Source organism: Oncorhynchus gorbuscha, linkage group LG22, assembly GCF_021184085.1.
Source record: "Oncorhynchus gorbuscha isolate QuinsamMale2020 ecotype Even-year linkage group LG22, OgorEven_v1.0, whole genome shotgun sequence".
Lineage (NCBI taxonomy): Eukaryota > Metazoa > Chordata > Actinopteri > Salmoniformes > Salmonidae > Oncorhynchus > Oncorhynchus gorbuscha.
This window is the reverse complement of record NC_060194.1, coordinates 1,205,802-1,494,159: the sequence shown is the minus strand read 5'-3', so window position 1 is coordinate 1,494,159 and position 288,358 is coordinate 1,205,802. Positions and strand designations below refer to the sequence as shown.

The 288,358-nt window shown below is 41.5% G+C and overlaps 4 protein-coding genes across 14 annotated transcripts in view; 2 read left to right on the top strand and 2 right to left on the bottom strand.

The window, feature by feature from the left end:
* Positions 1-3,560, top strand: part of si:ch1073-184j22.2 (dual specificity protein phosphatase 18) — a 3,680-nt gene extending 120 nt beyond the window's left edge. Inside the window, exon 2 of the mRNA XM_046322422.1 lies at positions 1,578-3,560. Coding sequence (XP_046178378.1) covers positions 1,584-2,180 — 597 coding nt within the window. The 5' untranslated portion in view covers positions 1,578-1,583 and the 3' untranslated portion in view covers positions 2,181-3,560. The remainder of the gene's footprint in view (positions 1-1,577) is intronic.
* Positions 3,561-19,779: 16,219 nt separating this feature from the next.
* On the bottom strand, positions 19,780-45,164 carry si:ch1073-184j22.1 (erythroferrone). The gene is made up of 8 exons (XM_046322186.1): positions 43,911-45,164; positions 43,510-43,626; positions 40,448-40,562; positions 23,810-23,937; positions 23,365-23,476; positions 20,572-20,653; positions 20,378-20,453; positions 19,780-20,069 (listed from the first exon to the last, which is right to left on the bottom strand). Exons 1-8 carry the CDS (start codon positions 44,070-44,072, stop codon positions 19,971-19,973), a joined length of 891 nt encoding a protein of 296 aa, XP_046178142.1. The 5' UTR covers positions 44,073-45,164; the 3' UTR covers positions 19,780-19,970.
* A 19,662-nt stretch (positions 45,165-64,826) lies between these two features.
* On the top strand, positions 64,827-87,518 carry mfn1a (mitofusin 1a). Of its 9 annotated transcripts, none has more exons than XM_046320631.1 (18): positions 64,827-65,138; positions 65,273-65,396; positions 65,684-65,819; positions 66,250-66,412; positions 66,821-66,945; positions 74,741-74,816; positions 75,460-75,567; positions 75,986-76,139; positions 76,527-76,594; positions 76,703-76,824; positions 77,426-77,552; positions 78,040-78,138; positions 80,402-80,504; positions 81,057-81,283; positions 81,667-81,798; positions 83,237-83,433; positions 86,811-86,945; positions 87,107-87,518. In XM_046320631.1, exons 2-18 carry the CDS (start codon positions 65,282-65,284, stop codon positions 87,174-87,176), a joined length of 2,157 nt encoding a protein of 718 aa, XP_046176587.1. In that variant the 5' UTR covers positions 64,827-65,138; positions 65,273-65,281; the 3' UTR covers positions 87,177-87,518. The 9 variants fall into 9 exon arrangements, with proteins under 9 accessions (XP_046176587.1, XP_046176586.1, XP_046176584.1 ...); XM_046320630.1 differs by having other exon boundaries at positions 75,977-76,139; XM_046320628.1 differs by having other exon boundaries at positions 74,741-74,849.
* A 16,283-nt stretch (positions 87,519-103,801) lies between these two features.
* On the bottom strand, positions 103,802-259,820 carry pex5lb (peroxisomal biogenesis factor 5-like b). 3 transcript variants are annotated; one of them, XM_046321795.1, is made up of 14 exons: positions 259,404-259,820; positions 202,676-202,771; positions 191,810-191,924; positions 150,732-150,962; positions 146,018-146,147; positions 145,568-145,655; positions 145,195-145,293; positions 130,019-130,135; positions 122,045-122,188; positions 119,212-119,282; positions 117,072-117,287; positions 110,022-110,187; positions 109,734-109,891; positions 103,802-106,169 (listed from the first exon to the last, which is right to left on the bottom strand). In XM_046321795.1, the coding sequence occupies exons 1-14, from the start codon at positions 259,416-259,418 to the stop codon at positions 105,974-105,976; spliced, it is 1,842 nt and encodes a 613-aa protein (XP_046177751.1). In that variant the 5' UTR covers positions 259,419-259,820; the 3' UTR covers positions 103,802-105,973. The 3 variants fall into 3 exon arrangements, with proteins under 3 accessions (XP_046177751.1, XP_046177752.1, XP_046177753.1); XM_046321796.1 differs by having other exon boundaries at positions 110,022-110,184; XM_046321797.1 differs by lacking the exon at positions 202,676-202,771.
* Between the last annotated feature and the right edge of the window lie 28,538 nt (positions 259,821-288,358).

The following is a 288,358-nucleotide window of genomic DNA, read 5'->3' as shown; positions in this document are numbered from 1 at the left end:
TCACTATACACACAAACACACAGGCGGCAGCTGAGACAAACATAGTCTCACAACACATTACACAACACATAGGCTCACTCCTACGTGACTGAGCAACAAGCTTTACATACTGTGGCAAGCATAAATAACTCTACAACATTTAAACACACAGAGCTTTTACTTTATGAATGTGACACCATTGCGTCTACATTATAAGCCTACCTTTTAAAATGTTCATGGTATTGAACCACAACGTCCTTCTAGTCACCTACATGACATGTCATTTTACTGAGGGTAAAGTGTGCATGCTTCTATGGTGACCAGTGAGCTGAGATAAGGTGGGGCTTTACCTAGCAGAGACCTGTAGATAACCTGAAGCCAGTGAGTTTGTCGATGAGTATGGAGCGAGGGCCAACCAACGAGAGCTTACAGGTCGCAATGGTGGGTAATGTATGGGGCTTTGGTGACAAAACGGAGGGCACTGTGATAGACTGCATCCAGTTTGTTGAGTAGAGTGTTGGAGGCTATTTTATAGTTGACATCACCAAAGTCGAGGATCGGTAGGATGGTCAGTTTTACGAGGGTGTGTTTGGCAACATGAGTGAAGGATGCTTTGCTTCGATATAGGAAGACAATTTGAGATTTAATTTTGGATTGGAGATGCTTAATGTGAGTCTGGAAGGAGAGTTTACAGTCTAACCACACAGGCGGCAGCTGAGACAAACATAGTCTCACAACACATTACACAACACATAGGCTCACTCCTACGAAACGTGACTGAGCATTGCACAAGCTTTGCATACTGTGTCAAGCATAAATAACTCTACAACGTTTAAACACACAGAGCCTTTACTTTATGAATGTGACACCATTGCGTCTACATTATCAGCCTACCTTTAAAAATGTTCATGGTATTGAACCACAACGTCCTCCTAGTCACCCACATGAGATGTCATTTTACTGAGGGTATTGTGAAAGTGAATGGGTAGTCATAGAATAATAGAAGACTGATTGGTTCCTACTAACTTAACGTCCACTTTGTTCAAAAAGCTTTTACTATGATAAAGTGGTACGAGTATTTTGAGTGTGTATCATGCTACAATTTGTTTCTATCCAGGTCCTCGTAAAAAAAACATTTGTGTTGAACTCAACAATTTAGTAATGATGATCTCTTACTAGGTTGTATTGATGTAAATGAAGTGGTTGTCAAGTCTGGTCCTAGAGAACAGGTTATGCTTTGGAAACAGCCAAAACACCTGAGTAAACTAAAGGTCTTGATTATGCATTTCGATATATGACTTTGGATGCATTAGGTGTGCTAGTGCTGAACTGGAACAAAAGCCTGCACTCCAAGACCAGGGTTAGTAGCTACAGCATATTATGGATCCCCCACTCAGGTTCTAAGTGGTAGAGAGTAAAGGTTTTATTCCTCTCGTCACACACCTGTTTCAAATAATCAATAACCATTATGTAAAATCATGGTCTGATCATCATTTTTTTTGTCTGGACCCAGATAAGCTGATGCATGTGTTACTAGTGCTGAGATGGAACTAAAGCTTGTATTAGTAATGAGGTATTTGTTTGTGTTTCCCTGGCAGGCAGCCATGTCGGTTTCTCAGATCACCCCCACCCTGTTCCTGAGTGGAGCAGACGCCCCCCTCAACCAGGCCCTGGTCTCCCGCAAGGGCATTACCCTCATCGTCAATGCCACCCTCAACCACGTCTGCCCAGTCTACCCAGGCGTGGAGTGCCTGCGTGTGCCCGTCTCCGACCTGCCCAGCGCCCGTCTGGGCGACCACTTTGACCGTGTGGCAGAGCGCATCCACAGCAACCGGACTGGTGGTACGCTGGTGCATTGTGCGGCTGGCATGAGCCGCTCGCCGGCCCTGGTCATAGCATACCTAATGCGCTACCGGGGTGTGACTCTGTGCCGGGCCCACGCATGGGTGCAGGAGAGTCGGCCCTACGTACGACTCAACGCGGGTTTCTGGGCGCAGCTACTAGAGTTTGAGAAGAGGCTCTATGGGAAGAATACGGTTAAGGTGGCTGCGCCCATGCCGCCTGTGAAGCCGCCCCTGTCGCCATGGACACTGCGGTCATCATGGACACAGCGGTCACCACCGCTGTTGCCCAGGTCACCATTGTTGTCGTCTTTATCGCAGGCCAAGAAGTTGAAGAAGGGTAGGCTTGTAAGGAAATAGTAGAGGAGGGAAGTTTGCTTTTCTGTCTGAAGATGTGAGGGAAGAACTTACAGCCCTACTGCCTGAGGATGTAAACCAGGGAAGCAGGCATGTCCCCTGCCATGATTTGATAAGGGGAATATAGTACAATAATAATCTTTGTATATATGTACACTGAACCAAAATATAAACACAACATGCAACAATTTCTAAGATTTTACTGAGTTTCAGTTCATATTAGGACATCATTCAATTTAAATAAATTAATTAGGTCCTAATCTATGGTTTTCACATGACTGAGAATACCAATATGCATCTGTTGGTCACAGACACCATAAAGAAAGGTAGGGGCTCAGAAAACCAGTCAGTAAATGGTGTGACCATGTTTTGCCTCATGTATCGCGACAGATGAGTTGATCAGGCTGTTGATGTCTGGTGAGTATTGTGTACAGATTCTTGCGACATGGAGCCAGCCGTGCCTTATCATGAGGTGATGGCGGCAGATGAATGCCACGACAATGGGCCTCAGTATCTCGTCACGTTATCTCTGTGGGTGGTTTCAAATTGCAATGGATAAAATGCGATTGTGTTTGTTGTCCATCGCTTATGCCCGTACCATAACCTCACCGCCACCATGGGGAACTCTGTTCACAACGTAGATATCAGCAAACCGCTCGCCCACACGACTCAATACTTCCTGGTACAGTTGAAACCAGGAGTCGTCCGTCACACTTCTCCAGTGTGACAGTGTGAGCATGTGCCCACTGCAGTCAGGTAAAGATCCTGGTGAGGGCGACGAGCGCGCAGATGACCCTGACACAGTTTCTTACAGTTTGTACAGTTTGTAATGTAATTCTTCAGTTGTGCAAACCCCCAGTTTCATCAGCTGTTTGGGTGGCTGGTCTCAGACGATGCTGTAGGTGAAGAAGATGGTTGTGGAGGTGCTGGACTGGCTTGGTTACTAGTTGTCTGCGGTTGGGAGGCTGGTTGGACTTACTGCCAAATTCTCAAAAACGGTGGTGTATGTTAGAGAAATTGTCTGGAAACAGACATTCCTGCAGTCAGCACACCAATTGCACGTTCCCTCAAAACTTCAGATATCTGTGGCATTGTGTTGTGTGACAAAAGTGCACATTTTAAAGTGGCCCTTTATCGTCCCCAGCACAAGGTATAATGATGATCATGTTGTTTAATCAGTTTATTGATATGCCACTCCTGTCCAGGTGTTTGAATTATCCTGGCAAAGGAGAAATGCTCATTAAGTCACTATAAAGTTGTGCAAAAAAATTGCTATATTTTAGCTCATGAAACATTGGACCAACACTACATGTTGCGTTTATATTTTTGTTCAGTGTATATATATATATACAGTGCCAGTCAAAAGTTTGGACACATCTGCTCAGTCATAGGTTTTTCTTTATTTTTACTATTTTCTACATGGTAGAATAATGGTGAAGGCACCAAAAAAAATGAACAAATGAACTTTTAACAAGGCACACCTGTTAATTTAAATGCATTCCAGGTGACTACCTCATGAAGCTGTTTGAGAGAATGCCAAGAGTGTGCCAAGCTGTCATCAAAGCAAAGGGTAGCTAATTTGAAATACATGTATTTAAAAAAAGATTGGTTACTACATGATTCCATATGTGTTTTCTCATAGTTGTGATGTCTTCATATATTATTCTACAATGTAGAAAATAGTCAAATAAAGAAAACCCCTTGAATGAGTAGCTGTGTCCAAACATTTGACTGGCACTGTTTTGTGTATGTGTGTGTATATATATATTATCTTTTAAGTATATTGTAATTCCACTCCCCTTCCATATTGTTATGTTTAAATACAGATAGGAATGAGAGGGGGAGAAAGTTGAGGTGAAACACAGCGCAGAACATTTAAGAGGCCGTTTGTGGTCCAGAGTTGGCAGCGCCACCTCTGCACAAGAATGTGTATTCCACTACCTGAGGAAGAATGCGGACAACAAATCTTCTGCCTAAAGTAATGAGGGAATTGTTATGGCCATCTTTCTCGCTGTAAGTGGACTTCAAGTTAATTTAAGTCATCAACATTCAACAATTGATCTTTGAATTGTGGGATGAAAAAAATGGACTAATAGAAAAACACAAACAAACAACAATGCAACACAAATTGAGGAAACTATTGTTGTGACTGTTGCTTGTGTTCACTGCTGTGGAATCCAGGAATGTTCTTCCTGAAGTTTTTACACGACAGTGGAGTAAGATCTTGATCACATTCACATTATGTCAAGGATGTCCAGTATCGACTAAGAACTACAGTTTTTATTAGTATGTTTTTGTTGTTGTTGCATTTATGTACTTTGCCTTGTTTTATTGCTAAATATGAACATCAACCCTTTTAAAGTTAAAGCGTGTAAAATGTGTAGACGTACCCATGACATTATGTTTGACATCATTATATTTCAGGAGGCGTTTTATGTAGAGGCCTTTGTTCTTAACGTTTAGCTAGGCCCTTTCTGCAGTGGGGTGGTTTTGCAACTCAGGACCCATTATCAAAAGAAAATCTGGATGATTCCACGCCAGTGGAAGCAGAAAATGTTTTTGGTATTGCAGATTGTTCTGGCAATTCTCACATAGAAACGGAATTAGGAGGAAGGATGTTTGAAATGTTTTTAAAAAATTGTGTCACAAACCATTTTTGGGAAAATCATTATGAAAGTGACAATTTCATGCCCTACACATGCCTCCTGTAAGACCCTAAATACATGATACAGACATATTGGTGTCATTATGCTCCTTATACTGTAGTGTGCTCTAACATATGGAGTATGTCTCGATTCTGAAATACAAATGCTCACATTCATTTGCTCACATTCACATTCAAAATACAGAAAAAGGCTATTCAGGGAATTTAAAAAAAACTACGCTCACAATACATTTCAGCGAGGGATGCACTCAGGAAGTCAGGAAGCTCGGTAGGTGAAAAGGACAAGTGTCAATATTTTGGTATGATTGACACTATCATTGGCTCACGACCAACAAGCAATCCAGTCTAAACTGTGAATACATCGTCAGAGACGGTCCTGTGCCTGCTGCTGCAAGTTAAAGTCCAAACACTGAACAGTTTGTCATCTGAAACTGATGATTTCTTCCCCAGTGGTAAGTTGACAGTAGGCTATGCATAGCAATGGTACACTGTAAGCTAACGTGAGCTAGCAGGGGAGGGGCCCTTGTCCTACCTCACCAAACTTGTCCCCCAACAACATAAAGCAGGCCCAAGAAACACAGCATGGTATCCCCCCACACCACCATTTGGAGCTTCAATGTATGCAGCCTCAGATCTGAATCACACCATTGAGAATGAGCTGTCAACATCCACCATGACCACATATTATCGTCTGTAGCTATCCATTGCAGAACTTTTGTCTTGTTTGACTTGATCAGATACATATAATTCTAATTTGTTCAGTTTTGGTTTTTAGATCGTAAATAATATATTATTTATTTGATCAGATTTAACGAATATCAATTGATGCAAATATTTATTATATAGCAATAATAACTTTGTTACATAATAATAGCATGTTAATAATGTAATAGCAAACGACTGTCATCTTGAATAGATAAGGTCTACTTCATGAACATGGATTACTTACACTGAAAAAATATATAAAAATATATAAAGGCAACATGCAACAATTTTAAAGATTTTACAGACGTACAGTTCATATAAGGAAATCAGTCAATTGAAATAAATTCATTAGGCCTTAATCTATGGATTTCACATTACTGGGAATACATTTTCACTCCATATTGACTGTGTCTGTTTGTGTGTGAGCACAGAAAATCACAGAAATTATGTTGAGCGCTGCAAGTGGATCTATAACTTTTTGGGATAAAAACCCACATTTGTTTAACCATCATCAAACGGACGTTGTGCGATTTCTCGTAAATTACAAATGAATGGCTGTTTCTGTTTTTCCTCACACCATAGGTTTATATACTTTGATGTGAAGTGGTCAAATTAGCACTGTATCACCATTTTCAACAACTTTTAATCCTAGAAAATGTGCATCATCATATTTGCGCCTCTTCAATGGTCCAACGTCACTGTCTGTTGTTCGGCGCTCTCTCAAACATAGTGAACATAAAAGTTCAACCAGGAGAAACGACAGGGATTATCACAGTATATTTTAATGACCTAAGACATTTCTACCTTTAGATTTTGTGGCATAGAGAAAGTTGAGATATCAAACAGGGGATGTGATATTAATAATACTCTGAGTTAAAGAGAATGTTTTGGGATTTTCACCCTCCAGACATCATTTCCTAAGGGACTTAATGATGAAATGCCTATGCATGTTATGTTGTGAATTTGAACATGAAATATGTGCCTATTGAAGATTACTCTGACGTTTTTCGTACGATGTACCCAATGACTAATGAAAACTTGCTATGTCCTCATTGTGGTTTTACAGACGTGTTAATATTTGCGCCTCTTCGATGGTACAAGGGGGCCAGTAGCTCTTCAGCTGCATCAGATTCCCAACTGTCAATGTCCATGCTAGCTGGGCTAACAACAAATGTAGAATTACTAGCATTAGATGAGCTCGTGGAAGCAGAACGACTTGTGTCGTCGACAGATGCAGGTGTAGTACTGCTGAAAGTAGCAGTACTACCAGTAGAGCTGGTATGTGTTTCTATGGACGCGGGCCTTACTTTTTTTGAAGCCATTTATCAATTTTCGAGCAAACGGAATGAGCAGCAGCTACGTTTGGCTACATATGGACCGTTAGTGGAATTCCCGCAAGAGTATAACAGTTAATGTGATTGGATGTTAATTATTTGACTAGGCTACCTGTTGTTGACATTATGTTGTTATTTTGCTGAATGCTAGATGGTTGAATTTTATTTTTTGGCAGTGAAACAAGGCTACTCAGGCGAGAGAAAAAAAAAACATCAACCAAATGTATAGCCCCGTTGGAAAATATAAATGGACTGTTTGAAAATCTGAATATTTGTATTTATTTATTTGATTCACATTTTTATTTGGCGTACCCCCGACTGTATTGCACGTACACCTGCCCCAGAGTTTTTGGGATCTTTTTTTTGTAAACCTGTGATTTTGTAGAAATATTGGAACTGTAAATCTGAATATTCTCTATTTTTTTAGGTGGTTTAAGCCTAATCTACGATTGCATATTAATATCTGTATTTATTTTTATTATTGGAAATGTGAGGATTTTTTTTTCGGATATTAATGTTTGGTTGTTATGTCAATGTCTACGGGCCAGAGTGCTCTGGAGCAGGTTTTCATCAAGGATCTCTCTGTACTTGCTCTGTTAATCTTTACCTTGATCCTGACTAGTCTCCCAGTCCCTGCCACTGAAAAACATCCCCACAGCATGATGCTCAGTTTGGCTGGGTGGCCAGCTATAGGAAGAGTGTTGGTAGTTTCGAGTCTCATAGCAAAGGGTCGGAATACTTATTTAAATACGGTATTTCCGTTTTTTGTTTTTAATACATTTGCAAACATTATAAATACCTGTTTTCACCTTGTCATTACGGGGTATTATGTGTAGATTGATGAGAGGAAAAAATAATTGAATCAACTTTAGAATAAGGCTGTAACGTAACAAATGTGGGAAAAGTCCAAATTGACTGTATAAAATAAAACGAATCAAACAGAAAGTACCAGTGAAGAGGTCCAATAAGCAGATGCTGAGCTACAGGACTGTTTAGCACAGACTAGAATAAGCAGATGCTGAGCTACAGGACTGTTTAGCACAGACTAGAATAAGCAGATTCTGAGCTACAGGACTGTTTAGCACAGACTAGAATAAGGAGATGCTGAGCTACAGGACTGTTTAGCACAGACTAGAATAAGCAGATGCTGAGCTACAGGACTGTTTAGCACAGACTAGAATAAGCAGATGCTGAGCTACAGGACTGTTTAGCACAGACTAGAATAAGGAGATGCTGAGCTACAGGACTGTTTAGCACAGACTAGAATAAGCAGATGCTGAGCTACAGGACTGTTTAGCACAGACTAGAATAAGCAGATGCTGAGCTACAGGACTGTTTAGCACAGACTAGAATAAGCAGATGCTGAGCTACAGGAATGTTTAGCACAGACTAGAATAAGCAGATGCTGAGCTACAGGACTGTTTAGCACAGACTAGAATAAGCAGATGCTGAGCTACAGGACTGTTTAGCACAGACTAGAATAAGCAGATGCTGAGCTACAGGACTGTTTAGCACAGACTAGAATAATCAGATGCTGAGCTACAGGACTGTTTAGCACAGACTAGAATAAGCAGATGCTGAGCTACAGGACTGTTTAGCACAGCCTAGAATAAGCAGATGCTGAGCTACAGGACTGTTTAGCACAGACTAGAATAAGCAGATGCTGAGCTACAGGACTGTTTAGCACAGACTAGAATAAGCAGATGCTGAGCTACAGGACTGTTTAGCACAGACTAGAAGAAGCAGATGCTGAGCTACAGGACTGTTTAGCACAGACTAGAATAAGCAGATGCTGAGCTACAGGACTGTTTAGCACAGACTAGAATAAGCAGATGCTGAGCTACAGGAATGTTTAGCACAGACTAGAATAAGCAGATGCTGAGCTACAGGACTGTTTAGCACAGACTAGAATAAGCAGATGCTGAGCTACAGGACTGTTTAGCACAGACTAGAATAAGCAGATGCTGAGCTACAGGACTGTTTAGCACAGACTAGAATAAGCAGATGTTGAGCTACAGGACTGTTTAGCACAGACTAGAATAAGCAGATGCTGAGCTACAGGACTGTTTAGCACAGCCTAGAACAAGCAGATGCTGAGCTACAGGACTGTTTAGCACAGACTAGAATAAGCAGATGCTGAGCTACAGGACTGTTTAGCACATACTAGAATAAGCAGATGCTGAGCTACAGGACTGTTTAGCACAGACTAGAATAAGCAGATGCTGAGCTACAGGACTGTTTAGCACAGACTAGAATAAGCAGATGCTGAGCTACAGGACTGTTTAGCACAGACTAGAAGAAGCAGATGCTGAGCTACAGGACTGTTTAGCACAGACTAGAATAAGCAGATGCTGAGCTACAGGACTGTTTAGCACAGACTAGAAGAAGCAGATGCTGAGCTACAGGACTGTTTAGCACAGACTAGAATAAGCAGATGCTGAGCTACAGGACTGTTTAGCACAGACTAGAATAAGCAGATGCTGAGCTACAGGACTGTTTAGCACAGACTAGAATAAGCAGATGCTGAGCTACAGGACTGTTTAGCACAGACTAGAAGAAGCAGATGCTGAGCTACAGGACTGTTTAGCACAGACTAGAATAAGCAGATGCTGAGCTACAGGACTGTTTAGCACAGACTAGAATAAGCAGATGCTGAGCTACAGGACTGTTTAGCACAGACTAGAATAAGCAGATGCTGAGCTACAGGACTGTTTAGCACAGACTAGAATAAGCAGATGCTGAGCTACAGGACTGTTTAGCACAGACTAGAATAAGCAGATGCTGAGCTACAGGACTGTTTAGCACAGCTAGAATAAGAATAAGTTTAACACAGACTGGATGCTGAGCTACAGGACTGTTTAGCACAGACTAGAATAAGCAGATGCTGAGCTACAGGACTGTTTAGCACAGACTAGAATAAGCAGATGCTGAGCTACAGGACTGTTTAGCACAGACTAGAATAAGAAGATGCTGAGCTACAGGACTGTTTAGCACAGCCTAGAATAAGGCTAGAGTTTCCACTTTCAAGGAGCGGGACACTGGTGCTTTGAAATGCTTTGTCTCACATCAACACCATCATCCCATCATCATCATAGACAAATATAGCATGAAATGCTTTCAAAGGCTGGTCATGAATCACATCAGCACCATCATCCCAGAAACCCTGGACACAATCCAATTCACATACGGCCCCAACAGATCCACAGATGATGCAATCTCTATTGCACTCCACACTGTCCTCTCCCACCTGGACAAGAGGAACACCTATGTGAGAATGCTGTTCATTGACTATAGCTCAGTGTTCAACACCATTGAGCCCTACAAGCTCATCACTAAGCTCAGGACCCTAGGACTGAACACCTCCCTCTGTAACTGGATCCTCGATTCCTGACAGGCCCCCAAACACAGGTGGTAAGGGTAGCCAACAACACTTCCACCACTTTGACCCTCAACACGGTGGCCTCTCAGTGGTGCGTGCTTAGTCCCCTTCTGTAATCCAAAACTGGGTGGCAGCGCACAACTCCAACACCATTGTTGAGTTTGCTGACGACAACACGGTAGTAGGCCTGATCACCGATGACGATGAGACAGCCTATAGGGAGGTGGTCAGTGACCTGGCAGTGTGGTGCTAGGACAACAACCTCTCCCTTAACTTCAGCAAGACAAAGGAGCTGATCGTGGACTACAGGAAACGGAGGGCCAAGCACGCCCTCATTCACATTGACGGAGCTGTAGTGGAGAAGGTCGAGAGCTTCAAGTTCCTCGGTGTCCACATTAATAAAGAATGATCATTGTCCACATACACCAACACAGTTGTGAAGAAGGCCACGACAATGCATCTTCCCCCTCAGGAGGATGAAACGATTTGGCATGGACCTTGAAAAAGTTCTACAGCTGCACAATTGAGAGAATCTTGACTGGCTGCATCATCGCTTGTTATAGCAAATGCTTGGCATCTAACCGCAAGGTGCTACAGAGGGCAGTGCGTATGGCCCAGTACATCGCTTGGGCCGAGCTCCCTGCCATCCAGGACCTCTTTACCAGGCGGTGTCTCTCTGCTACCGCATAATAAGAGGTACCGGGGCACCGAGTCTGGAACCAACAGGACCTTGAACATCTTCTATCCCCAAGCCATAAAACTGCTAAATAGTTAACCAAATAGCTACCCGGACGATCTACACTGACCCCTTTTGCACTAACTCTTTTGACTCATCACATACACTGCTGCTACTGTTTATTATCTATCCTGTTATCTAGTGACTTTATTCCTAGTTATATGTACATATCTCCCTCATTTACCTTGTACCCCTGCACATCGACTTGGCACTAGTACCCTGTGCATATAGCCATATACTCATTGTGTATTTATTCCTCATTTTTCAATTATTTCTCTTTTTTACTCTCTGTATTGTTGGGAAGTTCCCATACGTAAGTATTTCACTGTTAGTCTACACATTTTGTTTACAAAGCATGCGACAAATACAATTTGATTTGAATTTACAGTCAAAATAATTTATTTCAAACATTTATACAATTTTGACATAGGTGTGAGATGACGTGTGAGGGGCTGCAGGGGTTTCCGCTACGCCAGTGGGTGCTGCCCAGCCTGTTTTTTCTTCTTCTGGTGGTGGATATAACGTTGAAGATCTGACCTTGTTTTAAAGGTAAAAAATTGAACATATTTTACACAAGGTTTGTCTATGTTGAATTTTGGTTACCATGATGACATAATCATGTGGTTGAAACTTCACCCTTAAAACAATTTTATTCAAACCCAATGTTCCATTTTCCACATAGATTCCACTTCAAAATACGGATTACATTGAAACGACACTAAAATAAAAGCCCAGAAGAAAGCATGAGTATCTATGCATCTCTGCAATTAGCCAATAATTACACTTGGAATTGAAATTGGGAAATCAAACATTTGCAGATTATTCCAAATTTACACAACAAACACCAGTGAGAATATCCTAACATGGATGGCAATAAATGTTTTATTACAAGCAATAATATCCACAACTTTTCATATATCGTATTCATTTCACATCCAAAAGGAAAATAAATATTCTGAATAGCGTGGTAAAGCGAATCATCGACAATGAAAGTAGAAAAATACCTCTAAGTATATATAGACAGAATGGTTATTTAACATGTTGTTAACAAAATGTCCTGGGTCGTGTTCAGTAGAAGAAGAAAACGGACCGAAACGGGGAGGGACTACCTGAAGTTGTCTAATAAGAAAGTAATTACATTGCAAATTGTTTCGCTACAGTGTGCACTAATGAATACGACCCTGTTGTCTTAGCAATGCTGTTATGGATAATTGCAGAGGCTGGTCTGAATATTGATATTTGCTAATGACACACTCATCCATTTACATTTTACATTTAAGTCATTTAGCAGACGCTCTTATCCATCCCACTCGTAGTTATCAGTGTGAGTCATTCTCTGCTCTCTGCCCGGAGTGGCATATAGCTGTGTGCCACTCCAGACAGAGAGTCTACAATTTTGAGAAATACTTTCTGTTTGTACATACAGAGATTGGAATTTCAATTACTTTTGAGTATTATGTCATTTGTATTTGAAAATACTGAAAGTGAATTAGATTTTTATTGCCAGACTATCACTACACTCACAAGTGACTTTCTTTCAAACACCTTTGTGCATCCACCTACACCCTCTGATGGCTCGTAGTAATATATGGTATCTCATTTTTGACACCCATGCAGCGAATTGTTGAATAATATGCGGCCACAAAGCTCTGAAGATTAACATTCAGAACTGTGCCAATTGTCTAAGCAATAGATACGGTTCATAGAGTGTTAGCCAAGGTTCAAAGGCTGTTTTATAACTAATTTAAAGGGGCTGCCTGTAAAATGTATTTTCTGTATTTTGAAAATACAAAATACATGTATTTTCATCAAATACATTTGTTGGCACCAGTATTTTGTGGTTCATTACAATGCATTGGTCTTTAGGGTATTTTATGTTTTGTAACAGATACGTTTTAATGTTTCTTTGCCCACCTCTGTGTACATACATTACCAGGCAAAATTTTGGACACACCTACTCATTCAAGGGTTTTTCTTTATTTTTACTATTTTCTACATTGTAGAATAATAGTGAAGACATCAGAACTATGAAATAACATATATGGAATCATGTAGTAACCAAAAAAGTGTTAAACATATAAAAATATATTTTCTATTGGAGATTCTTCAAAGCAGCCACCCTTATCCTTGATGTCAACTTTGCACACTCTTGGCATTCTCTCAACCAGCTCCATGAGGAATGCTTTTTCAACAGTCTTGAAGGAGTTCCCACATATGCTAAGCACTTGTTGGCTGCGTTTCCTTCAGTCTGCAGTCCAACTCATCCCAAACCATCTAAATTGGGTTGAGGTCAGGTGATTGTAGAGGCCAGGTCATCTGATGCAGCACTCCAGCACAGCCTGGAGGCGTGTTGGGTCATTGTCCTGTTGAAAAACAAATGATAGTCCCACTAAGCCCAAACCAGATGGGATGGCGTATAGCTGCAGAATGCTGTGGTAGCCATGCTGGTTAAGTGTGCCTTAAATTCTAAATAAATCACAGACAGTGTCACAAGAAAAGCACCCCTCACCATCACACCTCCTCCTCCATGCTTCACGATAGAAACCACACATGCGGAGATCATTCATTCACCTACTCTGCATCTCACAAAGACACAGCAGTTGGAACCAAAAAATCTAAAATTTGGACTCAATAGACCAAAGGACAGGTTTTCACCGGTCTAATGTCCATTGCTCGGGTTTATTGGCCCAAGCAAAACTCTTCTTATTGTTGTTGTCCTTTAGTAGTGGTTTCTTTGCAGCAATTCGACCATGAATGCCTGATTCACTCAGTCTCCTCTGAACAGCTGATGTTTAAATGTGTCTGTTACTTGAAATCTGTGGAGCATTTATTTGGTCTAAAATGTCTGAGACTGGTAACTCTAATGAACTTATCCACTCCAGCAGAGGTAACTTTGGGTCTCCTTTCCTGTGGTGGTCCTCATGAGAGCCAGTTTCGTCATAACGGTTGATGGTTTTTGCGACTGCAGTTGAAGAAACGTTCAAAGTTCTTAAAATGTTCTGTATTTACTGACCTTCATGTCTTAAAGTAATGGACTGTCATTTCTCTTTGCTTATTTGAGCTGTTCTTGCCATAATATGGACTTGGTCTTTCACCAAATAGTGCTATCTTCTGTATACCACCCCTGCCTTGTCACAACACATTTGTATTTGCATTTATGATGGATCCTCATTATCTGCTGTCAAAGCAGCAGCTACTCTTCCTGGGGTCCAGCAAAATTAAGGCAGTTTATACCATTTAAAAAACATACAATACATTCACAGATTTCATAACACACTGTGTCCCCTCAGGCCCCTACTCCACCACTACCACATATCTACAGTACTAAATCCATGTGTATGTAAAATGCGTATGTTATCGTGTGTGTGTGTGCCAATGCTTGTGTTGCTTCACAGTCCCCACTGTTCCATAAGGTTTTTTTATCTGTTTTTTTAAATGTGTCATTTACTTGATGTGGAATAGAGTTCCATGTAGTTATGGCTCTATGTAGTACTGTGCGCCTCCCATAGTCTGTTTTGGACTTGGGCACTGTGAAGAGACCTCCTGTGGCATGTCTTGTGGGGTATGCATGGGTGTCCGAGCTGTGTGCCGGTAGTTTAGACAGACAGCTCGGTGTATTCAAAATGTCAATACCTCTCATAAATAAAAGTAGTGATGAAGTCAATCTCTCCTCCACTTTCAGCCAGGAGAGATTTACATGTATATTGTTAATATTAGCTCTTTGTGTACATCCAAGGGCCAGCCCTGCTGCCCTGTTCTGAGTCAATTGCATTTTTCCTAAGTCCTTTTTGTGGCACCTGACCACACGACTGAACAGCAGTCAAGGTGCGACAAAACTAGGGCCTGTAAGACCTGCCTTGTTGATAGTGTTCGCTTTATTATAGACAGACTTTATTATAGTGTATCACTTTATTATAGACAGACTGCTCCACATCTTAGCTACTACTGCATCAATATGTTTTGACAATGACAGTTAAAATCTACAGTTACTCCAAGCAGTTCAGTCATCTCAACTTGCTCCATTTCCACATTATTACAACATTTAGTTGTTTAGCATTTAGTGAGTGTTTTGTTCCAAATACAATGCTTTTAGATTTAGAAATATTTAGGGCTAATGTATTCCTTGCCACCCACTCTGAAACTAACTGCAGTCTTTGTTGAGTGTTGCAGTCATTTCAGTTGCTGTAGTAGCTGACATGTATAGTGTTGAGTCGTACACATGCATAGGCACTCTGTCTTTACTCAAAGTCAGCGGCATGTTGTTAGTAAAAATCAAAAAGATCAAGGGGCCTAAACAGCTACCCTGGGGAATTCCTGATTCTGACTGGATTATATTTGATAGGCTTACATTAAATGACACCCTCTGTGTTCTGTTAGACAAGTAACTCTTTATCCACATTATAGCAGGGGGTGTAAAGCCATTTTTCCAGCAGCTGCATGTCTAACAGGACAGCCCCCACAATCATTTTATCATCAATTTCTCTCAGCCAATCATCAGTCCTGTGTGTAAGTGCTGCTTGTTGAGTGTCCTTCCCTATAAGATTGCTGAAATTCTCTTGTCAATTTGTTTACTGTGAAATGGCATTGTATCTGGTCAAACACCATTTTTTCCACTAGTTTACTAAGGGTTGGTAACAGGCTGATTGGTCAGCTATTTGTGTCATGTTTGTCATTTATTATCATGTCTTGTCCCTGTGCTCCCCATGCTATTCGTTTCCCTCTGCTGGTCTTATTTGGTTCTTTCCCTCCTTCTATCCCTCTCTCTCCCCCTCCCCTCTCTCACTCTCGCTCTCTCTTCTCTCTATCGTTCCGTTCCTGCTCCCAGCTGTTCCTATTCCCCCTAATCATCATTTAGTCTTCCCACACCTGTTCCCGATCCTTTCCCCTGATTAGAGTCCCTATTTATTCCTTTGTGATCCGTTCCTGTCCCGTCGGTTCCTTGTATTGTATTCACCATGCTGTGATTGCGTTTCGCCCTGTCCTGCTATCTGCGTGATTGTGTGACAGAAGGAGATCCGACCAAGTGGAAGCAGGACGGTGTTTGTCCGAGCCAACTCCCTTCCTCCTCAGTCCGGTTCTACCTTTAACTCTCACACATCTTAACCACAGTGAGACTATTTCAGTATTGATCTCCTTCATCAGGGGTGTGAGCCACGGCCTGCGCCTACCCTCCTCTCCAGTTGTTTCCCCTCTACAAGTCTAGAGGGTATTCCGTTTTGGACTTAAATACTCTGTTTCTGTTAAGTCGTCCTCTTTCACCTGCATCCCAAGGAATGGACCCAGCGTAGAGGTTACACTCGTCGAGATCCAAGGAGCCATTCGGCAGACACGAGCAGGAATTTTTCTGTGTCTCTTGACCTCTCTGGACCAGTTCCAGAGTGCCTTCTTCTTCTCCGGCCGGGCCCACTGAGGGTTCTTTTTGTTAAATAGAAGGACGGTCACTCTGCGCCCCTGCGTGCTCTAACAAATTCCAGAACTTTAAAGAGGAGATGATCGAGGCTGAATGACATAACGGTTAAGATTAATCGTTATCCTGCCTCTTCCCCTTATGTCATCAGCCTTGAGATTCTGCATTGGGAGCCAGGTGCTTTACTAAGTTGGACCTCCTCTGGCTTTGAGACTGAGCTTACCATCTCGTGCGCATCAGAGAGGGGACGAGTGGAGGGCTACTGGTGGCGTTTAACACTCCCGTTAGGGCATTTTGAGTACCGGGTTCTGCCGTTCGGTCTCGCCAATGCGCCAGCTGTTTTTCAGGCATTAGTTAATGATGTTCTGAGAGACATGCTGAACATTTTTGTTTTTGTCTATCTTGACGATATCCTTTTTCTCCGTCACTCGAGATTCATGTTCAGCACGTTCGACGTGTTCTACAGCGCCTTTTAGAGAATTGTCTCTACGTAAAGGCTGAGAAGTGCTCTTTTCATGTCTCCTCCGTTACTTTTCTCGGTTCCGTTATTTCCGCTGAAGGCATTCAGATGGATTCCGCTAAGGTCAAGCTGTCAGTGATTGGCCCGTTCCAAGGTCACGTGTCGAGTTGCAGCGCTTTTTAGGTTTCGCTAATTTCTATCGGCGTTTCATTCGTAATTTCGGTCAAGTTGCTGCCCCTCTCACAGCTCTTACTTCTGTCAAGACGTGTTTTAAGTGGTCGGTTCCGCCAATGCGCCAGGGAGCTTTTGATCTTCTAAAAGAACGTTTTACGTCCGCTCCTATCCTCGTTACTCTGACGTCACTAGACAATTCATTGTCGAGGTTGGCCGCTTCAGAGGTAGGCGTGGGAGCCATCTATCCCAGCGCTTCCAGTCTGACGATAAGGTTCATCCTTGCGATAAGGTTCATCCTTGCGCTTATTTTTCTCATCGCCTGTCGCCATCTGAGCGCAACTATGATGTGGGTAACCGTGAACTGCTCGCCATCCGCTTAGCCCTAGGCGAATGGCGACAGTGGTTGGAGGGCGACCGTTCCTTTTGTCGTTTGGACAGACCATAAGAACCTTGAGTACATCCGTTCTGCCAAACGACTTAATGCCCGTCAAGCTCGTTGGGCGTTGTTTTTCGCTCGTTTCGAGTTTGTGATTTCTTACCGTCCGGGTAGCAAGAACACCAAGCCTGATGCCTTATCCCGTCTGTTTAGTTCTTCTGTGGCTTCTACTGATCCCGAGGGGATTCTTCCTTATGGGCGTGTTGTCGGGTTAACAGTCTGGGAATTGAAAGACAGGTTAAGCAAGCACTCACGCACACTGCGTCGCCGCGCTTGTCCTAGTAACCTCCTTTTCGTTCCTGTTTCCACTCGTCTGGCTGTTCTTCAGTGGGCTCACTCTGCCAAGTTAGCTGGTCATCCTGTTCGAGGCACTCTTGCGTCTATTCGCCAGCGCTTTTGGTGGCCGACTCAGGAGCGTGACACGCGCCGTTTCGTGGCTGCTTGTTCGGACTGCGCGCAGACTAAGTCGGGTAACTCTCCTCCTGCCGGTCGTCTCAGACCGCTCCCCATTCCTTCTCGACCATGGTCTCACATTGCCTTAGACTTCATTACCGGTCTGCCTTTGTCTGCGGGGAAGACTGTGATTCTGACGGTTGTCGATAGGTTCTCTAAGGCGGCACATTTCATTCCCCTCGCTAAACTTCCTTCCGCTAAGGAGACGGCACAAATCATTATTGAGAATGTATTCAGAATTCATGGCCTCCCGTTAGACGCCGTTTCAGACAGAGGCCCGCAATTCACGTCACAGTTTTGGAGGGAGTTCTGTCGTTTGATTGGTGCGTCCGTCAGTCTCTCTTCCGGGTTTCATCCCCAGTCTAACGGTCAGCAGCAGAGGGCCAATCAGACGATTGGTCGCATACTAAGCCTTTCTTTCAGAAACCCTGCGTCTTGGGCAGAACAGCTCCCCTGGGCAGAATACGCTCTGGTCGCTTCCTTCGTCTGCTACCGGGTTATCTCCGTTTCAGAGTAGTCTGGGTTACCAGCCTCCTCTGTTCTCATCCCAGCTTGCCGAGTCCAGCGTTCCCTCCGCTCAAGCGTTTGTCCAACGTTGTGGCGCACCTGGAGGAGGGTGAGGTCTGCACTTTGCCGTTACAGGGCACAGACGGTGAGAGCCGCCAATAAACGCAGGATTAAGAGTCCAAGGTATTGTTGCGGCCAGAGAGTGTGGCTTTCCACTCGCAACCTTCCTCTTACGACAGCTTCTCGTAAGTTGACTCCGGTTCATTGGTCCGTTCCGTGTCTCCCAGGTCGTCAATCCTGTCGCTGTGCGACTGCTTCTTCCGCGACATCTTCGTCGCGTCCATCCTGTCTTCCATGTCTCCTGTGTTAAGCCCTTTCTTCGCACCCCGTTCGTCTTCCCTCCCCCTCCCGTCCTTGTCGAGAGCGCACCTATTTACAAGGTACATAAGATCATGGACATGCGTTCTCGGGGACGGGGTCACCAATACCTAGTGGATTGGGAGGGTTACGGTCCTGAGGAGAGGAGTTGGGTTCCGTCTCGGGACGTGCTGGACCGTTCACTCATCGATGATTTCCTCCGTTGCCGCCAGGATTCCTCCTCGAGTGCGCCAGGAGGCGCTCGGTGTGAGTGGGGGGTACTGTCATGTTTGTCATTTATTATCATGTCTTGTCCCTGTGCTCCCCATGCTATTCGTTTCCCTCTGCTGGTCTTATTTGGTTCTTTCCCTCTTTCTATCCCTCTCTCTCCCCCTCCCTCTCTCACTCTCTCGCTCTCTCTTCTCTCTATCGTTCCGTTCCTGCTCCCAGCTGTTCCTATTCCCTAATCATCATTTAGTCTTCCCACACCTGTTCCCGATCCTTTCCCCTGATTAGAGTCCCTGTGATCCGTTCCTGTCCCGTCGGTTCCTTGTATTGTATTCACCATGCTGTGATTGCGTTTCGCCCTGTCCTGTCGTGTTTTTGCCGTGATTGTGTATCGCCCTGTCCTGTCGTGTTTTTGCCTTCATCAGATGCTGCGTGTGAGCAGGTGTCTCTGTCGACTACGGCCTGCGCCTACCCGAAGCGACCTGCAGTCTGTGGCCGCTTCTCCAGTTGTTTCCCTCTACAAGTCTAGAGGATTTCTGTTATTCCGTTTTGGACTTAAATAAACTCTGTTTCTGTTAAGTCGCTTTTGGGTCCTCTTTCACCTGCTTAATTGAAATGCATTCCTGGTGACTTCCTCATGAAGCTGGTTTAGAGAATGCCAAGGGTGTGCAAAGCTGTCATCAAGGCAAAGTGTGGCTACTTTGAACAATCTCAAATATAAAATACATTTTAATTTGTTTTAACACTTTTTTGGTTACTACATGATTCCATGCGTGCTATTTCATAGTTTTGATGTCTTCACTATTATTCTACAATGTAGAAAATATTTAGAAATAAGGAAAAACCCTTGAATGATTAGGTGTGTCCAAACTTCTGACCGGTACTGTACGTGGTTTAATATGTTTGTTCATTTCAGTCTATGGGTGTGTGTGTATCATTTGTTTTACTGTGTTCACACTCCCAGGAGTATCCCGGAAAATAAAGTATCCCGGAGGACTGTGAGTGCTGAGCCTGTTCCGTTGTCGACGAAAATGGACACATACTCCCCCGCCTGCAAGCCAGAACAGAAAGGGTTAAAGACCATCAGTCACTCCGCACTCTACTCTCAATCCTTTCACCAAGAGCAGTGTTTATGCTCATCTATCACTCTGACTGCCAGTATCATTCCTGGCAAACAAGGTAATTGCACATAATTGTCAAAGTATATGTCTTTATCTGGAGATGAGAGTGTTGATAGGAGTGTGTGCAGATATCAGATTGTTGTGAATGGGTGGCCATATACATGTTTAACTCAATACTGTGTTTGTGTGTGCGTGAACGTGTAATAATACCCTGTGTGTGCGAGAGAGAGTATATTACCTGTATGTAAAGGGTTCCTGTCAGTAAGACGCTGAAGACTCCTGAACTACCCACCCCTGTCACCGAATCCAGAGACCTGGAACATTCAGAGGCATAGCTCAGGAAAAACAGGCAGGAACAACTGGCAATGATTGAATACATCTCTGTGTGTGTGTGTGTGTTGCGTGTGTGTGTGTGTGTGTACTAGTACTCACACATTGCTCTGGCATAGGGACTCAATGCAGATGGAAGCCTTCACACTATCCTTCATCCTGGCTTGTGACCTCTCATTGGGCTCTGAGAACACACACACACACACACACACACACACACACACACACACACACACACACACACACACACACACACACACACACACACACACACACACACACACACACACACACACACACACACACACACACACACACACACACACACACACACAGGTCAGTGGCAACCCATCATTCAGGGCAGGTGGGGCCTGTTTTGCTTATTATTTTGGCAATAATACATGTCACATATTAGTTTGCAAACAATGTTTAAAAAAAATGTAATTGAGTTAATAAAGTTGCATACACACATGGTCTCCTGTTTTGCTTTTTTGGGTAAGACAAGTGTGTCAGGGTAAATGCAAGTGTCTCAGCCTAGCCGAGTGCTTTCTGTGGTGGTGGGGCGAGCCAGCAGAAAATACAGTGTTGCGTCTGATTGGCTCAGTTTTCTGTCATGATTGGCTCAGTTTTTGGTCACTCATGGGACAGTACGTCATCCCCAATTCTAAGGTCAGAGCTCAAATATTTTATCCCCTTGGGTTCTGCCATAGAGTTATATTAGATGTGCCCATCCAAGAAGGCTCAAGGTCATTGGCCACAGATAGAATGATATCAAATCACGTTATATTTACAGTAGCTTGGATTGGACTGATCATGTCAACATCTTACTTTCAAAGTCTTAGCAAAGCAGTCATCAAATCAAAGTTTATTTGTCACTTGCATCGAATACAACAGGTGTAGTAGACCTTACAGTGAAATTCTTACTTACAGGCTCTAACCAATCGTGCGAAAAAAAGGTGCGTGTGTGTGTATGTGTGTGTGTAGGTAAGTAATGAAATAAAAAGACAGTAAAAAGCCATTTGAAAATGTACATGTAGGTATGGTTAAAGTGACTATGCATATATGATGAACAGAGAGTAGCAGTAGCGTTAAAAGAGGGGTTGGCGGGTGGTGGGACACAATGCAGATAGCCCGGTTAACCCGGTTAGCCCGGTCATCAGTTGTCATGAAGTCGACAATTGACTGGCAAATCCTTGTCATATGAAGAGAAATTATAGATAAAACGTATCGGTCCTCATCGGCCATTGTACATAAAGATTACACAACAAGTTTGAAAATCGCAAATTCAACAATGAGTCGTTTGGAAGGAATCAGTGGCTAACTGCAAGCGTTGCAAAGAAACCACTAAGGTTAGCCTGCTATTCAATGCCAGACATTGAGGACACGTTTGATGACAAAATATGCCAACTTAGGACCGCTGCGCCACCTTCACAAGTTGAGTCCAAAAATGTATTGTATGCTGTTGCATAAATGATGTAATACGCAAGGGAGAAATGTATACTGTAGCTAAGAAAGTAATACTTAGTGTATGTTGTGTAGGAAGCTGTTAGTAGCTCATGTGCCTCACCCTAATCATTTGGTGTATTTTCACCAACGCGGTATTGTAAACACATCGTGGCCCAGTGTTTGCTTGTTTGGCCACTTTTTTTTGTACAGCTTTGACAGTGCTACTGATAGTAGTTGTGGGGCTTGTGGTGCTTGGCGTCAAATAGTGTTATATGATGTGCATTTCTTTTTGACACGCAAAGACCCAAATGGCATTCAATGTGCCTCACCCTAATAATTATGTTCTATTTTCACCTCTTAATTTTGCCTACTGTTCTAAATTGGTGGTGCACAAATAGCCTATAACCTGTTTTAGAGAAATGTAATCATTGAATATTGTAAGAGCTTCCATTGTCTGTTTATATGCCCCATTTATTTATCCTACAGTTCTGACTTGGTGTACAGGGAGTAAGAACAGCCCATGTTCTGAATTCTGTCGCTGTACATTTCAAAGTGCTGAACAACTAGTTATATTGACTACGTCCGTCCTAGCTCATTAATGTCTTCATCGAAGTTACGGATTATGCCATAGTTTGTACATCTCAATTGTCACTAGATACCACATTTGTTTAAGCAAGTCTGCCATATCAGCTATGTTTTTATGTGTAGTTGTTTTGCTGCCATGCATCCCACTTCTTTTTCTTTTTTCCCTTCACCAAGATTTGCTAAAATGGCCACTGACAAAGGCATACACATTGCAGTGGTGGTATGGGGTGGTTTCCCTTTGGGTGGACTTTCTGAAGAAAGACCCCACCCCTGTTCCTCAGAACTGGCCAGGCCTTATCTTCTCAACATCTGACACTGATTGGCCAGGGCAGTGCCTAGGCCACTTCTGATTGGTGTAAGCCAATGACACACCCAAAACATTCAAACCGTTTTTTGCCTTGCTGCCATCTTCACTTCTTTACTTGGCCTCTTGCAGGCAAAAAAATAAGGTCAGATATATTTCTAGGTTACAAGGGAAAAGCTACTTAGAGAAAAATATATACTGTACATTGCTATGGAGTTATTGTAATGTTGATTTGTATTTGATCTGTTGTGGAGATTTCTTTTGTATGGTTTCCCATCGTTTTTCTTCTTTCCTGATAGTCTCCTCTCTCCATCTATCCATCCCCCTCTCTCACTCCCTAGCCACTCCCCAGCTCCTATCTTCCTAATTTTCTTGTCTAACCACTTTTCTACCCCTCGTTATATCTCTGTTTTCTATCTATTTGTCCTCCTCCCTCTTGAACCTCTTCCTCTTGCTCCCTCTTTTTTTGTGTTATGGGAATCAATTCAGCCCCAATGTACTGCAAACCCCCCCACCACCATAATTTATCACTTTGGTATGGGCCGGTGTGGAAGTCTCACCTATGAGAAGGCTGGCGGTGAGTTGGTAGAACCCGGAGACGGGAGCCGTGTAGCGGCCACTGCTAGAGTTGAAGCCCGGGCCCCTCTGGAGGCTCTGCTCAGTGTCCGAGATCTGGAGGAGTGAAACAGGGAGACAAAGGTCAATGGTCAAGTGATACTGCCTTGAATAAATATAAACCATTTAACCTTGGTCGTATTTGGCCATTTTTCCCCATGCTTTTGAGGGATAGAAGGTGTTCTAATATCTGATGATGTAATATTACTGTGCATGTGTGTGCACGTGCATGAGTTTATTGTAGCGTGTGTCTACTCATGCAGTTGAAGGCCTGGGGCTCCAGTGAGTTGTGTCTGTAACCATATGCATGTGTGCTTGTGAGTGTGTGCCTGCGTTGGCATATTTATGCATGTTTGAGTGTGTGTGTGTGTGTGTGAGCGATTCACTCACACTGCTGAATGGCTGCAGCTCTAGCAGACTGCGGCGTGGCACGGTGAGGGGGTGGTGTAGGCGGCAGTGGAAGGCGGTGGCCACACGGGGAGGCCGCTCACAGAGCAGACAGGGTCCACCAGCCATCTCTGAGGTAGAGGGAGAGAGTTCCTGTGATCAGTTTACCTATTTCTTTCTTTTCAAGAGAGACAGAGACAGATTCCCCCTCAGTTCATTAGTGCACTGTATAGGGAATAGGGTGCTATTTGAGACGCACACAGAGACTATTCATGGCTTTCACCTACCCAGCCAAAGCAGATCAATGACTGGATAGGTGAACACCTTCAAGGAAGGAAAGAAGGAAAGGATGCATTGTCAAAGTATTTGAAAAATACATTTAGATTAGGTTGGTACTGTGTGAGTTTTCTGTAATGGCAAGAGGAGGGGAGATGAGTGAGATTCATGTGGATTGAGGGAGTGAGGGAGTGAGTGTCAGAATAATCAAAAAGGTTGTGAAGTGAAAGACAGAATTGTTTTTGTGTTGTTTATATTCTTAAAGAATATATGTTTGAGTTTTGGTGTGTGAGAGGTGCCGTCTTACATTGCTTTTTGAATTAAGAATCTGAGAGTGCCGTGGGCATGCCTAATATAAATATATTTGAGATTGATCTGTGTGGATGTTTGCAAATCAGTGGCATACTGCAGTTTCATGAGCCCCACCCCCTTTAGCCTAGACTATGGGCCAAAAGAGAAGAATGTGCAGTTTCATGCTATTCTACACATTTTGCCATCAGGCTGAGAGAAAATGGTGCTTTTGTAAAGCTAATCTTCCGATAGCTAATCTTCCGATTATATATATAGTGTGTATATATATATATATATTTACATTAAATACATTATGCATTGTGAGTTGAATGCTGTAACACAGAATAAAACAATTAATACAAGTCCCATGATGGTAGTGAATGCCCATGACTGCTTATCACTTATTAACCATAAGTTATTCATATTACTTTACTTTAATAAAACATTTATTTTGTATATTAGATTTGTTTTATTTGATGACTTTATTATTTGATTCCAAGTCATCATCTCATCTCTAAAGAGATGTTGCCTATGCTGTCTGAATCTATCACTATTTTAGTAGTTCTTTAAAGTAAATAAGGCATACTTTTAATGACTGCTCAATACCAACTATCAATCACTTAGATGATGTATTTTCAGGTAGAGAAAACCTCAAAGAAACTGCTTTCTACGCATCCCCATCTTGATTACGCATTCTTCTGTCCCTTACGTAGCAGGCATAAAAGAAACAGACCGGACAAGTAGCTGCGCAATGGATTATGGCTGTTGTAATTAATTATCACATGTTGTGCACTAAACTATGTAGAACATCGGTCTGTTGGATACTACAACTCCCAACTGTTCAGGCATAATCTGGTTTAACTCTAGAGAAACTGCAGTGAAATGTGTGCATTGAGCTCACAGACAAAAACTGAATGAAATGGAATTAAAATAATTGAACTATCAATGTCTGTCAATTAGTTGTTTAAAAACTGAAAAATAACTGACATTTCGGTTAATCTGGTTTATCTCTAGAGAAACTGCAGTGAAATGTGTGCATTGAGCTCACAGACAAAAACTGAATGAAATGGAATTAAAATAATTGAACTATCAATGTCTGTCAATTAGTTGTTTAAAAACTGAAAAATAACTGACATTTCGGTTAATCGCTCAGCATAATCTCTTGCTATTCTATACATTTTGTCATGAGGCTGTGAGAATGTTTTTTTAAAGCTAATTTCCTGATATTCTACACATTTTGCAATGAGGCTGAGAGAAAATGTTGCCGTTTTAAAGCACATTTCCTGTAATTGTAAATATTTAAGGCCTGTTCATATGCTACCTGGAGGGAGGGGGGGACCTCTGAAAGGTCTGTGGGGGTGTGTGGTACACCAGTGGTGTGAATATATATTTGTTTGAATATCAGCAGTTTGTGTGTGAGTTTAAGTGTTAAAGAGTATGTTTTAGTTTGAGTGTCTGTAGCGTGTCTGCGAGAGTGTATGTACGGCGCCACCCTGCTCGGCTGTGTGAATAGAACTCTTTATGTTTTAGAGGGCTGTGAGAACAGCCTGCAGTTCCCGGAGAGCACAAACAGACCCGTGTCTACTCACATGGCAGCCTGCCAACTCTCATTCCACACACGGACAGTTATTACAAACACAGAAATGCCAACTGGAAACATATGCACATACCTCATACACACGTACTCAGGCACGAGCACACACACAAAGTAACAAAGACACACTAGCGAGTCTGGAGGAATCTGAGGAATTTTACGGCCCAGCCAAGTCACATCCACGTTCCGGAAAATTACCTCTATTAAGGGATCAGACCAGCCCACAATCAGACAAACAGCCTCCCAAGCATTTTATAGCCTACATTCACCCACATTGTTTAGAAAGACCAACTGTAACCAATACATAAAATGCAGTGGCTGTGCATTGTTATGCAGCAGGTACTGAGTTATGCTGTGTTTGTAGTGTGAATATACTGCAAACCGCAAAGTATGTATTCCATATATTGTTTTCAGCAATTGTAGTATCTTAGGGTTAGGACCCATATTAGATGACAGTTTTCAAGCTCTGGCTGCATTCGATAACCAAGAGTCATAATTCAATAATCCTGTTGCAAAAAAATAAACAATTGTGATCTCTGATTCAAACAACTAGCACTGTGGGTTCTGCTTTAGAGTCGGGTGTGGTTTTTTCTTCAATATCAAATGGATAGCTTCTTATGGATTTCATGGTCGAGTCCATTGTTATGAACGTTCTCAGTGGCCACTCCCAACTTTGGTGTCCACTAGTTTTAAACGGCTAGTGATGATTTCGTAGTTGCTTAAAAATAAGGATGTCATTGCTAAAAAAGACAAATAATTAATAGGTACCTCCTTGTCATCATTATGATGTCCTCAGATCAGTGGAAGATGGTGCCATTTATGATTAGGGAGGACTATCTTTTTATGTATTAGCATGGCCTTATTTCTATAAAAAAAATATTGGATGACTGTCATTCATATTCCATTCACACAGTTCAAATGTTTTAATTTGTCCTATACCCATCATGATGTTGCTACAACCTAGTCTATAAAAAAACGTGTGAACTAGGCCTTTGTTACTCCTCTATTAGCGGAGAAAAATACGCCTTAGTTGCAAAATGTCCTCCGGCTACACCATGTTGCTTCTCTAGATGATGCTGTTTGTATTTGTATTTATCCTGGATCCCCATTAACAGCAAAATTAAGGCAGTTATGCACATTTTAAAAACATTACAATACATTCACAACACACTGTGCTCCCAGGCCACTACTCCACCACTACCACATATCTACAATACCAAATCCATGTGCATGTGTGTGTACAGTGCTTATGTTATTGTGTGTGTGTGTGTGTATGCATGTGTCTATACCGATGGTTTAGTAGCACGTTTTCATCTTTCATTAAAGAAGTGTACAAATAACCACGCTGCATTTTGGTCCTCCTCTCCTTCCCAGGAAGAAAACCGTTACAGAATCACCCACCACAACAGGACCAAGCGGCGTGGTGACAGGCAGCGGCAGCAGGAGCAGCACAAGGAGGAATGGACATGGGATGATGTGTTGGACGGCAAGGGTTGCTACACATGGGAGGAGATCCTGGCGGGAAAGGATCGAGAGAGAGGAGCCAGCGATATGAGGGAACACGGTTGGCAAGGAATCCCGAGAGTCAGCCCCAAAAATTTCTTGGGGGGAGGCACGGCGAAGCCAGGTAGGAGTCCTGCGGAAACTTCCTGTGCTTACCTGGGGGCGAGAGAGACCGGGCAGGCACCGTGTTATGCTGTGGAGCGCATGGTGTCCCCAGTGAGGGTGCATAGCCCAGTGCGGTACATACCAGCAGCTCATATCGGCCGGGCTAGAGTGGACATCGATTCTGGTGTCATGAAGCCGGCTCTACGCATCTGGTCTCAGTGAGTCTCCGTGAGGCCGGCGTACATGGCACCAGCCTTACGCATGGTGTCCCCGGTTCGCCAGCACAGCCCAGTGCGGGCTATTCTACCTCCTTGCACAGGCAGGGCGACCGGGAGCATTCAACCGGGTAAGGTTGGGCAGGCTCGGTGCTCAAGAGCTCCAGTGCGCATGCACGGTCCGGTCTATCCAGTACCACCTCCATGCACCAGCCCTCCGGTGGCATTTCCCCGCACCAGGCTTCCTGTGCATGTCCTTGGCCCAGTACCACCAGTGCCGACACCACGTACCAGGCCTGCAGTGCGCCTCGCCTGTCCAGCGCTGTCAGAGCCTTCCTCTCAAGCGTCGCCTGAGCTGCCCGCCTGTCATGAGCCGCCAGAGTCTCCCGTCTGTCATGAACCGCCAGAGTCTCCAGTCTGCAAGGAGCCGCCAGAGCCGGCCAGGCAGCCAAGGTCTGCCAGAGCCGCCAGTCAGCCAGTAACAGCCAGAGCCGCGAGTCAGCCAGGATCCGCCAGAGCCGCCAGTCTGCCAGGATTCGCCAGAGCCGCCATTCAGCCAGGATTCGCCAGAGCCGCCATTCAGCCAGGATCCACAAGAGCCGCCATTCAGCCAGGATCCGCCAGAACCGCCATTTAGCCAGGATCCGCCAGAGCCGCCATTCAGCCAGGATCTGCCAGAGCCGTCAACCTGCCTGAGCTATCTCGTAGTCTTGGGCTACCTCTCAGTCCTGAGCTACCTATCAGTCCTGAGCAACCCCTCAGTCTTGAGCTACCCCTCAGTCCCGAGCTACCTCAGTCCCGAGCTACTTCAGTTCCGAGCGGCCCCTCAGTCCAGTGGGACCCTTTGTTAAGGTTACTAGGCCAAGGTCAGCGGCGAGAGTCGCCACTCAAGGGACGCTAAATAAGCGGATTAAGACTGTGTTGGAGTGGGGTCCACATCCCGCGCCAGAGCCGCCACCGTGGACAGACGCCCACCTAGACCCCCTCTATGGGTTTAGGTGTGCGGCCGGGAGTCCGCACCTTTGTGGGGGGGGGGGGGGGTACTGTCACGCCCTGGGGGGGGGGGGGGGGGGTACTGTCACGCCCTGGCCTTAGTATTCTGTTTTCTTTATTATGTTGGTTAGGCAAGGGTGTGACATGGGTGATTTATGTGTCTTGTTTTGTCTAGGGGTTTTGTAGTCTATGGGGTTGTGTTCAGTTGAGTGTTCTAGGTAAGTCTATGGTTGCCTGGAGTGATTCTCAATCAGAGGCAGGTGTTTATCGATGTCTCTGATTGGGAACCATATTTAGGCAGCCATATTCTTTAGGTATCTTGTGGGTGATTGTTCCGGTCTCTGTGTTTTGCACCAGTTAGGACTGTTTCAGTTTTTCCACGTTTTCTTATTTTGTATAGTGTTCACGTTTTCATCTTTCATTAAAGATGTGTATAAATAACCACTCTGCATTTTGGTCCTCCTCTCCTTCCCAGGAAGAAAACCGTTACATGGTTGTGTTGCTTCACAGTCCCCACTGTCCCATAAGGTGTATTTTTATTCGTTTTTTAAATCTAATTTTACTGCTTGCATCAGTTACTTGATGTGGAATAGAGTTCCATGTAGTCATGGCTCTATGTAGTACTGTGGAATAGAGTTCCATGTAGCCATGGCTCTATGTAGTACTGTGGAATAGAGTTCCATGTAGTCATGGCTCTATGTAGTACTGTGGAATAGAGTTCCATGTAGTCATGGCTCTATGTAGTGCTATATGCACCTCCCATAGTCTGTTCTGGACTTGGGGACTGTGAAGAGACCTCTGGTGGCATGTCTTGTGGGGTATGCATGGGTGTCTGAGCTGTGTGCCAGTAGTTTAGACAGACAGCTCGGTGCATTCAACATGTCAATGACTCTCATAAATGTGACCGATCGGCTCAAATCGGTCTTATGTAGAAACATTTGAAATTGTGTATTTTACATTTTACATTTTACAAAATGTAGAGACTCAGAGCTACAAAATTGCATATCATACACTACAGTTGAGGAACAATGGGAAAGCAATTTTGCTTTGAAAGTTGATAAACTTGTAAACTCACTTTTGAGAAAATGGCCTTTGAATTTTTTCGTACTACTACTGGAGAGCTCTTCTTTGTCTACACCCATTCAGCATTGTTCACACACTCTTCAGTTTTAGCCCCACCCATCTCTTTAAGGGTTGATCTGAGCGCTCTCTACTAACAACAGAAGTCAAGCTAACTTGCTAGCTACTTCCGGACAAATGACAGAACAGCTCACTGAACATTACTCACCCTAGCAGAGCTGGTTAAGCTGTTATGTTTTCCAGAGTGTGGGTGACTGCAACTGTGCTGTCAGATTGTCCATTCGGAAATTAAAAACGTGTCGTTCTCGGAGCGTTAACCTCTTGCTCCTACCTGGCACGCAGGCGTCCCATCTAGAGCTCTGGAAATGCAAATGCACTACGCTAAATGCTAATAGTATTAGTTAAAACTCAAACGTTCATTAAAATACACATGCAGGGTATTGAATTAAAGCTACACTCGTTGTGAATCCAGGCAACAAGTCAGATTTTTAAAATGCTTTTCGGCAAAAGCATGAGAAGCTATTATCTGATAGCATATAATACCCCAAAAGACCCGCAGGGGACGTAAACAAAATAATTAGCATAGTCGTCGCTACACAAACCGCACAAATAAAATATAAAACATTCATTACCTTTGACCATCTTCTTTGTTGGCACTCCTAGATGTCCCATAATCACTATTGGGTCTTTTTCGATTAAATCGGTCCATATATAGCCTAGATATCGATCTATGAAGACTGTGTGATAAACGGAAAAAAATAGCGTTTCATAACGTAACGTCATTTTTTAAAATTCAAAAAGTTGACGATAAACTTTCACAAAACACTTCGAAATACTTTTGTAATGTAACTTTAGGTATTAGTACATGTTAATAAGCGATACAATTCATCAGGAGGCGATGTAAATTCTATAGCTGTCCGTCTCAAAAAGATGTCTGGAGAGAGCTCGACCAAAACATCCGGTCGGAGACCGGAGGGAATCGGTTCCCTTGATTCGGTTTGACCAAGAATCAAAGCCGAATCAAATGACAAGACTCTAGACATTGTGTGGAAGCTGTAGGCACTGCAACCTCGGCCTCATGTAATTCGGTTCACTTTGAACAATTCCTGGAAGTAGCGCAAGGATATTTATTTCCATTTTCAGTGATCAGATTTTCTTGCACTTTTCAATGAAACGCACGTTCTGTTATAGTCACAGTCGTGATTTAACCAGTTTTATAAACGTCTGAGTGTTTTCTATCCACACATACTAATCATATGCATATACTATATTCCTGGCCTGAGTAGCAGGGCGCTGAAATGTTGCGCGATTTTTAACAGAATGTTCGAAAAAGTAGAGGGTCGACTGAAGAGGTTAATACATGATACATAAAAAAGCTGTGTTAGACAGAATTACCTACTGACCAGCTTAAATAGACAGAATTGTGGCAGACCAATCCAAACTCATCTCTCGGCATGTCCAGCCCATTCATTACTCAGCTAACCATGGCTAGTGGGAAGGTTGGTGTCTTTTTATGTGGCTAAACCAACTAGACTCGTGATTTAACAATTGTATTTGTATTTACAGATGGCATAACATTTTGTTATTAAGGCACATGAATGTTCACATGTTCGAGAAGGCATTTCTACCAAAAAATGCATTGTGATTCAAAATTTTTTACATTCAAACGGCTCTCCTGTGAAGTAGTGACCCGCCTTTAGGACCTGCCTTGTTGATAATCCTGTTAAGAAGGCAAAACAGCGCTTTATTATGGACAGACTTCTCTCCATTTTAGCTACTACTGCATCAAATGTTTTGACCATGACAGTTTAAAATCCAGGATTTCTCCAAGCAGTTTTGTCACCTCTAATTTCCCCATTATGTATTACAAGTTGAGGTTTAGTGATTTGTCCCAAATACAATGCTTTTAGTTTTAGAAATATTTAGGACTAATTCATTCCTTTCCACTGACTCTGAACTAACTGCAACTCTTTGTTAAGTGTAGAAGTCATATCAGTCGCTGTAGTAGCTGACGTGTACAGTGTTGAATCATCCGCATACATAGACACACTAACTACACATGTCGTTAGTAAAGATTGAAAAAGGTTAGAGGCCTAGACCGCTGCCCTGGGGAATTCCTGATTCTACCTAGATTATGTTGGAGAGGGTTCCATTTAAGAACACCCTCTGTAAGACAGGTAATTCTTAATCCACAATATAGCAGGGAGTGTAAAGCCATAAACACAAGTTTTTCCGGCAATAGACTATTATCGATCATGTCAAAAGCCACACTAAAGTCAAACAAAACATTCCCCACAATCATCCATTTCTCTCAGCCAGTCATTTGTGTAAGTTCTGTGCTTTTGAATGTCCTTCCCTAAAAACGTGCAATTTGTTTACTGTAAAATAACATTTTATCTAGGCAAACACAATTTTTTCCAAAAGTTCACCAAGGGTTGATAACAGGCTGATTGGTCGGCTATTTGAGCCAGTAAAGGGGGCTTTGCTATTCTTAGGTAGAGGAATGACTTTTGTTTCCCTACAGGCCTGGTTGCCACACACTTTCTTGTAGGCTTAAATTGAAGATGTGGCAACTAGGAGTGGCAATATCGTCCACTATTATCCTCAGTCATTTTTCATCCAAGTTGTCAGACCCCGGTGGCTTGTCATTGTTGATAGACAACAATGATTTTTCCTTATTCGGTCAGATATACTTGGATGTGTAGTGTCAGTGTTTGTTGCTGGCATGTCATGCCTAAATGTGCTAATCTTGCTAACGACTAAAGTAGTTGGTATATCAGTCGTTGAATTAGCCATCTGATTCAATGAATGATGGAGATGAGTTAGCCTTTTTTCCCAACATTTTATTTAAGGTGCTCCAAAATTTGAACTATTATTCTTTGTAATTTATCTTTCTTTCATAGTGTAGTTTCTTCTTTTTATACAGTTTAGTCACATGATTTCTCAGTTTGAAATATGTTTGCTAATCGGTTGTGCAGCCAGGCTTATTTGTCATTCCTTTTGCCTCATCCATCTCAAACATACAATTTTTCAATTCCTCATCAATCCACGGGGATTTAACAGCTTTTACAATCCTTTTCTTAATGGGTTTGTAATCATGTGCCTATGAACCAGATTTATACTGTTAGCACTCTGGTGGTTTGTCCTAGTAGGAAGTTCACTATGTGCAGCTCACCCTGCACTAACATACATACGTAGAAGTAGTAGAAGTAGATATGCTCATGTTATGTATGTTAGTGATGCAGTTTGTCCCGAAACAAAGCGTAGTAGATAGTAGATGCTCCTAGAGCACTGGGACTGTACATGTATTACTGTGGATAAAGATAAAGATAAAGATAAAGCTCCATTGGAAAACTCATGGGACTAACTTTGTTCGCTTGATGACAGTTTAGCAGTTTAGTTCAAATCTGTCAAGCAGGCTTCAACCTGTCTGTTAAGCAGGATTCCGGGACATAAAATAGCGGTCCTAGCTGTTAAAAGCTAATCCATGCTAATCCATGCAAAAACAAGTTCAGTATTTATAGTTAATGAATATTGGTTGTGTTTTAGTCAAAAATGACATGTTTTCAGCATACAGTTTTCAGCTGCGATGTTGAGGCTACTGTAGACCTTCATTGCAAAACAGTGTGTTTTAATCAGTTATTTGGTGACATGAATATATTTTGTATTTAGTAGAGCTTTATCTAAAAAACGATAACTTTTTGAATTTCACCCCCCAATTTTTTTTACACTGAATAGGCTGGTCCTCCCCTTCCTCTTCTGAGGAGCCTCCACTGCATCAGCCATATGCCTAAAGTATATCTATGCCGCCATTATCTAGCGACTATCGTCGTAGAAACCTAGCAATGCTAACACGCTCTTCACTTAATTTTAACTATGTAATATAATAATAATAATAATAATATATGCCATTTAGCAGACGCTTTTATCCAAAGCGACTTACAGTCATGTGTGCATACATTCTACGTATGGGTGGTCCCGGGAATCGAACCCACTAACCTGGCGTTACAAGCTATGTAACATTATACTTCTTCCAAAGTAAAACTGATGACATCATAATGCTGATTAAGGGTTTGCCTACTTTAGAAATGTCATCTTATTTCCAAGCAACACTTTACTATTAGGTATGCATTGCGTGGAGCCATATGCCAGTTTGGAGTCCGAGAACTTGTGCAACAGAGTTAAGAATGTAGCATAAGTCCACGCGACAGCTAGCTTGACATGTCACCGATGGAGCCATCCTTTTGAGTTGCTCAACCCCATGCAACGGAACAGCGTCTGGACATAAACACGACACGAAAAAAACACTACAGGGAACATCACATAGGAGCAACTATATATGCAGGGGCAGTCAACAAAGAGAGGTAGTCCAGGTGAGTCCAATGAGCACAGCTGCATGTAATGATGATAACAGGTGTGTATGATGACGGGTAGCCTGGCAACTTCGAGTGCAGGGAGGGGGAGCGGGGGCAGTGTTTAAACATATCGAGTGTTTACCGTGAATGTAGTCTCTGCTAAAGTGGAACATTGCCTTTAAATTTAAATCACAAGATAATGCTGAACTTCCGTGATGTGGATTGAACTAGGACTATGTTTTAGGGTAGGCTTAAAACAAATAATAAAAAATGACCCGCCTATGTGTCTTCAGAATCCATAGTATTCTTAATGCTTGTTAGACTATTGTCAAACAAGGGTATTCTAGTGGTTACAGCTGTGGACTAGTAACTGAAAGGTTGCAAGTTTGAATCCCAGAGCTGACAAGGTACAAAGCTATCGTTCTGCCTCTGAACAGGCAGTTAACCCACTGTTGTAAAGTGACTGTTCCACTGTTCCCAGGCCGTCATTGAAAATAAGAATGTGTTCTTAACTGACTTGCCTAGTTAAATAAAAGGTATAAAAAACATTTTTTTTTTTTTAAATTGTGAGCTGCCGGAAGCAGCGAGCTCTGTCTCAGGGCCTCATGTGTTTGCACCCAGTACTGGGCGATATCATGACCAGGCTGAGCCCACAAGTTAATTGCATTTATTTAAATCTTTTCCAGGAGTAAAACGAATAGTCTGATAATTTACACATCAAAGAAAAGTGTCTCAGCGCAACAGAATCATCTTTGGATAGGCTCAAATTAATAAATATTTTGACAGCATTGTGAAATGAAATATTAAATCCACACAATACAGGCTTTAAATCCACACCAAAGAACATAACTATAATGATAGGCTATGTATAATTTAACTATAAAATGTGGATGAGCATTTACACTGGATGAAAATTTACCATTCTATAGTAGGCCTTCATCTGTCATTCAATTGATGGCCCAAATCAGCTCATCAACTCAGGGAAACATAGTAGCCTATTATCGGTTATAACACCTTTTATTATTGTCACAGGTCAGGTTCTCCCTTGAGTGTACTACCTGAGGTTGCCACTGGAGAGCACCCTTGGGTTACTTCTGGTATCCAGGTGACCCTGATTGGGCTTATTGGGATCACCTGCTGGATGACTATTTAGGTTCCTCTGTGGACTGGGCCAGTTGCTCAGGTGTCATGTTTTGTTCAGTGTTTTCGTGTGCCCTTGCTTTGTTGTTTTGCTATGAAGACCTTAAGTAAATATTCTGGATGTACCCTTTACCTCTGTCTGCTGTGTTTCTCTGCACCTGGGTCTGAGTTTGTACGAGCACCATTGTCTGCAATCAGACATTTGTTTCAAATGGCAAAGCTTCACCCAGGAGATGAGGGTTTTTGATCATCCCATCAGTGGCTGGAACGCTGCTCAGACTCATTATGCTTCGGCAGGGCAGCCAGAGCATAGCTGATCACACCATTGACTTTCGGACGCTCGCAGCTGAAAGAGGTTGGAATGTAGAGGCACTTTACTCAGTCTTTCTGAACGGACTCAGCGAGGTTCTCAAGGACGAACTGGCTTCCCGGGACAACCCTGACACAACGGAGGAGCTTATCGTTCTGGCCATCTGGATTGACAACCAGCTTCGGGAAAGTCGTCATGAGAGGACGGAGGGGTACTGAGTTGGTTCCAGTGTTTCGGGCCCCACTAAGGGAGTCGACTCTTCATTTGTTCCACTGCCGTGTGCTGGGCCTGCTTATCCTATCATTAGGGTTCTCAATTCGGCAATGGTTCTCCTTCATATCCTTCAGAGGAGCTGATGCAATTGTGGAGGCAGCAGACTTTCCACTCTGGAGAGTCAGATAGTCTCCTGCGGCCGATACGGTACACACCTTGCTTCCGGCCAACCTGCGGTAGAACAATGAACAGTTGGACATTCCCGCTTTCATAGACTGTGGGGCTACCGGCTGTTTTCTGGATCGCACATTAGCTTGCCCACAGAGGCTGCCACTCACTAAGCTGGACACTCCATTGTCAGTCACTGTGCTGGATGGTCAACCCCTAGGGTCTGGGAAGGTGAAGCAACTCACCATGCCTATTCAGCTACGAGTTCTGCATGACCATATGGATCTTATCCAGTTACATCTGGTGGACTCTCCTGAGCTTCCCCTGGTTCTTGGACATCCATGGCTTTCCACCCATAATCCTACAATTGACTGGCCTTCAGGAAGAGTTCTGGGATGGAATCCTTCATGCCAGTTTACCTGCCATCAACTCTGACCACACCTTTCCAGCTCTGCTCGTCTGGAGACCTCCGCTCCTGTTCCTCTGGCTGGGAATGACAAGCCTGACCGTACCTCGGGACTCCTGGGATTTGGGGCAGGTCTCCAGAAAACAAAAGGCCAGCAAACTACCTCCTCACAGACCCTATGATTGTGCCATCAACCTCCTGTCCGGTACCACTCCTCCGAGAGGAGGGCTGTATTGTCTCTCAGGTCCAGAGACTGCAGCCACAAATTATTATATTGAGGAGGTGCTGGCGGCTGATTTTATTCGATTTTATTCATTTCACCTGCATGTGCGGGTTTTTCTTTGTTGGGAAGAAGGATGTGGGATTACGCCCCTGTATTGATTACCGGATTTAAATAACATTACCATCAAGAACCTTTACCCCTTCCCCTTATGTCATCAGATTTTGAGAGACACCAGGAAGCTACGGTTTTCTCTAAATTGTATTTACGGAATGCGTACAAGCTGGTGTGCATCAGACAGGGAGATGAGTGGAAGACAGTGTACAACACTCCTAATTGACATTATGGACTTACTAATGCTCCAGACATTTTCCAGGCCCTGGTAAATGATGTGCTGCGCGACATCCTTCCCCAGTTTGTGTTTGTGTACCTGGATGATGTCCTCATCTTCTCCAAGTCCATGGTTGAACATGTCCAACATGTCCGCCAGGTTCTCCAAAGACTCCTCGCTCATCACTTGTTTGTGAAGCCCGAAAAGTGTGAGTTTCACGTTCCTCAGATCTCCTTCCTGGGGTATATCATCAGGGCTGTATACTGATGGACTCCCAAAAGGTAGGAACGATGGTCAACTGGTCGCAAACCAGTCAAGCAAGTTCAGCGTTTTTGGGGTTTTGCTCATTTCTACCGGACATTTGTGAGAAACTTTAGTGCTGTGACAGCGCCATTGACAATGCTCACCAAGGGCTCGGCTGGGCATGTATGCTGGACCCTTGCTGCAGAGAAAGCGTTCTAGGACCTGAAACGTCGGTTTTCTTCTGCAACCATTCTTGTTCATGCGGATCCTTTTCTTACCTTGGTGATAGAGGTGTATGCCTCTGACGTTGGCGTGGGGGCGGTTCTGTCTCAGCGCTCGGTGAAAGACCTTAAGCTTTATCCCTGTGCCTTCTTCTCCAGGCGTCTCACTCCAGAGGAGAGTAACCATGATGTCGGCAATCGAGAGCTTCTTGCAGTCAAACTGGCTTTGGAGGAGAGGCGGCACTGGCTGGAGGGCTCAGAACATCCCTTTACGGTTTGGACTGACCACAAGAACCTGGCCTACATCCAGGAGGCTAAATGCTTTAACCCCTGAAAGGCTCGTTGGGCTCTCTTCTTCACTCGGTTTAGATTCACATTATCTTACCTTCCGGGGTCTAAGAAAGTGAAGCCGGATGCCCTTTCTTGCCAGTTCCCCAGCTCCAGTGAGGATCGGCCGTTTGAACCCAGGTAGCTCATCCCCGTGCCGGGGGGTCCTGGGGTATAGAGACTGTAGTGAGGGAGGCAAAAGGTAGGGAGGCAATTCCAGACAGCTGTCCACCTAACATACTTTTTGTTCCTCTTGGGGCACGGTCCAAGGTTCTTCAGTGGGCTCACTCGTCGCATCTCACCTCTCATCCAGGAGGGCAGCGAACACTGGAGTTTTTGAGAAGGAGGTTTTGGTGGCCCTCCGTGAAGGCGGACACTCGGACCTTTGTGGCTGCCTGTCCGACATGAGCCCGGAACAAGACTCCTCGTCAGGAGCCTCTGGGGTTTCTTCATCCGCTGCCAACACATTCTCAACCATGGTTCCATCTCTCTATGGATTTCAACACGGGCCTTCCATCCTCAGAGGGACACACGGTCATTCTGGTCGTTGTGGACTGCTTTTCCAAGGCGGCACATTTCATTCCGCTGACTAAACTCCCATCTGCCCGTGAAACTGCTCAGCTAGTTTTCCGCCTTCACAGTCTTCCTCTGGACATAGTCTCCGACCGGGGCCCCCTGTTTGCCTCCAGATTTTGGAGGGAATTTTCTACTCTTCTGGGGTCATCAGCCAGTCCTCAGGTTATCACCCTCAGTCCCATGGTCAAACTGAGCGGGTGAACTAGGATCTGGAGACCATCTTACGGTGCTGTGTGTCCCCCAACCCTGCCACTTGGGAGTCAGCACCTTCCCTGGGTGGAGTATGCACACAACACTTTCCAGTGTTCTGGCCTGTCATCATTCCAGGTGTTGTACGGTTGCCAGCCCCCCCTATTTCCAGATCAGGAGATTGAAGTGATGGTTCCGTCAGCTCAACGCCTCACCTCTCGTTCTGGACCTGGAAGAGGGCTTGGTCAGTGCTCCTGAGGTCCTCAGCTCGGGTTCAACAACAGTCCAACCGTCATCGCCGTCCGTGGTGTTCAGTCCTCTGGTTCTGGCCACTCGGCCTCCACCTCCGCCTCGCATGATAGCAGGACAGCCAGCCTACACGGTGTGATGCATCCTCTCCAGTCATTAGTTCCGGCGAGGGACTCAGTGTCTTTTGGACTGGGAGGGTTACGAGCCTGAGGAACGTTCCTTGGTCCCGGCCCGGGACATTTTGTACCCCGGATTAATTCAGGACTTCCGTAGACGCTCAGCTACCCCTGATGGAACGTCAGGAGCCATTCCCTGAGAGGGTAGGGGGGTCCTGTTACAGGTCAGGTTCTCCCTTGAGTGTACTACCTGAGGTTGCCACTGGAGAGCACCCTTGGGTTACTTCTGGTATCCAGGTGACCCTGATTGAGCTTATTGGGATCAGCTGCTGGATGACTATTTAGGTTCCTCTGTGGACTAGGCCATTTGCTCAGGTCTCATGTTTTGTTCAGTGTTTTCGTGTGCCCTTGCTTTGTTGTTTTGCTATGAAGACCTTAAGTAAATATTCTGGATGTACCCTTTACCTCTGTCTGCTGTGTTTCTCTGCACCTGTGTCCAAGTTCGTACTACCACCATTGTCACAATTACGTGACGATTAATAGGCTAACGTGTAGCCTACAGAATGTAGCCAATTGGAATATAATCAAATATGGGGCCTATCGCAACCACCGATTGCTCTAGATTATCGCCACCTGATGTCTCAATAAACCATCAATACGCTCTAATTTCCCCCGCACAGCTGATCTCAACTGTCACCGTTATTGGTCACCTCATTACCGCATCCTAAAATATTATATCGGTATTACCGTAGTCCTGCTTGCAACCAAAGTATTTTAAGATATGTTCATCCTCTGGTTTGGTATTGTAATTGGAACAACTGAGACCTTTTTGAACAGACTAATGGCGATGTATCTATTTGACAAGCATTCCATACATTAGAAACAAAGTATTTAATTGTTTACCACAGCAAACCTACTGTATGTACCCAACGTTTTGTATGAATGGAAACTCATGTTGGTGTTATCATTGTTCCCTATTTATTACATTTTACATTTTACATTTAAGTCATTTAGCAGAAAATTGGTGCATTCACCTTATGACATCCAGTGGAATAGCCACTTTACAATAGTGCATCTAAATCTTTTAAGGGGGGGGGTGAGAAGGATTACTTTATCCTATCCTAGGTATTCCTTAAAGAGGTGGGGTTTCAGGTGTCTCCGGAAGGTGGTGATTGAGTCCGCTGTCCTGGCGTCGTGAGGGAGTTTGTTCCACCATTTATGTTATCCCAAAGTGTCTGGCATGCTAATTTATTATCAAGATCGGGTTAAAATATCCCTGGACTGTCCATATTTGAAATGTGTAAATATATCAAGCCAATCTTTCAGTTCTTTGTGCCAGAAGGGCCAGAATCGACACGATAGGCCTGTAACCGCTAGACCACCCCAGGCCATGATTGAAGAAAATGTGAACCTTAGGATACACTTAACACTATGTCGTAGCCTAGTGGAGACCAATAACTGGTTGACATCCAGGTCTGTCCCTTAATTTCAGAGACTGCCATTGGTCTGTTCTTACGTACCTCTCAGCCGTAGCTGGAACTCCTGCATCAGCTCTTCCTGCTGAGGTAACAGGGGGGCCGGGGGGCCGGGGGGCCCTTGAGGGCCTGGAGGACCGGGGGGGCCCGGTAGACCATGCTACAGACAGAGACAAAAAAACAATTATGAAACCAGTCCTCGATGGTCAGTCCTCAAAGAGGGAATATCTTAGGGCTACATCTAAAACTGATTGGTTACAGTTATTCTCGATGGGAGGCAGCTACAGAGTTTATTGGTGATACGAGAAATCTAAGGGCTTCTACATCTAAAACTGATTGGTTACAGTTATTCTCGATGGGAGGCAGCTACAGAGCTTATTGGTGAGGATGGATCAGCAACATTGTAATTAATCCACAATACTAACCTACATGACAGAGTGAAAAGAAGGAAGCCTGTACAGAATAAAAATATTCCAGAACATGCATCTTGTTTGCAATAGGAAACAGCAGAGGGAACACCCCCCTATCCACATCGATGGAACAGTAGTGGAGAGGGTAGCAAGTTTTAAGTTCCTCGGCATACACATCACAGACAAACAGAATTGGTCCACTCACACTGACAGCGTCGTGAAGAAGGCGCAGCAGCGCCTCTTCAACCTCAGGAGGCTGAAGAAATTTGGCTTGTCACCAAAAGCACTCACAAACTTCTACAGATGCACAATCGAGAGCATCCTGGCGGGCTGTATCACCGCCTGGTACGGCAACTGCTCCGCCCACAACCGTAAGGCTCTCCAGAGGGTAATGAGGTCTGCACAACACATCACCGGGGGCAAACTACCTGCCCTCCAGGACACCTACACCACCCGATGTTACAGGAAGGCCATAAAGATCATCAAGGACATCAACCACCCAAACCACTGCCTGTTCACCCCGCTATCATCCAGAAGGCGAGGTCAGTACAGGTGCATCAAAGCTGGGACCGAGAGACTGAAAAACAGCTTCTATCTCAAGGCCATCAGACTGTTAAACAGCCACCACTAACATTGAGTGGCTGCTGCCAACACACTGTCATTGACACTGACCCAACTCCAGCCACTTTAATAATGGGAATTGATGGGAAATTATGTAAATATATCACTAGCCACTTTAAACAATGCTACCTTATATAATGTTACTTACCCTACATTATTCATCTCATATGCATACGTATATACTGTACTCTACATCATCGACTGCATCCTTATGTAATACATGTAAAACTAGCCACTTTAACTATGCCACTTTGTTTACTTTGTCTACACACTCATCTCATATGTATATACTGTACTCGATACCATCTACTGTATGCTGCTCTGTACCATCACTCATTCATATATCCTTATGTACATATTCTTTATCCCCTTACACTGTGTATAAGACAGTAGTTTTGGAATTGGTAGTTAGATTACTTGTTGGTTATCACTGCATTGTCGGAACTAGAAGCACAAGCATTTCGCTACACTCGCATTAACATCTGCTAACGATGTGTATGTGACAAATAAAATTTGATTTGATTTGATTTAGTCAATAAGGCATGAAAGTAAAACTGTAGAAGATGTAGCAAAGAAATTAACTTTATGTCCTGAATACAAAGCTTTATTTTTGGGGCAAATCCAACACAACACATCACTGAGTAGAACTCTTCATATTTTAAAGCATGGTCATCAGCAAGGACTAGGGAGTTTTTTTTAGGATTAAAAGAATAAAGCTAAGCACAGGCTAAATCCTAAAGGAAAACCTGGTTCAGTCTGCTTTACAACAGACACTGGGAGAAAAATTCACCTTTCAGCAGGACAGCAACCTAAAACACAAGGCCAAATATACACTAAAGTTGCTTACCAAGATGACTATAAATGTTCCTGAGTGGCATTAGTTACAGTTTTGACTTAAATCGTCTTGAAAATCTATGGCTGAAAATGGCTGTCTAGCAATGATCAACAACCAACTTGGCAGAGCTTGAAGTCTTGTAAAAAATAATAATGGGCAAATATTGTACAATCCAGTTGTGCAAAGCTCTTAGTGACTGTCAGCTGTAATCACTGCCAAAGGGGATCCAAACATGTATTGACTCAGGGGTGTGAATACTTATGTACATTTTATATTTCTGTATTTCATTTTTCATGGATTTGTTAACATTTCTAAAAACATGTTTTCACTTTGTCATTATGGGGTAACTCAACAAAATGTGGAATAAGTCAAGGGGTATGAATACTTTCTGAAGGCATTGTAATATACTGAACAAAAATATAAACGCAACATGTAAAGTGTTGGACCCATGTTTCAGGAACTGAAATAAAATAAATGTTCCATACCCACAAAAAACGTTTACATTCCCGTTTGTGAGCATTTCTTCTTTGGCACGATAATCCATCCACAGGTGTGGCATATCAAGAAGCTGATTAAACAGCATGATCATTCCACAGGTGCACCTTGTGCTGGGGACGATAATTAAAATGTGCACTTTTATCACACAACACGATGCAACAGACTTCTCAAGTTGAGGTAGTGTGCAATTGGCGTGCTGACTGCAGGAATGTCCACCAGAGCTGTTGCCAGAGAATTTAATGTTTATTTCTCTACCATAAGCCTCCTCCAATTTCATTTTAGAGAATTTGGCAGTATGTCCTCACAACCGCAGAACACATGTAATCTCGCCAGCCCAGGACCTCCACATCTGGCTTCTTCACCTGCGGGATCGTTTGAGACCAGCCACCCGTACAGCTGATGAAACTAAGGAGTTTTTCTGTCTTTAATAAAGTATTTTGTGGGGAAAAACTCATTCTGATTGGCTGGGCCTGGCCCTCCCAGGCCCACCCATAGCTGCGCCGCTGCCCAGTCATGTGAAGTCCATAGATTAGGGCCTAATTCATTTATTTCAATTGACCGATTTCCTTATATGAACTGTAACTCAGTAAAATCTTTGCATGTTGTGTTTCTGTTTTTGTTCAGTACTTATATAAGCCAGAATGTGAATGTACCTGTGTTAGCTAGCTTGTACCTGTGTTAGCTAGGCTTGTATTAGCCTACTGTGTAGATCTGTGTGGGTTTCCATTTGTACATCTACTCACCTTAGATGCCCTCTTTGGGGGCTTGGTCTTCTTGTTCTCTCCTTTGTTGGAGTTGTGTCTGAAGACGAGCCAGGAGTTACGAGGACTGACGATGGCCACATCTGAGGAGACAGTCTCCTGCAATTACAATGAGTTACTACTACCATGAATGTTGAAAAATATCCCCTTAAACCTTACGGACTGTAACCACTTGGTCCTCACACTGAACATCAATATCATAATATTTACCATCGCAATTATATATGACTCACAACCTTATACCCATCATAACAGTCATTCATCAAGTCAGACACATACTGCCATTTGGAGAGAGAAAAAACATGTTTAACTGTTAATGTGCGATTATGTGTGTACATGTGAGAGACGTATTGCTAACGGTGTGTGTGAAAATAGAGACGTACCGGGCTCTCCGTACTGCCAGTGTTATTCTCTCCCTGGTTCTCCTGACTCTTTTCGCTCTGTGCAGCACAAAAAGTCACCAGCAGCACCATTAGGAGGGGCAGCAGCAGGAGCCCTCGTACCCTGCTTAAGGTTCCCCTGCCCTGGGCCATATGGAGCAGCATGGTGGGGAAGGGCTGATGGTGCTCCTTCCAGGGACACAGCTCTTCAGCTCGCCTGTCTTAGGCACCCATACTACGGAGATGATAGATCCTCAATACAGTTGCTCTGGTTTGCTTCTGGTTAATGGTAATAGGATTGTAGTCAAAGAAGAAGAATCACCGGCCTTCAGTTCTGTGGTAATTATTTTGGGGGGTTAAGTTGGCAGTATAGTTCCTCAGGTTAGTTTTCGAAGAGTTCCTGCTCCTGTGGAGGCCCCGTGATGCCACTATGTTGCGTTTTGTCTGTCTATGTCACTCTGTGCGTAGTAATACCAACCCATATGACGCTTTAATGTCTCTCCATGGCTCTTTATCTTCTTTGTTTCTCTCCGTTTCTGTTGATATAAACGTTTTGATTTCAGCGTGTCGAATACTTACTGCATATGTTGCATGCAAACTTGTTTGAGAAATTCGGTGTGTGTGGTATAGCCAATGTGTGAGACATAAATACTGTGTGTGTGGCACAGGCAGGTTTTCTGTCTTTGAATGTGTGTATGTGCGTAACAATTTTACTCTGTGTGTGGTATTGGCACAGTGGGTGGTATTAATTCTCTTCTTTTGCCCTCCTCTGTCTAGCCACTCTTTTTCCCTTACTCGTTCACTGCCCTGTACTCTCCCTTCCTTTGCTCCCTCTCACTGTCTGTCTTTCTCTCCCTCTCTTCGCAATAGCAGTTGTTCCTTTGGTTGTCGGTTTAATTAGGGTGTCCTGTTCCCAGATAGATTTCCAACTTGTCTTGACTTCAATCCATATTCCTTGGGCTCAACACGCTGCTCCAGTGTAATGGCTGTGTTTGGACGGATTCTGTTTGTAGATCTTTCTCTCTCCAAAGCGATTTTTTTAAAATCTTCGTCTTGTTGAAGACTCCTCCTCCTCCCTCCCTCCTTAGTGGGCTCCTCCTTCACTCTCACTCTATCAGCCTCTTGATCTTGAGCTGTCACTCTTTCCAGCTGCAGCCCTGTTCCCCTTGTCTGCCCAGAGTCATTCTGTCTCTCTTTATCTCGCTCCCTCCTCCCCGTGTTCTTTCCCTGTCTCCGTTCTTTGTTTGTGGTCTCTTTCATTCCCTCCCTCTCTGAATCATTTTCCCTTCTCTGCTGCAAGTTCTCCAGCACTGACTTACATGGCTTCCCACATGTCATTATTTTTTGCTGGGTCCTAGTGCCAACAAGGTAGTCTTTACTCCTTGACCCTGACCCAAGGACGTGGAATTGAATTTATTACATCCTTAAGAGTCAGACAAATGAAATACATTTTTATTATGGTGAACCTGGAGTTGTCAAAGTGAGAGAGTTCGGCCGAATCCACTTTATTGGTCTTATTCACAAATTTGTCTCTGGTTAAAAATAAATCAACATTTACAGACCATATTGACATAAATGACAACACACGGTTACACAGACCAATCGAGCCATTGACAACACAAGCTATAACATCTGGCGATATGGAGGATCAATGCAAAAAGGAAGGGGGAAAGTGAGGGAGACAGAAGAAGAGGGAGAGACACACAGCAGAGATATGAGAGGGGAGTGGTCTAACATTTGGTCAATGTTGCCAAGATGATGACATTTGTCAGGAAAGTTGGTGCATGAGAGCGAGCACTCCAGATGATGAAATGTTATTTTGAAGTTGAGTGTACCGTTTCAGTGGAAATGTATCTCTCTCGCAGCGGGGGGTTAAATTGCGGGGAGATTACCGTTTTGTTGCTACTGCAGTAATGACAGCTGCTGTACAGTACAGGCACAGATAGAACACAGAGCTAATTATACAAATCTTTGCTACGGTGTATCAAAATAAATTCTCTGGGAAAAAATATACGTCAGCATTTAAACTAAGCCAGAAGTGTTTATACATATGTTTTTTATACTGCCTACACTTCATGCTAGCTGGGTGTTTATACAGATGTTTTTTTATACTGCCTACACTTCATGCTAGCTAGGTGTTTATACAGATGTTTTTTATACTGCCTACACTTCATGCTAGCTAGGTGTTTATACAGATGTTTTTTATACTGCCTACACTTCATGCTAGCTAGGTGTTTATACAGATGTTTTTTATACTGCCTACACTTCATGCTAGCTAGGTGTTTATACAGATGTGTTTTATACTGCCTACACTTCATGCTAGCTAGGTGTTTATACAGATGTGTTTTATACTGCCTACACTTCATGCTACACTTTATTTAACCAGGTAGGCTAGTTGAGAACAAGTTCTCATTTACAACTGCGACCTGGCCAAGGTAAAGCAAAGCAGTGCGACACAAACAACAACACAGAGTTACTCATGGAATAAACAAACATACAGTCAATACAGTCAACACAGTAGAAAAAAAGTCTATATACAGTGTGTGCAAATGAGGTAACATAATAATTACAATTTAGCAATTAAACACTGGAGTGATAGATGTGCAGAGGATGAATTTGTAAGTAGAGATACTGGGGTGCAAAGGAGAAAAAAAATAACAGTATGGGGATGAGGTAGTTAGATGGGCAATTTACAGATGGGAAATGTGGAGGCGCAGTGACCTGTGAGCTGCTCTGACAGCTGGTGCTTAAAGTTAGTGAGGGAGATATGAGTCTCCAGCTTCAGTGATTTTTGCAATTCGTTCCAGTCATTGGCAGCAGAGAACTGGAAGGAAAGGCAGCCAAAATAGAAATTGGCTTTGGGGGTGACCAGTGAAATATACCTGCTGGAGCGAATGCTACAGGTGGGTGCTGCTCTGGTGACCAGTGAGCTGAGATAAGGTGGGACTTTACCTAGAAAAGATTTATAGATGACCTGGAGCCAGTGGGTTTGGCAACGAATTTGAAGCGAGGGCCAGCCAACGAGAGCATACAGGTCGCAGTGGTGGGTAGTATATGGGGCTTTGGTAACAAAACGGATGGCACTGTGATAGACTGCATCCAAATTGCTGAGTAGAGTGTTGGGAGGCTATTTTGTAAATGACATCGCCGAAGTCAAGGATCAGTAGGATAGTCAGTTTTACAAGGGTATGTTTGGCAGCATGAGTGAAGGAAGTTTTGTTGCGAAATAGGAAGACGATTCTAGATTTCATTTTGGATTGGAGATGCTTAATGTGAGTCTGGAAGGAGAGTTTACAGTCTAACCAGACACCTAGGTATTTGCAGATGTCCACATATTCTACGTCAGAACCGTCCAGAGTAGTGATGCTGGACGGGCGGGCAGGTGCTGGTAGCGATCGGTTGAAGAGCATGCATTTAGTTTTACTTGCTTTTAAGAGCAGTCAGAGGCCACGGAAGGAGAGTTGTATGGCATTGAAGCTCGTTTGGAGGGCTGTTAACACAGTGTCCAAAGAAGGGACAGAAGTATACAGAATGGTATCGTCTGCGTAGAGGTGGATCAGAGAATCACCAGCAGCAAGAGTGATATCATTGATGTATACAGAAAAAAGAGTCGGCCCGAGAATTGAACCCTGTGGCACCCACACAGAGACTGCCAGAGGTCTGGACAACAGGCCCTCCGATTTGACATACTGAACTCTGTCTGACAAGTATTTGGTGAACCAGGTGAGGCAGTAATTTGAGAAACCAAGGCTGTTGAGTCTGCCGATAAGAATGTGGTGATTGACAGAGTCAAAAGCCTTGGCCAGGTCTATGAATACAGCTGCACAGTAATGTCTCTTATCGATGGAGGTTATGATATTGTTTGGAACTTGAGCGTGGCTGAGGTGCACCCATGACCAGCTCGGAAACCAGATTGCATTGTCGAGAAGGTACGGTGGGATTCGAAATGGTCGGTGATCTGTTTGTTGACTTGGCTTTGTTAGTACACAATTATTGTCTGGACTGTAAACTGCAGGTATGTAGGCTAATTTGAATAACCACTCAAACATCCTTTTGAATGCATGTTTCAAGCCAAAACTAAGCTCTGATTATACAACCATTTGGATCAGTTATGGTAGTGACAGGTGTGCTCCATAACGAGCAGCCTGGAGACCAAGAGGCCAGAGAGGGAGCACACATGACAAATTACATGGTTAAAAATGGAAACACTTTTACTACCCCACACACTTGACTGCTGAATCAAGTGCACTTACCGCCAACAGCGCCCCCCCCCCATAAAAAGGAATTCAATGCTTTATTGTTGGGTTTGTTACAGAAATGTTTGGTGATAGACTTGCGATCAACTGATTGGTGACCACTGTTCTAAAGAATCCAAAAACACACGATCCAGCAGCGGTGGCATCTGCTGCTCGAGCCAGCCTCTGCGCCTCAATTTCCAATGGTCGTTGTGAGAATCAGTCAGTTGGTTAACAGTCGTGGTCAGCCAAAGAAGTTACCAAAAAGTTCAAAACAGGTCATTATAGCTATTGTGTTTGTAGTTGTTTATGTTGTCACAGCCGCTAATTATGACATTGTAGCTAGCTTAATTTCTGGATTGTTCATGGCTGTTTCACTGTCAACTGTCAGCTAATGTTAATGTTAGCTAGCTGGCTATCGTAGCTAATTGTTAGATTAGGTAGGTGAATATATTTATGATCTAGCCGTTAGTTATCTAATTGAATAACTAACTAATACTGACTGTAGACCCTGCCACATACCTAGTGTTTATGTTTGTTAAACATCGGTAATATAGCTAAGACTAGGCAAGACAGTAGCCGGTTACCATACTGTAGCTAGCTAACATTATTTAGCTACCAGTCGCAGTTAGCAAATGTTAAGCTAGCTCTGTCAGTGAGTCACAAAAGACTTGGTAATATAGCTAAGACTAGGCAAGACAGTAGCCGGTTAACATACTGTAGCTAGCTAACATGATTTAGCTACCAGTCGCAGTTAGCAAACATTAAGCTAGCTCTGTCCAGTGAGTCACAAAAGACTTGGTAATAATGCTAAGACTAGGCAAGACAGTAGCCGGTTAACATACTGTAGCTAGCTAACATTATTTAGCTACCAGTCGCAGTTAGCAAACGTTAAGTTAGCTCTGTCCAGTGAGTCACAAAAGACTTGGTAATATAGCTAAGACTAGGCAAGACAGTAGCCGGTTAACATACTGTAGCTAGCTAACATTATTTAGCTACCAGTCGCAGTTAGCAAACGTTAAGTTAGCTCTGTCCAGTGAGTCACAAAAGACTTGGTAATATAGCTAAGACTAGGCAAGACAGTAGCCGGTTAACATACTGTAGCTAGCTAACATTATTTAGCTACCAGTCGCAGTTAGCAAACGTTAACGCTCTGTCCAGTGAGTCACAAATTACTTAGTAATATAGCTAAGACTAGGCAAGACAGTAGCCGGTTAACATACTGTAGCTAGCTAACATGATTTAGCTACCAGTCGCAGTTAGCAAACATTAAGCTAGCTCTGTCCAGTGAGTCACAAAAGACTTGGTAATAATGCTAAGACTAGGCAAGACAGTAGCCGGTTAACATACTGTAGCTAGCTAACATGATTTAGCTACCAGTCGCAGTTAGCAAACATTAAGCTAGCTCTGTCCAGTGAGTCACAAAAGACTTGGTAATAATGCTAAGACTAGGCAAGACAGTAGCCGGTTAACATACTGTAGCTAGCTAACATGATTTAGCTACCAGTCGCAGTTAGCAAACGTTAAGCTAGCTCTGTCCAGTGAGTCACAAAAGACTTGGTAATATAGCTAAGACTAGGCAAGACAGTAGCCGGTTAACATACTGTAGCTAGCTAACATTATTTAGCTACCAGTCGCAGTTAGCAAACGTTAACGCTCTGTCCAGTGAGTCACAAATTACTTAGTAATATAGCTAAGACTAGGCAAGACAGTAGCCGGTTAACATACTGTAGCTAGCTAACATGATTTAGCTACCAGTCGCAGTTAGCAAACATTAAGCTAGCTCTGTCCAGTGAGTCACAAAAGACTTGGTAATAATGCTAAGACTAGGCAAGACAGTAGCCGGTTAACATACTGTAGCTAGCTAACATTATTTAGCTACCAGTCGCAGTTAGCAAACGTTAACGCTCTGTCCAGTGAGTCACAAATTACTTAGTAATATAGCTAAGACTAGGCAAGACAGTAGCCGGTTAACATACTGTAGCTAGCTAACATGATTTAGCTACCAGTCACAGTTAGCAAACGTTAAGCTAGCTCTGTCCAGTGAGTCACAAAAGACTTGGTAATATAGCTAAGACTAGGCAAGACAGTAGCCGGTTAACATACTGTAGCTAGCTAACATGATTTAGCTACCAGTCACAGTTAGCAAACGTTAAGCTAGCTCTGTCCAGTGAGTCACAAAAGACTTGGTAATATAGCTAAGACTAGGCAAGACAGTAGCCGGTTAACATACTGTAGCTAGCTAACATTATTTAGCTACCAGTCGCAGTTAGCAAACGTTAAGCTAGCTCTGTCCAGTGAGTCACAAAAGACTTGAGTCGTGATGAGTCGTTCACAAACAAACAGTTATTTCTTCGAACAGATCTTTTGGTGAACGTCGGGAACCGAATCGCATTGGTGAAAGAGCAGTTCATTTGGCTCCCTGATTTGCAAAATGCTATTCCCACTTTTTGGCCTCAAAACAACGTTTTTCTGCAGTCATTCACATGAAGAAAATAAGGAAATACTGGCGACGCACATCAGGGTGAGAATTCATCTGCGAGTGGGTAACCCGCCTCTACCACCGTTCCATTGGCCAATGTGTGATCACTGGAAAATAAACGTGATGACCTCCGTTCGAGACTATCCTACCAAAGCGACATCTAAAACTGTAATAGCTTGTGTTTCACCGAGTCGTGGCTGAACGACGACATAGATAATATAGAGCTGGGTGGGTTCTGTGCATCGGCAGGACAGAACAGCTACGTCCGGTAAGACGAGTGGTGGTGAGTTTATTTGTCAATAACAGCTGGTGTGCGCTGTCTAATATTAAAGACTGTAGACTGACTGTAGATCCTGCCACATACCTCTTGTGGCAGAGCCGTTGAATTGTGACTCTACTTTGTCTCTATACTGATGCTTAGCTTGTTTGATTGTCAATGTTGTTGTTTGACGCAATGCGGAACATATCCCAATCCACGTGATCGAAGCAATCTTGAAGCGTGGAATCAGATTGGTCGGACCAGCATTGAACAGACCTGAGCGCGGGAGCGTCCTGTTTTAGTTTCTGTCTATAGGCTGGAAGGAACAAAATGGAGTCGTGGTCAGCTTTTCCGAAAGGAGGGCGTGGGATGGCTTTATATGCGTCGCGGAAGTTAGAATGACAATGATCCAGGGTTTTACCAGCCCTGGTTGGGCAATCGATATGCTGATAGAATTTAGGGAGTCTTGTTTTCAGATTAGCCTTGTTAAAATCCCCAGCTACAATGAATGCAGCCTCAGGATATATGGATTCCAGTTTACAAAGAGTCAAATAAAGTTTGTTCAGGGCCATCGATGTGTCTGTTTGGGGGGGAATATATGTGGCTGTGATTATAATCACAGAGAGAAGATAATTATCTTGGTAGATAATGCGGTCAACATTTGATTGTGAGGAATTCTAAATCAGGTGAACAGAAGGACTTGAGTTCCTGTATGTTGTTATGATCACACCACGTCTCGTTAATCATAAGGCATGCCCCCCCGCCCCTCTTCTTTGCGTGAAGAAACCAGCTGGCTGTACCGACTCCGATAGCGTGTCTCGAGTGAGCCATGTTTCCGTGAAGCAAAGAACGTTACAGTCTCTGATGTCTCTCTGGAATGCTACCCTTGCTCAGATTTCATCAACCTTGTTGTCAAGAGACTGGACATTGGGGAGTAGTATGCTAGGGAGGGGTGCACGATGTGCCCGTCTCCGGAGCCTGACCAGAAGACTGCTTCTACAGAGGATCCACTTCGGGAAAGTAGTATTCCTGTTCTTAATGATGGTGAGTTGACATTGCTCTTATATCCAGTAGTTCCTCCCGACTGTATGTAATGAAACCTAAGATGACCTGGGGTACCAATGTAATAAATAACACGTAAAAAAAACTAAATACTGCATAGTTTCCTAGGAACGTGAAGCGAGGCGGCCATCTCTGTCGGCGTCGGAAGTTCTGACCACTACTCCGATGCAGATGAGATACGGAGGTTTATGTGAAATGTTACATACACAGCTGGACAAGATGGAAACGGACACAGTGACAGTGTGCACCGAGGAAGAGGACAGGGACAGACATGGCTGGACAAGATGGAAACGGACACAGTGACAGTCAGTGTGCACCGAGGAAGAGGACAGGGACAGACATGGCTGGACAAGATGGAAACGGACACAGTGACAGTGTGCACCGAGGACAGACAGGACAGGGACAGACATGGCGAGGAAGAGGACAGGGACAGACATGGCTGGACAAATAAGATGGAAACGGACACAGTGACAGTGTGCACCGAGGAAGAGGACAGGGACAGACATGGCTGGACAAGATGGAAACGGACACAGTGACAGTGTGCACCGAGGAAGAGGACAGGGACAGACATGGCTGGACAAGATGGAAACGGACACAGTGACAGTGTGCACCGAGGAAGAGGACAGGGACAGACATGGCTGGACAAGATGCACCGAGGAAGAGGACAGGGACAGACAACGGACACAGTGACAGTGTGCACCGAGGAAGAGGACAGGGACAGACATGGCTGGACAAGATGGAAACGGACACAGTGACAGTGTGCACCGAGGAAGAGGACAGGGACAGACATGGCTGGACAAGATGGAAACGGACACAGTGACAGTGTGCACCGAGGAAGAGGACAGGGACAGACATGGCTGGACAAGATGGAAACGGACACAGTGACAGTGTGCACCGAGGAAGAGGACAGGGACAGACATGGCTGGACAAGATGGAAACGGACACAGTGACAGTGTGCACCGAGGAAGAGGACAGGGACAGACATGGCTGGACAAGATGGAAACGGACACAGTGACAGTGTGCACCGAGGAAGAGGACAGGGACAGACATGGCTGGACAAGATGGAAACGGACACAGTGACAGTGTGCACCGAGGAAGAGGACAGGGACAGACATGGCTGTGACAAGATGGAAACGACAGACACAGTGACAGTGTGCACCGAGGAAGAGGACAGGGACAGACATGGCTGGACAAGATGGAAACGGACACAGTGACAGTGTGCACCGAGGAAGAGGACAGGGACAGACATGGCTGGACAAGATGGAAACGGACACAGTGACAGTGTGCACCGAGGAAGAGGACAGGGACAGACATGGCTGGACAAGATGGAAACGGACACAGTGACAGTGTGCACCGAGGAAGAGGACAGGGACAGACATGGCTGGACAAGATGGAAACGGACACAGTGACAGTGTGCACCGAGGAAGAGGACAGGGACAGACATGGCTGGACAAGATGGAAACGGACACAGTGACAGTGTGCACCGAGGAAGAGGACAGGGACAGACATGGCTGGACAAGATGGAAACGGACACAGTGACAGTGTGCACCGAGGAAGAGGACAGGGACAGACATGGCTGGCTGGACAAGATGGAAACAGACATGGCTGGACACAGACACAGTGACAGTGTGCACCGAGGAAGAGGACAGGGACAGACATGGCTGGACAAGATGGAAACGGACACAGTGACAGTGTGCACCGAGGAAGAGGACAGGGACAGACATGGCTGGACAAGATGGAAACGGACACAGTGAGGACAGTGTGCACGGACACAGTGAGGAAGAGGACAGGGACAGACATGGCTGGACAAGATGGAAACGGACACAGTGACAGTGTGCACCGAGGAAGAGGAGGGAAGACATGGCTGGACAGGGACAGACATGGCTGGACAAGATGGAAACGGACACAGTGACAGTGTGCACCGAGGAAGAGGACAGGGACAGACATGGCTGGACAAGATGGAAACGGACACAGTGACAGTGTGCACCGAGGAAGAGGACAGGGACAGACATGGCTGGACAAGATGGAAACGGACACAGTGACAGTGTGCACCGAGGAAGAGGACAGGGACAGACATGGCTGGACAAGATGGAAACGGACACAGTGACAGTGTGCACCGAGGAAGAGGACAGGGACAGACATGGCTGGACAAGATGGAAACGGACACAGTGACAGTGTGCACCGAGGAAGAGGACAGGGACAGACATGGCTGGACAAGATGGAAACGGACACAGTGACAGTGTGCACCGAGGAAGAGGACAGGGACAGACATGGCTGGACAAGATGGAAACGGACACAGTGACAGTGTGCACCGAGGAAGAGGACAGGGACAGACATGGCTGGACAAGATGGAAACGAGGAAGAGGACAGGGACAGACATGGCTGGACACAGTGACAGTGTGCACCGAGGAAGAGGACAGGGACAGACATGGCTGGACAAGATGGAAACGGACACAGTGACAGTGTGCACCGAGGAAGAGGACAGGGACAGACATGGCTGGACAAGATGGAAACGGACACAGTGACAGTGTGCACCGAGGAAGAGGACAGGGACAGACATGGCTGGACAAGATGGAAACGGACACAGTGACAGTGTGCACCGAGGAAGAGGACAGGGACAGACATGGCTGGACAAGATGGAAACGGACACAGTGACAGTGTGCACCGAGGAAGAGGACAGGGACAGACATGGCTGGACAAGATGGAAACGGACACAGTGACAGTGTGCACCGAGGAAGAGGACAGGGACAGACATGGCTGGACAAGATGGAAACGGACACAGTGACAGTGTGCACCGAGGAAGAGGACAGGGACAGACATGGCTGGACAAGATGGAAACGGACACAGTGACAGTGTGCACCGAGGAAGAGGACAGGGACAGACATGGCTGGACAAGATGGAAACGGACACAGTGACAGTGTGCACCGAGGAAGAGGACAGGGACAGACATGGCTGGACAAGATGGAAACGGACACAGTGACAGTGTGCACACGAGGAAGAGGACAGGGACAGACATGGCTGGACAAGATGGAAACGGACACAGTGACAGTGTGCACCGAGGAAGAGGACAGGGACAGACATGGCTGGACAAGATGGAAACGGACACAGTGACAGTGTGCACCGAGGAAGAGGACAGGGACAGACATGGCTGGACAAGATGGAAACGGACACAGTGACAGTGTGCACCGAGGAAGAGGACAGGGACAGACATGGCTGGACAAGATGGAAACGGACACAGTGACAGTGTGCACCGAGGAAGAGGACAGGGACAGACATGGCTGGACAAGATGGAAACGGACACAGTGACAGTGTGCACCGAGGAAGAGGACAGGGACAGACATGGCTGGACAAGATGGAAACGGACACAGTGACAGTGTGCACCGAGGAAGAGGACAGGGACAGACATGGCTGGACAAGATGGAAACGGACACAGTGACAGTGTGCACCGAGGAAGAGGACAGGGACAGACATGGCTGGACAAGATGGAAACGGACACAGTGACAGTGTGCACCGAGGAAGAGGACAGGGACAGACATGGCTGGACAAGATGGAAACGGACACAGTGACAGTGTGCACCGAGGAAGAGGACAGGGACAGACATGGCTGGACAAGATGGAAACGGACACAGTGACAGTGTGCACCGAGGAAGAGGACAGGGACAGACATGGCTGGACAAGATGGAAACGGACACAGTGACAGTGTGCACCGAGGAAGAGGACAGGGACAGACATGGCTGGACAAGATGGAAGGGACGGACACAGTGACAGTGTGCACCGAGGAAGAGGACAGGGACAGACATGGCTGGACAAGATGGAAACGGACACAGTGACAGTGTGCACCGAGGAAGAGGACAGGGACAGACATGGCTGGACAAGATGGAAACGGACACAGTGACAGTGTGCACCGAGGAAGAGGACAGGGACAGACATGGCTGGACAAGATGGAAACGGACACAGTGACAGTGTGCACCGAGGAAGAGGACAGGGACAGACATGGCTGGACAAGATGGAAACGGACACAGTGACAGTGTGCACCGAGGAAGAGGACAGGGACAGACATGGCTGGACAAGATGGAAACGGACACAGTGACAGTGTGCACCGAGGAAGAGGACAGGGACAGACATGGCTGGACAAGATGGAAACGGACACAGTGACAGTGTGCACCGAGGAAGAGGACAGGGACAGACATGGCTGGACAAGATGGAAACGGACACAGTGACAGTGTGCACCGAGGAAGAGGACAGGGACAGACATGGCTGGACAAGATGGAAACGGACACAGTGACAGTGTGCACCGAGGAAGAGGACAGGGACAGACATGGCTGGACAAGATGGAAACGGACACAGTGACAGTGTGCACCGAGGAAGAGGACAGGGACAGACATGGCTGGACAAGATGGAAACGGACACAGTGACAGTGTGCACCGAGGAAGAGGACAGGGACAGACATGGCTGGACAAGATGGAAACGGACACAGTGACAGTGTGCACCGAGGAAGAGGACAGGGACAGACATGGCTGGACAAGATGGAAACGGACACAGTGACAGTGTGCACCGAGGAAGAGGACAGGGACAGACATGGCTGGACAAGATGGAAACGGACACAGTGACAGTGTGCACCGAGGAAGAGGACAGGGACAGACATGGCTGGACAAGATGGAAACGGACACAGTGACAGTGACAAGATGGAAACGGACACAGTGACAGACCTGCACCGAGGAAGAGGACAGGGACAGACATGGCTGGACAAGATGGAAACGGACACAGTGACAGTGTGCACCGAGGAAGAGGACAGGGACAGACATGGCTGGACAAGATGGAAACGGACACAGTGACAGTGTGCACCGAGGAAGAGGACAGGGACAGACATGGCTGGACAAGATGGAAACGGACACAGTGACAGTGTGCACCGAGGAAGAGGACAGGGACAGACATGGCTGGACAAGATGGAAACGGACACAGTGACAGTGTGCACCGAGGAAGAGGACAGGGACAGACATGGCTGGACAAGATGGAAACGGACACAGTGACAGTGTGCACCGAGGAAGAGGACAGGGACAGACATGGCTGGACAAGATGGAAACGGACACAGTGACAGTGTGCACCGAGGAAGAGGACAGGGACAGACATGGCTGGACAAGATGGAAACGGACACAGTGACAGTGTGCACCGAGGAAGAGGACAGGGACAGACATGGCTGGACAAGATGGAAACGGACACAGTGACAGTGTGCACCGAGGAAGAGGACAGGGACAGACATGGCTGGACAAGATGGAAACGGACACAGTGACAGTGTGCACCGAGGAAGAGGACAGGGACAGACATGGCTGGACAAGATGGAAACGGACACAGTGACAGTGTGCACCGAGGAAGAGGACAGGGACAGACATGGCTGGACAAGATGGAAACGGACACAGTGACAGTGTGCACCGAGGAAGAGGACAGGGACAGACATGGCTGGACAAGATGGAAACGGACACAGTGACAGTGTGCACCGAGGAAGAGGACAGGGACAGACATGGCTGGACAAGATGGAAACGGACACAGTGACAGTGTGCACCGAGGAAGAGGACAGGGACAGACATGGCTGGACAAGATGGAAACGGACACAGTGACAGTGTGCACCGAGGAAGAGGACAGGGACAGACATGGCTGGACAAGATGGAAACGGACACAGTGACAGTGTGCACCGAGGAAGAGGACAGGGACAGACATGGCTGGACAAGATGGAAACGGACACAGTGACAGTGTGCACCGAGGAAGAGGACAGGGACAGACATGGCTGGACAAGATGGAAACGGACACAGTGACAGTGTGCACCGAGGAAGAGGACAGGGACAGACATGGCTGGACAAGATGGAAACGGACACAGTGACAGTGTGCACCGAGGAAGAGGACAGGGACAGACATGGCTGGACAAGATGGAAACGGACACAGTGACAGTGTGCACCGAGGAAGAGGACAGGGACAGACATGGCTGGACAAGATGGAAACGGACACAGTGACAGTGTGCACCGAGGAAGAGGACAGGGACAGACATGGCTGGACAAGATGGAAACGGACACAGTGACAGTGTGCACCGAGGAAGAGGACAGGGACAGACATGGCTGGACAAGATGGAAACGGACACAGTGACAGTGTGCACCGAGGAAGAGGACAGGGACAGACATGGCTGGACAAGATGGAAACGGACACAGTGACAGTGTGCACCGAGGAAGAGGACAGGGACAGACATGGCTGGACAAGATGGAAACGGACACAGTGACAGTGTGCACCGAGGAAGAGGACAGGGACAGACATGGCTGGACAAGATGGAAACGGACACAGTGACAGTGTGCACCGAGGAAGAGGACAGGGACAGACATGGCTGGACAAGATGGAAACGGACACAGTGACAGTGTGCACCGAGGAAGAGGACAGGGACAGACATGGCTGGACAAGATGGAAACGGACACAGTGACAGTGTGCACCGAGGAAGAGGACAGGGACAGACATGGCTGGACAAGATGGAAACGGACACAGTGACAGTGTGCACCGAGGAAGAGGACAGGGACAGACATGGCTGGACAAGATGGAAACGGACACAGTGACAGTGTGCACCGAGGAAGAGGACAGGGACAGACATGGCTGGACAAGATGGAAACGGACACAGTGACAGTGTGCACCGAGGAAGAGGACAGGGACAGACATGGCTGGACAAGATGGAAACGGACACAGTGACAGTGTGCACCGAGGAAGAGGACAGGGACAGACATGGCTGGACAAGATGGAAACGGACACAGTGACAGTGTGCACCGAGGAAGAGGACAGGGACAGACATGGCTGGACAAGATGGAAACGGACACAGTGACAGTGTGCACCGAGGAAGAGGACAGGGACAGACATGGCTGGACAAGATGGAAACGGACACAGTGACAGTGTGCACCGAGGAAGAGGACAGGGACAGACATGGCTGGACAAGATGGAAACGGACACAGTGACAGTGTGCACCGAGGAAGAGGACAGGGACAGACATGGCTGGACAAGATGGAAACGGACACAGTGACAGTGTGCACCGAGGAAGAGGACAGGGACAGACATGGCTGGACAAGATGGAAACGGACACAGTGACAGTGTGCACCGAGGAAGAGGACAGGGACAGACATGGCTGGACAAGATGGAAACGGACACAGTGACAGTGTGCACCGAGGAAGAGGACAGGGACAGACATGGCTGGACAAGATGGAAACGGACACAGTGACAGTGTGTACCGAGGAAGAGGACAGGGACAGACATGGCTGGACAAGATGGAAAGGGACACAGTGACAGTGTGCACCGAGGAAGAGGACAGGGACAGACATGGCTGGACAAGATGGAAACGGACACAGTGACAGTGTGCACCGAGGAAGAGGACAGGGACAGACATGGCTGGACAAGATGGAAACGGACACAGTGACAGTGTGCACCGAGGAAGAGGACAGGGACAGACATGGCTGGACAAGATGGAAACGGACACAGTGACAGTGTGCACCGAGGAAGAGAGGCCACGGACAGTTGAATCTTCACTGCTTGACATGTATGATGAAATCCTGGTTGAGAATGAAACGACTGAACAAATTATCAACGAAACAGCACAGCAAGTAACTGAAAGAAATAGGTTTTGATTATGTTTTACTGGTAATGGGGACATACGTAAATTCCCCAAAAATAACTTTTGGGTCGGTGTCTGGTGTGGTGTGTGTGTGTGTAACCTTTATTTAACCAGGCAAGTCAGTTAAGAGCAAATTCTTATTTACAATGACGGCCTACCCCGGCCCAACTCGGAACGACGTTTGGCTAATTGAGCGGACCCTATTGGAGTCCCAATCACGTCCGGATGTGATACAGCCTGGGTTCCAACCAGGGACTGTAGTGACGTCTCTTGCACTGAGATGCAGTGCCTTAGACCGCTGTGTCCGTGTGTATGTTAACTATTTAACTGTACTAGAATACTTAAAAGGCCACTAAAATGTAAAATATTGGTTATCGGTATCGGTATCCAGACAAATTTAAATCCGTTTTATCATTTTTTTTTACCAGCATGTCACAGGTGCAACCAGAGGACAAACAATTCCATGCCACCTTTACTCCACACACAGAGATGCGTACAAAGCTCTCCCTTGCCCTCCATTTTGCAAGTCTGACCATAACTCTATCCTTCTGACTCCTACCAGTGACTCGCTCAATACGGAAGTTGTTAGATGATGAGGATGCTACGCTACAGGACTGTTTTGATAGCACAGACTGGTATATATTCCAGGATTCATCCAATGGCAATGAGGAGTATACTAATTCAGTCACCGGCTTCATCAATAAGTGCATCGACGACGTCTTCCCCACAGTGACCGCACATACATATCCCAACCAGAAGCCATGGATTACAGGCAACATCTGCACCAACCTAGAGCTGGACATTAATCCAGATTCTTATAAGAAATCTCACTATGCCATCAGACGAACAATTAACAGGCAAAGTGTCAATACAGGACTAAGACTGAATCCTACTACACCGGCTTTGACGGTGTGTGGCAGGGCTTGCAAACTTTTACGGACTACAAAGGAAAACCCAGCCACGAGCTGCCCAGTGACGCGAGCCTACCAGACGGGCTAAATGCCTTTTATGCTCGCTTTGAGGGAAGCAACACTGAAGCATGCATGAGAGCACCAGCTGTTCCGGACGACTGTGTGATCACGCTCTCCATAGTCATCCCAGAAACCCTAGACCCACTCCAATTCGCGTACCGCCCCGACAGATCCACAGATGACGCAATCTCAATTGCATTCCACACTGCGCTTTCCCATCTGGACAAAAGGAACACGTATGTGAGAATGTTGTTCATTATTGACTACAGCTCAGCGTTCAACACCATAGTGCCCTCAAAGCTCATCAATAAGCTAAGGACCCTGGGACTAAACACCTCCCTCTGCAACTGGATCCTGTACTTCCTGATGGGCCGCCGCCAGGTGGTAAGGGTAGGCAACAACACATCTGCCACGCTGATCCTCAACATGGGGGCCCCTCAGGAGTGCATGCTTAGTCACCTCCGGTACTCCCTGTTCACCCATGACTGTGTGGCCAAGTACGACTCCAACACGGTGGTAGGCCTGATCACTGACAACAATGAGACAGGCTATAGGGAGGAGGTAAAAAAACTGGCAGTGTGGTGCTAGGAGAACAACCGCTCCCTCAACCTGAGCAAGACAAAGATGATTGTGGACTACAGGAAAAGGAGGGCCGTTGATGTGAATGCCCTCATTCACATCAACGGGGCTGTAGTGGAGCAGGCTGAGCATTTCAAGTTCCTTTGTGTCCACATCACCAACAAACTATCATGGTCCAAACACACCAAGAAAGTTGTGAAGAGGGCATAACAAAGCCTTTTCCCCCTCAGGAGACTGAAAAAGATTTGGTATGAGTCCCCAGATCCAATCGAGAGCATCCTGACCGGATGCATCACCGCCTGGTATGGCAACTGCTTGGCATCCGACCGTAAGACGCTACAGAGGGTAGTGCTTATGGCCCAGTACATCACTGGGGCCAAGCTTCCTGCCATCTAGGACCTGTATACTAGGCGGTGTCAGAGAAAGGCCCCAAAAATGGTCATAGACTCCAGTCACCCAAGTCATAGACTGTTCTCCCTGCTGCCGCAAGTATAGGTCCAAAAGGTTTCTTAACAGCTTCTACCCCGAAGCCATAAGACTGTTGAACAATTAATCAATTTGCCATTTTAGCATTGACTCCCCCCCCTCCTTTGTTTATACACTGCTGCTACTCACTGTATATTATCTATGCATAGTCACTTTACCCCTACCTACATGTACAAATTACCTCAACTAACCTGTACCTCCTTACACCTCCTTGACACGGTACCGGTGGCCACAGTATATAGCCTATTCATTTTTACTTTGGTTTATTTAGTAAATATTTTCTTAAAACTGCATTATTGGTTAAAACTTCTTATGGCTGCAATCCCGTTAATGGGAGAGATATGACAACAGCCAGTGAAAGTGCAGGGCGCCAATTTCAAAACATCAAAAATCTCATAATTAAAATTCCTCAAACATACATGTATCTCATACCATTATAAAGCTAATCTTGTTGTTAATCCCGCCACAGTGACCGATTTCAAATATGCTTTAAAGTAAAAGCACCACAAACAATTATGTTAGGTCACCACATAGCCACAGAAAAACACAGCCATTTTTCCAGCCAGAGTCACAAAAACCACAAATAGAGATACAATTAATCATTAACCTTTGATCATCTTCTTCTGATGACACTCATAGGACTTCATGTTACACAATACATGCATGTTTTGTTTGATAAAGTTCATATTTATCAAATATGAGTTTACATTGGCGCGTTACATTCACTAGTTCCAAAAACATCTAGTGATTTTGCATAGCCACATCATTCAACATAAATACTCAACATAAATGTAGATGATAATACAAGTTATACCCATGGAATTATAGATATACCTCTCCTTAATGCAACCGCTGTGTCAGATTTAAAAAAAAACTTTACGGAAAAAGAAAACTATGCAATAATCTGAGACGGCGCTCAAAAGTAAAAGTCACAATTAGCCGCAATGATGTCGTCAACATAAACAAGAAATTACATGATAACTATTCCCTTACCTTTGATGATCTACATCAGAAAGCACCCAGGAAGAACCCCAGAGCCAGGCTCTGAAGGATTATCATTCTTCTTCTAGCTGTGCTGGTGGAGATTATAAAAAAGGTACAGCCGTTTAGGCCAGATCGTTTCTTCAGACAGAAACAGCAGAGACTGGATCAACAGCATGACCAGTTGGACTGGGGACAGGGACAGCCAGGAGTCATCAGGACAGATATTCCTGAGGCATGTTCCTAGAGCTCAAGTCGTGCATCCTTTATTAGTCCATGTCCTTAGTAGAGTTCAAATGTAATATTTGACACTTGTTCTCTGTGTACGTAAACCATTATTGTGTGGCAAAACAGCTGTCACCTAAGTGTAACATACAGTGGGGCATAAAAATATTTAGTCAGCCACCAATTGTGCAAGTTCTCCCACTTAAAAAGATGAGAGAGGCCTGTAATTTTCATCATAGGTACAGAAAATCACATTGTAGGATTTTTTATGAATTTATTTGCAAATTATGGTGGGAAATAAGTATTTGGTCACCTACGAACAAGCAAGATTTCTGGCTCTCACAGACCTGTAACTTCTTCTTTAAGAGGCTCTTCTGTCCTCCACTCGTTACCTGTATTAATGGCACCTGTTTGAATTTGTTATCAGTATAAAAGACACCTGTCCACAACCTCAAACAGTCACACTCCAAACTCCACTATGGCCAAGACCAAAGAGCTGTCAAAGGACACCAGAAACAAAATTGTAGACCTGCACCAGTAATATGTCTTCATGCAGTTAATACTTGAATTTACTTTTATCAAGCGTTTGCTTATGTTTGCGCAACTTGCGAGTTAATATGAATCTGATGTAAATGCTAAAGAGGACAACTGACAACGGTTGCAGGTTCCAGGCTGAAAGGCCAGGTAGTTCTAGTGTTGAGGCATAAGCCATGAATCTGATGTAAATGCTAAAGAGGACAACTGACAACGGTTGCAGGTTCCAGGCTGAAAGGCCAGGTAGTTCTAGTGTTGAGGCATAAGCCATAATCAAGGCATATATATAATTAGAAAATGAAAAGATATGTGGCCTGATCTAGTCACTTAAAAAAAACCAGGACCTGAATCTGTGCAATAGAAACTCTAGTTTCTGTTGCAAACCCCCCCCCTGATAATAAATACATCCCAACCCGTGTAGCCAAGACGGAAAATGGAAGCCTAGTAATTCCACTCGATTGTGAGAAAGGACAGTTTCTCGCAAAACCCACAGATTTGGACAATTTGAACACGTGCACTGTCTCAGTTGAAATTGTCCAAAATAACCATTGAATGGTCGTGTATCACACAGTGCAACGTGTGATACAAAGGTACCATTCAAAGGCGTGTGGGGTACCACATATCACCATTATGAATGGTGTAATTGGTAATAAGATTTCCACCTTTTAACCTCAGTCTAAGCCCTGTGTTCGCGATATCTACTAAGCTAAAATATGGAATTGTTTTAAGATGGTCAAACCATGGATCATTTAGCTATTTGATGTAGAATTTTAGAACCCCTGTAGCTACAGTACCAGTCAAAGGTTTAGACACACCTACTCAGTCAAGGGTTTCTTTATTTTTACTATTTTCTACATTGTAGAATAATAGTGAAGACATCAAAACTATGAAATAACACATATGGAATCATATAGTAAATAGTAAACACCCACGTACACACACACACACACACACACACACACACACACACACACACACACACACACACACACACACACACACACACACACACACACACACACACACACACACACACACACACACACACACACACACACACACACACACACACACACACACACACACACACACACAGACTAGTTTACTTTATTTAGAATAATTGGTTAGATAGATTAAATCAAAATGTCATTTGCCACATGCGCCGAATACAACAGTGAAATGCTAACTTACAAGACAATGCAAATAGTCCATTTGATTAGCAGATATCAAAGTGAATGGCAAACAGCAGTTAGAAAAATACCAATATGCCTAAAACATTGTAAACATCACAGTAGGCCCAGTTGAACTCAGTGAACACTGCTAAAGGATAGTATTAACCCATAGTATTATTCATAGTATACGCTGCAGGTAAAGAAACAAGACACCGAACCACCTGATGCATTAAGTCCTAGCTAAGAGGATTGGAGATTTACAGGCTCCACAAAACACCAGCTGGAAAGGCTGTGCTTCAGAGATCTGATCTTCAGACAGAAAGCAGGTAGACCCATGTTGTATGATGGAGAGTAAGAGGAAGAGGGTAGAGGTGAAATAGATTGCGTATGAAGAATAGAAAGAAGTGGAAATGAGAGTGTATAAACAGATGATATAATGGAGCCAAAAAAATGTAATTGGGTAAACCAGGAGTATTTGATCATTTAGGGAGAGGAAGTGTTGTCAATTCTTGTCCTGCAACTATGCTTTTCAACACGTTCGAATAGCATTGATTGGGAAGCAAATGAATCCAGAACCTCTGAAGATTTCTCTCACTGCACCTTTCCCCTAGCCAAGGTACTGACAGACTTTGTGTGCATGTGTGTACTGTGTTTGCATAATGCGTGCCTGTGTGTCACCTGTCTGTCCGTCTGTCTGCCTGTCAGTCAGTTTGTCTGTGCCTATTAAGTTAATCTCAACACTATGCTCAGGAAGTTGAAATGGACCCGGGGGGCCCATCGCCCCTCATGCATTTTGTGGTGGCGAAGAAGACGATCAACGGTATATTTGATCAGTTGCTGGAGTACGTCAAAGAGTGCACAGAGTTTGTGGACGGTGAGCCTACATAGTGTTACTTAACAAAAAAGTGTGTTTTGTAGATTATTAGCATCAATAGTGTCTTACAGTTTGAATAAAGATGTATACACAATATCATAGGTATAGATGGTTTTATGCTATAATCTGCATCTAAAAGGGCACCCTTCAGACAATTCCCTTTTTTGCGTGGTTACCTATTACCTATTAACGCGTACAAATGGTGGGCTACCTTACACTAGTGTGGGGGTTTTAGTTGTCATTTACCACAATATCCATTCTTGTCTATCTGCTTCTATGATGCCCAGAGACATGGCGAAGTGCGGATCTGGAGCAGGTCGCAGTTGAGGAGCAGTGCCTTGAAATCCAGACCTGTGCTAGGAAACTGGCCACCATTCGGGAGGTGCTGGCGCGTAGGCACATGAAGGTAGCCTTTTTTGGGAGGTGAGAGTCAATGGTTTTTTGGAAATAAAATTGAACCCAATATTCAACACAGATGCATTACTGAGGGTCCATGTGTAAAGGACATTTATATTATACAGTTTGCTGCTGGATAGGTATAATTAAGGAGTCTCACTGTTATTCCAGATGTTTTTCATACTACCTAGATAGTATGGTGTAACTATTGATACAGCATAAGTAAATATTAGTCCCATAATTTTGGATGTGCAGAATGATTTTCCCAAAAGTTAGTGTAACGGAGGTGGAAGATTTGTGCTAGCTCACTGAGCTACCTAGGCTTTATCGTAGCATAATTACTGTGGTGGCAGGAGACCCAGGTTAGAACAAAGCCGTTCACATTAGCCTTGTGACCATAATTGTAAACATTTTGTCAAAGGAGTAAAGAGACATTTCCTTTCTCTCTCCCTGGCAGGACGAGTAACGGTAAAAGCACGGTGATCAATGCCATGCTGAGGGACCGGGTGCTGCCCAGCGGCATTGGCCACACCACCAACTGCTTTTTGAGGGTGGAAGGCACAGACGGGGACGATGCCTACCTCACCACCGAGGGCTCTGAAGACAGAAAAAGCGTCAAGGTCTGGGGTCAAACCAGGGGGTCGCAGACTGATCTACTGTATATATATATATATATATATATATATATATATATATATATATATATACAGTGGGGCAAAAAAGTATTTAGTCAGCCACCAATTGTGCAAGTTCTCCCACTTAAGAAGATGAGAGAGGCCTGTAATTTTCATCATAAGTACACTTCAACTATGACAGACAAAATGAGAAAAAAAATCCAGAAAATCAAATTGTAGGATTTTTAATGAATTTATTTGCAAATTATAATGTAGACGGAGGCTGAGGTATGGCAATACCGCTAGACCAGCCTTTTTCGACGTGCAGTATAACACACAATTGTTAGCAATGATATTTCCCTCTGTTCTACTACTTTATGTATGTCTCTGCATCTTTTTCTTCCCCCCTTCCAGTCAGTCAATCAGCTGGCCCATGCCCTGCATATGGAGCGCAGTCTAGACTCAGGCTGCCTAGTGAAGGTGTTCTGGCCCAAGTCCAGGTGTGCCCTGCTGAGGGATGACCTTGTTATTATGGACAGGTACGCGCTAGGGTTTAATGCCAGTGACCGGTATCTCAGGACTTCCCAACCAAGCTCCTTCCAATTTCCGGAGAAAAATAATGACGGGACCCGTGCACCAAATATTTAGAATTTCACCACCACAAAAAAATGGCAAATGGCTTCATTCATACATTCGACCATCACAACATTAGTAGCCTGCCATATTTACTCGCCATTAAGTCCCCTATAGAACATAATACTTACTTTCATGGCTTGCATTGCTAACTATCATGAATAGGCTACACACAACCTGTCGACGCAGTTACGGTAAACAATCCCCAAACTAGCTGTGTGGCACTGGAACAGGCTCAAAATGTGCTATTCACTGTTAACAAAATGTCTGATACACTGGGTCCGAAATAGCCTAGACATTCGCAACATTGTACAATGATGTTACACTACAAAAGTGAGAGCAAGGCGGGCTTAATCAAATTTGCAGGTAATTGATTAATCTCAGCGTTATCCATGGTGCATGTTCTATGGAGTGATTTCAGTGCCAACAGAAATTGTGTTTGAATTCCATAATTTTGAATTTGTATGAGGATATTTAATTTTTCTTTAATATTTATTTATTTGTGAAGCACAAATGTAATTATTGAATTCATAAATTTAACTTGTATTTCATGATTTGAAATTGAATTGAATGAACATTGGATTTCAATTTAGTATAATGTTCAATTTCAATATTTATATATTCCGTTTAAATATAGCAGATATTGAATTAATTGTTTGTCTATCAAACTTTTAATTTCAAGTTGATCAAATAGTAAACTTCTCAGATACAAAAGTATGTGGACACCCCTTCAAATTAGTGGTTCGGCTATTTCAGCCACACCCGTTGCTGACAGGGTATAAAATCGAGCACACAGCCATGCAATCTCCATAGACAAATATTGGCAGTAGAATGGCCTTACTGAAGAGCTCAGTTACTTTCAACATGGCACCTTTCCAACAGGTCAGTTTGTCAAATTTCGGCCCTGCTAGAGCTGCCCCAGTCAACTGTACGTGCTGTTATTGTGAAGTGGAAACGTCTTGGAGCCACAACGGCTCAGCCGGGGAATGGTAGGCAACACAAGCTCACAGAACAGGACTGCAGAGTGCTGAAGCGTGTAAAAAAATATCTGTCCTCGGTTGCAATACTCACTACCGAGTTCCAAACTGCCTCTGGAAGCAACGTCACCACAATAACTGTTTGTCAGGATCTTCGTGAAATGGGTTTCCATGGCTGAGCAGCCGCACACAAGCCTAACATCACCATGTGAAATGCCAAGTGTCGGCTGGAGTGGTGCAAGTAAGAAAAGTAAGATGGTGCCAACGGATATGGCAGCTCTGCCTCTTCCTCCTAAACAACTTTGCAGTATTTCGTTTTTTTTGTGTGTTATTGTGTGAAGAAAGGTGGGGGTGTATGTTTCATGGTGTTTCATGGTGTGATTGTAATAACATACAGAAACTCAAGTCCTTTTGTTCACCCGACCTAGAATACCTCACAATCAAAGGATCTCCTTCCAGAGAGACATCGTATTATCTTCAGAAAAGAGAATTCTCTTTGTTTATTGTCAAAGAACTCTCCAGGTAGAAGAAAGGTGGGGGTGTATATTCATGGTGTGATTGTAATAACAGCCAGAAACTCAACTTTGTTCACGACCTAGAACAGCCCTCAAAGAACTTTACTTGACTTTATGCAAACTGGAAACCACATATACTCAGGCCGCATTTATTGTAGCTGGCGATTTTAACAAAGCAAATTGGAGGAAAACGCTACCGAAGATCTACAAACACATAGACTGTAGTATTCACGCTGGTAAAACATTGGACCACTGCTACTGAACTTTTTGGAATGCCTACAAGGCCCTCCCCTCTGCAAATCTGATCATGACTCCATTTTGCTCCTCCGTTTCTATAGGTAAAACTCAAACAGGAAGTACCCGTGCTAAGGTCTATTCAACGCTGGTCTGACCAATCGCAATCCATGCTTCAAGATTGTTTTGATCACACGGACTGTGACATGTTCCGGGTAGCCTCTGAAAATAACATCGAGGAATACACAGATACGTTGACTGAGTTCATCAGGAAGTGAATAGGAGATGTTGTACCCACTGTGACTATTAAAACCTACCCAAACTGGAAACCATGGATAGGTGGCAGTATTCGCGCAAAACTGAAAGCGCGAACCACTGCATATAACCATGGCAAAGTAACTGGGAATATGGCTCAATACAAACAGTTTAGTTATTCTCTCCATAAGGCAATCAAACAGGCAAAAGTCAGTACGGAGAAAGTCGAGTCGCAATTCAACGGCTCAGACATGAGACGTATGTGGCAGGGTCTACAGACAATCACGGACTACAAAGGGAAAACCAGACACCTTCTTGGCCTGCTTTGAGGATAACAAAGTGCCACCGACGTGGCCCACTACCAAGGACTGGGGCTCTTCTTTTCTATGGCCGACATAAGTAAGACATTTAAATGAGTTAACCCTCGCAAGGCTACCGGCCCAGACGGCATCCCTAGTTGCGTCCTCAGAGCATGCTCAGACCAGCTGGATGGAGTGTTTACGGACATATTCAATCTCTCCCTATCCCAGTCTGCTGTCCCCACTTGCATCAATATGTACACCATTGTTCCTGTACCCAAGAAAGCAAAGGTAACTGAATTAAATGACTGACTATTGCCCGTACCACTCACTTCTGTCATCATGAAGTGCTTTGAAAGGCTAGTTAAGGATCATATCACCTCTACCTTACCTGACACCATAGACCCACTTCAATTTGCTTACCACCCCAAGAGATCCACAGACGATGCAACCGCCATCACACTGCACACTTCCCTATCCTATCTGGACAAGAGGAATACCTATGTAAGAATGCTGTTCATTGACTATAGCTCAGCATTTAACACCGTAGTACCCTCCAAGGTCATCATTAAGTTCAAGGCCCTAGGTCTGAACCACGCCCTGTGCAACTGGGTCCTGGACTTCCTGGCGGGCCGCCCCAGGTGGTGAAGGTAGGAAACAACACCTCCACTTCACTAACCCTCATCACAGGGGCCCCACAAGGGTGCGTGCTCAGTCCCCTCCTTCAATGTCAACAAAACAAAAGAGCTGATTGTAAACTTCAGGAAACAGCAGAGGGAGCACGCCCCTATCCACATCGACGGGACCACTGAGGAGAAGGTGGAAAGCTTCAAGTTCCTCAGCGTACACATCACTGACCATCTGAAATGGTCCACCCACACAGACAGCGTGGTGAAGAAGGCGCAACAGCACCTCTTCAACCTCAGGAGGCTGAAGAAAGTTGCCTTGGCCCTAAAACCCTCACAAACCTTTACAGATGCACAATTGAGAGCATCCTGTCGGGCTGTATCACTGCCTGCTATGGAAACTGCACCACCCGCAACCGCAGGGCTCTTCAGTGGGTGGTGCAGTCTGCCCAACGCATCACCGGGGACAAACAACTTTCCCTCCTAAACACCTACAGCACCCGATGTCACTACGCTATCATCCAGAAGACAGGGTCAGTACAGGTGCATCAAAGCGGGGACCGAGAGACTGAAAAACAGCTTCTATCTCAAGGCCTTAAATAGCCATCACTAGCCGGCTTCCACCCAGTTACGCAACCCTGACCTTAGAGGCTGCTGCCCTGTATACATAGACTTCCACCCAGTTACGCAACCCTGACCTTAGAGGCTGCTGCCCTGTATACATAGACTTGGATTCACTGGCCACTTTAATAATGGAAAACTAGTCACTTTAATAATGTTTAAATAATGTTTACATACTGCTTTACTCATCTCATATTCTTTTCTACTGTATTATAGTCAATGCCACTCTGACTTTTCTCAATCTAATATTTACATATTTCTTAATTCCATTATTTTAATTTTAGATTTGTGTGTATTGTTTTTAGATACTACTTGACTGTCAGATACTACTGCACTGTTGGAGCTAGGAACACAAGATTTCACTACATCTGCAATAACAACTGTTAAATATGTGTATGTGACCAATAAAATTGGATTTGATGTAAAGCTTACTGCCATTGGACTGTGGAGCAGTGAAAACTAATTTTCTGGAGTGATGAATCATGGTTCACCATCTGCCAGTCGGACAGATGAATCTGGGTTGGACGAATGCCAGGATAACGCTACCTGCCACAATGCATAGTGCCAACTGTAAAGTTTGGTGGAGGAGGAATAATGGTCTGGGGCTGTTTTTCATGGTTCGGGCTAGGCCACATAGTTCCAGTGAAGAGAAATCTAAACGCTACTATATATAATGACATTCTAGATGATGCTTCCAACTTTGTGGCAACAGATTGGAGAATGCCCTTCCCTATTTCAGTATGACAATGCCCCCCTGCTTAAAGCGAGGTCCAAACAGAAATGGTTTGTCGAGATGTGGATAAATTTGACTGGCCTGTACAGAACCCTGACCTTAAACCCATTGAACACCTTTGGGATGAATTGGAATACTGACTGTGAGCCAGGCCTAATTGCCCAACATCAGTGCCCGACCTCACTAATGCTCTTGTTGCTGACTGGAAGCAAGTACCCACAGCAATGTTCCAACGTCTAGTAGAAAGTTCTCTTCCGAGAAGAGTGAAGGTTGTTATAGCAGCAAAGGGGGGACCAACTCCATATTAATGCCCATGATTTTAGAATGAGATGTTCAACAAACAGGTGTCCACATACTTTTGGTCATGTAGTGTAATTTGACGCCATACCTGAAAGTTAAGACCTCTGGAACATGGACATGACTTCTGTCCCCTCTTTGATGATCACATGCAGCGCAGGACACATTAGAAGAAAGTGTTACAAAAAGCATGATTTGGCCCCTATGAGAATATACACGAAGCATACAAAACATTAGGAACACCTTCCTAATATTGAGTTGCACACCCTTTTGCCCTCCGAACAGCCTCAATTTGTCCGGACATAGACTACAAGGTGTCGAAGGCGTTCCACAGGGATGCTGGCCCATGTTGTCTCCAATGCCCCCCCCCCCCAGTTGTGTCAAGTATGCTGGATGTCATTTGGGTGGTGGACCATTCTTGATACACACGGGAAACTGTTGAGTGTGAAAAATCCTGCAGTATTGCAGTTCGTGACAATATCAAACCGGTGCCTGGCACCTACTGCCATACCCTGTTCAATGGCACTTAAACATTTTGAGTTGACCTTTCACCCTCTGAATGGCACACATAAACAATACATGTCTCAATTGTCTCAAGGCTTGAAAATTCTTCTTTAACCTGTCTCCTTCCCTTCATCTACACTGATTGAAGTGGATTTTAAAGGTGACATCAATAAAGGGATCATAGCTTTCCCCTTGTCAGTCTATGTCAAAGAAATAGCAGGTGTTCCTATTTAGCCAATAGAACCTAGAGAGTCTTCTTCACTGGAAGCTTCTCTAACATCGGATATGTACATTGCGGCGTCCCTCAGGGCAGTTGATTTGTGCCGTTACTCTTCTCTATTATTACAAAGGATTTGACACTGGTCTTCAACAAAGCTAGAACGACTATGCATGTGAATGATTCCACACTCTACATGTCAGCACCCAAAGTCAGTGAGCTCACTGAAATTCTAAATAGGGAGTTACCGTCAGTATCCGAATGGGTGATTAATAATAAACTGGTCTTAAATACAGCTAAAACTAAAATAATTGTATTTGGTTCAAAACATTCTCTAAGACCTAAACCTCAAATGGAGTTGTGGGTGTGACCATTGAGCAAGTTGAGGAAGCTAAACTCCTAGGTATAACATTGGATGGTCAATTATCATCGTCAAATCATATTGACCAAGTTGTTGTGAAGATGGGGAGTGGTATATCTGTTATAAAAAGATGTTCTGTGTATTTGACACAAAAATCAACTGTACTAGTTCAGGCTTTGGTCTTGTCCCATCTTGATTACTTTTATGCACCTGAGAAGTTGAATATACCTACCTTTGATATACTTGAAATGAGTTTATAAACTTGATACACAGACAATTAATGCAATATCTACCATATTTAAAAAAGTATGAATATATAAGTTCAGTTTATAAATGCAATGATTCAATATGTCCAGTTCAAATGATACAATATTAAATTAATATTCATATTCATATCCAAATACAAATACAAATGATAAATTATGGATTCAAATAAAATGTCTGTTGGAACCAAAAAGGGTTATTCTATGGGAACAGCCCAAGAAGCCTTTTGGCCCTTTCCACATTTTGCGGTGTTACAGCCTGAGTTTAAAATGGGTTAAATTGAGATTGTGTGTCACTGTCCTACACACAATATCCCATAATGTCAAAGTGGAATTATGTTTTTAGATTTTATTTTATTTTAATTAATTAAAAATGAAACGCTGAAATGTCAAGTCAATAAGTATTCAACCCGTTGTTATAACTAAATAAGTTCAGGAGTAAAATATTGCTTAAAAAGTCACATAATAAGTTGTATGTACTGACTCTGTGTGCAATAATAGTGTTTAACATGATTTATTAATGAATACCTCATCTCTGTACACCGCACTTCTGCAAAGTCCCTCAGTCGAGCAGTGATGGGTATACAAGGCAGACATTGAATATCCCTTTAAGCATGGTGAAGTTATTAATTACACTTTGGATGGTGTATCCATACACCCAGTCACTACAAAAATGCAGGTGTCTCTTCAGCCCAGGGATTTCACCATGAGGCCAATGGTGACTTTAAAACAGTTAGAGTTTAATTGCTGTGATGGGAGGAAACTGAGAATGGATCAACAACAATGTAGTTACTCCACAATACCAACCTAAATGACAGAGTGAAAAGAAGGAAGCCTGTACAGAATAAAAAATATTCAGAAACATCCTGTTTGCTTGAAGGCACAATAAAGTGCAAAGAAATTAACTTTAAGTCCTGAATACAAAGCGTTATGTTTGGGGCAAATCCAACACAACACCTCACTGAGTACCACTGAGTTCAAGCATGGTGGTGACTGCATCATGTTATGGGTTTGCTTGTCATCGACAAGGACGAGGGAGTTTGTGGGATAAAAAGAAATGGAATAGAGCTAAGCACAGGCAAAATCCTAGAGGAAAACCTGGTTCAGTCTGCTTTCCAACAGATACTGGGAGACAAATGTACCTTTCAGCAGAACAATAACCTAAAACACAAGGCCAAATATACACTGGAATTGCTTACCATGACGGCGTTGAATGTTCAGAGTAGCCTAGTGACAGTTTAGACTTAAATGGGCTTAAAAATATATAGCAAGACTTGAAAATGTGCCATCGACAACCAACTTGACAGAGCTTGAAGAATGTGCAAATATTGTACAATCCAGGTCTTCAAAACTCTTATACTTACCCATAAAGACTCACAGTTGTAATCATTGCCAAAGGTGTATTGAATCAGGGGTGGGTAGACTAGATATTTCTTTATTTCATTTTCAATAAATTTGATACATTTTTGAAAAACATGTTTACACTTTGTCATTATGAGGTATTGTGTGTGTGTATTGGTAAGAAACATGTTTTAATTCATCCATTTTGAATTCAGGCTGTAAAACAACAAAATGTGGAATGAGTCAAGGGGTGTGATTACTTTCTGAAAGAACTGTACAATATACAACCCGGACTGGCTCTGTTACGCTTGGCTGTCCTGACTTGTCTGTGCATTGTTTGTATATTTTGTATTTCATGAAAACTGTGTTCCAATTGTATGTGTTCAAAATGTATTATTTGACTTCCTCGTATTAATCAATTCTACTTATATGTTGCATTATGCATTATGCACGCGCAGCCCAGGGACTGATGTGACCTCTTACCTGGACAGCTGGATCGACAAGTTCTGTCTGGATGCTGACGTCTTTGTGTTGGTGGGCAATGCAGAGTCCACACTGATGAACACAGTGAGAGAAAAAAAACTAAACCACTCTTTTAACTCTTTAGCATTAACACGAACATGCATGACCATTAATTGACAGAAAACTTTAAGAATGTTTTTTTCAAATATATTTTCTGCATTTTTATACTATCTTACCAAATTCACCCCGTTCCTACTGGAAATTACGCCTATGCACACCACTATGAGCATAATCAATTACTATATTGTATCTAGATATTTCAGTGTGTCCCATGATGCAATTTGCGCTTGTTTTTTTGTTCATTTAAAACTATTTTTTTCTTTCCAGATATAAAAGATATAAAGATATAAAACTGTATTTCTTTGTGAAGAATCAACAACAAGTGGTACACAATCATCAATCAATCAATCAATAATTTTGCACGCCCAATTTTTCAGTTTTTGATTTGTTAAAAATGTTTGAAATATCCAATAAATGTCATTCCACGTCATGATTGTGTCCCAGTTGTTGTTGATTCTTCACAAATAAATACAGTTTTATATCTTTATGTTTGAAGCCTGAAATGTGGCAAAAGGTCGCAAAGTTCAAGGGGGCCGAATACTTTCGCAAGGCACTGTATATATGTGTTTCTTGATGTGTCTATTACTCTTTAAAGGAGAAGCTGTTTTTCCACAAAGTGAGCGAGCGAATATCCAAGCCAAACATTTTTATCCTGCACAACCGCTGGGATGCCTCTGCGTGGGAGCCCGAGTACATTGATGAAGTGAGTTTGACTGTGAAACTACACTGCAAGCATAGTGCAAGCATTTCATAAGCGTTGTTTTTGCCATACTACACCAGAAGCAGCAAAAGGAGATGCAGTCAATAGTGAAATCCGCTTGTTGAGAACACTGAAAGCAGGAGTGAAATACTTGAAATAGACACTTAAGCAGCGCAAGATCGCTTCATTGACTTGCTGCTTGCTCAGCTGGAGTATCATTTCTCTTTGCTCACAGTGGCTCAGTGTCATCCACACTTGCACTTTGTGGACACTATGCTTACATTACATGTCTTGTGTAGTTTAGCTGTGAGAAAAACAAGATGGGTCCCTCTTATGGTGCACTTCATTGAGCCCTTCATTCGATTTGCCTACTTTTTGAGTGACCAAAATGTCAAACCTAATGGATAATGAGCTCCCTCAGGTGCGTAAGCAGCACATGGACCGCTGTGTGAGTTTCCTGGTGGAGGAGCTGAGGGTGCTGAGACAAGAGGAGGCTCCAGGCCGGATATTCTTTGTGTCTGCCAAGGAGGTGCTCAGCTCCAGGATGCACTGTGCCCAGGGCATGCCCGAGACAGGTGAGATCGGTGAGGAGGGACCAAAGGCTAGGTGGGCGAAGTTGCATGATGCTGATTGACTGGCTGATCAGGTTTGGGAACAATAATTTTACGATATTGATATGGTTATGGTAATTTAGAAGGCAAAACATCCATTTACTTGAATACATCGGCATTCATAAGAAGTTGACGAGCAGTTGCCAGCACACTCCTGACAGATTTTCCTCCATCGGCCATGTAAGAGGCATCTCTCTCCTGTTACTGTCTCGCCTCAAAAACATTGCTATCTTAAAGCTTTGATCTGCTCCCATTACCCGGCCATCCATGAATGCCCACATGAACTATAACTTAATATGTTGGTGGTCCCCCGGTTATTATTTTTATTTGGACTTCTGCTGGTCTTTCTAGGTGGCGCTTTAGCAGAGGGATTCCACGAGAGACTGAGGGAGTTCCAGAGATTCGAGAGGACTTTTGAGGCAAGCACGGAAGCATAACTGATTTTCATGGTCCATTGTAATATCATTTGTCAATTTCACGTTGAGTTGGAATCGTCACACTAACTTACCGTATTTACGACTGCACAGGAGTTCATCTCACACTCTGCGGTCAAGACCAAGTTTGAGCAGCACACGCTCAGGGCGTGGCAGATCACAGAAGCAATCAAAGCAGTCATGGACGCCATAAATATCGCATCCGCCGAAAGGAAGTGAGTTTCTCCCTCTTTTTTTTTTTATAGGAGCATTGGTAATGTGCTACTGCCATACGCACCTAAACAGTATTGATTATTAATCATTAGATTAAAGGGATACTGTGATATTTCAAGATTTAGACCGTTTCTCTACTTACCCAGAATCCTATTGAACTCATGGATACCATTTTTATGTATCTGCATGCTGTTTGGAGATGATTGAAGTTAGCATATCGTTAGTTTAGCACAATTGCTGGAAGTCCCCCAGTACAGTAGCTAGCTCCTCTCAAAAGCAAGGGAATAGACCTTCTAAATACTCCACAACTGGCTAGTTGGTCATTTTATAGTCTTACGAAGCTATTCATAGTAATGGATAAATAGATTGAAGACCTAAATATCGCAGTATCCCTTTAAAGGTCCAAACGCTAGATCTGTGCATCCAAACCTCCAATTTTCACTCTAACTTCCTACTAATATCCATGTACTGTATGAATTGCGCAAAACTCTGACTCAAATGTGCATCTCAGCATAGGATTTACCCTTGAAAGAGAGAATCTTTCCAATTTGCTCCTAACTATGACAACCGTTGCTCTTTCCCCTTTGACCTCTCCGTGTGCAGGATATTTTCCCTGGAGGACCGAGAGGACCAGAAGGACCGTCTGGAGTTTGTCAGAGGCCAACTTAACCGCCTGACCGAGAACGTCAAAGAGAAGATCAACACCATAACAGATGAGGTGGCGGCCAAGGTAGACATTCACCCTCAATCACTCAATCATATACGTGCTGTTGCGTGAGACCGAGGTAGAGTTGTATAAAAAGGGAGGGACTGTCTGTTAAGCCAAATGACAAAGAGGAATAGCCTATCATTTACTGTAGGCCTGATTCAGAGTTGAGATAAGCACACACATCTTTCACTCTTGACCTAAATAATGAATTGATGTTAATGGGAGAACATTTTCATTAAGCACACAGATCTCAAATAAAAAATAATGCAAGGATAGCGGTGCGTAAATGTGTGAGTAAATGATTGGTTTAGGATTAACAGATGAACAACTCTCTCATACAACACATATGTCTGCCTATAGTTGGGCTGACAAGCAGTTTGTGTTCAAGATTTTGTGTTCAATGATATTTTGTATATTGTTAGCCACATATAAATGGTGTAGGCAATGGACAGATTAAGGTTAGTAAATTACCTGTTGGTTTATGATTTTACTATACATTTTTGTTTAGGTGACCGTTGCCATGGTGGAGCAGATTCGTGGTCTCCCAGCGCAGGTTGATGAGTTCAGTGCTGATTTTACACCACATGCATTGCTGCTCTACAAAGCAGTGAGTTCTGCTTCTAGATCCCATATCCTAGCAATATTAACCCATGATCAACAGTTAAACTCTATCTTAACTGTTACATGTGGCCTACAGGCCTAATCCCAACAACACACTTTTTTTCAGGACAGAAAAACTGGCGTTAAAATTGTAATTCCCTTGAACTAACCTTCACACCCATGGGCAAACACTCAGATGTGCGCACAGACCTATGCACACAAACACACACTAGGGTTTCCGTTAGGAAAATGTGGCGCCAGACAATGTGACCAGGAAGATTTTAATTTACCGGCCATTTGAGAAATGTACCGGATCTATACAGTATATGCATTGGGTGTGTAACCCATTAGAGGGTCCACCCACAGTGCTCAGAATGATAGAACATTTAGATCACATTTCGATTATGGTAGTTCATCTTAACAGATCATGCAACTCCTGCAATGTAGCAGACAATAAAACATAATTTTCAAACACTTGACAAAATGCAATTCGCAGGAAAACACAATTCTAAACAGCAAACCTGATATGAGTGGTTCCATATGCGAAAGAGATGAAAATCTCTGTTAAAAACCGAGAAAGAATCTAACAACAAGATTGTGCCTTTGGTTTCCGGACAACGGAAGAAAGTTGACATGAAAACCTATAGAACAGGAGAGAAAGGCTGGTAGAGTGCAATAGGACAAGGAAATCCCGGCCGGCCAAGCCCTCCCCTAACCCGGACGACGCTGGGCCAACCCGCCTCATGGGTCTCCCAGTCACAGCCAGCTGCGACACAGCCTGGGATTGAACCCGGGTCTGTAGTGATGCCTCAAGCCTTGCTATGCAGTGCCGTAGACTGCTGCGCCGTAGAATGTTGCGCCACTCGGGAGGCCATGAGGAAGTTTTTATAAAATAATTGCCTCCACGTTTCTATGGTCCAATTTTGACTAGGCTACTTTGAATCAAATCGAGGTAAGACATGCCTCATAATATGAAGTAAAACATTCAGGTTTCAAACAATTAAATATATGTTTTCAAAATGCATACTGCCTATAGATCACATTGCAAAGTGGTGGGTGATGCACTGATAGCCTGCCTACTATTTCCTATGCACTTGAATGGTGCGATTCAATTACCAGTAAAGAAATAAAAATAGTAGCTCTTTTCAGTTGTGGCCATCAAATGTGTTTTTAACACACGATTGCATTTAGAATTGTTGCGGAATGACTTATTAAAGCGTTTGATTCACTCCAGCAGCAACAACAGTCAAACGTATTTACATCGACCGATATTTCCCTTAATTATTTAAATGCAGGGCCTAAAATCAGGGCCTAAAATCAGGGCCTAAAATCAGGGACTAAAATGTAATTTTTTGTTCCACCATCAACTGTGGTGGGTAGATTAAAAAAATATACCAGTAAGAAGTAATGTGGTATATTAATCAATTTAAAAATAGATATATTTTACCCAAAATATCAGATGAGACAAAATGTTCAGCTGTCCTTTAAGGGCGGGAGGTTACCGTGGTAACGGGGTCACTTGAGTGTGAGATTTGGGATGTGACTAGTAGTAGCGTCTACAGCGTCTCTTCGCTATCAGTTTACCCACTCAGGGTCAATTTGGCCGGCAACCATTTTAGTTATCTCTTTTCATTATTTTTATTTTTTTCAGCCAAAAGCCGGCAATTACAGGCTAACGGGAATCCCTGACACACACACACACAGTCTCAGTGTACCCTATATGATCAGTATAGCTGGCTGGAGAGCGAGCGATCACGCTGAACAGGATTGAAAGGAAAGCCTCTTAAGGTCCTGCTGGTCAGAGGGGGGTGGATGGGGTCAAAAGACATAGGGTCAATAGGGCATTGTACTGTGTGTGTCTGTATGACTGTGTGTGTGAATGTAAGCTTTGTTTACATCTATGGATGATAACACAGTGATGTATGAACTTTAAAAGTACTGGTCGGTGTCGTACAAATTGTAGTTTTTTTTATGGCATTTGCACTTGATTGTGTATGATTGTCTACAAATATGAAGATGGTAAACCAAATCTTCACTGACATCCTTTATGAGTAATAGGTGGTGTGTGAGACCACCCAGGTTTAAACCCGGGTTGTCTACTCACCACAACACCATTAGCCCGCTGAGCTAAAGCCTGGCCAGAGCTTGGGGAGCTGTCCTAGGTATCCAGGTCTCCGATAAGGTTACTGATCACGCGAGCGTGGTTCACTGAACCACCTCCATTACATGTGGTCTAATAATCTCTTTCTCCTCATTGTTTTCACCTGCAGAAGCTTATGATGCATGTGGAAGAGAGGATGAGTGCATGTTTGGCCTTTCGTTGTTCCACTGGGATCATTGGCCACATGCAGTCATGCCAGAAAAACATGATTGGTAGGTATAGTACACACTTTGCTTGAGCCGTGAATGTGTTTCTTGAAATTCCAAAACAGTTTGGTGATCATGGGCATGACATTATTGTATTATAGCAAATATAGGGAGTGGGAATAAGAGCCGTGTTGCTCTTGTGAAAGGCAAACAACGGTACACATTAGGGTTAACCCAGTTGGAGGGAATTGTAATGTGGGCTCATTAGTGACGATTGTTACACTGCCCCGTCCGAACACAGATACGTCTCCGTGCTGGACCATCTTTCAGGTTTACGAAGCACGTCCATGCGTGGCATTGCGATGGCTTCACTGGTGTCATCCCAAACCTCTGGCACCAATACGAGGGATCAGCAATAGAACCCAGATCTCTCCTGTGAAAAAGGGAAACTTGCTACACATTGCTCCAATAGGGTTAACTCACTTTGGGGGAATTGTAACGTGGGCTCATTAGTGAGGATCGCTACAATGTCAATCCTTGAATTAGGAAGTAATTGATTTAAAAAGATGTATTATTTTTATGTGTAGTTAAACCAAGGATGATGATTCTGTATTTCAGAGAATATTACACCGCTGCTGCCCCCTGATGTCCAGGAGCAGTTCCACATTCACCTACCCAGCAGGAAGTTTGTCCTTACCTACGACCTTAACCTGGCCACCCTCTGCGTCGACTTCCAGGAGAACATCGACTTCCAGTTCTCTCTCGGCTGGACTGCCCTTGTCAGACGATTCATTGGGCCGAGCAATGCCAAACGTGCCCTGACGGCCATGAACCAGAAGTTTCAGGTTAGCCAAGGTCAGGGTCTGTATTCAGTCTCTCAGAGTAGAGGTGCTGATATAGGATCAGTTTAACCCTTTAAATCATATTTCAAAAATATCATCCGAGATCAGCACTCCTACTCTGAGATGCTTAAAAAAAAGTTTACTTTGACAACAGTAGGATAAATGAGTGATAGGCCAGGGGTGGCCTGTCATCCTCTTGAGCTACTGGGACTGCAGGGTTTTGCACCAACCCTATTCTTAACGCCTGATTCAGCTAATCAAGGTCTCGAAGAACAGCTAAGTAATTTTAGCAGGGTTGGAATGAAAGCCTGTACACCCCGTAGCTCTCGATGAGGAGGACTGATGTAGGTGGCCACCAGTATCATATGCCCTTAAATTCTCTCCAGAATACCTCTCCTACTGCACTCCAGGCACATGGTGGAACCAGCCTACAGGACCACATGGTCTTTTCAATGGCAACAGGTGTTGTGTCACTCACCTCCAGAGCCTCCATGACTGTGCTTGTTATTGGCGGAGTGGTATGTGCACCTTCTCTTCTATTCAAACCAATTATGTTTGCATTTCATTTTATAATGTATTCTTATTTGCTAACAGCTACTGATAAAACTGAAAGGTGCTTGTGTTGGCCACCGCTAACACATGCATTGCTAGCCATTATCTTTTGGCACACTAACGCTTAACGATAATTAATACACTTTCATACATGATTGAAGAAGGCAACGGAGCTCCGCCCTTTTTTTAAATTGCAGAGGGGGAAGCTAATGCTACTGAGTAATAGTGAAAGGGGGAGGTATGTTGTGGGAGAGCTTTTTTCACCCGATTTGGGCAACTTATCACCGATAACATGTTTTATAAAACACTATAAAGAGTTAAAATAATGTGTCATTACATACCTATTTAAAGGTTTGTGTCGAATTTGAATAGGGCTTTTAGGGCGGCGCTAAAGTAATATTCACATGTAAACTGCGGCTATCACAGCTCTGAGAGAGATGGCTTGAAGTGATGACGCGAAAAATGAATGCCTTCAGTTGTACAATTGACTAGGTATCCCCCTTTCCCTATCCCTTTCACTTTCTTGTTTTTCATCTGCGAGAGAAACGACGTTTATCGTACAGCGTCAGAGGGGTCAGGTTTCCCTATTTTCTCGAAAACTATTGGTCTATTACAATGTCAATCAACGCTTGAATAGAAACATAGTTTATGCCACCGGGATTAGGATACCAACACAGTCACCACAGTCCCATTTGTTTTCATCGCAGCCTCGTTTGAATGCCATGGTACGCAAAATCTGTATGGAACAGTGTTGGCTATCGTTACTTGTTTGTAATGATAATAATAATAATATATGCCATTTAGCAGACGCTTTTATCCAAAGCGACTTACAGTCATGTGTGCATACATTCTACGTATGGGTGGTCCCGGGGATCGAACCCACTACCCTGGCGTTACAAGCGCCATGCTCTACCAACTGAGCTACAGAAGATGACTTGCGTGCCAAAACTGACACAGTAAAGCAAACACTGACACATGATTATATTGCTAATTTGCTATTAATACTGACAACTGTTTGTAAAAGCTAATGCTAACACTGATTTTTTTCTTGCTAGTCTAGCACCGCTATTACAGCTAATGCTAACACTGATTTTTCTTGCTAGTCTAGCACCGCTATTACAGCTAATGCTAACACTGATTTTTCTTGCTAGTCTATCACCGCTATTACAGCTAATGCTAACACTGATTTTTCTTGCTAGTCTAGCACCGCTATTACAGCTAATGCTAACACTGATTTTTCTTGCTAGTCTAGCACCGCTATTACAGCTAATGCTAACACTGATTTTTCTTGCTAGTCTAGCACCGCTATTACAGCTAATGCTAACACTGATTTTTCTTGCTAGTCTAGCACCGCTATTACAGCTAATGCTAAAGCAGGTGATCTCCTCCCACCCTGTGTGGCAGGTGTGGCGCTCAGTGGGCTGGAGACTCGTCGCCCTCTCCGCAACACTTTATGGCCTGCTCTACCTGTACGAGAAGCTGACGTGGACCAACGCCTCCAGGGAAAGGGCTCTGAAGCAGCAGTTTGTGGAGTTCGCCATCCACCGACTTAGGGCCATCATCCCCTTCACCAGTGGGAGCTGCAGCCAGCAGGTTCACCAGTGAGTCCCAGTTCTACCGTAACAGTTTGAGAGAGGATAGGATTTAATTTAGTTTCTGTGGCTTTGATTGAATTTAAATGAGTGTATGGTAGTGTTACGCAATTAACCAATTATTATTATAAATGATTTGAATTCCATTTCATCCAGTTTTTTTCTGTGAGCTCAATGCACACATTCCTCAATTTCTCTAGAGCTGTTGTCACCAACCTTTTTTGAGCGATCTCTTTGAGTCAAAATGAAAAAGCAATTATTATTTTTACATTACTTAATTAAAAAACATACGATTGTGCAACATGAACATATTAAAAACAGTACTGTAGTAATGAGGTTTGTGCAGTAGGCCCGAAACATTATCACTGCATACAGTGGTTCCTCCTTTAAAAGTTGCTAGCTTACACTGCAGGAGTTAGAGGTACCCAGCGTCATGGCATCAGTGCTCCAGACCACCACCAGGGGGAGTTAGAGCACTCATTATGCATTTGGGTCCAAAGGTTTTTATTTGACCAATCATATCGAGTGGTTCCAGTGACGAATTTGATGCGAGCCACCGATCCCTGGTGACTTTCTTCAAAGATGGCTGGCAAAACATTATGGTGGAAGCAAATGTAAGTATAACGAGTCAAGCAAAAAATGTACAATTCACAGGAATATGTTAGCTAATGTAGATACCAACGTTTGTGCATATTTTTTTGTCATAAAGTAAATTGACAAAAATCGCTATTTAGCAAATTAACTGACTAGCTAACATTAGCCAGTTAGCTAGTTAGTGTTATGACATGAGTATGAATTTGTAATTCGTGTTGTTTAATGTTTTAGGGACTCCTGAGAAAACCAGCAAACCAGGCTGTCGTCTCGTGAAACAGTGGATGTAATATCTATCTATTTTCGACCCCTTGATCAGCTCGCACTCTGAAAGTAAAGGAAAAAACATATTTTTTTGTAGTGTAGATATGAAAACAATAACTGAGATATGACCGTTCAATCTAAAGCAGCAGATGTAATTTTCAGGATACGTCAATACAGCCCAGAAAGCTGAACAACAGACTGGTATTGTGGTTGTTCATTATGTGGTGGGAAATTAGCAATATGCATACCATATAATATATTACCTTCTTTGAAAATCCATCTATACCGCCAAAGATGACAATGTTGTATCTTGAAAAAAAGCATTGGAATTAAAAGTGAAATGTTTATAACCTGCTTCATTATTTATGTGTTACCAGTTGATCAAGAACAACTCCAATTTCATACATCATTGAAAATATGTCTACGAATAAGTAAGAATAGTTAAAAAGTTTAAATCAATTCTTATACTTGATGAAGACATTATACATCTTAGTATAAAGGCACAAAGCAAGACCCAGATGCAGACACAGGAGTCGGATGGTTGGAGTCTTACAATGTTTAATCATCCAAAGGGGAGAGAATGGTCGTGGACAGGTCAAAGGTCAAAACCAGATCAGAGTCCAGGAGGGACAGAGGGCAGACAAGGCTCATGGTCAAGGCAGGCAGAATGGTCAGTCAAGCAGGTACAGAGTCCAGAAACAGGCAAGGGCCAAAACCGGGACGACTAGAAAAAGAGAATAGCAAAAGGAGCACGGGAAAAACACGCTGGTTGACTTGACTAAATGTACAAGACGAACTGGCACAGAGAGACAGGAAACACAGGGATAAATAGACTGGGGAAAATAAGCGACAGCTGGAGGAGGTGGAGACAATAACAAGCACAAGTGAAACTGATCAGGGTGTGACACTTAGTACCCTATCAATTTATTATTTGTATCAATGTGGATCAGAGACAGGAACAGAGTATTTTTGCCGAGCAATGCAACGAAGCTGGATCATCCTGGCAATGATACCTGCACCAGCTACACGCTGCAGAGACTCCCTAACTCTTCGCCATTGTACACGATGACCCACTGCTCTGAGACTTCCTTTGACCATTCTAAAGCCCGCATGGGGCATCCTCGCCTTAATGGCGCTGACTTTCTGGTCTAACTCTTCATCTGACATATCAGAATAGCATTCCCTGACAGACATATTGGGCTCTTTCATCCGTTACACTGACATGTAATATGATTATATATCGACTATGAAACAAATAGGACATGGCCTGCTTATGAGTTGCCATGAAATAAAGTTAGATGAATTCAACTGAAAATGGCGAGAACAGGCATTCGTAGCTAAATGTTTTTGGTTAGTTTGAGAATAATAATTGCATGATTTATCATTCTATGTATGTATATATCTATGTAATACAGTAGAATGTTATGAACCGTCCCTGAATCGTAGGAGCTAACTACTAGCTATGTAGAAAATGGACAGTATAATGCCCAGTGCTGCTTACCTGAGATGCCATCATCACACAGTCCTTCATAGGTGTCTGCTCTGACTTCCTTTGTGTTGGAAAGAAAGGCCGAACAGTTATTGTAGCCAAACTGACACTACAAATTGGCCAAAATGGAGGGTGGTTGATAACAAAATTAAATTAGAGTTTTGTTTTGGGTCCCAATGCATTGCTGTCTCTAACTGACAATGAATGGGCAATACAAACCAAATAATAAACTTATAATTGTGCACGACTTCAAATGAAACAAGCAGGGAGCAGGTTTCAAACCCTCAACCTTCTTGCCCGAAGGCCAGAGCGCTATCAACTGTGCACCAAAAGCTCAAGCCGCAAAGTTGATAGAGCATGTCCTCGCAGTAGCTTGCTACTCAATGTAATAAAGTCATGACTTTTCAAATAAGTTACCTTACATGTTATGTTGGCTGACAATTTGTTTGCTACGCTGTCCTTACGAACCACATAGCATATCATTACAGCAGTATGTACCGGTATGTTAGCAAGCTAGTGGTATTTTAGCTAGATACACATCAAACTTGAGAGTATATTAACTATCTACCTCGATTTCAAAGCACTCTCGTCTGAGTGTAGCAGAGCGCAGAGTAATGAATTTACGAGCGCTCAATACCCTTTCAATATAGCTGGTGTCAGGAAACTTCGCAATTAAATTGTTTCCAGCAGCACAGTTACAGTCACCAACACTCTGGTTAACACAAACTGCCTAACCATGCAGTCATTTAACTGTGGTTATTTTACAGTTATACTGTCATGTGTATCCTATGTAGCCTCAATGTGGAATCACTCGCTAATTAGCTGTGCGCTAGTAGTGACACTCTTCCAAGTGATGTCACCCTCTATTTGACCTAGAGATCGTGTCACCCTTGCTCAACCAAGACCATGTTTTTTTGTTATTGGTTAGAATGTTGCTTTGTGGGTGATAAGGGTCTCTGAAGCTATACTGTTACATGTACAGTATTGTGTGTGTATTTCCCAGCTCTCATGGCCTCCTAACGTGACCTTTTGGTTGTGGCAGGGAGTTGGCAACGACCTTTGCCCGTCTGTGCCAGCGGGTTGACCTGAGCGAGGTGGAGCTGGAGGGGCACATTCGACTGCTGAGTGGCAGGATCCAGAGACTGGAGAACGTCCAGCGCCGCTCAAAGACTCTCAGGTCGAATAGCCACTCTGCCTTGCATTGTTCATCTCAGCTTTTTAAATGTCTGACAGTAGGGCTCTCTGAACACATTGTACACACACACACACTTCAATACAAACTACTGACATGAAAAGTTAGAAAATAACAGAGTGATAAATCTCTTCTGTTTCCTACAGACACAGAGCCACAGATCTGGAGTCTCAGCTGGAGGCATTCTCTGCCCAGTATCTGCAGAATCAGTGCTGAGTGAACAGATCCTCACAAGGAGATACATTGAGGTTTTCAATGGAACTGGTTCTGAAATGGTCTGTGGTACCATGATCATTCTATACAAAAACTATTCAATTTCCAAGAACCAATTTAAAACCAAAAAACAGACATTCCCACAACTTCCAAGGAACCAAATGTTCTAGCTGGATAGCATCTGGATGTGTCATTGCTATCGCATGGGGCACATCTCACACAGGTACAGTGCATTCAGAATGTATTCAGACCCCTTGACTTTTTCCACATTTTCTTATGTCACAGACTTATTCCAAAATGTATTAAATTGTTTTAATTTCATCATCAATCTACACACAATGACGACAAAGCAAAAACAGTTTTTTTGCACATTTATGAAAAACAATGAAAACTGAAATATCACAGTACTCAGACCCTTTACTCAGTACTTTGTTGAAGCAGCTTTGGCAGCGACACCTGTATTTTGGGAGTTTCCCCCATTTTTCTCTGTTGATCCTCTCAAGTGGGAGTGGGAGTGTAGCTGCACAGCTATTTTCAGGTTTCTCCAGAGATGTTTGATCGGGTTCAAGTCTGGGCTCTGACTGGGCCATTCAAGGACATTCAGAGACTTTGAAATTGTCTTGGCTGTGTGCTTAGGGTTGTTGTCATGTTGGAAGGTGAACCTTTCCCTTTGTCTGAGGTCCTGAGTGTTCTGGGGCAGGTTTTCATCAAGGATCTCTCTGTACATTGCTCTGTTCATATTTCCCTCGATCCTGACTAATCTCTACTCCCTGCCACTGAAAAACATCCACACAGCATTCAGGCCAAAGAGTTATATCTTGGTTACATCAGACCAGAGAATCTTGTTTCTAATGGTCTGAGAGGTCTTTAGGTGCCTTTTGGCATACTCCAAGAGGGCTGTCATGTGCCTTTTACTGAGTAGTGGATTCCGTCTAGCCACTCTACCATAAATGCCTGATTGGTGGAGTGTTGCAGAAATGGTTGTCCTTCTGGAAGATTCTGCCATCTTCACAGAGGAAGTCTGGAGGTCTGTCAGAGTGACCATCGGGTTCTTGGTCCCTTCTCCCCTGAGTGCTCAGTTTGGCCAGTCAGCCAGCTCTAGGAAAGTCTGATTGGTTCTTTTAATTCTTAATACATTTGCAAAAATGTCTAAAAATCTGTTTTCGCTTCTGTAGCTCAGTTGGTAGAGCATGGCGCTTGTAAAGCCAGGGTAGTGGGTTTGATCCCCGCGACCACCCATACGTAGAATGTATGCACACATGACTGTAAGTCGCTTTGGATAAAAGCGTCTGCTAAATGGCATATATTATTATTATATTAATCATTGTGGGATATTGTGTGTAGATTTATGAGGGTGGGTGGGAAGTATTGAATCCATTTTAGAATAAGGCTGTAACGTAACAAAATGTGGAAAAAGTGAAGGGGTCTGAATACTTTCCGAATACACTGTGTACAGGGCCAAGCTGATTCAGTAAAACAACAGGCATAGTGCCATACAGTATTTTATTTAGACAGTTGTGAAATGACAGAGGGGTATACAGAGAGATGGGAGTAACAGTGTGAAGTTTTAGGTGTCATTTGACGTTTTAGGGCTAGATTCAATCAGCGCTATAGTTCGCTATGAGGTCATTTCCAATTGAGCCGACATACGCAGCATTTACCATGAATGCATTCTCTGCGAATACGGGAAAATTGCCTTTAAATTTGAATTGCGCTATAGCACTGAACTTTGGCATTACGGATTGAATCGAGCCCTTAGAGTGAAGAATGAACCCCGGTCTGCGGTGGGGAGAGGGAGTATATGTGTCTAGAGCTTGTGGTGTTACCGCTAGACTACGGGCTCTGCACACACCATACAGTATTGCCGTGAAGCCACTTTTGTTTTACAGATGGGACCTGTTTTGACTTCTTATGATCTAAGTCAGTAGTAGTTTTTCACTCATATTGTACAGTATTTGTAGTTCAGGCTACTGAGTTTGAAAGGAAGCTCTTCTTCAGCTTTACAAACATCAGTTATTTTCCAGCTCAAAAATAATGTTAGTGTTGACACACTTTAGCAAAATAATAGGATAAATATATGGTATACGGTTCATTTTGCTGCTAAGTTCTACAACCAGTTTTGTCACCTTTGTACCAAGAGTATTGTCCTTTTATTTATTACATTTAGTATATTAGAGAGAAACTGTTTATTCATGACTGTGCTTTTCATCTTCACTCAAGTGAAGATAGGAATAAACAGACTTAGTTACTTCATATCGACTAAGTGCAATAAATCTGGCCAGATATTTCTTGGGTCTGTGTTTCTTGCCTGTTGAGGATTTGCCAAGGTGGAACCAAGGTGGAAATATTGTTTGACGGGAGGCAATATACGGGTCGTTACATGAATATTGTGCCTGATATTTTTTCAAATATTTTAAGTAAAAATGTTGCACCAGTGTTGAATTTTAAAAGCCTGCTAATTTTAAAGTCAACCCTGTTTTACGTGAACTGAACTCTAGTTTTAATATGGTGAAAATCTTCCTTTTTAAATATTTATTTTCAAAAGAAAAAACTGAGCGTGTCATGCATAAATAGTCAACCCTGTTACCCATAGATAGACAAAAAAATGCTGAAGCTTGCATTCAATTGCCCCTCCCTGTTGCACAAATCAAGATTCCATTCCCCTTTGTGACAAGGGGATTTATTGCTGATTTCAGATGAAATTGTCCATCCTGTTTCTTTAATTGGCACTTTGATTAAATTACAGGACCCAAAAGGTGTGTATCCCATTGATGGAATGACCCATATTACACCAACACGGGTAGCCTAGTGGTTAAGAGCGTTGGGCCAGTAACTGAAACGTTGCTGGTTCAGAGCCGACTAAGTGAAAAACATCTGTTGATGAGCAAGGATATTTACCCAAGTTGCACTTCAAATTTATTTTTTTATTTCACCTTTATTTAACCTGTTGAGTATAGGGGGTATATTTTGATGTTTGGATGAAAAATGTAGCCAAATGAAACTGCCTATTTCTAGCTAGAAATCTGGGTGAGCAACTTGATGCCCTGCAAACGGTTGTGAATGAAACCACTCAAAGCAATAATGCTCTATTCCAGATCAAATACGATCAGTTAACCTTTTGTGACTAGGGGGCAGTATTATAATGTTCCTAAAGTAAACAGGCTATTTTGTCAGGACAAGATGCTAGAATATGCATATAATTGACAGCTTGGGATAGAAAACACTTTAAAGTTTCCTAAACTGTAAAAATATTGTCTGTGAGTATAACAGAACTGATATTGCAGGAGAAAGCCTGAGAAAAATCCAATCAGGAAGTGACTCTTATTTTGAAACCTCTGTGTTCCTATGCATCCTTATTGACCATTGAAAGGGATATCATCCAGATTCCTTTTTTATGGCTTCCCTAATGTGTCTACAGTCACTAGACATAGTTTCAGGCTTTTATTTTGAAAAATGAGCGTGAACGACAACATTGCATCAGTGGTCAGCTGGTGGCTCTCAGAGTGATTTGTGCGTAATAGACAAAGGCGGCCAGTGTTCCTCTCGCTACTACTGAGAAGCCAAATGTCCCGGTTGTTATATTATTGAATAGATATTTGAAAAACACATTGAGGATTGATTATAAAAAACGTTTGCCATGTTTCTGTCGATATTATGGATCTAATTTGTAATTTCTTTCGGCGTTGTCGTGACCGCAATTTCCGGTGGATTTCTCAACAAAACGTGAACAAGAAAAGGAGGTATTTCAGCTATAAAAATAATCTTTATGGAACAAAATGAACAGTTGCTGTCTAACTGGAAGTCTCGTGAGTGAAAACATCCGAAGCTCATCAAAGGTAAATTATTTAATTTGATTGCTTTTCTGATTTTCGTGACCAAGCTTCCTGCTGCTAGCTGGACATAATGCTATGCTAGTGTAACAGTATAATTTTAAACCGTCCCCTCGCCCATACCCGGGCGCGAACCAGGGACCTTCTGCACACAACGACAACAGTCACCCTCGAAGCATCGTTACCCATCGCTCCACAAAAGCCGCGGCCCTTGCAGAGCAAGGGGAACTACTACTTCAAGGTCTCAGAGCAAGTGATGTAACCGATTGAAACTCTACTTAGCGCACACCGCTAACCGTTTCACATCCGTTACACTCACCCCCCATTTGACCTTCCTCCTTTTTTCCCCGCAGCAACCAGTAATCCGGGTCAACAGCATCAATGTTTCAGTATAATTTTAAACCGTCCCCTCGCCCATACCCGGGCGGGAACCAGGGACTTTCTGCACACAACGACAACAGTCACCCTCGAAGCATCGTTACCCATCGCTCCACAAAAGCCACGGCCCTTGCAGAGCAAGGGGAACTACTACTTCAAGGTCTCAGAGCAAGTGACGTAACCGATTGAAACGCTACTTAGCGCACACCGCTAACTAAGCTAGCCGTTTCACATCCCTTACACTAGGCTATCGATAAACTTACACAAATGCTTGTCTTGCTTTGGCTGTAAAGCATTATTTCAAAATCTGAGATGACAGGGTGATTAACAAAAGGCTAAGCTGTGTTTCACTGTATTTCACTTGTGATTTCATGAATATGAATATTTTCTAGTAAGATTTTTGTCCGTTGCGTTATGCTAATTAGTGTAGTTGATGACAATTCTCCCGGATCCGGGAGGGGTAGTTCTAAGAATTAACAAACACAGCGAGATCTGGTCAACAGGGTTACGGGTATCCATGTGGTGCGTATTCCTACGCCACCAGGAGAAACTCCTACGTTTGTTAGACAATACAAAATCCCGCTTGCAGCATACGCAACGGTACAAGAGATTATCGATTCCTTATTAGCTAAACGGATAATCAGGGAATGAAACAGTACGCACAGCGCTCCCGTGTGGCCCGTTCTAAAACCAATGGGTAAATGGCGTCTTACCGTTGACTATAGAGAACTCAACAAACTGGTTCCGTCGTCTCGTTGGCCATTGACACAGCTAGACCAAGAGTTGCCAAAGGTAGCAAACGCCAAGTACTTCTCCACTGTCGACGTGGCTAATGGTTTCTGGACCATGACAGTCGACCCTCGTGACCAACACAAGTTGGCTTTCTCTTTCTCGAACAAGCTCTTCACGTTCAATCGTTGCCCATTCGGGTATGCGAACTCCCCCTCAGAGTTCAACATCTTCCTGCACAAGGCAATGCCAGACGCAACCTCTAGGGGGACGATAATCTACGTGGACGACGTTCTCATGAGAAGTGAGACTTGGTCACACCACCTCAATGAAATGGACCACGTTCTCACCCAACTCGGGACTGCAGGGGCTAAGTTGGTCATCATGAAAGGACAATGGTGCAGGACCAAGGTAAACTATGGGGGCTTCTGGTGGGTGCCGAGGGCATCCTGCCACAGTCTAACCGAATCCAAGCAGTCCGCAACATCAAAACACCTACGAACCTTCACAAGGTGCGCAGCTTCTTGGGAGTATGTAATTACTCCCGTCAATTCATCGAAAACTACGTCGACTTGTCGAAACCGTTGACTTGCCTTCTTCAGAAAGACACCCCATTCGTCTGGGATGTCACTCACAACGAAGCTGTGGCTTCCTTGAAAAACCAGCTCTGCAAGGCACCCTGCCTGGTATACCCCAACAAAGACAAGACATTATTTTGGAAGTCGGTTTTTTGTAGATGGCTGTTCTTACCTCAATCTAGACCACTTGCAAGCTGGGGTGGGATTGGTATGGCACAACAACATTCCGTGCAAACCACTTCAATTTCAGCTTGGCAACAAGACCAGCCAGCTTGCAGAAGTGGCTGGTGTGCTAACCACCCTGCAAACGGCGGTGAAACACGAATTGTCAGAACTGGCGATCTGTACCGACTCAACCTACGTAAGACTCACCTTATGCCACTTGCCGTTTTGGAAACAAAAGCACATGACTACTTCAAGTGGTAAAGAGGTGAAAAACAAAGAGCTCATCCTAGCTTGCGATGACCTCATCACCAAACACGACATACAGGTGTATTGGAAGAAAGTCAAGGGACACTCCAAATCACCTGGTCGTGACAAACTTGGCAACGACCATGTCGACAGCATGGCGAAATCCGGTGCAATTCACAGCACCCTTTGGGTGTTTGATGCTCGAGATGCAAAACACACTGAGGAAGCTATGGTGTCTGTGGGAACGCGTAGCCATGTAGCACCACAGGAAACGTCTTTGCACGAACATAATGTGTTGCTAACGCATTCATTCGTGAATAGCAATCTGGTAGCAATGCAACGCCAAGATGAGTCCCTCGCCAATTTGATGGCGTTCCTGTCGGATCCTGTCAACCACCCAGTGTCCGAACTGGCTTTGGCAGGTTCACACGACTTGCGTTCGCTGTACGCAACTAAACAGCACCTCACACTTGTAGATGACCTACTGGTTGGTGTATGTTTCAGAAACCGACACCGCTCGAAGGTGGGTAGTTCCTAAAACACAGAGGGGGATAATGATAGCCCATGCCCACGACGAGCCATGTGGACGCCATAGGGGGGTCAAGGCTACATGCGACAGGTGGCTTACTGGCCTCACATGGAACAAGATGTGGCCCAATACGTGAGGTGGTGTCTAGTTTGCTGCCAGTTTCAACCCTCCAAGCTACTTCACAGAGCACCCCTGCAACGCAAGGGCGTGTCTTACCCCTGGAGCTCGATCCAGATCGACTGGGTCGGCCCAGTTGCCAGGTCAGCCAGAAGCAACAAGTATCTCCTCAACAGTGACTTGCGCATTCACAAAGTGGGTGGAATGCCTACAGGCAACCAAAGACAGCGGAAACCACGGCTGTTCTTTTGCTAAACCACGTTTTCAGTCATTTCGGCCTTCCAGGAGAAACCGTGGACAGCGACAGAGGAACCCACTTTTCGGCAGCTGTAATGACCGAACTGTGGAGGCTTCTGGGAGTCAAAGCTAAACTCCACATCGCATACCACCCTAGGAGCTCGGGCAGGGTAGAAAGGAACAACAAAACAATCGTCCGAATATTGAGGAAGTATGTGGCAGCCAACCACAAAGACTGGGACCTCAAACTCCCATTGGTACTGATGTTAAGTTAGAGCCAAAACGGGAAGGGACAGGTCTACAGGAATAACACCGAACATGCTCGAGGTGATGACGGGACAGCAAATGACGCTTTTATCCCACTACAGTCATCTCCTGCATACATTCAACCATGGGGGATGTCACCCACCACCGCGTTACAACGGCTCATCAACTGAGCTGACAGAGGATATTAACTATATGCTATCTCCAGACTTTATTATTACGTCATTTGCGTATGCTCAATGGTATTGACAGTTGGAAAGAAGTGCAGATTTCAGGTGAGCAGGACCTGAATTACAAAGAGCCCTGACTAAGTGATGAATTTCCGAATGCTCAACACCCGTTGAATTCAGCTGTCCGTAAACATCGGGGAAAAACGTAATAAGTTGCCAGCAGCAAAGTTAAATCTAAGACTAGATATGCATGAATGTAGACAACATTATAGAGAGAAATTGATCGTGATATCTTTGTGATCAGAGCTTCTCTTCATAGCCACTTTAACTATGCCACTTTGTTTACTTTGTCTAGTCATACTCATCTCATATGCATATATACTGTACTCAACTGATACCATCTACTGTATGCTGCTCTGTACCATCACTCATTCATATATCCTTATGTACATATTTTTATTTATGAACACCCAAAGTGAATACACTGTGTATAAGACAGTAGTTTTGGAATCGTTAGTTAGATTACTTGTTGGTTATCACTGCATTGTCTGACCAAACCAAAATAGAACTAGAAGCACAAGCATTTCGAACACAGCCTGGGCATGTAACATTAATATGTATGTCTGCTTTGATGGCAGGTTTAACCTGTTATCATGTGTATGTGACAAATAAAATTGATTTTAATTTGACAGATTTGTGGGGTGCAGAATCGAAAGCAATGTGACTACTACCATGTCTTTGAACATGGGATGCAGTAGCAGATTATTTTACAGATGGGTGTGGAACTGATTTTGAGCTTGGATAACTAGGGTGGCTGAAGTCTTAAAATTGGCTGTATATTGGACCATATTAGTTTGTAGGAACTTTGAAGCTCTCAACCTGCTCCACTACAGCCCCGTCGATGTGTCCTCCTCCCAGAGCGCCAAGAACCTTGGCGTGATCCTGGACAACACCCTGTCGTTCTCAACTAACATCAAGGCGGTGGCCCGTTCCTGTAGGTTCATGCTCTACAACATCCGCAGAGTACGACCCTGCCTCACACAGGAAGCGGCGCAGGTCCTAATCCAGGCACTTGTCATCTCCCGTCTGGATTACTGCAACTCGCTGTTGGCTGGGCTCCCTGCCTGTGCCATTAAACCCCTTCAACTCATCCAGAACGCCGCAGCCCGTCTGGTGTTCAACCTTCCCAAGTTCTCTCACGTCACCCCGCTCCTCCGTTCTCTCCACTGGCTTCCAGTTGAAGCTCGCATCCGCTACAAGACCATGGTGCTTGCCTACGGAGCTGTGAGGGGAACGGCACCTCAGTACCTCCAGGCTCTGATCAGGCCCTACACCCAAACAAGGGCACTGCGTTCATCCACCTCTGGCCTGCTCGCCTCCCTACCACTGAGGAAGTACAGCTCCCGCTCAGCCCAGTCAAAACTGTTCGCTGCCCTGGCCCCCCAATGGTGGAACAAACTCCCTCACGACGCCAGGACAGCGGAGTCAATCACCACCTTCCTGAGACACCTGAAACCCCACCTCTTTAAGGAATACCTAGGATAGGATAAGTAATCCCTCTCACCCCCCTTAAGTTTTAGATGCACTATTGTTAAGTGACTGTCCCACTGGATGTCATAAGGTGAATGCACCAATTTGTAAGTCGCTCTGGATAAGAGCGTCTGCTAAATGACTTAAATGTAAATGTAATGGTGTGAATTTCAATCTGTGTTGATACAATATGTAGTGAATTTGAAACTCATATGCCAGACATCACCTCATTAGTAAACTATTTGGTAGAGCAGGGCCAAAAGGCATCATATATGAAACAAGATAACATATTTGGGGGTTTTTGATTTCAGAAGTTAAGAAGCAAATTACACATGATCGAGTAGGAACAATGCAACTCAGGAAAATCCTAGTGGTTTTAATATCGTGAGACACCTTATTCCGAAATATTTTAATAGAATTGATGAAAGGCAAGATGCGTCACAAGTAATTGAAGTGGCCTCCCTGTGAACAGAAATGATCATGTTTGTTTTTTTGATTTAAAACGTTTTGTTCAACTGGTATAGTAAGTTAATTGGAAAGTAAGAATTTCTAATTTGAATTGTTTGGACTGATTAAGATATAGCAAAATGGAAACAAATAAAATGTTCATTTCACTCCCTTTGAACTGTTTCCCGAGGCTGTTGCCTTGCGAGAGTAGTTAGTGAAATTCTGCAGTTTTACAAAATTATCGGATCTGGCCATAGAGGGAGCTCCCAAATAAGTAAGGCCTGGCCATTGGTTTGTTTGTTTTGCCATAAGTTTTACCAGCACAGGCGCACACAACTCACCGGTTAGGATTATTTGTTAAGTCATGTTTATACCATGTTTGATTTATTGTGTGGTGTCTTTTTATTTGGTTGTAAACTGGGTACGCAGAATGATGGAAGTGTTTTAAATGGTTTCTGAGGTACAGGGAAAGAAAAATAAAGAAAACACATAATGGGGTTGAATGACCTCTGATTTGGCTCCCTGCGGAGGCCCGATCACCCTCACTAGAAAGACTGAAGCCATTGGATGAGATTTAAATGGGCTATGTAAACACTAAAAATTAGGGAGAAGTTTATAATTTAGCAGTAGTCCTATGTGTAATTCGGAACACAAGAAGGAGAGAGGGAGCTGCCCTGAAGAATGAGGAACACCTGTCTCTAGTCTATTTTACCATTACCTTATGGGATATACTTATTTCCTTATGGAGTTATCAAGAGTTGTAATTCTAATTTGATTTGTTATTCTAATTTAGTTATTTTTGATTTAACAGACAGTGTTGTTTTTAATTACCGGTCCCCTGGGGCTTTTGGTAAATATGCTAATTTGTTTCTTTACATGTCTGCCTTTGAAAGGAATAAAAAAAATTCTCATCTCTAGTTTTTTTTCAAGAAGTGTATCGCTGTTGTTGTTGTTTTTGTCTTGTTTGACAAATCTCACCAGATTGGGACTGCTGTACGGTCTGGATTTCTCCCTAAGGGGTAACTCTGTGGGGAGGTCGCCAGTATGATAAGGGAATATAAACAAATTTGAAAAATGGTTTCAACAAGTGTGTTATGCTCTTGAAGTTTGTCTTAGACATTTTGATAGTAAAAAACTTTTTAGGGCTAGGCCCCTTTTATCCCTCAATTTCCGCCTGAATGATGTGCCCAAAGTGAACTGCCTGTTGCCCTGAAGCCAGGATATGCATATAATTGGTACCATTGGAAAGAAAACACTTTGAAGTTTGTAGAAATGTTAAAATAATGTAGGAGAATATTACACAATAGATATGGTAGGAGAAAATCCCATCTGAATTTTTACAATGGCAAGTATAATGTCATACAGGAAATTAGCTCCCTGGATGGAATTCCTATGGCTTCCACAGAGTGTCAGCAGTCTATGTTCAAGGTTTAAGGCTTGTAACTTCAAAAACGAATAATAAATAACAGTTTTAGTACAGGGACACAATCTTGGAAATTCGTATTTGCGTGCGCCATGAAGACAGGACGCGCCTGTTTCCTATTGAACATACTTCTATCCATAAGAAATATTATAGTTTGATTACATTTTAGGGTATCTGAAGAGTCAATAGGAACATATTTTGACTTGTTGAAACAAAGTTTAGCGGTAGATTTTCAGATTCCTTTCTCTGCATGACACTACATGTTATAGCTGGGACCCTTTGGATGACAAATCAGAGGAATATTTTCAAAAAGTGAATATTTAATTGTATTTGTGAATTTATGAAACCTGTGCCAGTAGAAAAATATTTTGATTTGGGGCGCCGTCCTCAAACAATCGCATGGCATGTTTTTGCTGTAATAGCTACTGTAAATCGGACAGTGCAGTTAGATTAACAAGAATCTACGCTTTCAACTGATATAAGATAACTTATAGATAAGATAACCTTAATGTTTAATATCCATCATTTTTACAATTATTTATTTGAATTTGAATTGTTTCACCGGAAGTTGTCCTGCTAGCGGGATGCCTAGCCCTACAAAGTATTTAATAGAAATCTAAATTACATCTGGGCTGGAATAATACATTATGGCCTTTCTCTTGCATTTCAAAGGTGATGGTTTTTCCAATGTATAATCTTTTACCAGATCTATTGTGTTATAATCTACTACATTTCTTTCTTATTTCCATAAACTTCAAATGTTTTCTTTCAAACTGTACCAAGAATATGCTTATCCTTGCTTCAGGGCCTGAGCTACAGGCAGTTAGATTTGGGTCATTTTAGGTGAAAATTGAACAAAAAGGTGAGAACTGATTGTTTGAATCTAATGCTTACTAACAGCTCGCTAACAGTTGATGCAACACTCAAGTTTCCTGTCTAAACTGGCTTTGCTTAATTCATCAAAACTATAATATGATAGTCAAAATTAAAATACATTCATCAAAACAACACAACATAAAGATTAACAAACAAATGTATCTTGATTATAAACTGATTAAACATAAAGTTAGTCTTTCTTTTAAGAAATTCCATTAGATTGAGATTTTCTTTGGTAATAATCATTTTGTTCTGCATTTTTAATACAAGTATTAAAACATGCAAAGTTATGGGCAATTACTCTCATTTTATGCATATTTCACCAAACAAAAAAGAAAATAAGCACAGGATTCCTGCATATTTATCTTCACAATCCAATCTTTTAAATGTATTTGTTATTTCACCAGGTAAATTGACTGAGAACACGTTCTCATTTCAAGCAACAATCTGGGGAATAGTTACAGGGAAGAGGAGGGGGATTAATGAGCCAATTGTAAACTGGGGATTATTAGGTGACCGTGATGGTTTGAGGGCCAGATTGGGAATTTAGCCAGGACACCGGGGTTAACACCCCTACTCTTACGATAAGTGCCATGGGATCTTTAATGACCTCAGAGAGTCAGGACACCCTACACTACACAGGGCAGTGTCCCCAATCACTGCCCTGGGGCATTGGGATATCTTTTTAGACCAGAGGAAAGAGGGCCTCCTACTTGCCCTCCAACACCACTTCTAGCAGCATCTGTTCTCCCATCCAGGAACTGACCAGGACCAACGCTGCTTAGCTTCAGAAGCAAGCCAGCAGTGGTATGCAGGGTGGTATGCTGCTGGTAATAATGATACATAGGCCAGGTTGCTCACAGTGACTGTCACTGAAACAATTGTATTTATTTTATTTTTGCAATAACTGTACTGTACAAAACACTGACATCATCTGGTGAGCACCATTACATTTAAAACAACGATGAGCAGGCAAAGTTAGTAAATTAAAATGTTCCTGCTTAGTTGAATAATAAACCTCTTGACTCAAACAAGGACAACAGTCTTGGCGTGTAGTGGTCCATCTTCTCCATTATTAAGGTGAAGCTGGATGATTGTGATCCTTCTGATAAGATTTATAGAATAGATAGAGCCAGGAGAGCTACATGTACTATTATTGCTTACACCTATCTAATACTCTCAGATCTCCACAATCTCCAAGGGGGCTCATAGGTTAAGCAGCCATATTTATTTCCATTGTTGAAGTAATCACTGCTCTAAAACATCATTTGATATGTCTAAACAAAGGGTTCCATTGAATTTCTTTGACCCATCTAGTCATGTCAGATTAGGGAAGGAAGGATGCATTTTTTTAGAGTATTTGAACAAGGCCCAGGTTTGTCACTCATAGCTGTGGCTAATTTTTCCACTACGCCATGCTGATGAAAAGAGGCATCAAATATCACACGTCACCACTTGCTCACCTCAACTCAATTTGAAGAATTTGGATGTTCCAGATTTTTGGGGTCAGACTTGAAAATTCTTTAAGCTCCAGACATTCTCTGGCTACTCTTGTTTTGCGGGACACTCTTGAAGTTATGGACATTCAAGAGGATATAGAAGGCTTTGAGGATGAAGACATGTCCGATCTGGACTTGGACGATATAGAAACTTGGGAGTTTCTGGACTTTTACGATGATCTAGATTGCCTTGAGGCCATAAGCATGGTGAGAATGATGATCAATTGATTAATTGTTTTGTTGGATATCCTTTCCTTGTTTGTGGAAACTCATTTTGCCTAAAGATTTCCATGGAGTCAGAAGTCTACAAACACCTTAGCCAAATACATTTAAACTCAAACTTTCACAATTCCTGACATTCAACACTAGTAAAAATTCCCTGTCTTAGGTCAGTTAGGATCACCACTTTATTTTAAGAATGTGAAATGTCAGAATAATAGTAGAGATAATGATGTATTTCAACTTTTCTTTCATCACATTCCCAGTGGGTCAGAAGTATACATACACTCAATTAGTATTTGATAGCATGACTTTAAATTGTTTAACTTGGGTCAAACGTTGCAGGTAGCCTTTCCACAAGCTTCCCACAATAAGTTGGGTGAATTTTGTCCCATTCCTCCTGACAGAGCTGGTGTAGGGTTTGTAGGCTTCCTTGCTCGCACACGATTTTTCAGTTCTGCCCACACATTTTTTATAGGATTTAGGTCAAGGCTTTGTGATGGCCACTCCAATACCATGACTTTGTTGTCCGTAATTAAGCCATTTTGCCACAACTTTGGAAGTATGCCATTAAACAAGCTTTAACTTCCTGACTGATATCTTGAGATGTTGCTTCAATATATCCACATATGTTTTCTATTTTAACAAGGGTTAAAAATAATTAACTTACTTGGGCCAAGAAACACGAGCAATGGAAATCTGTCTTTGGGCTGATGAGTCCAAATTTGAGAATTTTGGTTCCAACCGACGTGTCTATGTGAGATGCATAGTAGGTGAACAGATGATCCCTGCATGTGTGGTTCCCACCGTGAAGCATGGAGGAGGAGGTGTGATGGTGCTTTGCTGGTGAAACGGTCTGTGATTTATTTGGAGTTCAAGGCACACTCAACCAACATGTCTTCCACAGCATTATGCAGCGATACACCATCCCATCTGGTTTGAGCTTAGTGGGACTATCATTTGTTTTTCAGCAGGACAATGACCCAACACACCTCCAGGCTGTGTAAGGGCTATTTGACTAAGAACAAGAGTGATGGAGTGCTGCATCAGATGACCTGGCCTCCATAATCACCCGACATCAACCCAATTGAGATGGTTCAGGATGAGTTGGACCACAGAGTGAAGGAAAAGCAGCCAACAAGTGTTCAGCATATGTGGGAACTCCTTCAAGACGGTTGGAAAAGCATTCCAGGTGAAACTGGTTAAGAGAATACCAAGTGTGCAAAGCTGTCAAGGCAAAGGGTGGCTACTTTGAAGAATCTAAAATATATTTTGTTTAACACTTTATGGGTTACTACATGATTTCATATGTGTTATTTCATAGTTTTGATATCTTCACTATTATTCTACAATGTAGAAAATAGTAAAAAGAAACAGACCCAGGAATGAGTAGGTGTCTCCAAACATTTGACTGGTATTGTATGTTTAATTTCAAATCCAGGATGTGGTAGGGATTCCAGTACAAGGGCGCCACTGGGCTGTAATAATACTGTTATGTGACTTTATTTAGTGAAAATGTGTTGCAGCTGTGAGACATCCAGAAAAAAACAATGGCATTCATCTTATGTAACAATTTAACTTTAATTTCTAAAATATTATTTGAATATTGACAATAAACCCGTGTTTAATGTTTCTTTACAGGAATACTGCTATACAGTGGCATGAGCATTTGGAAAAGCTAAGTGACAACTAATGATGGGTCCATGCTCACAAAGGATATGACTTCACAACATGTTTACATGCTAAACATATTTGCATATTGATAAGTACAGCTATTTTTAATTAAGTTGGCTTAAAGGGATAGTTCCGCAAATTACAAAGATAGATGATCAGATTTTTCTATTGACCAGAAGAGAATATTATCCATAGTGATGGCTGGCTCATAGTTGTTTTTCTTATCATGCAAGTATACTAACTTATTTTGTAATTTGGGCAAACAATTCCTTTAATCACAAATATGCAAGTGCAGATTGAGTTTAAGTGCTTGTGGTTACAGGCGACATTTCAACTGTAGCTTGTAAGTAAAATATATTCCGTTGCTAATACATGTAATAGTTGTTCTTAGAGAAATGCATTAAATATATATTGGTATTATCCTGTAAATACAATTTTTGATAGGTTTTGTTTTTTATGTACAGTGCCTTCAGAAAGTATTCAGACCCCTTGACTTTTTCCACATTTTGTTACGTTACAGCCTTATTCTAAAATGGACTTTAAAAAAAAATATCTCAGCCATCATTTTTAGAAAATACAGAAATATTACATTTACATAAGTATTCAGACAATTTACTCAGTATTTTGTTGATGCAGCTTTGGCAGTCTTTTTTGATATGACGGTTTAAGCTTGGCACACCTATATTTGGGGAGTCTCTCCCATTCTTCTCTGCAGATCCTCTCAAGCTCTGTCAGGTTGGATGGGGAGTGTCGCTGCACAGCTATTTTCAGGTCTCTCCAGAGATGTTTGATTGGGTTCAAGCCCGGGTTCTGGCTGGGCCACTCAAGGACATTCAGAGACTTGTTCCGATGCCACTCCTGCGTTGTCTTGGCTGTGTGCTTTGGGTCGTTGCCCTTTTGGAATGTGAACCTTCACCCGGGTCTGAGGTCCTGAGCCCTCTGGAGCAGGTTTTCATCAAGGATCTCTCTGCACTTTGCTCCGTTCATCTTTGCCTCAATCCTGACTAGTCTCCCAGTCCCTGCCTCTGGAAAACATCACCACAGCAGGATGCTTCCACCACCGTGCTTCACCGTAGGGATGGTGCCAGGTCTCCTCCAGATGTGACGCTTGGAATTCAGGACAAAGAGTTCAATCTTGGTTTCTCACGATCTGAAAGTCTTTACGGGTGCCTTTTGGCAAACTCCAAACGGGCTGTCATGTGCCTTTTACTGAGGAGTGGCTTCTGTCTGGACACTCTACCAAAAAGGCCTGATTGGTGGAGTGCTGCAGAGATGGTTGTCCCTCGAAGTTTCTCCCACAGAGGAACTCAAGTGCTCTGTCAGAGTGACCATCGGGTTCTTTGTCACCTCCCTGACCAAGACCCTTATCCCCGATTACTCAGTTTGACCAGGCTGCCAGCTCTAGGAAGAGCCTTGGTGGTTCCAAACTGATTCTATTTAAGAATGATGGAGGGCCACTGTGTTTTTTGGGACCTTCAATGCCACAGAATTCTTTTGGTACCCTTCCCAAATTCCTTCAACCTCATCGCTTGGTTTTGGCTCTGTCAACTGTGGGACCTTATATAGACAGGAGTGCCTTTCCAAATCATGTCCAATCAACTGAATTTTCCTTAGGTGGACTCCAAGTTGTAGAAACATCTCAAGGATCATCAATGGAAACAGGATGCACCTGAGCTCAATTTAGAGTATCATAGGAAAGGGTCTGAATACTTGTGTAAAGAAGTTATTTCTGTTTATTTTTAATACAGTTGCTAAAATGTAAATATGGGGTATTGTGTGTAGATTGAGCATTTTGTTTTTATTTAATCCATTTTAGAATTAGGCTGTAACTTTAATTTATACAGTGCACACTATTTACAGTGTAGAAACTGTTTAGTAACTTTGCCATTTGTATGTATGTACTGTACAATGTCAATAAATATTATTATACTACATTACACAAGCCAACATTCTCAAATTCCATGGCCAACATTCTCAAATTCCATGGCCAACATTCTCAAATTCCATGGCCAACATTCTCAAATTCCATGGCCAACATTCTCAAATTCCATGGCCAACATTCTCAAATTCCATGGCCAACATTCAACTTATTGACAATCTGAGAAGGTAAAAAGACCCAAAGTAAATTCTAAGGAAATGGGGAATTGGTTAGTGTAAATCAGGGTTCTCCAACCCCACTTCCAGAGAACAGGCTTTTGTTCCAGCCTGGCACTAACACATATGCTTAAAAAAACTAATCGTAATGGTCTTTAGCCTTTGCATGTGGACAGAAGTTCAAACTCCCAAAGAAAAATGAGTTTGGTTAATTGAACCAAATATGAGACAACAGTCAATGTTATACAAATATACTGTATATTGCATAGGGAATTTACTGTCAATTCAACACACATGTCCACTACCAATTCAGTTGTAAACCAATATTCACTTTAAACACCACACCTTTTTTTTCTGGTAAGAAAGAAAACTGGAAAATCTATCCTCAAAAACAGAATTTCTTAAAAAGCAGATGAATTATGCTTGAAATCATATTTCATCAAACACTGATTCGTAAAACCAATGAACGAACGGGTGACTTGCATAACTTGTATTAACGGGTCTTTTGAGTGCTTTTTCCTCGCTGTTGACTTAATCACTCTCATTTGAACATGACAGGCTGCTTTAGAGGGATTTCATTTTCAGCGGTTGTTGCCACACTTTGAAGCCAGGATCACAAAGCAGTGTTTGAACGTGTTTGAACGTCACTAGTTGTTACTGAGATGCTAGTAAAGATGAGAGGCAGACATCCTTTCATGTGACTGATGTTGCAAAAACAGATGGAACAGGTGTCGCAAGCAGGTGTGTGCGGGTAGTTACTACTTGAATAGTAAGTGGGCATTGTGGAAAAACACGACACTTATTGCTGTAGAGTGGTTGAAATAAAATCAAGCTACACACACACACACACACACACACACACACACACACACACACACACACACACACACACACACACACACACACACACACACACACACACACACACACACACACACACACACACACACACACACACACACACACACACACACACACACACACACACACACACACACACACACACACACACACGCCAAATGGTACAATGATTGTTCATCCAGAGGCAGTCTGTGTACCGACAAAACGTGTGTGTATGTCCAAATTAGCTTATTTACTTTCCGGACTATCGGACCTGTCAACCAGCCTTATATTACATACTGTACTTGGAGCATTGCATGGAAGTGATATTCCAAATAAATACAGGTATGTACAAAATGAGAAAAAACTATACACAAGAGGACTCTAGTCTATACTATTACACACAATTTGACCATCAGTACCCGCTGTCTATAAAAGTGATTACGACTTGTGCATTTGATATCATTTCACTTAGTATAAGGCTTCAGTTCTTTCACAATGTGATTGCCGGGCATGCATGGCTTGTTTTTCCTCTACTTTACAGCAGACTCTTGTCTTTTCCTTTTCTCAGTCAACGTTGTGCTCTTCGGGGATAAGAAATAAATAGTAGTACCCCATTGTATATGACCCCACAGCATAAGTTGTATACAGTGCCATACCAAAACGGGGAATACCATTTGATCTATGGCTGTGTTATTGTAGCTTAATTTCAGCTGCTGGAGGCCAGTCTAAATTAAAAGAGTGTGTATATTTCCCAAGTTGGTTCAGGTCTTCCAATGTTTCCACTATAATGGCATTTCAAATACTAGAACACCTCCATTATTCTACAATCCCCCCTCTCTTCTGTCAGACATTAATTTAGCTATACATTAACAGAAGCCATTCTTGGTCACCAATCTGGCAACCCTCTAGCCAATTAGCGAACTGTTTATCTGAGGAGCCCCGCTAAACGTGGTCACATAACCCGCCCCATTTCGAAGGCCTTCATGAGAAGGTCCAGGTCTCCAAGGTTCGCAGCCTGGAAGAGCTCGGGCCGGTCCATCATGGAGAGGGCGATCCGAAGGGCAGCCCAGATGTTAGCCGACATGACTTGGTGACTCTGGCTCTGCCTCTGCTGGTTAAGGGCAGTCAGGAAATTACTAGCTGCCTCCCTAAAAAAAAAAATCAGGAAAAAGATAACATTTTTAAAAATTATTACTCTCTTTACTTTATCTTAAGAGAGAGCTCGCTGATATTACAATTTTACTTCATCTTAAAGGAATAGTTTGCCGTTATTACAACTTCAATTCATCTTATGGATAAGTAGAAAGTAGTACATGGACCAAGAGATTCTGTAACCCCAAATATGGGTTTGTTTACAAACAGCTTTAATAGCATTAACATTGTTCAGTGTAAAACAATTGGAGAGTTAGGAGCCCTGTTAGCATTGGTAGGACGGGATAGCTCAATTAAAAGTATATATACTTACTTTGAGAGCCGTCTATGGACAAGGAAAGACTGTAATCATTGATTTGATTTTGTCAAAGTAGCCAGTCTGTCCATCAGTCCCTCATTAGACTGCGTTCAAGGTAAGGAAACAGTAAACTTGACTGAAGTATCCCTTTAAACCTGGATATACTATTCCCAACCCCACAGGAAAGTAAGCCTTCAACAACATCGTTCTACAGTTGCCATGGCACCCTAGTAGCAGCCTCAGTGTAGCAGCATGATGTTGTTCCCCTAGATTATGCACCAAGTCGAACACAAGGACCAAATCAAATAGGCCAGGTCAAGAGGGGATGTTAATAATTTGATAATAATAATATTTCAGTGTGTATTTTATTTAATTACAGCTGCATAGCTAATGTTATTCTTTGGTGTACAAACACTTTTTTCATATCAATATTGTACATACGGTGGGGCAAAAAAGTATTTAGTCAGCCACCAATTGTGCAAGTTCTCCCACTTAAAAAGATGTGAGAGGCCTGTAATTTTCATCATAGGTACACTTCAACTATGACAGACAAAATTAGAAAAAAAATCCAGAAAATCACATTGTAGGATTTCTAATGAATTGATTTGCAGATTATGGTGGAAAATAAGTATTTGGTCAATAACAAAAGTTTATCTCAATACTTTGTTATATACCCTTTGTTGGCAATGACAGAGGTCAAACGTTTTCTGTAAGTCTTCACAAGATGGTCAAACTGTTGCTGGTATTTTGACCCACTCCTCCATGCAGATCTCTTCTAGAGCAGTGATGTTTTGGGGCTGTTGCTGGGCAACACAGACTTTCAACTCCCTCCAAAGATTTTCTATGGGGTTGAGATCTGGAGACTGGCTAGGCCACTCCAGGGCCCTGAAATGCTTCTTACGAAGCCACTCCTTCGTTGCCCAGGCGGTGTGTTTGGGATCATTGTCATGCTGAAAGACACAGCCACGTTTCATCTTCAATGCCCTTGCTTATGGAAGGAGGTTTTCACTCAAAATCTCACGATACATGGCCCCATTCATTCTTTCCTTTACACGGATCAGTCGTCCTGGTCCCTTTGCAGAAAAACAGCCCCAAAGCATGATGTTTCCACCCTCATGCTTCACAGTAGGTATGGTGTTCTTTGGATGCAACTCAGCATTCTTTGTCCTCCAAACACGACGAGTTGAGTTTTTACCAAAACGTTCTATTTTGGTTTCATCTGACCATATGACATTCTCCCAATCTTCTTCTGGATCATCCAAATGCTCTCTAGCAAACTTCAGACGGGCCTGGACATATACTGGCTTAAGCAGGGGGTCACCTCTGGCACTGCAGGATTTGAGTCCCTGGCGGTGTAGTGTTACTGACGGTAGGCTTTGTTACTTTGGTCCCAGCTCTCTGCAGGTCATTCACTAGGTCCCCCCGTGTGGTTCTGGGATTTTTGCTCACCGTTCTTGTGATCATTTTGACCCCACGGGGTGAGATCTTGCATGGAGCCCCAGATCGAGGGAGATTATCAGTGGTCTTGTATGTCTTCCATTTCCTAATAATTGCTCCCACAGTTGATTTCTTCAAACCAAGCTGCTTACCTATTGCAGATTCAGTCTTCCCAGCCTGGTGCAGGTCTACAATTTAGTTTCTGGTGTCCTTTGACAGCTCTTTGGTCTTGGCCATAGTGGAGTTTGGAGTGTGACTGTTTGAGGTTGTGGACAGGTGTATTTTATACTGCTAACAAGTTCAAACAGGTGCCATTAATACAGGTAACAGGTGGAGGACAGAGGAGGCTATTAAAGAAGAAGTTACAGGTCTGTGATAGCCAGAAATCTTGCTTGTTTGTAGGTGACCAACATACTTATTTTCCACCATAATTTGCAAATAAATTCATAAAAAATCCTACAACGTGATTTTCTGGATTTTTTCTCTCATTTTGTCTGTCATAGTTGAAGTGAAAATTATGATGAAAATTACAGGCCTCTGATCTTTTTAAGTGGGAGAACTTGCACTGTTGGTGGCTGACTAAATACTTTTTTGCCCCACTGTACATGTGATTGTAAAAGTTTTGTATATTTTGGTTTTGTCCATCGCGTACATGCGTACCCCCCTTATTGTTCTCTTTTGCCTGACCTTCGGCTAGCAAGGTATGTTGTCCTTGTCTCCGCGATATTTCAATATAAAACCGTGGTATCTATTGTAACTCGTGAGTCCTTGAGACCGTGTTTGAGTGAGTGTCCATGTGCTTGCGCAGGTGCCTGAGAGCTATGACTGCGCCAAGGGCTAACATGTTGTGTGTTGTCTCTTCGTGTCCAGGTATGTTGTCTGAATGATGATCTGTATCATTTTGCTTGTATTGTATAGTGTGCTCTTGTGCACTGAATGTGTGCACACAGCACCTGTTATTTCCTTTTGATGTTATTTTACCTTTTGATGTTATTTTTTCTCTTTTGCCTAGCAAGGTGCCTGAGCACTATGACTGCGCCAAGGGTTAACATAATGTGTGTTGTCTCTTCGTGTGCAGGGCAAATAAAAATAATTCAACTAGCAGACCTCCAGTTGTGGCAGCGTACTAATTAAAAGTACACAACGCAAAACGAACCACGCTACATAAGCTTTTTTTTTTGTAGTAAATATTTTTGTAATTCATTTGGATTGTTTCCATACAATCTTTTTGTTTTAAGAATGAACAATTAGTATGGCTAATATCATCAGAATCAACCACAGCATTAAGACTGAAGCTGGCAAATCATTTGTTTGTTTGGCTAGCAAGCTAATGTTAACAGGCTAGCTGGCAAATGTTTTGATTCAAATGCCAGCCAGTGTTAAGAGGTGGAGGATGAAGAGAAGCCTGAAAAGCATGACGTCAGAGATGTCCCGTGATGAGGATCGTAGGGAGGACAAGTAACATTATGAAATGTGGTGTGCTTTCTGGCACCACGTGACTGCCGTAGCATCATCCAGGTGGGTGCTCCATTTCGGTAGTAGACGCGAGACACCTTGATAAGACCGTGCTGCTTGCTTGCCCCCTCCCTCAGATGACCACTCAAGCCATGAACTTTCTAATCACTGTCCATCTCATGATGATGTGACGTTGTTTTTTCTAATTTACATGTCTTATTTTAAAGCTCTGAGATTCTTTAATGTAATGAAGGGCGCTATAAAGTAGAACATTATTACTGCATCTTTTACTCCACTCTCTCCCTATCTGACTGCTCTCTCACTCAGCTCAGCTCAGCTCAGCTCAACCCATCCCATACCCCACGCCTACTTGTGCGCTCCCAGGTTGATGCAGCTGATGCCCAGGTTGTAGCGGGACCTGATGAAGCCTGGCTGGAGCTCCAGGGCCCGGGTGTATGCCTCCACTGCCTCCTCACTATGGTCCCCATTAGCCAGTGTGGCCCCCAGGCGGTTCCACAGCAGGTAGTCCTGACAGACACAACATAACCAGAATAGGCGGTGAAAGCGTGTGTGTGTGCATGTGCGTGTGGTAGGTTTAGGTGTTTTTGTGATAGGTTTGTGCATTGTGTGTATGTTTCTGTACTATATTAATGGATACCTCAGGTCTGACAGACAGGGCTGACTTGAAGGACTCCACAGCCTTGTCAAACTCAGAGCTGAGGTTGAACAGGACCCCAAGGCCTGTCTGGAGGTCCGGGTCCACCCCATCTGTATTCAGCAAGACGGCCTCCTGATACAATCCCTTGACCTCCACCAGCTGGCTGCTGCAAGCACACACACACACTGTGACAAGTGACACACTGTGCACCTGATGTGCTTCAAGACAGTAACCGAAGTGCATGGATTCAACAAGTTTAAGTAAATTATGCAGAAATTTTAAAATGAGCTCCATCAGAAATGAAGGACATCATTCTTTTTGCCAGATAGGCTTAATATGTTCAGACATTGTTAAGATATCCTGAGATTGAAAGAAGTCATCTTGAGACTGAGGCTATCCTAAAATGGACTCTTTACATTATAAAGGCTCATATATGCTTATAACAAGGAATAATGCAATATATCTGCAAGCTACAGTGGTTCCTCCTTTAAAAGTTGTGTCATACTGCAGCACATACAGCATTCTATGGCCCGTTATTTAATTGTCAGCCATTTTTTACGTTAATGCAAGTTAGTGCTAGTTTGACCACCAGAGGGCAACTTTGAGAAGCATTTGATAGTCTCCCATATTGGCATTACTAGAGAATGTCAAACCTTTTTTGTAATAACAGAGTACATGAGATTGATTTTAGGAAATTTGGCTTAATTAATTTGATATTATCGTGTTTTTATTTCGAGAAAAACGAAACCCCCGGGATTTCCGTTAGGATGGAATGGAAAATATTGCGCTGTACAACGTGACGGTCGGGAGTAGACTACAGCATAGGAGGATTGTAAATTACTATCTAAGGTGTATAACATTTCCACACCCTAATTGTAGTGAAACAAATATTCATTTCGCCTATGGTAGGCCTATAGCATATCTAAAATATATTTATTTCAATGACGAGACTCTCTGCCAACAATTACATTGGAGAATTCGAAATTAATATCTAAGGGGAATATTCTGTTAGGATCTGTGAGAATATCTAAGGGACTTTTATATAATTCTAAATAAATAATTAATAATAATAATCACTTTGTTTAAAAAGTAACAATATTTTGGAGATTTGGAGTGAGAAAAAGGCAATTCTTGAACATGGTGAGACATTCTCACTAATTTGTAAATAAAGCCAATTTCTTATTTAAAATGATTTATTTCTGGAGAAACCTAACTTGATTATTTAGCAGACATCACTTGCTTGCTGGTGTAACCTTCCACAAGCTTCCCACAATAAGTTGGGTGAATTTTGTCCCATTCCTCCTGACAGAGCTGGTGTAACCGAGTCAGGTTTGTAGGCCTCCTTGCTCGCACACACTTTTTCAGTTCTGTCCAGTTCTGACCTTGACTTTGTTGTCCTTAAGCCATTTTACCACAACTTTGGAAGTCTGCTTGGGGTCATTGTCCATTTGTTGGTTTTGGAGCAATGGCTTCTTCCTTGCTGAACGTCCTTTCAGGTTATGTCGATATAGGACTCATTTTACCGTGGATACAGATACTTTTGTACCTGTTTCCTCCACCATCTTCACAAGGTCCTTTGCTGTTCTGGGATTGATTTGCAATTTTCGCACCAAAGTAGGTTAATCTCTAGGAGACAGAATGCATCTCCTTCCTGAGCGGTATGACGGCTGCATGGTCCCATGGTGTTTATACTTGCATACTATTGTTTGTACAGATGAACGTGGTACCTGTGGCGTTTGGAAATTGCTTCCAATGATGAACCATTTTTTTTCTCCTGAGGTCTTTGGCTGATTTCTTTTGATTTTCCCATGATGTCAAGCAAATAGGCACAGAGTTTGAAGGTAGGCCTTGAAATACATCTACAGGTACACCTCCAATTTACTCAAATGATGTCAATTAGCCTATCAGAAGCTTCTAAAGCCATGACATCATTTTCTGGAATTTAAAGGCACAGCCTCTACATAGCAAATGTTCCTTTTTTCCCAAAACATTATTTTTGTAGGTGAAATAGCTCCATTGGTTCTTCACGTTTGGCTGAGAAATTGACCGGTAATTGCAGTCACTACAACGCCGAAAAATATTCTAAATTAGCTCCATAATATCGACAGAAACATGGCAAACGTCGTTTATAATCCATCCTCAAGGTGTTTTTCAAATATCTATTCGATAATATATCAACCGGGACTGGTGGCTTCTTACTAGGATAGAGAGAAACAATGGCCGCATTTGTCCTTTACGCACCAAACACTCTGAGAGACTTCAGCTGACCACTGACACAATGTTGACGTTCAGGCTCATTTTTCAAAATAAAAGCCTGAAACTATGTATTGTTACACTAGACACATTAGGGAAGCCATAGAAAAAGGAATCTTAGGAACGCAGAGCTTTCTAAATAAGAGTCCCTTCCTGATTGAATTTTTCTCAGGCTTTCGCCTGCAATATCAGTTCTGTTGTACTCGCAGACAATATTTTTACAGTTATGGTAACTTTAGAGTGTTTGCTATCCTAAGCTGTCAATTATATGCATATTCTAGCATCTTGTCCTGAAAAAATAGCCGTTTACTTTGGGTACGTTATTTTTCCAAAAATGAAAATAATGCCCCCTAGATTCAAGAGGTTAAAAGCCATTTAACCTCTTGAACCTCTGGGGGCAGTATTTCATTTTTGGATGAAAAACATTCCCGTTTTAAACAAGATATTTTGTCATGAAAAGATGCCCGACTATGCATATAATTGACCGCTTTGGAAAGAAAACACTCTGACGTTTCCAAAACTGCAAAGATATTGTCTGTGAGTGCCACAGAACTAATGCTACAGGCGAAACCAAGGTGAAATTTCATACAGGAAGTGAGCCAGATTTAGAATGCGCTGTGTTCCAATGTCTCCTTATATGGCTGTGAATGCGCAAGGAATGAGCCTACACTTTCTGTCGTTTCCCCAAGGTGTCTGCAGCATTGTGACGTATTTGTAGGCATAACATCGGAAAATTGATCATAAGAGACTACATTTACCAGGTGTCCGCTCGGTGTCCTCCGTCGAAACTATTGCGTAATCTCCAGGTGCGTGCATTTTTTCCATTTTTTTCAGAGGAGAAACCAAACTACCACGAGTGATTTATCATCAAATAGATATGTGAAAAACACCTTGAGGATTGATTCAAAACAACGTTTGCCATGTTTCTGTCGATATTATGGAGTTAATTTGGAAAAAAGTTTGCTGTTGTAATGACTGAATTTTCAAGTTTTTTTCTTAGCCAAGTGATGAACACGTTGAAAACATCCGAAGTTCTTCAAAGGTAAATTATTTTATTTGAATGCTTTTCTTGTTTTTGTGAAAATGTTGCCTGCTGAATGCTATGCTAGCTATCAATACTCTTACACAAATGCTTGTGTAGCTATGGTTGAAAAGCATATTTTGAAAATCTGAGATGACAGTGTTGTTAACAAAAGGCTAAGCTTGTGAGCCAATATATTTATTTCATTTCATTTGCGATTTTCATGAATAGTTAACGTTGCGTTATGGTAATGAGCTTGAGGCTATAATTACGCTCCCTGCAGCCTAAACTTGATCAGAAATACTGTACTGTAACTGGAAACAGCTGATTTGTAATGGAATATCTACATTACCAGCAACCATCACGCCTCTGTCCCAATGGTACATTGTGTTAGCTAATCCAAGTACAGAGGCCCATTATCAGCAACCATCACTCCTGTGTTCCAATGGCACGTTGTGTTAGCTAATCCAAGTACAGAGGCCCATTATCAGCAACCATCACTCCTGTGATCCAATAGCACGTTGTGTTAGCTAATCCAAGTACAGAGGCCCATTATCATAAACCATCACTCCTGTGGTCCAATGGCACGTTGTGTTAGCTAATCCAAGTACAGAGGCCCATTATCAGCAACCATCACTCCTGTCTTCCAATGGTATGTTGTGTTAGCTAATCCAAGTACAGAGGTCCATTATCAGCAACCATCACTCCTGTGTTCCAATGGCATGTTGTGTTAGCTAATCCAAGTACAGAGGCCCATTATCAGCAACCATCACTCCTGTGTTCCAATGGCACGTTGTGTTAGCTAATCCAAGTACAGAGGCCCATTATCAACAACCATCACTCCTGTGTTCCAATGGTATGTTGTGTTAGCTAATCCAAGTACAGAGGCCCATTATCAGCAACCATCACTCCTGTGTTCCAATGGTATGTTGTGTTAGCTAATCCAAGTGTATCACTTTAAAAGGCTAATTGATCATTAGAAAACCCTTTTGCAATTATGTTACCACAGCTGAAAACGTTTGTGCTGTTTAAAGAAGCAATAAAACTGGCCTCTTTAGACGAGCTAAGTATCTGGAGCATCAGCATTTGTCGGTTTGATTACAAGCTCAAAATGGCCAGAAACAAATACCTTCCTTCTGAAACTCGTCAGTCTATTCTTGTTCTGAGAAATGAAGGCTATTCCATGAGAGAAATTGCCAAGAAATTGAAGATCTCATACAATGCTGTGTACTACTCCCTTCACAGAACAGCGAAAACTGGCTTTAACCAGAATAGAAAGAGGAGTGGGAGGCCCCGGCGCACAACTGAGCAAGAGGACACGTACATTAGAGTGTCCAGTTTCAGAAACAACAGCTTCATTAAATAGTACCCGCAAAACACTAGTCTCAACGTCAACAGTGAAGAGGTGACTCCGGGATGCTGGCCTTCTAGGCAGAGTTGCAAAGAAAAAGCCATATCTCAGACTAGCCAATAAAAATACAACACTGGACAGGAAGATTGGAAAAAAGTGTTATGGACAGACGACTCTAAGTTTGACGTGTTCGGATCACAAAGAAGAACATTTGTGAGACAAAGAAAAAATGAAAATATCCTGGAGGAGTGCTTGACGCCATCTGTCAAGCATGGTGAAGGCAATGTGATGGTCTGGGGGTGCTTCGGTGGTGGTAAAGTGGGAGAATTGTAAAGGGTAAAAGGGATCTTGAAGAAGGAAGGATATCACTCCATTTTGCAACGCCATGTCATACCCTGTGGATCGCACTTAATTGGAGCATATTTCCTCCTACAACAGGACAATGACCCAAAGCACAGCTCCAAACTATACACTAACTATTTAGGGAAGACGCAGTCCGCTGGTATTCTGTCTATAACGGAGTGGCCAGCACAGTCACCGGATCTCAACCCTATTGAGCTGTTGTGGGAGCAGCTTGACCTTATGGTATGTAATTAATGCCCATCAAGCCAATCCCAATTTATGGGAGGTGCTTCAGGAAGCATGGGGTGAAATATCTTCAGATTACCTCAACAAATTGACAACTAGAATGCCAAAGCTCTGCAGGGCTGTAACTGCTGCAAATGGAGGATTATTTGATGAAAGCAAAGTTTGAAGGACACAATTATTATTTAAATTAAAAATCATTATTTATAGTCTTGTCAACATCTTGACTATATACAGTATCCTATTCATTTTGTCACTAATTTCTTGTTTTCATGGAAAACAAAGACATTTCTAATGGACCCTTTTGAACGGTGTAATTGTAACAATCTGCTGTTGTATTTATTATCTGTCATGTTTTGTCATATATTGTCTTGTCCTTGTGCTTTCCCTTCTGTTCGTTTCCCCCTGCTGGTCTTATTAGGTTCGTTCCCTCTTTCTATCCCTCTCTCTCCCCCTCCCTCTCTCTCTTCTCTCTATCGTTCCGTTCCTGCTCCCAGCTGTTCCTCATTCTCCTAACTCACTCATTTACTCTTTTCACACCTGTCCCCTATTTTGCCCTCTGATTAGAGCCCCTATTTCTCCCCTTGTTTTCCGCTTCTGTCCTTGTCGGATCCTTGTATGATGTTCGCTGTTCTGTGTCCTTGTCTCGCCCTGTCGTGTTTTATCTTCTTCAGATGCTGCGTATGAGCAGGTGTCTTAGTCTGCTACGGTCGGTGCCTTCCCGAAGCAACCTGCAGTCTATGGTCGAGTCTCCAGTCAGTCCTCTCTACTGACGAGTGGATTTAAGTTTTTTCCTGTTTTGTTTTCTCCTTGTTATATCCAGGATTATTACTTTTGTCATTTACTGGAATAAAGACTCTGTTTTCGTTAAGTCGCTTTTGGGTCCTCATTCACCAGCATAACAATTATCTGTGATTTTTTTGTTTGTCTTGTGTACTTTGTTAATCACTGTACCTCAACTGTATGTGTAAACATGTATACGCAGGGCCCAGCTCAGTCTGTGTTCCTGGTTGAAATAAAGGTAGAATAATAATATTTCTGTAATTTAGTGATATTTATTCCCATAGTAATTCGTTATGGATCCATAACTAAATAAACATTAGCATTTTGAAAGAGTATTTTTATCATTATTTTATTAATGAAAGCATAAAGATGCCATTATTAGTTACATTGTTTTAGTTTGAAGGTGCAAACTGGCTTTAAGAACAGCGGGAACGTTTCCCTAGTCAGCGCCATTATTAGTGCAGTGGAGATTTGGTTTTCAAATAATGTAAAATTAGTGAAAAAAAGGTCATTCTTGAACATGGGGTGAGACATTGTTACTCATTTGTAAATAAAGCCCGTTTGTTATTTGGAATAATTTACTTCTGTTTTTAGACGGAGAAAAACCAAAAACCTACAGTCATCTCATGGGTCTCCCAGTTGAGGCCGGCACAGTTATTGAACCAGCATGTGTAGCAACACAGCTTGCACTGATATGCAGTGTTTTAGACCAATGCTCCACTCAGGCGCTGTACAATGTGACCGGTCGGGAGTGGCCTACACTGCTACAAGAATAATCCAAACAAAATCAAATAATAAAAACCTGAGTGTAACAACAGTTTTAGTCAGTAATACTGAAGTCCTGCACAATTTTCCATTTAGGTTTGTGTCGCCCAGTCAGTTAGAGCCACAAGTATAATCAGTGCTCTAACTCCCCCCTGCACAAGTCTGGAGCAATGAAGTGGTGACGCAGGGTACTGTACTAGACAACAAATTACCTCTAAGTCCTGCGGCTTAAGCTCACAGCTTTTAAAGGAGGAACTACTGAATATGCATTGTAATCAAGAGGTGGGCGTACCAAGAGGTTGGCGTATGGAGACGACCCCTACGCGGTGTGGTGGGGGACCCCTGCAGGAGTGGGCTCCGGCTCCCCGGCAGTAGGTGTTTATAACGGGGGTTGTGGCAGATCCATCGGTGCAGGGCCTTGCAAGCGTCCTGTTGCATGCCTGTGTTGGTCAAACTCACCGCCAGGGCCATGAGGGCCGGCAAGTTGTTGTGGTGGAGGTCTAGACACCTGCAGACAGGGACTGCTGTGATTTCTGTGCAAGGATGTGCTGGTTCTGTCTTTTTTGTGTGCATGCCAGGTGAGGTCGTTCCAGGTAGGATGGGGAGAATGCATCTTCCTTGGAAATGTTTTGAAATGTTTTAATAATCACTTTTTTTTTCTTGGCGAGAGACTAAATTTTTGCTGATGCACACCCATTGAATTAGGTTATTTGAGGATTGAAAAAAGGTCATTACTATGTTTGCTGTTAACCCTATCAAGTTAAACAACATAGTTGTGCTGTTGTAATGAAGGTGAGTCATACTCTTACGACTTAAATCAGAACTGGAGACCAGGGTTTGATCCCACCTGTGACACTGTACACATGTATATACAGTGCTTTTCATTAAGTACTCAAACCCCTTTACGTTTTCCACAATTTGTTACATTACAGCCTTATTCTAAAATGTATTAAATTGTATTAAATCAAGCTACACAAAATACCCCATAATGATGAAGCAAAAAAACAATATTTTATTTTTATTTTAGCACATTTACATACGTTTTCAGAACCTTTACTCAGTACTTTACTGAAGCAACTTTGGCAGCGATTACAGCCTCGAGTCTTCTTGGGTATGACGCTGCAAGCTTGGCACACCTGTATTTGGGGGGTTTCTCCCATTCTTCTCTGCAGCTCCTATCAAGCTCTGTCAGGTTGAATGTGGAGCGTTGGTGCACAGCTATTTTCAGGTCTCTCCAGAGATGTTTGATCGGGTTCAAGTCCGGGCTCTGTCTGGGCCACTCAAGGACATTCAGAGACTTGTTCCGAAGCCACTCCTGCGTTGTCTTGGCTGTGTGCTTAGGGTAGTTGTCCTGTTGGAAGGTAAACCTTCGCCCCAGTCTGAGGTCTTGAGCTCTCTGGAGCAGGTTTTCATCAAGGATCTGTACGTTGATCCGTTACTCTTTGCCACGATGCTGACTAGTCTCCCAGTCCCTGCCGCTGAAAAACATCACCCACAGCATGATGCTGCCACCACCATGCTTTACCGTAGGGATGGTGCCAGGTTTCCTCCAGACGTGATGCTTGACATTCAGGCCAAAGAGTTCAATCTTGGTTTCATCAGACCAGAGAAACTTGTTTCTCATGGTCTGAGAGTCTTTAGGTGCCTTTTGGCAAACTCCAAGCAGGCTGTCATGTGCCTTTTACTGAAGAGTGGCTTCCGTCTGGCCACTCTAACAAAGGCCTGATTGGTGGAGTGTGTCAGAGATGGTTGTCCTTCTGGAAGGTTCTCCCATCTCCACAGAGGAACTCCAGCACTCCGTCAGTGATCATAGGGTTCTTGGTCACCCCCCTGACCAAGGCCCTTCTCCCCCGACAGCTCAGTTTGGCCGTGCAGCCAGTTCTAGGAAGAGTCTTGGTGGTTGCAAATTTCTTACATTTAAGACTGATGGAGGCCACTTTGTTCTTGGTAACCTTCTATGCTGCAGACATTTTTTGGTACCCTTCCCCAGATCTGTGCCTCGACAAAATCCTGTCTTGGAGCTCTACGGACGATTCAATCAACCTCATGGCTTCGTTTTTGCTCTGACATGCACTGTCAACTGTGGGACCTTATATAGACAGGTGTGCCTTTCCAAATCATGTCCAATCAACTGAATGTACCACAGATGGACTCCAAGTTGTAGAAACGTCTCAAGGATGATCAATGGAAACAGGATGCATCTGGGCTCAATTTTGATTCTCATAGCAAAGGGTCTGAATAATGTAAAAAATGTTTTTATTTTTAATACATTTGCAAAAATGTCTAAAAACCTGCTTTGCTTTGTCATTATGGGATAGTGTGTAGATTGCTGAGGATTTTTTATTATTATTTATTTAATCAATTTCAGATAACGTAACAAAATGTGGAAAAGGTCAAGGGGTCTTTGTAAGTAGAAACAACTAATTTTTTACCTCTGGAGTGACACGATGGCTGCCTGCTCATTCTCATTCTCGGCCTGTGTGGTGCCCAGAACCTGCCAAGCCTAAAGACGCAGAGAGGGTTTCAACCAAACTAACACATCAAACAAAGTCAAACAATAGTACACCAGTACTCCCGAGCTAACCAGTACTTCACTAAAGGAAATCTTATGCACAGTTCAAACATCGATTTTATGGCGAGTGGAACTGAAGAGAAATTAAGAGGGGCCTGGCAAGGTTAAAAGCTTTGCTTGATGTACCGATTGGTTTCATACAACTGCTCTCAACACATGCACTTCCTCGTTGGTTTTGGGGTGACGTAACAGCGACCTCTTACAGAAGTCCTCCTGGAAATCCGAGACAATGATTGTGCTTCTGTTGTGGGTGTGGTAGTGAAGCAACTATTATTTGCATGCAATTAACACATATTAATATGCATTACCATTTCTCCTGAAAGTGGAAGAACTGCTCTGATGTGCTGCATGAAACAAATGCTTACTTCAACCGCACTGGGCCAAAAGAGAAGCTGCAGAACTATTGAAAGAAATCGGACGAGGCTCACTTCATGGTTTCAGACAGCTCTCTATCCCCGCTCTTCCAAAGAGAAATGGATTTATTTTATTTGGTGCGGAGATGATGTTTGAACTAGGGCTAAAAGTCAACAAATACAAAGAAAATAACACAAAAGACCAGATACATTTCTCAAATTGATTCAATAAAGTAAACTCAATACTTCACACAATGTTACCTACAATTAAACAAATAAATGAGGCTGTTAAACTGAACCTGAATTTCACAGGTTTAAAAAGTCAAACTTTTTAAATAAAAAAACAAAAACCAATTTGGATGTTCTAAGTCCATAACAATGCTTTAACCACATCAGGAGACCACGTTTGAGGTCTGGGAAAAAAATGCATGACATTTATTTATTGTAGTTAACCTTTAGTTCAACTGCGCAGGCACCTAGAAATGTTGTTTGGTTAGTAGTGTTTCTGTAGCACATAAAATGGAAATTGCAAAACAAATGGCCACCGGATTGACGCAAATAATCCTGAAACCATTCTGCCAGGTAGGCGTAGGCTACTTTGTAACTAGTTAACATTTAATTGAGAAGGTTTCTGAGAAAGCCTTTCCATCTACCAGAAGACGGTAACGTCGCTACATTTTCCCTGTTTCTTAATTGTTTGAAACCTGGACGTTTTACTTCATATTATGAGGCATGTCTTACCTTGCTTCAAAATACCTATAGCCAAAATTCCACCATAGAAACGTGTAGGCAATTATTTTATAGTCTTCCCTCTATGTGTTCTCCTGTTCTATTGGTTTTCTTTCATTGTCTATCAGCCAAAGGCATTATCCTATTCATATGAGCAATCAGCGATGAGCGATTATTGCTTTGAGGTTGGTTCGGATTCGGTTGGCTTATTAAAAAAAGATCAGTTTTCCGTATCAGTTTTTAAACATTAAATGCACAATGCATTAATAATACAATTAATAAAAGTCCCATGATGGTAGTGACTGCACATGACTGATTATCACTTATCAATCATTTATGCACATTACTTTACTGCCATAAAATATTTCAGCTGTGTATATTACATTTGTTTTATTAGATGACTTCCAAGTCATCATCTCATCTCCATAGAGCTGTTACCTGACTGCTGAACTGTAACTATCAAATCACTTAGAGCATGTATTTTCAGTTAGAGATACCTCGCAAAGCATTCTTCTGTCTCTTTTTTTCGTAGCAGGCTTTACAAAGTTTTCTGCACTAAACTATATAGAATATTGGCCTGTTGGAAACTACAACTCCCTACTACTACTTCGCATAGTTCTGTTTTCTGCACTAAACTATATAGAATATTGGCCTGTTGGAAACTACAACTCCCTACTACTACTTCGCATAGTTCTGTTTTCTGCACTAAACTATATAGAATATTGGCCTGTTGGAAACTACAACTCCCTACTACCACTTCGCATAGTTCTGTTTTCTGCACTGAACTATATAGAATATTGGCCTGTTGGAAACTACAACTCCCTACTACCACTTCGCATAGTTCTGTTTTCTGCACTGAACTATATAGAATATTGGCCTGTTGGAAACTACAACTCCCTACTACTACTTCGCATAGTTCTGTTTTCTGCACTAAACTATATAGAATATTGGCCTGTTGGAAACTACAACTCCCTACTACCACTTCGCATAGTTCTGTTTTCTGCACTAAACTATATAGAATATTGGCCTGTTGGAAACTACAACTCCCTACTACTACTTCGCATAGTTCTGTTTTCTGCACTAAACTATATAGAATATTGGCCTGTTGGAAACTACAACTCCCTACTACTACTTCGCATAGTTCTGGCTTGATCGGATGTATCTCTACAGAAACTGTGCAATGTGCACAAACAAAATGTCGGTTAATCGCTGAGCACTATTAGCAACCTGTGATAGTTCGTGCATCTTAAAATCTCCCCTTTCTAACGGATATTTCCATCTCTGTCCATGAAACCGCTTGTATGTGCAGTGCGCATTTTAGAACAATGTTTTCCGCAAATTGCATTTTGGAACATTTGCGTGTAAGCCTACCTCTGTGTGTACATAGCTGCTCTTAAAATGTGAAGAAATAATAGTTTATCAACATTTGAAGCTAAACATTCTGATCTGTTCCATCAGACTTATTAATTTATACGACGTATACCTCCATTACACTACTTTAATAAAGCATCGTGGCGATTAAGAAATAAATATACGCAATGCCCACTGAAAAATATGTGGGTATACGGTGTATACCCTTCACTACACCACTGAACTCAACAATCTTTTTACCTCCGAGTCCGATGGGTCCTGCAAAATGGCCGCCTCCAGTAGCAGGACAGCATTGTTCAGGTCTCCATCTCTGGCCTTCTGCTGCCCTTCTTCAAAAGCATTGGGCCACTCTTTGTACGGGTTGTAGGTGTGAAAGTAGTAGCCCTGTAAATATCACAGGCATCTTTTTGAATGGAATTGCATACGTTTGTGTAAATAATGTCTGCATGGTCATACGAATACAAGTACAATGGTTAATAATGACGTAATTGACAGTAGGGGTATTTGCGGTATAACAATACAAATTATATAATCTTCTGATCAGTGTTTCACACCTCGGTGTAATAACGGTCTCAGTGAGGCATTCAAATATGTGTTATTCATGAGGATCTATACTGTGTGGCTCTATTCTATTTCAAATCATCCAATTATATGGATGAATTTCTATAACCGCAGCAAATGAAGTTAGGCATTGTGTTCAGGGCATAGCAGCAGTGTGCACCAGCGCCAGCCCTAAGTGTCCCTCCAATCCCACCACTGCCCAACACTTACACTAAGTCTCCATAAAGCAGAACATGAATTAAAGACTTACTTTGACTACATATCACAACACATTTATTACACATCTATAAGCATTTCATGAATGTGATATAACAGTTCCCAACAACATTTTTAAAGGTTAGTGTATATCAATAGCATATCTATAATACATTCATGTCATGCAATAGCTCATATTACAATGACAATGTAGTGTTATCATTATGGATGTTCTCAAAAGGCACGAACACATTCAGAAAATGACGCTGATGTATAGGCCGGTATAGGCCCATAACTACTTCTTCTCAGAGGTCAATGGGGCATGAGGATCCCCACAGGGTTGAATCCTCAGGGTGAATTGTACGGATCAAATAGTGTAGTTGAGGGTCACATCATAACGCTTTCGTAACTCATTAACACCCCTCCACATCACAATTAGGCCTAAGTTGGTCATACTCCTCTATAACGAGCACATGAAGGGTCTATGTAGGAATTCCATGCAGTCAAAGTAAAGTTAAATCTATTTTCCCATTCCCATGAAGCATTTATAACGAAGCACTTCAAGGTAATTAACTGTAGTTTGCCCCTGATCTATAACACCAACATTTAAGGTCTGAAGTGCTTAGTTGTGAGGTGCTTCTATGCAGTCAATGTACTGTCATTTGTATTTTCCCATTCATAAAGCATTTATAAATCATTTATAAACATGTGTCCGTATTATTTTTGATAAGTGAGACAGCACAGAATGTTAAAGGAAATGTGAACATTTGATAGAAAATTATTGACTATTCTTGAATATATTTAACAAAGATTCAAATTCCCATTTCAGACTCATAGCCATAACTTTTTAGCTAGAATTTCCTTGCCTGGCAACTCAAACTCCTTGCTCCGGCCAAACACTACGTCATGCCCACAGATGTTAGTTTCTTCTTTTCCACAATGAGTCTGCTTCTGACGACCTCTCCGGTGATTTCCAGAGCGCTTGACTAGTCGGGCAAGAACAAGCATAAGTAATGAGGCGTTTAGGAAATTTGTCATTGTCTTTGATTAATTGTATTTTTTTACAACACCCCTCATTTTGACGTCACCACAAACAACTTCATTGATGTTAGTTTCAGATTGATGTACTGTATGTAGCGAACGAGCAGTGGAATAATTCCATTTGAGTCGTCAGGCAAAGCATTCACTAATGTAGCCGGCCACAAGATGGCAATATTATTCCTTTTACATCGTTTATCATGTGACGTACGACTTTAATGTAGTCAGCCAGCAACACACTACTTTCCCTCGTGGACCGGCTGGTACATAAAGCATCCTCCATTCAACTGCAAAGACGTCGGTTTCCTCCTTAACCTGATTTACCTTGATTTAAATGGCTCATCAGTAAAAATATGCTTACCGTCTTAACAAAAATACAATTTCAGACCGCAACACCAGCAAGTAGCATTAGCCACCCTAGCATGGTGGTGGAAAATTTTATTAAGATACTACAAATATTTTCACAGTTTTTTTCCACCAACGAGCCTTTAAAGAGAGTGTAGCACCTATTTCCTAATGCCAGAAATGCATATAATAATTACTAAGAGAACACAAAGAAAACATTCCCAAATTGCAAACTTAAATCAATTGTTATACTATTGTAATGTTGTTTTAAAAGGTGAGTTTAAGGTTCTCAAAATCAGCTCTAACTTTGGAAACAATCCCAAAGCCCCCCGCGGTCAGCGTCACACAGTAAATGATAAATTACATTCCTCTTAATTCAATACATTTGTGAGAATAAGGTGGTCGAATTGGGCGTCTACTCGTCCATCTGCAGGGCCCATTTCATCCCAGACAACTTTCACAGATATCAATAATGGAAGGAGGGCTTCAGAAAGAAGTTTCTTCTCAAAGTGGATGCTGTCCCTACCATCAACGTGGCTTCTAAAGTAGGGGTGTGCCGAGTACTTGGGCAAAACGAGTATCGTAACAGATATGGAACATTTTCAGAATACGATTATGACAAGTATTTTTTTGTAATTATCCGTGAAAGAAAAATTATAATAATTCAGCTGCCAGCATGCTCTTTCACTCAAACAGTGTTAAGCGCGGTGTGCTTTAAACAACTATTGGCTAGTTATATTGTCTGTAAAGAATCAGATGGAGTATCAGTTGAGCCTGTGTGCTTTAAACAACTATTGGCTAGTTATATTGTCTGTAAAGAATCAGATGGAGTATCAGTTGAGCCTGTGTGCTTTAAACAACTATTGGCTAGTTATATTGTCTGTAAAGAATCAGATGGAGTATCAGTTGAGCCTGCTGCAACGATTGGATTTAGAACACGCCACTCTCCCTCTGCTCTCATTTCACTCGTCTCAGTGCACACGTCTCCCGATCTTCAAACATCATGTATGAATCAGAATCTGTAGCTAGTCATCGTTGTTCAATCTAGTTGTTTCCTGTTGACAACATTATGGTTGTTTTTGTCTGTCTACTTGTCGTCGTTTAGTCTATGTTGTCTGTCTACTTGTCGTTGTTTAGTCTATGTTGTCTGTCTACTTGTCGTCGTTTAGTCTATGTTGTCTGTCTACTTGTCGTCGTTTAGTCTATGTTGTCTGTCTACTTGTCGTTGTTTAGCCTATGTTGTCTGTCTACTTGTCGTCGTTTAGTCTATGTTGTCTGTCTACTTGTCGTTGTTTAGTCTATGTTGTCTGTCTACTTGTCGTTGTTTAGTCTATGTTGTCTGTCTACTTGTCGTTGTTTAGTCTATGTTGTCTGTCTACTTGTCGTTGTTTAGCCTATGTTGTCTGTCTACTTGTCGTTGTTTAGTCTATGTTGTCTGTCTACTTGTCGTCGTTTAGTCTATGTTGTCTGTCTACTTGCCGTTGTTTAGTCTATGTTGTCTGTCTACTTGTCGTTGTTTAGTCTATGTTGTCTGTCTACTTGTCGTCGTTTAGTCTGTTGTCTGTCTACTTGTCGTCGTTTAGTCTATGTTGTCTGTCTACTTGTCGTCGTTTAGTCTATGTTGTCTGTCTACTTGTCGTCGTTTAGTCTATGTTGTCTGTCTACTTGTCGTTGTTTAGTCTATGTTGTCTGTCTACTTGTCGTCGTTTAGTCTATGTTGTCTGTCTACTTGTCGTCGTTTAGTCTATGTTGTCTGTCTACTTGTCGTTGTTTAGTCTATGTTGTCTGTCTACTTGTCGTCGTTTAGTCTATGTTGTCTGTCTACTTGTCGTTGTTTAGTCTATGTTGTCTGTCTACTTGTCGTTGTTTAGTCTATGTTGTCTGTCCGTATAATTATTTCATTGCTGACGACGTCTGTCATTACGTCATGATCCAAGCCCAAGCTTGCTACTATTATTTTTCTCACCCAGGCATGTTTACCGAGCGACAGATCATTCGAAAATAAAATGACAAATGTAGATACTTTTTAAAAATGTATTGTATAATGTTGGCTGGCATAAGTTGCGGGAGAGAAAAGTTTTGCTCCTCTCAAAAGTACAACAATATATAGCTGACATTCATCTAAATCTGTGCCTGGAATAAATGCAGGCAGTGGTAGTACTATTTATTAGCCTATTTCATTAATAATTGATAATTGACTAGAACTAAGTAAGTATCATGTGCATTTTCATCTGTCAGGGTCGTTTAAAAGGAACATAATGCACTCTGAGATGCACTCTGAGATGCACTCTGAGATGCACTCTGAGATGCACTCTGAGATGCACTCTGAGATGCACTCCGAGTGAATGCACACTTGTGGTATAGGCATTTACAGCACACTTCCGGGTTGTCTGATCACGACTGAATCCGATTACGACTATGAAGTGTGATAAAACGGATGTGATGATGAATACAATGAGATCGGCACACCCCTATTCTAAAACATCTCAACATAGCCAGCAGCATCAACAGAGAACAAGCATTTTTATGGGCTTCAGTGAGCATGGAAGTGAACAGGGTAAGGGAAAGACCTAAAGGTCAAGGACCTTTTAAAGGGTTCTTCGGCTGTCCCCATAGGAGAACCCTATGACAATCTCTTTTTGGTTGCAGGTAGAACACTTTTGGTTCCAAGTACATGGAAACCTGGAACCAAAAAGGGTTCTCCTATGGGGACAGCTGAAGAACTCTTTTGGAAACTCTTTTTCTAAGAGTAACTATAGAGCTAACGTATTTAGCTCACGTTTTCTATCTAAATAACACAAATGTAAACATGTCTGCCAGTTGTTGGTAGCTAACCGCTTGTGCTGTCATACTATAGATAGTACAAGCGTATGGGAAAGAGTAGTTTTGGCTGCGACTGAGGGACTGTGGATGGATGGCTTGTCAGATGGATCCACGTGGGTTGGCGAGACCCCTCCAGCATAATGTTATTCCGAAATCAGCTACGGTCATCTCGAACATATTCCCTACACTGGACTGATGGCAGATCATTTGGGCGTTCTGTGGCTCCAGGGGAGTTTTCTATACGGCCTGCTGAGTGCAGGCTAAACTGAACTGCAATGCTTTGGCCATGGATTCAATCGCGGATCTGGTGGAATTTCTGAGAAGCCCTGGAGCCAGGCTTTCTTTGGAGGGGTGGATTGTGGATTTTTTTTTGGGGGGGGAAGCAGCTAAGCTAACATTAGCTTGCTATAGCTAGCTATTCTCTTCCTCCGTTTTTGAATGAATTTGTGTTTTTTTTCTTTCTAGCTGGCAAAATAAGTGAGCTAGATTTGGTTTGTATACTGCCAAATGTCGATAACATAGCTAAGTTTGTCACTGGTATGAGCTAGTAAATATCCTAAACCTAGACAGTGATAGAATATCACCTGGGAGAGAAAGAGGAGAGAATTCACTTTCTGTTTCATCTGCTGCTGGCTTGCTAATGTTCACTTAAGTATGTTTTTTCACATGTAATTGATGAAATTAATGTTCACTTAAGTATGTTTTTTCACATGTAATTGATGAAATTAATGTTCACTTAAGTATGTTTTTTCACATGTAATTGATGAAATTAGATTTTTATTCTATAAAGATTGTAATTGTGTCAGTATGTTATGAATAAGGTAGAAACATGCCACTTGGTGCACACCAGGCCACAGGCAATATGTTCCTCCACTGTGTGAGTCATAGAAATGACCATCTTGCTTTCGGAGCTTTCCATCAGTCTTCGTGGTTTTTATATGGCGGGGGAGCATAAATTGAATGGAGGATGTTTTATGTATGAGCCGGTCCATGGGGGACGTGCATTACCGGCTGGGCTGACTGTGTCCATACCTAACAGTAATACGACATCAGGAAGAACTACGCCCTCTAGGGGTTTCAGCGCTATCACTAATGTAGCTAGCTAGCTAAGCCCCTGGCACAATGTCAACACGTTAATAGTCATAATACTCGTTAAACATTTATTTCACAATTTCCATTCCACTTTGGCACATTATGAACCTTTTTAAAATGGGACAAATTAAGAGACAGAACCCAGTTGATTTTATTTTGACCATTGAGGTATAAAATAATGGTTTCGACAGCAGAAGAGAATGTGAAAGGTCAGTATGACATTACTTCTGGTTGACAGCCCAGGGTTCTTATTAGCTATTTTTGTTCATTTAAATGTGTAAACGTACAATGTCAGTCATGAAATAGTGAACAAAAAGATTAACTAAATGTCTTTGTCAAAGCGAGAGGTCAACAGGAAGTGATATTTCACTGACCTCTCACATTCTCCTCCTGATTAGCTTCATGACATTAGAAAGGGGGCAGCTGCAGCCCAATATGGTGACCGGAGTATGGGCAAGTGGGTGTGTTGAAAGGAAAGTAGTGGGCGTAAGGAAAGGAGTGGGTGTGTCAAGCGCTCTACTATCTATAGGTTAGACGGTTTTGATTGAGTTTTTCCCCTTTCAGTTCTTTAAGTTAACATGCAACTATCATACGTTGAGCTGCCGTACGGCAAGAGTTTGGACTTTGCTTTGAAGCCAGAGGAGGAGTCTGAGTCGTATTTCACTGTTACAGAAATAATTGTACATTTTCAGTTATAAAAGTGACAATGGTTTATTTTTGATTAAAAGTACTGATGATGGGTGTACTGTTTCTTGTATGTGTTGTCTGCTTACTGTGACTGTCACCCTGATATTGGCTACTAGGTAGCTATACTTCCCACACCATCGCCAGTCAGTACTGCTTGGCAAGCGGGAGCGAAGAGCACTGTGTCCCAGTGTTGTTGCCATTCATGCCCTCCCAATTGAGTAGTAGACTGTATGTATGTATCAAGGTGACATCTAGATGATTATCAATATTGGTTATTTCTTGTGTAGGCTGCGATGCCGTGATACAGCTGCCCAGTGAGAAGCACCTCAGTTCGGCAGGCACGCCGATACAACACCGGTGCACTTGTCATTCGCACCGGCTTATCGACTTGCAGCAAAACTGTCTCGAGTGGGAAAAAAAACAGCCCAATTAGCCGATTGGCTTTTCATACACCCACTCCTTTCGACACACACACTCGCTGGGTTTCTTCACGGCATCCAAATCATAAATATATTTAATGCATTGCTCAGTTATGCATGGAGCCATCGTGGAATGCTCTGTCACCAGAGGTTACTCGGGCAAAAAAGCAAGGTTAGCTTTAAAAAACAGATAAAAAACGTCTTGTATCACAGCGCCACCACTCTTTCTAAAGATTGAATTTAACTGTACTGTACATGAGAATATGAATATGTATGTATGAATAGTGTGTATATAGTATTTTAGTTGTCTCTTGGTGACTTTCCTATATATAACTCTTATTTTAATGAAATATCTTATCTTGTCCATTACTGTATTTTATGTGGACTCCAGGAAGAGTAGCTGCTCCTAACAAACTCGCCCGTACTCCAGTCACCATATTGGGCTGCACATCCTTGACGACAATTCCCTTCACAACAGCTCTGTTCTGCAAAGTGCAAGAAGTATGAATGCTCTAATTTCTGCGGAGGCCAGATTGACCATGCGGACCCTTTAATTAAGGTGGAATAGCTAGCTAGCTTTTACCGCCCTGTGTTAGTACGTTTTACTCATAGTTATTGCTATGAGTCTGAAATGTGGAACTTGATTTGAATGCTTTGAATCTATTCAAGAAAAGTCTAAATGAAAAATGTCAATAGTAGGATTCTTCAGCAATTGTTTCTGTGTTACACCTGGAAAATGTAAATAAAATATTTCCCTTAAAAAGGGATACTTCTGGATTTTGGCAATGAGTATTGTATTAGATAGCTTTGAGGAAGGGATGGTGTTTTGTACCATCGCTTGTGGTTTTAAAAGGTTATTTTGGGGGGTAATATCAGGGATTAGTATCAGGGATTATGGTCAGTAATTGCATCTCTTTGAATGGATAGACATTTTGTGAATAAATTCTGGTGATTGGTGGGAAAGTTTAGGTAAATGATATAGGAAACTCTAATGGGAGATTTTTCCAGATTAGTATTAGTGTTGAGGAAAGAATTAGGTGTTGGGGGAGTTTACCTTCTCAATTGGAGAGCTGCTGGGTGGTATCGGGCCTTCATTTTCTTCCTCGAGCCAATTCCTGCGAGCCAGTTCCTCCCATTCTGCCTGCATCTTATCCCAGAACTCTGTGTCCGACTGATGAGAACAGAAGAGAAAGAGGTGTTGGAATTGATTTCTGCCCAATCCCACAATCATCCACTGGACATATCCCATTCCCATGGCCCTTGGTGACACCCTTAAGGGATTTAATGGGAGCTAGATACTACCGGGTCATGTTCATTAGAGCACACTGTAGAAAACTGTTTCTCAACAGAAAATGAGCGTTTCACCTTGTTCAGATAGGATATCCCCGTTTCACTCATTATTGGTCTGTTTTCTTCCGTTTCGTTCATATTGAAGTCAACTCTAGTGTAAGCAATATGGTATAAACTCCACATAGCCTTTGGTGTTTGTGACAATACAAAAAAGAGAGGTAAAAACAATGGAATAGTTTAGGATTGGGTCATTGGCTTTATATACCATTCTCTTCCAAATCTTCAATGAGCTATATCCATTCTAACCATTATTGGCTGTCAATGAGCTATATCCATTCTAACCATTAATGGCTTCAATGAGCTATATCCATTCTAACCATTATTGGCTGTCCCCGACCCAAAAGAATATCTTGGTTGACAGAGGGTCGTCTGTTCTTTCGACAAGTCAATTGGTAGACATTTTAAAACATGTATTTTTTCATTTATAAACGTTTTAATAAAATCAACTATATGCACGGAGCTTGTCTGATGTTTAAGCACACTGTTTGATTAAATAATTAACACACACAAATGACTCAAGAGAGAGCCAGAGATCAAGATAGAAAGAAAATAATTTGAAGAAACATTTTCCCAACTCTCCTACTCCTGCTGCTACTGGCCTTCGCAGATTCTGCCGTTAAACTCCTGAAGTTGCTGGGGGTCGGCAACCTTTTTCATGTGGAATGCCAATTTACGATTTACCATACCATTTCTACCGATAATTTTCAAAAGCATTTTCATGGAGCAGTTTCATTTAAATTTAGTATCTCATAATCATTGTCATGTCGTTAATCTAAATTCTATCTAAATCGACATGATACAAATCAATCTAATGCAAGAGCACCTGCCTCTGCCAAATGAACACATTGTATGATAGCCTAAATGGTGAGCCATTAGCAGAACACAGAGAGAGGCCTATATAACAATGCAAGTAACTTGTAAAACTACGTAAAAGAAAACTGACAAATAAAAAGAATTTTAGGTAGAACATACCCCAATAAAAATAAATGTCCTATAAATCACATTGGCTACGCATGGCAGTTTGTTCATGTTCTTTGAATCGCATCATCTGTCTACAACGAACTTAACATATTGTATCAACTATCAACTGGGTCCGGCCCACTGGATGAGGGATTTACATTTTTCCCTTTCACCCAGAGGCTCGGTGGTTATCGAAAGGGAGTGAGCTGGAAAGATTTCTTAATACATTGAGGAACTATTGTCATTCTCAATAGATGTAAAAACAGACTTTTGTTTAAGGTGAAGACACAATTACTTTTCATTCGTGGTGGTGAGTTAAGACAATCAGAAATACTATCTGACATTCTCAAATGGCCACATTGACGCACAGGATAGGTAGCCTATGCTTACCTCTATGCACAATCAGGTGTGCGTCCTTACTCAACATTAACAGCAGCGCTCCAAACAAAAGACAATGAATAAATTAACAAAACGAGTCAATTAAATAAACCAAAACGTGTCTTACAGGTGTAGCATAGGTTGTGAGCTCTGCAAACAATGTGTCCACTCCAATAATGAGAACAGTAAACGACTGTAGAAATAATATAGCCTATTGAATCTATTGACAGAAATTACCGAAACCAAAGAAGCATTGTAGATTAGAAATTATGGGGATTTATGGTAAATGTACTATTGGTGATATACACTACATGACCAAAAGTATGTGGACACCTGGTCGTCAAACATCTCATTCCAAAATCATGGGCATTAATATGGACTTGGTCCCCCCTTTCCTGCTATAACAGCCTCCAGTCTTCTCGGAAGGCTTTCCACTAGATGTTGGAACATTGCTGCAGGGACTCATCCGTCAGACTTCCAGATGGTGAAGTGTGATTCATCCCTCCGGAAAACATCTTTTCACAGCTCCAGAGTCCAATGGCGGTGAGCTTTACACCACTTCAGCCGACGCTTGGCATTGCGCATGATGATGTTGGGCTTGTGTGCGGATGCTCGGCCATGGAAATTAATTTCATGAAGCTCCCAACGAACAGTTCTTGTGCTGACTTTGCTTCCAGAGGCAATTTGGAACTTAGTAGTGAGTGTTGCGATCGAGGACAGACAAAACGTCTGTCCTCGGTTGCAACACTCACTACCAAGCTACAAGCTTCAGCACTTGGCTATCCAGTTCTGTGAGCTTGTGTGGCCTACCATTTTGTGGTTGAGCCGTTGTTGCGCTTAGACATTCCACTTAACAAACTTTATACACATGTCAGCAACAAGTGTGTCTGAAATAACCAAATCCATTCATTTGAAGGGGTGTCCACATACTTTTGTATATATAGTGTACGTAAATGGGGAATTGATAGACAACAATCAAAGGGAAAAATATTCACACAATTAAGGCATGAAACAATGAACGTGCACAAATTGGCAGGACAGATCGCATTCTGGAGAGAGACGTGCCTTGTGGATCTTAGCCACATTCCCCTTCTTCTTGACTCAACATTTTACATGTTTTATTTCACCTTTATTTAACCAGGTAGGCTAGTTGAGAACACCTTTATTTAACCAGGTAGGCTAGTTGAGAACACCTTTATTTAACCAGGTAGGCTAGTTGAGAACACCTTTATTTAACCAGGTAGGCTAGTTGAGAACACCTTTATTTAACCAGGTAGGCTAGTTGAGAACACCTTTATTTAACCAGGTAGGCTAGTTGAGAACACCTTTATTTAACCAGGTAGGCTAGTTGAGAACACCTTTATTTAACCAGGTAGGCTAGTTGAGAACACCTTTATTTAACCAGGTAGGCTAGTTGAGAACACCTTTATTTAACCAGGTAGGCTAGTTGAGAACAAGTTCTCATTTACAACGGCGACCTGGCCAAGATAAAGCAAAGCAGTGCGACACAAACAACAACACAGAGTTACACATGGAGTAAACAAGCGTACAGTCAAATTTAAAATAATTATCTTCACACACTATACTGTAGGTCTAAGGAAAACTTAATAAATGGTGTCATGTCCAAAAGCTAAATCTATTTATGGAAAAACCCATGCAATTTTGAAACAATTGCAATTTCACTTATTTTTTTTTTATATGATAAAATTGCTTGGCGTGCCAAGGCAAATACCCTCGCGTGTGCCTTATGTTGCAGATGCCTGTCTTAGAGTGATGGACTGTGACATTCCCGCAGCCTCCGCAATGGATTAGTCCACTGAGACAGGCACGAATAAGACAGGTGTCTCATGGGCCGCTCAACAAAAATAATCTGTCAACCAAAAATCCACAAACTTGCAAGGACCAAGCAAGTGCATTCGGAAAGTATTCAGAACCCTTCCCTTTATCCAAATTTTGATATGTTACAGCCTTATTCTAAAATTGATTAAAATATATTTTTTCTTAAATCAATCTACACACAATACCCCAGAACGACAAAGTGAAAACAGGTACTTAAAAATGTTTGCAAATTTATTAAAAAATAAAAGTATTCAGACCCTGAAAAAAAATCAAATCCAATTGCGTGTTTTGTTGCTTGTGTTTGCTTACTCAATTTGCATGCCCCCACTGGCCTCTGTCCAAGACGACACACTGCGATTTGAACAAAAATCCATAATTTCACCCATTTACTGAAGCATATTTCTCCCACTGCTAAATGTGGGTCTTGTCAGTTCAAATTAGCCTCTATAGATAGATACGCTATATTTGGAAAGAAGCCATCTTCTTTCAGAACAGAAGAAACAAAAACATTGCCAAATCTTCAGATCACATTTTTTTTTAAGTAACCTTTTTTTGGACAGAGAGTCTGCTGAGACCAAGGTCTATTGTACAGATGAGCCCTGTATCAAACAGACACATCAATATACGAAAAGCGAAATAAGCACATTTAACAAATGCATTCAGGGTCCTCAATCAGCCATCTGAATTGCCCGTGTCACCAATTCTTCCAATTTTAGAGTTTTGGAGATTATTCCATAAGTAAGGTGTAAAAAAAACTAAAAGCAGATTTACCTAACTCAGTGGAGATCGAAGGGATCTCCAGAGTAAACCATCCCTGAGGCTGAGCCTGGTAGCTCTTATGTCTGCAGGTTCCCAACGAAGTAAGACGGAAGTCTATGCAACAAGGGCTTCATAAACAAAAAGAGTGCAATGCATCAATCTACAAGACTTCAAAGAGGGCCAGTCTACTTTCTGATACAGAAAGCAATGATGTGCACTGAACCTGTCACCCGTAATAAAGTGTAGTACGTTACGATAAACTTTGTCCACTGGTTTAAGCACAGTGGCAGCTGCATTCATATAGGCGATATCACCATTAACCATAACCAGTATAAATGTTGACTGAATTATTTGTTTTCTGCTATTTAATGAAAGGCATCCTATTCCTCTCAAGGAACCCCGACTTAACACCATCAGAAGAAAAACATTGTGTCCTGTCTGTCATGCCCTGGTCTTAGCATTTTGTGTTTTCTTTATTATTTTGGTCAGGCCAGGGTGTGACATGGGTGATTTATGTGTCTTGTTTTGTCTAGGGGTTTTGTAGTCTATGGGGTTGTGTTCAGTTGAGTGTTCTAGAAAAGTCTATGGTTGCCTGAAGTGGTTCTCAATCAGAGGCAGGTGTTTATCGTTGTCTCTGATTGGGAACCATATTTAGGCAGCCATATTCTTTGAGTGTTTTGTGGGTGATTGTTCCTGTCTCTGTGTTTGTAGTCACCAGATAGGCTGTTTAGGTGTTTTCACAGTTATTGTTTTTGTATACTGTTTGTGTTTTCATCTTTATTAAAGATGTATACAAATAACCACGCTGCATTTTGGTCCGATCCCTGCTACACCTCCTCTTCAGAGGAAGAGGAGAAAGAACCGTAACAGGTAGTTTTCAAACCAAATGCAGGCTGCCTAACCCAGGCCAATTTTCAGACAGTCGACAAATGAATAATGGTGACAGGTCAAGTGTCGAAAGCCTTCCACCTATAAGAAGGGCAGCACAACGCTGCCTTTTGCCCAAGCAATTTACAATGTCATTTATCACCAAAGAAGAAGCAGATACAGTACTGGTCCGAAATCAGACTGATGGACACTGGAAAATATCTAAGCTGTGTTGATTAAAGATTGAACATTTTTCAATAGGAAAGAGTTTAGAGATGGGGTGATAATTACTAATGTCAGAGCGGTCGCTACCTTTATGGAGAGGAAGCACATGGGCAGCCTTCCAGACCCTAGGGATAGCACCCAATATAATTCTCAGGTTTAAAATGTGTCAATCATTATACAATTAGAGGAGCAGAATGCTGCAGCAAGAGAGGATCAATAAAATTAGCCCCAGAAGTTGATGGATCTTCCATCATGCCAACTAGAGGCTGGGAGAGGGAAAAGCAGTCGATTGACTGATCAGGGTAAATTAAACCACCATTTCTTTCAAATAAAAGTCCTGCGGAGATAACACATTGATTAAAATAATCACTTATCAAATGTTTCTCAGTAAATATGTTAGATCCACAGCTTTCTTAGGCAGGGAGAGATTAATTTCCGCGCTTGAGTTCATTAACTTTTTTCCAAAATTTGGATGGGACAACATCAGAATATGAGATAGAAAGTAGCATGATTTAGCGTTCTTGATTGAGTAGGTGTATCTATTTCTCAATTGTCAATTCTCAATAATAATAATATGGGGATAGTGATATTTAGATAACATGACGCCACACGGGGCGGCAGCGTAGCCTAGTGGTTAGAGCGTTGGACTAGTAACCGGAAGGTTGCGATTTCAAACCCCTGAGCTGACAAGGTACAAATCTGTCGTTCTGCCCCTGAACAGGCAGTTAACCCACTGTCCCCAGGCCGTCATTGAAAATAAGAATGTGTTCTTAACTGACTTGTCTGGTTAAATAAAGGTAAAAAAAAGAGATTATTTCACATACAGTACCTGTCAAAAGTTTGGACACACCTACACATTCAGGGGTTTTTCTTTATCTTTACTATTTTCTACATTGTAGAATAATAGTGGAAATCAAAACTATAAATAACACATATGGAATCATGTGGTAACCAAAAAAGTGTTATTTTATATTTGAGATTCTCCAAAGTAGCCACCCTTTCCCTTGATGACAGCTTTGCACACTCTTGGCATTCTCTCAACCAGCTTCATTAGGTATGCATATCAATTACTTGTTAAAAGTTTAATTGTGGAATTTTTTCCTTCTTGCGTTTGAGCCAATCAGTTGTGTTGTTACAAGGTAAGGGTGGTATACAGAAGATAGCCCTATTTGGTAAAATACCAAGTCCATATTATGGCAAGAAATGCTCAAATAAACAAAGAGAAATGACAGTCCATCATTACTTTTGGACATGAAGGTCAGTCAGTCTGTAAAATTTCAAGAACTTTGAAAGTTTCTTCAAGTGCAGTCGCAAAAACCATGAAGCGCTATGATGAAACTGGCTCTCATGAGGACTGCCACAGGAAAGGAAGACCCAGAGATACCTCTGCTGCAGAGGATAAGTTCATTAGAGTTAACTGCACCTCAGATTGCAGCCCAAACAAATTATTCGCTCTGGAGAAGAGCGTCTGCTAAATGACTTAAATGTAATGTAATGTATTCAGAGTTCAAGTAACAGACACATCTCAACATCAACTGTTCAGAGGAGACTGGGTGAATAAGACCTTCATGGTCGAATTGCTGCAAAGAAACCATTACTAAAGGACACCAATAAGAAGACACTTGCTTGGGCCAAGAAACAGGAGCAATAGACATTAGGCTGGTGGAAATCTGTCCTTTGGTCTGATGGTTCCAAATCTTTGAATTTTGGTGCCAAAAGCCGTGTCTTTGTGAGATGCAGAGTAGGTGAACGGATGACCTTTGCATGTGTTGTTCCCACAGTGAAGCATGGAGGAGGAGGTGAATTGCTGGTGACACTGTCAGTGATTTAATTAGAATTCAAAGCACACTTAACCAGCATGGCTCCCATAGAATTCTGCATCCCATCTGCTTAGTGGGACTATCATTTGTTTTCAACAGGACAATGAACCAACAAAGTTAGAGCACAGTTAGAGCACCGATTATGCTTTTGGGTCCTACTGTTTCTCTAACTGACAATGAATGGGCGACATAAACCTACATAGAAACTGATAATTGTGTACAACTTCAGTATTACTTACTAAAACTGTTGTTACACTGAGGTTTTTTACTATTTTATTTTGGCTCTCCTGCCCGCTCGGCGGTCGTCGTCACCGTCCTATTAGCCACTACCGATCCCTTTTTCGGTTATCTGTTGGTTTTGTCTGATTGTTTTCACCTGTGTGTTAGTTAATTAGTATCTGTATATAATGTAGGTTGTCCCGCCCTTGTTTTATGCGGGATTGTTTCGTTTCGGCTGTCTGTGTTTTTGTGTTTTATTTCTCCGGTTTGTCTGTTATTCCTGTTTTGGATATTTTCACCCTGTTTGTATTTTGGGTTGTCCGTGTTTATTTTTGTTCACCGGAGAATAAACCTCTATTCACTATTTGCTCTCTGCGCCTGATTCCACCCACCTTGACTAGTCGTGACATTTAGAATTATATAAAAGCCGTTGGATATTCTCCAAAAATATATTATTAACCTGTTATTAGCAGGACAATATACACTGCTCAAAAAAATGAAGGGAACACTTAAACAACACAATGTAACTCCAAGTCAATCACACTTCTGTGAAATCAAACTGTCCACCTAGGAAGCAACACTGATTGACAATAAATTTCACATGCTGTTGTGCTAATGGAATAGACAACAGGTGGAAATTATAGGCAATTAGCAAGACACCCCCAATAAAGGAGTGGTTCTGCAGGTGGTGACCACAGGCCACTTCTCAGTTCCTGTGCTTGCTGGCTGATGTTTTGGTCACTTTTGAATGCTGGCGGTGCTTTCACTCCAGTGGTAGCATGAGACCGAGTCTACAACCCACACAAGTGGCTCAGGTAGTGCAGCTCATCCAGGATGGCACATCAATGCGAGTTGTGGCAAGAAGGTTTGCTGTGTATGTCAGCGTACTGTCCAGAGCATGGAGGCGCTACCAGGAGACAGGCCAGTACATCAGGAGACGTGGAGGAGGCCGTAGGAGGGAAATAACCCAGCAGCAGGACCGCTACCTCCGCCTTTGTGCAAGGAGGAGCAGGAGGAGCACTGCCAGAGCCCTGCAAAATGACCTCCAGCAGGCCACAAATGTGCATGTGTCTGCTCAAACGGTCAGAAACAGACTCCATGATGGTGGTAATGAGGGCCCGACGTCCACAGGTGGGGGTTGTGCTTACAGCCCAACACCGTGCAGGACATTTGGCATTTACCAGAGAACACCAAGATTGGCAAATTCGCCACTGGCGTCCTGTGCTCTTCGCAGATGAAATCAGGTACACACTGAGCACATAACAGAGTCTGGAGACGCCGTGGAGAACGTTCTGCTGTAGTAGTAGGCAATGTGGCCCCAGGCACAAGCATCTCCAGCTAGGAAAGTGCAGGAAGATCAGGTTTCAGGACGGCGAAACTATTCGTTGTTTGTATCCGCTTGGGCCTCTCGTTGGGAGTGTAGACTGCTTTGCAAGAGGCAGATGTCTTCGGCTTCCTGGCTTGTAACATGTGACCATCTTTGATTGCCTTGCTCCTTTTACTGTGCTACTTCCATTCTGCCATCAGATGGGGGAGGTCCGGGCAACACTGGCGAGAGCAAACACCATCCTGCCACTGGCGTAGACAATGTAACATTCCACTCCGTGTTTTCCCCAGTTTCTTACGTAGGCTGGCGACCAGCGTGATCAAAGAAGCCACCTCAAGTCTATAATCCTCGGCAAGTAAACAATCGCCGCATTGGAGGTCAGAATGATCCGGTTTGTCCCGAAACAAAGCGTAGTAGATAGTGATGGAACCGTTCATTTATTTCTCCAGACAGAGGGCTCCATTGCAAAACTCATATTTGTTAGTATGATGGCTAGCAGCTTAACGTCTCCATCAAGCAGGCTTCAACCTGTCTGTCAAGCAGGCTTCAACCGGTCTTAAGCGGGATTCCGGGCACAAGAAATAGCGGCCTTAGCTGTTAAAAGCTAACCGTGTCGAGGAAACCATGCAAAAACAAGTTTGTAGCTGTTGTAATCAGCAATGTCAAGGTCCTTATCCGGGATCGAGCCATTTAGAGAAGTCTCCAAGAGAATGAAAATATCCGGGCTCATGTCATGCACTCAGATATCAAGAAGGTCGATCTTTGACAAACTTTGCACGTTGATATGCAACAGCTCAAGCCTCCTACATGGTTTAAAACAGTGGGGGTATCCATATTTATGGCATTTAAAGTATGAGCACTGGATGAGCTTACCACAGTGGGCTTCCCAAATGGGCTAACATTTTGAACTTTATGGTCGCAAGATTATTACTGACCTCTGGGAATATGTTTTTTTAATCTTTTTCAGTACGATGATATTCACTGTTCACGTGTTTGATCACCTAAATTTAACATGTGTCAAGAATAGTGCTGTTTAATGCAGCATAAATACAGCTTATATCAGTTGCAGAACAATTGGTGATTTAGCCAAAGTAGGGAAAGTGGGCTCGCTATTGTCTGAATTTCTTATCCTCTTTCTTACCTGACTGATGACTGAACTTGAAGCGAATGGTGGCGCACAGGAATAGCACACAGACCAAGAAAAAAAAGCAGTGGAACTGGCTTCGAGGTCCAGATTTGAAAATGATGGGTCAATAGTTGTTAAGGAAATGGGATGCATACAGACACAGATGCATACACACATGGATGCACAGGTGAACACACACACATGCGCACCCACGTGCACACACACACACCTGGGACATTAATATGAGGGGATATTATTCCCTGGTCAAATTAACTAACTTTATAATGCAAAGAGGTCAGCATATTTACAGCACTGTACATGTGCAGAACTGATATCATGCCCCCATTAAACTGAAAGGGGAGACACAAGGGCGGAAAGGGGGAGAAGGTTAGGAGGAAGGTGAGGTGGAGAAGAATGAGGGCTCAACGGAGTAATCTAATATTTTGATGACATGCATCGTGTGCTTTGTTTCAGCTCCGATACCCAAACCTCCATAACATGTCCAGCTATTGGCTGTTGCAAGAGCTATAGATAGATATATAGAGAATTGTAAGATAATGCCAGTAAAAACTCATATACTGTATGTGACTTTTTTATCAGCTTTGGCATTTTTATTTGCATAGGATCAAGTAACAATTTTCCATACAGATGGAAAGGGGACGAGAGGCATACATTACATTCATCAGACTTAGGTTCAAACCCTATTCAAAATCATTGATCATTTGTAAAAATCCAAATGACTTCATAGATCTTCATTGTAAAGGGTTTGAAGACCCATGCTTGTTCAATGAACAATAAACAATTAATGAACATGCTGTTACGCGGAGTGGAACAGGGGAACCCAAGAGCAGACTCAGACGAGGAGACTGGCATGAGGTATTTTTTGAGACACAGGGGGAGTGCAGGTCAAGGGAAGCTCGGCCGGGTTTCTGGAAACTGAGGCTGGAGCGAGAGGGGTTGAGACAGGGTAAGCAGGTCCGGAGGCTGAGGCTGGAGCGAGAGGGGTTGAGACAGGGTAAGCAGGTCCGGAGGCTGAGGCTGGAGCGAGAGGGGTTGAGACAGGGTAAGTAGGTTTGGAGGCTGAGGCTGGAGCGAGAGGGGTTGAGACAGGGTAAGCAGGTCCGGAGGCTGAGGCTGGAGCGAGAGAGGTTGAGACAGGGTAAGTAGGTCCGGAGGCTGAGGCTGGAGCGAGAGGGGTTGAAACAGGGTAAGCAGGTGCGGAGGCTGAGGCTGGAGCGAGAGGGGTTGAGACAGGGTAAGCAGGTCCGGAGGCTGAGGCTGGAGCGAGAGAGGTTGAAACAGGGTAAGTCGGTCCGGAGGGGAATCCAAGGGAGTAGCAGACTGGGGAATCCAGGACAGAGTAGCAGGATGACGAGACGTGGACTGGAGACAGGGACCAGAGTCAGAGCGGGCAGAACTGTAGCGGAGAGGAAAACAGGAACAAACGGATAACAGGATCTGAATAGTAACAACCGGCTAGGAACGTAGACTGACTGAGCATTGATTACGATCTGGCAGTGTGGAAGTGGCAGGACTGAGTATTTGCAAAGGTCTTGATTATGGAACAGGTTGCAGCTGGTGTGGATCTGCTCTGACTCCAGCACACCTGTTTCCGCCGACACAATCACACACAGAGAGAGGGAGAGAGCACTGGGGGAGTGGCGGCAGGTCAAGGAGACACAGGATGAGCATTAGAGGGCGTTGCAGGAGCAGATGTGACACAGGCGCCTGTGGAACGGTCGTTAAGACACTAACAGCTTACAGACGGTAGGCAATTAAGGTCACAGATATGAAAACTTAGGACATAAAAGAGGCCTTTCTACTGACTCTGAAAAACACCAAAAGAAAGATGCCCAGTGTCCCTGCTCATCTGTGTGAACGTGCCTTAGACATGCTGCAAGGAGGCATGATGACTGCAGATGTGGCCAGGGCAATAAATTGCAATGTCCGTAATGAGAGACGCCTAAGACAGGGTTACAGGGAGACAGGACGGACAGTTGATCATCCTTGCAGTGGCAGACCACGTGTAACAACACCTGCCCAAGTTACACCAGGAATGCACAATCCCTCCATCAGTGCTCACACTGTCCGCAATAGGCTGAGAGAGGCTGGACTGAGGGCTTGTAGGCCTGTTGTAAGGCAGGTCCTCCCCCGTTGCCTATGGGCACAAACCCACCGTTGCGGGACCAGACAGGACTGGCTCATCACTGACGAGTCACGGTTTTGTCTCACCAGGATTCGCGTTTATCGTCAAAGGAATGAGCGTGACACCGAGGCCTGTACTCTGGAGCAGGATCGATTTGGAGGTGGATGGCCTGGGGCGGTGTGTCACAGCATCATCGGACTGAGCTTGCTGGCAATCTCAACGCTGTGCATTACAGGGAAGACATCCTCCTCACTCATGTGATACCCTTCCTGCAGGTTCATCCTGACATGACCCTCCAGCATGACAATTCCACCAGCCATACTGCTCGTTCTGTGCGTGATTTCCTGCAAGACAGGAATGTCAGTGTTCCGCCATGGCCAGCGAAGAACCCATATCTCAATCTCATTGAGCAAGTCTGGGACTTGTTGGATCGGAGGGTGAGGGCTAGGGCCATTCCCCCCAAATGTCTGGAAGCGTGCAGGTGCCTTGGTGGAAGTGTGGGGTAACATCTCACAGCAAGAACTGGCAAATCTGGTGCAGTCCATGAGGATGAGGTGCACTGCAGTACTTAATGCAGCTGGTGGCCACACCAGATACCGACTGTTACTTTTGATTTTGACACCCCTTTGTTCAGGGACACATTATTCCATTTCTGTTAGCCACATATCTGTGGAACTTGTTCAGTTTATGTCTCAGTTGTTGAATCTTATGTTCATACAAATATTTACACATGTTAAGTTTTCTGAAACTAAACACAGTTGACAGTGAGAGGACGTTTATTTTTTTTGCTGAGTTTACTTAAATCCGAACTGGTTCTCTAGCAGATTAGTAAGAATGGCATTTTCAATCTTCATCTTCAATCCCATCTTCAAGAATGTCATTTTCTCCTTTATTCAGATTTCAACCGCTCACTTTGAAAAATTAAATAATTTCCAAAATATCGCTATTTTTAAAACAAGTCTTTGAAAGTTGGTTGCGATTTCAGTTTATTCCACATAACATATTACATCAAATATTACGACATAATCTTTGTAAATTATTTTCATAAATAGGACTGGTGGAGTTGTCACACATGCAGCTAACAAAAATATATGGAAATGTTTGCTCTACTCAAAATTACAACCACCTAATTGCAGCATTAAGGCAAAAATGGAGGCAAGTGGAAGGGTTAGAAAATAAGGAACTTATCCGTCTGCCCTGCATTAAAGACCAAAATTGGTAAAGACAATTGTGATAAATAAAAATGTATACCAGTTTCATTTAAGGACCAAAATACTGACAGCTGTACCATGCAAAATAGTTGGGATTCTCTATGTACCGATTCCATGGCACATTGTTTATGAACTGATACACAGAACAACACTGTGTTCAAAACGTAGAAATGTTCCATTTAAAATGATTATACAAAATTCTTGCAACCAATAGAATGTTATATATGGGAGATACAACCATCCCAGCTCTGCAACATTTACCTGGAGCTAACTCTGCAAATAGCACTGCTGGGTGATTTAAAAAGCCATAGTCAATCGATTAATAATATAATAATAATCTTAGCAAAAGTGTTTATCTTTAATTTGTAGAATCTATGAGAATAGAAAGGTTCGACAGATTTGTACCTTGTCAGCTCGGGGGTTTGAACTTGCAACCTTCCGGTTACTAGTCCAACGCTCTAACCACTAGGCTACCGTGCTGCCCAGGATTGCATGCGTCTGCGTTGCCAAGCGCTAAAATAGAAGTTGCTTCTATGGCGCAGAACGTGCAGCAAGTCCTGCCTCTCCCATCTCCTCATTGGCTTTTAGAAGCATTTGCCCACGTGCCATCTCCTCATTGGTTATACCCACGCGGGTGATTGAGGTCAGTGGTGGTAATACACCTTATGAAAGTTAGTTGCCAATCGTCATATAAAGTCCAGAGAATAAAAAGCCTGGAAGGAGGAGAGATGACTAGAAACGATTCAGTTGACCGTTTTATGTGTGGATTAATTGTCGGAGTAGAGAAATAACATCTCAACATTCATAACAAATTAGCTAGCAACAGCAAGCTAGCTAAATAGGACAAATTAGCTAGCAACAGCAAGCTAGCTAAATAGGACAAATTAGCTAGCAACAGCAAGCTAGCTAAATAGGACAAATTAGCTAGCAACAGCAAGCTAGCTAAATAGGACAAATTAGCTGGCAACTGCACGCTAGCTAAATAGGACAAATTAGCTAGCAACTGCAAGCTAGCTAAAAAGGACAAATTAGCTAGCAACTGCAAGCTAGCTAACTAAATTGCCATACATGTTTAATGCTTTCCCGACCTGTCCCCAAATTAATATAATTGTTTCAGGGTTTGTTTTGATATTTCAACCTGCGTTTCGTGATCGCATTTGATGTGGGGGGACAAAATACATTTGCACACGATGGCGCAAGCGGGTATGGTGTTACACTATTGTTCTCAATTCAATCACCTTCATCCTCATCATTCAGTTAATTGAAATTAAATTTTGAAGAGTCATGCACAATTATCAGTTATTATCAGTTTCTATTTGGTTTATGTCACCCATTCATTGTCAGAGACACAGTAACGCCTTGGGACCCAAAATCATAATACGTGTTCTAACTCCCCCTTGCGCTGGGCTTCAGAAATGAAGCAGTGATGCATGGTACCGTACCAAACCACAAATGACCTCTAAATCCCGCAGCATAATCTCAAAACGTTTAGTCGAGCAACCATAAGAACGAATCGAGGCGGTCGGTCACATATTACCATACGCATTTATATATTCCTGCTACCAGTCTCTTTTCAGCCATGTTTACATGTATATCCTACTACCAGTCATGTTTTATGTATAAACCCACCTCAACCACTCTAGTAGATTGAATAAGGTACATTGAATAAGGTACATTGAATAAGGTACTGGCACTGACCTGGACTGTATACAAACTTGCATTCTCGTGTTTCTTTAACTCTCATTGTCGTTATTGTATGGCTTTTGTTTTTGCTTTCATTTTGTATTCTATTTCCTATTAATATCTACCGTATATTATTACTGTTGGGAAAGAGCTCTCAAGGTAAGTATTTCACTGTACCCTTTTACACCTGTTGTATCTTGTGCATGTGGAAACTTGTAGATAACAGAAGGATGTAGGATGTTTTTAAAGTTTTAGCCATTACCTACTACTTCCAGCAAACAAGTATCTTTTTATTATGTGTGTGTGTATTAATCTCTCACCTCTACAGCAGCCTTTGCCCTTACAAACTCCTCCTCCTGGGAATGATGTCTGCCCGAGAGGTGACGGAGACTGGGCCGCACTTGTCGAGGTACTGGGTCCTGTAGGACACAGAAATGTGTACGTACACACACACACACGCACACACACACAGAAATGCAAGATCAGCAAAAACACCCTCACCTTTAACTGTGTGATGGTCACACTTATAATCCCAGAAGGCAATGGAGACACCAATACATCATTTCAAATTGCTTTCGATACATCCTCACACTTTGTGGTGAAACTTGACCTGTATATGGTTATTTTCAAGGAAGATACCATAACATCACATCATTTTCTATTAGTATACATGTTAATGGAGGTTCTGTAGACCTTTAGTGCTGATATGTGGTCCTCGTCATCAATGCTATTGACTTCAAATGAGTTTTTCACAGATGGATTTGTTTTAAACTCTGCTGACCTGGGGGAGAAAGAAGGGTAAACATTTCTGGTATCGAAAGGAACGGTATACTCCTACAATATACTCTAACACTACAGTTGTACAACAAAATAATACAAAAAATCTGTTCACAACCACTATTTATATTTCTAGTAATATTTAATTTTTTATGTTTTGTTTCCTGTAACTTATAACACATAATTGATTGAACTCTATTTCTAACACGTTAAGGCTTGACGTTTAAAGTGGACAAGGTGGAAAGTATAGCCATGGTAGGCCGTCAATGTAAATAAGAATTTGTTCTTAACTGACTTGCCTAGCTAAATAAAAGGTTAAATAATAAATAAATAAAGCCTTTTACAGGCTTATAAAAATGTCTTTACCATATTAATTCACTGGAGGAGTGGTGTGAGGTGCACTTATTTTCGTATCGTCTCTTCCTGCTGTCATTCAGGGCACCTTCAGGGTGAAGATTCACTTCCTCCCATTTCTCCAAAGGAGAAGAGGAACTGACTGAGCAGAAGGAATAAAGGGTGCAGAACTGTTAGCAAAATGTTATCCAACAACATGGACAAGAACATAGAACTGTTAGCAAAATGCTATCCACAAGATATAGACAGAAACATAGAACTGTTAGCATAATGCTTTCCACAAGATATAGACAGAAACATAGAACTGTTAGCATAATGCTATCCAACAACATGGACAAGAACATAGAACTGTTAGCATAATGCTATCCACAAGATATAGACAGAAACATAGAACTGTTAGCATAATGCTATCCAACAACATGGACAAGAACATAGAACTGTTTAATCATGTCACTGAATAAATCATGCTATCCACAAAGTACTGTTAGCATAGTGCTTTCCAACAATAGGAACATAACAGTGGTGCAAATTTTCACACAAACCATACTAGAGCATATTCCAAGTAAATCACATACAGTGGGGCAAAAAAGTATTTAGTCAGCCACCAATTGTGCAAGTTATCCCACTTAAAAGATGAGAGGCCTGTAATTTTCATCAAGGACTTCAACTATGACAGAAAAATGAGAAAAAAAAATCCAGAAAATCACAAGGATTTTTAATTGCCCCTAGGTCAGTCAGTGTCAGTAGCTAGGTTTACATTCATTTTCACCCCAGTGGTGTGTTTCCCACCAAACATACTTGTTGCGGATACAAGTCAGTGTGTGATGACATAGAGCACACAAAATGTAATTCTTTGCTTATGTTTTCATGTACCAAATAAAGTTCAATGTGTTTAACTCTACTGATAGTTTTGTCTCAAACTGTTGCGTTAAAATAGCAAATGTGCCGATTCTAGTCTTGGCACTTGCGCTATAGCCAACAGCACGCAGATACAGTGCAAGTAGGCTAGTCCCTGATGATGATTATTATGGATAAGAGCAATAATATTTTTTATTTGTCAAGTGGCAGTCAAGCATCAATCATCATGTCACCAGAATAAGGCCCTCGATATTTATTAGAAAGGAGCATCAAGATCACTGTGCACTTTCACCACCCTGTGAAGTTCATCGTAAATTATTTCATCTGTAGCCTAATGAACTACATGGTTTCCCAAGTCGTAGTAGGAGGACCACACACATCATATCATTGGGTGACTCAAAGTTTATTTCCATATGATGGTTATTATATCAATATTTGCACATAAAGGCGTTTCCAACTCCATTTCTTGCATAATTTATTTCCCACCACATCCCACCACGTCGAATGAACAAATGATCTGTCAATATTTATACAATTTTACCGAAGCTACCTGTTTCCATCATAGCTGTCATGATTTTATTTTTTATACTGATTGACTTTACTGATTGACTTTAAAACTGAGGATGGAAACGTGGTTATAGAGACAACTAAATAAGACATTAGGCTAAGGACAGAGATTTACAATCAATCAGCAGCAGCATTTAATCATGTCACTGAATAAATCAAATGACAGTACCATGATGATGTAGAAAATAGGATAGCTGTGTGGCTTGAGGCTTTGCACTGGTCAATTGACCAATTTATTACTTACTGGCAAACTGACATTTCTACATGAAAGAAATTTGTCAATCCAGTGAAACCTTAATCTGTTTTATTTTAAAGTAGCTCTGAGCAGTGATTTGGATTTAAGCCAAAACAGTAATAGGAATGGAGTGAAGAGATTGTTATGCCTTTTGTATCCTTCTCATGAAAAGCACATTATTATTATTAAACACATTCCGTGCCTTCAGAAAGTATTGACACCCCTAGACTGTTTCCACATTTTGTTGTTACACAGTCTGAATTGAAAATTGAGCACATTAAAAATGAAAAGCTAAAATGCCTTGAGTCAATAAGTATCCAACCCCTTTGTTATGGCAAGCCAAAATAAGTTCAGGAGTAAACATTTGCTTAACAATTAACATAAGTTGCCTGGACAATAACAGGGTTTAACATGATTCTTAAACAAATACCTCATCTCTGTACCCCACACGTACAATTATCTGTAAGGTCCTTCAGTCAAACAGTACATTTCAAACACAGATTCAACCACAAAGACCAGGGAGGTTTTCCAATGCCTCGCAAAGACATTGAATATCCCTTTGAGCATGGTGAAGTTATTAATTACACTTTGGATGGTGTATCAATACTCCCAGTCACTACAAAGATACAGGCGTCTTTCCTAACTAAGTTGCCCTAGAGGAAGGAAACCATTCAAGGATTTCACCATGAGGCCAATGTATAGAGTTTAATGGCCGTGATAAGGAGAAAACTGAGGATGGATCGACAACACTGTTGTTACTCCACAGAGTGAAAAGAAAGAAGCCTCTACATAATAAAATGTAAAAATGTAAAACATGTGGAAAGAAATTCACTTTATGTTCTGTATACAAAGTGTTATGTTTGGGGAAAATCCAACACAACACATCACTGAGTACCACTCATATTTTCAAGCATGGTGGTGGCTGAATCATGTTATGGGTATGCTTGTCATCAACAAAGACTAGGGAGTTTTTTTATGGTAAAAAGAAATAAACACATCAAAAATATTTCAAGAGCAGGCTTTTTCCATCTTCGTAACATTGCACAAACCTGAAATATTTTGTCAAAAAATGGTACAGAAAAGCTAATCAATGATTTGTCACTTTAAGATTAGACTACTGCAATGCTCTACTCTCTGGCTACCCAGATAAGGCACTAAATAAACTTCAGCTAGTGTTAAATACAGTTACTAGAATTTTGACTAGAACCAATACATTTGATCATATTACTCCAGTGCTAGCCTGGCTTCCTCTCTTCTTCCTCTCCTCTCTACACTGGCTTCCTGTTAAGGCTAGGGCTGATTTCAAGGTTTTACTGCTAACCTACAAAGCATTACATGGACTTACTCCTACTGTACCTATCTCACCGATTTGTTCCCTGCCGTACATACCTACGCTACGTTCACAAGAAGCAGGCCTTCTAAGCAAACAACTGGATGCAGAGCTTTCTCCTAAAGAGCTCAGTTTTTGGTCGGCCGGTCCATGTGAAAGTCTTTACTCAAGACTCATCTCTTCTGACCCAGGGGTGCGAAGGTAAACAACAAGGCACTGGAGCAACGAACCACCCTTGCTGTCTCTGCCTAGCCGGCTCCCTTCTTTCCACTTGGATTCTCTGCCTTTGACCCTATTAGGGTGGCTGAGTCACTGGCTTGCTTGCTCTCTCCCATTTTTCCTTTCCTCGGGCAAGTGCGGTGGGGAGATCTTCATGGGCTATACTCGGCCTTAGGACCATACCTCAGGACGACTTGTGGCTGTCCTCATCCCCAGTCCACCTGTTCGTGCTGCTGATCTAGTTTCTGCTGTTCTGCCTGCGGCTATGGAACCCTGACCTGTTCACCGGTCATGCTACCTTGTCCCGGACCTGCTATCTCAAACAGCTCTTGCGCTCTTTTCTCTCCCTCTCTTCCCCCAGCACCTGCAGTCTTGACCTCTGAATACCTCTGAATGATAGGCTCTCCAACTGACAAATATTGTACAATTCTGTTGTGTAAATCTCTTGGAGCCTTTATTTTTTCTTAGGGGGAAAGAGATTAGAGACTTATCCAGAAAGACTCATAGCTGTAATCGCTGCTAAAGGTGACTAACAGTTTTACATTAGAGTTTTTTATGTACAGTGAGGGAAAAAAGTATTTGATCCCCTGCTCATTTTGTATGTTTGCCCACTGACTAAGAAATGATGAGTCTATATTCCCAAGAACACCATCCCCACCGTCAAACATGGAAGTGGAAACATTATGCTTTGAGGGTGTTTTTCTGCTAAGGGGACAGGACAACTTCACCGCATCAAGGGGACGATGGACGGGGCCATGTACCGTCAAATCTTGGGTGAGAACCTCCTTCCCTCAGCCAGGGCATTGAAAATGGGTCGTGGATGGGTATTCCAGCATGACAATCACCCAAAACACACGGCCAAGGCAACAAAGGAGTGGCTCAAGAAGAAGCACATTAAGGTCCTGGAGTGGCCTAGCCAGTCTCCAGACCTTAATCCCATAGAAAATCTGTGGAGGGAGCTGATGGTTCGAGTTGCCAAACATCAGCCTCAAAACCTTAATGACTTGGAGAAGATCTGCTAAGAGGAATGGGACAAAATCCCTCCTGAGATGTTTGCAAACCTGGTGGCCAACTACAAGAAATGTCTGACCTCTGATTGCCAACAAGGGTTTTGCCACCAAGTACTAAGTCATGTTTTGCAGAGGGGTCAAATACCTATTTCCCTCATTAAGATGCAAATCAATTTATAACATGTTTGACGTGGATTTTGTTGTTGTTATTCTGTCTCTCACTGTTCAAATAAACCGTTAAAATTATAGTCTAACCATTTCTTTGTCAGTGGGCAAACGTACAAAATCAGCAGGGGATCAAATACTTCCATTTAAATCCCACTTTGTAACAACAAAATTCTGAAAGCACTGTAAGTGTCCTCCTAATATGAATGTCTAATGATACTGCTGTAGGTACACAGTATGAAGACAACTGCATGTTGTAACACTCAAACACACAACCCCCCCATGCACAAAACATTCACCCACCCCCCCTCAATCCAAACACACACATTGTGCAGTCAATACCTGACTCTAGGGATACCCTCTCGGGGGCTCGTGGGGTGCGAGCGCTCGATGCGCGCTCCAACTCCACCTGAATGAGCTCTGTCTCATCTCGTCTATTCCCTCTCCGTGGGCTGTTTTTAGAATTTCCCTTACGGGGCCCCGAGGGGCTCGGACGCTCCCTGACGCTGACCTTCCTGCTACTGCGTTCACTGGGCTCGCTCAGGTCCACCAGGTCAAGGGCTGAGGATAGAACTGAGGAGACACACAAACAGAAGGTCATTTCTGTGTAGTCATAAATGTAGTTGTGTTACTGCTGAATTAACAACTTGGGAAACACTTTCTAGGAGAACATGTGATGCATACAAAAGACTTGAGAGACAACCTATTCTAATTCTATCCATCCCCCTGACCCTATAACCCTTCTATGCTTGCAGATCTGAATTGTCTGGATAAGTATAAGCAGACGGTGTAGTGGTAGGACTTCTACCATATTGTTACCTTCTTACAGATCTGCAAACATCAAAGGGTTAGAGTTTCCCAAACCTATTATTCTCCTCCCACTTCCACTTAGTTGATCTATTCGATAACACTTTATCTGGATATCAACAAACCATCTGTAGACTATCAGCAGCATTTCAACTGCATATCAGTTACATATTGGTTTCCTTTCATTGTAAGCCGTATATGGACAGCAATCCGTGCTTTGGTTTAGTTTCCTTAGCGGCACTGTTTCCACATGCTAATGCTTTAACCTTTATAGCACAAATACCATTCAAGGCATGGCACCGATACTAGCATTTTTTCACGCATAATGTTCAAATTATCTCAGTGACGTTGTTGAGCTTCACAGTCGATTTACTTTCGTATGATTTGGACACGATGCGCGAAATCCAATATCGTTCCAGTGACTTGAATGGGATTTGAGCCACAAATGCTAAAACATTAGCATGTGGAAACAGTGTCAGAGAAACTAAACCGAGGCACGGATTGCTGTCATACCTTGTCCATAGACTGCTTACAGCAGAGGTATTCAAAGTCGGATTTGCAGTGGGGTCACCACAAGGAATTGCAAAAATTAAGAGTACAGTTTATTCTATGGGACAATATACATTGAGTGTACAAAACATTAAGAACACCTGCACTTTACATAACATAGATTTCACTTGGAATCACTTGGCCAGTCTAGGATCCCTTATTGATGTCACTTCAATGAGTGTAGATGAATGGGAGAAAACAGGTTAAAGAAGGATTTTTAAGCCTTGCGACAATTGAAACATGGATTGTGTATGTGTGCCATTCAGAGGGTGAATAGGCAAGACAAAAGTGCCTTTGAACAGGGTATGGTAGTAGGTGCCTTTGAACAGGGTATGGTAGTAGGTGCCTTTGAACAGGGTATGGTAGTAGGTGCCTTTGAACAGGGTATGGTAGTAGATGCCTTTGAACAGGGTATGGTAGTAGGTGCCTTTGAACAGGGTATGGTAGTAGGTGCCTTTGAACAGGGTATGGTAGTAGGTGCCTTTGAACAGGGTATGGTAGTAGGTGCCTTTGAACAGGGTATGGTAGTAGGTGCCTTTGAACAGGGTATGGTAGTAGGTGCCTTTGAACAGGGTATGGTAGTAGGTGCCTTTGAACAGGGTATGGTAGTAGGTGCCTTTGAACAGGGTATGGTAGTAGGTGCCTTTGAACAGGGTATGGTAGTAGGTGCCTTTGAACAGGGTATGGTAGTAGGTGCCTTTGAACAGGGTATGGTAGTAGTCGCCTTTGAACAGGGTATGGTAGTAGGTGCCTTTGAACAGGGTATGGTAGTAGGTGCCTTTGAACAGGGTATGGTAGTAGGTGCCTTTGAACAGGGTATGGTAGTAGGTGCCTTTGAACAGGGTATGGTAGTAGGTGCCTTTGAACAGGGTATGGTAGTAGGTGCCTTTGAACAGGGTATGGTAGTAGGTGCCTTTGAACAGGGTATGGTAGTAGGTGCCTTTGAACAGGGTATGGTAGTAGGTGCCTTTGAACAGGGTATGGTAGTAGGTGCCTTTGAACAGGGTATGGTAGTAGGTGCCTTTGAACAGGGTATGGTAGTAGGTGCCTTTGAACAGGGTATGGTAGTAGGTGCCTTTGAACAGGGTATGGTAGTAGGTGCCTTTGAACAGGGTATGGTAGTAGGTGCCTTTGAACAGGGTATGGTAGTAGGTGCCTTTGAACAGGGTATGGTAGTAGGTGCCTTTGAACAGGGTATGGTAGTAGGTGCCTTTGAACAGGGTGTGGTAGTAGGTGCCTTTGAACAGGGTATGGTAGTAGGTGCCAGGCACACTGGTTTCGTGTCTCGTTTTCTTACGCTCAACAGTTTCCCGTGTGTATTTAGAATGGACCAAAAGAGCATCCAGCCAACTTGACACAACATTGGAGTCAACATGAGCCAGCATCCCTGTGGAACGCCTTCGACACCTTGTAGAGTTGACTCCAACTTGACGCCCTGATGAACTGAGGCTCATCTGATGGGAAAAGGGGGAATGCAACTGAATATTAGTTTTCTTAATGTTTTATACAACGTGTAAAAACGTTACTGATAAAAAACAAATATTTTTAAAAAATACAATTTTATTGAGTAAATGCATATACTGGTTTTTTTTGGTTCCCAGAAATTCTAGTAGAAAATGGGGTCCCTGCTGAAAATAGTTGAATACCACTGGTTTACAGGGTAAGGAAGCCAACGGAATTGTGTAATTTGGGTGAACTATCCCTTTAACAGCATTCTAGTAACTATTTGTAGATACGCTTTGGGACTGTCTAAATCAAGTGAAAACACAAGTTGAGCTTAGTCTGTATAGCATAGACCTTCAACTATCTACTTCACATTCAAATATATATCAACTGATGGGCATGTTGTAATTGTGCAATTACCAACACTCTAGTAACTCTCTGTAGACATGCATTGGGACTATGGAAATAAAGTGATTAAGTTAATATGCAATAATCAACCAACACATCCAAATGTGCAACTGATGTTGAAATGACTGAAATGACCTTTAGACACTGGAACACTGGGAAATAAATCAAGAGGGAAGCTAACAAACAACCACTAAGCTTAAACGTGTCTCTTTCCTGTTGGTGATGAAGAAACGCATCAGAAGCATGATGTTAAACTCAATGTTTTAATGAACAAAATTCACAACATTGTCTATCAACATTTTTGGCCTAATTGCTAAAGGCTGCCAGTGCATGTTGGGACATTGCTCGAGGAGAGTGAGTGAAAGAGAGAGACATTGCAGCACCAGGGAAGTTGAATTCAATTTGGGGAAAAACTCATGTACATTTTTCTTTTTTTGAGCCGGTTCTATCAAATGTAACAAAGTACCATCTTCCTGCAACAAGGAAAACATGTTTGTCCTCATCTTAGTTGAAGGGGGAAGTAGCTCCCCCTTTCTCTTCATCTCTGTGACCTTTACTTGAATATCACCCACCATAACGTTGCCAGAGGTGTGTTCAGTTCGACAGAGTAGTGTGCAATGTATAATTAAAAGGAAACTGTACTGAACGACCAGTATAAGAACGGTGCGTTTATGGTGACCCATAGAGTGTTTGTGTATATGTGTGGTGTGTGCTGCACATGGGTGATGCACAACTTTTGCGTTTCAAATGGTCAAAACCACCACAACCTCAGTTTTTCACATTCCTTATGTCCTTGAAAAGTCTACCAAGGACTCCATGTTTGTGTCTCAACGTATATCCACTCTATGAAGCAGAGCTTCCTCTTTAGGGACTTCTTTGACCGGTTTCCATGCCACACTTCCTTCTTGTAAATCTGCCACGCCCTGTCAATATTCTGAGTGTGCAGACCTGTAAGTGGGTCTACATAATTCTGGCTGTGGTTAACCTGTAATCCTCCTTTGAGAAACCTGCAAAGGCTCTCTCCACTTGTCACTGACTAAAATAATCTAACGCTTCACATGCTTCTTGATGACAGCAACCAGGGTCCCCTTGTTCCTCCTCTTCACAAGCCGAGGGATTGTGACGACTGGAGTTGCACCGGATTGCCAACATTTCCGAACACCCATGTCTTTGTCCTCCATGTATTTCCAAAGTGTCCTCTGGTGTACTGGAATTAAATAGTGTCAAACAAACTTTTTAACAGACAGAAATATTTCTCAGTTTCATCAGCTTTCCTGGTGGCTGGTCTCAGACGATCCCGCAGGTGAAGAAGCCTGATGTGGAGGTCCTGGGCTGGCCGTGATTACACGTGGTCTGCAGTGGTGAGGCCGATTAGATGTACTGCCAAATTCTCTAAAACAACGTTGGAGGAGGCTTATGGGAGAGAAATGAACATCTGTGGCATTGTTTTGTGTGACAAAACTGCACATCTTAGAGTGGCCTTTTATTGTCCCCAGCACAAGGTGTACCTGTGTAATGATCATGCTGTTTAATCAGCTTCTTGATATGCCACACCTGTCAGGTGGATGGATTATCTTGGCAAAGGAGAAATGCTGACTAAAAAGGATGTAAACAAATTTGTGCATTAACATTTGAGGAAAATAAGCGTTTTGTGCGTATGGAACATTTCTGGGATCTTTATTTCGGCTCATGAAACATGGGACCAACACATGTTTTTATTTTTGTTCAGTATATGTTTTGAGGCTATACAGTGTTGTTTACAATTACATGATTTACAAACTATGGAGCAAATCAATATTATATGTTGGGTTCTGATGGAGTTAGGCAGTTGAACTAAGCTCATGAGGTTTTACTCCTCAGGAATCAATGGCTGTATACTTTATTACAAAGTCCAAATTGGTGATGCACATATTACAGATTAAGCCTTTAAATCGAAGATCTGAACAGCAGTTTTCAAATGAAAAAGTTAGTTATCACTGGAGTCTTTTGTTTATTTAGACTTACCATGAGCGCCAAAAGTATTGGGACAATGACAAATGCTACAGTAATGTGGATGCTACCATGATTACAAATAATCCTGAATTGTGAATAATTATGAGTGAGAAAGTTACCCCCCCCCCCCCCCCAAAAAAAATGCTAACCTCCCCTTTTTCGTGGATATCCAAGTGGTAGTTACAGTCTAGTCGCTGCAACGAAGCGAAGGTCGAGACACGGCCCTGCCAAGCCGCACTGCTTCTTGTTACACTGCTTACTTAACCCAGAAGTCAGCCGCACCAATATTTCGGATGAAACACTGTACAGCTTGCGACCGAAGTCAGCGCCCGGCCCGCCACAGGATGCTCTAGAGCGCGATGGGACAAGGACATCCCAGCCGGCCAATCCTTCCCCTAAACCGTAAGTCGCTCTGGATAAGAGCATCTGCTAAATGACTTAAATGTAATGTAAATGTAAGACGCTGGGCCAATAGTGCGCTGCCTCATGTGCGATCTCCCAGTCGCGGCTAGCTGCAACCCAGCGTGGGATCGAACCCGGGTCTGTAGTGACGCCTCTTAGACTGCTGCGCCACATCAGGAGGCCCCTTTACTGTTCTTTATATATTCAGTTTCAATAGGGTAACTATTGCATTCATTGTCTGTGTATCAAGTTAAAAACCATCATTTCAAGTTTACCAAAGTTGAATATATTCCACTTCTCAGACGCGTCTAGATTCAGTTCTTCAATTTCAGATTCAAAACCAGAGACAACATCTTGGTACTGTACCTTGCCGGCAAGAAATGGTAAAAGAGAACAGAGGAATCAAACACTATGTTAAGCAGGTTTCTGGTGTTTTCTGAAGCCAATGTAGCATGTTGAATGTATGTTCTTTATACGAATTAGCATTTTAACTGTTTGGGCTATAAGCTATGATTATGACCCCATTCTTGAAAGCAAAGTTTCTCTGGAACATGGTGGTGCCTTCTGTTCCCCTCTATGGACACATTAGAAGGAGAGGGGGAAAAAACAGCATTTTGGCCCGCATTACAATATAGTTAAATACCTTTTCTTGCTCTTGTGACTTACTGGGTGCGAACCGGGTCTCCTGCATGTCAGAAGACTGTTTTAGCCCACTTAGCTGAAGCCCATCCGAATGACTACAGGAAGCTAACAAGTCTCCAGCAAGGTTACATTTTGACCTTATACATACTTTTGACCTCATACTCCATCATAGCACCAATATAGCTGACTGCATTTGAACTCAGGCCCACTGCACAACAACACTTTCTGTGGCAAACAGAAGCAGAAGGATCTGTAGTTTGGTGATCTATGCATTATTGATGAGCAAACTTATTGCCTGAGACCTTAAGACATGTTAGTTTGACTGATGGGTTTATAACCCAATCCTGTGCGCCAGACAATGTAACTTGTCTTTGAAATGTTAGTTATCACGCAAATGTGGTCCCCGGACCACCTGTGTTACACTTCACCCCCCTTTGACCTCATCCTCGAAGAGACCAATCAAAGTAACATAGCCTACTGAGCTAAAGCCTAGGCATTGGTTAACAAAGTCTTAACCCAGTCACGTTAGCCTTATAATGAGTACTTGAAAGAAAGCAATCTTTAGTTTCTCATCACATAAGCCTGGGTCACCAAACCACTCTCTTTTGATGATTAACCTTGCTGGATTTTGCAGACTTATTAGTGTAGCAGATTGGGATCTGTGAAACTCACTCCTCAGCCTGAAGTGTGACCCCTTGCGCTATTGAAGAAGCCTTTTTTAACGGCGTGATGGGATGGTACAGGAGGACGGTCACGTGTGTTTTTGAAGCAGAGGTCCCGAGTTTGAGTCTCTGTATAAGCTGAATCAGGGGGAAGCGGTACTCGCTGAGCAAGCTGGACTCTCACAACAGCCTGAAGTCACCCTATCAAGCCTAGCTAGCTAAGTCAGACCTGCTGGCTACTGGCCAAATTAGCTAACGTTATTGATTCGAGTTAATAAGATAAAGTTTAACTGCTTTGAGGTCTTTTCTGACAGCATTTACACTCATTTGTGGCGCCCAAATAAAAAAAATGACGGTTTGAATTCTGCAGCAGAAAAAAAAGTGGTTCTTGTTGCTAGGCTACCAGTTACAGCGCTTGTAGCTTGCGGTTTGCACCTTTATGAATTATATGGATTTAATATATAACAAAGTATTGAGCATGTCCTCAAAACTCAAATAATCAGACAATGTATATCAAAACGCATATCAAGATCCTGATACGGACCTCAGTCAAGAGCATAAGCATTGTATTTGTTGAGAAAATATACTATGTAGGCCTATTGTTAGCCAACAGATCCGACCCACTTGCTTACAGCTGCACTAGGGTCAGACAGGCTTCCTGTATAGATTAAGACACTGTGGAGCCAGCGTGAGATATAGTTTAGAAAAAGGACATCAATCCAGGGATGAGAAATGCACTGTACTATGAATTGCCCCATTATTCCAACTGTTACCCCAAGACGATTGAACTAATGCTAATGTTTTGGTTTGTTATTAAAGTTGTATATGTTTTTTAAAACAACGTACAGCATAAAAATATTGTGCATGACATCCGGACATATCCTCTGAAGGTGTTAAACCTCATACCTTTTAAAGGGTTAATAAATTGTGGTATGATAAACTGTAAGGATGTGGGTGTGTGGTAACATCTGCTTTGAGTGTTGTCCCCTTCAGACACTATCAGAAGGCGGAAACCGTGGCTGAGTTTCTGCGAACACAACAGTTCCCCTGAGAACACAAGGCTGCCGCAGGCCTGATGAAAACAGCCTCCAGTCAGAAGATGCTTAGACTCGTTCACCTTGTTATGACCCTATACTTGTGATGAAAGGTCAAGTTTTGGTCAAACCCACTTCCGAGCTTTTAATTGCTGACAAGATGGTTGCTGCTGTCATGGAGAGGTTATATTTATTAAAATGTTGTTGCCAGGAAAAGTCATGCAAGGGGGACTGGGGAGGCTATATGAGTTACAGAATGTCTTCGCTCTCACCAGTCATATACTGAACTCTGTACCAACTTCTGCAAGGGGGACTGGGGAGGCTATATGAGTTACAGAATGTCTTCGCTCTCACCAGTCATATACTGAACTCTGTACCAACTTCTGCCTACAATTGTATTACTGAGGGATAATCTAAATATTTAAACAAAGAGTGTTTGCTTTCTTCTCCCAATATAAGTTGGATAATTATATAGACCTGATCAATATAAGTTGGATAATTATATATATAAATACATAGACCTGATCATCTGTTGAATGGACCAACACCTCCAACATATTACATATACACAATCAAATAGGATTTTACAAAAATACTAGCTAAAATACAGGCTAAAATACAAGCTAAAATACAGGCTAAAATACAGGCTAAAATACAAGCTAAAATACAGGCTAAAATACTAGCTAAAATACTAGCTAAAATACAGGCTAAAATAATAATCTAAAATACAGGCTAAAATACAGGCTAAAATACTAGCTAAAATACAGGCTAAAATACTAGCTAAAATACTAGCTAAAATACAGGCTAAAATACAGGCTAAAATACTAAACTAAAATACAGGCTAAAATACTAAACTAAAAATACTAAAATACAGGCTAAAATACTAAAATACTAAAATACAAGCTAAAATACAGGCTAAAATACTAGCTAAAATACAGGCTAAAATACTAGCTAAAATACTAGCTAAAATACAGGCTAAAATACTAGCTAAAATACTAGCTAAAATACAGGCTAAAATACTAGCTAAAATACAGGCTAAAATACTAGCTAAAATACTAGCTAAAATACAGGCTAAAATACAGGCTAAAATACTAAACTAAAATACAGGCTAAAATACTAGCTAAAATACTAGCTAAAATACAGGCTAAAATACAGGCTAAAATACAGGCTAAAATACAGGCTAAAATACAGGCTAAAATACTAGCTAAAATACAAGCTAAAATACAGGCTAAAATACTAGCTAAAATACAGGCTAAAATACAGGCTAAAATACAAGCTAAAATACAGGCTAAAATACTAGCTAAAATACAGGCTAAAATACAAGCTAAAATACAGGCTAAAATACTAGCTAAAATACAGGCTAAAATACTAGCTAAAATACAGGCTAAAATACTAGCTAAAATACTAAACTAAAATACAGGCTAAAATACTAAACTAAAATACAAGCTAAAATACAAGCTCAAATACTAAACTAAAATACAAGCTCAAATACAATCTAAAATACAGGCTAAAATACAATCTAAAATACAGGCTAAAATACAGGCTAAAATACAAGCTCAAATACTAAACTAAAATACAAGCTAAAATACAAGCTCAAATACTAAACTAAAATACAAGCTCAAATACAATCTAAAATACAGGCTAAAATACAGGCTAAAATACAAGCTCAAATACTAAACTAAAATACAAGCTAAAATACAAGCTCAAATACTAAACTAAAATACTAAACTAAAATACAGGCTAAAATACAGGCTAAAATACAAGCTAAAAAACTAAACGAAAATACTAGCTAAAATACAAGCTCAAATACTAAACTAAAATACTAAACTAAAATACAAGCTAAAATACAAGCTCAAATACTAAACTAAAATACAGGCTAAAATACAGGCTAAAATACTACACTAAAAAACAAGCTCAAATACTAAACTAAAATACAAGCTAAAATACAAGCTAAAATACTACACTAAAATACTAAACTAAAATACTACACTAAAATACTAAACTAAAATACAAGCTAAAATACTACACTAAAATACTACACTAAAATACAAGCTCAAATACTAATCTAAAATACAGGCTAAAATACAAGCTAAAATAATAATCTAAAATACAAGCTAAAATACTAAACTAAAATACTAAACTAAAATACTAAACTAAAATACAGGCTAAAATACAAGCTAAAATACAAGCTCAAATACTAAACTAAAATACAGGCTCAAATACTAAACTAAAATACAAGCTAAAATACTAAACTAAAATACTAAACTAAAATACTAAACTAAAATACAGGCTAAAATACTAAACTAAAATACAGGCTAAAATAATAATCTAAAATACAAGCTAAAATACTAAACTAAAATACTAAACTAAAATACAGGCTAAAATACAGGCTAAAATACAAGCTAAAATACAAGCTCAAATACTAAACTAAAATACAGGCTAAAATACTAAACTAAAATACAGGCTAAAATACTAAACTGAAATACAGGCTAAAATACTAAACTAAAATACAGGCTAAAATAATAATCTAAAATACAGGCTAAAATACTAAACTAAAATACAGGCTAAAATAATAATCTAAAATACAGGCTAAAATACTAAACTAAAATACTAAACTAAAATACAGGCTAAAATACTAAACTAAAATACAGGCTAAAATAATAATCTAAAATACAGGCTAAAATACTAAACTAAAATACAGGCTAAAATAATAATCTAAAATACAGGCTAAAATACTAAACTAAAATACTAAACTAAAATACAGGCTAAAATACTAAACTAAAATACAGGCTAAAATACTAAACTAAAATACAGGCTAAAATAATAATCTAAAATACTAAACTAAAATACTAAACTAAAATACAGGCTAAAATACTAAACTAAAATACAGGCTAAAATACAGGCTAAAACTAAAATACAGGCTAAAATACTAAACTAAAATACAGGCTAAAATACAAGCTAAAATAATAATCTAAAATACAGGCTAAAATACTAAACTAAAATACTAAACTAAAATACTAAACTAAAATACAGGCTAAAATACAAGCTAAAATAATAATCTAAAATACAGGCTAAAATACTAAACTAAAATACTAAACTAAAATACAGGCTAAAATACAGGCTAAAATACTAAACTAAAATACAGGCTAAAATACAGGCTAAAATACTAAACTAAAATACTAAACTAAAATACAAGCTAAAATACTAAACTAAAATACTAAACTAAAATACAGGCTAAAATACTAAACTAAAATACAGGCTAAAATACTAAACTAAAATACTAAACTAAAATACAGGCTAAAATAATAATCTAAAATACAGGCTAAAATACTAAACTAAAATACTAAACTAAAATACAAGCTAAAATAATAATCTAAAATACAGGCTAAAATACTAAACTAAAATACAGGCTAAAATACTAAACTAAAATACAGGCTAAAATACTAAACTAAAATACAAGCTCAAATACTAAACTAAAATACAAGCTCAAATACTAAACTAAAATACAGGCTAAAATAATCATCTAAAATACAGGCTAAACTAAAATACAGGCTAAAATACTAAACTAAAATACAGGCTAAAATAATAATCTAAAATACAGGCTAAAATACTAAACTAAAATACTAAACTAAAATACAGGCTAAAATACTAAACTAAAATACAGGCTAAAATAATAATCTAAAATACTAAACTAAAATACAAGCTAAAATACTAAACTAAAATACTAAACTAAAATACAAGCTAAAATACTAAACTAAAATACTAAACTAAAATACAGGCTAAAATAATATTCTAAAATACAAGCTAAAATACTAAACTAAAATACAGGCTAAAATACTAAACTAAAATACTAAACTAAAATACAGGCTAAAATACTCAACTAAAATACTAAACTAAAATACAGGCTAAAATAATAATCTAAAATACAGGCTAAAATACTAAACTAAAATACTAAACTAAAATACAGGCTAAAATACTAAGCTAAAATACTAAACTAAAATACAGGCTAAAATACTAAGCTAAAATACTAAACTAAAATACAGGCTAAAATACTAAGCTAAAATACTAAACTAAAATACAGGCTAAAATACAAGCTAAAATAATAATCTAAAATACAGGCTAAAATACTAAACTAAAATACTAAACTAAAATACAAGCTCAAATACTAAACTAAAATACAAGCTAAAATAATAATCTAAAATACAGGCTAAAATACAGGCTAAAATACTAAACTAAAATACTAAACTAAAATACAAGCTCAAATACTAAACTAAAATACAAGCTAAAATACTAAACTAAAATTCTAAACTAAAATACATGCTAAAATACTAAACTAAAATTCTAAACTAAAATACAAGCTAAAATACTAAACTAAAATACTAAACTAAAATTCTAAACTAAAATACATGCTAAAATACTAAACTAAAATTCTAAACTAAAATACAAGCTAAAATACTAAACTAAAATACTAAACTAAAATTCTAAACTAAAATACAAGATAAAATACTAAAATAAAATACAAGCTAAAATACTAAACTAAAATTCTAAACTAAAATACATGCTAAAATACTAAACTAAAATTCTAAACTAAAATACAAGCTCAAATACTAAACTAAAATACTAAACTAAAATACAGGCTAAAATACAGGCTAAAATACAAGCTAAAAAACTAAACGAAAATACTAGCTAAAATACAAGCTCAAATACTAAACTAAAATACTAAACTAAAATACAAGCTAAAATACAAGCTAAAATACAAGCTCAAATACTAAACTAAAATACAGGCTAAAATACAGGCTAAAATACAGGCTAAAATACTACACTAAAATACAGGCTAAAATACTACACTAAAATACAAGCTCAAATACTAAACTAAAATACAAGCTAAAATACAAGCTAAAATACTACACTAAAATACTAAACTAAAATACTACACTAAAATACTAAACTAAAATACAAGCTAAAATACTACACTAAAATACTACACTAAAATACAAGCTCAAATACTAAACTAAAATACAAGCTAAAATACAAGCTAAAATACTAAACTAAAATACAGGCTAAAATACAAGCTAAAATAATAATCTAAAATACAAGCTAAAATACTAAACTAAAATACTAAACTAAAATACTAAACTAAAATACAGGCTAAAATACAAGCTAAAATACAAGCTCAAATACTAAACTAAAATACAGGCTAAAATAATAATCTAAAATACAGGCTAAAATACTAAACTAAAATACAGGCTAAAATAATAATCTAAAATACAGGCTAAAATACTAAACTAAAATACTAAACTAAAATACAGGCTAAAATACTAAACTAAAATACAGGCTAAAATAATAATCTAAAATACAAGCTAAAATACTAAACTAAAATACAGGCTAAAATACTAAACTAAAATACAGGCTAAAATACTAAACTAAAATACAGGCTAAAATACTAAACTAAAATACAGGCTAAAATACTAAACTAAAATACAGGCTAAAATACAGGCTAAAATACTAAACTAAAATACAGGCTAAAATACAGGCTAAAATACTAAACTAAAATACAGGCTAAAATACTAAACTAAAATACAGGCTAAAATACAAGCTAAAATAATAATCTAAAATACTAAACTAAAATACTAAACTAAAATACTAAACTAAAATACAGGCTAAAATACAAGCTAAAATAATAATCTAAAATACAGGCTAAAATACTAAACTAAAATACTAAACTAAAATACAGGCTAAAATACAGGCTAAAATACTAAACTAAAATACAGGCTAAAATACAGGCTAAAATACAGGCTAAAATACTAAACTAAAATACAGGCTAAAATACAAGCTAAAATAATAATCTAAAATACAGGCTAAAATACTAAACTAAAATACTAAACTAAAATACAAGCTAAAATACTAAACTAAAATACTAAACTAAAATACAGGCTAAAATACTAAACTAAAATACTAAACTAAAATACAGGCTAAAATACAGGCTAAAATAATAATCTAAAATACAGGCTAAAATACTAAACTAAAATACTAAACTAAAATACAAGCTAAAATAATAATCTAAAATACAGGCTAAAATACTAAACTAAAATACAGGCTAAAATAATAATCTAAAATACAGGCTAAAATACTAAACTAAAATACTAAACTAAAATACAGGCTAAAATACTAAACTAAAATACAGGCTAAAATAATAATCTAAAATACAAGCTAAAATACTAAACTAAAATACAGGCTAAAATACTAAACTAAAATACAGGCTAAAATACTAAACTAAAATACAGGCTAAAATACTAAACTAAAATACAGGCTAAAATACTAAACTAAAATACAGGCTAAAATACAGGCTAAAATACTAAACTAAAATACAGGCTAAAATACAGGCTAAAATACTAAACTAAAATACAGGCTAAAATACTAAACTAAAATACAGGCTAAAATACAAGCTAAAATAATAATCTAAAATACTAAACTAAAATACTAAACTAAAATACTAAACTAAAATACAGGCTAAAATACAAGCTAAAATAATAATCTAAAATACAGGCTAAAATACTAAACTAAAATACTAAACTAAAATACAGGCTAAAATACAGGCTAAAATACTAAACTAAAATACAGGCTAAAATACAGGCTAAAATACAGGCTAAAATACTAAACTAAAATACTAAACTAAAATACAGGCTAAAATACTAAACTAAAATACAGGCTAAAATAATAATCTAAAATACAAGCTAAAATACTAAACTAAAATACAGGCTAAAATACTAAACTAAAATACAGGCTAAAATACTAAACTAAAATACAGGCTAAAATACTAAACTAAAATACAGGCTAAAATACTAAACTAAAATACAGGCTAAAATACAGGCTAAAATACTAAACTAAAATACAGGCTAAAATACAGGCTAAAATACTAAACTAAAATACAGGCTAAAATACTAAACTAAAATACAGGCTAAAATACAAGCTAAAATAATAATCTAAAATACTAAACTAAAATACTAAACTAAAATACTAAACTAAAATACAGGCTAAAATACAAGCTAAAATAATAATCTAAAATACAGGCTAAAATACTAAACTAAAATACTAAACTAAAATACAGGCTAAAATACAGGCTAAAATAATAATCTAAAATACAGGCTAAAATACTAAACTAAAATACTAAACTAAAATACAAGCTAAAATAATAATCTAAAATACAGGCTAAAATACTAAACTAAAATACAGGCTAAAATACTAAACTAAAATACAGGCTAAAATACTAAACTAAAATACAAGCTCAAATACTAAACTAAAATACAAGCTCAAATACTAAACTAAAATACAGGCTAAAATACTAAACTAAAATACAGGCTAAAATACTAAACTAAAATACTAAACTAAAATACAGGCTAAAATACTAAACTAAAATACAAGCTCAAATACTAAACTAAAATACAAGCTCAGATACTAAACTAAAATACAGGCTAAAATAATCATCTAAAATACAGGCTAAAATACTAAACTAAAATACAGGCTAAAATACTAAACTAAAATACAGGCTAAAATAATAATCTAAAATACAGGCTAAAATACTAAATTAAAATACTAAACTAAAATACAGGCTAAAATACTAAACTAAAATACAGGCTAAAATAATAATCTAAAATACAAGCTAAAATACTAAACTAAAATACAAGCTAAAATACTAAACTAAAATACTAAACTAAAATACAAGCTAAAATACTAAACTAAAATACTAAACTAAAATACAGGCTAAAATAATAATCTAAAATACAAGCTAAAATACTAAACTAAAATACAGGCTAAAATACTAAACTAAAATACTAAACTAAAATACAGGCTAAAATACTAAACTAAAATACTAAACTAAAATACAGGCTAAAATAATAATCTAAAATACAGGCTAAAATACTAAACTAAAATACTAAACTAAAATACAGGCTAAAATACTAAGCTAAAATACTAAACTAAAATACAGGCTAAAATACTAAGCTAAAATACTAAACTAAAATACAGGCTAAAATACAAGCTAAAATAATAATCTAAAATACAGGCTAAAATACTAAACTAAAATACTAAACTAAAATACAAGCTCAAATACTAAACTAAAATACAAGCTAAAATAATAATCTAAAATACAGGCTAAAATACAGGCTAAAATACTAAACTAAAATACTAAACTAAAATACAAGCTCAAATACTAAACTAAAATACAAGCTAAAATACTAAACTAAATTCTAAACTAAAATACATGCTAAAATACTAAACTAAAATTCTAAACTAAAATACAAGCTAAAATACTAAACTAAAATACTAAACTAAAATTCTAAACTAAAATACATGCTAAAATACTAAACTAAAATTCTAAACTAAAATACAAGCTAAAATACTAAACTAAAATACTAAACTAAAATTCTAAACTAAAATACAAGATAAAATACTAAACTAAAATACAAGCTAAAATACTAAACTAAAATTCTAAACTAAAATACATGCTAAAATACTAAACTAAAATTCTAAACTAAAATACAAGCTCAAAAACTAAACTAAAATTCTAAACTAAAATACAGGCTAAAATACTAAACTAAAATACAGGCTAAAATAATAATCTAAAATACAAGCTAAAATACTAAACTAAAATACAGGCTAAAATACTAAACTAAAATACAGGCTAAAATACTAAACTAAAATACAGGCTAAAATACTAAACTAAAATACAAGCTCAAATACTAAACTAAAATACAAGCTCAAATACTAAACTAAAATACAGGCTAAAATAATCATCTAAAATACAGGCTAAACTAAAATACAGGCTAAAATACTAAACTAAAATACAGGCTAAAATAATAATCTAAAATACAGGCTAAAATACTAAACTAAAATACTAAACTAAAATACAGGCTAAAATACTAAACTAAAATACAGGCTAAAATAATAATCTAAAATACTAAACTAAAATACAAGCTAAAATACTAAACTAAAATACTAAACTAAAATACAAGCTAAAATACTAAACTAAAATACTAAACTAAAATACAGGCTAAAATAATATTCTAAAATACAAGCTAAAATACTAAACTAAAATACAGGCTAAAATACTAAACTAAAATACTAAACTAAAATACAGGCTAAAATACTCAACTAAAATACTAAACTAAAATACAGGCTAAAATAATAATCTAAAATACAGGCTAAAATACTAAACTAAAATACTAAACTAAAATACAGGCTAAAATACTAAGCTAAAATACTAAACTAAAATACAGGCTAAAATACTAAGCTAAAATACTAAACTAAAATACAGGCTAAAATACTAAGCTAAAATACTAAACTAAAATACAGGCTAAAATACAAGCTAAAATAATAATCTAAAATACAGGCTAAAATACTAAACTAAAATACTAAACTAAAATACAAGCTCAAATACTAAACTAAAATACAAGCTAAAATAATAATCTAAAATACAGGCTAAAATACAGGCTAAAATACTAAACTAAAATACTAAACTAAAATACAAGCTCAAATACTAAACTAAAATACAAGCTAAAATACTAAACTAAAATTCTAAACTAAAATACATGCTAAAATACTAAACTAAAATTCTAAACTAAAATACAAGCTAAAATACTAAACTAAAATACTAAACTAAAATTCTAAACTAAAATACATGCTAAAATACTAAACTAAAATTCTAAACTAAAATACAAGCTAAAATACTAAACTAAAATACTAAACTAAAATTCTAAACTAAAATACAAGATAAAATACTAAAATAAAATACAAGCTAAAATACTAAACTAAAATTCTAAACTAAAATACATGCTAAAATACTAAACTAAAATTCTAAACTAAAATACAAGCTCAAATACTAAACTAAAATACTAAACTAAAATACAGGCTAAAATACAGGCTAAAATACAAGCTAAAAAACTAAACGAAAATACTAGCTAAAATACAAGCTCAAATACTAAACTAAAATACTAAACTAAAATACAAGCTAAAATACAAGCTAAAATACAAGCTCAAATACTAAACTAAAATACAGGCTAAAATACAGGCTAAAATACAGGCTAAAATACTACACTAAAATACAGGCTAAAATACTACACTAAAATACAAGCTCAAATACTAAACTAAAATACAAGCTAAAATACAAGCTAAAATACTACACTAAAATACTAAACTAAAATACTACACTAAAATACTAAACTAAAATACAAGCTAAAATACTACACTAAAATACTACACTAAAATACAAGCTCAAATACTAAACTAAAATACAAGCTAAAATACAAGCTAAAATACTAAACTAAAATACAGGCTAAAATACAAGCTAAAATAATAATCTAAAATACAAGCTAAAATACTAAACTAAAATACTAAACTAAAATACTAAACTAAAATACAGGCTAAAATACAAGCTAAAATACAAGCTCAAATACTAAACTAAAATACAGGCTAAAATACTAAACTAAAATACAAGCTAAAATACTAAACTAAAATACTAAACTAAAATACTAAACTAAAATACAGGCTAAAATACTAAACTAAAATACAGGCTAAAATAATAATCTAAAATACAAGCTAAAATACTAAACTAAAATACTAAACTAAAATACAGGCTAAAATACAGGCTAAAATACAAGCTAAAATACAAGCTCAAATACTAAACTAAAATACAGGCTAAAATACTAAACTAAAATACAGGCTAAAATACTAAACTAAAATACAGGCTAAAATAATAATCTAAAATACAGGCTAAAATACTAAACTAAAATACAGGCTAAAATAATAATCTAAAATACAGGCTAAAATACTAAACTAAAATACTAAACTAAAATACAGGCTAAAATACTAAACTAAAATACAGGCTAAAATAATAATCTAAAATACAAGCTAAAATACTAAACTAAAATACAGGCTAAAATACTAAACTAAAATACAGGCTAAAATACTAAACTAAAATACAGGCTAAAATACTAAACTAAAATACAGGCTAAAATACTAAACTAAAATACAGGCTAAAATACAGGCTAAAATACTAAACTAAAATACAGGCTAAAATACAGGCTAAAATACTAAACTAAAATACAGGCTAAAATACTAAACTAAAATACAGGCTAAAATACAAGCTAAAATAATAATCTAAAATACTAAACTAAAATACTAAACTAAAATACTAAACTAAAATACAGGCTAAAATACAAGCTAAAATAATAATCTAAAATACAGGCTAAAATACTAAACTAAAATACTAAACTAAAATACAGGCTAAAATACAGGCTAAAATACTAAACTAAAATACAGGCTAAAATACAGGCTAAAATACAGGCTAAAATACTAAACTAAAATACAGGCTAAAATACAAGCTAAAATAATAATCTAAAATACAGGCTAAAATACTAAACTAAAATACTAAACTAAAATACAAGCTAAAATACTAAACTAAAATACTAAACTAAAATACAGGCTAAAATACTAAACTAAAATACTAAACTAAAATACAGGCTAAAATACAGGCTAAAATAATAATCTAAAATACAGGCTAAAATACTAAACTAAAATACTAAACTAAAATACAAGCTAAAATAATAATCTAAAATACAGGCTAAAATACTAAACTAAAATACAGGCTAAAATAATAATCTAAAATACAGGCTAAAATACTAAACTAAAATACTAAACTAAAATACAGGCTAAAATACTAAACTAAAATACAGGCTAAAATAATAATCTAAAATACAAGCTAAAATACTAAACTAAAATACAGGCTAAAATACTAAACTAAAATACAGGCTAAAATACTAAACTAAAATACAGGCTAAAATACTAAACTAAAATACAGGCTAAAATACTAAACTAAAATACAGGCTAAAATACAGGCTAAAATACTAAACTAAAATACAGGCTAAAATACAGGCTAAAATACTAAACTAAAATACAGGCTAAAATACTAAACTAAAATACAGGCTAAAATACAAGCTAAAATAATAATCTAAAATACTAAACTAAAATACTAAACTAAAATACTAAACTAAAATACAGGCTAAAATACAAGCTAAAATAATAATCTAAAATACAGGCTAAAATACTAAACTAAAATACTAAACTAAAATACAGGCTAAAATACAGGCTAAAATACTAAACTAAAATACAGGCTAAAATACAGGCTAAAATACAGGCTAAAATACTAAACTAAAATACTAAACTAAAATACAGGCTAAAATACTAAACTAAAATACAGGCTAAAATAATAATCTAAAATACAAGCTAAAATACTAAACTAAAATACAGGCTAAAATACTAAACTAAAATACAGGCTAAAATACTAAACTAAAATACAGGCTAAAATACTAAACTAAAATACAGGCTAAAATACTAAACTAAAATACAGGCTAAAATACAGGCTAAAATACTAAACTAAAATACAGGCTAAAATACAGGCTAAAATACTAAACTAAAATACAGGCTAAAATACTAAACTAAAATACAGGCTAAAATACAAGCTAAAATAATAATCTAAAATACTAAACTAAAATACTAAACTAAAATACTAAACTAAAATACAGGCTAAAATACAAGCTAAAATAATAATCTAAAATACAGGCTAAAATACTAAACTAAAATACTAAACTAAAATACAAGCTAAAATACTAAACTAAAATACTAAACTAAAATACAGGCTAAAATACTAAACTAAAATACAGGCTAAAATACTAAACTAAAATACTAAACTAAAATACAGGCTAAAATACAGGCTAAAATAATAATCTAAAATACAGGCTAAAATACTAAACTAAAATACTAAACTAAAATACAAGCTAAAATAATAATCTAAAATACAGGCTAAAATACTAAACTAAAATACAGGCTAAAATACTAAACTAAAATACAGGCTAAAATACTAAACTAAAATACAAGCTCAAATACTAAACTAAAATACAAGCTCAAATACTAAACTAAAATACAGGCTAAAATACTAAACTAAAATACAGGCTAAAATACTAAACTAAAATACTAAACTAAAATACAGGCTAAAATACTAAACTAAAATACAAGCTCAAATACTAAACTAAAATACAAGCTCAGATACTAAACTAAAATACAGGCTAAAATAATCATCTAAAATACAGGCTAAAATACTAAACTAAAATACAGGCTAAAATACTAAACTAAAATACAGGCTAAAATAATAATCTAAAATACAGGCTAAAATACTAAATTAAAATACTAAACTAAAATACAGGCTAAAATACTAAACTAAAATACAGGCTAAAATAATAATCTAAAATACAAGCTAAAATACTAAACTAAAATACAAGCTAAAATACTAAACTAAAATACTAAACTAAAATACAAGCTAAAATACTAAACTAAAATACTAAACTAAAATACAGGCTAAAATAATAATCTAAAATACAAGCTAAAATACTAAACTAAAATACAGGCTAAAATACTAAACTAAAATACTAAACTAAAATACAGGCTAAAATACTAAACTAAAATACTAAACTAAAATACAGGCTAAAATAATAATCTAAAATACAGGCTAAAATACTAAACTAAAATACTAAACTAAAATACAGGCTAAAATACTAAGCTAAAATACTAAACTAAAATACAGGCTAAAATACTAAGCTAAAATACTAAACTAAAATACAGGCTAAAATACAAGCTAAAATAATAATCTAAAATACAGGCTAAAATACTAAACTAAAATACTAAACTAAAATACAAGCTCAAATACTAAACTAAAATACAAGCTAAAATAATAATCTAAAATACAGGCTAAAATACAGGCTAAAATACTAAACTAAAATACTAAACTAAAATACAAGCTCAAATACTAAACTAAAATACAAGCTAAAATACTAAACTAAATTCTAAACTAAAATACATGCTAAAATACTAAACTAAAATTCTAAACTAAAATACAAGCTAAAATACTAAACTAAAATACTAAACTAAAATTCTAAACTAAAATACATGCTAAAATACTAAACTAAAATTCTAAACTAAAATACAAGCTAAAATACTAAACTAAAATACTAAACTAAAATTCTAAACTAAAATACAAGATAAAATACTAAACTAAAATACAAGCTAAAATACTAAACTAAAATTCTAAACTAAAATACATGCTAAAATACTAAACTAAAATTCTAAACTAAAATACAAGCTCAAAAACTAAACTAAAATTCTAAACTAAAATACAGGCTAAAATACTAAACTAAAATACAGGCTAAAATAATAATCTAAAATACAAGCTAAAATACTAAACTAAAATACAAGCTAAAATACTAAACTAAAATACTAAACTAAAATACAAGCTAAAATACTAAACTAAAATACTAAACTAAAATACAGGCTAAAATAATAATCTAAAATACAAGCTAAAATACTAAACTGAAATACAGGCTAAAATACTAAACTAAAATACTAAACTAAAATACAGGCTAAAATACTAAACTAAAATACTAAACTAAAATACAGGCTAAAATAATAATCTAAAATACAGGCTAAAATACTAAACTAAAATACTAAACTAAAATACAGGCTAAAATACTAAGCTAAAATACTAAACTAAAATACAGGCTAAAATACTAAGCTAAAATACTAAACTAAAATACAGGCTAAAATACAAGCTAAAATAATAATCTAAAATACAGGCTAAAATACTAAACTAAAATACTAAACTAAAATACAGGCTAAAATACAAGCTAAAATAATAATCTAAAATACAGGCTAAAATACTAAACTAAAATACTAAACTAAAATACAGGCTAAAATACAGGCTAAAATACTAAACTAAAATACAGGCTAAAATACAGGCTAAAATACAGGCTAAAATACTAAACTAAAATACTAAACTAAAATACAGGCTAAAATACTAAACTAAAATACAGGCTAAAATAATAATCTAAAATACAAGCTAAAATACTAAACTAAAATACAGGCTAAAATACTAAACTAAAATACAGGCTAAAATACTAAACTAAAATACAGGCTAAAATACTAAACTAAAATACAGGCTAAAATACTAAACTAAAATACAGGCTAAAATACAGGCTAAAATACTAAACTAAAATACAGGCTAAAATACAGGCTAAAATACTAAACTAAAATACAGGCTAAAATACTAAACTAAAATACAGGCTAAAATACAAGCTAAAATAATAATCTAAAATACTAAACTAAAATACTAAACTAAAATACTAAACTAAAATACAGGCTAAAATACAAGCTAAAATAATAATCTAAAATACAGGCTAAAATACTAAACTAAAATACTAAACTAAAATACAAGCTAAAATACTAAACTAAAATACTAAACTAAAATACAGGCTAAAATACTAAACTAAAATACAGGCTAAAATACTAAACTAAAATACTAAACTAAAATACAGGCTAAAATACAGGCTAAAATAATAATCTAAAATACAGGCTAAAATACTAAACTAAAATACTAAACTAAAATACAAGCTAAAATAATAATCTAAAATACAGGCTAAAATACTAAACTAAAATACAGGCTAAAATACTAAACTAAAATACAGGCTAAAATACTAAACTAAAATACAAGCTCAAATACTAAACTAAAATACAAGCTCAAATACTAAACTAAAATACAGGCTAAAATACTAAACTAAAATACAGGCTAAAATACTAAACTAAAATACTAAACTAAAATACAGGCTAAAATACTAAACTAAAATACAAGCTCAAATACTAAACTAAAATACAAGCTCAGATACTAAACTAAAATACAGGCTAAAATAATCATCTAAAATACAGGCTAAAATACTAAACTAAAATACAGGCTAAAATACTAAACTAAAATACAGGCTAAAATAATAATCTAAAATACAGGCTAAAATACTAAATTAAAATACTAAACTAAAATACAGGCTAAAATACTAAACTAAAATACAGGCTAAAATAATAATCTAAAATACAAGCTAAAATACTAAACTAAAATACAAGCTAAAATACTAAACTAAAATACTAAACTAAAATACAAGCTAAAATACTAAACTAAAATACTAAACTAAAATACAGGCTAAAATAATAATCTAAAATACAAGCTAAAATACTAAACTAAAATACAGGCTAAAATACTAAACTAAAATACTAAACTAAAATACAGGCTAAAATACTAAACTAAAATACTAAACTAAAATACAGGCTAAAATAATAATCTAAAATACAGGCTAAAATACTAAACTAAAATACTAAACTAAAATACAGGCTAAAATACTAAGCTAAAATACTAAACTAAAATACAGGCTAAAATACTAAGCTAAAATACTAAACTAAAATACAGGCTAAAATACAAGCTAAAATAATAATCTAAAATACAGGCTAAAATACTAAACTAAAATACTAAACTAAAATACAAGCTCAAATACTAAACTAAAATACAAGCTAAAATAATAATCTAAAATACAGGCTAAAATACAGGCTAAAATACTAAACTAAAATACTAAACTAAAATACAAGCTCAAATACTAAACTAAAATACAAGCTAAAATACTAAACTAAATTCTAAACTAAAATACATGCTAAAATACTAAACTAAAATTCTAAACTAAAATACAAGCTAAAATACTAAACTAAAATACTAAACTAAAATTCTAAACTAAAATACATGCTAAAATACTAAACTAAAATTCTAAACTAAAATACAAGCTAAAATACTAAACTAAAATACTAAACTAAAATTCTAAACTAAAATACAAGATAAAATACTAAACTAAAATACAAGCTAAAATACTAAACTAAAATTCTAAACTAAAATACATGCTAAAATACTAAACTAAAATTCTAAACTAAAATACAAGCTCAAAAACTAAACTAAAATTCTAAACTAAAATACAGGCTAAAATACTAAACTAAAATACAGGCTAAAATAATAATCTAAAATACAAGCTAAAATACTAAACTAAAATACAAGCTAAAATACTAAACTAAAATACTAAACTAAAATACAAGCTAAAATACTAAACTAAAATACTAAACTAAAATACAGGCTAAAATAATAATCTAAAATACAAGCTAAAATACTAAACTGAAATACAGGCTAAAATACTAAACTAAAATACTAAACTAAAATACAGGCTAAAATACTAAACTAAAATACTAAACTAAAATACAGGCTAAAATAATAATCTAAAATACAGGCTAAAATACTAAACTAAAATACTAAACTAAAATACAGGCTAAAATACTAAGCTAAAATACTAAACTAAAATACAGGCTAAAATACTAAGCTAAAATACTAAACTAAAATACAGGCTAAAATACAAGCTAAAATAATAATCTAAAATACAGGCTAAAATACTAAACTAAAATACTAAACTAAAATACAAGCTCAAATACTAAACTAAAATACAAGCTAAAATAATAATCTAAAATACAGGCTAAAATACAGGCTAAAATACTAAACTAAAATACTAAACTAAAATACAAGCTCAAATACTAAACTAAAATACAAGCTAAAATACTAAACTAAAATTCTAAACTAAAATACATGCTAAAATACTAAACTAAAATTCTAAACTAAAATACAAGCTAAAATACTAAACTAAAATACTAAACTAAAATTCTAAACTAAAATACATGCTAAAATACTAAACTAAAATTCTAAACTAAAATACAAGCTAAAATACTAAACTAAAATACTAAACTAAAATTCTAAACTAAAATACAAGATAAAATACTAAACTAAAATACAAGCTAAAATACTAAACTAAAATTCTAAACTAAAATACATGCTAAAATACTAAACTAAAATTCTAAACTAAAATACAAGCTCAAATACTAAACTAAAATTCTAAACTAAAATACATGCTAAAATACTAAACTAAAATTCTAAACTAAAATACAAGCTAAAATACTAAACTAAAATTCTAAACTAAAATACAAGCTAAAATACTAAACTAAAATACTAAACTAAAATACTAAACTAAAATACAAGCTAAAATACAAGCTCAAATACAGGCTAAAATACAGGCTAAAATACTAAACTAAAATACAGGCTAAAATACAGGCTAAAATACTAGCTAAAATACAGGCTAAAATACAAGCTCAAATACAGGCTAAAATACAGGCTAAAATACAGGCTAAAATACTAAACTAAAATACAGGCTAAAATACAGGCTAAAATACTAAACTAAAATACAAGCTAAAATACAAGCTCAAATACAGGCTAAAATACAGGCTAAAATACAGGCTAAAATACTAAACTAAAATACAAGCTAAAATACAAGCTCAAATATGTCCCAGGACTACCTGACATGAGGACTCCTTGCTGTCCCCAGTCCACCTGGCCATGCTCCTGCTCCAGTTTCAACTGTTCTGCCTTACTATTATTCAACCATGCTGGTCATTTATGAACATTTGAACATCTTGGCCACGTTCTGTTATAATCTCCACCCGGCACAGCCAGAAGAGGATGGCCACCCCACATATGCTCTCTCTAAAATTCTTTTCTCTCTCGGAGGACCTGAGCCCTAGGACCGTGCCCCAGGAACCTGACATGATGGCTCCTTGCTGTCCCCAGTCCACCTGACTGTGCTGCTGCTCCAGTTTCAACTGTTCTGCCTTAATTATTTGACCATGCTGGTCATTTATGAACATTTGAACATCTTGGTCATGTTCTGTTATAATCTCTACCCGGCACAGCCAGAAGAGGACTGGCCACCCCACATAGCCCGGTTCCTCTCTAGGTTTCTTCCAAGGTTTTGGCCTTTCTAGGGAGTTTTTCCTAGCCACCGTGCTTTTACACCTGCATTGTTTGCTGTTTGGGGTTTTAGGCTGGGTTTCTGTACAGCACTTTGAGATATCAGCTGATGTACGAAGGGCTATATAAATAAATTTGATTTGATTTGATTTGAAATACAGGCTAAAATACAGGCTAAAATACAGGCTAAAATACAAGCTAAAATACTAAACTAAAATAATAAACTAAAATACAAGCTAAAATACTAAACTAAAATACTAAACTAAAATACAAGCTAAAATACTGAACTAAAATGGGTTCACAATCATAAGTTATCACCTCCCAGTCTTAGAAACAGCATGACAAATAAAATGTTCAGCTTCTAGAATTGTCGTTTCTACCAGTGATCCTATCAAGCATTTGTTCATAAGATACTACCTCCAACGTTGATTCTATCCACTGTTTTAGAGTAGGAGTGAATTCCTCATTTGTTACATTAGGTAACTCTGTTCTATCGCCAAAGAGACATTCTTGGTTAACCCTAACCATTCCTCTAGATATTTAAAAACATCCTTCCAGAAAGGTAGCACTAATGTACATTGTCATATTGCATGTAAAAATGTCCCAGTGTCTTTTTGGCATTTCCAACACAGTGGGGCAAAAACGTATTTAGTCAGCCACCAATTGTGCAACTTCTCCCACTTCAGTACAACATTGAAAAATGATTTTACACACATCATGCTGTATGTGTCCATTACAATCTATGCAAGAATCAGAATCCATGATTTGTCACCAGTACTTGAAAACATGTGACTAAAACACCACAAACCATTTTCTGATATTGATTTATTCATACAATTGGCGTGTGCCAGCAGTCAATCAAGTAACCTCTGACAGTCACTCAGAGAAATTCAGTGTTGTTATGTATGTAGCTAGTGGGCTAAGCTGTAGCATTAGCAATGTCTTTCAAAAGCAAAACATTCTAGAGATTTTTCGTAAATTCTGAGTCGGAAAGTCAGGAATCGGTGAGGAGCTGCCCCCAACCTTGTGGTCATTGAGAACCCTGAGTCTGAGGACCCCTTGCACACCAACAAAGTACCAGGTCACTCTGAAGATGCTGGTGGTGATGGAGGCAGACCAACAGTGGGTGAAGTACACAGGGTCCAACACTGCCATCTAATATTATGGGTTCGTGCTGATCACCATGCGGGCTCCTCATCTCGGGAAGGGCCACACAATTGGTACAGCAGTCCCACACTTCCAGCATCTGCTCTCCAACAGCACAGGGGCCTTTGGCACAGACTGTTCGAACAGGAAAGGGATGCAGGCATTCAGAAGCAGGAAGATGCAGAGGGGGAGTTCAGGGAGAACCAGCTGTATTTGTCCATGTCCTCTCCACTGACCATGTTGCCACAGGAAAGGTGGATCACCTGACAGGAGAAAGTGCAAACCAGACTGCGAGCTTGACTGTAAACATCAAAATGGGGACAGTGGATAAGGTGGACATGATAAACAACTTTGTGGAATGTGCTCGGAAAACTACCAAGTGGTATAAGAAGATATTTTTTCATTCAGGTCTACACTGCTGTCCTCAATGGCCACATAATTCACCGCCAGCTAGGAATATATAACAAGGTTCCTTTGTAATTGGACATATAGTTCACATACAGTTCCATTATGCAATTATATTGACAGTATCTCACTCACGTACCCACTCCCTCCCCGGTGAGAAGATCACCTGCCAAAAGTATAGAGAGAACCTCATGAGAGAGCCGCTGAACGAGCACCACACACTTCTGTGTCCATCCACTGGCGGGTGTCCTGCTGATATGCCTCACGGCATTTTCCCTCTGAAGACCCTGAAACTGCTGCTCAAGGCAGTCGCACAAGGAGGCACTGCATAGTCGGCTTGTCCAGCGTCAGGAGAAGGAAGCAGAGGATGTTCATAAAGTAGCTTGTGACACACCCTGTATGTTACGCCACGCTTGGGGACTATTGAGCACATCTGCCGCCATTACTGACTGACTGTCTTGACAGGTGACCTGCCTTGATGACTGACTATGACGAGACTATGCCTTGATGACTGACTATGACGAGACTATGCCTTGATGACTGACTATGCCTTGATGACGAGACTATGCCTTGAGGTGGGGAACGTAGTTTTGTTGTTTAATCACAACATTATTGAAATATGGGTTTTGCACATTAATAAGGTGTCAGTCTATTCTTGCTGTTTCTGTTGCTCAATCACCACCAATACTTCAAAAACAATAGACAACCATTACATATAGACCTATTTTTTCTTCCACTAAAACTGTAAAGGAGTGTAAATTCAAACAGTATGTTGCTAGCATACAAAAGTTGGCCTCAATCTTCGGCAAGAAAGATGTCCAGTTATGATGTTCGCGATTAATGTTTGTTACTGTTTACGTGTGTGGTTTCTGAAAGTACAGAATGAGGAATTGTTAGTAATTAGAATACAATATCAGGAAATAGCAATAAAACAATATTACAATGAAGTAACATCATAACACTGCTAAGAGCGTCTGCTAAATGACTTAAATGTAATTGTAATAAAAATAAGTTGCAATAACAAAATCCCAATTATGAATTATATAAGAGACAGTAACTGAAGACCTCCACAAGGGGGCAGGGCAGGGCTATGCTCAACAAGCCAAATCGTATTCTTAGATTTCTCACTTACCGTGCATATGTAACAACCTTCTTCATGTCTACCAGTCGTGTCTCTCCCATTCTTCTCCCTACATCACGTCCAACCTGCATACCAATCGGTCCTGGAATACCTGCTCTTCTAGGTGCTCTGCGTTTACAACCTTTACTGCTTCTGCATATGAGATTTTACGCTCACTCTTCACCTGCTGCACTTCTACTTGTCTTTTCATCACTGCACAGCAGTTTAAACTGGATCTCCACATTCATGTTCGGCCCCACACTTCACAAATCTCATTTTCCCTTTAACCACCACCGCCACATACCCAAACCTTTAACAGTTATATCAACGCAATGGTTTCGGAACATAAGCTTGCACATCTTAACTTTTTCTGCAAGTACCGGATCCTCAAAGTTTAGTATCTCTGACAGGCTATCCACCTTCCCTACTTGTGTCATCTGGAGGCACTTTGCATCAATAAGAGAGCCTCCCTTCAAGTGATTCTTTATTTATTTTATGTTAACTATTTCTGGGACTCTGGTAAAATAATTCCTGTCAGCCACTACCGCCCGGTTTGATCCGGTATGCTACTATCAACCTCACGTTTACATACCTGCTTGAGTTTGAGAGCCTTCTCATGCTGTTTAGCATCAATACACACCACCACCAAACTTCCATCACACAGACTTTTAGCAGACACAACCTCTCCTACTTTACTATACAAATCACGATCAGACTCACCGCCATTACTCCACTCTTGTCCTTAAACTTAACCAACCCATTGAACTCCACTTCTCTCCATAAAACACTGACATCCCTCATTACCACCCACTCTCCCCTGACTAGACTTAAACTTAACCAACCCATTGAACTCCACTTCTCTCCATAAAACACTGACATCCCTCATTACCACCCACTCTCCCCTGACTAGACTTAAACTTAACCAACCCATTGAACTCCACTTCTCTCCATAAAACACTGACATCCCTCATTACCACCCACTCTCCCCTGACTAGACTTAAACTTAACCAACCCATTGAACTCCACTTCTCTCCATAAAACACTGACATCCCTCATTACCACCCACTCTCCCCTGACTAGACTTAAACTTAACCAACCCATTGAACTCCACTTCTCTCCATAAAACACTGACATCCCTCATTACCACCCACTCTCCCCTGACTAGACTTAAACTTAACCAACCCATTGAACTCCACTTCTCTCCATAAAACACTGACATCCCTCATTACCACCCACTCTCCCCTGACTAGACTTAAACTTAACCAACCCATTGAACTCCACTTCTCTCCATAAAACACTGACATCCCTCATTACCACCCACTCTCCCCTGACTAGACTTAAACTTAACCAACCCATTGAACTCCACTTCTCTCCATAAAACACTGACATCCCTCATTACCACCCACTCTCCCCTGACTAGACTTAAACTTAACCAACCCATTGAACTCCACTTCTCTCCATAAAACACTGACATCCCTCATTACCACCCACTCTCCCCTGACTAGACTTAAACTTAACCAACCCATTGAACTCCACTTCTCTCCATAAAACACTGACATCCCTCATTACCACCCACTCTCCCCTGACTAGACTTAAACTTAACCAACCCATTGAACTCCACTTCTCTCCATAAAACACTGACATCCCTCATTACCACCCACTCTCCCCTGACTAGACTTAAACTTAACCAACCCATTGAACTCCACTTCTCTCCATAAAACACTGACATCCCTCATTACCACCCACTCTCCCCTGACTAGACTTAAAAAGATCCTCCATCTTTCCGCTTCTTCATATCTACTGCACTACTCTTCCTCCAACTTTCACATCCTCCTCAAGTCCTAACCCCCTTACATTTCCATCCATCCATCTCTGCTCCAGTCACAGCGCAGTGTTAGATAAACACCTGTACATCAACACTCAAAAACCTGTCACTTTCCAATAAATCGGACACTGACAAAGCACGAACCAGCCTTCAACTGTTCGGTCTCCAGCTCCAACCAGCGTCTCTCCCGATTGGATCGAGCTAGCCCCAGCTGTCTCTCAGAATGGGCTTGCAGCAAATTCAAGATGTCACCTGTGGGTTGGACACGCCTCCAACCACACCCATAACTACAGCTTCAAAGCACTACTACATAATAGGCCATTATAGTAACAACAGTGTGTTAACATAGTCTTGTCGTCCAAAAGTTTTGAGAATGACACAAATATTAATTTTCACAAAGTCCGCTGCCTCAGATTGTATGATCGCAATTTGCAAATACTCCAGAATGTTATGAAGAGTGATCAGATGAATTGCAATTAATTGCAAAGTGCCTCTTTGCCATGCAAATAAACTAAATCCCCCAAAAACAACATTCACTGCATTTCAGCCCTGCCACAAAAGGACCAGCTGACATATCAGTGATTCTCGTTAACACAGGGGTAAACTTAAGGACAGGGCTGAGATCATTCTGTCATGCTGAATTATTGTTCTTCCATGGTTACCTGCAAGGAAACACCCAGTCATCATTGCTTTCCATAAAAAGGGCTTCACAGGCAAGGATATTGCTGAAAGTAAGATTGCACCTAAATCAACCATTTATCGGATCATCAAGAACTTCAAGGAGAGTGGTTCAATTGTTGTGAAGAAGGCTTCAAACCAAGAAAGTCCGGCAAGCACTCAGGACCGTCTCCTAAAAAGTTAATTCAGCTGCGGGATCGGGGCACCACCAGTACAGAGCTTGCTCAGGAATGCCAGCAGGCAGGTGTGAGTGCATCTGCACGCACAGTGAGGCAAAGACTTTTGGAGGATGGCCTGGTGTCAAGAAGGGCAGCAAAGAAGGCACTTCTCTCCAGGAAAAACATCAGGGACAGACTGAAATTCTGCAGAAGGTACAGGGATTGGACTGCTGAGGACTGGGGTAAAGTCATCTTCTCTGATCTATCCCCTTTCCAATTGTTTGGGGCATAAAAAAAGCTTGTCCTGACAAGACAAGGTGAGCCTACCATCAGTCCTGTGTCATGCCAACAGTAAAGCATCCTGAGACCATTCATTGTGGGGTTGCTTCTCAGCCAAACAGTGGGCTCACTCACAATTTTGCCACACAGCCATGAATAAAGAATGGTAACAACACATCCTCCCATCTTCTCCCAACCATCGTTTGGTGACAAACAATGCCTTTTCCAGCATGATGGATCACCTTGCCATAAAGGAAAGTGATAAACTAAGTGGCTCAGGGAACAAAACATCAATATGTTGTGTTCATGGCCAGGAAACTCCCCAGACCTTAATCCCATTGAGAACTTGTGGTCAATCCTCAAGAGCCGAGTGGACAAACAAAAACCCACAAATTCTGACAAACTCCAAGCATTGATTATGCAGGAATGGGCTGCCATCAGTCAGAAGTGGCCCAGAAGTTAATTGACAGCATGCCTGGGCGGATTGAAGAGGTCTCCAAAAAGAAGGGTCAACACTACAAATATTGACTCTTTGCATCAACTTCATGTAATTGTCAATAAAAGCCTTTGCCAGTTGTGAAATGCTTGTAATTATACTTCAGTATTCCATTGTAAATGTGTGTCATTCTCAAAACGTTTGATCACGACTGTACATCAACACATAATTTTCATATATTAATCATTTGATTTATTTTAGGGGCAACGTTTCATTTCACGTTATGCTTTCCAAAAAAACATGTTACAATATAAAGTCTAAAAGACATCTGGATTCAGAATTTGGTGCCTATCCAGAAAACTCAAAAAATTAATTGGAAATTGTCTGTAATCTCTAGAATGTCAATAACGTGTCATGTAAAGATGTCCCGTGTTATGGACACTTATCACCCAGTGAAAAGTCTGACAATAATTATGTTCACACAAAAAAAAAGACCATTATAAGAAACAACTGGGTCTCTATGGACATGTAATAAATAATTTATAGCATGTATTATTGTCTAATGAAAATACAAAGCTATTTATTTTACATTTTCCTCTCATCTCCCATTGTCAGTGATAACGCAGACCTACCAGTGTATGTATGGCATCCACATAAAGAGGCTGAAGTGGGACCAGTACAAAATTGACCCAGTCCTCATATGACATGTATCGTATAATAACTAAACAGGGTTGCCAGGTCCATAGTCTGAAATATGAAGACATTCCCAGTTTTCACAAATAGGAATTATAACGTACACAGGCCTACTTTCACGTTCTACCATTTAGTGTGATTACACAGTGGTGTCACCTATTGGTGGAGACCATATGTAACAGTATATCTGACAAGACAAGGTGAGCGCTACCAGTCCTGTGTCATCCGTCCCTCTCCTCGCCCCTACCCGGGCTCGAACCAGGGACCCTCTGACACAACAACTGACACCCACGAAGCATAGTTACCCATCACCACACAAAATCCACGGCCCTTGCAGAGCAAATGGGAACAACTACTTCAAGGTCTCAGAGCGAGTGACCGATTGAAACGTTATTGCGTGCACCACCGCTAACTAGCTAGCCTTTTCACATGATGGTTACACATACAGAAACAGTGGTCGTTTCGCCAGTCAGAGAAACATATTACAGTTGTGTTCAGTAGACCAGGGCCTAGGCACAGGCTGCACTCACTGGCTACGGCAGAACTCCACCACAGCAAATCAAACCGAAATGTATTTGTCAAGCGCTTAACTCTATTTCTTGTACTGCATTGTTGGATAAGAACATATTTACTAAATAAACTAAAGTTTTTAAAAAATGAATAAAAAGTAACAATCAAATAACATTAACGAGGCTATATACAGGGGTACCAGTACAGAGTCAATGTGGAGGCTATATACAGGGGTACCAGTACAGAGTCAATGTGGAGGCTATATACAGGGGAGGGGTACCAGTACAGAGTCAATGTGGAGGCTATATACAGGGGAGGGGTACCAATACTGAGTCAATGTGGAGGCTATATACAGGGGGTACCAGTACAGAGTCAATGTGGAGGCTATATACAGGGAGGGGTACCAGTACAGAGTCAATGTGGAGGCTATATACAGGGGAGGGGTACTGTAAGTACAGAGTCAATGTGGAGGCTATATACAGGGGGTACCGGTACAGAGTCAATGTGGAGGCTATATACAGGGGTACCAGTACTGAGTCAATGTGGAGGCTATATACACCATTATAAGTACAGAGTCAATGTGGAGGCTATATACAGGGGGTAATAAATAATTACAGAGTCAATGTGGAGGCTATATACAGGGGGTACCAGTACTGAGTCAATGTGGAGGCTATTACAGGGGTACCGGTACAGAGTCAATGTGGAGGCTATATACAGGGGATACCGGTACAGAGTCAATGTGGAGGCTATATACAGGGGTACCAGTACTGAGTCAATGTGGAGGCTATATACAAACGGTACAGAGTCAATGTGGAGGCTATATACAGGGGATACCGGTACAGAGTCAATGTGGAGGCTATATACAGGGGGTACCAATACTGAGTCAATGTGGAGGCTATATACAGGGGTACCGGTACAGAGTTAATGTGGAGACTATATACAGGGGTACCGGTACAGAGTCAATGTGGAGGCTATATACAGGGGATACCGGTACAGAGTCAATGTGGAGGCTATATACAGGGGATACCGGTACAGAGTCAATGTGGAGGCTATATACAGGGGGTACCAATACTGAGTCAATGTGGAGGCTATATACAGGGGGTACCGGTACAGAGTTAATGTGGAGACTATATACAGGGGGTACCGGTACAGAGTCAATGTGGAGGCTATATACAGGGGGTACTGGTACAGAGTCAATGTGGAGGCTATATACAGGGGGTACTGGTACAGAGTCAATGTGGAGGCTATATACAGGGGGTACTGGTACAGAGTCAATGTGGAGGCTATATTGGGAGGGGTACCAATACTGAGTCAATGTGGAGGCTATATACAGGGGGTACCAGTACAGAGTCAATGTGGAGGCTATATACAGGGGAGGGGGTACCAGTACAGAGTCAATGTGGAGGCTATATACAGGGGAGGGGGTACCAGTACAGAGTCAATGTGGAGGCTATATACAGGGGGTACCGGTACAGAGTCAATGTGGAGGCTATATACAGGGGGTACCAGTACAGAGTCAATGTGGAGGCTATATACAGGGGGGTACCGGTACAGAGTCAATGTGGAGGCTATATACAGGGGGTACCGGTACAGAGTCAATGTGGAGGCTATATACAGGGGGTACCAGTACTGAGTCAATGTGGAGGCTATATACAGGGGGTACCGGTACAGAGTCAATGTGGAGGCTATATACAGGGGATACCGGTACAGAGTCAATGTGGAGGCTATATACAGGGGGTACCAGTACTGAGTCAATGTGGAGGCTATATACAGGGGGTACAGTACAGAGTCAATGTGGAGGCTATATACAGGGGATACCGGTACAGAGTCAATGTGGAGGCTATATACAGGGGGTACCAATACTGAGTCAATGTGGAGGCTATATACAGGGGGTACCGGTACAGAGTTAATGTGGAGACTATATACAGGGGGTACCGGTACAGAGTCAATGTGGAGGCTATATACAGGGGATACCGGTACAGAGTCAATGTGGAGGCTATATACAGGGGATACCGGTACAGAGTCAATGTGGAGGCTATATACAGGGGGTACCAATACTGAGTCAATGTGGAGGCTATATACAGGGGGTACCGGTACAGAGTTAATGTGGAGACTATATACAGGGGGTACCGGTACAGAGTCAATGTGGAGGCTATATACAGGGGGTACTGGTACAGAGTCAATGTGGAGGCTATATACAGGGGGTACTGGTACAGAGTCAATGTGGAGGCTATATACAGGGGGTACTGGTACAGAGTCAATGTGGAGGCTATATACAGGGGTTACTGGTACAGAGTCAATGTGGAGGCTATATACAGGGGGTACCGGTACAGAGATAATGTGGAGACTATATACAGGGGGTACCGGTACAGAGTCAATGTGGAGGCTATATACAGGGGGTACTGGTACAGAGTCAATGTGGAGGCTATATACAGGGGTTACTGGTACAGAGTCAATGTGGAGGCTATATACAGGGGGTACCGGTACAGAGTCAATGTGTGGGTGTACAGGTTAGTCGATGTAATATTTACATGTAGGTAGGGGTAGAGTGACTATGCATAATGTGTCAATGTAAATAGTCCAGGGTGGCCGTTTGATGAATTGTTCAGCAGTCTAATGGCTTGGGGCTGGAAGCTGTTGAAGAGCCTTTTGGACCACAAAAAAAAACATTCAAAGCTGATATCTCTGAGTGACTCAGCAACACGATGGCTTATTAACATATCAGCTTGTTTTCCGGTTTATGGTCGACAAAAAATATTGATGGGCTACATATTTAAATTAAACATTGTTTCTAAAATAAAAAAATACCACTTGCTTCCAGTTGATTAATACAGCTAACACCAGCTAACAATGACTTACCAGATGAAGATGTCTGGCACTGGTTTGACTTCCAGTTGATTAATACAGCTAACACCAGCTAACAATGACTTACCAGATGAAGATGTCTGGCACTGGTTTGACTTCCAGTTGATTAATACAGCTAACACCAGCTAACAATGACTTACCAGATGAAGATGTCTGGCACTGGTTTGATTTCCAGTTGATTAATACAGCTAACACCAGCTAACAATGACTTACCAGATGAAGATGTCTGGCACTGGTATGACTTCCAGTTGATTAATACAGCTAACACCAGCTAACAATGACTTACCAGATGAAGATGTCTGGCACTGGTATGACACCATCTTCATCTTCCGTCCACATTTCTAGCTTTCCATTTTTCCTTTCAGCAGACATTTCTCCTGCAGCCAGTTTATCAATTTTTATGTAGATTTTTTGTTTTGTTTGACATAGACCATGCTAGTTAGTTTTCTAACCAAACTATCCATTCGGGACAGGCTGGAATAATGGATAGTGTTTTGACTGGAATTGGCGTACCATTTGAATATAATTGGCACACTCTAATTTCATTGGCTGGGACCAAAGTGCACAACCATGCAAATAGATTTCACTGCTATCTTTCATGAGTGAGAGTCTATGTGGGTATTCGTTTCTATGGCAACGTTGCACATCGTTTCAAACCAGACGGGCCCCCTCTCCCCGCCTGCATTAACGTTACATTCACCGCTGAAACTTTTTTTTTTTACCTTTATTTAACCAGGCAAGTCAGTTAAGAACAAATTCTTATTTTCAATGGCAGCCTAGGAACAGTGGGTTAACTGCCTGTTCAGGAGCAGAACGACAGATTTGTACCATGTCAGCTCGGGGATTTGAACTTGCAACCTTCCGGTTACTAGTCCAACGCTCTAACCACTAGGCTACGCTGCCGCCCCAAACTGCATGAGGACCATATGGAGTGTCTACAAAGCGATAAAATAATATACAAGGTAAATTAATGTTAGGTGCCTAGCTACATTGTTGAAATATGATTCATGTTTGATCTAAAAAATCGTGGCTAGCAAAATGTAAACTGCAAGTCAATTGCTGCTATTATAATTGCTGTTTTCGGCCACAGCTAGTTAGCTACCTGGAGCTTGTTTAGCTAGCTAGCTCGCTCACGTTTTCATGTCCACTATCTTTTCTGCTCAGGAGACAAGACCATGCAAAGGAAGAGGACGAGGAGGGAGAATGTAAGTAGTTAGCAAGCTACTAGCCTAGCTAATGTTAACAGTATAAGCAAAGATTATAAAACTAGCTAACCTCTTATCTATGGTATAAGCTATAAAAAGGTAGCTAGCTAACTAGCTAAAAAGCTCAACTTTGAAATACCATGTTTAGTTAGCCAGCTATACTTACCTAGCATTTGTCAATGTTAACATTAACGATCACATGCTGGATCTCTTCAAGAGTTCAAATTGCAAAACATATCTTTTCAGTCAACATTGGTCCTGAGATGGTGCTACAGCGAATAAAAAGCATGCAAACATAAAAAACAACCAAATTTGGTTATTGAATGTCTCGTGTCTGGCATGATGAACTTTCCCGTGCTAGATTTTCCAACCAACTATACTGAACAAAAATATAGTGTGTTGGTCCCACTTTTCATGAGCCGACATAAAAGATGCCAGAAATGTTCCATACGCACAAAAAGCTTACTTCTCTCAACGTCTGTGCACAAATGTGTTACCATCTCTGTTAGTGAGTATTTCTCCTTTGCCAAGATAATCCATCCACCTGACAGGTGTGGCATATTATGAAGCTGATTAAACTGCATGATCATTACACAGGTGCAACTTGTGCTGGAGACAATAAAAAGCCACTCTAAAATGTGCAGTTTTGTCTCACAACACAATGTCACAGATGTTCATTTCTCTACCATAAGCCACCTCCATTGTTTCAGAGAATTTGGCAGTACATCCAACAGGCTTCACAACCGCAGACTACATGTAACCACACCACTCCAGGACCTCCACATTCGGCTTCTTCACTTGCGGGGTCGACTGAGAAGGGGGAAGGAGGGTGCTGGGGAGTATTTCTGTCTGTAATAAAGCCCTTTTGTTGGGAAAAAACTCATTCTGATTGGCTGGGCCTAGCTCCCAGGTGGGTGGACCTGGCTCCCAAGTCGGTGGGCCTATGCCCTCCCAGCCCCACCCATGGCTGCGCCCCTGCCCAGTCATGTGAAATCCATAGATTAGGGCCTCATTTATTTATTTAAACTGACTGATGTCCTTCTATGAACTGTAGCTCAGTAAAATCTTTGAAATGGTTGCCTCTTGCGTTTAGAATTTTATTCAGTTTATGTTGTTGACGTTCAAGTGAAAAAATTAAGTAGATAAACCAGGAATTGGTTCAATGGAAGATTAAAGCAGAGATCCTCCAGGCTCCAGTGGAAGACCTGGAGACTGATCGAGCATTTCTGGAGCAGCAACTGAGCGAGTTGACTGCCAAAACAGAAGATAGGTGACATTATTCCAAATTAGGAACTCTGTTTAATTTAATATATAATGGTTTATGGATTCTCACTTAAATGTATTCTGTCAGTACAAAGAATAACAATAAGACAAAAATCTTCAGGTCTCTAGCATAATCTCCCACTGACGATACACTCACACTTTCACTGGCAGACTGTAAATCAAAACTCAGTATAAGACCCAGATGCAGACAGCTAGAGTCACAGAGGTATATTGACCCAAACAGGGGGCAGGCAAATGACAGGACAAAGGCAGGCAGAGGTCCGTAAACCAAGGCAGAGTCAATAAGGTACAGAACAGCAGGCAGGCTTGGGGACAGGACAGGCAGAGGTCCGTAAACCAAGGCAGAGTCAATAAGGTACAGAATGGCAGGCAGGCAGAATGGTCAAAACCGGGGAACTAGGGAACAGAACTTGAGAAAGCAGGGAGACTGGAAAACATGCTGGTAAGACTTGACAAGACAGGACGAACTGGCAACAAACAGAACACCGGTATAAATACACTGGGGATAATGAGGAAGATGGGCGAAGCCTGGAGGGGGGTAGAGACAAACACAAAGACAGGTGAAAGGTTGTGGCAGCCTTTAGCCATTAGGCCAAAAATGTTGATTGACAATTATGATTTTTACTAATTAAAAGATTGATTTTAACATTATGCCTCTGATGCGTTTCTTCATCACCGACTAGCAAAGACAAGTTAGAGCATAGAGATGGTTTCCTTCTTGATTTATTTCCCCATGTGCTCCAGTGGTAATTTCAGTCATTCCAACAACAGTTGCACACATGGATGTGTTGGGTGGTTATAGCATATTAACTTAAGACAGTCTTTCGCTTTATTTAGATGGTCCCAATGCATATCTACAGAGGGTTACTAGTGTTAGTCTGTAGATGTTCAACTAACTCAGTTGGATCTGGTTGGTCCCTAGATGGGAGACCAGATGCTGCTGGAAGTGGTGTTGGAGGGCCAGTAGGAGGCACTCTTTCCTCTGGTCTAAAAAAAGATCCCAATACCCCAGGGCAGTGATTGGGGACATTGCCTTCTGTATGGTGTCGTCTTTCATTAAACAGGTGTCCTAACTCTCTGTGGTCACTAAAAGATCCCATGGCACTTATCGTAAGATTGGGGTGTTAACCCCGCTCTCCTGGCTAAATTCCCATACCATCATCCCCAGCTTCCAATTGGCTCATTCATCCACCATCCACTCCACTAACCATTCCCCAGGTCGTTGCTGTAAATGAGAATATCTTCCCAGTCAACTTACCTGGTATAATAAGGATAGAAAAATAGCAGGATGCATGTTCTGTACCAGCTTCCTTCTTTTCACTAATCTAGGTTAGTATTGTTAACACAAAGAATAAAAGCATGTGTTTTTTTTCTTCCCCATCTTTGAAATACAACAGAAAGTCCAATATTTAACTTAGGAATCTAGGCGCAATTTAGATTTTGGCCACTAGATGACAGCAGTGTATGTGCACTGGTGTTCTTTCACTGTAATAGTTACTGTAAATTGGACAGTGCAGTTAGATTAACAATAATTTAAGCTTTCTGCCCATATCAGATATATCTATGTCCTGGGAAATGTTCTTCATACTTAAAACACCATGCTAATCACATTAGCACACTTTAGCTCAACCGTCCCGTGGGGAGGAGGGGGGGACACCAGGTTAACAAAGGGGTTGAAGGTTAACAAAGGGGTTGAATACTTACTGACTAATGAAATTTCAGTTTTACATTTTTTTTATGTGAAAAAAACAAACAATTCAACTTCGACATTATGGGGTATTGTGTGTGGGGTAGCTTTGAGATGCCTGCCAATTGGAACATTTTTTCGGTTTATCTGTATATTGAACCATGTCATGTGTCGTTGTTTAAAAACTCTGTGGATAGTCCTAAAACAATGACGTCATAGCTGAATTCCGGAATCTTTATGAACCTTTGCCAGTGATTCAGGTGCGCTTGTACTGGATTACTTCAAGTGTAACTGGCTGGGGGCCCTTGAGGAGAGCTATGGCAAACACTTGCCTAGGGGAAGGGTGGGGCAGGGAACAAATTGGGACTGGCTGAGAGAGAATGAGAGGAGAGGAGCAGATGAGGGCATTAATGAGTTGTGGGTAATGAGAGAGGGCTACCTGCTGTGTTGGAGGTGACCGGCCGGACCACAGGGCCATCGATGCGGCTCTCTGACAGGAAGTCGTCGATGGAGGGGCTCAGCAGCGGGCGGCTCTCTTGCTGCTCACCGACCAGCTGGGGAGGAGAGACTCAGTGAGGAAAACAGAAAACAAAAACGCTGCAGGAGAAGGATACTCCATAGTAGGAGTCTGCAACTTGTGGCATGTGAGCCAAATCCAGCCCACAAACCGATTTGATGTGGCACACCAAGGTTGTCTTTTTTATGTTGGTGAATATCCCTGGTCAACAGTTGATGCCCTATTTTGTTTATGTATAACACTCTTAGGTTAGATACAGTAACGGAAGGCAAACTTGAGGGGGGCTAAAGTCCATTTCAATCTAAGAGTCAATTTAGAAACTACTATCAACTGGTTATGGAACACTTCAGGTTCATGCCTGAATTCATAGGGATTGAGATGAATCAGATCACAGCTAAACACGTTGAGGAAAATAACAGATTTTGATGAAGCAGAACCAAAAGAGGAGCGATGGTGAAACATACAACACATAATGAAACAGCAAATTATATTTATTTACTTCACTTGACTAAATAGTGACCCTGAGTATTCCTTGATGTTCAATAAACACAGAGCAGCTTACAGTAAAATGTCATGTAATACAATATATGATATCCTTTACTTTCTATTGTTGAAGGATGATATATATAGCACATGACAGATATGTATGGATCCCATTTATGTCAGGTTGTGCAACATTGCGGGTTACATAGACCACTTACGGACATAAAACTATATATGGAACAGTGCATTATCTTCAAACAGATAGGCAGGAGCTGGGAGATAGAGAGCACCGCTTCCTCTACCATAGACACCATCCACCATTAAACCACTGTGCGTGTGTTTGTCCGTGCGTATTATGTTCGGCGAGGACATACATGCCCATGTGCACTGTGGATGTTCGCCCATGTCTATTTGGGAAGGAAAATGATAGAGGGTCTGAGTGTGACCTAGAGTCATAACTGTCTCTGAGGTAGACTCTAATGACTCAGACATTACAACCCCTTTAATTAGGAATGAAAAAAACTATTTGGAATGGCTTTTATTTTTTAATAAAATAAATAACAGTATGGGGATGAGGTAGTTGGATGGGCAATTTACAGATGGGTTAAGTACAGGTGCAGTGATCTGTAAACTGCCCTGACAGCTGGAGCTTAAAGCTAGTGAGGAAGATATGAGTCTCCAGCTTCAGTGATTTTTGCAGTTCGTTCCAGTCATTGGCAGCAGAGAACTGGAAGGAAAGGTGGCTAAAGGAGAGATAGGTTTTGGCGGTGACCAGTGAAATATACCTGCTGGAGCACGTCCTACAGGTGGGTGCTGCTATGGTGACCAGTGAGCTGAGATAAGGCGGGGCTTTACCTAGCAAGGACTTATAGATGACCTGGAGTCAGTGGATTTGGCGACGAATATGAAGCGAGGGCCAGCTAACGAGAGCATACAGGTCGCAGTGGTAGGTAGTATATGGGGCTTTGGTGACATAACAGACAGCACTGTGATAGACTACATCCAGTTTGCTGAGTGGAGTGTTGGAGGCTATTTTGTAAATGACGTCGCCGAATTCAAGGATCGGTAGGATGGTCAGTTTCACAAGGATATGTTTGGCAGCATGAGTGAAGGATGCTTTGTTGCGAAATAGAAAGATGATTCTAGATGTAATTTTGGACTGGAGGTGCTTAATGCGAGTCTGGAAGGAGAGTTTACAGTCTAACCAGACACCTAGGTATTTGTAGTTGTCCACATATTCTTAACCAGTTGCGACGAGCAAACCCGTATCCGGGAGCGTAATCATAGCCTCAAACGCATTAGCATAACGCAATGGACATAAATACCCCTAGAAACTTTTCCTATTCATGAAAATCGCAAATGAAATGAAGTAAATATTCAAACACAAGCTTAGCCTTTTGTTAACCTGTTAAGTCGACACTCTACTTTTTAGAACATTCTGTTAAAAATCGTGCAACATTTCAGCGTCCTGCTACTCAGGCCGGGAATATAGTATATGCATATGATTAGTATGTGTGGATAGAAAACACTCAGACGTTTATAAAACTGGTTAAATCACGGCTGTGACTATAACAGAACGTGCGTTTCATCGAAAAGTGCAAGAATATCTGATCACTGAAAATGGAAATAAATATCCATCCGCGACTTCAAGGAATTGTTCAAAGTGAATCGAATTACATGAGGCCAAGGTTGCAGTGCCTACAGCTTCCACACGTTGTCTAGAGTCTTGTCATTTGATTCGCAATTGATTCTTGGTCTAACCGAATCAAGGGAATCGATTCCCTCCGGTCTCCGACCGGATGTTTTGATCGAGCTCTCTCCAAGATTTTTTCAAAACAGACACCTATAGAATTGACATCGCCTCCTGATGAATTTTATTGCTTATTAGCGTGTACTAATACCTAAAGTTGCATTACAAAAGTATTTCGAAGTGTTTTGTGAAAGTTTATCGTCGACTTTTTGAATTTAAAAAAATGACGTTACGTTATGAAACTTTATTTTTTTCCTTTTATCACAGTCTTCATAGATCGATATCTAGGCTATATATGGACCGATTTAATCGAAAAAAAGACCCAATAGTGATTATGGGACATCTAGGAGTGCCAACAAAGAAGATGGTCAAAGGTAATGAATGTTTTATATTTTATTTGTGCAGTTTGTGTAGCGACGACTATGCTAATTATTTTGTTTACGCCCCCTGCGGGTCTTTTGGGGTGTTACATGCTAACAGATAATAGCTTCTCATGCTTTCGCCGAAAAGCATTTTAAAAATCTGACATGTTGCCTGGATTCACAACGAGTGTAGCTTTAATTCAATACCCTGCATGTGTATTTTAATGAACGTTTGAGTTTTAACTAATACTATTAGCATTTAGCGTAGCGCATTTGCATTTCCAGAGCTCTAGATGGGACGCCTGCGTGCCAGGTAGGACCAAGAGGTTAACGACACTGTCATCTCAGATTTTCAAAATATGCGTTACAGCCAACGCTAGACAAGCATTTGTGTGTTTATCATGGCATAATGCTATGCTAGGCTCTGCTGGCAGCAGGCAACATTTTCACAAAAATAAGAAAAGCAACCAAATTAAATAATTTACCTTTGAAGAACTTCGGATGCTTTCACTCAGGAGACTCCCAATTAGATAGCAAATGTTCCTTTTTTCCAAAAATATTATTTTTGTAGGCGAAAAAGCTCCCGTTTCTTTACCATGCTTGGCTGAGAAATCGACTGAAAAATGCCACAAATATAACACCAAACTTTTTTCAAAATTAGCTACATAATATCGACAGAAACACGGCAAACGTTATTTAGGATCCATCCTCAAGGTGTTTTAAACAAATATATTCGATAATATATCCGTCAAGGCAGTTGGTTTCTCATAAGAAGCGATTGGAAAAATGGCTACCTCAATATTTTCTGCGAGAGACACCATGTGACCACATGCCGTATATGGTCCCTTACAGCCATTCTTCAATGGAAATGCCTAAAAAGACGTCACAATGCTGTAGACACCTTGGGGAAAACGTGGAAAACGTAAGCTCATTCGTAGCTCATTCACAGCCATATAAGGAGTCATTGGCATGAAGGCGGTTTCAAGAAATGCGGCACTTCCTGGTTGGATTTTTATCTGGGTTTCGCCTGTAACATCAGTTCTGTGGCACTCACAGACAATGTCTTTGCAGTTTTGGAAACGTCAAAGTGTCTTCTTTCCAAAGCTGTCAATAATATGCATAGTCGAGCATCTTTTCGTGACAAAATATCTTGTTTAAAACGGGAACGTTTTTCATCCAAAAATCAAAATAGCGCCCCCTAAATCCAACTGGGTAATCAGAACCGTCCAGAGTAGTGATGCAGGACGGGTGGGCAGGTACGGACAGCAATCGGTTGAAGAGCATGCATTTAGTTTTACTTGCATTTAAGAGCAGTTGGAGAGGGAGAGTTGTATGGCAGCGGGAGAGTTGTAAATGGCATTGAAGCTCATCTGGAGGTTTGTTTACACAGTGTCCAAAGAAGGGCCAGAGGTATACAGAATGGTATGGTCTGCGTAGAGGTAGATCAAAGAATCACCAGCAGCAAGAGCGACATCATTGATGTATACAGAGAAAAGAGTTGCCTGAGAATTGAAAAAAAGAGGCCTGAGGCCTGAGAATTGAACCCTGTGGCACCACCATAGAGACTGCCAGAGGTCCGGACAACAGGCCCTCCGATTTGACACACTGAACTCTGAGAAGTAGTTGGTGAACCAGGCGAGGCTGTCATTTGAGAAGCCAAGGCTGTTGAGTCTGCCGATAAGAATGTGGTGATTGACAGAGTCGAAAGCCTTGGCCAGGTCGATGAAAACAGCTGCACAGTATTGTCTCTTATGATATCGTATGATATCGTTTAGGACCGTGAGCGTGTCTGAGGTGCACCCATGACCAGCTCTGAAACCAGATTGCATATCAGAGAAGGTACGGTGGAATTTGAAATGGTCGGTGATCTGTTTGTTAACTTGGCTTTCGAAGAACTTAGAAAAGGCAAGGTAGGATAGATATAGGTCTGTAACAGTTTGGGTCTAGAGTGTCTCCCCCTTTGGAAAGCTGCCGCAGTCATCCCCCTCTTCAATTTTTGGGAATCTCGGACAATACGAAAGAGCGGTTGATGAGGCTAGTAGTAGGGGTTGCAATAATTTCTACACATCATTTTAGACTAAGAGGGTCCAGACTGTGTAGCCCGGCTGATTTGTAGGGGCCCAGATTTTGCAGCTCTTTCAGAACATCGGCTACCTGGATTTGGGTGAAGGAGAAATGGGGGATGCTTGGGCAAGTTGCTGTGGGGGGTGCAGGGCTGTTGACCAGGGAAGGGGTAGCCAGGTGGAAATCATGGCCAGCCGTACTAAAATGCTTCTTGAAATTCTCAATTACAAGGTTATTTATCGGTGGTGACAGTGTATCCTAGCCTCAGTGCAGTGGGCAGCTGGGAGGAGGTGCTCTTATTCTCCATGGACTTTACAGTGTCCCAGAACTTTTTGGAGTTAGAGCTACAGGATGCACATTTCTGTTTGAAAAAGCTAGCGTTTGCTTTCCTAACTGCCTGTGTAAATTGGTTCCTAACTTCCCTGAAAAGTTAAATATCGCGGGGGAATACGCCACAGGATGTTTTTGTGCTTCTCAAGGGAAGTCAGGTCTGGAGTGAACCAAGGTCTATATCTGTTCATGGTTCTAAATGTTTTTGAATGGGGCATGCTTATTTAAGATGGTGAGGAAAGCACTTTTAAAGAATAACCAAGCATCCTCTACTGATGGAATGAAGTCAATATCTTTCCAGGATACCCGGGCTAGGTCGATTAGAAAGGCCTGCTCGTTGAAGTATTTTAGGGAGCGTTTGACAGTGATGCGGTGTGGTTGTTTGACCGCTGACCCATTACGGACGCAGGCAATGAGGCAGTGATTGCTGAGATCCTGGTTGAAGACAGAAGAGGTGTATTTGGAGGGCAGGTTGGTTCAGATGATATCTATGAGGGTGACCGTGTTTACTGATTTGGGGTTATACCTGGTAGGTTCATTGATCATTTGTGTGAGAATGAGGGCATTAAGCTTGGATTGTAGGATGGCCGGGGTGTTAAGCATGTCCCAGTTTAGGTCACCTAGCAGCACGAGCTCTGAAGATAGATGGCGGGCAATCAATTCACATATGGTGTCCAAGGCACAGCTGGGGGCAGAAGGTGGTCTATAGCAAGCAACAACGAGAGACTTTTTTCTGGAAAGGTGGATTTATAATAGTCGAAGCTCGAATTGTTTGGGCACAGACCTGGATAGTAAGACAGAACTCTGCAGGCTAACTCCGCCCAATTTGGCAGTTCTATCTTATAGAACGGAAATGTCAGGGTTTTTGGTGGCCTTCCTAAGCCAGGATTCAGACACGGTTAGGACATCCGGGTTGGCAGAGTGTGCTAAAGCAGTGAATAAAACAAACCTAGGGAGGAGGCTTCTAATGTTAACATGCATGAAACCAAAGCTTTTACGGTTACAAAAGTTAACAAATGAGAACGCCTGGGGAATGAGAGTGGGGCTAGGAACTGCAGGGCCTGGACTGACCTCTACATAACCAGAGGAACAGAGGAGGAGTAGGATAAGGGTACGGCTAAAGGCTATAAGAACTGGTCGACTAGCACGTTCGGAACAGACAGTAAAAGGAGCAGGCTTCTGGGCAAGGTAGAATAGATTCAAGGCATAATGTACAGACAAGGTGTGGTAGGATGTGAAAACAGTGGAGGTAAACCTATGCATTGAGTGACGATGAGAGAGATATTGTCATTTGATTGGAGTCCACCTGTATTAAATTCAATTGATTGGACATGATTTGGAAAGGCACACACCTGTCTATATAAGGTACTATCGTTGACAGCAAAACCAAGCCATGAGATCGAAGGAATTGTCCGTAGAGCTCCAAGACAGGAATGTGTCGAGGCACAATTATGGGGCAGGATACCATAACATTTCTGCAGTATTGAAGGTTCCCAAGAACACAGTGGCCTCTGACATTTTTAAATGGAAGAAGTTTGGAACCACCAAGACTTCTTAGAGCTGGCCACCCAGCCAAACTGGGAAATCGGGGAGAAGGGAGTTAGGTGACCAAGAACCCAATGGTAACTGACAGAGCTGCAGAGTTCGTCTGTGGAGATGGGAGAACCTTCCAGAAGGACAACCATCGATGCAGCACTCCAACAATCAGATCTTTATGGTACAGTGTTCGGACGGAAGCCACTCCTCAAAAGACGTGACAGCCCACTTGGAGTTTGCCAAAAGGTACCTAAAGGAAACAAGATTCTCTGATCTGATGAAACTAAGACTGAACTCTTTGACCTGAATGCCAAGTGTCACATCTAGAGGAAACCAAGCACCGCTCATCACCTGGCCAATACCATCCCCTCGGTGAAGCATGGTGGTGGCAGAATCATGCTGTGGGGATTTTTTCAGAGGCAGGGACAGGGAGACTAGTCAGGATCGAGGGAAAGACGAGAAGAGCAAAGTACAGAGAGATCCTTGATGAAAACCTGCTGCAGAGCACTCAGGACCTCAGACTGGAGCGAAGGTTCACCTTCCAATAGGACATCAACCCTAGGCCCACAGCCAAGACAATGCAGAAGTGGCTTCGAGGACAAGTCTCTGAATGTCCTTGAAGCACCCAGCCGGTGCCTGGACTTGAACCCGATCTAACATCTCTATAGAAACCTGAAAATAGCTGTGCATCGACGCTCACCATCCAACCTGACAGAGCTTGAGAGGATCTGAAGAGAAGAATGGGAGAAACTCCCCAAATACAAGTGTGCCACACTTGTAGTGTCATACAGCCTCAAGTCTTTTTGGGTAATCATTACCAAAGGTGTTTCAGCAAAGTATTGAGTAAAGGGTCTGAATACTTACGTAAATGTGATATTCTATTAAAAAGATGTAAACCTGTTTTTGCTTTGTTTATTATAGGGTATTGTGTGGAGATTGACGAGAGGAAAAAAAGATTTAATTCATTTTAGAAATGTACATTTCTGGGGGAAAAGTAAAGGGGTCCGAATACCTTCTGAATTCGATCTATTATCAAATCACAGAGGAGTAATCCTACTCTTAAAGCTTAACCATGGCCTAATCCCTGGCTGTAAACATTGCCAGTATCACAGACGATCTGTTCTAGTCCTCAAATCTGCTCTGCTTTAGAAATCCTAATTCACATTAGATGAGATGTATGAAGTCAATGTGAATGGCCGGAAACAGTACGTCACCAGGGTCGGGGTTAATTCCATTTAAATTCAATCAATTCAATGCTTTTCGATGAGGACAACTACGGAATTGACTCAATGCGCATAGGTTGGATACACATGGATGAGTGTCAGAATTGTAAACAGCACGTCAGTTTTGGATACAGTTTTGGACACGGCAGGCACACTGTAGCTAGCAAAATAGGTGAAGAAGTGATTGTTTTAGTTGGCGTACTAATCATCTTGAATAACTGTGGGGCGAAACAATTCACTTAAATCAGCCACCACAAATCGCTTTCCTAGCAAACACAGCAGTTTCTCCAGACCGGCAAGGTAATTCCAGCAATGGTAACTTTTTGATTTTGTAAGCGTATTGAAATGGAATTGACTTCAACCCTGGTACCCATATTATTTGAAATGGATGATGAGGAGTGGCATATACGAGTGAAGTACTATGAAAGGAATCTTGTGTTATTGGAAGGAAAGCGACATTGCTCAGGTTAAGAAAAAAGGCTTTATAAATACATTTGATTGATTGATTGCCACTTTCTGTAATATATTCAATACTGGTTTAAGGCTCAAATTCCACAAACATTGGAGCTTCCAAAGATAATAGAGCACAGAAATTACTACAGTTTACCATAGAATAATGCAGTATTTACTAGAAGTCGGTCGATTATGATTTTTCCGATACCGATACCGATTATTAACAACCAAAAAAAGCCGATAGCGATTAAAATCGGACGATTTTATATATATTTGAAATAATGAAAATTACAACAATACTGAATGAACAATTAACACTTATTTTAACTTAATATAATACATCAATAAAATCTATTTAGCCTCAAATAAATAAAGAAACATGTTCAATATGGTTTAAATAATGCAAAAACACAGTGTTGGAGAAGAAAGTAAAAGTGCAATATGTGCCATGTAAAAAAGCTAACGTTTAAGTTCCTTGCTCAGAACATATGAAAGCAGGTAAGAAGTTTTAGGTTGTAGTTAAATGAATTATAGGACTTTTTCTCTCTATACCATTTGTATTTCATAGACCTTTTTTCTATTGGATGTTATTATAGGCACTATAGTATTGCCAGCCTAATCTCGGGAGTTGATAGGCTTGACGTCATAAACAGCGCTGTGCTTCAAGAATTGCGAAAAGCTGCTGGCAAACGCAGGAACGTGCTGTTTGATTGAATGCTTACGAGCCTGCTGCTGCCTACCACCGCTCAGTCAGACTGCTCTATCAAATATCAAATCATAGACTTAGACTTAATTATAATATAATAAACACACAGAAATACAAGCCGTAGGTCATTAATATGGTCAAATCCGGTGACTGAGATGACCATGACCATGGTTTACATGGTTTTCATGCTCATAAAACCATTCGATAACCACTGGTGGATGGGGGCATTGTCATCCTGGAAGAGACCACTGGCATCAGCATAGAAATGATTCACCACAGGTTGAAGGTGATCACTCAGAAAGGCTGTGCATTTATTGCCGTTTACCTTGCCATCTAAGGGGTTGAGTGGACCTAAACCATGTCAGGAAAATACCGTAACAGAGCCGCCAGAAGTTATTATTTATTTTGGCTTGTATATAGGCCATACATATGTCAAGGAGTCATAATAAGGAAAATGTAGAACTAAAGGAAATGTAAGGGGCGAAACATTGCATTCAGTGTGCTTTGAGACTGTTACTGGGGGGCAACAAGCACATACATTTCTACCATCGGCATTTAAATAAAACAAGCTACTAAAAACACCAAAAGCCTATTTCATTGCATAGCAGAATATATTGATGAGCCAAAATAGAACAAATTTAATTATCCATTTCTGGGGTAACAAATATAGTATTACTGCATGGGATAACTAAGAGATCAGTTTTGCAAATACAGCATGTTGCATTAAAGCTCACTTCACACACACAAAATCATATAAAATAAAAACAAGATTGCTTTGGATTGGAGCAGAAAAGAAAAGCTAAGCAGCATCTAAGTTTCTCATTTTGAATTTAACTGTTGAAATCATTGTCTGCATGCATGCATGTATAGATATACATATATATTATTTTAGGTACTTTTACCCTTTTTTCTCCCCAATTTCAGGATATCCAATTACTATTTAGTCTTATCATATCGCTGCGATTCCTGTACGGACTCGGTAGAGGCAAAGGCCGAGAGCCACGCGTCCTCCGAAACATGACCCTGACAAGCCGCACTGCTTCTTGACACACTGCACGCTTAACCCGGAAGCCAGCCGCACCAATGTGTTGTAGGAAACAACGTACAACTGGCGACCATGTCAGCGTGCAGGCGCACGGCCAGCCACAGGAGTCGCTGGAGCGCGATGGGACAAGGAAATCTCAGCCGGCCAAACCCTCCCCCAACGACGCTGGGCCAATTGTGCCCCACCTCATGGGTCTCCCGAGTCTGTAGTGACACCTCAGGCACTGCGATGCAGTGACTTAAACTGCTGCGCCACTCGGGAGGGAGGCCCCTCGGGGTGGTTGAGTTTTAATTTAAAAAATATTACACATGAAGTAATTTCACCCCAGGTTATTTCATGGTTTTAAAATTAACTTGTGAAAATGTCATGCATTGTTTTAGAACAGTAATATAAATTAACGATACCAATATTTTTTAGAAGGCCTTGGGTTTATGTTGCAGTTTGTTTTCAGAAATAGAAAGTTGCAGAACAGATTTGACATTCTCTTTTTACTTTTGATTGTTGTAAAGGGTCTAGACGCAGCACCAGCTTACAAAAATACATGCACACGCAGCCAGCAGCAAGCCAAGTAAATAGGAACAGCATTGGTGATATGTTGGTAGTTGTTTCAAGTCCCAGGGGGGCACTGCAAGAAACACTGGCACTGGCACTGCATTTAACCTTAATTGGTTCACTGCCAGGCTGTATATAAAAATGTGTGCAGAATTCTAAGCCATGTGAGTTGCTTAGCAGACACTGCAAGCCAAAGTAAAGAAATCGAAAAAAGCAGTTGTGTACAGTATACCAAACCAGGAAGTGATTGATTGCTGCTTCCTGTCAGTGTTCGTCATGCCCACCTTGGTTGTCACGGTGAGGAGGGGGTTTCCTTCTGAGGATGCCTTTTTACCCGGAAGCTCCTTCAGCACCATGGCAACAGCCCTTTCCCCTTTCCCCTATAACAGTGAGATCAACAATGACTTGTGTCAGCGGTGATAAATGGTTTCTATTCCACTTCCTCAATTTACCATTTAATGGCCTGTTATAACCATAGATATAGAATTACTAGAACAACAACAAAAAATCTGACTGGCAACTTGCCACCTGTACACCTATCACAGAACATTGACTTGAATGTGAAAGTCCATTCTAGTAATTCAAATTCTATGGTTTTTAATTGAACTTGAAAACTGAAAGTGGGATGCTGACAATGTCTTTTTATATCAAGGAATTGAATAGGCAGTTTGAAATAACTTAAACAGGTGGTCCACTACAGAAATCTGAATTTAAGTAGATCATTACCTTAAAATGATTACTTAATATACGGTTTCATGTTCAGATGATGACAAAAAGGCATATAGAGTCTGATAAATGGATGGGCTGCCCCTTTAAACTGAAGACAACCGTGTGAGGGGCAGCATGACATAATCAGAGTTTAATAATCGTACCATAAAATATCAGGGTATCTTGAAATTGACTGACCTTCATGTCTTAAAAGTAATGATTTACTGTCATTTCTCTTTGCTTATTTGAGCTGTTCTTGCGATAATATGGACTTGGTCCTTTACCAAATAGGGCTATCTTCTGTATTCTACCCCTACCTTCTCACAACACAACTGATTGTTGCAAACACATTGAGGAAATGAATTACAGAAATGAATTGAACAAGGCACACATGTTAATTGAAATGCATTCCAGGTGACCACCTCATGAAGCTGGTTGAGAGAATGCCAAGAGTGTGCAAAGCTGTCATCAAGGCAAAGGGTGGCTTTTGCAAATATAAAATACATTTTGAAAAACATATTAAACAAAACAATATATTTTGTTTAACACTATTTTTGGTTACTACATGATTCCAGGTGTTATTTCATAAAGTTGTCTTCACTATTATTCTACATTGCAGAAAACTGTAAAAAGTAAAGAAAAAGCCATGAATAAGGTGTCCAAACTTTTGACTGGTACTGTAGGTACAGTGCATTAGAAAAGTATCCAGACCTTAATCCACATTGTTATGTTACAACCTTATTCTTAAATGAATTAAATCGGTTTTCCCCATCACCAATCTAGACACAATATGACAAAGAAAAAAACTTTAAGACACTGAAATATCACATTAACATAAGTATTCAGACCCTTTACTCAGAACTTTTGAAGCACCTTTGGCAGAGATCCTCTCAAGCTCTGTCAGGTTGGATAGGGAGTGTCGCTGCACAGCTATTTTCAGGTCTCTCCTGACATGTTCGATCGGGTTCAAGTCCAGGGTCTGGCTGGGCCACTCAAGGACATTCAGAGACTTGTCCTGAAGCCACTCCTGTGTTGTCTTGGCTGTGTGCTTAGGGTCGTTGTCCTATTGGAAGGTGAACTTTCATCTCAGTCGGAGGTCCTGAGAGCTCTGGAGAAGGTTTTCATCAAGGATCTCTGTACTTTTCTCAGTTCATCTTTCCCTTGATCCTGACTAATATCCCCACAGCATGATGCTGCCAACACGCTTCACCGTAGGGATGGTGCCAGGTTTCCTCCAGACTTGACGCTTAGAATTCAGCCAAAGATTTCAAGCTTGGATTCATCAGACCAGAGAATCTAGTTTCTCATGGTCAGAGTCCTTTAGGTGACTTTTGGCAAACTCCAAGTGGGGTGTCATGTCCTTTTACTGAGGAGTGGCTATGATGAAAATTACAGGCCTCTCTCATCTTTTTAAGTGGGAGAACTTGCACAATTGGTGGCTGACTAAATACTTTTTTTGCCCCACTGTATATGCCTTCCCAAATCATGTCCAATCAATTGAATTTATCACAGGTGGATTCCAATCAAGTTGTAGAAACATCAAGGATGATTAATGGAAACAGGACGCACCTGAGCTCCATTTCTAGTGTAGGGTCTGAACACTTACCTAAATAAGGTGTTTGTTTATTTTGTTTGTTTATTTTGCAAAAAATGTGGGGGTATATGGGGGTAACATTACCACGCAAAGGTTAAAGGCACAGTGTTTTATTTTAAGAGGTTCTTGAGTAAGCTAAGTAGCCAATAGGCAGAGGGTAGCATAATTTATCTGGTTCTCTGTAATAATGGTATGAGAATAATAACTATTTGTAAAGTGTTTTTTTTTATCAAACAAAACATTTTGTCACCTCCTTGTCTAAAGGACAAGTGGATAAACAGGTTCATGGTAAACCCTCCCTAGTCTCATGCAATGTAGGCCTACATTTTACACCAAACATTGGCTGGTATTGTAGGCTGAATAATAGAACAGCTATTTCCACGTAAAATGTTATAGAAAGCATTTTATGGTACGCTAATCTGGTAGGTCTACATTATGATCAAATAGCCACAGTAGCCTACATGACAACTGTCTAAAACTAACTTAAAGCGGATACAGCCTCAGGGTTCATAGTAAACGCACACTGGAAGTTGCAGAATTTTAACTCAGAAGACAAAGAAAATGTGCTTAGTGCCAAACATTTGAGAGAACACTGGTCCAGGTTTCTATTATTACAACTCAATATAGAAATTAGTTTTGATGGAAAGATGAAATCAGTCTCCACTACAAGCCTTTGAGTGACAGAGCGAGAATCCTTAACTGCAACAATAACAAATCGCCTCCCGTTTCACCCAAAAAGTTAAGGGAGAAATGTAACCACACATTCATAGACAGAGCTATGGGTGCAAGGACTGACCCATCCATTATATCAAATGCATAGTTTTAACCATGTTATGAGGTTTTAACCATGTTATAAGGCTTACAAACAATGGAGTAAAACAAGATGATATATTTTGGGTTCTGATTAGGTACCGTTGAAATAAGCTCATGAGGCATTTGTAAATTATATTCTTCAATAATCAATGGGCATATATCATTAATATACAAGTCCTAAAATGGATATAACAACTAAGGATTCTAGCTTTTGTTGGAATCGGCTTAAACTTTAAACATTTAGATATTAAAGAAAGGATAGATCCAGACGCATAGAATATAAGGAGTGGGTTTTATGTCAAAAGTTAATGGTTTTCTGTAGAAAGACCGATGGCTTTGGAATGTGTTGGGTGGACGGGAGGAGATCACAGGATTGCTATAAGGGAAGCGGATGGACATCGGTGGATTAGGCGAAGGAGGGGTTGAGGTCAGAAGGTCAAAGGGTTTATTATCCTGTTACCCTCTTCCTGTGGAACTACAAGATGTAAGGATTGGAGAGAAGGAGGAGTGTCTAAAGTGGGGTATATATACACACACCTGTGATGGTGAGAAATGTTTTTTTTCTGAATACAGCTGTCGACACTTTGGGAAGAATTCAACTTGGTTAAGCTTCTCTAGTGTCCGTGAGTTATTTACTTTAAAAAATAAGAACCTAACACTTTGAAGAGTAAATAAGTATTTTGAAGTAGACACTCCACTTTAGTTATGATAAGGACATTGATCACCGAATGAGTGAATGTGATGCGTAAACTAGTCTTGACAACTTACTCAACAATGTAACAAATGATTGGTTCATTGCACTACATTTGCATGGTAAATAAACTTGTCTTAAACCTGAAGGCTCATGCTAGCTCCAAGAGCTAAACCAAGGCTTTAGCTCAGATGGCAAACAAGCTCTTCCATCATGCGGTCTGGGTTCGATACTTGGAGTGGAAAGAGTTCACTCTAGGACACCAGTGTCAACCCACAATTTCCTCACATCTGCACAGCCATATTTTAGGAAGCTTGGCTGCTAGTACTTTTACGGCTTGTCTCTCTGCTTTAGTATCTCCACTCATTTATTAAACATCTTGTTTCATAACAGCTCCCATAAAACTCTTCTTAAAAGATGACTAATAGTGAGAGGTGGATGAAATGTACATTTCAGTCAGTGACAGAGTTGCCACTGCTACAGTTGAAGTCAGAAGTTTACATACACTTTGGTTAAAATCATTAACTTGATTTTCAACCAATCCACAAATGTCTTGTTAACAAACTATAGTTTTGGCAAGTCGGTTAGGAAGTTACTTTGTGCATGACAAGTCATTTTTCCAACCATTGTTTACAGACGGATTATTTCACTTATAATTCACTGTATCACAATTCCAGTGGGTCAGAAGATTACATGCACTAAGTTGACTGTGCCTTTAAACAGCTTGGAAAATTCCAGAAAATTATGTCATGGCTGTAGAAGCTTCTGACAGGCTAATTGACATCATTTGAGTCAATTGGAGGTGTACCTGTGGATGTATTTCAAGGCCTACCTTCAAACTCAGTGCCTCTTTGATTGACATCATGGGAAAAAAATCAAAATAAATCAGCCAAGACCTCCACAGGTCTGGTTCATTCTTGGGAGCAATTTCCAAATGCCTGAAGGTACTGGAGGTCGACCGATGATTTTTCAACGGCGATACCGATTGGCGGAACAAAAAAAGCCGATACCGATTAAATCGGACGATTAATTTTTGTATTTTTTATTTTAATAATGATAATTACAACAATACTGAATGAACACTTATTTTAACTTAATATAACACATCACTAAAATCAATTTAACCTCAAATAAATAATTAAGCATGTTCAATTTAGTTTAAATAATGCAAAAACAAAGTGTTGGAGAAGAAAGTAAAAGTGCAATATGTGCCATGTAAAAAAAAACATTTAAGTTTCTTGCTCAGAACATAAGGTGTACATTTTAACATGAGTCTTCAATATTCCCAGGTAAGAAGTTTTAGGTTGTAGTTGTTATAGGAATTACAGGACTATTTCTCTATTCCATGATTTGTATTTCATATACCTTTGACTATTGAATGTTCTTATAGGCACTTTAGTATGGCCAGTGAAACAGTATAGCTTCCGTCCCTCTCCTCGCCCCTACCTGGGCTTGAACCAGGAACACATTGACAACAGCCACCCTCAAAGCAGCGTTACCCATGCAGAGCAAGGGGAACAACCACTCCAAGTCTCAGAGGGAGTGACGTTTGAAATGCTATTAGTGCGCACCCCGCTAACTAGCTAGCCATTTCACATCAGTAACACCAGCCTAATCTCGGGAGTTGATAGGCTTGAAGTCATAAACAGCTCAATGCTTGAAGCACAGCGAAGAGCTGCTGGCAAAACGCACGAAAGTGCTGTTTGAATGAATAATTACGAGCCTGCTGGTGCCTACCACCGCTCAGTCAGAATGCTCTATCAAATCATAGACTGAATTATAACATAATAACACACAGAAATACCAGCCTTAGGTCATTAATATGTTCGAATCTGGAAACTAACATCTCGGCAACAAGACATTTATTCTTTCAGTGAAATACGGGACCGTTCCCTATTTTATCTAACGGGTGGCATCCCTAAGTCAAAATATTGCTGTTACATTGCACAACCTTCAATGTCATTTCATAATTACGTAGAATTATGGCAAATTAGGCAGCCCAAACTGTTGTATATACACTGAATCTGAGTGCATTGAACGCAAGAGAAGTGACAATTTCAACTGGTAAATATTGCCTGCTAACCTGGATTTCTTTTAGCTAAATATGCAGGTTTAAAAATCTATACTTCTGTGTATTGATTTTAAGAAATACATTGATGTTTATGGTTAGGTACAGTTGTGCAACGATTGTGCTTTTTTCGCAAATGAGCTTTTGTTAAATCATCCCCCGTTTGTCGAAGTTGGCTGTCTTTGTTAGGAAGAAAGTCTTCACAGTTCGCAACGAGTCATGTTAGCAGGCAATATTAACTAAATATGCAGGTTTAAAAATATATTACTTGTGTATTGATTTTAAGAAAAGTCATTGATGTTTATAGTTAGGTACACATTGGAGCAAAGAGAGTGCTTTTTTGTGAATACGCACCGCATCGATTATAAGCAACGCAGGACACGCTAGATAAACTAGAAATATCAACCATATGTAGTTAACTAGTGATTGTGATTGATTTTTATAAGATAAGTTTCATGCTAGCTAGCAACTTACCTTGGCTTCTTACTGCATTCGCATAACAGGCAGTCTCCTCGTGGAGTGCAATGTAATCAGGTGGTTGCAGCGTTGGACTAGTTAACTGTAAGGTTGCAAGATTGAATCCCCGAGCTAACAAGGTAAAAATCTGTCATTCTGTCCCTAACCCTCCGTTCCTAGGCCGTCATTGAAAATAAGAATGTGTTCTTAACTGACTTGCCTAGTTAAATAACGGTGTAAAAAAACCTTGAAATCGGCCCTAATTAATCAAACAATAGTACGCAAGTATAAACACCATGGGACCACGCAGCCGTCACACCGCTCAGGAAGGAGACGCGATCTTTCTCCTAGAGATGAACGTACTTTGATGCAAAAAGTGCATATCAATCCCAGAAAAACAGCAAAGGACTTTGTGAAGATGCTGGAGGAAACAGGCGCAAAAGTATCTATATCCACAATAAAACAAGTCCTATATCGACATAACCTGAAAGGTCGCTCAGCAAGGAAGAAGCCACTGCTCCAAAACCGCCATAAACAAGCCAGACTACGGTTAGCAACTGCACATAGGGACAAAGATCGTACTTTTTGGAGAAATGTCCTCTGGTCTGATGAAACAAAAATAGAACTGTTTGGAGGAAAAAGGGGGAGGCTTGCAAGCCGAAGAACACCATCCCAACCGTGAAGCACGGGGGTGGCAGCATCATGTTGTGGGGGTGCTTTGCTGCAGGAGGGTCTGGTGCACTTCACAAAAAAGATGGCATCATGATGGAGGAAAATTATGTGGATATATTGAAGCAACGTCTCAAGACATCAGTCAGGAAGTTAAAGCTTGTTCGCAAATGGGTGTTCCAAATGGACAATGACCCCAAGCATACTTCCAAAGTTGTGGCATAATGGCTTAAGGACAACAAAGTCAAGGTATTGGAGTGGCCATCACAAAGCCTCGACCTCAATCCTATGGAAAATTGGATGGCAGAATTGAAAAATCGTGTGAGCAAGGACACCTACAAACCGGACTCAGTTACACCAGCTATGTCAGGAGGAATGGGCCAAAATTCACCCAACTTATTGTGGGAAGCTTGTGGAACGCTACCAGAAACATTTGACCCAAATTAAACCATTTAAAGGCAATGCTACCAAATACTCATTGAGTATGTAAACTTCTGAACCACTGGGAATGTTATGAAAGAAATAAAAGCTGAAATAAATCACTCTCTACACTATTATTCTGACATTTCACATTCTTAAAATAAAATGGTGATCCTAACTGACCTAAGACAGGGAATGTTTACTTGGATTAAATGTCAGGAATTGTGAAAAATTTAGTTTAAATGTATTTGGCTAAGGTGTATGCAAACTTCAACTGCATTTGTCCCACCTGAGATTTGATCTCACGTTAAATCCCTATGTGCCCCTTTCAACTTTGTTTTCCCTTCACTTATCTCCCACGGTTTCTGTCTGTCAATAAAGCATGAAACTCTCCATGCTCCTTTATTAAAAAGAAAAGCAATGACACTTCATATTTCTAAAGCTAGTAAGCTAACCTCTAGCCTGCCACAAACTGGATGTGTCAACGTAATGTGACGTGGAAAATACGTTGGATTTGAAAGAATTAACTGTTGTTTTGAGGGTGAAATTTAAAACCACAGGATAATGTCACCATGGTAACAAGGTAACAAATTTTCAACATGAACACAAAATACAAAAACAATAAATGTGAACAAACCGAAACAGTCCCGTGTGGCACAAACACTGACACAGGAAACAATCACCCACAAACCAATAGTGAAAAACAGGCTACCTATGTATGATTCTCAATCAGAGACAACTAACGACATCTGCCTCTGAGAACCATACTAGTCCGAACACAGAAATAGAAAGACAGAAACACAAAACATAGTCTACCCACCCCAACTCACGCCCTGACCATACTAAAATAAAGACAAAAGGAAATAAAGGTCAGAACGTGACACTTATAAAATATGTTACATTTGTACCTTTGAAACAACGTAAGATCTTCAACCTTATATCCACTATCCCCCCAAAAATAAGTCTGGGCAGCACCTACTACTGAAGAGTTGATCTACAGCTATTCATTTAGTCTCCTATCCATGGTTTTAACCAAGCCCGTGCTCTGCTTAGCTCTGCTTAACCAATGTTCTATCATGAGCATGATTATTAAGAACTAAATATATTCACTGTTGCTATCAAAGTTATTCCAAAGGGTAGGTTTAACAAAGCAAATTAAATGTAACCACAGCTTATAAGAAATCATGAATTATACTATTTAGGCCTATATATTATTTGCATCAACAGCTATCGTTTCAATTCAACCCAGGGTTCAAGAAAAATTATAAACCGGGTTCTTCGAGCCATTAATGCTGAAAGCCGTGGTATATAAGACCATATACCACCATTGCTATACATAACTTTGACCCATTTTATAAGGGAATCACCAAAATATAGATTAATGAGTCAAACCTTTTTTTCATCCACTTTCATATTCAAAAAGATCCACCTTTCTCGCGAAACCATCCCACACCTGTATATTGACGCATCATGTTTGCAAGTCAACCATATTTACATTTACATTTAAGTCATTTAGCAGAACTTGTTAACCTCCAGCAGAGCATATCAAAATAGGGGACTGTAGTGCAGCCACATGGGGTTAAACCATAACAGAGGTTCATTCATTTGGAATAAGCTTCTATTTTAATCAAATCAATTATATGTTAACATAAGACCAATAGTATTGTTAGGTTCTTATTTTTCAGAGTAAGTAACTCACAGACACTAGAGAAGCTTAAACCAAGTTTATTCTTCCCAAAAGGATCTGTACAGCTGTAACAAAGACACCCAACATTTTTCCCATCACAGGTATATATATATTCCCCTTAATTAAGACACCCTTTCTCTCCAATCCTTACATCTTATGGTTCCACGGGAAACCGGTAGTAAACCTTTATTACCCCCTTCAAGGGATCTGACCTCACCTCCTGACCTCAACCCCTCCTTCGCCTAGTTCACAGATGTCCATCTGTCTCCCCTATGGCAATCCTTTGATCCCCTTCCATCCACACAGCACATTCCACATCCACTCGGTCTTTCTACAGATCTCACTCCTTACTATACAATCATGTCTTTAATATCTCAATGTTCAACATTTCAAATCCAACAGTTGGAATGACCAGGTACAATGCAACTCTGTAATCCAAGACTTCAATGTTTAATAGTAGAGTACTACTATTTAGGGAAAGGCAAAATCATAAAACCAGCATGGCACCTGCAGTCACACCAATCTCAAGACTGCCTAAATTAACATCTGCTCTTCTCTTAACCTCCAGAAGAGCATATCAAAATAAGTCACATGCTGTTCCTACAATAAAAGGACCCACATTAACTTCTCTGGCCAGTTTGCATCCTCCATGTAGTCAGCACTGTTGTATGGGTATAAGAAGGTAATGGATGTTGGCCTCACCTTAACTCGTCTCTTCCGTTCTCTCTCCAACTCTTTTACACATGCATGCATCTTATGCGGCTGTAAAGCTGTTCAGTATCGTTGTGGCTTGGGAGCTGCCGTCGCGTTTCAGATCTAAAAATGAACCTTCTATATGCTGAGCAAACAGTCTACCTCCGACCATTGAGACTCCCAGTAGTGCAGAGCCAAGCTGATCTGGGCTGAGGCTTAAACATTTTTGCCCACACCACATCTGTTTCGACAAAACCATCCCACACCTGTATAATGATGCATTACTTTTGCAAGTCAAGCATATCATGTCACTTGTTAAATCCACTTCAAATCAGTGTTGATAAAGGGGAGGAGACAGGTTAAGCTGTTCCTATTCCCCTAATCATCATTTAGTCTTCCCACACCTGTTCCCGATCCTTTCCCCTGATTAGAGTCCCTATTTATTCCTTTGTGATCCGTTCCTGTTCCGTCGGTTCCTTGTATTGTATTCACCAGATTCGTTTCGCCCTGTCCTGTCGTTTTTGCCGGTTTATCACCCTGTCCTGTCGTGTTTTGTGCCTTCATGATTGTGTATCACCTGGGAGTCTGTACGCCCAGTTGTTGCCCTCTCACAAGTCTAGAGGAATTCTGTTATTCCGTTTTGGACGTGTTAAGTCATCCCTTGCTGAGTAAACTGAGATATGACTAAGGAGTTATTCAGGGCAATTTATCCATGGTTACAGGAGGTTGTCTATTTTTACTAGTTTTCTATTAAAATTCATTGTGGAGAGCTAATTTATATATTTTGTGATATAAATAATAAGTATTTTAAGCCTTTAGACAATTGAGACATGGATGGTGTATGTGTGCCATTCAGAGGGTGAATGGGCAAGACAAAACAATGTAAGTGCCTTTGACCATTCAGTAAATTTGTTAATATCGTCACACCTTTTGAGCTCCTTTGTCCATGACAGAAAATGATTTCACCACCCCATAACTTCATCAGGATGTAGTGAGTTTCCTGTAAAAAGGATATGTTATATTCCTTTTCTTTTAGCCACGTCGAGGCTGATCTTCTCTTTTTATAATCTGCTAAATCGTTACAATTATAACTGGCTATACTTATTTCACCCTTCACCATAACTAGATACTATTCTCAGTCGAAATTTACCATAATAAGTGATTGTAAAGTTTCTGCCATCAGAGTTATTATGACGGTCAAAATGAGAGATTTCAAATGTCCGATATTTACAATTCAAGAAACAGGTTCCAGCAATATTTGTTTAAGTCCCTTGCCTGTTTGCCTGTGAGCCAATGCCACAGATGTTAGAAAATTGGGTCGAGATATTGTGTGTCGTAAATCCGAGTAGGTTGATGTGTATGATATTGGATGTTATTAAGTAAGAGTGTGTACGATGTCTGGATAAAAGTAAGACTATAATGTGTGATGTCCAAATAAATAATAACCCAGCCAATTTGCATGTTTGAGTGACTGTGTGTATCATGGAGTACAGTCTTAATATTCAGGATGATAATTGTAATCCCTATCGTATCACCATCATAGTTTCATCATCATTTTCATAGAAAAACACATCCCAGCATTTCCATAGCAATTGATGTTTCACATGATAATGAAAGAGACCTTGCATTACTATAGATACGGCTTTACTACAAACGTATCCCGTACAATGTTATTATTCCTCAATGTCTCTGTTCTGGTATCTTCCCCTTGTTTGTCGTAAACATAGATAAATATGTAGACAAAGACAGAAACGATAAATAGGCAAAACACATTAAATTATAGAAAAGTTCGACAGAGAGAGAAAGAGAGGATAGAACAGAACAAGATCAAGTCTATGTGTCTGTGTGTGTAAGTGAGCATGTAATTGAGTGTGTGTGTGTTCATATCAACCTCATAGTGTTCAGATATTTTTACAGATCCCATACTTTTTTTGTTTTTTTTTAACCCTTGACGTCTCCGTAGAATTTAGTACAGCCATGGTGTCATGGAGCGGTCGTGGAAGAGCTGTCCGTCTATAAAGAGTTTGTCCACAATGAGAAAGCAAAGGGAGAGGGGTAAGCGTGCCCAACTCTGCACAGGATACAGCTTCTTGCGAAGTTCGTTTATCTCCCGGGGAAATTGGTCATTGAGACCGAATTTGGTCCCTTCAAGCTCCCTTCCCCTGCTCTCGATCAGCTCCTTTTGTTGGTAGTGTTCAAATTTTGTGATGATAGGTTGGGGACTCTTGGTCTTGTCGCTCCAAGTCTGTGTAGACGGTGGAAAGCCACCTTGTTTACAGTCTCTAGAGGAAGTTTCAAGGCGGTTTGCATGAACTCTCTGATCACCCCCTCTGGATTATTGGGTGTCCTCGGGAATCCAAGAAAATATTTAGATTTTCATGCATGCTTTGTATGTCTAGTAGCGACTCCCTCATCGCTCTCTTTTCCCCAAGTAGACAATCCATGTTGGAATCAAGGGTTTTTACCTTGGCTGTAAGTACTTTGTTCTCTCCATGGAGAGTGAGAATTTCACTCTTGCGAAACTCCAATCTCCCCCTTAGCCCTTGTACCTCATCACACAACTTTAAGTGTTTCATGGATTCCAGAAAGAGCACTAGCCTCTAGTTCAACGGTAAGTACATGTCTGTAGATGAATCTGTCTCTCTTTTCTTGTCAGATTAGAGTCATTTTGTGAGTTAGCCAGATCTTTCCATGATGGATTATGTTGATACTCATCGATTTCCCTCAGAATCTCCTTAGTATCCAGGTTTGCTCTGAACTGCAACCAGTTGTTTACAAATGTATTTAACGTTGAGTCTTTCCCACAACGACTGAAGATTTAATCATGAGTTGCAAAATGTGCGATCCCACTTCAAAACAAATCTTGTTTCTCACTGTCAGAATCTTTAGGTGCCTTTTGGCAAACTCCAAACAGGCTGTCATGTGCCTTTTACTGAGGAGTGGCTTCTGTAATGCCACTCAAACATAAAGGCCTGATTGTTGGAGTGCTGCAGAGATGGTTGTCCTTCTGGAAGGTTCTCCCATATCCACAGAGGAACTCTGGAGCTCTGTCAGATTGACCATCTCCCTGACCAAGGCGCTTCTTCCCCGATTGCTCAGTTTGGCCGGGCGGCCAGCTCTAGGAAGAGTCTTGGTGGTTCCAAGCTTCTTCCATTTAAGAATGATGGAGGCCACTGTGTTCTTAGGGACCTTCAATGCTACAGACATTTTATGGTACCCTTCCCCAGATCTGTGCCTCAAAGAAATCCTGTCTGGGAGCTCTTACGGACAAATCCTTAGAACTCATGAATTGGTTTTTGCCCTGACATGCACTGTCAACTGTGGGACCTTATTTCGACAGGTGTGTGCCTTTCCAAATGATGTCCAATCAATTTAATTTACCACAGGTGGACTCCAATCAAGTTGAAGAAACATCAAGGATGATGAATGGAAACAAGATGCACCTGAGCCCCATAGCAAAGGGTCTGAATACTTGTGTAAATAAGTTAAGTTTTTTATATTTTGCAAACATTTCTAAAAACCTGTTTTCGCTTTTCCATTGTGGAGTATTGGGTGTAGATTTAAATAAAAATGTTTTCCTCATCAATTTTAGAATAAGTCTGTACCGGAACAAAATGTGGAAAAATCAAGGCGTTTGAATACTTTCCAAATGCACTGTATATTATTTGTTAAACTATCGAAGCATTAGATATCCTTTAAAAGTTTATATTTAGTTGCATTGTCAACCAAACACAATACAATGATTTTGTAGTAGTCTAATGTAAGTGTTTATTCAACCTTAAAATGAGTAACATATCCATGGCCACATTGAGGTTAGCCTACTGTAAATATAAAAAGTCTCATTTATGTAATCATAGAAGGCCAAGAATGTTCAAGATCGCATGCAAAGGTCGCAGGTCTGTGGCGATCCTCACAATTGCTGTAATAATCTGAACAGCATTGATCACCATGCATTTTTTTATGTAATCTCAACTACAATCCATGTCCTTTGGTTGTGCTTTTAGATGAAGCAAAGTGATAACATTACATTGCTGTAAAAATACAAAATATCTAACCTTGTTTTTCCATTGGAATTTGGTTGTGCTTTTAGATGGTTGAAAGCATAGTGATAACACATTGGGAATTCAACAAACTTCTGGCTGTCTGAGTGTGTGAATAAAAAAAGTTTGAAATCTCATTGATCAACTTCTCAACCAAAATGTCCATGTTGAAATGACGTGGTGGGATGGACCTGATCGTGCGATGGCGACACTACTTCAGGTCTCAGGGCGTAGTAAGTAACCCACTGCACGATCAATGACAACACAGCCTCAGCAGTTTCATTTCCTTTTCAGATATACACCAAAACAGAAAAGGCTAAAAGGGACAGAAGTAAACAACAACAACCTCTAAACACCAAGCTGACATTTAGATTTTTCCCCACTCCTCTGCCATGCTAACTTTAGGTTTGATCTCATTTCTCAGTCTCTTTCTTCCTCAATCACGCTCAAACTGAGAGATTCTTTCGTCAATTGTTCGATGTTATTTGGCTTTCGACTTCGAAAGTGTTGTTCAGTTTAAATGGCTCAAGGTCCAAGTGCGAATAATACCTTAACATTCAGGGTATGTATGGGGCTAATAATAAAGACAGGAAAAAAGTAGGCTACCTGCGCATGTTCATCCACTCCAAAATAATTCCAGCATCTATTTGATGAATAGAAAGAGACATCTGTTACAAAACACCAAAATTGTCTTGCTGACAAAATGATATTTTTTCTAGATAAAAGTTGGGAAACCTGAAAAGGGGCTGAGAAACAGCACTGTAGTGCAGCCTCATGGGGAAAAAAATTGTTCAACCATGACAGAGGTGGGGGGGGTGGTTAATTTAATTTGAAATAAGCTTCTATTTTAATATATTTTTCTATGTTACCGTAAGACCGATAGTATGAATTATGACCAGGTACAATGCAACTCCGTAAGCCAATACTTTAATGTTTAATAAATAGCAGAGTACTACAATTTAGGGAAAGGCAAAATCATAAAACCAGCAGGGCACCTACAGTCACACCAATCTCAAGACTGCCTAAATTAACATCTGCTCTTCTCTTAATCTCCAGAAGAGCATATCAAAATAAAAGTCACATGCTGTTCCTACAATAAAAGGACCCACATTAACTTCTCTGGCCAGTTTGCATCCTCCATGTAGTCAGCACTGTTGTATGGGTATAAGAAGGTAATGGATGTTGGCCTCACCTTAACTCGTCTCTTCCGTTCTCTCTCCAACTCTTTTACACATGCATGCATCTTATGCGGCTGTAAAGCTGTTCAGTATCGTTGTGGCTTGGGAGCTGCCGTCGCGTTTCAGACCTAAAAATAAACCTTCTATATGCTGAGCAAACAGTCTACCTCCGACCATTGAGACTCCCAGTAGTGCAGAGCCAAGCTGATCTGGGCTGAGGCTTAAACATTTTTTCCCCCACCACATCTGTTTCGACAAAACCATCCCACACCTGTATAATGATGCATTACTTTTGCAAGTCAAGCATATCATGAGTCCCAATGGCCATGTCTGTGCCAGAATTAGAACCCGATTGGATTGAAAATCAATCCAACCAAATCATCTTTATTTGATTGAATAACCTGACCTCATGTTCTTTTAGAAACTTTGGAAATATTGGCAACACTTACACTGAATGTATAAAACATTAGAAACACCTTCCTAATATTTAGTTGCATTAATATCCTTTCGAACAGCCTCAATTCGTCTGGGCATGGACTCTACAAGGTGTCAAAAGACTTCCACAGGGATGCTGGCCCATGTTGATGCTTCACACAGTTGTATCAAGTTGGTGATTTCCTTTTGCCTTTCTTGAGACACACAAGAAATTGCTGAGAGTGAAAAACCCAGCAGCATTGCTGTTCTTGACACACTCAAACAGGTGCGCCCGGCACCTACTACCATACCCTGTTCAAAGGAACTTACATTTGTTCTGTCTTGCCCATCCACCCTCTGAATGGCACACATACACCATCCAGGTCTCAATTGTCTAAAGGCTTAAAAATCCTTCTTCTACCCTGTCTCCTCCCCTTTATCTACACTGATTTGAAGTGGATTTAACAAGTGACCTCAATAAGGGATCATGGCCTTCACCTGGATTCAACTGGTCAGTCTATGTCATGGAAAGACCATGTGTTCCTAATGTTTAGTACACATTATTCCAAGATTACTATGAGGTAATAGGTGATGTCATTATTGTGTACCAGGTACTGTATGCAAGTAAATGGATATCAGTGCTCACTGCTGTTTTTTTTTCAAGTAAACACAATTAATACAGCACACATGCATGCAAGAGTCCATGCGTATTCTAGGGAAATGACATACGCGTTATTCAACTGATACTGCGTCTATATGGCCTATATCTATGTCACCACGACTCCTTCCCTTGTTCTCACTGGATCCAGTTAGTGTTGAGAACAGGGATTCATTTGTAGTGTGTTTTCTGCAAGGACAGAATGGCATAAAATGAACATCCTCTTTGAGAAATTACAGAAATGGTACTGAGTTGATATTAATTATTTCGGAAATTAATCATTCAACCTCTAATATGCATTATTATTTGCTGAGCTTTTAAAAATGTCAGACACTGATCATCAGCCTACTGCCAAGAGCATATGCATGCAAGCCAACAACCTCCTGAAAGCAAGCCAACAACCTCCTGAAAGCAAGCCAAGGGCAACAGGGGGAGGTGGGGACATGTCTCTCGCCACTGTCAGTCACCGTGTGTCAGGTGAGGTTCAAAATTGTTTGACCCCAAAAGGTTTTATGTATTTATAACCACCAGTAATCAGGCAGAGTTCTTTCTAATAAATCTTGTATGAAAGCATCCCTCCTGTGGTTATTTCCACCGGAGTCTCTGTGACTAACTACAGTACAGATGCCCTAGAGGAGAGGACAGGCTCCCAGCTAAATAGTGGGAAGGCGCCATCCAAACCAGTCCAATAGGTTTGGACGGTGTGTGTCCTAATGAACACGACTACTTTTCAGGTGAGGATTAGGGTCTAATTTCCTGGCTCTAGTCTATTATGTGACGATGTCATTGTGTACCCTTTGTAAAGGGGTTGAAATGGAGTGATGGAGTGGAGGGGGTAGGCAGCAGACCGAAGATACGGCATACGTTCTTAATATCTACATCTAGATTATGGCTATGGTTGAGGTCAGTGATAGGGGGTAGGGGTTAGTTGTGATTGGGGGTAGGGGTTAGTTGTGCTCGGATTATTGTAAATTAAAGTCAGACAAAATTTGAAACATTAATTTCCCAGAATCTGCATATGCATTATTGTTAATTTTATAAACGCATGGGTCAACCTCCGCAGTGGCATGCTACAGTTCACCATTTACTGTAGACCACATATATGCACTCAACAGCATCATCTGCATTCTTTTTTTCCAGGATGGACTGAAAACCAGAAGAGTTGCAGCACTGTTACGGCACTTTAAATCAAGTCGCCTACATTAACACACAGTGTTCTATGGATTGGGAAGAATTTGTCATATGTCCACCATGAGGGTAGTTTTTAAAAAGCATCTGCCCAGCAATGCGAGCAAGAAAATGATGGACGAACATGGTATTTTATATTTTGACTAGAGCTTTAACTTGGAGAATGGACAGAGCAAGTGTGTTTGTGTATGTATGCAGCTGGCTGTGTTTTAAAAGTTAATGCGTTGGTTTATTAGTGAAAATTACCATCTTGTGAAGTGTTCAGACTGGCTTGGACACTAAGTCTTATTGCTGGCTCCTGCCGTGCCCCACTTTAATACTGTGGAGCCTTAGAAAAAGCAAAGTTAAAAAGGTTCTGTTTTTAACAAGCAATAAGAGTCAATGTGATAGGAAACAGCACTGCTACTGTACTTTGTGGGCTGCTATTTGGGCTGAATGCTTACCTTATCATTTGGAAACCTACTTTCATAGAATTTCTGCCGCAGGCCTGAAATGTATGAAAATATAAAGGACCAGTGCAGTAAAAAAAATGATTTTCATGTGTTTTATACACATTTCCACACTATGAAGTTGGAATAATACGATATATAAGAGCTGTTTGAAAAGACAGACCATTTTAGTGGGATGGACTTTTGGCCTTCCTGGTGACATCACCAGGCCAATAATTAAGAATTCCAGACCGCTCCACCAATACCAGCTAGTTTTCAGTTTTCCAATCCCAGAAAGTCCTAGCAAAATTCTTGCTTGAGAAATTGTTCTCATCTTATATGCTCTTTATTATTTTTTGAACATTTCAATTGAAAACTAGAAAAAGTACATTTCCTGAAAATGTGGTGTGCTGGCTTGTGATTGGATTGATAGGATAACATGTACAAGTTTGTTTAGGTCCCTTTAGCTTGAACACTTCAAGAGTTCGTGTTAGTGGATATTTGTATTTTTTTCAAATGTATATAGTTATGGTTGATATATAGTCATGTTAAATACAGTTGAAGTAATATGGCTACAGGTTCATCTGCCTCACCCAACGCCCATTCTGGTGGGAAGCTATCACCAAGTGAAGGCAGTATTTGGATAACGTGTGAAATGCTTTATAATATATGTGATATCAACAGAGAAGTATATTTTCTGCGTGATTTAAATAGACTGGCTTTCATCAGGCTGCCCACTCAAGAGAAACATTCAAACTGTAACAAGTGCCTGCAACCTGATTCAGTTTATCAGTCAACCTACCAAGCCACCAGGGTCTGACAACTTGGATGGAAAATTACAATATTGCCACTCCTATTTACCATGTCTTCAATTTAAGCCTACTAGAAAGTGTGCCCCCTCAGGCTTGGAGGGAAGCTAAAGTCATTCCGCTACCCAAGAATAGTAAAGCCCCTTTTACTGGCTCAAATAGCTGACCAATCAGCCTGTTACCAACCCTAAGTACCATTTTACTGGCTCAATTTAGCCAACCAATGAGCCCGTTACCAACCCTAAGTACCTTTTACTGGCTCAATTTAGCCAACCAATCAGCCTGTTACCAACCCTAAGTACCTTTTACTGGCTCAATTTAGCCAACCAATCAGCCTGTTATCAACCCTAAGTACCTTTTACTGGCTCAATTTAGCCAACCAATCAGCCTGTTACCAACCCTAAGTACCTTTTACTGGCTCAATTTAGCCAACCAATCAGCCTGTTACCAACCCTAAGTACCTTTTACTGGCTCAATTTAGCCAACCAATCAGCCTGTTACCAGCCCTAAGTACCTTTTACTGGCTCAATTTAGCCAACCAATCAGCCTGTTACCAACCCTAAGTACCTTTTACTGGCTCAATTTAGCCAACCAATCAGCCTGTTACCAACCCTAAGTACCTTTTACTGGCTCAATTTAGCCAACCAATCAGCCTGTTACCAACCCTAAGTACCTTTTACTGGCTCAATTTAGCCAACCAATCAGCCTGTTACCAACCCTAAGTACCTTTTTTGAAAAAATGGTGTTAGACCAGATATAAATGCTATTTTACAGTAAACAAATTGCTTATAGGGAAAGAAATTCAACAAGGACACACAAATTACTGATGATTGGCGGAGAGAAATTGATGATACAAATATTGTGGGGGCTGTCTTGTTAGACTTCAGTGTGGCTTTTGACATTATCGATCAGTCAGCTGCTGGAAAAATGTGTGTAATGGCTTTACACCCCCTGCTATGTTGTGGATAAAGACTTAAGAGAGGTAACAGAGCACAGAAGAAGCCTATCCAACATAATCCAGGTAGAGTCAGGAATTCCCTAGGGCAGATGTCTAGGCATCTTACTTTTTTCAATATTTACTAAAAGCATGCCACTGGCTTGTCTATGTATGCGGATGACTCAACACTATACACGTCAGCTACTCAGTGACTGAAACATTTAAAGGGCTGCAGGTCAGAAAGGGTGGCAAGGAATGAGTTCATCCTAAATAATTAAGAAACTAAAAGCATTGTATTTGAGACGAATCATTCACTAAACCCTAAATCTCACTCAATTGTTTCCATAATGTGGAAATTGATCAAGTTAAACTGACTAAACTGCCTGGATTGTAAACTGTCATGGTCAAAGCATATTGATACAACAGTAGCTAAGATGGGGGGGAAGTATGTCCATAATAAAGAGCTACTGTACCTTAACAACACTATCAACAAGGCAGGTCCTACAGGCCCTGGTTTTGTCACACCTTGACTACTGTTCAGTCGTGTGGTCAGGTGCCACAAAGAGGGACTTTGCAATCTATCCTGGCTCAAAGTGGAGGAGAGATTGACTTCATCACTACTTGTACTTGTGAGAGGTATTGACATGTTGAATGCAACGAGCTGTCTGTTTGAGCTACTGGCACCCAGCTCAGACACCCCACAAGAGGTCTCTTCTCAGTCCCCAAGTCCAAAACAGACTATTAGAGGTGCACAGTACTACATAGAGAAATTACTACATGAAACTCTATTCCACATCAAGTAACTCATACAAGCAGTAAAATTAGATTTTAAAAAACAGATAAAAATGCACCTTATGGAACAGTGGGGACTGTGAAGACAAACGCATGGATACACACAATAACATACACACTATACACACACACGTACACATAGATTTTGTGTTGAAGATATGTGGTAGTAGAGTGGGGGCCTGAGGGCACACACTTAGTGTGTTGTAATGTTTTTAAAATTGCATAAAAAAGTGTAACTGCCATAATTTTGCTGGACCCCAGGGAGACTGCTGCCATAGCAGAAGCTAATTGGCATCCATAATAAATACACATTTCAAGTTAGAATAGTCTGAACATATGAACGTTGGTTTGGTGTCTCGAGCTTAACAGTTCAAAAGTTACTGTTGGTGAGTCATTTTATAGCGACGTCCGGGTTTGGCCGGTATGGATATCCTTGTCTCATCGCGCACCAGCGACTCCTGTGGCGTGCCGGGCGCAGTGCATGCTAACCAGGTCGCCAGGTGCATGGTGTTTCCTCCGACACATTGGTGCGGCTGGCTTCCGGGTTGGATGCGCGTTGTGTTAAGAAGCAGTGCGGCTTGGTTGGGTTGTGTTTCGAAAGCCTTTGCATCTTTGTCAAAACAACAGCAGCAAACACTCCTGAAAACAGTGGGAAAGGAAATAGCGGTGTATGGCCTCGGTTTGATCAATAGTGGTTCATAGAGATTACGGTCTTTACGTGAAGAGAGACGTAGGAGACCACGTCTTACACAACTTTCTAATAGAGGCCAGGGATCAAATATTGCAGATTCCTTATGAGAAACTGGCTAAATTTGCCAAAGGAAAAACTATTTTGGGTTTTAGAATCTATACGAAACGCCGGGGTAATGGATTCTAAAGAGGTAACAAATTCAAATTCTGTCCAAACACTCCTTGCAAACTTAGAAAACCTTGGGGTTTACATTTTATATAGTCTTATTCTGAAATTGATTTTAAGAATGGACGAAAGGGATGAGTCATGAGGAATTAGATTGGAGTTAATTGTTAGTAGAGTTTAAAGAAGCAATTCCGTCAAGCATTGGGGTTACAAAACCTAAAATTTACTTTTTAAATGTTTAGTTCGTGAACATGAAGGGCATTGTGGTGCGGTAGCATAGTGAATGCTAACAAAAAGTACACTTTTCCAGAAGAGGGCGATTATCTCTTTGGGAAGTCTGCCAAGGCTAAGGTCAAGCCCTATTCATGTGTGCGTTTTCGACCTACCGCACACACAAAACTTACCGGTTTGAATATGTGTCAGTGGTAGAGTTCGACCGATAATGATTTTTCAACGGTAATACCGATTATTGGAGGACCCAAAAAAAAAGCTGGTACCGATTACTCAACCGATTTTATATATATATGTAATGGCGACGATTACAACAATACTGAATGAACACTTATTTTAACATAATATAATACATCAATAAAATCTATTTTGTCGCCAATAAATAATGAAACGGTCAATTTGGTTTGAATAATGCAAAAACAAAGTGCAATATGTGCCATGTAAAAAAGCTAACGTTTAAGTTCCTTGCTCAGAACATATGAAAGCTGGTGGTTCCTTTTATCAAGTCTTCAATATTCCCAGGTAAGAAGATTTAGGTTGTAGTTATTATAGGACTATTTCTCTCTATACAATTTGTGTTTCATATAGCATTTGACTATTGGATGCTCTTATAGGCACTATAGTATTGCCAGCCTAATCTTGGGAGTTGATAAGCTCTGCTGGCAAATGCAGGAAATTGTTGTTTGATTGAATGCTTACAAGCCTGCAGCTGCCTACCACCGCTCAGTCAGACTGCTCTATCAAATCAGACTTAATTCTAATATAATACACAGAAACACAAGCCTTAGGTCAAAGGTCAAATCCGGAAACTATCATTTCAATAACAAAACATTTATTCTTTCAGTGAAATACGGAGCCGTTCCGTATTTTATCGAACAGGTGGCAACCCTAAGTCTAAAATATTGCTGTTACATTGTACAACCTTCAATGTTATGTCATAATTATGTACAATTCTGGCAGAATAATTACGGTCTTTGTTAGGAAGAAAATGGTCTTCGCACAGTTCGCAACGAGCCAGGCGGCCCAAACTGTTGCATATACCCTGACTCTGCTTGTACAGAACACAAAAGTAGTAACAATTTCCCTAGTAAAAATAAATTCATGTTAGCAGGCAATATTAACTAAATATGCAGGTTTAAAAATATATACTTGTATTTATTTTAAGAAAGGCATGGATGTTTATGGTTAGGTACACATTGGAGCAAAGACCGTCCTTGTTCGCGAATGTTAAATCATCACCCATTTGGCAAAGTAGGCCGTGATTCGATGATAAACTAACAGGCACCGCATCGATTATAAGCAACGCAGGACAAACTAGATAATCTAGTAATATCATCAACCATGTGTAGTTAACATAATCACTAGTTAAGATTGATTGTTCTTTATAAGATAAGTTTAATGCTAGCTAGCAACTTACCTTGGCTTCTTGCTGCACTCACGTAACAGGTAGTCAGCCTGCCAAGGTCTCCTTGTGGAGTGCAAAGTAATTGGCCATAATCGGTGTCCAAAAATGAAGATTATCGATTGTTATGAAAACTTGGAAATCGGCCCTAATTAAATCGGCCATTCCGATTAATTGGTCGACCTCTAGTTAGTGGTGTTAATACAGTAGGATTTATTGTGTGGGGTCCTTTCAATTTGGTTTTAAACTGGGTATGTAGAATGATGGAAATGTTTGAAATGTTTCTAAATGATTTCTGAAGGACAGGGAAAGAAAAGGGATAAGAGTGTGCAAAGCTGTCATAAAGGCAAAGGGTGGCTACTTTGAAGAATCTCAAATATATTTTGATTTGTTTAACACTTTTTAGGTTACAACAGGATTCCATATTGGTTATTTTGTAGCTTTTATGTCGTCACTATTATTCTACAAGGTAGAAAACAGTAAAAATAAAAAAATAAATGGAATGAGTAGGTGTGCCCAAACTTTTGACTGGTACTGTAAATATATATATTTTGAATAAATGAACCAACATTTCTAAAAACCTATTTTCACTTCTTCATTACAGGTTAGAGTGTAGATTGATGGGTAAAAAAATATATGTTTAATCCATTTCAGAATAAGGCTGTAACGTAACAAAATGTGGAAAAAGGGAAGGGGTCTGAATACTTTCCGAATGGATTAAGTATTGAAATATAGGCCTAAATTATGGTATTAAGACTAAACAGGATGCGCTCTTAGTCCTGCAGCTCAATGGTGGTTATACAAGGCTGCTATACAAAGCCTACTAATGATAATGACATTACTTATTATAATGATGATCATAATAATAACAACAACGAGATCAAGGAAGGGTTATAAATTTAACAATTTGGAACCGTGTAAACACTAAATAAATGATCATTCATACCAGGTCCTAAAAACAAATTTACAAAAATGTTAAGCCTTTCTTACAGCAAATATTAAAAACAGCCGAACTTGTTCATCCGACATGTGGTTGCATGAGGCTTGGTGCTCACGGAATCAGTAGGCTATTAAACAAACACTCAAACAGGCAACACATGCAGGATATGCTTTATTTCTGTAGCTAGTGTTATGCAGGTGAATGAGGACCCAAAAGCGACTTGGCGAAAACAGAGTTTTTAATCCAGTAAAGATACTTTACAAAACAAAAGGCATAATACTACTCGTAAAGACGAGAACAGACTGGAGACTTGATCAAGAACTGCAGGTTGCCTCGGGAAGGCACTTGAACCTAGCAGACTCAGACACCTGCTCACCACGCAGCATCTGAGGGAAACACGACACGACAGGGCAATACATAGACACAGCACGGTGAATTATAGACAAGGATCCGACAGGGCAGGAACGGAAAACAAGGAGAGAAATAGGGACTCTAATCAGGGAAAAAGATAAGGAACAGGTGTGGGAAGACTAAAGGATGATTAGGGGAATAGGAACAGCTGGGAGCAGGAACGGAATGATAGAGAGAGGAGAGAGAGGGAGGGGGAGAGAGAGGGATAGAAAAAGGGAACGAACCTAATAAGACCAGCAGGGGGAAACGAACAGAAGGGAAAGCATAATGACAAGACAATCTAAGACAAAACATGACAGTACCCCCCCACTCACCGAGCGCCTCCTGGCGCTCTCGAGGAGGAACACTGGCGGCAACGGAGGAAATCATAGATCACAAACGGTCCAGCACGTCCCGAGAAAGAACCCAACTCCTCTCCTCAGGACCGTAACGGAAAAACGAAAAAAAAAGGGAAACTAGGGTACTACTCTAAAAAAAAAAATGAGACACGGGTAGAGAACTGAAAGCTTTAGAGCAAACAGGACCAAACAGACCAGGAGAGTAACAACTAGGGACAGACTGAGACACAGCAAGGGTAGGAACAAGAACAGGAGAGATGCGATGGCAGGGAACAGACTGAGACCCAGCAAGACCAGGAGCAGAAAAAAATTACCAGACTTCTGCGCGCAGTCTGAACACGCAGCCACGAAACGGCGCGTGTCACGCTCCTGAGTAGGCCACCAAAACCGCTGGCGAATAGAAGCAAGCGCACCCCGAACGCCGGGATGGCCAGCCAACTTGGCAGAGTGAGCCCACTGAAGAACAGCCAGACGAGCAGAAACAGGAACGAAAAGAAGGTTACTAGGGCAAGCGCGCGGCGACGCAGTGTGCGTGAGTGCTTGCTTAACCTGTCTCTCAATTCCCCAGACAGTCAACCCGACAACACGCCCAACAGGAAGGATCCCCTCGGGATCGGTCGAAGCCACAGAAGAACTAAAGAGACGGGATAAAGCATGAGGCTTGGTGTTCTTAGTACCCGGGCAATAAGAAATAACGAATTCGAAACGAGCGAAAAACAACGCCCAACGAGCATGACGCGCATTCAGTCGTTTGGCAGAACGGATGTACTCAAGGTTCTTTTGGTCAGTCCAAACGACAAAAGGAACGGTCGCCCCCTCCAACCACTGTCGCCATTTGCCTAGGGCTAAACGGATGGCGAGCAGTTCGCGGTTAGCCACATCATAGTTACGTTCCGACGGTGACAGGCGATGGGAAAAATACGCACAAGGGTGGACCCCATCGTCAGTATCGGAGCGCTGGGACAGAATGGCTCCCACGCCCACCCCGACGCGTCAACCTCAACAATAAACGGTTTAGTGACGTCAGGTGCAACAAGGATAGGAGCGGATGCAAAACGCTTCTTGAAGAGAACAGGACAACAATCATACGACCGGTGAGGAGGAAGGGAGTTGGTTCTGGACCGACTGAAGACCGTGTGCAGACCATGATACTCCTCCGGCACTCCTGTCAAATCACCAGGTTCCTCCTGAGAAGAGGGGACAGAACAAACAGGAGAAATAGCAGACATTAAACACTTCACATGACAAGAAACGTTCCAGGAAAGGATAGAATTACTAGACCAATCAAAAGAAGGATTATGACACACTAGCCAGGGATGACCCAAAACAACAGGTGTAAAAGGTGAACAAAAAATAAAAAAATAAATGGTCTCACTATGGTTACCAGATACAGTGAGGGTTAAAGGTAGTGTTTCATATAATATACTGGGGAGAGGACTACCATCCAAGGCAAACATGACCGTGGGCTCCCCTAACTGTCTGAGAGGAATGTCATGTTCCCGCGCCCAGGCTTCGTCCATAAAACAGCCCTCTGCCCCAGAGTCTATTAATGCACTGCAGGAAGCTGCCGATCCGGTCCAGCGTAGATGGACCGGTAAGGTAGTACATGTACTTGACGGAGAGGACCGTCTAGTAGCGCTTATCAGTCGCCCTCCGCTTACTGATGAGCTCTGGCCTTTAACTGGACATGAAATGACAAAATGACCAGCGGAACCGCAATAGAGACAGAGGCGGTTGGTGATTCTCCGTTCCCTCTCCTTAGTCGAGATGCGAATACCCCCAGCTGCATGGGCTCAACACCTGAGTCAGTGGGGAAAGACGGTAGTGTCGGAGAGAGGGGAGACACAGTTAACGCGAGCTCTCTTCTATGAGCTCGGTGACGAAGATCTACCCGTCGTTCAATGCGAATAGCGAGTTCAATCAAAGAATCCACGCTGGATGGAACCTCCCGAGAGAGAATCTCATCCTTAACCTTAGCGTGGAGTCCCTCCAGAAAACGAGCGAGCAACGCCTGCTCGTTCCAGTTACTGGAGGCAGCAAGAGTGCGAAACTCTATAGAGTAATCCGTTATGGATCGATTACCTTGACATAGGGAAGACAGGGACCAGGAAGCTTCTTTCCCAAAAACTGAGCGATCAAAAACCCTTATCATCTCCTCTTTAAAGTTCAGATAATTGTTAGTACACTCAGCGCTTGCCTCCCAGATAGCTGTGCCCCACTGCCGAGCCCGACCAGTAAGGAGTGATATGACGTAGGCAATCCGAGCTCTCTCTCTTGAGTATGTGTTGGGTTGGAGAGAGAACACTATATCACACTGGGTGAGAAAGGAGCGGCACTCAGTGGGCTGCCCAGAATAACATGGTGGGTTATTAACCCTAGGTTCCGGAGGCTCGGAAGACCCGGAAGTAGCTGGTGGCACGAGACGAAGACTCTGATACTGTCCTGAGAGGTCGGAGACCTGAGCGGCCAGGTTCTCCACGGCATGGCGAGCAGCAGACAATTCCTGCTCGTGTCTGCCGAGCATGGCTCCTTGGGACTCGAGAGTAGAGTAGAGAGAATCCATAGTCGCTGGGTCCATTCTTGGTCGGATCCTTCTGTTATGCAGGTGAATGAGGACCCAAAAGCGACTTGGCGAAAACAGAGTTTTTAATCCAGTAAAGATACTTTACAAAACAAAAGGCATAATACTACTCGTAAAGACGAGAACAGACTGGAGACTTGATCAAGAACTGCAGGTTGCCTCGGGAAGGCACTTGAACCTAGCAGACTCAGACACCTGCTCACCACGCAGCATCTGAGGGAAACACGACACGACAGGGCAATACATAGACACAGCACGGTGAATTATAGACAAGGATCCGACAGGGCAGGAACGGAAAACAAGGAGAGAAATAGGGACTCTAATCAGGGAAAAAGATAAGGAACAGGTGTGGGAAGACTAAATGATGATTAGGGGAATAGGAACAGCTGGGAGCAGGAACGGAACGATAGAGAGAGGAGAGAGAGGGAGGGGGAGAGAGAGGGATAGAAAAAGGGAACGAACCTAATAAGACCAGCAGGGGGAAACGAACAGAAGGGAAAGCATAATGACAAGACAATCTAAGACAAAACATGACAGCTAGAGTTAGTCTGTTGATTATAGGCATAATTAAATGTGTGATTCCTCACTCCTCACTGTTCTTAGACAATTAAGTCAAGGGCTGTTTTGCTCATCTCCTAAATCCACAGCTGCATTGTTCTCAACACCAATATGCTGGGTAACTTTGCTATTATGCACATAGCAACATGTCTAGGAAAAGGAGCCAATTCAACAACGCACTGATGTTTCAGAACCACGGACAGCGACCGCTACCCAATGCGGCAGAAGGTGAATTTGTTGTAAAATATTTTTATTAGTGTTGCACCATTGTTCTTATGTAATATAACCATATACAATTTCAGTAGCATATGCCATTTGAGTGATGGACTGTGCCATCCCCACGGCTTCAACAACAGGCGCAAATCAGTGGTGTCTTTTTTTGTGTGCAACTGCTTGGCTCAAAAAAAATCTCGGTCGACCAACAGCCTATCGACCAAACAATTGACCAGTCGACGAAATCGGGGCAGCCCTAAATTGATGTAAAAAATATATATACAGTGGGGCAAAAAAGTGTTTAGTCAGCCACCAATTGTGAGCCAGCCACCAACAGACAAAGACCTATGAATGGATCCGTGGTTCACCTATTAGGGCCTTGATTGGCACAGTAACAAGATATGATGTGTAATGCCATTTTTGGGGACATGAATATCCTTTATTCTGAGAACAGGGCAACCATGTTCTGTGTATGTTTGGTGGGGCGTTGATGGAATATTCTCCTAACCCACAGAAAACTGGACACATGCTACGAACCCATAAAACGCATCTAGAACATTCATGTTGTATATTCTGAGGACATTGTAACCACATTGTAACCACATTGTAGATAAGTTCTGCTTGCAACTGATACTGACACATTTTCCTGCAATGTTCTCATGAAAGGTGTCTATAACATTAATATCTTATATTCTGAGAACATGGAAACCATGTAATGTGAATGTTTGGAGGGACGTTGATGGAATATTCTCCTAATCTCAGAAAACTGGACACATGAATGTTCTTGCAACATCCAACGAAACACATTTATCATAACCCTTGATTTATTCCACATTTTGTTGTTACAGCCTGAATTTAAAATACCTGAATTTAAAATGGATTCAAGAAAAAAATCCCCACCCATCTACACACAATACCCCATAATGACCAAGCAAAACCATGTTTTTAAATGTTTTTATTGAAAATGAAACACAGAAATATCTAATTAACATAAGTATTAAAGCCCTTTGCTAGACACTCCAAATTGAGCTCAGGTACATCTTTGATCATCCTCACGATATTGCTACAACTTGATTGAGGTCCACCTGTGGCCAATTCATTTGTTTGGACACCTGTCCCACAGTAAATGTCAGAGAGAGATGAATGAGAGAACCGGCTGAGGGGATTTTTCTGTGTGTGGCCCCTGCTCATGCTCTCAAAATGTGGGAGCCCCAGAGAAGACACGTTTCCGAGGTGAGGATGATGAGATGGCGTTATGACGGGATGCCACCGGGCCGCAAGCAAAGAAGTGTAATATTGGGACAGGGAAACAGAAAGGTGGATTGCAGAGGTTGGGTTTGTATTTGAGGAAGTTGGCGATAGAAATGGAGATGGGGTGTTGAAAAAGAAAGGTGTCAAGTGCAAACAGAGCTGTGCACCAGACTGAGTAATGGAAATGAATGAGGGCAAGTTAAGTGTGGTGGAAGATGTGATAAAGAGCTCGGACCCAAGCCTGGCATCAATGGACATGATAAAGAAGAATCTGGTCCAGTAGGAGTGACACTTTTGGAGAAGGTGTATCCTTGCCTTTTGGATGATCCAGTTGTGGTTTCAGGGTGGATAGGATTATTATTTATTTAACCAGGTAGGCCAGTTGAGAACAAGTTCTCATTTACAACTGCGACTTGGCAAAGAATAAAGCAAAGCAGTTTGACACAAACAACAACAACAGAGTTACACATGGAATAAACAAACCTACAGTCAATAATAAAGTAGAAAACATCTACAGTGGGGCAAAAAAGTATTTAGTCAGCCACCAACAAGTTCTCCCACTTAAAGAGATGAGAGGCCTGTAATTTTCATCATAGGTACACTTCAACTATGACAGACAAAATGAGGAGAAAAAATCCAGAAAATCACATTGCTTTTATATTATAACTGGAAGTTAGGATAGCTTGAATATGTGTTGGTTTGGTGTCTCTAGCTTGAATGTTTTTACTTTATTTTACCAGGTAAGTTGACTGAGAACACATTCTCATTTACAGCAACGACCTGGGGAATAGTTACAGGGGAGAGGAGGGGGGGATGAATGAGCCAATTGTAAACTGGGGATGATTAGGTGGCCATGATGGTTTGAGGGCCAGATTGGGAATTTAGCCAGGACACCGGGGTTAACACCCCTACTCTTATGATAAGTGCCATGGGATCTTTAGTGACCAGAGAGTCAGGACACCCATTTAACGTCCCATTTGAAAGACTGCACCCTACACAGGGCAATGTCCCCAATCACTGCCTTGGGGCATTGTGATTTTTTTTAGAACAGAGGAAAGGGTGCCTACTACTGGTCCTCCAACACCACTTCCAGCAGAATCTGGTGTCCCATCCAGGGAGATCAGGAGAAAAAAAATACAAGACTATGGAGTGTTTTCCCCATTGAAATTCACTGAGCTAGCTAAATTAAATAGTTATATTTCCTCAAGCAATTTACGTTGGGGCAATCTGCATATTTGGAAGTTGGTTTGGTGTTAATATCTTAAAATGGTTTGAAACCAAGCCTAACAACAGCTGCTCTGTCAACCTTATCCAACTGTCTGGAAGAGGTTAAATCCTGGCAGCAAAACAACTTCCTTCACGCATTAGTCTGGTCTGTAAAACGTCATTCTTTCACATGAAAAACATCTCCAGCCTTAGACCACTTCTGACGCCTTTTCAATTATTATGAATGGAGTACTTGGGGGCCAGTAAACTCAATTAATAAATTACAGATTATTCAAAGCAGTGCTGCAAGGATTCTAACACCAACAAAAAAAACTCTGCTCCCATCATCCCCATCCTTGACAACATCCATTGGCTACCTATCCCTCAAATAAATTACTTAAAATTATCCTCCTGGTCTACAAAAGCCTAAATGAGATTGGATTTGCCTACCTGTCTGATCTACTCTCCCCCTATGAACCTCCACACACCCTATGGTCAAGCCTCACCAAACTGCTTCATGCACCCAGGACCTGGCTCCGAACAATGGGGAACCGTGCCTTTTCCTCCCACGCACCACGCCTTTGGAACTCCCTTCCTGTCAATCTCAGAGCTGTTCAGACTGTTTGAGCTTTTAAAGCAAGCCTTAAGACTTATCTTTATCAGCTGTCTAGACGTTGTTTGCTTTTATGATATGGTTATTTATGTTGGTTTTGGGTAACTATTTTAACTTGTTTTATGCAATTTGAGATTATTCTTGTATAATGAAAAGTGCTTAACAAATGTAATACTTTATTATTATAAAAGTCCGATGATGTGCCATGAATGTCTCATGAGGGTTATGAATAACATTCGGCTCCAACGTTCGGCTCCAGAACCACGTGCTGCGTTCTTTCAGACAACCATCTGCTTTTTCTCTCAAGTGAATTGACAGGATGCATGACGAAGACCAATATCCAAAGCTTTAGGGTCCCTAGCCGGCTGATAAAGCATCCTCTGCTTTGATCATACTGAGCAGACAAAGTAGTTCTAATGTTGAACATTGAGTTCTCTCACCGATTAAACCATTGTAGTGAGACACTTGAAACAGCCCTTTAGCAAAGTGGTGCCCTATGTCTGACCTTACCTGCACCTGGTAATGCATGTTTTTGTTATGTCTTTTCTTCTATACGTCACACAATGTTTACGTTTCCACTACATCTCTCAAAAGCCATACAAGGCTTTGATTTTATTATTTGATGTCGGAGAACAAAGACAAACACTTTGGAACTGGTCAACATAATAGATCTTACAAAGAGCTTATGTCTTACAATGCATTATAACCACACCAGAACGCATTACATCTGTCAGATTTAAGAGGTACGACCAAACATCCTCAGTTTCTGCAGCTTCCTCCTTCCACCTACTCCTAGGAACCCAATCACAGCCCTTGGTGTTGGGATATTCTCTGTCCATTGAGCGAACACCTTTTGATACTCGCTGTACAAATGTTTCAGGACTCATGAGGATTACATGGGACTATACTCCTAATTTGAAGCAGTCAAAGGTCAACCTGATGCGAATCAGCATACTTACACATTCATAAAGTTTCTTTGAGTGTCCTTTACCTCACGCTGAGGTACATCAAGTGACAGTTCAGGAGATTATGACCCAAAGTTTTAATGTGAATTCCCACTCACGCTGTCACTGTTAAATTGTATAGTTAGACACCCCCTTTTTATTCCAGTTCTAGAAATCAACTCACTATACTTGTTAACAGAAAAGGGCAGCTTGTATTGACAGAGTAATAAAGAGCTTTGGGGCTTATTTCACACCCTCTGAATCTTCTCGGAGAACGTGAATGAGGTCTCTTTCAGAAGACTAAGAGGAATTACAATATAAGCATGCTCAGTGAAGAGCAAAGAAAATGGAATTGGAGTCACTGTCTTGAAACAGCTAACGGCTAAGGGAGAAAATTGCATGGACAATGCAAAATAAAAATACCCTTATACTGTAGAACTGTCTCCGTTTAGTACCATAAAAAAGGTGGAAATTAGGTTAAATGACTAATTGTAAGAACTAGGAATGCACGATATATCAGTAAACATATCGGAATGGGATATTAGCTAAAAATGCCAACGTCGGCATTGGCCCGATGAAGTAATGACGCCACAAGAAATACAGCGCTACACAGAACAAAAGCAGAAAAATACTAAGCACACACATCCTACAACTAAACAAATTCAAGTCGAGCAGTCATTTGAAAGAGCATGACATTTTCAGCGAGACAACTTAAAGGCGAAATCCGTGAATATAATGGAATTCATTGCCCTTGACAATCAACCGTTCTCTGTCGTGGATGATGTTGGCCTTCACCGATTGGTCGAGCACCGGGACACACTAGCAAGTGAGCTATTTTTCAGATGGAGTTACACAGTCATAGCGTCACTGCTATTTAGCTTAACGACTGACATTTGGACCAGTGATGTCAGCCCCATGAGCATGTACAGTGGGTCGTGGAGGATTTCATACTGCGGAAAGTCGTATTGCATGCTCACATTCATTCATACTTGTGACACATTGAAAAGAGTCTAATAAAGAGTCTAATAAAGTCAAGCAATTGGTTAGACTAAGCCCCCCCAAGTCCATAATTTGGTTAGACTAAGCCCCCCCAAGTCCATAATATGGTTAGACTAAGACCCCCCAAGTCCATAATATGGTTAGACTAAGCCCCCAAATCCATAATATGGTTAGACTAAGCCCCCCCAAGTCCATAATATGGTTAGACTAAGCCCCCAAGTCCATAATATGGTTAGACTAAGCCCCCCAAGTCCATAATTTGGTTAGACTAAGCCCCCAAGTCCATAATATGGTTAGACTAAGCCCCCCAAGTCCATAATATGGTTAGACTAAGCCCCCAAGTCCATAATATGGTTAGACTAAGCCCCCCAAGTCCAAGTCCATAATTTGGTTAGACTAAGCCCCCAAGTCCATAATTTACCATATTCCACACAGCACAGTCCTACACGGACAGGCTTCTCCTAATACAGCCTCGAGAAAGCCATTTCAGCCTCAAAGCCTTCTATTTATTGCATTCATTTCAGAGCCAAGGTCAGATTTGCCCTGTCCCTGTCACACTAGCTGCTCATTAAAATCCCCACCCATGCCAAAGAAATATTCAACCCTGTCTGCAGAAGGTGGCTGGTCAGTCTATTATGCATTGTTCTTCTCTCAGGTGAATTACATCCCACCACGTCGTTTAAACGTGGAATTGTGGGTAATATCTGGTCGAGGCGTTGATCAATGAGATTTCAACCTCTAAAAGGGCCAGACAGAAGTTTGTTGAATTGCCAATGTGTTATCACTGTGCTTTCAACCATCTAAAAGCACAACCAAAATCCAACGGAAAAACAACGTCTGATTTTTGGCTTAGTTGTCATCTAAATGTGTTATCACTGCACTTTCAACCACTACAAAGTTCAAATGGGAATAAATTGTCAGATATTTTGTATTTATACAATAACTTAATGTGTTATCACCATGCTTCATCTAATATCACAACCAAATGACCTGGATTTGCAGTTGAGATTACATTAAATACTGCAGGTGATCAATGCTGTTCGAGATTCTGCATAGATTATTATAGCAATTGTGAAGATTTCCACAAACCTGCGACCAATGCATGCTATGTTGAACATGCACGCTTTCTACATAAGACATTTATAGCTACAGTAACCTCAACATGGCCATGGATGTGTTGAATAAATACTGTTACTGTATTACAAAAGTAATATAGAATGTGTTTGACAACACAACCGAATATTAACATTTAAAATGGATAGTTTTACTACTTTTATTTCACTACATTCCTTAAGAAAATATTGTAATTTTTGCTCCATACATTTTCCTTGACACCCAAAAGTACTCGTTAAATTTTGAATACTTAGCAGGACAGAAAAAATAGTCAAATTCACACACTTACCAACCCATCATCCCTACTGCCTCTGATCTGGCGGACTCACTAGACACTTTGCTTTGTTTGTAAATTAAGTCTGAATGTTGGGAGTGTGCCCGTGGCTTTCCGTAAATAAATAAAAAACAAGAAAATGCCATCTGGTTTAAGGAATTTGAAATTATTTATACTTTTACTTTTGATAAAGTATATTTTAAACCAAATACTTTTACTCAAGGTGAATTTTACTGGATGACTTTTACTTGAGTCATTTTCTATTCATATTAAAAAAGGTATCTATACTTTTACTCAGGTATGATTGTTGGGTACTTTTCCCACCACTGCCTGTCAGGCCCAGAGTCAGTGTCCCTGTCAGGCCCAGAGTCAGTGTCCCCGTCAGACCCAGAGTCAGTGTCCCCGTCAGGCCCAGAGTCAGTGTCCCCGTCAGGCCCAGAGTCAGTGTCCCCGTCAGGCCCAGAGTCAGTGTCCCCGTCAGGCCCAGAGTCAGTGTCCCCGTCAGGCCCAGAGTCAGTGTCCCCGTCAGGCCCAGAGTCAGTGTCCCCGTCAGGCCCAGAGTCAGTGTCCCCGTCAGGCCCAGAGTCAGTGTCCCCGTCAGGCCCAGAGTCAGTGTCCCCGTCAGGCCCAGAGTCAGTGTCCCTGTCAGGCCCAAAGTTATCAGCACGAGTCTCCCAGCCTTCAGCCGTTCTAGTTTTGCTATCTCCAGCCCTAAAATCGGCCCTCAGTCCACTACTCCGCCAGACTTTAGGTTCGCTGCCATACTAGGTCCACAGCCTCTGCCCTCAGTTAGTCCGAAACCCTTGCCTCAGTCGGCAAGCTGTCAGCTCCCTCATTGCTACAAGCCCAGCTCTGCCCCTCTAGTTCTGCAGTCTCTGCCACTAGCCAGTTCATAGCACCCAGCCGACACCCCATCGCCTGTCCTAATGCCAGGCATCAAGTTCCCTAGTCAGCTTGTTTCTCAGTCCCCTGCCCTGTCAGGCCCTGGGTTTCCTTCCCTGCTAAGCCCTCAACCCCCTGACTTGGGGGACCCACCGTTTCCTGGCCTGGGGGCCCTGCTGTCACCAGATCTGGGGGGGGGCACCCACCTTCTGCACTGGACGACCCCCGACCCTCACACCTGGGAGACCACCTGACTGACTCTGGGGCCCAGCCTGCTCCTGCCTCCAGATCTCTCATAGGCCTCCCTGCTCCACCATGGGAGCCATTGCCTTCCTCTGCCACATTACGTAAGCCACCTCCTTCAGCTTTGGCCAGCCTCCGGCATCTTAATCAGTGCCCACAGATGTGCCCCAGCAGTCCTGCACCAGCTGAGTTACAGGATCCTCTGCCACCCGTGGCATTCCATGGGGCGGCCCAGGACTAACTCCACATCTCTGTGCACCTCCCTCATGGGGTCAGTCCCTAAGCTCCTTACGTGCGTTGGAGCCGGCACCCTCCTGGCCCCCATGGTTTTCTAGAGCAGTGTTTCCCAACTCCAGTCCTCGAGCACCCCCAATATCACACATTTTTGTTTTAACTCACCTGATTCAACTCAATGAGTGCTTGATGATAAGTTGACAAGTTGATTCAGGTGTGCTGTTGGGAAACCCTGCTCTAGAGTGACACTGGCTAACAGCTGCACCTCTAGTTCAGCCAAACACAAACAAGGACTCCATCTTATCCCTTTGCTGCTCTGCCCTGTGCATCTAACTACAACAGTTCACAACAAGTAAGATTCCTATTCATTCCGAGTGTGTCTGTTGTGACGACCCTCCCACTCTGTCTGCCGTATTCTCTCTTTGTTCTTGTTTCCTTATTAGGATGCCGGTGGGCGGAGTTGGGCGGTGTTGTGACGACCCTCCCACTCTGTCTGCCGTATTCTCTCTTTGTTCTTGTTTCCTTATTAGGATGCCGGTGGGCGGAGTTGGGCGGTGTTGTGACGACCCTCCCACTCTGTCTGCCCTATTCTCTCTTTGTTCTTGTTTCCTTATTAGGATGCCGGTGGGCGGAGTTGGGCGGTGTTGTGACGACCCTCCCACTCTGTCTGCCCTATTCTCTCTTTGTTCTTGTTTCCTTATTAGGATGCCGGTGGGCGGAGTTGGGCGGTGTTGTGACGACCCTCCCACTCTGTCTGCCTATTCTCTCTTTGTTCTTGTTTCCTTATTAGGATGCCGGTGGGCGGAGTTGGGCGGTGTTGTGACGACCCTCCCACTCTGTCTGCCCTATTCTCTCTTTGTTCTTGTTTCCTTATTAGGATGCCGGTGGGCGGAGTTGGGCGGTGTTGTGACCCTCCCACTCTGTCTGATTCCCTCCCACTCTGTCTGCCCTATTCTCTCTTTGTTCTTGTTTCCTTATTAGGATGCCGGTGGGCGGAGTTGGGCGGTGTTGTGACGACCCTCCCACTCTGTCTGCCATATTCTCTCTTTGTTCTTGTTTCCTTATTAGGATGCCGGTGGGCGGAGTTGGGAGGGTCATCACCTACATGGGAAACACCTGGGCCCGGTGTGTCCCAGGATAAATACACCACTTCCCCATTCATGGAGGAGACTCTCTCCATGCAGACACACCTGGGCCCGGTGTGTCCCAGGATAAACTTCCCCATTCATGGAGGAGACTCTCTCCATGCAGACACACCTGGGCCAGGTGTGTCTTCCCCATTCATGGAGGAGACTCTCTCCATGCAGACACACCTGGGCCAGGTGTGTCCCCATTCAGGATAAATACCTGGGCCAGGTGTGTCCCCACTTCCCCATTCGTGGAGGAGACTCTCTCCATGCAGACACACCTGGGCCAGGTGTGTCCCAGGATAAATACACCACTTCCCCATTCATGGAGGAGACTCTCTCCATGCAGACACACCTGGGCCAGGTGTGTCCCAGGATAAATACACCACTTCCCCATTCATGGAGGAGACTCTCTCCATGCAGACACCTTTATAGATTTTGTTGTTTATCTTGGTGGTTTTTGGTTGTTTGCTTTGGCACCTTTCAACACCCTGCATTATCACATTCAGGCAAAACACTCACTTATACTACTGATTACACACACCGTTGTATATTATACTTAGTTACTGTATTTAATAAATATATGTTTTGTTACTCCTCATCTCCACGTCGTCTCCCTTTTGTTACGGGCTTTGAGCCGGTTCGTGACAAGTGGGGGCTCGTCCGTACCAGCCAACTGTGTGTGCCTAATGTGTGGTGGTGAAAAAGGAAAAAAACCAATAAAACCGCTGACTCATCTGCCTTGTTCTTACCAGACATCCTGTAGAGGGCCAGAACCAAAGTTAATCAGCTCAAGTGTACTAGTGTGTGAGGGGATACCAGCCAACTGTTCTTCCCACACATTTCCCATTAGTCTATCGTCGGCTAATCTGAGGCTCAGCAACTGACTCCAATCCATCCACAAGTCTACGGTTACGACACAACTTTTCCTTTAGACAGAACCCCTCTGGCTCCCCATCACTCCTCTTTCACTCACTATGTCCATTTCTCTATCATACAAGTGATGTATGATTCTGTAATAACACAATTTGATTAAGTGCACTTGTTCAATATAACTTAATAAATCCCTGTCATAAATATCTCACCCCTTCGTATCAATTGAGGACTTCAAACTGTTGTGCATTTGCATAAATGTACAGTTTACTCCAGTTTCTTAACATGTACTGGAAAAACTGGCATTGATGTGCTTAATTCCCGACGAGAAAAGCAAACATTTAAAATTGTATGATCTTTCCGAGGCCATAGTGTCATTAGTGGGACTTAGCACTTAAGCCAGAGCTTGACTACGTTCATCTTCCATTAGGATGGTTAGGTTAATGTGCACAGATGCTTCCGTTGCTCCAAAACCACTACATGACAATAACCTTCAGTTTGATAAAAGACGGCATTCAGTTTTCCATGACCATAAATGACATAAATGACTATTCAAAACGGAGATTGTTTAACATGTTAGCATGTTAATTCTATATAATTTATATTACTTTCACTTCAAGCACTGCCCAGAATACAAGAAACCTTATATACCACTGCTCAAAAAAATAAAGGGAACACTAAAATAACACATCCTAGATCTAAATGAATGAAATATTCTTATTAAATACTTTTTTCTTTACATAGTTGAATGTGCTGACAACAAAATCACACAAAAATTATCAATGGAAATCAAATTTATCAACCCATGGAGGTCTGGATTTGGAGTCACACTCAAAATTAAAGTGGAAAACCACACTACAGGCTGATCCAACTTTGATGTAATGTCCTTAATTAATGTCAAAATGAGGCTCAGTAGTGTGTGTGGCCTCCACGTTCCTGTATGACCTCCCTACAACGCCTGGGCATGCTCCTGATGAAGTGGCGGATGGTCTCCTGAGGGATCTCCTCTCAGACCTGGACTAAAGCATCCGCCAGCTCCTGGGCAGTCTGTGGTGCAACGTGGCGTTGGTGGATGGAGTGAGACATGATGTCCCAGATGTGCTCAATTGGATTCAGGTCTGGGGAACGGGCGGGCCAGTCCATAGCATCAATGCCTTCCTCTTGCAGGAACTGCTGACACACGCCAGCCACATGAGGTCTAGCATTGTCTTGCATTAGGAGGAACCCTAGGCCAACCGCACCAGCATATGGTCTCACAAGGGGTCTGAGGATCTCATCTTGGTACCGAATGGCAGTCAGGCTACAATCTGGCGAGCACATGGAGGGCTGTATGGCCCCCCAAAGAAATGCCACCCCACAGCATGACTGACCCACCACCAAACCGGTCATGCTGGAGGATGTTGCAGGCAGCAGAACGTTCTCCACGGCTTCTCCAGACTCTGTCACTACTGTCACGTGCTCAGTGTGAACCTGCTTTCATCTGTGAAGAGCACAGGACGCCAGTGGCGAATTTGCCAATCTTGGTGTTCTCTGGCAAATGACAAACGTCCTGCACGGTGTTGGGCTGTAAGCACAACCCCCACCTGTGGACGTCGGGCCCTCATACCACCCTCATGGAGTCTGTTTCTGACCATTTTAGCAGACACATGCACATTTGTGGCCTCCTGGGGGTCATTTTGCAGGGCTCTGGCAGTGCTCCTCCTGCTCCTCCTTGCACAAAGGCGGAGGTAGCGGTCCTGCTGCTGGGTTGTTGCCCTCCTGCGGCCTCCTCCACATCTCCTGATGTACTGGCCTGTCTCCGGGTAACGCCTCCATGCTCTGGAAACTACGCTGACAGACACAGCAAACCTTCTTGCCACAGCTTGCATTGATGTGCCATCCTGGATGAGCTGCACGACCTGAGCCACTTGTGTGGGTTGTGGACTCCGTCTCATGCTACCACTAGAGTGAAAGCACCGCCAGCATTCAAGTGACCAAAACATCAGCCAGGAAGCATAGTAACTGAGAAGTGGTCTGTGGTCACCCCCTGCAGAACCACTCATTTATTGGGGGTGTCTTGCTAATTGCCTATAATTTCCACCTGTTGTCTATTCCATTTGCACAACAGCATGTGAAATTTATTGTCAATCAGTGTTGCTGGACAGTTTGATTTCACAGAAGTGTGATTGACTTGGAGTTACATTGTGTTGTTTAAATGTTCCCTTTATTTTTTTGAGCGGTGTATTATTGCTCAACAGCTTTGAAAAACAGCCAACCAATAACATCAAACCTCTGAACATTTCGTTTAAGTGTTACGTTTTACTGGTTTGAAATCAGAGATTGGTAAAAGTGATTTTTCCTCAGCGCAGGTGTGAAAAGTGTTAACTTAGCATTGGCTGAACAGTCAAGTGGAACCACATCATATTGTCACACAGTTTTAAAATACAGACCTCTGCAAACAAATTACAGAATCCCAACGCACTTAAGAGCATGGAATTGTGGCTAGAGCATTTTCGCTGTCCATTTTCTTATTTGAACATTTATAGACAGCAAATCATAGGGTTTTCTGGTCATATAGGTTGTTTTACTTGGAAGCTGTGCTTGTTCTACAAAATGGACAGACATTTAAAAAGGGTAGGTTCACTTTTTAAACAGTTAGGATAGAGGCAGTATGGTTTGCATGTCCCAAATGTTTTGGCCTAATCAGATCTTAGTAACTTCCAATCACGGTTTGTCGATGCAATTTTAAAATTGCGAACCATGCTTCTATCACTCCTATTGTTGTTTGGTTAGGTGGTGACTAACTTTGTTTGTCAGAAAGGATCTTGTTCAAAGCACTTTTTTTTTTTAAATCAGTGCTGGATTATAGTGATATTGTCTATATGCCTCAGCAAGTACCTTAAACTCTGGACACAGTGTATCATGGTGCTTCAAGTTTTATTACCAACGCTAGATCATTCACTCATCACTTATCTGTATGCTATGGTGCAATGGCCCTCTCTCTCCACCAGGAGGCTAAAGCACTGGGGCATTTCTGTGTACAAAACATTGACGGGACAACTCCCTTTGTATCTCTGTTCCTTACTGACCAGATCAGTCACTCAATACAGTCTTCGTTCACAGCCGCTGCTGTCCTTGTCTGTTCCTACATTTAGAACTGAGATGTTTTGTATGTATTATATTTCCCCGTTTTGCCTTTTTTATTGTAGTTTTTTTTTTCCTTTATTTAACCAGGCAAGTCAGTTAAGAACACATTCTTATTTTCAATGACGGCCTGGGAACAGTGGGTTTACTGCCTGTTCAGGGGGCAGAACGACAGATTTGTACCTTGTCAGCTCGGGGGTTTGAACTCACAACCTTTTGGTTACTAGTCCAACGCTCTAACCACTAGGCTACGCTGCCACGAGGGTGACCTGGCCTTCTTGCCAGGTCACCCTCGCAAAAGAGGTTTTTAACCTCAATGGATCTTACCTTGTTGAATAAAAATGTAAAATAAACATTAGCTATGGCTATTTAAACAAATCTGAATCCAGGACTTAAACACTGTCTGAAAAATCATGATTATGTCTAAAAGGTCAACCTACCCTTTAAAAGCTCATGCAAGACCAGGAACAAGGACTGGACCTCAGACTCATTGAGTCACCAATATAGCCATTTAGCCGAAAAATACGTAATTTTTTAGCCCAAATTAAACATTTAGCACCTTGTGCCGCTCACACCTTCTCATTTTCACAATAGTTTTCTCTTCACCTTGACATGGCCATTAAATTCCTATCAAAGAGCAGGGACAAATCAACCTCGAGCCATAAACCGCAGGAGGGAGGACATGTATGAGTTAAGATGGGTCTCACCATCTTTTCTCCCCCTAAAGCTCATTCTTCAGCCCACAAAACAGGCATCTTCAGCTGCTGCTCTCCCTTTGCCTCGTCGGCCAACCTCTGTAAAAATGTTAAGTCTCAAAACACCATGATTGTGTAATGAAACCATGAAAAGTAGTGCACCTAAGCTGAGATCTGGTGTTTGGAGTGTGTTTGAATGTAAACCCAATGCAGTGCTTTAATTAATACACAGAATGTGTTTTAAAACAGAAATGAAGTATACTCAAACACGCAAAGTGGTTATTCAACCTGAATATTGGTGTTTTTAAGAGAGCATTATGAAAACATTTTCAGGGGATTCAATGCATGTAAAACACAGAAGCAAAATACAAAAACAATGTTTCTCATACAATCAACGGTTCAGAAATGCAGATTGTATATAGCATAAATATTGACTGATAAGGGCCTATGGAGAATATTTTGTCGTGGATTTCCACCTTTATTTTTTCCTGCTTTATTTAGACAGATTGGAAACAGTAGGGGTAATAAGATAGTACATTTCTTTGGAATGTTAACCACTCAACCACACTAATAAATTATTCTGGGGTGAATTGAAATTGACAAAGAAAACAAAATAAACCTATTTAATGAAAATGAACGCACGTCGTGCAGAGCCGTGGTCTAGCAGTAACGCACCCGGCTTCGACACTTCATCCCTCCCTTCTGAAGACCAGGATTAAATTCCCCGCTCCAACCGTTCAAATCCTTTCCCCCACCAATCTGTACCCCCCTGTCATTTCATAACTGTCTCAAAGTGTAAAAAATAACCCCAAAAATCTATCTTTTTAAATGTGTGCAAGTTATTTCAATTTGTTCATTTAATTTTAACAAAAATAAATGCATGAAAAAATCCAACTTAATATATTGCTCAAAATGTAAGTATCTTCATGAGAATAACCAAAGAGAGAGAAAACAGTGATTGAACTAAATCACCTTGCATGTCCTATCTTGCCAGGAACTCTGTTTTTAAAGGATTATGGGTAATTCAACATTTGTAGACTTCATGATTCTTTCACACAATGTTGTATGCATATGTTTGAAGAAAGAGTATATTTATATATTAGTATTAAGCTCGTTGTGCGATGAGGTGTAATGGATAATGATGAATGGATACCAAAACAGTCAGGCAAATTGCAGTTAAATGAGGACAGCACCCATTCATGATTGTCAACGAAAGAGGCAAGTGCAGAATCCTCAAATCTTGAAGTTCAACCTCCAGTTACTGCTGGTGGTTTGAACACTGTGCTTGACAATACCAGCTAAAATGACAAATGATCAAATACATAAAACATTAATCATGAAGACACTTCAGTAAAAGGGATCTAATTCTGTACTAAATGGAACTCGAAAACACAAAAAAGGCATTTAAAATTGTTTCTGTTAGTGCTCCCAGTCCCTGGCAAGGTGTTGCACAAAACTTGATTTAGTAGTGTTACAAGAAACCATTTAATGTTTCAAAACATCTCAGGATGATGCGTTTCAAAACTCCAGCATAGTTAAGGTTTCGTCTCCTTCAAGTTGTTTCTCTTACAAAGCACTTAATTTTAACAGCGCACTCTATACATCACCAACCCTCGAAGGCCCGAATTTGACATTGACGGAAATGGACAAGTACGCAGCCAATGCTTCTTCCATTAGAGATGACAGAGAGACAGACTTCTATGTGTATATAATAGCGATCGGTCAGACCTACATGACATATAGCCATGCGTGTAGGGTTGCAAAGGGTCGGAAACTTTCCGGGAAGGTTTCCATGGGAAGTTAAGCCCTATGATTTTGCTTAAATTCATCCAAAAAAAAGTTAGCTTATAACAGTGAACCTTTTTTTCTGTGATTCACATAAGGCAATTCTAGGTCTTGTGGCATATTTGGGTTAAACTATACCCAATTTAAATGGAATTGCAACTCTGCATGCACAGTGCATTCTTCCATCACATGTACAGCTGATTCTCAAGATCTCGCACACTAATGATAAGCTATTGATCCCACACTACTACACTGTCTGAGCCAAGGACAACATGCTTTCTGGTAAGTTTTGATTACAATACTGGGTGGGGTATTGTAATCGAATAGAAGTCCCTTTATTTCTATTTGAGGTGAAAATGATGAATCAGACACCTTATCGATAGCAACAGCTTATGGTCCTCCTGGAATCAGACGTTTGACTCAATGGAGGAACGTAGTCAGAGAAATGCTGAGGAATGTCTTGCTTGAGCTGTGTATGCAACTGGTTCACCAACTGGCTCACAGGTAATGTGTATTGGAAGAGATTTCTGAATGTTCTTACCCCTCCAACCAGACATGCTTTATCTATTGATTTGCTGGATGCAGAGTTCAAGTGAAGGTCATGCAAATCATAGAGAAAGCACAAAAGGACCAACTGACATGTAAGTGATTCTCTCGTTAACACAGGTGTGAGCGTTGACGAAGACAAGGCTGGAGATCACTCTGTCATGCTGATTGAGTTTGAATAACAGACTGGAAGCTTCAAAATGAGGGTGGTGCTTGGAATCATTGCTCTTCCTCTGTCAACCATGGTTACCTGCAAGGAAACACGTGCCGTCATCATTGCTTTGTACAAAAAGGGCTTCACAGGGAAGGATATTGCTGCCAGTAAGATTGCACCAAAATCAACCATTTATAAGATCATCAAGAACTTCAAGGAGAGCGGTTCAATTGTTGTGAAGACTGCTTCAGGGCGCCCAAGAAAGTCCAGCAAGTGCCAGGTCCGTCTCCTAAAGTTGATTCAGCTGCGGGATCGGGGCACCACCAGTACAGAGCTTGCAAAGAAGCCACTTCTCTCCAGGAAAAACATCAGGGACAGACTGACATTCTTCAAAAGGTACAGGTATTGGACTCCTGAGGACTGGTGTAAAGTCATTTTCTCTGATGAATCCCCCTTCCGATTGTTTGGGGCATTCGGAAAAAAGCTTGTCCGGAGAAGACAAGGTGAGCGCTACCATCAGTCCTGTGTCATGCCAACAGTAAAGCATCCTGAGAACATTCATGTGTGGGGTTGCTTCTCAGCCAAGGGGAGTGGGCTCACTCACCATTTTGCCTAAGAACACAGCCATGAATAAAGAATGGTACCAACAACCATCCAGGAACGGTTTGGCGACAAACAATGCCTTTTCCAGCATGATGGAGCACCTTGCCATGAGGCAAAAGTGATAACTAAGTGGCTCGGGGAACAAAACATCTATTTTGGGTTCATGGTCAGGAAACTCCCCAGACCTTAATCCCACTGAGAACTTGTGGTCAATCCTCAAGAGGCGGGTGGACAAACAAAAAAACACAAATTCTGACAAACTCCAAGCATTGATTATGCAAGAAGGGGCTGCCATCAGTCAGGATGTGGCCCAGAAGTTAATTGACAGCATGCCAGGGTGGATTACAGAGGTCCTGAAAAAGAAGGGTCAACACTGCAAATATTGACTCTATGCATCATCTTCATGTAATTGTCAATAAAAGCCTTTTGACACTTATGAAATGTTTGTAATTATACTTCAGTATTCCATAGTAACATCAGACAAAAAATCTAAAGACACTGAAGCAGCAAACGTTGTGGAAATTAATATTAGTGTCATTCTCAACTTTTGGCCATGACTGTACAAGAGGGCCAAGCAGCAATCTACCTCACCAAACAAAGTGAGAAGAATCAGTGCACCACATTGAAGCTGCCCAGCAACACCTGCTGGGGTGGTGTTGTCAATGTTTGACAGTCTCCTGGGGGGGAAGGTGTCTCTGGCCATATCACAGTCTGCCGATATGAACAGCCCCATCAAGAGGATCCTCCTGGATGATATATTTTGGGAGAGAGTGGTAAGCAGCCTGAAACCTATAGCAGTAGCCATTGCACAGATTGAGGGAGACAATGCCATCCTGTCTGATGTTCAGACTCTGCTTGCAGTTGTAAGAGAAGAAATTCGTACTGCCCTGCCCACTTCACTGTTGCTCCAAGCAGAGGAAACTGCAATTCTGAAATAAATCAAAACGCGTGAAGACTTCTGCCTGAAGCCCATACACACCTCAGCATACATGTTGGATCCCAAGTATGCTGGCAAGAGCATCCTGTCTGGTGCAGAGATCAACAAGGCCTATGGTGTCATCACTACCGTGTCTCACCACCTTGGCCTGGGTGAGGGCAAGGTTCTTGGCAGTCTGGCGAAATACACTTCCAAGTAAGGACTTTGAGATGGAGATGCAATATGGCAGTCGTGGCAACATATCTCATCAGCCACTTGGTGGAAGGGACTTTGTGGATCTGAGGCTCTTTCCCCTGTTGCCTCCATCATCCTCCAAATCCCACCAACATCAGCCATCTTAAAGTGCAACTGGTCCTTGTTTGGGAACACACCAGCTGACCAACACAAGGGTTGAAAAATTGGTGGCCCTCTGGGCAAATGTGAGGCTTTTTGAGCCTGGCAACGAGCCATCCTCAACAAGGCTGGAAAGTGACAGTGAAGATGAGGCCTCAGAGTCTGATGTTCAAGAGGTGGACATTGAGGAGGTCCAGGGAGAAGACATGGAAGACTGAGAGGAAGAGAACCAAAGCTTTAGTTCCTAGAGTATAATTTTACAGATGTATGTTGAAAACATTTTTAGGAGATGGAATGGATCATTCAATAGTCCCTTTTGTGTTCAGTGAAATCATCCCATGATATGGTAAATATATCCAATGCAAACATTATATCATATACATATTTCATTATTATCATATATTAATATGTTTCTGTTAATTCCCACAGACAATTTCCTCCTCTGAATATTCCCCAAAATGTGCAACCTTACATGTGAGGTAAATGAATAGATCAATCTAGGGGGACTGAACAGGGAATCATGCACAGACAGGTTATAGTATAGAGGAAACAAATAGCCTACATGCCTGCCCTGGGTCAAAACACCAATACAAGTGCATGTAAGAAGCCAAAAGGTCTGAATTTTGAATTTTCACCATGATCAGAAATTAAATGCTTGTGAGGATCAGTAATATAGATTCTCATTGTTCCAACTTTGTTCTAACTTTCCATTACTATGTACAGAATAGCTCTACTAGTACTTGTGAAAGTTGTGTTGTGCAGATAATGCACCACCAATATTTAGGGCAGGGTTACTCAAAGCCGAGCTTTGAGGTCCAGAATACTCATTTATTACTTGTTTTATTTATTACTTACTTATTTTCCTGGTAGTTGAAAGGGGCAGTGCAGTCAATGTGATTATCCTGGTTTTTTAGATGACATTTCCACACTACTATATCTAAATAACACTCGGAAATGATGAAAATGGTGATAATGCCCTTTTCGTGTAAGAGCTGTTTTGAGAAAAAAATGCCTGGAATTCCAGACGGTTCAGGTGAGAGGAGTTTTTGACTAGTGATAAACCGGTGAAATTTTTGGCTGATACAGATAGCCGAAATGTTCCTTGCTAAAAAAAACTGATACCGATAACCAATATTAAACATTTTAGCGGCCTTTTAAGCATTCTAGTACAATTAAACAGTTAACACACACACACACGCACCCAGCGGTCTAAGGCACTGCATCTCAGTGCAAGAGGCGTCACTACAGTCCCTGGTTCGAATCTAGGTTGTATCACCATGGGAGGGGAGGCGCACAATTGACCCAGCATCGTCCGGGTTTGGCGGCATTGTAAATAAGTATGTTCTTAACCGACTTGCCTAGTTAAATAATGGTTACACACACATACAGAACACAAAAAAAACACACACAAAAAAAATTGGCATATGTACGTATGTCCCCATTACCAGTAAAACATAATCAAAACCTATTTCTTTCACTTACTTGCTGTGCTGTTTCGCTGTTCATTTGTTCAGTCTCAACCAGGATTTCATCATACATGTCAGGCAGTGAAGTTTCTGCACTGTCTGTCTGTGGCCTGTCTTCCTCGTTGCACACGGCCACTGTGTCTGTTTCCATATTGTCCAGCTGTGTATGTAACATTTCCATAAACCCTGTTTGTCTGCATCAAAGTAGCAGTCCATGTACCTAGCATCGAGCATGGTGGCGACACAGTAAAGTCCATGTACCTAGCATCGAGCATGGTGGCGACACAGTAAAGTCCTTGTACCTAGCATCGAGCATGGTGGCGACACAGTAAAGTCCATGTACCTAGCATCGAGCATGGTGGCGACACAGTAAAGTCCATGTACCTAGCATCGAGCATGGTGGCGACACAGTAAAGTCCTTGTACCTAGCATCGAGCATGGTGGCGACACAGTAAAGTCCATGTACCTAGCATCGAGCATGGTGGCGACACAGTAAAGTCCTTGTACCTAGCATCGAGCATGGTGGCGACATAGTAAAGTCCTTGTACCTAGCATCGAGCATGGTGGCGACACAGTAAAGTCCTTGTACCTAGCATCGAGCATGGTGGCGACACAGTAAAGTCCATGTACCTAGCATCGAGCATGGTGGCGACACAGTAAAGTCCTTGTACCTAGCATCGAGCATGATGGCGACACAGTAAAGTCCATGTACCTAGCATCGAGCATGGTGGCGACACAGTAAAGTCCTTGTACCTAGCATCGAGCATGGTGGCGACACAGTAAAGTCCATGTACCTAGCATCGAGCATGGTGGCGACACAGTAAAGTCCTTGTACCTAGCATCGAGCATGGTGGCGACACAGTAAAGTCCTTGTACCTAGCATCGAGCATGGTGGCGACACAGTAAAGTCCTTGTACCTAGCATCGAGCATGGTGGCGACACAGTAAAGTCCTTGTACCTAGCATCAAGCATGGTGGCGACACAGTAAAGTCCTTGTACCTAGCATCGAGCATGGTGGCGACACAGTAAAGTCCTTGTACCTAGCATCGAGCATGGTGGCGACACAGTAAAGTCCTTGTACCTAGCATCGAGCATGGTGGCGACACAGTAAAGTCCATGTACCTAGCATCGAGCATGGTGGCGACACAGTAAAGACAGAAGGCCACCGAATCGCTTTGTTGAGCAGGCGTTTCAATTAGAGGTCGACAGACTATGATTTTTCAACGCCGATATCGATAATTGGAGGACAAAAAAAAGCAGATACCGATTAATCGGACGATTTTAAAATGGTATATACACACACACACACACACAGTGGGGAGAACAAGTATTTGATGACATGCAAAAATCGGCAGTGTTTCCTACTTACAAAGCATGTAGAGGTCTAATTTTTATCATAGGTACACTTCAACTGTGAGAGACAGAATAAAAAATTTAAAAATCCAGAAAATCACATTGTATTGATTTTTAAGTAATTAATTTGCATTTTATTGCATGACATTGTGATTTTCTGGATTTTTGTTTTAGATTCCATCTCTCACAATTGAAGTGTACCTATGATAGAAATGACAGACCTCTACATGCTTTGTAAGTAGGAAAACCTGCAAAATCGGCAGTGTATCAAATACTTGTTCTCCCCACTGTATATACATTTTTATAATAATGACAATTGCAACAATACCGAATGAGCAATGAACACTTATTTTAACTTAATATAATACATATTATGGGCTTTTGGATGGGTGTTCTTAAGGTGATTCCAAAAGGTTGGTGGTATGTTTTGATTTAGCCGTTGCTGACCCCATGCTGACCCCATGCTGACCCCATGCTTACGTCTTTATCACAAATAAGACGCCTTGCTTTCCCTGGTGCCATCTGTATAAAACACACACGCAGCTCTGAAGTGACAATGATACTGAAAGAGTCTGCTTAGTAGACAAATACTCTCAACTGTTTGAATAAAAATAGAGCTTAAGTTACCTGTGATGAATGTTGAAAACAAACTAATTTCTATATGCAGGAAATCCTATTTTAATAATGGACATGGTAAGAATTGACTACCAAGGTGCGAGTCATAATTCCCATGACACCTTCTAGCTAAATCTGAAAAGTGGTACCTTTCATTCATTTATTCCATAGGATGTTTTTTAGATTCACTTAAAATAAGGTCTGTGTTTCGTGTAGGCTTACACCACCTTGCCAATTTTATAACTGTGTAGATATCCATAGGACAAGGTAACTCTGATCAATATTGGCTAAATATAAGCGAAGATTTAAAAAATTGTGGTGGATTTATGAAAATATTTTGACAAACATTACCTTATCCTAGTGAGATCTACATGGGTATCAAAACGCCGAGGTGGTTTAAGCACGAAACACAGACCTTATTGGAAGTAGATCAAGACATTCTCTATGGAAGACATGAACGGTAAAATAACGAAGGAACCCCTTTCAAGTTCAGCAGCAAGTCATTACAGGAATTATAACACGTCGACCATCTCTCTAAACCATATACCTTTGACTATTACGAGCCTGCTGCTGCCTACCACCCCTCAGTCAGACTGCTCTATCAAGTCATAGACTTAACTATAATAAACACACAGAAATACGAGCCTTAGGTCAAATCTGGAAACTATCACCTCGAAAACAAAACGTTTTTTCCGTTACGTATTTTATCTAACGGGTGGCATCCATGAGTCTAAATATTCCTGTTACATTGCACAACCTTCAATGTTATGTCATAATTAGTTCGCAAAGAGCCAGGCAGCCCAAACTGTTGCATATACCCTGACTCTGCGTGCAATGAACGCAAGAGAAGTAACACAATTTCACCTGGTTAATATTGCCTGCTAACCTGGATTTCTTTTAGATAAATATGCAGGTTTAAAAATATATACTTCTGTGTATTGATTTTAAGAAAGGCATTGATGTTTATGGTTAAGTACACATTGAAGCAACGACAGTCATTGATTGATTGTTTTTTTTATAAGATAAGTTTAATGCTAGCTAGCAACTTACCTTGGCTTACTGCATTCGCATAACAGGCAGGCTCCTCGTAAGGCAGGTGGTTAGAGCGTTGGACTAGTTAACTGTAAGGTTGCAAGATTGGATTCCCCCGAGCTGACAAGGTAAAAATCTGTCGTTCTGCCTCGTTCCTAGCCCGTCATTGAAAATAAGAATGTGTTCTTAACTGACTTGCCTAGTTAAATAAAGATTAAATAAAAAGGTGTAAAAAATAGAAAAAATAATAATAATAATAAAAATATGCGCCCAAAAATAGCGATTTCCGATTGTTATGAAAATTTGAAATTGTCCCTAATTAAATCGCCCATTCGGATTAATCGGTCGACCCCTAGTTTCAATGCCATGACAGAGGATATCACGTCTGCTGCAGGCGCAGTTGATGAGCTTATTTCTCCAGTCAGTTGTTCGAATGGAGCTAGCTAGTGTGTTCAGGTTTAAATGTTTAAAAAATGTTCTCAAATGCCATTGAAATGGCAGCAGCGGTATGACAACCAGCACATTCATGAGCAATACGACTTTCCTCAGTACGAAATCCTCCACCACACACTGTGCTATCAGACTCCGCATGTTCATGGGGCTGATATCGCTGGTCCAAATGTCAGTCGTTTAAGCTAATAGCAGTGACGCTATTACTGTGTAAAGTCTACACCGCTCAAACTCAACTCTGGACCTCGAAGATACTGCATTTTTCCATTGTTCCGCTCTAATCAGGAACTGATTTAAGCCAGGGACACCAGCTGTGTGCAATTAATTATCAGGTAGAATAGAAAACCAGCAAGCTCAGGACCTCGTATGGTAAGATTTGAGTACTCCTGGTCTAGACGATGCTATCCACCAATCAGGGCTGTGTATGTAAATATTTACAGTTCCATCAATAAGCCCACACGATCAGACTGGGCATTTTAAATGGCAAAAGGACGCTCAGGGATATAAATAATAAAAAATATATTTGGAGTTATTTTCATGAACAGTGACGATTTAAAAAATTACATGTAAAAAAAAAGACTGCATGGTACTTTAAGTATTGTACAGATTGTCTACCTATCTGACATTAAGGTTCTCACTTAGTGTCTCTTCTCAGTATTCAGGTGTATTCGCCCCTCCACCCTGATATGCATATACTGTGCATTGAGTGTTCGTGAGATAAAACTTGATGCCTGCCAAATAGTGTCCCGTCATCTTTTTTGCATCAGCATGGTTTGAGGAGCATTGCAATATAGGAGGCTAGCATCTTCCAACAGGCATGAATCAAATGCTGCAAACCTATCATATTTGCCAACTTTTTCATCATATTCAGTCAGGCAGAGATCGTTACTCTAGATAATTTCTAATCTAGTTTAAGTCTTTGCCTTGGCAAAATGCTTTTAGAAGATTAGAGCGCATAGTGCACAAAAAGGGATCTAAAAGGCTTAAAGTGAAGTATCTGTAGTGCTAAATGTAGCGCTACACTTGCAACACAGCATTCTTAACCTAGCCCACAACGTCTGCTGTGTGGATCGAGCAGTCATTTGAAAGATTAAGAACATTTCAGCGAGACAACTTAAAGATGAAATTAGTATGTAGGGGTTGCTTAACATTTTCCACAAAAAATGTTAAAGCCTTATTCTAAAATTGATTTTTTTAAATATTTTAATCTCTACACAATATCCCATCATGACACAGAAAACAGGTTTAGAATTGTTTACATATGTATTAAAAAATAAATAAAAACAGAAATACCTTATTTACTTAAGTATTTGGACCCTTTGCTATGAGACTCAGAATTGAGCTCGGGTGCATCCTGTTTCCATTGATCATCCTTGAGATGTTTCTAAAACTTCAATGGACTTCAATGAACTTCAATTAAATTGATTGGACATGATTTGGAAAGACACACACCTCTCTATATAAGGTCCCACAGTTGACAGTGCATGTCAGAGCAAAAAACTAAGCCATGAGGTGGAAGGAATTGTCCGTAGAGCTCCTAGACAAGATTGTGTCCAGGCACAGCAGCACTGAAGGTCCCCAGAACACAGTGGCCTCCGTTCTTCAATGGAAGAACACTGGAACCACCAAGACTTCCTAGAGCTGGCCAAACTGAGCAATCAGGGGAGAAGGGAGGTGACCAAGAACACGATGGTCACTGGCACCGCTTCAAAGTTCCTCTGTGGAGAGGGGAGAACCTTCCAGAAGAACAACCATCTCTGCAGCACACCACCAATCAGGTATTTATGGTAGAGTGGCCAGATGGAAGCCACCTCTCAGTAAAAGGCATGACAGCCCACTTGGAGTGTGCCATCAGGCACCTAAAGACTCAGACCATGAGGAAAAATGTTCTTTGGTCTGATGAAACCAAGATTTAACTATTTGACCTGAATGCAAAGTGACACATCTGGAGGAAGCATGGTGGTGGCTGCACGATGCTGTGAGGATGTTTTTCAGAGGGAGAGACTGGGAAACTAGTCAGGCTCGAGGGAAAGATGAACGGAGAGATCCTTGATGAAAACCTGCTCAAGAGGAGCTCAGGACCTCAGACTAGGGTGAAGGTTCACCTTCCAACAGGACAACAACCCTCAGCACACAGCCACGACAATGCAGGAGTATTTGCACTTATTATGGATCCCCATTAGCTGCTGCTTTAGCTGCTCTTCCTGGGGTCCAGCAAAATTAAGGCAGTTTATACATTTTAAAACATTACAATACATTCACAGAATTCAGAACACACTGTGTGCCCTCAAGCCCCTACCACATATCTACAGTACTAAATCCATGTAAAGTGTGTATGTTATCATGTTAACATTTGTCTGTGCCAATGTTTGTGTTGCTTCACAGTCCCCGCTGTTCCATAAGGTGTTTTTTAATCTAATTTTACTGCTTGCATCAGTTACTTGATGTGGAATAGAGTTCCATGTAGTCATGGCTCTATGTAGTACTGTGTGCCTCAGTCTGTTCTAGAGGTTGACCAATTAAATCGGAATGTCCAACAAATTAGAGCCGATTTTCATAATCTGCATTTTTGGACACCGATTGTGGACGATTTAATTCTTACCTTTATTTAACTAGGCAAGTCAGTTAAGATCACATTCTTATTTTCAATGACAGCCTACGAATGGTGGGTTAACTGCCTGTTCAGGGGCAGAACGACAGATTTTTACCTCGTCAGCTCGGGGATTCGATCTCGCAAACTTCTGGTTACTAGTCCAACGCTCTAACCGCTAGGCTACCTGCCGCTTCTCTGGAGTGATGAATCACGCTTTACTAGTCCAACACTCTAACCACCTGCTTTACATTGCACTCCACGAGGAGCCTGTGTGGCAGGCTGACTACCTGTTACGCGAGTGCAGCAAGAAGCCAAGGTAAGTTGCTAGCTAGCATTAAACTTATCTTATTAAAAAAACAACCTTAACATAATCACTAGTTAAACTAGTAAATATCATCATCAGTAAATATGAGTTGCATATAATACTTCGCCAAACGGGTGATGATTTAACAAGTGTATTCGTGAAAAAAAGCACTGTCGTTGCACCAGTGTACCATAAACATCAATGCCTTTCTTTAAAATCAATACACAAGTATATATATATTTAAACCTGCATATTTAGTTAATATTGCCTGCTAACATGACTTTTAACTAGAGAAATTGTGTCACCTCTCTTGTGTTCCGTGCAAGCAGAGTCAGGGTATATGCAGCAGTTTGGACCGCCTGGCTCGTTGCGAACTGTGTGAAGGTCATTTATTCCTAACAAAGACCGTAATTAATTTGCCAGAATTGTACATAATTATAACATAACATTGAAAGGTTGTACAATGTAACAGCAATAGTTAGATTTAGAGATGCCACCCGTTAGATAAAATACGGAACGGTTCCGTATTTCACTGAAAGAATAAAACATTTGTTATCTAAATTATCGTTTCTGGATTCGACCATATTAATGACCTAGGGCTCATATTTCTGTGTGTTATTATGTTAAAATTAAATCTATGATTTGATAGAGCAGTCTGACTGAGCGGTGGTAGGCAGCAGGCTTCATTCAGTAAGCATTCATTCAAACAGCACTTTCGTGTGTTTGATAGCAGCTCTTCGTTGTGCTTCAAGCATTGAAGTATTTATGACTTCAAGCCTATCAACTCCCGAGGTTTGGCTGGTGTAACTGATGTGAAATGGCTAGCTAGTTAGCGGGGTGCGCACTAATAGCATTTCAATCGGTGACGCCACTCGCTCTGAGACCTTGAATTAGTTGTTCCCCATGCTCTGCAAGGACCGCGGCATTTGTGGAGCAAAGGATAACGATGCTTCGAGGCTGGCTGTTTTAGATGTGTTCCTGGTTCGAGACCAGGTAGGGGCGAGGAGAGGGACGGAAGCTATACAGTTACACTGGCCATACTAAAGTGCCTATAAAAACATCCAATAGTCAAAGGTATATGAAATACAAATGTTATAGAGAGAAATAGTCCTATAATAACTACAGCCTAAAACTTCTTACCTGGGAATATGTTCTGAGCAAGGAACTTAAACGTTAGCTTTCTAATATGGCACATATTGCACTTTTACTTTCTTCTCCAACACTTTGTTTTTGCATTATTTAAACCAAATTGAACATGTTTCATTATTTATTTGAGGGTAAATTGATTTTATCAAATCAAAGACAATTATAATAACAGACAGAAATACGAACCTTAGGTTATTAATATGGTCAAATCCGGAAACGATCATTTTGAAAACAAAACGTTTATTCTTTCAGTGAAATACAGAACCGTTCCCCATTTTATCTAACGGGTGACATCCATAAATCTAAATAGTGCTGTTGCATTGCACAACATTCAATGTCATGTCATAATTGCGTAGAATTCCGGCAAATTAGTTTGCAACGAGCAAGGCGACCCAAACTGCTGCATATACCCTGACTCTGCGTGCAATGAAAGCAAGAGAAGTGCCCCAATTATCCTAGTTTAATATTGCCTGCTAACCTGAATTTCTTTTAACTAAATATGCAGGTTTAAAAATGTACAATTGGGTATTGATTTTAATTAAGACGTTGATGTTCATGGTTAAGTACACTTTGGTGCAACGACAGTGCTTTTTTCGCGAATGTGCTTGTTAAATCACCCGTTTGGCGAAGTAGGCTGTGATTCAATGATAAATTAACAGGCACCGCACCGCATCGATTATATGCAACGCAGGACAAGCTAGATAAACTAGTAATATCATCAACCATGTGTAGTTAACTGGTGATTATGTTAAGATTGTTTTTTTATAAGATACGTATTACTAGCTAGCACCTTACCTTGGCTCTTTGCTGCACTCGCATAACAGATAGTCAGCCTGCCACGCAGTCTCCTTGTGGAGTGCAACGTAATCGGCCATGATCGGTGTCCAAAAATGCTGCGTACCGATTGTTATGAAAAATTGAAAATTGACCCTAATTAATTGATAATTAATTGACCCTAATTAATTGACCCTAATTAATTGACCCTAATTAATTGACCCTAATTAATCGGCCATTTCGATTAATCAGTCGACCTCCAACCTGACAGCACTTGAGAGGATCTGCAGAAAATAATGGTGGAAACTCCCCAAATACAGGTGTAACAAGCTTGTAGCATCATAACCAAGAAAACTCAATGCTGTAATCGCTGCCAAAGGTGCTTCAACAAAGTACTGAGTAAAGGGTCTGAATACTTATGTAAATGTGATATTTCAGCTTTGTATTTTTATAAATTAGTAAACATTTCTAAAAAACAGTTTTTGCTTTGCTTTGTAGTTATGGGGTAGTGTGTAGATTGAGGGGGGATGATTTAAAAAAAATCAATTTTAGAATAAGGCTGTAACATAACAAAATGTGGAAAAAGTCAAGGGGTCTGAATACTTCACGAATGCACTGTAAGAGGTAGTCCTAAAATGTGCTTTCAGCAGGCACAGTCATGATAGCTTAGATGTTGATAAGTGGTCCACTAATAGAAACCAAATAACGACTCACTCTCAATAAAGAAAACAGCAAGATAAACTGAAGTTTAAAATCATTAAAATATAAATTGGTCTCACTCATTGAAGTAAAGGTTGTAGGCATTCCCTGGCTGGTTCGTATAGACGGTGTACAAAACATTAACACCTTCCTAATAATTGAGTTTGCAGCCCCCTTTGCCCTCAGAACAGCCTAAATTGGTCGGGCATGGACTCTACAAAGTGTCAAGACTTCCACAGGGATGCTGGCCCATGTTAACTCCAAAGCTTCCCATAGTTGTGTCAAATTGGCTGAATGTCCTTTGGGTGGTGGGCCATTCTTGATACACAAGACAAACTGTTGAGCATGAAAAACCCAGCAGCGTTGCAGTTCTTGACTCACTTAAACCAATGCGCCTGGCACCTACTACCATACCCCGTTCAAAGACACAAATCGTGTCTTGCCCATTCAACCTCTGAATGGCACACATACACAATCCATTTCTCAATTGTCTCAAGGGTTAAACCCTCTTTAACAGGTCTCCTCCCCTTCATCTACACTGATCGAAATGGATTTAACTTCAAGTGACATCAATAAGGGATCATAGCTTTCACCTGGTCAGTCTCATGGAAAGAGCAGATGTTCCTAATGTTTAGTACACTCAGTGTGTTAAATGTTATTACTCTTGCAAAAACTACTTAATTTCTATCATCATTCATCTTATGTCCGCACAATTTTTGTTATAGTAATTCAGTTTACTTCCATAAGATGTCCTCAAGCAGTCTGTAGGCTATAGAATCACAGTTTTTTACTAGGTTATGTAGCCTATACGTGCCATTATGGCGTGAAAAACTGGCTTTTTGTGAGGACTGCTTTTAAAATCGTAAGCTTACCTGCACCTGGTACATAATTCAGTCAAACAAGGAGGATTGTTGAAGTGGAAAAGGCTAGTTCAGCACTTGGTTGCTGAACCTTTTCACCACGGAAGGCTTGGACAGGCTGTCCCTTGCTCACGGAGTTGACGCTGTTTTCGTATCCAGCTAGCTGCTACCCCATCGGCGAAGAGAGGTCCCGGACCATTAGTCAACGATCGGCGTTTCTCAAACCAGCCAAATTACTATCACAAACTAACGTATTGATTCTGCAATGAGCCCGGGTCATGTTTTCCAATATTTACACAATTGTAAATAGTATTTGTTTCAAAATTGCAGCAGAATTGCGCTCGGGGATATATTTTTTTAGGAGGGTAGAATGAATGGAGCTTCGGTTGTCCCAACCCCAGAAGAGACAGCGCGCTCTATGCGACTCGTCCGCTGACGCGCCCTCCGGAAATGACCGAGAATACAGCCCGAGTCACCGTGAGACGTCGTTAACCCGACACGCTCTTTTGAGAAGCCGCGGCAACATGAATATTTTATGAGATTTCATAACAAGTACTGCACACAGTTGTGTTTTTACCCCTCAAAAATGATATTCTACTATTTTGCTGTGCAGGCAGACACGTGTTATGAAGGTTAAGAGCCTAAAAGCCAGCAAGATTCCCATGTCATCCATCCAAACAGAGCAGAATGTATGTAATTTTTCACTAGTCTACCAGAAGTGATAAAGAGTTAGGTTTGAGTGAAATAACTTTTTAAGAATCATAAGTCAACCTCTCAACTGAGGCAGCCTAATCAATTTAGTCCTTGTCGGCAGTAGCTGAGATGTAATTTAGCCAAAACCGGCTCGTTCGGCTCAGCTCAGCTCACCAAAAAGAGCCGGTTCTTTTGGTTCCCAAACGGCTCTTTAAAAAATATGTTTTGTATTTTTTCAAGTCAAACCGTTTGCGATAGTTTGACTATGATTGGTGTTAAATTAATTCTAATTATTAAATGAAATCATACTCTACCTTAAGCACAATGTATTTACAAATGCTTTGGTTTGTTATGAAAAAGGATGCAATTAAACATTTGCATGTGAGCTGAGCTGGTGGAAGAACAAGGCCTCTGTCTACCGACAGCTTACTAAAGTCATGACAGGGAGACTCTGCATAGTGGCCTCATCCGTTCCCTCTGAGAGAGTCTTCTCAAAAACAGGACAAATAATTACTGAGAGAAGAAACCACATCAGCCCTTCGAAAGCTTGCATTTCTGAATGCAAATCTCTCATAAAAGCAGAATATGGTCAGCATTGCTGTGTGCTGCTGGTTATAACATGGCAATAAAGAAGAGAGAGAGAAAAGAGGGACCAGTTTAATGTTTTAAGTGGGATGCTGCAGATTTGCACATTGTTATTTATTTTTCTTTGATATGGTGCAATATTCTATTATTATGTTGTTCAGATTGTATTCATTTTGAATTGTTACATTTATATGCACTTTGTTTATAAACATTAAAGTTATACTTTAATGTGTAATAGCATCCTGCTTTTTTACATTCATTTCAATTTGTGGGATGCTGCATGTTTACACTTCCTGTATCAATGATTTAAGACCCTATTGACCCATATTTGCCCACATCATTATACTTAGGAAGGAAGATGGTTTTGTGTTGTGGATTTATAGGCTCAAAAAGACAACTGTTGACAAAAGGCTATTTCGATAAGAGATTCTCCATTGACAGTCCTTTATAGTTCAGGACTAGGCTCAATCTGTTTCCGGGAAACCAGACAATATAACCTCTTCATTAAGCTTTTACTGACCTAAAACACTCCCACATCTACATCGCATAATACAACACAACATGATCACATTTTCCATGCATGACAATAATAGACCCTTGTTGACCTATCTATTTTCATCAAATACTACCAAAGCAGCAGACTGGATTGGAGCCAGTCTCTTCATTTGGAACAGAGACCTCTGGATTACAGACAAATTTCCGTTTAGGATTAGGATTATCATTCAATTACATTTGATATTTTGTTCCCCCATAAACAGCGAGACAATCTCATCCACAAATGGTGTGGCCAAAAACTGGGCACCAGTCACCAATGTCAGAATCCCATTTCGGTGTGTTTACAGAGAAAGGGGCTTTCCCACTGGGCACACACCACATGATTTCAACATGGAAATTGGGATAATAATAATAATAATAATAATAATAATAATAATAATAATAATAATAATAATAATAATAATAATGATAATAATAATAATAATAATAATAATAATAATAATAATAATAATAATAATAATGATAATAATAATAATAATAATAATAATAATAATAATAATAATGATAATAATAATAATAATAATAATAATAATATGATAATAATAATAATAATAATAATAATAATAATAATAATAATGATGATGATGATAATAATAATAATAATAATAATAATAATAAATAATAATAATAATAATAATATTAATAATAATAATAATAATAATAATAATGATAATAATAATAATAATAATAATAATAATAATAATAATAATAATAATAATAATAATAATAATAATAATAATAATAATATAATAATAATAATAATAATAATAATAATAATAATGATGATAATAATAATAATAATAATAATAATGAATAATAATAATAATAATAATAATAATAATATTTGGTTGAGACATTGATCATTAAGATTTCAATCTGTAGTCACCAATTTAAAAAGAAAGTTTGTTGAATTCCCAATGTGTTATCACTATGCTTTCAATCATCTAAAAGCACAACCAAATTCTCATGGAAAAACAATGTCTCATTTTTGGTTTATTTGTCATCTAAATGTGTTATCACTGCATGTTCAACCATTTAAAAGCACAACAAAGTTCAAATATACAATGTCAGATATTTTGTATTTATACAATAACTTAATGCGTTATCACCATGCTTCATCTAATATCACAACCAAATGACCTGGATTGCAGTTGAGATTACATTAAATGTACATAGTGCAGGTGGTCAATGCTGTTGGAGATTCTGCATAGATTACTATAGCAATTGTGAAGATTTCCACAAACCTGCGACCAATGCATGCTATGTTGAACATGCTTTCTATGATTACATAAGACATTTATAGCTACAGTAACCTCAACATGGCCATGGATGTGTTAAATAAATACTGTTACATTAGTTTAAGACAACCTTCAATTTTCTCTCTTTACTGTATTAGAAAAGTAATATTGAATTGTGTTTGGTTGACAACACAGCCAAATTTCAACATTTAAAATAGACGTATCTAATGTGTCAAATCAAATCAAATTGTATTGGTCACATACACATGGTTAGCAGATGTTAATGCGAATGTAGCGAAATGCTTGTGCTTCTAGTTCTGACAGTGCAGTGATAACCAACAAGTAATCTAACAAGTCCACGACATCTACCTTATACACACAAATCTAAAGGGATGGAATGAGAATATGTACATATGAATATATGGATGAGCGATGACAGAGCGGTATAGGCAAGATGCCATAGATTATATAATATTCAGTATATACATATGAGATCAGTAATGCAAGATATGTGAACATTATTGAAGTGACTAGTGATCCATTTATTAAAGTGGCCAATGATTTGAGTCTGTATGTAGGCAGCAGCCTCTCTGTGTCAATGATGTCTGTTTAAAGGTCTGATGGCCTTGAGATAGAAGCTGTTTTTCAGTCTCTCGGTCCCAGCTTTGATGCACCTGTATTGACCTCGCCTTCTGGATGATAGCGGGGTGAACAGGCAGTGCCTCGGGTGGTTGTTGTCCTTGATGATCTTTTTGGCCTTCCTGTGACATCGGGTGGTGTAGGTGTTCTGGAGGAAAGGTAGTTTGCCCCCGGTGATGTGTTGTGCAGCTCGCACCACCCTTTGGAGAGCCTTGCGGTTGTGGGTGGTGAAATTGCTGTACCAGGCGGTGATACAGCCCGACAGGATGCTCTCAATTGTGCAATGATAAAAGTTAGCGAGTGCGCCTTCTTCACCACACTCTCTGTGTGAGTGGACCATTTCAGTTTGTCTGCGATGTGTACGCCTAGGAACTTTCCACCTTATCCACTGCTGTTCCGTCGATGTGGATAGAGGGGTGCTCCCTCTGCTGTTTCCTGAAGTCCATGATCATCTCCTTTGTTAAGTTGACATTGAGTGTGAGGTTAGTTTCATGACACAACACTCCGAGTGCCCTCACCTTCTCCCTGTAGGCTGTCTCATTGTTGTTGGTAATCAAGCCAACTACTGTTGTGTCATCTGCAAACTTGATGATTGAGTTGGAGGCGTGCATGACCACGCAGTTATGGGTGAACAGGGAGTACAGGAGAGGGCTGAGCACGCACCCTTGTGGGCTCCCAGTGTTTAGGGTCAGCGAAGTGGAGATGTTGTTTCCTACCTTCACCAGCTGGGGGCAGCCTGTCAGGAAGTCCAGGACCCAGTTGCACAGGGAGGGGTCGATACCCAGGGCCTCAAGCTTAATGATGATGAGCTTGGAGGGTACTATGGTGTTGAATGCTGAGCTGTAGTCGATGAACAGCATTGATTTGGTTGGGTCTAATTGTGTTGCTTTCCTGGGGCTCTGTGGGGTCTGTTTGTGCTCGTGAACAGAGCCCCAGGACCAGCTTGTTTAGAGGACTCTTCTCAAAGTTCACTCTCTGTAGGTGATGGCTTTGTTGTGGAAGGTTTGGGAATCGCTTCCTTTTAGGTGATTGTAGAATTTAACGGCTCTTTTCAATTGGTGGGTATCGGCCTAATTCATGCATTATTTGGTGTTTTATGTTGTACACGGATAATACGTTTTTGCAGAATTCTCAATGTGGTGTTTGTCCCACTGTAAATTCTTTGTTGGTGAGTGGATGTTTAGTGCTGATGTTTAGGCTGAGGTATGTATAGTTTTCAGTGTGCTCTGGGGCAACGGTGTCTAGATGGAATTTATATTTGTAGTCCTGGCAATTGTACCTTTTTTGGAACACCATTATTTTTGTATTACTGAGATTTACTGTCAGGGCCCAGCTCTGGCAGTATCTATGCAGAATATCTAGGTGCTGCTGTAGGCCCTCATCTCTCTCTCTCTCTCTCTCTCTCTCTCTGGTCAAGTTAATAGGAACATGTCAAATTGGGTGTCAATTGAAAGCGAAGAGTATATATTTTGTTAGAAATTAAGGCATATACACTGATATTTCGTTTTGGATAAATTTCTTCTGCCTAAGTTTAAGGAACATTACCCTGTGCCTTGAAATTCTGTTCTCAGAAACACACATATCTTTAAGATATATAATTTCTCTCCCTCGTGAGGAGGGAGGATAATTGCATTTCTCAGAAGTAAAAAGTAAAGGTAGACCTCAATTAGTTCCAGTTGATTTACTGACATCAAATTTGCTGATGAATTACTGATTAAAACTTGAAATTCCATGACCGAATTGGAATTTCTGCAATAGAATTGGATACAATGGAAAATCATAGTAGTCACAAACCACAGTTGGGTTCACAAGCTTGGACAGCACAGTACAGCACAACACAGAAGAGCACAGTACAGTAAAGAAAGTAGAGTATAGTACAATACATTACAGTACAGTAAAGAAAGTAGAGTATAGTACAATACATTACAGTACAGTACACAGTAGAGCACACTGTACTGTACTGTACTGTACTGTACTGTACTGTACTGACTTCTACTCTACTGGTCTGTGGTGTAGTGTACGACCATATTATATTAAGATTATGTTAAATCGTATAAATTTAGATCATGTTACTCCAGTGCTAGCCTCTCTACACTGACTTCTTGTGAAAGCTAGGGCTGTTTCAAGGTTTTACTGCTAACCTACTAAACATTACACGGACTTACTCCTACCAACAGTGCATTCAGGAAGTATTCAGACCACTTGACTTTTCCCACATTTTGTTACATTTACAGCCTTATTCTAAAATTGATGAAATGCCCCATAATGACAAATCGAAAAACGGTTTTATTTTTGCAATAAAAATATGACATTTACATAAGAATTCAGACCATTTACTCAGTACTTAGTTGAAGCACCTTTGGCAGCGATTACAGACTCTAGTCTTCTTGGGTATGACACTACAAGCGTGGCACACCTGTATTTGGGGAGTTTCTCACATTCTTCTCTGCAGATCCTTTCAAGTTATGTTATGATGAACAGCTATTTTCAGGTCCCTCCAGAGATTTGTGATCGGGTTCAAGTCAGGGTTCTGGCTCGGCCACTCACAGACATTCAGAGATTTGTCCCAAAGCCACTCCTGCGTTGTCTTGGCTGTGTGCTTAGGGTCGTTGTCCTGGTGGAAGGTGAACCTTCGCCCCAGTCTGAGGTCCTGAGCTCTCAGGAGAAGGTTTTCATCAAGGATCTCTCTGTACTTTGCTCCATTAAACTTTCCCTCAATCCTGACTAATCTCCCAGTCCCTGCTGCTGAAAAACATCCCCACAGCAGGATGCTGCCAGGTTTCCTCCAGACGTGATGCTCGGTATTCAGTCCAAAGAGTTCAATCTTGGTTTCATCAGACCAGAGGTGGTCTGAGAGTCCTTCAGGTGCCTTTTGGCAAACTCCAAGCAGGCTGTTATGTGACTTTTTACTGAGGAGCGGCTTCCGTTTGCACACTCAAGCATAAAGGCCTGATTGGTGGAGTGCTGCAAAGATGGTTGTTCTTCTGGAAGGTTGTGCTGTCAACTGTGGAACCTTATATAGACAGGTGTGTGCCTTTCCAAATAATGTCCAATCAATTGAATTTACCACAGGGGGACTCCAATCAAGTTGTAGAGACGGATGATCAATGGAAACAGAATGTAACTGATCTCAATTTTGAGTGTCATAGTCTGAATACTTATGTTAATAAGGTATTTCTGTTTTATGTTTTTGTAAATAAATCTGCAAACATTTCTAAAAAACTGTTTTTATTGCTGCAGAGGACAAGGTCATTTGTCAGAGTCTATCTAGAAGATAGCGAAGGAGTCAGGCGCAGGACACAGGTAAGAGTAAAAAAAAACACTGTATTTACTCAATCCAAGAAAGAAACAAAAATCCCATTATAAAACAAGGACAAAACAGGACTTGAACTCCAACACACGAAAGACAATCACGCACAAAACAGAAAGGGAAACCAGAGGGTTAAATAAGGAACATAATCATGAGATGGGAACCAGGTGTGTAAAACAGACACAACAAAAGGAAAAGTGAAACATGGATCGGTGAGGTCGACAGCCCGAACAAGGAGAGGGAACAACTTCGGTGGAAGTCATGACATCATTAGAGTTAATGGCACCTCACCGCCATAGGAGAGGAAGACCCAGAGTTACCTCTGCTGCAGAGTTCAATAGAGTTAATGGCACCTCAGATTGCAGCCCAAATAACTGCTTCACAGAATTCAAGTAACAGACACATCTCAACATCAACTGTTCAGAGGAGACTGCGTGAATCAGGCCTTTATGGTTGAATTGTTGCAAAGAAACCACTACAAAAGGACACTAATAAGAAGAAGAGACTTGCATGGGTCAAGAAACATAAGCAATGGACATTAGCCTGGTGGAAATCTGTCCTTTGTTCTGATGAGTCCAAATTTGAGATTTTTGGTTCCAACCGCCGTGTCTTTTTGAGACGCAGAGTAGGCGAACGGATGATCTCCACATGTGTGGTTCCCACTGTGAAGCATGGAGGAGGAGGTGTGATGGTGTGGGGGTGCTTTGGTGGTGACACAGTCAGATATATACTTAGAATTTAAGGCACACTTAATTAGCATGGCTACCAGAGCATTCTGCTTCCCATCTGCTTTGTGCTTAGTAGGGCTACCATATTCTTTTCAACAGGACACCTCCAGGCTGTGTAAGGGCTATTTGACCAAGAAGGAGAGTGATGGAGTGCTGCATCAGATGACCTGACCTCCACAGTCACCCGACCTCAACCCAATTGAGATGGTTTGGGATGAGTTGGACCGCAGAGTGAAGGAATAGCAGCCAACAAGTGCTCAGCATATTTAGGAACTCCTTCAAGCTGGTTGAGAGAATGCCAAGAGTGTGCAAAGCTGTCATCAAGGCAAAGGGTGGCTACTTTGAAGAATCTAAACACTTTTTTGGTTACTACATGATTCCCTGTGTGTTATTTCATGGTTGTTATGTCTTCACTATTATTGTAGAAAGTAGAAAATAGTACAAATATTGAAAAACTCTTGAATGAGTAGATGTGTCCAAACTTTTGACTGGTACTGCACCTTCCCCAAAATATATGGGGGTTTGAAATTCTGCAAATAATTACATTGATAGAAGCTACAATCTATCTGCAATATTAAAGCTGATCTACACCCTAAAAAAAAATCTAAATGAAAATGAAGGGAATGTCTCATGTCATAGCTGACACCCCATTCTTTCTGCCGACATTGTTGAATCTTAATTCTTGTTTTTGGAAAACATGTACACATAAAAACAACTGAGAAATTTTACAGAAACTATCTTCCCAAACGTTGCACAGTTCTCCCAGTAAATGCCTGTTTGTAAAATGTTCAATGTAAATTGTTAAAAGTAACTTTGAAATCAATGTTTTTTTGTTTGGCATACTGACACCATTCTCTCACTCATGAACTATTTTTGTCAGTTTCATGAATTTTTACCAAGGACAAGTGATGTTGGCCTCTCAGGCAATCAAGTGGGTGAAAATCGATTAAGGGCCTGATTCTACCCTGGATTGTTGATTTGGAGGTAATACAATGACGGGGGCAGTTCAGTTCACTTCAGAATCACAAAGGAAGACGTATCTCTCAGGATAGAGTCTCAAAGGTCTTACTGTGTGTGTGTCTGTACGTGTGTGTGTGTGTGTTTGTACGTGTGTGTGTGTCTGTACGTGTGTGTGTGTGTGTTTGTACGTGTGTGTGTCTGTGTGTGTGTTTGTACGTCTGTGTGTGTGTTTGTACGTGTGTGTATCTGTGTGTGTGTTTATACGTGTGTGTGTGTGTTTGTACGTGTGTCTGTGTGTGTGTGTGTGTGTGTGTGTGTGTGTGTGTGTGTGTGTGTGTGTGTGTGTGTGTGTGTGTGTGTGTGTGTGTGTGTGTGTGTGTGTGTGTGTGTGTGTGTGTGTGTGTGTGTGTGTGTGTGTGTGTGTGTGTGTGTGTGTGTGTGTGTGTGTGTGTGTGTGTGTGTGTGTGTGTGTGTGTGTGTGCACGCTTGTGCGTGCTTGAGTACATGTAAATGTTTGTGTGCATGGTATTACAGTAAAGGGTGAGGAAATCCTGTGTAATAATTGAGAGGCTTTTCGGAATGCCTCGAGGTTCAAGTTTGTCAGCAGGGTTTGTGTGCTGCAGTATGTCTAAGCTGCTGTGAGATGCTGGTCTAGGGTGAAGTGGCATGGCTCTAAAAGGAGCACCCTTTTAGGGCTACGTGGAATAATTCACGAGGGCTGTGTGTTTGTGTATGCGCACTGCACACTGTGTGCCTGTCTCTGTATGTCTGTACACACAGATGCAGTGTGTACTCGTTAACAAGAACAGTACAATGACTAAGCACACATTCTACAAACAGAATAGAAGTTAACTTCTTCATATATTTGCATATTGCTTCTTTTTTTTGGAGAGAAGGTATTTTTTTTAAAGTTATGATAAGGTCTGTGTTTCGTGTAGGATTATACAACCTTGCCAAATTTATAACTGTGTAGATATCCATAGGACAAGGTAACTCTGATCAATATTGGCTAAATATAAGAGACATACTGTAGCCTATTCATAGTGTGTACATTATTACAATGACTTTTTTTCTGTGTTGTATTGCCATCGACATATGTTTGTTGTCGAATGCCGAAACCTGAACTAAAGACATCGGTTTAAAAGCTAGCGTAGCCTAGTGGTTAGAGTGTTGGACTAGTAACCGGAAGGTTGCGAGTTCAAACCCCCGAGCTGACAAGGTACAAATCTGTCGTTCTGCCCCTGAACAGGCAGTTAACCCACTGTTCCCAGGCCGTCATTGAAAATAAGAATGTGTTCTTAACTGACTTGCCTGGTTAAATAAAGGTAAAAAAATATATATATACGTCTATATGACTTTGAATCCTGCGGCTCTGTTGGGCTAAATTACTGTGAGCTCTGCTATCTGTCCTAGGATCTTGTCAGATTCCATATAGGGGAGAGACACGAAAGCCCAGCTAGCCTAGCTGGCTCAGTGGGCTCAAATGGAGGTCGTCGCTATTGAACATTGCAGGAGCTCTGTTACTTTGCTTTGTTCAGGGACAATGTGGACCACGCTGACTTACAATGTAGCAACTGCTTGCTTGCGGAGGACTACAGGAGTGAAGTAGCTACTCTTAGCAAGTAAGTAGCAAACCTATATAAGCTACTGGGGTCCCCACGCCCACCTACATTTTCCTTTTCTTCCACTCCAGTAGCAGGACGCTGGTCTGGTGGAAGTTTTGCCACTGTGTCGACTCTCCACAGCCGACTGGCCGGTGCTCGGTATGGTTACATCCCCGAAGGGGTGTCCATCTTCCCTGGAGAACAGGCTGTTCTCGACCCAACCAGCCAGCCATGGAGGTACATCACTTGCCATGGAAGTCGAAGAAGGCGTCCTCTGGCAACGAGGGTCTCCATGGAGATGTTGAGCCCGGAACTGACACAGACCAGAAACAGCTTTGCTGCCCTGGAACCAGAGGTTCCGGCACCTTCTTCCTTGGTGGCTTCCCAATCAAGATCGGATCCGGAGGTACCTGCGTCTTGGACCTCGGTTCTGTCTCCCTCTCCGGTGACTTCTACCTCGGGTTCAGATCCTTGGAGCTCCCAGCCTCATCAGACCGTGAGGCTGCCTGAGATACCGGCCCTTTTCAACATCGCCAGCTGTCATCATATGCAGCTCTATGGTGAGAAACATCTCGGTCCCCAAGGCAAAAACCCTGTGCTGACGAGGAGCACGAGTACAGGACATAACAAGGCTGCTTCCGACTGTTCTACCGCAGATTCTGGGAGCTGTCGAAGTCCATGTCGGGTCAAACGACATCAGGAGGACTCGGAACGTTTGAAAATGGATGAAAAATAACTGATTTGAGCAATTAAAGACTACAAAAAACAGCCGATAATTTAACCTGATCCAGGTTGCAGACACTGGTTACAGTTTTAATGTTTCTCTTGAGTGGGCAGCTTAATGAAAGCCAGTCAATATTTAAATCACTCAGACAAAATACATCTCTGTTGATATCACATTCATTATCAAGCATTTCACACATATTATCCAGATGCTGACTGTTAGCACTTGGTGGTCTATAGCAGCTTCCCACAGTAATGGGCTTTAGGTGAGGCAGATGAACCTGTAGCCATATAACTTCAATAGTATTTAACATGAGATCATCTCTAAGCTTTACAGGAATGTGGTTCTGAATATAGACCACCTCTGTTGGCATTTCTGTCTTTTCTGTAGATGTTATAGCCATGTATTGCTACAACTGTGTCATCAAACATATTATCTAAGTGAGTTTCAGAGATAGTGAGAATATGAATGTCATCGGTTACAAGCAAGTTATTGACCTCATGGACCTTGTTTCTTATGTAAATATGGGCTATTTATAGCACTTTTCTAGATAATTTACCAGTCATTGTTTCAACGCAGCCTTGAAATGCGTGGAGAGAGTCCAGGAGTCAAGATGACTCCGTCATTTCTGTAGAGTATCTTCTGTTTCCAGAAGGTGTCAAAGCTATCGATAAAAGCAGAGCTACAGTAGTCTTTTAGCCAGATGTGTAATGCCAGCAGTCTGCTGAATCTTTCACACCCGCGGCCCAACGATTGTACTGGACCTGAAATTAAGGTTGTCAGTCAATCTACCAGGGTAGTTAAAAACAACACAGGAATTAAATCCTCAACATGTATTGATCACATCTTTACTAATGCTGCAGAACTCTGCTTTAAAGCAGTGTCCAAATCCATTGGATGTAGTGATCACAATATAGTAGCCATATCTAGGAAAACCAAAGTTCCAAAGGCTGGGCCTAATATAGTGTATAAGAGGTCATACAATACGTTTTGTAGTGATTCATATGTTGATGATGTAAATACTGTTTGTTGGTCTGGTGTGTAGTGAGGAGCAACCAGACGCTGCTGGTCTGTGGTGTGTAATGAGGAGCAACCAGACGCTGCTGGTCTGTGGTGTGTAATGAGGAGCAACCAGACGCTGCTGTTCTGTGGTGTGTAATGAGGAGCAACCAGACGCTGCTTGTCTGTGGTGTGTAATGAGGAGCAACCAGACGCTGCTGGTCTGTGGTGTGTAATGAGGAGGAACCAGACGCTGCTGGTCTGTGGTGTGTAATGAGGAGCAACCAGATGCTGCTGGTCTGTGGTGTGTAATGAGGAGGAACCAGACACTGCACTTGACTCATTTATGAAACAACTACTTATTCCAGTTGCTAATAAGCACCCATTAAGAAAATTACTGTAAAAACGGTTAAATCTCCTTGGATTGATGAGGATTTAAAAAACAGATTATAAAAACAACTTATGGAACAGTGGGCACTGTGAATCAACACAAACATTGGCACACACACACACGATAACATACACACTATACATACACATTAATTTAGTACTGTAGACATGTGGTAGTGGTAGAGTAGGGGCCTGAGGGGACACAGTGTGTTGTGAAATCTGTGAATGTATTTTTAAAATTGTATAAACTGCCTTAATTTTTCTGGACCCCATGAAGAGTAGCTGCTGCTTTGGCAGCTTAATTAAAGACTACAAAAAATGGCCAATAATTTAATAATTTCACATCCGTAATTTCACATCCGTAATTGTATGTTGTTGTACACCCAGGTTTCATTGAAATGAATGGGAGCGCCTCACGCTCTGCTAAAGTTCTGCATCCAGTGTAGCCTGCCTGTGAGACTCGCCGATTTGCCATGACCCAACAGCAGTGTGACCAATGATATTACAGGAGCGCCAAGCAATATTGCAGCCTCTATCAGCAGAGTACACACCGGTACTTCCCGTGTCACCAACTGGGGTGGGTGTGAAAATGACTTTAATTGAATTTCCTCACATCTTGACGTGTCCCCACTAAGTTTGGCTCCGTTTCTATAGCTGCCCTGCTGAGTTGGAGAACTGAGTGCCAACTTTCAGAGCTCTGTCTGCCGTTCAGAATGGCAACACTGGAGGGAGGGAAGGAAGGGGGAGTATTGGGACATATGGGGTGCTGTCAAACCTCCATGCCTCTAAGGTCAGACGATGAGACAGCGATAACAGGGACATACTGTATGTCCCCAAAACAGCACCAGTAAAGTGAGAGACAACTTTCATTTTGGTCATTATCCACTACTCCCAAAAATGCAGCATGTTGGGAAACTAATCTGGCGCTGTTGAAGATCGTCTTCATTACTTTGACCCAGAAGACAAAAAGCTTCTGATTGTTGTTTAAATCATCTGCTGACAACAGGTGATGGTCATTTCCATGTGCAGTAAAAAAAAACATGTGAAGTTCATATCAACACTTATATTTAGTTTTGGAGGAATTTCTCTTCCAGGACTTTGCCCTGGAGTTCAGGACCTTGGCTGCAGGAGCAGGGTGGAACGACAGGGCCCTGATAGATCATTTCCGATGCAGTCTCAGGGAGGACGTCCGCAGGGAGCTAGCAAGTCGGGACACCACCCTCATACTGGATGAACTCATTGACTTGGCTATCCGTCTGGACAACCTGCTGGCTGCCCGCGGGCGTTCGGATCAGGTCCTGTCGTTTCCACTTCCCAGCCCTCCTGCCCCTATCCCTATGGAGTTAGGAGGGGCGGCTTCGAGGGGGACCGGAGGAAGAGTGTCCTCCTGCACCAGTTGTGGTCGGCGAGGGTACACGGCCGACCGGTGCTGGAGGAACTCGTCTGGGAGTCGGGAGGGCAGGCGGAGCACTGCTCGATCACCCCAGGTGAGTAAGCACCAGACTCACCCAGAGCTTCCTGTAGGTCTTGTGTATGTGTTGACATCTTTCCCTGGGTTTTTTCCCTCTCTACAGCATAAGGTGCTAGTCGATTCAGGCGCAGCTGGGAATTTCATGGATCGTGGGCTCGCGTTAAGGCTAGGGATTCCCCTGGTGTCGTTAGACCTACCTTTCCGCGTGCACTCCTTAGATAGCCGACCATTAGGGTCAGGAGTAGTTAGGGAGGCTACGGTGCCGCTGGACATGGTAACGCAGGGGGATCATAAGGAGCGGATTAGTCTGTTCCTTATAGATTCGCCTGCGTTTCCAGTGGTGTTGGGAATTCCCTGGCTAGCTCAACACAACCTGGTGATTTCCTGGCGACAGGGGGCTCTTAAGGGGTGGTCAGAGGAGTGTTCAGGCAGGTGTATAGGAGTTGCCGTTGGTGCGACTACGGTGGAGAGTCCAGACCAGGTTTCCACCGTGCGCATTCCCTCTGAATATGCCGATTTGGCTATCGCCTTCAGTAAAAAGAGGGCGACCCAATTACCACCCCATCGTCGAGAGGACTGCGCGATAAACCTTCTGGAGAACGCTGCACTTCCTAGGAGTCACGTGTATCCCTTGTCCCAGGAGGAGACAGTAGCGATGGAAACATATGTTGCTGAAGAAAGGGAAAGGGGTACATTCGGCCCTCCACATCACCCGTCTCCTCGAGCTTCTTTTTTGTGAAGAAGAAGGATGGAGGTCTGCGTCCGTGCATTGATTATGGATGTCTAAATTCCATCACAGTGGGGTTTATTTACCCACTACCTCTCATCGCTACGGCGGTGGAATCATTTCACGGGGCGCTTCTTCACAAAACTGGACCCGAGGAGTGTGTATAATCTGGTACGTATCCGGGGAGGAGATGAGTGGAAAACCGCATTTAGTACTACATCTGGTCATTATGAGTACCGCGTCATGCCGTTAGGGTTGAAGAATGCTCCAGCCATCTTCCAATCCTTCGTAGATGAGATTCTCCGAGAGGGAGTGGTAGTGTACATTGATGACATCTTGATCTATTCTGCCACACGCGCAGAGCATGTGTCTCTGGTGCGTAAGGTACTTGGGTGACTGCTGGAGCATGACCTGTATTGCAAAGCGGAGAAATGTGAGTTTTTCAAACAGGCCATTTCCTTCCTGGGTTATCGTATTTCCACCTCCGGGGTGGTGATGGAGGATGCTCGTGTTAAGGCCGGGGTTTTGGTCAGGTGGCTGCTCCCATCCCCTCACTGCTGAAGGGAGGACCGGTGCGCTTGCGTTGGACAGCAGAGGCGGGCAGAGCTTTCAGTCGTTTGAAGGAGCTGTTCACCAATGCGCCCGTGTTGGCGCATCCGGAACCCTCTTTAGCGGTCATAGTGGAGGTGGACGCGTCCGAGGCGGGGGTCGGGGCCGTGCTGTCCCAGCGCTCGGGCGTGCCACCCAAGCTCCGGCCCTTGTGCCTTCCTTTCGAGGAAGCTCGGTCCAGCGGAGCGAAACAATAATGTGGGGGACCGGGAGTTGTTAGCTGTAGTCAAGGCTCTGAAGGTGTGGAGACATTGGCTTGAGGGGGCGAAACACCCTTTTCTCATGGACTGACCATCGTAATCTCGAGTATATCCAGGCAGCGAGGAGACTAAATCCACGTCAGGCTAGATGGGCCATGTTTTTCACCAGGTTTCGCTTTACCATCTCGTACCGGCCAGGCTCCCAAAACACCAAATCTGACGCACTGTCCCGCCTCTATGATACCGAGGAGCAGTCCGTTGAGCCAACTCCCATCATTCCACCTTCATGTCTCGTGGCACCGGTGGTATGGGAGGTGGACGCGGAGATAGAGAGGGCCTCACGGTTAGAGCCGCCCCCCCCCCCTAACTGTCCAGGGGTCCAGGATAAGCTGATCCGGTGGGCTCATATTCTCCCCTCCTCGGGTCATCCTGGAATCGAGAGGACAGTGCGGAGCCTTCGAGGGAGATACTGGTGGCCCACGCTGGCTAAGGACGTGAGATTTTATGTCTCCTCCTGCTCAGTGTGCGCTCAGAGCAAGGCTCCTCGGCACCTGCCTAGAGGGAAGTTACAACCCCTCCCTGTTCCACAACGGCCGTGGGCACACTTATCGGTGGACTTTCTTACCGACCTTCCCCGTCCCAGGGAAGTACTACGATCCTGGTAGTTGTGGATCGGATTTCTAAGTCCTGTCGTCTCATCCCCTGCAGACTGCAGAGGCCTTGTTTACCCATGTCTTCCGGCACTATGGGGTGCCTGAGAACATCGTTTCTGATCGGGGTCCCCAATTCACGTCCAGAGTGTGGAGGGCGTTTATGGAGAGACTGGGGGTCTCGGTCAGCTTAACCTCAAGTTTTCACCCAGAGAGTAATGGGCAGGTGGAGCACGTAAACCAGGATGTGGGCAGGTTTCTGCGGTCCTATTGCCGGGACCGGCCTGGTGAGTGAGCACGGTATGTTCCTTGGGCTGAACTCGCTCAGAACTCCCTACGCCACTCCTCAACTAACTTGTCCCCTTTTGAGTGTGTGTTAGGTTACCAGCCGGTCCTGGCCCAATGGCATCAGAGCCAGACCGAGGCTCCTGCAGTTGAGGAATGGGTACAGCGCTCCAAGGACACCTGGAAAGCCGTCCAGGACTCGCTATAGTTAGCGGGAAAATGGCAGAAGAGGAGCGCTGACCAGCACTGCAGTGAGGCCCCCGTGTTTGCACCGGTGGACAGGGTCTGGCTCTCGACCCGAAACCTGCCCCTCCGCCTGCCCTGTCGGAAGCTGGGGCCGCAGTGTGTGGGGCCGTTCAAAGTCCTGAGGAGAATAAACGAGGTGTGTTACAGGTTACAACTTCCTAGGTATTACCGTATTAACCCCTCTTTCATGTGTCTGTCCTCAGGCCAGTGGTGGCTGGTCCCCTGCAAGAAGGTGAGGTACCTGAAGTCCCTCCGCCCCCTCTGGACATTGAGGGGTCCCCAGCGTATACGTTTCGTGGCATTCTGGATTCGAGACGCCGGGTGGGGGGCCTACAGTACCTCGTGGACTGGGAGGGGTACGGTTCGGAGGAGAGATGCTGGGTTCCAGTGGGGGACATTTTGGACCCTTCTCTCCTGAGAGATTTCCACCGCCTCCACCCGGATCGCCCGGCGCCGGGTCGTCCTCGAGGCCGGTGGCGGCGCGCTGCGGGAGCCGCGCGTCAGGGGGGGGTACTGTCACGACTTCCGCCGAAGTTAGCTCCCCTGCCTGTTCAGGCGGTGCACGGCGGTCTTCTTCACCGTCCTACTAGCCGCTACCGATCCCTTTTTCGTTTGTCTGTTGGTTTTGTCTTATTAGTGTCTCCTGTGTCAGTGTTTGTACCACACAGGACTGGTTTCGGGTTTTCACATTTATTGTTTTTGTAGTTTGTTCATGTATAGTTTTCCTTATTAAAAAACCATGAACTTCAACCACGCTGCGTATTGGTCCGCCTCTCCTTCGACGGAAGAATCGCGTGACAACATATCTTTAAGATATTTTCTAATTTCTCTACCTCATGAATAGGGAGGGAGGATAATGAAAGTTCAAGAAGTAAAAAGCTAAAGTTAGACCTATCAATTATTTATAGTGTTTTTACTGATGTGAATTGTGTTTATGAATTATTAAGTGATTAAAACTCGACCAAATCGGTAATGGAATTTCCCAAAAATTGGTAACGGAAGTTCTGCAATTGAATTGTCTACAATGGGAAATCATAGTAGTCACAAACCACAGTTGGGTTCACAAGTTTAGACAGCAGAGTACAGCACAGCACAGTACAGTAAAGAAAAGTAGAGTATAGTTCAGTACAAAAGTAGAGTATAGTTCAGTAGAACTAGATTTTGAGTACCCTATAATCTACTGTACTGAACTATTCTCTACTGTACTCAACTGTACTCTACTGTACTTTACTGAACTCTATTGTGCTCTACTTTTATGTCCAAACTTGTGAAACATACTGTAGATGTCTATGATTAGTTTAGATTTGGTGAGATCCGGACCAACCAAATTTGGTCTATTATTAAAATAATAGCCATTGTGTAGAATAATACCCAAATTTGCATAGGATATTGCATATTTACACATTTGTGTACCTATTTAAGATACATCACCATGAAGAGAATGACAATCATATCTTCAGCTCGCAACTTACAAACTTTTGAAGCACATGAAGACTACGAGATTTGACACCGACTTACGTGTAGGCTAGTGGAGCGAAAGTACTCGTCCCCCTAGTTGTTGCGAGTTTTGGGTCTTGGTATCGGGTTTGTGTTTGCTAAATGCTACTTGCTGTTTTGCTTGTGTAGCCAGCGCTTCCTTGCTTGAGTAAGATGGCCAGTGGTAAGAGTAAGTTCAAAAAGGCTAACCAGCCAAGTCCGGATTGTGGGGATGATATACTAGTCCTGGTTGGCTCTGGAGGGTTTTCAGAGTGTGAACTGGGTTTGGATTCAACGGGGGAGAGTGAACCATTGGTGGTTAATGCACCTTTGATATAGTTGTGTTGTAGGGTGGCAGATCACCCGGGGGTGTAGCCAAAACCAGATTCTCACTCATTCTAATTCATTAATGAGTTGTAAATTCATTAATTATGCATGAAGTAGATTGAGACCAGTCTTAAAAGCCAAAGGTAACAGCGTTTATTTCAAGAGAGTACTAAACGCATACACATATTTCCACAGGTTATACACTGAAAATGACGTCAGCGTTTTCCAAACGTTCCATCTATTTCACAAGTAGAGGGGCCCTCTAGCTCTCGAGCCTTCGCGTTATCAGCACGAGGTCAAGGCCAGTCAGTATAAATCAACATTCTAGACAATCTGGAGATGGGCCGTTTCCGCCACCTGGAGATTTGTACAACTGAATGAACTAAGGAACAGACCTTCATTGTTACTAAACTCCTGACTACATTATATAAAATTGGGAATGAGAGCAAAGAGAAAATTCACATGTACAGTACATTATAGCATTTGGACTAGTCAGTTCTGATTGGAATGTATACATAATTAGTAATTTCAACCATAATTTCCTCTAACAGGTGGATTAGCCGCCTTCTCCCCCAGCTGTGAAGCGTTGTTTACTCTTGTTTAAAGATCTTTGCAGATGAGCTAAAGGCGACCTGGGATTCCCTCATCCAGCCAGGCTGGTGCTACCATATTATGGCGAGTTCATGAATGAAGAGAGTTAAGGAAGGGGTCGGGCTCGTTTCCACATCACCAATAGATGGAAAGCTGATGAGTTACTCCTAGCATGGTGCTTCCGAATAAACAGTGCTGGTTCTCTGCAGATCAGCTGGGCAAAGTGTAACAGGCTGAGGGTGTGGCGACCCGGTCATTGAGTGTGGTCAAAATGCTGCAGATGTATCACTTCAATCTGCTGCAGGAGCTGAATAAGACCATGGAGGCGGGAAGCCGGTTTCAAAAATGATTGATAAAATCTGGGCTGCGGCTGATTTTGTGCTGCATCTGTCCCGCCGGTACTATTCTGGCTGTGGGGAAAAGTATGGGGATGAGAGTGGTGGCTCAGTGCCACTTCTGGTTTACGTTGTCCCGGATTCCTGAGAGGAACAGGCAGATGTATTTGGATGAGCCAGTTTGGCCATCAAAGTTGTATGGCTCGGCTATGGATTCCTTACAGGCGAGAAGAAACAAAAACAGGATGCTGCTCTACGGGTCCTTTTCCTACTAAAATCCTTCAATGTCCTCTGCCCCTTTAAGAGATAAAGGGAGACTGGCAGCATGCTCCATCCAGAGGCGGGCATATGCAGTTTCTCTACTGGTGATGAGGAAGGTGACAAGGGGGTACGGTCTGTAGTTCGCTGCGTGTTCATGGTGTCATTACGTCATTGGTCCCAGAGGTCCTAGCGCCTGTCTTGAGAGAGGAGATTTCCACTATTTGGTTGGTCCCACGTGTCAGACGTACAGAGCGGTTGGTACAACTGGCACTTCTTAGTTCCCAAGAGGGATGGAACGTTACATCCCATCCTGGACTTGTGTACAAGCACCTCAACATTTGCAAGTTCAAAATGCTCACACTTTGAGGGTGTGGCCTACAAGTGTTTGGTCCTGCCTTTCGGGCCCTTCCTATCCCACGCACCTTTTCTATGGTGGTGGAGGCAGCTTCAGCACCGGTGGGGTGCCAGGGAGCCAGAGTATTGGCCTAGCTTGATGATTGGCTGGTCGTAGCGGAGTCAAGGGAACAGGTGTAACTCCACACTGCCACAATGGTTTCCCATATTCAGTCTCGGGGGTTCATAGTGAATCACAAGAAAAGTTGACTCCTGCTCAGCGCATTCAGTTTCTGGGTTTTATACACATCGCGCAAAAACGCACACTGTTGTCTGTACTTCTCTGCTCCTTTGAGAATGGATGCTTTGGAGTATCTGATTCAGGCCACCGTGGAGAGGGTCCGACAGGATGGTCTGCTGTTGTGTCTGGCGACTGTTCGTTGGTTCCCGGATATCAAACGCTTGTCAGGCGGGGATCCGTGGAGGGTTCCGTGTCTTCTGGATCTATTGTCCCAGGTGCACAGGAGAGTTTGGCACCCACGAACGCAGATATGGGATCTGTGGATTCGGCCCCTGAAAAGTTTAATTTGAGGGCTAGGGGTTTACCCTCGAACGTGATTACGACTATACAGTCGGCACGTGCTCTCTCTACGAGAGAGTTGTTTACATACGTAGTTGTGCTGTTGTAGCAAAGGTGAGTCGGACTCTTCCGACTTATAAATCAGAGCTGGAGACCAGGGTTCAATCCCACCTGTGACACTGTATACATGTATATACAGTGCATTTGGAAAGTATTCAGACCCCTTACCTTTTTCCACATTTTGTTCGTTACAGCCTTATTCCAAAATGGATTAAATACATTTTGTTCCTCAATCTACACACAATACCCCATAATGACAGAGGGAACGTGCTTTTAGAAATGTTTGCAAATTCATCACAAATAGAAATAGAACTTATTTACATACATTTTCAGAACCTTTGCTATGAGACACGAAATTGAGCTTAAGTACACCCTGTTTCCATTGATCATCCTGGAGATGTTTCCACAACTTGTTTGGAGTCCACCTATGGTCCACCTGTGGTAAATTCAATTGATTGGACATGATTTGGAAAGTCACACACCTGACTATTTAAGGTCCCACAGTTGACAGTGCATGTCAATACAAAAACCAGGTCATTAGGAGGAACAAATTGTCCATAGTGATCCGAGAAAGGATTGTGCCGAGTCACAGATCTGGGGAAGGATACCAAAAAGCATTAAAGGTCCCCAAGAACACAGTGGCCTCCATCATTCTTAAATGGAAGGAGTTTGTAACCACCAAGACCCTTCCTAGAGCTGACCGCTATGCCAAACTGAGCAATCGATTCAGGGAACAGTAGTTATATTCATAACTGTACATTTTCCTAGCCTATGGGAAAATACCACTTACCCATCAGATTTCATGTGAGGATTCAACTTTCTGCATTGACATGGAACATTTCATTTCATTCCATAGAGTAATTTCACATGCTGAAAGCCAACAAGCTGGATGTGTCAATCAAAGATTAAATCGTCTGCCTAGAACTATGCCAGTTTCATAAAAGCTTGTGCCATCTGTTAACTTTATGCTATAACCATGCACTGGGCGAAATGAGTCCATATCAGGGGACAACTTTACATGACACGTTTTTGATATTCTACACAATTACAGGCCATTACCAATGCATATTTTCTGCTTTGTGGATATGCACCATATCCTGACCATTTCTGAATACAAATGTGTCTTTTAGACATATAGGATATTGGGATTACTCCAAATACCACATATGGACATTTTCTATGGCCGGATATGGACTCATTCAATATCCTGAGATATGTGACATCCTATTTTCCCTCTTCATGTTGATTCAACTGTATATATCACATATCTGTGTTTTCTCAGTACATTCAAGATGTGAAACTATATTGATTCCAGATATGCTTAGTTTGGCTGAGGTCCATATTCGGATTTTGAAATGCTGAAAATAAGATTATTTTCTGAGTTTTCACCACATGCTCAATCATTTCACAAACATGATATCCATATTTTTCTTTCATACACAAATACTTTTTTTTGATTCCCTCTGGATTATATCTCCTGAGATGTGGACATGTATTTTCTCTATATGATGACAAATACTGACAGTAGGGCTACATAGTATTAAATCCTCAGCACATACAATGCATATTCTCCTGATCAGGATAGGCGAAATAAGGACCATTTCTGATGCTTATTTGAGTTTTGAAGACATTCTCAATAATTTGATAAATATTAAATCAACATACACTAGCTATAACGTTTATATTCCTTATGGATAAAGCCATGCGCAAAACGCAAGCTAAAAAGCACTGTATTGATGGTTTAACAACAAGAATCACGTATTTTCAACTGTCTTTTTAATTTATTTGGGTGCCACAAATGACTGTGTGTGTGGTCGAACTGACAACTGGATAAATAAAGACGTGAGAAGCTGTTCAGAAAATACCTCAAAGAAGTTGACGCTAAAGCTAATTTGAGAAGTTTGATTTATCTTTATCTTGGGGTAGCCTGGTGGTTAAAGCGCCAGGCCAGTAACCGAAAGGTTGGTGGATCAAATCCCCAAGCTGTCGTTCTGCCCCTGAACAAGGCAGTTAACCCACTGTTCCTCGGCCGTCATTGTAAATAAGAATTGTTTTTTGACATGCTTACCTAGTTTAAATAAAGGTTATCAGCCAGTAGGGCTAACTAGCTAGGCTTGATGTGGGGGTAAAAGCTACCTGGTAGCTTAGCTAGCTAACAAATAACGAAATTGCTTGGTTATTTTGATTAATGATTTATGTATTGACAGTTTGGAGTGGATCACTGACCAACACTACCACCACGTTGGGCCTGGACTGCGATGGACCCCAACTGATGACCCAATCTGAACCCATCGCATCCATCATCCATAACAAATAGGGCAAGCTGTCACGCCTTGGTCTTAGTATTTTGTGTTTTTGTTAATTATTTGGTCAGGCCAGGGTGTGACATGGTTTTTTTTTGTTGTATTTCGTATTGGGGTTTTGTAGTTATTGGGATTGCGGCTGAGTAGGGGTGTAGCATAGGTTTAGCTGCCTGAGGCGGTTCTCAATCAGAGTCAGGTGATTCTCGTTGTCTCTGATTGGGAACCGTATTTAGGTAGCCGGGGTTTCACTGTGTATTTCGTGGGTGATTGTTCCTGTCTCCGTGTTGGTAGAGTTGGTAGAGCATGGCGCTTGTAACGCCAGGGTAGTGGGTTCGATCCCCGGGACCACCCATACGTAGAATGTATGCACACATGACTGTAAGTCGCTTTGGATAAAAGCGTCTGGCTAAATGGCATATATTATTATATTATTATTATATTATTGTTGTTCACCAGACAGGCTGTATTAGGTTTTCACGTTCCGTTTGTTGTTTTTGTATTTATTAAGTTATTTCATGTATCGTCATTTGTTTCATTAAAGACATGAGTAACCACCACGCTGTATTTCGGTCCGACTCTCTTTCGACAAACAAAGAACGCCGTTACAGAATCACCCACCACACACGGACCGAGTGGCGTGGTAACAGGCAATGACAGCAGCAGCAGCGAAAGGAAGCACTTACGAGAGCTGAGAGACGCTGTTATGAGGACGTTATGGACAGCGGATGTATGGAGTATACGACGTGGGATGAAATAGACAGGTGGGCGGTCGACCCAGAGAGAGTGCCGGAGCCCGCCTGGGATTCGCTGGGGCAGTGCGAAGAGGGTTATAGGAGAATGGAGTTGGAGAGGCAATCACGACGGCGCAGAGGAAAGCCCGGAAGTCAGCCCCAAAAATTTATTGGGGGGGGGGGGGGGGGCTCAGAGGGAGAGTGGCTGAGTCAGGAGACAGACCTGAGCCAACTCTCCTTGTTAATCGTGAGGAGCCAAGGAGGAGACCAGAGCCGGTATTAGAGGTGAGCGAAGCAGAGACTGTGAAGGAGTTAATGGGGAAAGTGGAGTGGAAAGTAATGAGGGAGTTGATAGCTTGGTGCATTAGGTACAATATTCAACCGACGGAGCGTGTCGGGGATTTGATGGCACCTGGGTTAGCGCTCCATACTCGTCCTGAGGTGCGTGTTAGTCGGCTGGTGAGAAATGTGCCAGCCTCACGCACTAGGCCTCCTGTGTACCTACCTAGCCTTGCACGTCCTGTGCCAGTCCTGCTCTCAGGCTCTCCAGTACACCTTCATGGTCCAGTCCATCCTGTGCCACCTTCACATACCAGTCCTCCGGTAGCAGCTCCCCGCACCAGGCTTCCTGTGCGTGTCCTCGGTCCAGTATCACCAGTTCCAGCACCACGCAACAGGCCTTCAGTGCGCCTCGCCTGTTCAGCACAGCCAGAGCCTTCCTTCCTGCGCTGTCGGAGTCTCCCGCCTGTTCAGCGCTATCAGAGCCTTCCTCCTCTACAGCCAGAGCTCAGTCTGCGGAGCCTCCTGAAGCAGCCCTGTTGGGAGCCAGCCTGAGCTGCCAGTCTGTATGAAGCAGCCTGAGCTGTCAGTTTGCATGCAGCAGCCAGAGCTGTCAGTCTGCATGAAGCAGCCAGAGCTGCCAGTCTGCAAGGAGCTGCCAGTCTGCATGAAGCAGCCAGAGCTGCCAGTCTGCAAGGAGCTGCCAGTCTGCAAAGAGCTGTCAGTCTGCAAGGAGCTGCCAGTCTGCAAGGAGTTGTCAGTCTGCATGGAGCAGCCAGAGCTGTCAGTGTGCAAGGAGCTGCCAGTCTGCAAGGAGCTGCCAGTCTGCAAGGTGCTGCCAGCCTGCATGGAGCAGCCAGAGCTGTCAGTCTGTATGAAGCAGCCAGAGCTGTCAGTCTGCATGAAGCAGCCAGAGCTGCCAGTCTGCAAAGAGCTGTCAGTCTGCAAGGAGCTGCCAGTCTGCAAGGAGCTGCCAGTCTGCAAGGAGCTGCCAGTCTGCAAGGAGCTGTCAGTCTGCAAGGAGCTGTCAGTCTGCATAGAGCAGCTAGATCCGCCAGTCAGCCATGATCTTCTAGATCTGCCAGTCAACCAGATTCTTCCAGATCTGCCAGTCAACCAGTCTCTTCCAGATCTGCCAGTCAACCAGAATCTTCCAGATCCGCCAGCCAGCCAGGATCTACCGGAGCCTACTACCTGCCTGAGCTTCATCTCAGTACTGGGCTTTTTCTCAGTACTGGGCTTTCCCTCAGTCCTGGGCTTCCCCTCAGTCCCGGGCTTCCCCTCAGTCCCGGGCTGCCCCTCAGTCCCGGGCTGCCCCTCAGTCCCGAGCTTCCCCTCAGTCCCGAGCTTCCCCTCAGTCCCGAGCTGCCTCAGTCCCGAGCTGCCCCTCAGTCCCGAGCTGCCCCTCAGTTCAGTGGGGTTCTGGGTGAGGACTATTAGGCCATGGTCGGCGGCAAGGGTGGATTATCCCAGGACGCGAAGGGGAGGAACTATTTTATTAATGGAGTGGGGTCCACGTCCCGAGCCGGAACCGCCACCATGGACAGACGCCCACCCGGACCCTCCGTTTGGTTTTGAGGTGCGTCCGGGAGTCCGCCTTGGTCTTAGTATTTTGTGTTTTTGTTAATTATTTGGTCAGGCCAGGGTGTGACATGGTTTTTTTTTTTGTATTTCGTATTGGGGTTTTGTAGTTATTGGGATTGCGGCTGAGTAGGGGTGTAGCATAGGTTTGGCTGCCTGAGGCGGTTCTCAATCAGAGTCAGGTGATTCTCGTTGTCTCTGATTGGGAACCGTATTTAGGTAGCCTGGGTTTCACTGTGTATTTTGTGGGTGATTGTTCCTGTCTCTGTGTAGTGTTCACCAGATAGGCTGTATTTAGGTTTTCACGTTCCGTTTGTTGTTTTTGTTTCTAATAGTTATTTCATGTATCGTCATTTGTTTCATTAAAGTCATGAGTAACCACCACGCTGCATTTCGGTCCGACTCTCTTTCGACAAACGAAGAACGCCGTTACACAAGCAGGGAGGGGCATTGAGGCTGTGCAACTTTTATTTTCTATTAAATAAATAAAATACATTTTTAGCAATGATTGGTCTACGATTGCATCTTTACAGAAAGCATGTGTTGGAGCTCTGGATTTGCTACACTGCATCTTTTTTTATACAGAAATAGCAGAGAGATGCTTTGGAAATAGCAACTTGGATTATATATGCCGATTTTTGCCTTTCCGTGTCTTGTGTAGCCTACTACAGAGTATGATGCAATTGTACGCTCAGATATGTCACCATGTGAAGATGCACAATGGTTTTTGGCCATGTTTATGTATAGTGTGTATGTTATCGTGTGTGTGTGTGTGTATAGTGTGTATGTTATCGTGTGTGTGTGTGTGTATAGTGTGTATGTTATCGTGTGTGTGTGTGTGTGTGTGTGTGTGTGTGTGTGTGTGTGTGTGTGTGTGTGTGTGTGTGTGTGTGTGTGTGTGTGTGTGTGTGTGTGTGTGTGTGTGTGTGTGTGTGTGTGTGTGTGTGTGTGTGTGTGTGTGTGTGTGTATGCATGTGTATGTGTCAATGTTTGTGTTGCTTCACAGTCCTCGCTGTTCCATAAGGTGTTTTTTTAATCTGTTTTTTTAATCTGTTTTTTTTTAAACAAATTTTACTGCTTGCGTTAGTTACTTCATGTGGAATAGAGTTACATGTAGTCATGGCTCTATGTAGTGCTATATGCACCTCCCATAGTCTGTTCTGGACTTGGGGACTGTGAAGAGACCTCTGGTGGCATGTCTTGTGGGGTATGCATGGGTGTCCGAGCTGTGTGCCAGTAGTTTAGACAGACAGCTTGGTGCATTCAACATGTCAATACCCTCTCATAAATAAAAGTATTGGGGAAGTCAATCGCTCCTCCACTTTGAGCCAGGAGAGATTGACATACATATTATTAATATTAGCTCACTGTGTATATCCAAGAGCCAGCCGTGCTGCTGTCACGCCTTGGTCATTGTATTTTGTGTTTTTGGTATATGTTTGGGTAGGCCAGGGTGTGACATGGGTTTACATGTTGTGTTTCGTATTGGGGTTTTATTAGCATTGGGATTGTGTATGATTAGGGGTGTGTCTAGTTAGGCTTGGCAGCCTGAGGCGATTCTCAATTGGAGTCAGGTGATTCTCGTTGTCTCGGATTGGGAACCGTATTTAGGTAGCCTGAGTTCGCGTTGTATTTTGTGGGTGTTTGTTCCTGTCTCTGTGTAGTGTTCACCAGATAGGCTGTAATAGGTTTCATGTACCGCGATATATTTCATTAAAGTCATGAGTAACATATACGCTGCATTTCGGTCTGACTCTCTTCTTACAACAGACTAAGACGTTACAGCTGCCCTATTCTGAGCCAATTGCAAATTTCATAAATCCTTTTTTTGTGGCACCTGACCACACAACAGAACAGCAGTCAAGATGTGACAAAACTAGGACCTGTGGGACATGCCTTATTGATAGTGTTGTTAAGGCAGAGCCTTGCTTTATTATAGACATCCCCATCTTAGCTACTACTGCATCTATTTATTTTGACCATGACAGTTTACAATCCAGGGTTACTCCAAGCAGTTTAGTCATCTCAACTTGCTCAATTTCCACATGATTTATTACAAGATTTAGTTGAGGTTTAGGGTATGGTGAGTGTTTTGTTCCAAATACAATGTTTTTTGAGAGCCGTATTGTCTACCAGTTCCCTTCCTTGCCTTTCAATTAGTGACTAGTCTCAGCACCCAGAAACAAATCAGCTACTTGTGTAGCATTACGGCTGTCATGACTCATGACAGATTGATTAGTAACTGATCAAAACTCATAGAAAACAGATGTGATAACTCTCTTTATACACTAATCAATCGATCAGGAATAGTGATATTTTATAAAATGTTGATCACAAAAAAAATTAAGAAGGTAGGGGGGGCTTTCGATTCGTTTCCACTGCTGGACAGACCTTGGAATTTAGTGGGTCAGTACATATGTAGGAACTTCATTTGATCACTAATCAGAAAATGCAAACTTGACGTGTATTCAAGGTTTAAAAAGGCTTCTAAAGTGTGTAATTTCCACTTTAAAATGTCAGACTTGATTTGCCCTAATGAGAAATGTATCAACCCATACAAAAAAATGACCATTAATTATAATTCACAAAATTCACATTTCCTGTTGCTGCAGGATTATTTTCCTGCTGTGGCAAACTCAAATTAAGATCCTACATCTGTATAGCCATAGTTGGTCGTACCAATCACCATTCACATTTTTGATGTGAATAGTCCTATCCACCGTGTGCAAAAGCATCATACCATTGTGACGTCTGTTTGGTTTTTTGGTCTTCCTGAAAACTAAAATGTCTGTGAGCCGTATTTCGAGGTAAATAATCTGAGCTGACCCTCTGAGCTGGCTCTAATCTCTTGATGCCTTCGAATTTCAGAGTAATCAAATCATATTCAATCAGCTCAGTTGGCAGCATGCTATGGCCAGAGTGGGCGGCCGGCAAAGGTCGCGGGCAACGTCTGGAATCTGGCAACCCAAGCTGGTGCTGACGTCAGGGCAGCTCTGGTGGATTGCCAGGTGTCTGTGGCGATGGGGAGGATTCCGGGCCAATGTAGAGGTCAGTCTGTGTTGGACATGGAGCTTGACAAAAAAATACTCCCCCTCCCGTTCTCCCCACCCTTCCCCCTCTTTTTCTCCCTGTCACTCTCTCTGTGGCGATGGGGAGGATTCCGGGCCAATGTAGAGGTCAGTCTGTGTTGGACATGGAGCTTGACAAAAAATACTCCCCCTCCCGTTCTCCCCACCCTTCCCCCTCTTTTTCTCCCTGTCACTCTCTCTGTGGCGATGGGGAGGATTCCGGGCCAATGTAGAGGTCAGTCTGTGTTGGACATGGAGCTTGACAAAAAATACTCCCCCTCCCGTTCTCCCCACCCTTCCCCCTCTTTTTCTCCCTGTCACTCTCTCTGTGGCGATGGGGAGGATTCCGGGCCAATGTAGAGGTCAGTCTGTGTTGGACATGGAGCTTGACAAAAAATACTCCCCCTCCTGTTCTCCCCACCCTTCCCC

Coding starts and splice junctions, on each gene's coding strand:
- si:ch1073-184j22.1 (XM_046322186.1), bottom strand. CDS start 44,072: ATGCTGCTCCATATGGCCCAGGGCAGGGGAACCTTAAGCAGGGTACGA. Junction 40,563..43,509: donor CCCCAAAGAGGGCATCTAAG/GTGAGTAGATGT, acceptor CTCTGTCTGTAG/CATGGTCTACCGGGCCCCCC. Junction 20,654..23,364: donor CACCGCCAGCCTTCTCATAG/GTGAGACTTCCA, acceptor GTGTGTTCTCAG/AGCCCAATGAGAGGTCACAA.
- mfn1a (XM_046320627.1), top strand. CDS start 65,282: ATGGACCCGGGGGGCCCATCGCCCCTCATGCATTTTGTGGTGGCGAAG. Junction 77,553..78,039: donor CAGATGAGGTGGCGGCCAAG/GTAGACATTCAC, acceptor ATTTTTGTTTAG/GTGACCGTTGCCATGGTGGA. Junction 83,434..86,810: donor TGCAGCCAGCAGGTTCACCA/GTGAGTCCCAGT, acceptor TGGTTGTGGCAG/GGAGTTGGCAACGACCTTTG.
- pex5lb (XM_046321795.1), bottom strand. Junction 119,283..122,044: donor AGGACCCATCGGACTCGGAG/GTAAAAAGATTG, acceptor CTGCGTCTTTAG/GCTTGGCAGGTTCTGGGCAC. Junction 106,170..109,733: donor ATCAACCTGGGAGCGCACAA/GTAGGCGTGGGG, acceptor TTTTTTTTTTAG/GGAGGCAGCTAGTAATTTCC.